The sequence below is a fragment of the Populus trichocarpa genome, chromosome 10, assembly GCF_000002775.5.
Source record: "Populus trichocarpa isolate Nisqually-1 chromosome 10, P.trichocarpa_v4.1, whole genome shotgun sequence".
Lineage (NCBI taxonomy): Eukaryota > Viridiplantae > Streptophyta > Magnoliopsida > Malpighiales > Salicaceae > Populus > Populus trichocarpa.
The window spans coordinates 18,282,975-18,489,767 of record NC_037294.2 but is presented as its reverse complement, the minus strand read 5'-3'; the positions used below and the strand labels follow the sequence as shown (position 1 = coordinate 18,489,767).

Here is a 206,793-nt window from a genome sequence, read left to right as displayed (position 1 = left end):
AGGCTCCCGATTAAATGATTACATATTTGAAGTATATAAGAGCAATTAAAAGATAAAAATCAAACAAAATATAAAATTGTTATTTCTCGTAAGTCTAAAACGTATCTTCAAGGCCCAAGAAAAAAAATATTAAAAAGAAAAGCAACAACCAACAAAATATATTTAAATAATATATTTTTTATTTTTTAAAATTTATTTTTAACATCATTACATCAAAATAATATAAAAAATTAAAAATTAAATTTGTTTAAAAACGTTTTTTGAAGCAATAAAAATAAAGAGGCTGGTTCCACGAAAAACACAAGCAAAGCAAGCACCAGGCGTCTACGTGGAATGGATACGTGTATGATGGGAAACGTAAACGTGGAAGGTGATGGGTTTGCACGCGTGGGCAGAGAGCGTGTAATGTATAATAGAGGAGAGAGAATAGAGAAAGTGGAAGAGAAGGGGGAGGGAGGTTTCCTTTTATTGATTACTGAACAGAACAGAACCAGCCAATGCCAAAGAGAAAGGGACAATCTTTGGCTCCTTTTCTTTTCTTTAACACCTTTGTCCTTCACTTCTGTGCTCATTATTACTTACCACTACTGCTGCTTGTAAAGTGATCATGTCCTGAAATTAGGCCCAGGTGATCTCGTGAACTTCACCCCTGCCCAAAACCAACTACAACCCCCCCCCCCCCCCCTCTTTTTTTTATTGATATTATTTTATTTTATTTTTTCCTGATCGGCTGCGGTAGCTCAATGCTGACGGTGGCAAGTTATCCTGTGTGTTCCGATGGATGGTCGCTCATATACCCTTGGGAAACATTTCAAAACAATATAATATGCAAAATTTATAGATTTAGTTACAAACTAGTTTTTTCTTTTTCTTTTTTCCGCGGGCAATGTTTGGCGACGAGTTTTCTTTAACTTTTTAGACGTTTGTATGCTGAAAAATCATGCAGCATGCATAGATATAAGGTTAATATGACCGACATTATCTTTAAATAGAAGCTGCAAATTAAGCATAAAAACATGGACCCAATGGGAATGTGCTTCGCTATGAGCAGGAAAAAAAAATTAATAGCGAAAAAAAATCCAGTCAAGAAATTCTATAGTATTATAATTAAACTTATCAATGAATCAACTTTAAAAGCCCACGACTTAATGAATTGCCCTGGCTTCATGACTTGTTTGGTTGAAGCTGTGATTCGGGTCATGAACTTTATTGAATTTAATAATTTTATTTGTTTTAAAAGTACTTTCTATTTAATTATATGATAAAAAATAACTTTAATAAAATTTCATGTCAGGATATTTGTTTGAGATCACGGTAGCCCATGAAAAGCAAATGAAAACCAACCATCAAAGTTAATTTTCAGTCAACCCAAGTTAACCCCGCCAAGCATTCAATATGAGTCATTGACTCGGTCGGATTTATTGTTTATAAACACACAAACCCAATTGAGTCGAAGTCCCACCCCGTCACATGAATCCCCTATTCATACCAAGCAATCTTTGTCGTAAACACATAAACTCCAGTTCTTTTAGAGGGTGTATAATTTCTGTAAAAGAATATTTGATCAATTATGAAATGATTTATTTTTAATATGCAAAATTTGGTCGTTAATTTGATTTTAGGATTTTTGTTTGTGAAAAAAAAAAGATAATTTTATTGGGGCCATTTATTTCTTCTCTTTTTTAATTTTTTTCCTTTCATATTTGCTTCTCCGTTAGTTCTTGATTTTCCTTTTCTATTAAAAAGGTTTGCCATGCTTTATGCTGGTAAAAATTGATTATCCAATAAAATTAATAGTTTAATTAAGAATTCAGTTGATGGATATCTACATTGACTGAGAGTATTACAATAAGGAGAAAAGAAGGAAGAAAAAGAAAAGCAAAAGATAATCTATATAGCTACGTTTATCAATTTTCTACATGTTTTTCCAGGAAAGTTCTCCTTTATCTACGGCTTCAACTCCAAATAGCCGCCTTATCAGATTTTGACTGGCAAGCGATCGCTCTCTCTCTCTCTCGCGAGTGAATATAGAAATTTAGCGATCAGGTCTAGGTTTTTCCTTGTTTTCTCTAGGAAGACACGTTAATCACATGCCATTTCTATATAGATACCCGAATGGGGAGGAAACAAAAAAAAACTTGGATTCTTGTTTATAATTCATGCTGTTTGTGACTAGTTGTGAGTCCACAAGCAGCCTATCTTCATGTATTCAGCGCAGCCCACTTGTTAATTCAGTGAAAAGTGCTTTCACAAGAATATTTTTTAATTAAAACAATATTTTTTAGTTTTTTTTTTAATTTTTAATATTAACACAAGAGCACCTAAAATTACATAGATTTGATGTTTTTATTGAACCACAGAAACAAAAACAAACACTGCTGGGCAGGGTATAAAAACGCATTTGCATTGAAAAGACGTAGATTTATGTGGCATATTGAAAGCACTGCACGCTCATTGACAGCTCTGGAGGAACATTCCAAATCAAATGATACTTACAAGCCCCACCAAGTGAAGGAAGAAAAGAGAATGATGCAAGAAAACTTCCTGTACAAAATAAATACGTGTTCAGCAAACAAGTGTGGGGTATATAATATATATGCAGCATAGCATGTCTGATGTGGTTGCATACACTGAAAACCAAAACTGATACTGGAAGGATGCATTCCAGAAACAAGAGACATAAACATAGTCAAGAGTGTAAACTCATCCAGAACTTCAGTAAGAATGTGAAAGCCATGGGTGCTCTAGTGCCTCCTTTGCAGTTAGTCGCCTCAGGGGATTGAGCTCAAGCAAGTTTCTCATGAAATCAATGAATCCAACATCAGAAATCTGTAGATGATGCTCCAGTGAGGACTCCTCAGGAATAAGGTATTCTATTTGATTTGTCTCCTGGACATGGAAAGCGATGTATGAGTCAGAATTATGATTGGCAATATATTTCATCTTTCTCGGAGACAATTGAACTCAACTAGCATATTTAATCACGTCGTTTTTTTTTTATTATTAACATAGGTGTTCGGATTAGCTTGCGCGCACCTCGACTAATCCCACAGGCCCTGAAGTTAATGATCATGTAAGCCTCCAGTGGCCCTGAGGTTTGTGATACTCGAACCAGTGACCTCTAGGGAGCAAACCTAAAGCCTGACCAGTTGAGCTACACCTCTCGGGGTTAATCACGTCGTTTTTACATCTTGCTCTCATGGGGGTAATGTGCTGCCTGACCTTGTTAAACACTCAAAGCATAGATAATGAAGTGACACATCTCCTTGGCCCTTTCTCAAGAAAAAGCACAAAATAAAAACCTAAGTTGATCTGTGCTGTAATTGCTGTCTGGGACTTTCAGAAAGCACCTTCCCCCCCGTTAACTATCATATGCCTACAGAAATGAAATGAAAATGAATAACCACTAGCTGATGGATGCAGAGTTTACAAGGGCGTAATCCTTCCCTCCCTCCTGGATACTTTTATGCATCTTATATTCAAAAAAACATATTCTGAATGCATCAAGGTAAAAAGTTCAACAGTCTGCTAGTCCACATCTATCTTTTGAACTGAAAGAAACATGACAAACCTCATTTGAATAATACAGATCGTATTCTTCTGTAAAGTACTTGTGTGTTTCCTGTCCCATCACCAACATCTCTGAATGAATAGGACCCAGCATACCAATCATGCGTGCTAGGATCATTACAACGGCATCATTTGGAAATAGCACCTGACAACCCAGAGAAAACAATATAGGTTACTAGAAAAAATAATCACTGAATGCTCAAGTCAACCCAGGGCGGGTATAACTAGCAGCAATATCCACTTAAATTTTATTGAATGAAGCAAAGCAAAGCCTGACATACTTCCCCAGAGCACAGCTCAGCCAAGATGCAGCCAAGAGACCATAAGTCAATCTTCTGGTCATAGGGGAGACCTAGAATGACTTCAGGGGCTCTATATGAACGAGATTGAACATATAGGCACAAGTTGTCTGACTTAAAGCAACTGCTTCCAAGATCAATAACCTTTATCTCACATCTCCTATAACTCTTTATAAGAATGTTTTCAGGCTTTAAATCACAGTGAATAATTCCCAGGTGATGCAAGTATTCCAGTGCCTCCAAACATTGACGGGTTATGACCTGCAAGACAAACAACCAACAGCCCACCGTTATACACGTTTCTAAACCAACAGCCATGGGCATGATAAAAGAATGAGGTCACACCAAAGAATCAGAAGGAATGCTAATATGAATTAAGGCTTAACCTAACTAACCTGCAATCTGCTCAGAGTGAAATAAGCTTTTCCATCTGATTCTTGACTAAATTTCTGAAATTCATACAAGTTTGCCTTAAGGAGTTCACAAACGATGAAGAGATGCTCCTGTGAAGGTTCATTAATTAGAAAATGTTAGTAGGTGTTCAAGAATTTGACCAGTAAGAGGATGGCATAAAATTCTTTTAACAGGCACAGAATAGCATCTATATAAGGAGAGTGATTAATGAAACCATGCCAATTTTTCGGAGAAAAAATTAACTACCCATATTTTCTAGACATACTTGGTGATAGAAGTAGTCATAAAGGCGCAAAATGTGACGTTCATCCGCCGGATCATGCTTGTTGACTATCTTCAGAAGTTTAATTTCATCTAGACTCTGATCGAAAAAATCTTTGTCATTTTTAATAATCTTCAGGCAAACATCTATTCCTGTGTGAAGATCATGCGCCTGAATGACCTTACTGAAAGCAGCTGAACCTAGGTATTCCGTGACATAATATCTGCCTGCAATGACAGTATTTAGCACAATGGGCAGGTCCTTGTTTTCCTCAAATCCAGTCCTGTAGATGGCATACCAAACAAAAATGAGTGCAGTGTTCTAACAATTTAACCTGCATTGCACAAGCATCAAATCTCTGTAAAAACACAGGATTAATTCCATGACTACAAGATCTACAGTAATAGGAGGGAAAATTCTCTACGGAGGCAAGTCAGTACCTTCTGATTAAGAATGGGTGGATAAGTTGCTAGCATCGAGAAACAGGTCAGTATTATCTTAAGTTATATCGATTCCTAGTGATTTAAAACCAGCTGACAAGGCAGACACAAAAAGTTGAGCTAATTTGCCTATTTCATGGGAACACCAGCCCAATTTTAAGACTCTCTCACTTGACATGCATGCCAAAATTTGAAGCACAATGCAAGACAAAGTTTAATTAATCTACTGTCTTCAAGAACCTGTTTTTCCTGTGTATAACTCGCAGATTGAATACTTCATATTCATCCTCCTGGTTATAGTACATCAAAAGTTCGGCAGCATTAACATCTTCTCCACCTATAGCAGCCTCAAGCTCACGGGCTTCTCCATTTACTTCTCCACCATCTCCGACTTCAAAGTCATCAATTACATTTTCTATGATGTCAGAGGTACTCTTAAACCCTTCAATCCAGTCACTGTTGAGACCTTTTTTACAATAGTAATTAGCATTCTTGTTTCCCATATGCACATGGGCTATATCATAATCAGCAAGGCCTTCCCCACCTTTTAACTGAAAATCACCTAAATCAGTTTCTTTAGAGCTCAAGTAGATACAGTCAACAGGATTCTTGCTGCAAGTCCCTCCTGTTTTTTCACAGCATTTGCAATTGGAGGCTGAACTACCATCCCCCTCAATGTCTCCTTCAAGCTGGTTTCTTCTATCAAAATGATAATAACTCATTGAGTGAGCCTTGTTTTTATTATTCACAGACGTGACATTGAAAAGACACTGCTTATCCAAGTAACCAGCTGTTCCTTCAGTTTCACCTTCAGATTTATCATACAAACCCAAGTAGTTTTCAAACTGCTTCTCTGTCTCTGATGTCATGACAAACTTATCCTCACTCGGACAGCTAAAGTAGTCTGGCCCATTGAAGCAGGGAGTCATGAAGTGGCCTTCCTCTTTCTCATCATACCAACAAAAGTCATTTTGCAAATCAAAATCACGGTAATCACGTGCTGTGCCAAACTGAGACAGCCTATCAGATGAAGTTTTTGAATTAGCCTGAGATGCAGAATGAAGTCCATATGGATTTGAGAACTCTGCAGAAACAAAAAGGGGTCAAAATGCTTAATTGCCCTGCCAACTAAAATTGATATAGAACAGCAACCCAAACTACAAGCACAAAGCACGAAAGAATAACCATGGCAGGATACCAGAAACGAAACAATATTGTTATAGAGAGTTTTGCAGATAGCTTTCATTCAGCATGCAGGCTTCGATAAAATGCTCACACCAACAGATTGCTACTTTATGCGGTATATTCTCAAACTTGATTCCCAGAGATTATTTGGCGTCAGGATCAGTGCTTTGACTAATATACTGATTTCCATATTCTGAAAATGAAGTGATGATGGACTATTAATGGGGTGAAACAGAGAACGAATTTGTAGAAATGATGAAGATGAGAGGTGAGTTAATCAGAACAATGGATTCGATATTTTTTCTGAAAACGAGTGCCTTCCTGGACAAATAATTTTTCCGAATTTGACAAGGAAAAAGAAATTACGGAGGGTGAAATAATAAGAAAAAAGTGGTTTTGTAATGGCTAATATAAGGTCAAGTCCCTTACTTCAAGTCATCATCAAATAGAAATTTTCAATAACGAACCATTTACTAGTAGGAATCTTGCAGGCTATTTTGGAGCTTCAATTGCAATGATACTCTAAGAAAAGAATAAAAAAACATATCAATTTGAAAAACTTCCACATTGCAGTAAACCATATGCCATCCATCAATCTACCAAAAAAAAGATTTTAATCAAACAACATCGAGTGTCCCCTCTGGAACAACTGATGAAATCGGTCCGATTCAGAAAGGATCAGGGAGACCATTTAGCAAAGACGACACGCACAAAACAATAAATTCTTGATCCTAAATCTTTCACGATGTACGACAAGATAAAACAAAGAGTATCTGCTTAATCATAAGCAATATGATTGATCAACAAACTCAAGCGGAGCTTTTAAAAATCATATTACCAACATAACATAAACACGACTCAAGATTCTTATCTCTTGCGCATTTCTTCATCTTCTATAATCCCTTGATCAATCAAGAGATTTATAATTAAAGAAAAAACAACCAATCAAGAATTATACTTTAATCACAATCAACCAAAAAAACCTGATATAATATCAACGACTACCTGAAGAGTACACACCGCTGGCAGTAGTAGAGGACCCCAAGCTAACAAACTCATCGGCCGACGGAGACCCAGAACTCGGTTGCAACCTCTCGCCACCGCCGCCAAATCCTTCGACCTCCAGTTGCCGCCCATTCGCCGGAATCCTCACGGGTGGCAAGACAAACAAGAACTTCTCAAAGTCAAAGGAACCCAATTCAGTGTTTCTCTCATTGATGTCCTCTTTAAGAGCCAACTCTGCGTCCTTTAACCCATTTTTGCGTAGAAAATCCAACACTGCTTCCACGTCCGGGGCTGCGAGTCCTGTTTCTGTTTCTGGTCCCGCCATTAAAGAAAGTCAAAATATTTGAAGCAAAGAAGAAACTCGAGAGCAACGAAAGAGTGGTGCTTGCATGTGAATTAAGTAAATTTGGAGGGTCAAAAGTGGAAAAAAACATGACATGTTTTAAGGTTTGCATGCCTCCGAGGCTCTGACTGTTTTGCTGTAAGACTGAAGCCAGAGGGAGGTTGTCATGTCTTTGTATTACCAACTCTGGGAAGAGGGTATTGTGGGGTCACGTGACACGTGGATAAATCAGGAGCATACAAGACTTAAGTGGATGGTTCTGATGGTTTTTTGGTCTCGGTAGTTTTTGGTAGACTGTCATTTTGCTCGTTTAAGGGGACCATTTCCTACTTTTTATCTTCGAGAAAGTGTGTGTTGATCTTCTTTTTTTCACTTTTTGGTAGAGTGGGGCAGTAAATATCTTTTCCACTGCAGGGTGTGATTTGGACATTGATAGAATTTCTTGGTTCAATGAGACTTCTTGAGGGTTAATTAAGTCAGCCAGTGCTTAAAAAGTTTTACCTTGATATTTACCTTGACTTATTTTTGTGTTCGAGATCTTTTTCAGGAGCGTTTTAAAAATATATTTAGTTTTAAAAAATATTTAATTGTTATTTTTATTTAATATTTGTTTTTTTATGTCAAAAACAACCACAATAATTTTATAAAAACTATTTTCAAGCAAAATATATTTTAAAAATACTCTACACCACAATACCAAACACTATATTTATAATCTAATTGGATAATTTAATTTGTTCCTCGCACTAATAAACAGGCATTGTGGTAATATTTCTCTCCTTTTCCCCCTCTCAATGGCATTTACACCAACCCACGAATGATCCTTAGCTGCCATTATTGTATTTACCTTGAGCCCACGAAGATTCCCAGTAACATTCCCCGATTTTACCACCCTTTATCCTTTACTTATGAGAAAATTAAGGTACCTGCTTCCCTTTGGCTTTTGGCAGGAAAAAAGATGCGAAGGTTATACCAAACGAATAATTGATCACCTATTGTCACTAAAACATCATGATAATGCCCTAGTTTTTAATTTCGGTGGTTGCCTACTCTTCAAAATCGACAACAGAGACTCTTTGTTATTGAAATATTTGCAATTGTTTTGTAAAATAATTTTTATTTATAAATATATTAAAATAATATTTTTATTTAATTTTTAAAATTTATTTTTGATATAGCTAGCATGTCAAAATAATAAAAAATTTAAAAACAAACAAATTGATTTTTTTTCAAAAACACAAACACGCTACATTGCCATTCATGAAAATTAGTTGCGTTTATCACCCTCGAACAATATGTAAATGACAACTTCCTCTACAATCCAAGTAATAACAGTCTTCTCAACGGTTAATTTAAACCCTCTTTCTCCTCGAATTTAAAGTAGAATTATACTAGTGGTAAGGTTCAAGGCAGTGCTTTTTTGTTTTTTCTGAAAATTAGCTGAAAAAACCGTAATTTCCACTTACCTGCGAGTTTTTAAAAAGCCGGAGGTGCTTGCAGGTGGGAACCGCTGTATTTAAATAAACTCCTAGTAAAAGCTGCTATTCTTTTTTTTTAAAAAAAAAAAAGCATAACCAATTTTTAGTGTAAATATATCTTATTTTAAACACTATTTCTAACTGTTTTATTTCTCAGAACCTTTTTCTACAGATATTATTTTCTCAACTTTCTAACAGGAAAAACACCCTACATTTTTATAGGTAAGAAGTCTTGCTATCTGATGAGGTCTGACTAATTAATCATTGGTTCAAGTCTGATGCGGGGGCTGGTGATTATTTTACTGGTATAGTCTTCTTTTCGTGGGGATCATCATGATAAGTAAAACACTACAACCCGCACTTCACGTCATAATGTTGTTTCTTTATGAATTGTGTGACGCAAATGGCTTTTCTTTCACTTTCTAGCTTCTTTCCCATGTGACCATCGTAAAGATTGATTCAGCTGATGTTTTCCTCCCTCCTCTTCTTCCCCTTTTACTACCATTATTGTCTTCTTACTGTTCTTTCCTCTCCTTTTCTATTGGATTCGAAATTTGAACCAATTGCCTATTAGGCAATATTAGTAGTAATTCACTGTTACCATTTATATTTCTTCAGCTAACTGGAACATTCATATACCAACCCGGACTTGGTGAAGTGGGGGCCGGCTATATGATTTTGATCTTGGAGGGACTATTTTGTAAGATATATATATATATAAGTACGTGCGTAATTTTGGATGTTTCTTAAGACTTTGGGGAGGTGGCCAGGCCACCCTGGTCATCCCTAAATTCGTCCCTGGGAATACGTGTATGTATGCCAGTGTGGGAGACGCTCAGATTTTACACCAATTTTCAAAGTTAGGCATGGAAAAAGGAGCATTCTGTGTTTCCGGAATCAACTCAAACATGAAAATGAATCGACCAAGACTTGACAAATCCCGTGGGATCAGGCACTTAAAGGGTTGTGGTAGCAACTCATCTCCGGTAGGAAAAGAAAAGAAAAGCAAAGGGTTAGCAGTATAATGGTTATTTATCAGGCATAACTCATACAATACACCGTGAAGATAGTACTATGAACAAAATACACATGTTACGATCAGCAGGTGATTTCTTCTGTATGTCGAGAATGTACCCAGTATGGTAGATATAACTTGTTTATGGGACTCGTCTTATATTCTTTCATCTCTAACCTTCCTTCCTCACTTGAGAACGTGAGAGTTTTGGCAAGGAAAGAAGAAGGGGTATAATTAAAGCGAGATCCCAAAACTACCAGCCACCCGACCTAATTCATGGTAACCCACCACCTTCCTAGTAAGATGCCTACGATCACCCAAAAGTCTTGTCAAGGGTGAATATTGTTGCATGTGATTTTCTAAAGTTGTGACTGTTTGCCACAAATACTCATTTGCATTTTTTGGAGCCACTCTCGATTGAATGTGCTAAAGTTGAAATTGCGCGTGTACGAAGAATGACACCCTCTCCTTCAATTCTTTTACACTAGCTACTTTATCAGTTCTCGTATTTGTGCTTCTTGAACGGCTATATATATTCATCGGATAAAACAATCGATGAGATGAATCTGTATTCATCTTGTAATATAATCGATGTCGTGGCTAGACTAACAAGCAACTAATCGAACAGATAATTATTAGATCAGTGTCCGAATGTTTTCAATTAACCTTGGGATTTGACCTCTTATAGCTTAACTCGAAATTTGAATTTAGATAATTAAAAAATTAACACGTATTATCAAAAATTAATTGGAGATACTGTTCACTTAATTTTTTTTTTCAATGGATTTGTTTATCCTGATTACATTATATGAATCATGAATTTAACAGGTTAATTTATTTATTTTTTTGTTTTTTTTAAGTTGAATCACACCCTCCAATTTTATTCTTTAGTGTTTAATTGATTTGAAATTAGGTTTTAATTTTTTTTACAAAGTTATCCCTATCTCGTTAATTGAGTTATGAATTTGAAGAATTAACTGAGTTTTTCCTTTAATTTTATCCTTCAACATTTGATTAATTTGTTTTTTATAAGGTTATCCCGGTCTCATTACCTAAGTCATTAGTTTGACAAGTTAACTCGAGTTAATTCATGTCGTTTTTTTTATCTTTTGTTTGATTGATTTTTTTTTCAATTTTATCCTTTAACATTGGATTAATTGGGAGTTGAGCTTCATAATTTGTTTTGATTTTCTAGGTTACGGGATTGATAGATTAACTCGGGTTAAGTCGAGTTGTTTGCTTTTTGTTTTTTTTTTAATTGATTTTCTTTTTCAATTTTATCATTCAACATTGAGTTAATTGAAAACTGAGTTTCATAATTTGTTTCGATTTACTTTTTATGAGGTTATTTCAATCTCACAATTCAGGTCTCGGATTTCATATATTAACTCGGGTTGACCCGCATTGATTTAATATGTTTTCATCTCAATATTTTTTAAAATATATCATCTTGAAATTGTTTTTAATCAATTTATATTTTTAATGATTATTTAGGTTATTTTTGGATTTACCAAGTTAATTAGGCTATATCAAATTAAATCCACATAATTTAATTTATTTTATATTAGGAAACAGGTTTGGAATATCTAAATATTCTTTATATTAAAAACAGTTCGGGTCAACGACATAGTTCTTATCTATAATACCAGTGAACACCCCTTATTTTTGCCTAGCTTTTCTCAACGAGATTTTTTGAAACCAAATATACGGTGAGTGACAGCGAGTTGCGAGACAGGCTGTAAATTTCAATTCTAGACATCGCTCTCATACTCGGTCCTTGGCTAATTTTTGGATCTTATATATGTCATGTTTGTTATTGCGATTTAATTAAGTCGTGTTTTTGAAGAGTTTTGAGTTTTATTTTAAGCTTTAAATTATGTTTTTTCAGTATTCTTGTATCATTTTAATGTATTTATATTAAAATTAAATTTAAAAAATAAACTGTAATTAATTAGTTAAATAGCTGGGATGGTTCCATGTGCATTATATTCCCCGCCCTCGATTTATGGCCCATCTAATAATGGATCAATATTCATGGCCCATCTAAAATGTGGGCAAGAGGGGAGCATTGCTAGAATTATGAGAATCAAAATGCACTTTTACCCTGATGTGAACTATGAGATATGCTCCATGCAATCAAATCAGAAATGGTCCCAAATAAAAATAGAAGAAGAAAAAAACAGGGCAGTAACTATCACTTTAAGACAGTGCAAACCCCAAAATCCGGCTTTTGTTTACTTAGAAAGCAAAACTAACTTGATTGAATGACAGGACACTGTTGGACATGGACGAGACCATTTGGTCTAGTTAAATGCCCTCTTTTCTGTAAAATAGTAACCCCCACGAGAATTAGGAATGCATCTTTCTAGTTAAATATTGTTCGCAGGTTATTAATGAGTTTCTGTGCTGGAAAAAAAGAATTAAAAAACGTTTAGCTCTTTGATGTTTTTTCCTACTTTATTTCTTATAAAAATAAACTTATGTTTCTCGATCGAGTGAAATGACTTTGTGCTTCATTTTTTGCCACTAGTTACCGAAGGTTTCCACAGGCAGGATGGGAATTTCGGGCACAAGGCCGGGTTTTTTTTAAAAGATAAGCTTGAAATAAAACAACAAAGGAAAAGCCCTAAAGAAAACTTTTTCAGAGTGCGAGCTATCCATTTCCTTTTCGGTAAGCTTCAACTTGGAGGTCACAATCAAAGAAGCATTCTAAGACTCTAAGGACTAAAATATGAAGTTCTTAAAGCTCGAGAGCACCATGACTCCTCAACGCTTAAGTGTAGTTCCGCCTCTAAATGTTTTCTTGATTGTCTTTGACTTAGTTTCATCAATGTACATTTAATTTATTTTATATGATCAATATAAGCTCAAGTATCATTATTATCAACTTCTTTATTTTTCTTAAACTCGAAGTTTGTTCTTTTTGGTGTTTTAAAAGAGTTTTTTAAAAATTGAATTTTTTTTACTTTAAATTAATTTTTTTTAATGTTTTCAGCTCATCTTGATATGTTAATATTAAAAATAATTTTTTAAAAATAATTTTTTTTATTTTAATGCATTTCCAAGTAAAAAACACTTTAAAAAACAACCCCTGTATATCACACTTCCAAACACCCTAAACTCAAATATATAAATTTGGTGTATTTTAATTGGTGAAACTATTGAAAGAGTTTTTTTTTTAAAAAAAGAGCATTAGAAAAGCAGTGTAAAACAGTTTTCTAAAATGACCAATGGATGTAAGAATATAAGATCAGACACCAATGTCGCTGAGGCTGGGTGTTTTATGATCTTGAGTTATTCAATGGACCCAACCAGGACTTCTTTCTTTCCCACTTTCTCAGTCTGATTTTCACATGATCTCGGTGCAGTAGAAAGTGACCTATCTATTTCCTAAAACCACTACATCGTCTGTAAATAATGTGTTTTAAAACACACACACACATACTATCCATTCTGGAGAAAGTGAAAATTTGTCAAAAGTTGGGAAACTAATGGAGGAGGAGTACTAGGTTCCCCACTAGCTGAAAACATATATTCCTATTTAGGGTAAAATTCAAAGCTATAGCAAGTAGTCCACTAAGCCACACCCACCCACCTTGTGCTTGTTCATCTTCACATAGTTTTCCCCTTCAACATCTCCATAATTGCCTCTTTACGTGGAAAAGAAAAACTTTTTCCACAGTTCAAGGATCACTTCCATGGTCCTACGCATCTCCTACTAATAAACAGGGATCCGCACAATAAAAAAACAGGGACCATTGATTAGATATCGTTGCTTGACTTTAGTGATTGTAGCCATTATAAAACACGGTCTCGGTGGCGGCAAAAAACACTATAGCATATGTGTACCAAATATGGCAAAGAAATACAAGTGGGGAGGAGCTTCCACAATTATGTGTAGGGCGGGGAGTGGTGAGTCTGTTTCAACTATAGACTGAATTATTTAAGCCGGTTCGATGTGAGTGGCCTCTTAATTCTGGCAAGTGGGGTTTCCCTGTCAGAGATCTTTGAAATCAATGATATCGGTGTCCTGTCTCCGGTCATCTGTTTTTGCCTACACTTCCTTTGGTAAAGAAATTAGTGTCCTGTCAACGAGCATAACAACCGTTTATGGAGATGGATTCCCGATTACTAATCCTTGAGATTTCTTTTACTGCTCACATAAATGCACGAGGGAGCAGCGTTTGTGTTTCTTGAAGATCAAACCGAGCCACCACTGCCATGTGATTAGTTGTTTATACAAAATGAGTTTGATACTGGGCCTAGGTAGGATTTAAACACTTTATTAGGAGTTTTGCCTTTAAATTTGGCCTGGACAAGATAGAGATCTGCAATTAGGGAGGGTTATTTCTATTATGCAACACAAAGTCCATCCAACCCCTCACTGGCAATCAAAAAAAAAATACCACCTTGAGGTTTCGTTAATTATATATATAAAAAAACACTTTTTGTCAGTGCAATGAAAAAAGCAGCAGCAAGGTTTCGAAGCTCCACCAGTGCTAATATCAAGTTAGCATTGGATCAATCGAGATGTAATAAAGCTGACTCCGGACATCCACATTAAACTATATATATAAAAAAAAAAAGTTAGCATCGGATCAGACAAGAAATAAGGAGAGAAAAAGTTGATACTTCATAATAATTATTTTTCGTTTATATCTCGAACTAAAATAAAAGTAACGTTTGTAGCTCGATTCGATCCTCTGTCAATCTCCTTTGTAACACCCCCCTCCAAAAAAAGGGAAAAGGAAAAGGAAAAGGAAAAAAATAATAATTCAGGCAAAATCCTGTTGAATACGACGACTGCAGGCAATATCTCGAAGGATTTGAATAGAATGGCCTGAAGAGTCTTCGTAATGGTATGACATGTGAGGGCCTCCTATCTGTTTCTGCACTAACACTAATACTTGGCAGCTATGTCCATATAATTGGAATAGTATCTCCACATAAGATCGCGCCAAAACTTAGACTGATTCTATTGTCGGCCAGGACTTGTACCAACAATCTCTGTCATGGTTATTATACTGTTAATTTCCATTTGCAATTGATGGCAATTTAACTCAGCCAAAAATCCATGTGTAATTCTTTTGTTGTTAACTAGTTTTGTGTTTGACAATGGACACGCTATCACATATATACTCGGAATCTCTCGGAGGGACTGAAAAATAAAGAACCACTAGTGTTTCATGTCGTTTGCACTTTGCTGTCCATGTGCCAAGGCATATCTCCCTACGCTATATTGCTAGAGCTCATTAATCACAAATAACATGTATATCAATAATTCAAGAGAATCAGGTCTCCAATTTTAAATTTTCATTCAAATCCCATCTCATAAAAGGAAAAAACAATCCAAAGAAGAATGAAAGAAGAGGAGGAAGATGGAACAAAATAATCGAAATCCATGTCTAGTTGAGATGAAAGGAAGGAATATTAATACTAAATAAAAAAAAAGTTAAAAAACGGCCATTATAAACGAATATTCAAAAGGATTATCAGTGCACACGAAGGTCAAGCAATAAAGAGGATTACCAAGTTTCTTAAAAAAAAAGGGACTAACCAACTAACACTGCTTTGAATAATATCGCAGCTAATTATCTAACAACTCCTTAAGTATATTAAGTAAAGAAAAGGGATCGAATTAAGAGAATGATGGGAAAGAAAGCAGAAAAGAAAACATTGGAATGCAAGGTATCGGTGCTTTAATTTGTGAAACAAAGAAAAGAAATTAAGAGTGAAGCCAAGTCTATTAACCCTTTATCCGACAAGCACGTTGAGTCATCGTCATAGACTCATAGCCAGAATTTCAGTCTCAGAGTGATAGCAACATTGAATAGATTCATGGCGTCCTTCATCTCAACTAATCAAAAATTATTACAAGCCGCAATCTCTAGAAGTTTCATTTCATTGCAGTATAGATGCCGGTCCTTAAATGTTTAACTACTATAAGCTTGTCAGTTCCTCTTTATCCAACTGGGAATACTGTTAACATGATCATAAGCTATGTATCCTTTTAAGATTTTAACTAGTTGCTATGCACCTGAGCTCTCAGGCATTGGCAACTATGCTCTCCACACAAGAAAAGAATTTGCTGGTACGTAAAGTTTTGGTGAATAGTTTGCCACGAAAAGTCTGAACAAGCGAATCAAATGTTTGTTTGGTGTACAGAAACTCCTAGTTAGTGCAGTTTAATGTCAAAGGGAAGGCACGATTGCTATGGCTCTTGGTTTGGAACAGCGCATGTACTTTTGGATGGGTCATTGTTTATGGTGGCGTCCAATTATACCATGTATTTATGCGCACCTCGTCGGCTCGTCCTTTTCCCAAGATACTGAAATCAAAACAAATAAGTATTTCATCATCTCTCAAGAATGCAAGCTAAAGAATTATGGCTATGGAATTATACATGCAGAGCACGCAGATGATAAATTTGTAGCTGATGTTGAAGATTTGATGCTGAGAGAGTCTGTGATTGTAAAATTATAGTTTGGAGTCTAAATTTAATGATGAATGTTTGAAATTGTCAAAAATTGACTTCAAGAACTTATTTTATGAGATGATAAAATGCAAGGATAACTTGTGGAAATAGGAAGAATGGTTAATATTGAAATAATCTAAAAATGTATAGAATGCGTGCCATATTTTTCTCGGATGGAAGAAAGAAACTGATTTCGTAGGTTTTGATTATAAAACTACAGAATCAAATAGATAATTTTTAAAAAAAAATGAAGGGAGAAAACGATAAATTTTTTGGGTGTTATTTGATTCTCAAAGTTTAAAAATGTGAATGATATAGAGCTTGAGATGATAATGAATGTAGTAATAAACAAGTGACTATAAAACGGATGTCTGGAAGCGTGAAATAGTTGTTTTTCAAAGTGGGTTTTGCTCAATGCAATAAAATAATATATTTTTTTATTATTATTTAAAGATTATTTTTATATCAACACATCAAAATATTTTAAAAATAAAAAAATAATAATTTAAATAAATTCTCAAATAACATTATTGAACACCCTTCCAAATAGCGTCTTAATCAACCAAGTTGTTAAGCAAATTATGTTGTTTAACCAACGCTATAGAGTGAAGATGGAGAATGGTTTGATTATAGAAAATTCTTAAATCATATTCATGCTCGAATCACTGATTTTGATGGCTTTGAAAACACCTTAAATTTATGGAAATGGCTAACAATCATGTTCGTGATTTTTCCAACAACCTGGTTTATGACACAGGGTGTTGGTAACTAACTCAGGTTGAATCCACGAAGGACTCGGGCATTTGATAACCTTGTGTCATTAGTCCTTTATGTCTTAGGATTCGGAGATTTTACATAGGTGATTAGTTTAATTTTAAGTGTCTAGTGGCTAAAAAAATATTATTACAGTTTTAAGAAAATTAATTAAGTTGTAATTAGTGCAATATCTTAATCAATAAAATAAAGAGTATTGGTTTGGATATTTTAATTTCTTACGTTAAATATCTTCAATGACCCTTCCTCTGATGCAAGTGCCATGAGGTTGTAAGCAAAATTTTGGTATAATTAAATGCCTTGAGTTGAAACTTTTGCAATATATCTTCGATGGTATAATTAATTGCCGCTATGGCACTTGATAATTGCTTGAGATGTCGGATGCCCTAATGAAACAATTATTAACCATTAACGATTAACGAAAACTGGGAAATTATTATTACTCTTAAAAGAATACTCTTTTTTTTTTCAGATTTTATTTTATTTTTCAATTCTTTTATTTAATTGAAAATTAAACCTTATAATTCATTTATTTTATTTTAAAATTATTTCAATCTCATGATCTAAGTTATAGATTTTACGGGTTAACCTAGTTGACTTATTTTTTTTAGTTTTTTTAACTTAAATTATTTTTTTTAATTTGAGAATTATAAGTTTTATAATTTATTTTTTATAAAATTATTTTAATTTTATGATATAAATTATAGGTTTTGCAAATTAACCCAATTCACTAAAGTTTTTTTTTTTAATTTAATTTTTCTTTTTCTTCGCTGACGGGATTGTAATTTTATTATTTAAGGTAAAAAAAAAAAAAGTTAAGTGATTGTACAGAAACAACTGCAGAAAAGGAGGAGATACAAGTCAACAAGAAAGTGCTTAGCATCTACTACACAGAAAAAACAAGACAATAAATGACTGCCACAAAGCCTCCATCCGGCCAAACACAAACTTTATCAAGGACAGCGCAACGGCTGGCCCGGTAAATTTTAATAAATGACTGCCACAAAGCCTCCATCCGGCCAAACACAAACTTTATCAAGGACAGCGCCACGGCTGGCCCGGTAAAAATACAATATACCTCTCTCTCTCATAAAGGAAAAAAAAAAAAGAGGAAAGAAAAGGGTTGAGATGATGAAGTAATATGAAAAAAAATTGTTCGTCCATCTGATTATTTATGCCACCAATATTGTGTCGTCCATGATGCATAATTCTCCACATTTTGACTTGACTAATGCCAGAAAGATGGTGGAGAAACGGCCCCGTCTAATCATCACTCAGAGGGGAATACCCAACAGGAAATAAGGGGGGAAAAGGGACAATGAGCATGAGATATATGAATAAGTGAGTGCTTTATATTACAGTGTTTGTTAAAATATATTAAAATAATATTTTTTATTTGTAATATTGGTATATTAATATTATAAAAATAATAATTTAATATTTTTTCAAGTAAAAAATAATTTAAAAATAGATTATAAAGTAAAAATAAATCACAGGAATAAGATTCAATTCATGCGCATTTGGAGATGGATGGGTCCATAACGTGTGAAGATAAATAATAAAAATAATAATAATGAAGGTGAAATCCCATCACTCTTTAAATAAAAAGCTAAAGCTTATTCATGAGCAGTGGTGCTCAGCAGTTTTCAATTAATAAATAGGAAGTGAGAGGAAAGTTGGATATATATCTCTTGCAAAATATCTAGTAGCTCCATTTTTATTTTTTTTTCCTGAAAGGTGATGGGCCCACCAAACATAGGAAATTGGTATTCCGTTGCTGGTCCCCGACAAATCAACCAAAAAAAGTTGATCTCCTTCCCTTTAAATTATTCGCTTGTAGTTTAGCTTCTGTTCTACAGATCCCTATATGAAAGATTTGCTGTGCCAGCAGTACCCAGAGAGAGAGAGAGAGAGAGAGAGAGAGGGAGCTAGCTAACTAGATAGGAGAGGGCCACCAATAACGTCCTCATAATAACCTGTTTCTACTTCCCTTCCCTCTGCTCATACGGTGTAATGACACTGCAAGTTCTCGTGCTATCGATTTTAATAAAAACATCCTTTTGCTTTCGATTTGAGTGATTGGATTTTTATAGTTTGGTCGTTCGGCAGCGAGGGTACCTTCATTTATAGTCGACCTCACATCACGTGTTTAAGAGAGAGGGAGGAAGGACACGTGTGAGATTCTTATTGGTTATCATTTAAAAGAAGATAGTTAGAATTAAAAAAAAAAATGTATCGCAAATCTTTGCCATTTTTTTTTATTTATATCTAGAAATATCTTTTAGAGTTTTTTATTTGCATTGGAGTTTTTCCACTTTATTTCAAAAATACAAAAAAAAAATTGAAAAAATGATAATATCTTTTTTTTGTTATTTTTCTCCGTTAGCTTATGCTGGATCTTTCTTATTTGTTTGCGATTTTAAATATTTTAGCTAGCTGTCTTTTTATTTACCATAGAAAAAGTGTTTTTTTTATCATCCTTTTTGCTTTATTCTAAAAAAATTGTTAATTTATTTTTTTTACTTTATTGATGAAGAATAAAATTATCGATTAATCGATGAAACATATTTTATCCCATTTTTTTTCATGAGCATGGTTCTACAATTTATTTTTTTCATAAAATTTATTATCTTTTGTATTTGAGATTTTATAATTTTTATATAAGATTAATTTCTACCCAAACATTTTTTCTTTGACTTTTGAAAATAAAATAAAAACTCACGTAGAAAAATAAAAATATCAAAACAATCCAGTATAAATTAACAGGAGAATTATTAATTTTTCTTTTCTTTTTATCTTTTCAAAAATAATTTGAAAAAAAATATAGCTAGTGAATGAAAAATAAAAAAATAATTTAATTATAGCAACAAATATATAAAAAGTTGGAAAAGGAATTTAACAATCTTTTTTGAAATCTTTAATATTTTTTGTCAAAACTCCAATCAATTCTTTTGTTTTAAATTGGAACCAGTTCGTGTGCGCGCCCCCTCTCCTAAAAAATTCAAAACGAATGGAATATTGGATAAATAGAAAGACCTTTGCATTTCAAGGGACCAGACTATAAGAATTTAATTGTTCATATTGAACAATAAAGGTATCTTGATATTAAAAAAAAATCGATACGACGTCGGAGATATCTCTAGTATTATCAAGCCTTGAATCCAAATCTAAAATTGAATTTATTTATTTTTCCGTTTGTTTTTCAACAAAAGATACAACGAATTTTAAGCTACATGACGGATAACCTGGAAATAAATTAATGTTTAGGCACCAACAAGACACTTGGAGAAGAGTTTGAAAAGCATCGCACTTTTTATTTATTTATTTATTTATCTGTTGACCATGGACGGGTCGTGGACCGATATTTCTGCAAAAAAATCTCTTCTGAACCCTAAAAGTACCTCGTAGAATACAGTTTTATCATTAACAAAACTGTTCAGCACGCCCCCCGGTTGCTTTAGCGCACGTCCATTGAGAGCAATGCAATAAACAATTTCTGACCAATTAAAAGAAATACGAGAGATCTTCCACGCCCAGATTCTAATTCCTTTCCTTTCCCTGTCACAAATTTCCTTTCTATGCCTTTTTCCAGAAATATTTGATTATTATTTGTGGTGGGACAAGAATGTATGTCTCTTTGGCTTTAGAGAGGACAGCAATTTGTCTTTGTTTGAAATGACAAATGACAATGCAGTAAGGTATATATACACTCACCCGCATGTGATCACGCACTTCTAATTTCTAGCTTTATAATCAAGTAACCCCTCGCAACTCGCAACAAACAATATGCGGACAGAGACGCTTACACGTATACCTAGATAGCTGACCTTCTCCCACCCTGATCCTGCTCGCCAAGCATATCTCAAGGTTTCCGAGCGTGTTTGTTTGAGCGATGCTCGAGTGTTTGATTCCTTAACTACATGTAACTATCGTTCATAAAAAGAGAGAAAAACCATCAATGATGATCCAACTCCCCTCGACCTCGACTTCCACCTCAGCATTAACATTGATATTTAAAAAAATATTTGAAAGTATACTAATGATTACGGTTTAAAATTTTTTTTATTCAAAAATATATTAAATATATTTTTTAATATTATCACATTAAAACAATACAAAATATATTAAAAAGTTTAGTTTAAATAAGAAAAATTAAATTAAAAAAAAAACACAAATTCAAACACGTTTTCAAAAACTAGGTTAATTATTGTTTATAACCATTATCCAACGGTTAAAATAAAAAACAGAGTTAAACCCAAGAAAATTTGTTTACGAGGGGGGCGAGGGGAAAAAAAAACTTTTGGACATTTGTTTTTACCGTATTTTTGCTTAGTTTCTCCCCCGCCCCGCCCCGCCCCGCCCCCTCCCCTTTTTTTTTTTTTTTTTTCCTGTCCGTGTTCTCTGCGTTTTCCTTCTCTTTTGTCTTTATTCAGTTAAAGGGTTTAGACAATCTTCTCTTACGAAGACATGGGAATTCTAAGAAAGAGAGTTGAAATATTTTCTTATATATTAGAATTCCATAAAAATAAAAATAAAAAACTAAGGATTCGATTTAATTACTTGATAAATTTTGATATAATTTTATTATTTTTTAGATTCTAGTTATTTGTTTGAATTGACTTGTTTTTAAGCACTTTTATAGTTTTAATAGTCAGAATTAAGTTCTAATAAAGTACTGCTGTATAGGTTAGGGATGCTTGAAGAAAATTTTTATTTTTATTATTTGAGATTTTATGTGATGCGTTGATAGATAGAAAATATAAAAATAAGATCAACTATTTTTACAAAAATTGTTTATATTATGTTTTTTATTCATTTTCTTAATTACAACAAGGTTGAATAAAACCTCTAATAATTAACTTTTATGAAAAATGAGAAGTTAATACAACTTCTAATAATTAGTTTTATATGGGAAAAATAAAAATAAGAATTCCTATTTTATTCATAAAATTAAAAAAAAATTAAGAATATTTTAGTCAAATCAAATGTTTGGACATGCTTTTACACTTTTATATATCCTGTGTTTGAGAGTGTGATAATAATTACTTTTTAAAATGTTTTTGGTTTGGAAATACATTAATATATATATAATGTTTTTCACATTAGTATATTAAAACGATCTAAAAACATCAAACCAATTAATTTAAAATAAAAAAAAATTTAAAATTTAAAATAAACAGATATATAATAAAAAATAAAAACTAATATTTAGTTTTATAACTGAAGTTATCTTAACCAGGGGCAAGCTAGTATTAATACTAGCGGCAAAATTAAACTTTACACTTTAAGGAGAAGTCGTAGTTGTTCAAAAAATCAAGGAACATCCCCCAACTGAAGGTGTATTCGCCCATCAACAAAATATTTGAAAATTTTAAACTGTAACCGCCACACATATAAAATATATATAAAAATTTTGACGCGTTGAGTCATCCGTAGAAGACCGGAGGAGGAGTTCTTAATAATGGAAGGAGCTACCTAGGAAGAGACATGCGTCTACTTTGAATTCATGTTAAAAGTTGTTTTTTTAAATATTTTTTTATATAAAAATAATATTTTTTATTTTTTAAAACACATTTTAATATTAATATATTAAAAAAAAACAAGTAAATAAATAATTCAAAACCGTAGTTCGATGACACTCTCAGACACATCCTAAATTTAAAAAGAAAAAAGGTGATATTCGAGAACCTTTAGTTGTCTATAAAATATTTTTTAAATAAAAATATATATTTTTAATTTTTAATATTACAACATCAAAATTATTGAAAAATAATAAAAATATATTAATTTAATATTTTTTAAAAATATTTTTTTAAAACATCCTCAAATATATATCCAAATTCCCAACACAATTTAAAACCCACTCGAAACAATTACTTGGAAAAAAAGAAAAAGAAAGCAGCTGAAAAGGGTCTCGCTAAAGTGAACAAAGAGGTAGCAACAAAACACCACGTCAAATCAAACACCTTTTTTCACCTCTCCCCCACACTTTGAGTGTGTTCAATAGTTTGCTTTGATATTCCACTCTGATGATGAATGGTAAGTGTGCGGTAGTGGGTGCAAGGCTTATTCTCTCCCTGTCATTTTCAACCTTTACGATTTGAAGCGACCCCCCACTCTCTCTCTTCCCACAATCACATGCAAACAATGGACTCGTAACTCGGCCACTTCACTCCGAGCGCGACTCAGCTACTCTTGAGGTTTTTTTTTTTTTTTTATTATCATCTTAATTATCATGCTTTGATCTTCTACTTGATTTAAAGCGCCAATGATTCTTCTACTTGATCTCAAGCTGTGAAAAATGGATTCTCTTCATGGCTTTGAAACTGATCAAGTAAAAATATATGTATGTATTGTTCTTAAGAGTCTAATTTACTCTCACTGATCATGTTTAATTATTAGGTCAACTCATCTTTGTTTAATCACTCCGGGACACAATAATCTCTGCTTTATGAAAAGTGAAGGTTGGTGTCGATAGAATTAGAAAGCTGAACCCTTTTTTCTCTCTCAAAGGACGGGTGTGCTGTGTGCAGTGCACAGCACAGCACGGTACGGTTTGAGAAAGGGTAAACAAAACAAGCTAAATCTATTTATGGTTTTCTTTTCTTTTCATTTTAATATAATAGTTTGATAAAGTTTTTGAAAAAATAACAAAGGTTCAAAAAATATTAAAAATATAATATAATTTTAACAGGATTTTTATTGAAAACAACGGTTATATAGATAAGGGTTGTTTTAAAAGTTATCTTTCATTCAAATTAATTAATCAATATAAAAATTAATTTAAATTTTTATGAAGATTAAATGGCTAATAAATAAGATTCAAAATACAAGGTCAAGGAAAAAAAAAAAAGATAAGTTGATATGACATGAAAAAAAATAGAAAAAAAATGAGAGAATAAAATAATGGGTCTCTGAGGACATTCCGAGATTCTTTTTTTGGCACACCTGGTAACATTAAAAAGATTTCGACGGGACAATTTTAACAAGATCTTAGAAGGTCGTAGTGGTTTAGGGGTTTTTGTTTCAAGAATAATTATGAACTTGTTTGGTGATATTTAAAGGTGTTGTTAAAATCATCTCGTTAAAATCTTTATAACAATATTAAGTGTGTTGAAAATAGAGCCCTAATGTATCCCTGGTTACCCATTGTTTTTTTTTGTTTTTCTCTTGCATCATTTTCTCTCGTGCCACATCATTTTATCGTTTTTTTTTTATTATTGTATCTTGAATATTATTTTTTAGTTATTGAATCTTCAAAAAAAAAATATTGAGTTGAATTTTGTTTACGTCAATTAATTTGTAAAAGACATATATTTTAAAAATAAACACAGAGGTGTAAAAAAAGATATTTTAAAAAGTGTTTATATTCAAAATATGCTATTTTTTAAAATATTTTTTCAACCTATATTATTTTTTTAAATTTTTTACCAAATTGCGTTATTTTTTAAAAAAAATTCCAAAAAATTCTACATGATTAAAACATGTTTTCTGTAAACTATAAAAATAAAACTCAAGTATAGGCCAAAAGTATTGTTTTCCATTGGATCCATTACTCCTTTAGATTTTTTCCACCTAATAATATAATTCTATAAAAGCGAAACACCCAACTTTTAACTTTAATCAACAACTCAACAGCCAATCAGCTGGGTCTGTTTTACCACCGAGCCTAATTATAACCCAAACACTCGAGTCGACCTGGTGATCTAACTCATCGCTGGGTCAACTCACTAACAGTACTTTTTAAAAACTCATTGACTCTCACCCCCTCTCCAACAAAAAAAAATTACACGTAAGCAGACAGTGACATTGACTGTCACTGTTGGTCCACTTAAACAAAGTGGACATGGCATCTCCTTCTCCCTCTCCCCTCTCAACTCTCAAGCTTAGCTTTATGTTATCAAACTCTCTCTCTCTCTCTCTCTCTCTCTCTGGTAAGCACAGAACAGAAAGATCTTCAGATATATAGAATCTATACTCACCACCTGTCTCTATCTCTCATATCGGACCCCACGTCTCCCCTCCACCTCCACCACCACCACCACCTCCTCCACCACCAACACCAACACCAACACCATCCCATTATATTTAAGTTTTGAACACCCCTTGCCAAAACACCTACCTCATTCTCTTTTATTTCTTTTTTATAACCCTATGTTTATCTTTCTCTATTAATCAAAGCAAAATATTACACAATTACACACACACACACAAACATAAAACAAACGTAACGAACTTTTCTTTATCTTGTAACTAACTCTCACCGATTTTACGGGCTATGCCTACGCCGGTAACTACAGCGAGGCAATGCTTAACTGAAGAAGCAGGTCACGCGCTCGACGAGGCAGTGAACGTCGCTCGCCGAAGAGGACATGGTCAAACTACGTCGCTTCATGCCGTCTCGGCTCTCTTATCACTCCCTTCGTCACCTTTACGTGACGCGTGCGCGCGTGCGAGGAATTCTGCGTACTCATCGAGACTTCAGTTCAAAGCGCTCGAGCTCTGCCTCGGTGTGTCACTAGACCGAGTGCCGACGAGTCAACTCAGCGATGACTCACCTCCCGTTTCGAACTCGCTTATGGCTGCTATTAAACGGTCCCAAGCGAACCAGAGGAGACAGCCTGAGAATTTCAATCTGTATCATCAAATTCAACAGCAGCAACAACAATCGTCTTCCTCAATTTCTTGTATTAAAGTGGAACTTCAGAATTTGATTCTATCGATTTTGGATGATCCGGTTGTGAGCCGGGTTTTTGGTGAAGCGGGATTTCGGAGCTCCGAAATCAAGTTGGCTATTGTTAGGCCGTTACCGCAGGTTTTTAAATTTTCCTCGTCACGTTTCAAAGGCCCGCCTTTGTTTTTATGTAATTTATTATCAAGCGAGGATCCGGATTCGTTATATTCGGGTCCGGGTCGGAGGGGTGTTTTCAGTTTTCCATTTTCGGGCGGGTTGTTTCTTAACAACAACAGCAACAATAATAATGGGGATGCTAATTGTAGGAGAATTGGTGAGGTTTTAGCAAGAAACAAAGGGAGGAATCCTCTGCTTGTAGGTTTATCTGCTTATCATACACTTGCAAGTTTCAGTGAGATGGTAGAGAAAAGAAAAGAGAATGTCTTGCCTGTTGAGTTATGTGGATTAAGTGTCATCTGCATGGAAAGTGATGTTAATAAGTTTATAACAAGTGAGAATTTCGATAAAAAGTGTGTGGATTTGAGGTTTGAGGAGTTGGGTCAATTTGTGGAGAAAAGTTTAGGACCTGGGTTGTTGGCGAATTTTGGTGACTTGAAGGCATTTGTTAGTAACGACGATCATAATAATGGTATGGATGATGCCGTTAGTTATGTTATCGAGAAATTGACAAAGTTGTTGCAGTTATATGGAGGAAGAGTGTGGCTTATCGGTGCGGCGAGCTACGAGAACTATTCCAAGTTTGTTGGAAGATTTCCTTCCACTGAAAAAGATTGGGACTTGCAGCTCTTGCCTATCACTTCTCTCAGGACTCCTTCCGTGGCTGAATCTTATCCCAGGTCAAGGTAAAGTGGCCTCTCTTGCATTCCGTACTAGTATTTGTTTAGATTTTATAGATATGTATGAATGCATGCAAGTCATTTTTTAATGGTTTTTGAATTTAGAATTGGTTGTTAAAGTGCTAGCAGTTCGCTCTGGGTTGTTTCTATCATGATCTTTTTAGGGGGGCATGATTGTTTGTTTTTACTTGAATTGTAATTTAAAATAGTCTCTGTTTTTTCTGATCGAGTCTCCAGCCAATTGTGAAAGCATCTCCAAGCCATGCCTAGTTAAATTAGTGATGTTATTATAGTGGTATGTGATGCAAGACAGAACAATCTTATTTCTTTGGTTATGTTTCAGTTATTTTTCTTTCCATTACCGAGTACAAAATTATGCATGCTAACTCAGTGGTTACTTACCAGTTAGGGTGATATGATCTTAATTGGGTTGTCTTGGCCATATCCTTTTTATGAGATGCGCTAGTTGGCGATCAATGCAACTTTCTATTGCATCATGCATTTAGGTGATTTTATGTTGAGTTTCTCATTCTGTCAAATATGCCTGTAGTACTGCAGAGTACTAAACGAGGTATGTGATTTCATTTCCTAGTTGAGGTGAATGTTTCACGTATAAGTTTATCATAACTCAATAATTTCCACAATTCAGTCGAATACATTAGCCTCTTTCTCTTAGAAAGGGTCCCTTTTTTAATTTGAATCAAATTGTTAGCTGAGGTGCATTGCCATTTCTTGCCCGCTGTTACATTATGAATACAATAATGGTGCTTTTCTTTACCTTGGCCACATCCTTTACCAGAGTTCCACTGGTTAGGATTGTCAATTGAGGTGAGTTTATCTAAAATTTCTTGCTTTGCATGCTATGTTTTAAATTTTTTTATGACATAAAATTAGTCCAGAATATTACTGGTGCAGAATCATGCATGGATTTGGTAGCAAGGTATCAGACTGTTAACGATGTTGTCTATTAAAGGCCACCAAGAGGATCATTTTCCATAGAGTAGATTAAGATTTTTTCAGCTAAAGGGAATTATGGGAGATGTATAATTTACAATTTTCATATTCTAAACCATATTTGAAGCAAAAGTATCAATTGAAATAAATTATTACTGCACGAGCCACAAAATCTCTAAAATATGGAATCTTAATCGATACAAACCATAAATGTTTTTCTTCGCATTAATAACTTATTCCTCTTTTAATTTCAGAACAATGTTTTGGATCTCTTAAAACATGCACTACCAGATACCTTTTAGTCTTGGAAAAAAACAATTCGCTGTTAAATTTTCTTCAACTCTTTCTTGCTTTCCGCTTGATGGTCAAGTACTCCCTTGCTCTCTCTCCCTGCTTTACTAGTTTGGTGCCAGACCAGTGGTGTCTTAAGCCATGGTATCATTCATCCCATAGCCATCTTTATATTGCGTACATGCACGCTTCTTCTGGAAAGTCTCAGGTAAAGTTGTCATCCATAGGTGAGTACTTTCTGTAGTCTACCAGATGCTCACATACTGCCATGGACACTTGTCTCTGCCCCCAAAGTAATTAGCCAACAACTTCTCATTTTAGTTTGTCTTTTGATCTTTCAAAATCAACTGTGTAAATTAGCATGAAAGAGCATTTTCATTCCATAAGTTGAATTACGCAAATAGCAATTTCTTTTATACAGTCTCTTGTTTTGGAGACAATAATAATAATTCATCCTTGAGGTATTCATGTTTTTCAGGAGCTAAAAATTCCCTACCATTTTAAGGTCCTTTTTGTCTGAGCATGTGGACCTTCCTTACATAGGCTGTATGCATGTGTATGATTTCATTTTAACCTTCAATCGTTTATAGCCTATATTCTCACAGTTTCGTCTTCATGCTGTAATTGCAGCTTGATGGAGTCATTTGTTCCATTCGGTGGGTTCTTCTCTACACCTTCTGACTTGAATGCCCCTTTAAATAGATCATGCAAGTATTTACCCCGTTGTCATCTATGCAACGAGAAGTGCGAACAAGAAATACTTTCTGTTTCAAAGGGAGGATTCATTGGTTCAGTAGCAGACCAGCACCAATCTAGCTTGCCTACTTGGATGGAGATGGCTGAAATTGGCACAAACAAGGGACTGGATGCGAAGGTGTGTATCGTTTTTAACTTCCAAATAGAATATGCTCTTTTATTTTAACTAGAGATGACTATGCTGTTGTCCAAGTGTTGAAATGTAATATATTGTGGTTCGTAAACGTCTGAATCACTACATAGGACATCATATGTAGTTAACCTGGCTCCCATCTGGTCTCATTGGAAATAGAATTTATGCACCAACAACATGTCTAGGATTACAACATTTACGAACTGATTGCAGGATCCTTATTCTAAGCCCAACTTCCCTGTTAGGAACAGTGAACTTAACTAGGCTCTATGCTTTTGGTGTAAAGTTTTGGACAAGACCTGGTTAACATTTCTTTCTTGCAGGATGAATGGAGGGAAAATTATCCTAGAACATTTGATTTAACACACTGCATTAACTTATAAAGAATTTTTGCTGTATCCATATAAAAACCATTTCATACCTTTTCAGTGCAGACCAGAGATGATGGAATGGTATTGAGTACCAGAGTTGCAGGTCTGCAAAGGAAATGGGACAGTATATGTCAGCGTCTTCATCACACCCAACCACCTGGGTCAAATACTCATCCCCCTCAGTTTCCAGCTGTCGCGGGCTTTCAGCTGGTCGAAGATGAAAAGGAAGATGCTGAAAATCTCAGCAGCAAAGATACAAGTGCACTGCCAAATGGAAACAGATGTGTGAATGTAAATTCATACATTCCCTCTGACTTACAGAAGACATCGAGAAAGCAGTTAGGTTTCTCTCTTCCTGTTGTTTCTGAGGCTAGGAGTGATAGCATTCTATCCAAGCAATGGGAAAAACCTTCCAAAGAAGAAGATCTCGGGTCAAGTGGCCTCAGATCTCCATATAGTTTTTCCAATTCATGCATGGTTGATGGTAGTCAAGCATCTCCTACATCCGTGACTTCTGTGGCCACAGATTTGGGGTTGAGGATAAGTTCTATTGGTAATGAACTGAAGAAAACTGTAAACCAAAACCACATGGAGCTTCCACATGACTTGTCAGGTTCTTTTTCAGCAAACGTTGATCTTGTGCATGGGAGTATCTCTGACCATCGGGCTCGATCATCATCATCTTCTTCTCCTGTCTTTGGTGGGCAGTTTGATCCCAGTAATGCAAAGATGCTCTTTAGAGCTGTTGTTGAAAGAGTTGGCTGGCAAGATGAAGCAATACGCATTATTAGCCAAACAATTGCTCACTGCAGGGCAATAAATGAGAAACGCCAGGGAGCAAGTCTCAGAGGGGATATTTGGTTCAGTTTCTGTGGACCTGATAGATGTGGGAAAAAGAAAATTGCTTCCGCCCTTGCTGAGGTCATATATGGAAGTAGGGAAAACTTTATTTCTGCAGATTTAAGTAGCCAAGATGGGATGGTTCATGCCCACATGGTCTTTGACCGCCCAGAGATGAGTGGCTACACTGTAAAGTTTAGGGGGAAGACCATGGTTGATTTTGTTGCTGGGGAGCTGTGCAAGAAGCCCTTGTCCATTGTGTTTCTTGAAAATATAGACAAGGCAGATGTGCAGGCTCAGAAGAGCTTGTCGCAAGCTATTCAGACTGGTAAATTTGCAGATTCCCATGGGAGAGAAGTTGGAATCAGCAATGCAATATTCGTGACAACTTCAACATTGACAGAGGATAAAGTTGGCTCTTCTAGCAATGATTTCTCCACCTATTCTGAGGAGAGAATATTGAAAGCCAAAGACTGGCCAATGAAGATATTAATTGAACGAGTTCTTGATGAAGAAATGGGCCAAGTTATTACTCCAATCACTGCGAAAAAGGACATCCCAAGTTCTATCTTTTTGAATAAAAGAAAGCTGGTTGGGGCAAACCAAAATCTTGACCGCCAAGAAATCACAGAGATGGTGAAACGAGCTCATAAGATGTCAGCTAGGAATCTAGATTTGAACCTTCCTGCCGGAGAGAATGACTTGCCAGACACCGATGATGGAAACTCTGATAATGATCCTGAATCTGATATCTCCAAGGCTTGGTTGCAAGGTTTTCTTGAACAAGTGGACGCAAGAGTGTTTTTCAAGCCTTTTGATTTTGATGCTCTTGCCGAGAGAATATTGAATGAGGTTAATGGGTGCTTCCACAAGATTGTAGGCTGGGAATGTTTGCTAGATATTGATCCAAAAGTCATGGAGCAATTACTTGCAGCTACCTATTTATCCGATCAAAATAGAGTGGTTGAGGACTGGGTAGAGCAAGTTCTTGGTTGGGGATTTGTGGAAGTTTTGAGAAGGCACAGCCTGAATGCAAATTCTATCGTGAAACTTGTTGCCTGCAAGAGCTTATTTTTGGAAGGACGCATGCCAGGGGTTTACCTTCCGACAAAAATCATTATCAACTGATGCCTTCATAAAGGGATATTCTTGTATAATTTAGCATTTAGGATCTAGTAGCTTCTGTTTAGCCTCTTAATCCCGTTAATTTTAGGGGGTTTTGCAGGATAGGTATGTGTAACTGTGTATTATGTATAATCTGCGGTTAGTGCTTGTGTGGTATGTCATCTACTTGTTAAATACATAATTAGATTTCTTCATTGCTTTTATCCCTACTGTTGAAGTACCCTTTTTTATTTTTTGGTAATTCTGCAGGGGTTTGTGTTGTCTTAGCAGACACCAATACGAGAAAAGTCATGTTCCTCTCAGCAGAAATGCCATGAAGTAGACCTTTTTTTTTTTTTTATTAGCTTCATTTACAGGATGTCTTGAAGTGAGCAATATAAGAAAACCAAAAGGCCCTCTTGTTATTGTTATTGTTTTGGGGGTGGCTACGCGTTTTGACACGTTATAAGAAAAATACCTTGCCCTAATTTGGAGGGGAGGAAAAAAAAAAAAAAACATTGATGTGCGTTTCCCCCTTATCAATTTGTTAATATTTTATGCATGCCGATTTATTTAACTTGAGCTTGAAAGTTTCATTACTTGGGCTCACCATAATCATAAACTATAGTTATGCTCTATATATAAATAAAAATAAAATAAATTAAGTCTTAAGTTGATTTATAAGAAAAATGATATTATATATATTTTTGTTCTTTTGGTGAGGGGGGGCAATGCTGTTCAACATGCTAAACTAATGGGCTTGAAAGTCCAAAACCCTAAGAACACGGCCCAATTAAACAAAACCTCCCAAAACAAAAGTCCATTCTCTCACAAAAACCAATCCTGTAACAACCTCTCTCCTACCAAGCCTCGTCTTACACTCAACAAATCGTCCTCTCTCTTGCGCTGCCGTGTCAGACCCCAAAAGTGTCACAAAACCCAAGAAACATACGACCTCCCCTTTCCCCTTCTCTCTGTCTCAGTCAGTCTCTTCACAACCTCAACAGAAACACATCGATGATCTTCGTCTCTCTCCTGTCCTAACATTAACCCGATCCATTACCAATAATTAATCAAGCTACCTACCTGCTATAACATAATTTATTAACATATGTATGGCGTCCCCTCGCACTGTAGAAGAGATCTTCAAAGATTACAACGCCCGTCGCTCTGCCCTCGTTCGCGCTCTCACTATTGGTATCTCCATGTCAAATCCCTAAATCTCTTAATTATTTATTTAATTTATTAATTAATCTTCGCATATGTTTATATTATTTGTCTTGTTGTTGTTTTTTCTTTCAGAGGCTGATGAAGTCTACCTTCAATGCGATCCAGGTTTGTCTCTCGCGCTCTCTTTTAAGCTAAAAGCTGACCAAACAAACAAACTATTTTTCTTCCTAAAGTTTTCTTTGCTATTAGTGTTATGCTGTTTTTGTTATTATTAATTTCTTAATTCTTTGTGATTTTACTTGAATTTTTCACTATTTTTTGTCTTAAATTCCGAAATTGACCTTGGCAATGTATTTAGAAAAAGAGAATTTGTGTCTGTATGGACATCCAAACGAGTCCTGGGAAGTGACTCTGCCAGCAGAGGAAGTTCCGCCAGAGCTCCCTGAGCCGGCGTTGGGCATTAATTTTGCCAGAGATGGAATGACGCGTAAAGACTGGCTTTCTCTTGTTGCTGTGCACAGTGACAGTTGGTTGCTTTCAGTGGGATTCTACTTTGGTGCACGACTTAATCGCAACGAAAGGTGCATTTTTCATTCTAATTTTGATTGTTGATTTCCCTTCACATTGGTTTGAAAATATCGAATGAAGCTTAGCTTTTAATTCTCCACATTTCTGAGACTTACACTAATTTTGCGTGATGTTAATCGCTTTATGTGGTGACTTGGTGTTCTGATTTATGAACAATGTGTTGTGTAATTCATGTGAAAAATTGAGTTACTTATTGTAGCCTGAAGTTCTTGAAATTAGGGAGGGATTCACAATGCCTGAAATCTATAAACAATATTTGAAGCATAGCACTCGATATCTACAACTTATTCTTTTTTCTTATTAAGATAAAGTGAAAGGCATATAAAATTACTAAAGTTCAAAACTTCATTTGGTTAGTGGCCAAGAAATTTTGCACAAGAGGGTGATAAAACATTTTAAGACATGGAACGGTGGAAGGAATTACTTTCTTACACTTCATGAACACTTAAATGGTGATATCGAGATAATTTTACGAAAACTCTGTCAAAGGTAATTCTAGCACATGAATTGCCAGAAATTTCATGTGCTAGAATTGATATTTCTAATTTATAAATGCATTCATATATGTAATTGTTTAGCAAAGCAATCATTCTGGACTTCACTAACATCTTAGCTCACTTGATAGGATTATTGTATAATACTCCTTTTTAACAGGATTCAATGGTGTTCCACAGTTACATGTAAAGACAATGTTTTGAAACTGTAAAAGCATTTTTTACCACATAAACAATTAGCGGTATTGAGTAATAGCTTTCTCAAGTTCATGAACATTAGTGCATATTTGACTACACCACTTGTACAAAATGATATTTTAAAATTGGAAATGCAATTTGAGACGTGTGTGTGTGTTTTTTTTTTAGTTCCAACGCCCTTTTCAAAGTGAATTTCAGGCAAGAAGGCATCAAATTGATGTCTTTTGAGGTGATTTTTGATGATTTCGATGTGTTGTCAAAAATAAAATAAAAACATGAAAAAATTATTTCAATATATTTTCAATTGAAAAACACGCATATAGTGGGGGAAAAAGTGATATTTCATGTGCTTAACTAGCTTCTCCAGATCTTAAAGACATGTTCCTTGTGTTTACTTCATTGAGATGAAAGAAATAGATGAAAGGGAAGTGAAAAGGGTACGTAGTGGGATAGAACAATATCCTTGCCTAACAAAGTTAACATATATGTCTATTTTACTTGTCTTCTCTTGTTTATTTTCAACTGAACAGCTGTAAACAAGATTGCTATTGAATTGGTGTGGGATGTGTTTTTCAGTGAGCTTGTTTGTTACCTCACCAAGAATAACTGTTATTAGCATATTTGCAGCAAAATCACTTGGAGATTTCTTCTCAACTTGTGTATAATTTTCTTTTTTAATAGGAATATGGTTGGTAACTTTTCTATGTTGATGTAGAAAAAAAGAAGACATTTGGTTTATTGGGGTAACATTACATCATGAATGTTAAAATAAAAACTGACCCGTACAGAAACACAAAAAACTGAACTTAATGAAGCAAAATGCTGTTTGAAGTATTTGAATCTAAAGAATCAATACTTATGGCTGAAGATAGTCCCCTCGTTTAACTGTTTAATTTGTTGTCTTGTCTTGACTGAAGGTTTGCCCCATTGTTAAACCTCCTGTAGTTGTATTTGTTGTGGCAGAATAGTTTCTTCACGAAGTTTTTGATGTGAAGTGGGTTTCGTGAGGATGTAGGTCTTGCATCATGTCTTCAGTTTGTGTTGCTTTCCCTCCACTCTGTTAGTTGGTTAAGCTGCCTTGGTCAGTCAAGAACTGTAGATTTGAATGTGATGTGACGTGCCATGTCACTAACTTGTAGCAAAACTACAAGTTTCTTCAAAGAAATAAGTTTTGCTTTATGCACAAGTTATAAAAGTGATGTGGTGCCTTCCCTCAGTGGGGTCTGGTTAAGTATTGTCCATCATCTGCCTCAATATATTCAGTGTGGAATTAATTTTAGTTACTCGAGAGGGAATCTTGACCTTTGGAGTTTGCAGCTTCTTGTTTTGACTTTTGGGATTGAAGTTAGCAGTTTTGCAATTATGCAGACGCACTCCAGTAGTGCCTTTTAAGCACTGAAGAGTAATCTTTCCATCTTCTTCTTCTTCTTCGTCATCTTTTTTTCTTAATGAAACATGTGAGTTGATTAGCGGGCTTCTTATCTCAATTTTTATAGTATCGTTTACACTTGTGTTAATTAAGGGTATCTTCTGTTTAGTATGTGTCTTGGGAATGAGCAGAACTTTGTTGGGTTGTGCCTGATTGCTCTATGGCCCACATGCACCCCCTTTTTCAGAATATTACAATGTTCTTGGGTAACCAGCCTGAGATGCAGATACGAATATGATCATAGGCATATATGGCACAGAGTGAACTCAAGTTTAAGTCAGGTTGCTTTGACATATCTCTACCATGCCCAAGTTCACCTCTTTGTGAGAATGTGGATTCATCGGATTCATCCTGTGTATGATGTACATCCTAGGCATGTATCCTGAATAAAGTGAACTTAAAACTGGACAAACATGGATCTTCTTGGGGGTGCATACATATCTCTAATGCAATTGTTTTATGATCCCTGACCTTGTCGATCATTCCTGCTTCCAGGAATTTTTATTCCTTACTAGAATGGTACATGATTGGTAGTGTTGAATAAGCTTATTAGCTGTGTACTGTATACTGTATACTGAGGACCCTGTGATAGAGCTGGTAGCTATTTTTAATATTGGCTTGCATTATGATTTTCTTTTTATTATCTTGCCTTTTCTGTTCTTTTCATGCACCTATCTCAATGCTTTTTGCACAAATGATTCATATTGAGGTCTCATCATGGTTCACACTTTATGCTTCTGATGATTTTCTCTCACTTGGTGGGTGTTCATTTGTGTATTAAGTCTTTGATTTCAATGCTGACAATTCACGGGAGCATAATTTAGTGGTTTTATGCTTTTTTTCTGCAGGAAGCGCCTGTTTAGCATGGTAAATGATCTGCCCACCCTCTTTGAAATTGTGACTGGGAGGAAACCAGTAGAAGATAAGCCTAGTGCTGACGGTGGTAGCAAATCCAGGAATAACACAAAGGTGAAATTGTTTTTTTCTCTGATCAACAAAAGCATTGCAATCTATCAAATTTGAGCTCCATAAACACATATGCCTTCTTTTTATCAACTAATTTTGGATCTATAACCTGCCTATTATATTTCAGAGATCAACTGATGGACAGGCAAGAAGCAATTCCAAGTTAAGTTACGTGGAGGATGAAGATGAGCATGGGGACACCCTTTGCGGGAGCTGTGGAGGGAACTACAATGCTGATGAGTTTTGGATTGGTTGTGACATTTGTGAACGATGGTACCATGGAAAGTGTGTGAAGATAACACCAGCAAAAGCTGAAAGCATCAAGCAGTACAAATGCCCTTCTTGCAGCACAAAGAAATCTAGGCACTAACAAACAGTCAAACTTGTGAGGAGATTGACCTCGTTCTCTCTCACCGATGTTGTTCCAATGCACTGATAGTTCTTTTTTTATTTTCCTTAAAAAATGGAGTTGAGGCTATCTATGGGATCGGTGTTTACCTAAGTGGATGTTGTTTTAACTTTGGAGTCTTTACACTGAGAAATCGGTCTTAGATTTTGTTTAATGATAGTTTACGGAATGATTAATACTAACGGTGCCACTATTGAATTGCAGGTGGCTCTTTCGGAAGAAATATTCCTAGGACAGCCACAGGTGGGTGCAGTTGTAGATCCTAGATATATATGTGAATGTGTGATTTGCATTTACAACTAGGATTTTGGACTGCATGTAGACGTGGCTATGCCTCTCACAGCCCATTTTTGCAACTTGGCTGGGAAATTTTGGAGTACAGATGTTAAAATCTAGAGATATATTTTCATTCTTTCTGGTTGGTAGAATATTTTCCTACAGAGTTAGCTGTTTCTAACACGACTCGAAGGAGTTGGAAGTTTTATTTTTGCGTAGGCAAAACTGCGTATGTTAACATGATCCTCGTGAGTCTTGTATATCATGTGCGGAATCCGACTGCTTTCCCCGAGGAATGAGTTCATTTCATAATCAAGGAAAAAAGAGAAGACGAGGAGCTAATCCTTGTTACATAGCTGAAACCACCCAAGACAATTAATAATAAGCAAAAATCTCAGGTGCATTAGGCTTGTCTAATGTCAACTTTACATGAGAGAGAGGAAAAAAATCAAATCTATTCCTAACAAAAACACTATAGATGGATTCATATTTCTTGAATAAGAACACTGATTATTATGCAGACAAACATTTATTTCCATCCATGAAAAGTAGATCCAGGCACACCAAGTAATTCCCAGGGTTCCAAAATCAAAGGGATCTTCTGCAAGTTATGTTTAGTGCGCAGGCAAATTCTTGGTCCTGATTCGCTTGAAGAAGCTACGCTTCCAACACCTCAGTTCATATTTCTTCGACAAAGAACATGTGGTGTCTGCTTTTGTTTGCTTGCTCGCACAGAAGACCTCCTGTATTGGTTACAAGTCAAAGCACATTCACGGAGCATTTATGATGCGGCACCTTCCTCCATGACTTGAATTTCGCCACACAAAAATCTGCTGTCTGCTAGAGTTGTTGCTAATTATTAGTAATGTAATACTCTTCAACAGATAAACCAATAAGCCAGTCTAAACTATAGATAAATACATAGATTTTCTTCTTATTCCTTCTTTATCATGTTCTATGCTGGGTTAGGAGGTCGGGGGCAGTGCTGGTGGTGCAGGTCCAAAAGGACCTTATATAGCTCCCTAACATTTTACCCGAATCTCAATTTCATACCAAAGTAATTAATTTTCTCAAGTTCATCTCCAATGTATTAGACATTTCTCAATTGGGTCCTTTATTCTAAAGCCATCAAGATATTGTAAAGGAAAATGTCAAATTGTCTTGAAAAGGTGTCGTTTTACTGTATAAAATAATGAGAAATATTAAGACAAGGATGGAAGGAGTTCAATTGAGAAAACATTTAGTTCAGTGATCCAATTGAGAAGTGGTGGATGCGTTGGGGACTAATTGAGGGTTCCCAAGAGAAGTAAAGATAGTAAAAATATTTTTTAAAAAATTCCTAAAAAGACAATAAAGGTGGGAGGGAGATTGAAGAAAATATATTTCAGGTGACGTTTTGTCGATGAAAAAAGAAGAAGCCAAAAACGACACAGGAAAACAAATAATAGGTAGTAGCATTTGCTTGCTACGATCAAGGCCAAATCTAGTCGTTCCTTCATCATCTTCTTTTCTTCGATGGTGCCCTTCTCACCAACGCCCACAGCAAATAAACGTGCCGAGTCTTTTTTTAGCACGTGATCTCTCTCTCTCTACACAATAACATTTGCCCTCTTTGATAGTAATTATATTATAACAACTATGTGATGGAATTACCAGCACTTTTCCCCCCAATTTGAGCAGGAAAATACCAAGATTTTCCAATCAAAAACCGTAATTCGTGGTTCACTGAATCAGTCGAATACTGTGCTGCACTAAAGTCCTGCTTTCAGATCACAACTCATCTTCGGTACAGTTCGGGTGTTTATTTTTTATGGTATTATTTTAGTTTTAGATTCAATTAAGTATTTTTTCTTCTTTTTGTTGGAGTATATCTATATATTTTAAACGAAGATAGAAAAAAAAGAGATAATCTCTGGTGAATGAGGTTATTTACGTGTAGATAATCATTCTAATACTTGACTGAAAAGATTTTAATTTGATCGTCGGGATTTATTTTGAGAATAGAAGATTCAATGGTAGTTAGCTTCGTGTTAGAAATCTCGGGATTACACTTGATGGAATGATGATGGTATCCACCTGTTAAACTTATCAAACCATTTATCATTTTTCAGGAGACTTTAATCGATAGCTTGTTTCGAATCAATCGATAAGGTATGCTCTACTAAAATCCCTTTCGTTTCCTTGTCATTGATGTGATGCAGTGGTGTGCTGTTTGGATCTCCTTCTTTGCTCTTTTCACTCCTTGAAACATACCCGATCTCATGATTCTTATCTCCAGATCTCCCATTTAATTCGAGAAGAAAACCAAACATAAAACATACTCATTAGCCGATGCTCTTAACCAAATTAAAGTGAAATATTAAGAACACAGAGCTACCATCTTAAACTTTATCTGATTAATCAATTGGAGTTCTTAGAAATTTAAATCATTGGAGTATACGTGCCATGCCATCATTTGTAAGTGAAAGTGATTGTTGATTGATACAGGATTTGCATTATTGAAGGCATCGTTTTTTCTTCTTCTTTTTTATAAAAAAAAACAAAATACTTGAGGTATGTGCTTGAAAGAGAGGCGCACATGGATTGTCAATAATACTGTCATAGCAGCTAGCTGCACTTGGGATATGGAAGAGAAATGGGTTTGAACTACTGAACTCATATTTGTCTGGAAGGAGACTGCTCGCAAGAGATGGATCCAGTGGGCGGAGGGCCCATGGCCCTCAAAGTATCAAAACACTTCCCTCGGTCCCTTTCTTCTAAACTTTCTCAATTCAATCCTCACAATTAAAGCGTTTCTTTTCCGTTTCTGCTTTGATGATTATTTTTCATCAACTTACTTCACTTGGATATAACTTTCCTCTGCTTTAATTAAAATGTTTTTTTATATTAATCCCCAAAAAAGAAAAATATATTTACTTTCATCCCTATTACGATATTAGTTGGCATGCATGTTAAGTATTGACCTCACCACTACAAATAAAAGAATTAATTTTTTTTTTTTGGCACTTCACGTCTTCAGTCCTGGATTCATCACTGATTTACACAAGAAAATGCTTCGCCATGTTAAGGAGAGGGTGGGGACCCCTTCTCAAGAAGATGTGCACATAGAGAGGTATGTGTGGAAATGAATATCCTAGCTAGTCAGCACGTACGAGCAAGACAAAATAGTCTGGAACCCAGCAAAGAAAGCAATTTTTACAGTAAACGGAACAGGAATTGGGAAAGATTGAGACAATAAATTACAATTAATGGGTACAAGCTGAAAAACGTGTTTGGCAGTGTGGTTGCTGGTGTTTTTCAAATAACTTTTCGTGTCAAAATGCATGTCAATAATGTTTTTTCATTTTTTAAAAATCATTTTTAATATCAGCACATCAAAACGATCTAAAACATATAAACTATATTAAATTTTAATAAAAAAAATTTAATTTTTTTGAAAACGCAGCCGCGTTACCAAACGTTCCCGAAATGGGGCACTATTCCGACATGCTGTCAAACACAGCTTCAGCGGTGAATTGCTTGCTGGCCTCGACAGATTCTTCTGCAAGGAAAGGGGGACAAACGTGAACGCAAAACGTCCTTTCAGTGGAAACAAGCCAGTACATGATCCTTAAATCACCACAACAATCTAGCAAGTGCTCGAGTCTAGGAATCAAAGGAGCATTAATATTACAGCAGCTGCGCGTGATTAGTGTACGTTCAACGAAGAGTCCCGTTGATAATCAACACTTAACGCTTATTTTCTACAGATTTCATTTAGGGTTAGATAAAAGAATAATAATAAGTGGCATCGCCCGACTTTAGACAATAGGAGATAAAAAACAAAAGCAAGAAGCAACGAAACTGCAAGAAGGAAACGTAATTGACCAAAACACTAGGTTTATAGCTAGGTGGTTCCAGCTTTTTGAGAGGGGAAACCCTAAATGTAGAAATGAATGGGAGTTAGAAATCACGTCTGTTTCGATTGCTATATATGACCTGAGCTTATCGTCTGCCAAGCGATGCTAATTCTAAGTAATCTTGAGAACAAGTAGTTGATAAAATTTGTCGTGCGGATAATCATTTGAAAGAGTCAAGTAATGATATTAATTTGATTTCAAGTGGGGTTGTAATAGTCAAGGATGCCTTCTTGTGTATTATAATAATGGAAAATACGTATGCTAAATGCTAAGGCCACATTTAGACTCCCTAATATCTATTTTTATCCATTTCCAACTGATGTAGACATGCTGTGTTGCAAGTGGATCGATGTAGCTCGCAAGATTTAAAATTGCTAAGAAAATAATGTATAGGAGCATTCTGTCTCTTTCTTGACGGGCTCGTTATTTACCACAAATTGACAAATAAGTGAATAGTACACTTGTCCACAATAAGATTGAATAATTGGGAATCAATTATTTTACTAATAAGTTGATTATATATATATATAGAGAGAGAGAGAGAGAAAGAGAGAGAGAGAGAGAGAGAATTCTGACATGGCTTCAAATTATTATTATTATTAACATAAGCTAATTGAGAAGGGATTAATCCTCCTCTTACAATGTCATTACTTCATTGTAAGAATTTTTTTTTCAATGCTTTAAAATTTATTTTGATTTTTTTTCCAAGAGGTTATTATAATCTCATTATTTGGATCGCGGGTTTTACGAGTTAATCCTATATATATATTGACTCGGGTTTTTATGGTATTTTTTATAATTGATTTTTTTTTCAATTTTATCATTCAATATTTGAGTTTATTGAAAAATAAGTTTCATAATTTATCTCAGTTTGTTTTTCATGAGGTTATATTAGTCTCGTGATCTGAATCAAAGATTTGGCGAGTTAACTCAAGTTGACTCGAGTCTTTTTTTGTTATTTTTTAATTTCATCATTTTACATTGGATTAATTATGAATTGGGCTTCATAAATTATTTTCTTTTGATTCCTATTGGGTTATCCCGGTCTCATGATCCAGGTTTGACAAGTTAATCTGCGTTGTCTCGAGTCTTTTTTTGCGTTTTATTTAATTTTTTTTTCATTTTCATTACTCGATATTGGTTTGATTAAAAAATTATCTTTAATATATTTTTTAATTTGTTTTCTACGAGGTTATCAAGGTCTTATAATCTAAGTCGTGAATTTTAACTGTTAACCTAGGTTGATCTTAGTTAATCTAATATGTTGTCATCTTAATATTTTTTTAAAAAAAATATGTCATCTTAAATTATTTTTAGTTAATCTATGTTTTTTTTTCTGGTTGTCCATGTTATCTTTGGACTTGATAAGTCGATTAGATCAAATTAGATCAATTTTTATAAAAAAAAAAATTCCTTGAAAATATGTTAGTAATACTTATATATTTTTTTAAACATTTAAATTTTTTTAATTCGGCCTAAAATATAGCTCATGTAAATAACCTTATTTTTTCTAATAGCAATTGACTTGAACTTTTCTAGTTTTTTATTCTCAAAAAATATTCCACTTCTTTTATTTTTTTTCTTTAAACAATGAATAATCCCAGAGAGGCATGGCTACCTTTTCTATGGAGCCAACGAACTCATAATTGATTGAGGAAGCCCTATGTCCAGGGGGGATGTGACCTTGTGAAGTAATATAGAGTATGGATGACTTTAGTTAAAGACGGTATGGTGACGAATAAAATAATAATAATAATAATAGAAGAAAATAATATACTTAGCTGTATTTTTTTTTTCACAACATGAATTCTCTCGTTCGCTCTTTTGCAATACAGTTTACCCTTAGGTGGGGGCATTAAACTAATGAAACATCAACATCAACATCAACATCAATGGAAGACTAAACCACCACTTGTAAATCCTTCTGGACTTGGATTAGTGACACATAAATGGCACCGCACAATCAGCAAGTGCCAAAGACTACCCAAAATTGCCTTCATGATGATATCACATGGATAAATTATACAATTAGCACCCAAAATATAAATAAATAGTGAAATAGTGCATGATGAAATTTTTTTGGTAAAATACTATAGTTTGAAGATATTATGGTTGTGAATTAAAATATCTGATATATATCGTCTGTGAACCGTAATATTTTTAAAGAGATCGTTTTGAGAAACAACTGGATATTTGATAAAATGATTGTACAATATCCAAAATGATCAGATTATTTTGGTTATTGTCTAGTTTTGGGTTATTTTCATGTTTTAAGCCTGGAAAATTTTATAAAATCATAGTTTTTATTAATATGAATTTTTATTTACTTTATAATTTTAAAGAGTTAAAATTTTAACAATTTTATCAAAATTTGAATAGAGTTTTCTCTATATAAAAACTATATCCAAAAAAAATTTACGCTTAAAAAAAACTTGCGAAAAACCACAACAACCTCAATCAATAAATTCTAACTAAACTCAATATATTCTTATATTTTATAATCACAAGGAGCCTTAAGAATGCAAATAACACGACTAGATCTAGCTCATGTTCATGTCTAAGTGACCTTGTCCTCTACCACGATATCATCGAGAGTTAACCTCTCTCCAAAGATTTCAAGTCCAGTGCGACAAACATTTAACTACTGAGACACTATGGTGTTAACTTCGCTTTCTTTGTCAGTACTACGAAGATTAGATATGGCCTCTCGACTCTCTCGTAGCAAGAAGTCAGTCTAGTATTAATAAAATATTAATATTAAATTAAAAGATAAATACATAAAACTCAACTGTTAACATTTAGTTAATGTCGCACTTCAGAAGTGTGACATGTAATTTTTACGCTTCAGAAACGCGACAAGTTCAAAACTATATTATTTTATTAATTTTTTTAAAATGGTATAATTTCTCTAAATTTTGAAGTTTATTGTGTTAATTTGAAGAAAAAAAACATACAACATGGAGACTGATTTTCAACAGCCATTCAAAGGTTCTTATCAAAAGCCAACCAAACTACGTGTGATGTTAACTGCATTATAGAGGGATTTTATTGCTATGCAGTCACTTAATCACATAGTAGCAAAATAAAAATAAAAATTAGTGAAGTCCTCTCCATTATAAAGAAGGCAATAATTTTGATATTTGAATTTAGTAGTTAAAAAGGCTAAATGACAAGAAACATGTGATCTTTTTTTTTGGTTATTTTATAATAATATACTCAACAAGAACCTTAGAATTAATATCTATAGTTGACAGAATTGACTTTGAAGCATGATTGATCGATGCATAAAACAATTGATGTCTAATAAGATCAATTGTTTTACTAATACATATTTGCTAGCCGTCCATTTATATTGAGATAAAGCTCCAAAGACTAAACAAATAATTATATATAAAAAAACCCCATATATATATATATAAATTAGACTAAGCAAATGATATGGCCTTGCAAGTTCGAAAGTCAAAAACGATGATTCAAAATTGCATAATGTCAATATAAGTGATCATAAATAGTGCTATTCTTTTATCTTTGATTTTATTTATTCAAAAATAAATTAGATGATGTATGATTACTTCAACATACATCGTGGAGAGTGGATGAACACATAATTAATTATTCTCATTTCATCCTTTTAGAAAATCATTAAGGTGAAAGAATTTAGTTAAATATCATACCTACAATTTATTGGTGCAATATCTTGCTATTTAATTTAGTGTCAAGCTCGATAATAAATTAGTTACTTTTTAAAGATATTTTTTATTTTAGTTTTGTTTAAGATTATTTTTTTATTTTTAATATATATCTTAAAATCATCAAATAAGTTTAAAAATAAATATCTAAAGTAATTAAATATATATTTAAAAAGCATTAAAAAACAAAAACTACAGAATTCTAAATGTCACGTTTTGTTTTCCAACAAGTTGTTGCCTTAATTAGCGGGACAATATTTACTCACAAGACGTGATTAGGATATTTTTGGGCCCAGTTTTTTTTTCTCAAAAGAGAACATATATAGAATAATTTTTATCTACTTTTCCCACTTCATTCTACTGCATTTTTCACCTGTAGTCCCCTCTATGATCACAAGATGTACAATTACTCAAATTCTAATTAACCAATGAAGGGGACGGTTACTCTTGGTTTACATTAATTAATACAACACTAAACTAGCCAGGAAGAAATTCGCATAAGAATTGTTGTCACGTCGCCATCATCTTGGAGATTTCAGGGACTCCACTTGGGATTTTCCACAGGGACCCCTCATTCTTATGAAGAGCCTGTACTCGTCGAATGTCATGGCTGGATAGAGTGGAGGCCTGTCTGGTGCCACGAGCTCCTTCAAAGGCTCTATGGGTATATCACTCCTTGGATTGTAGAAGAAAGCAAGAGAGAGACGCTCTTCTGATGAATTTACCATCACTCTGTGCTCCACGCTCTTGCAAGTTGCATTGCTTAGCACCTACGTAAACGAATCCACAAAACAAAACTGTTTACCACATCGCTCAAATTAAAAACTAACGAGACCGAATTTGCCACCGTCAATTAATTATAGTTAATTAAATCCCTTGGCGTTGTTCAAGGAATTAATAACAGAAAAAAACATGGAATTACTTGCTCAAGTGGGATGGAATAAGATGCTAGAATATTGCTTGTGATTTTTGCAACCCCAATGAATCCAACCACGGGTCATTTGATTTTGATTCCATACTCTTAGAAACTCAATTTAGGTCCCTCAAGTTAATAATTTTGTGATCCGCGCTTACTATTCCCAGTTCATTGTCAGTCAAATAACGACAATTGACAAGATTTTATCGTCGAAGCATCTACTTTGGAATATATTATAGGTGGGTTGCATTCTGCTTTAGGCAGGCAAATAATACACATATTCATTGCACTAAATTTGATGGAATGGTTGTTACCATAATAGATGCTATTTGAAATTGTGTTTTAAATAATATTTTTAAAAAGTTTAAATATTTTATTTTAAATTTATAGTTTTAAATTATTTTGATACACTGATATTAAAAATAATATTTTAAAAATAAATAAAAATATTATTTTAATAAATTTTTAAATAAAAAATACTTTAAAAAATAACCTAATTCTTCCTCCACAATTAAGCTACATTGTAAATACATGCATCCTTGTAAAAAGTTACCACTCTTTTTTTCTTTTTTTTGTTACAAGACTTGTTTATACTAAAGAGATTGCTGAGAAGTCAAAGACATAACATAAGATTCTATCTGGTTGTGTTAATTATCTCCACCACTCTTTATTTTAGATGTTGCATCGAATAAATAACTAATCCATGTTTGTAAAACATGGTTTGATGACTTGTAGTTTTCTAGAGGCAGCTAATTGTTTTCTGGGTCAATACTCTAACCCCATTCCATATGTTATGAACCGGGCATCGAATAACTAATCCATGTTTGTAAAAGTCATCGTTATCAAATTACGACAAAAAAGAAAAGACGACGAGATGCTTTCTCGAGGCATGGGCATAGCCAGTGAGAGCGAAAATTAATAATAGTACTCAATTATTTTTTGGCGGGATTTAAACTCTTTACTTGAGGAATTCTCAATGTGCAATAGTACTGGAAGTGACAGGTACTGTAATTACTTAAAGCAGAAGAAAGAACGTATGACAGGCAAGACTCAAGTCATTACAGATCCTTGTGATGTTCTGATTATGTTTTTTTACGTGGGAGTACAGTAATGTTTGTCATGTGATGTCTAAACGATCGAGAGGCTATATATGTGTTTTTTTTTCTTGCATCAAGAAACCTTCTAGGTTCATGATCCACAAGTTCAAACTAAGAGAAGAAACTATATATTCAAGCTTTTCATTGAGACCACTCGCTCTAGAACGGGACCAAATGACAAGTTCTTTGAAGAAAAAAAAACACTTTTGACCAATTGTTGGATAATAACTTGTTACTACCCCATCAAAAATATGGCCCCTCCATGTTCCCTATACGTTTCATAAATCTCATCCAAACATATATATATATATAGATAGATAATCTAGTGAGAGAAACAGAGAAAGTATATGTTACCTGAATTTGATCACCAATATTAACAATAAAAGCATGTGGAACTGGCTTTACAGTGATCCAATTCCCATCTTTACGGACTTGAAGACCAGGGACATTACTGTCCGGCAAGAGAAGGGTCATGCCACCGGGATCCGAATGTGACGATAAGCCAAGGGTCAGGTCAGGCTGTGGACATTTAGGGTAAAAATTAACTCTTAGGCATGCCCCGATATTTTCTCCACCAAAGGCATTTTGAAGTTGTTCCTCTCCTAATCCAAGGTTTATTGATAAAACCTTCATTAACTTCCCACACAGCTCCACCAATTGCTTACCATATTCATCAAGAACTGCCCTACAAATTCATTAGCAAGGCTTACTTAAAACTAAATTGAAATTGTTGGTGTTAAAAAAAAATCCAATCTTAGTAAGGTAAAATCCAAATACATGGTTGATATAAAACAGTTATATATATATATATATATATGAAGCTAGAAAAAGTGTAGTAAATTTTATTATAAGAATTTACTAGGTACGATGTATAATAGGAAATCAATACGACACTTGATCGAATTTGCAACTTGAAAAGCGTTCGGTAATCTTAATTAATTGGTGTGCTAAAAACAAAGAAGAACAAAAAAAGTAAGCATGTGTTCTAAAAAGGGATTGAAATATACACACGCACACACACCTGCAATCAGCTGTAATGGCAGGCCATTTGTTATAGTCCTTCAATGGTAAAGGAAGATAGTGCAGGAAGTAGTAATCACTCCAATCAAGAATCGCACCTTTTTCAACCCCTAACCGGCTACCATAACCTTCATAAGTCTTGGGTGTGTTTGCATAAGCTTGCTTAACCTCCATGGGCGAATGAAAGAATTGTCTCCATACTTCTCGAGCACGGTCCATCAATTGAGGGCTAACACCATGGTTAATAACTTGAAAAAATCCCCACTCCCGGCATGCTATTGAGATTTGGTCAAGTATTGTGGCTCGAAGAGCATGATCATCACCATATAGCCTGGCAAGATCAATGACAGGGATGTTCACATCATTCGAAGTGGTGGGATTTACGGATGGCCTCTGAAGTATGGGCTTGACATATCGCTCTGGAATTAGGGGTATGCCGCTATCGGACAAGGATTGTACTCGGACTATAGGTTCGGGCCAATCTTGGAGCTTATTCATGACGTTTTGTAGGTTTGGTCTCCAAGGTTGATTCTTTGTATATGATTAGAGGTACCGTGGAACAATAAACATAGTCTTTAGTAATTAGTTTTGAGAGAGAGTAAAAGAATGAAATACAGGCAAAGCGGCCTAAGTTCAGAGAGAGGGGGGGGATAAAGGCACAAGAGAAGAATGTAAAGAGCAGTAAATATAAGGGGAGGGGAAGTGGCAGGTGTAAGGAAAGTGAAATTGACGTGAAAGAGAACGTGGAAAAAATGGTGTTTAAAATATCTAAATGGGGGCATGATCATATATATCCAGATATTATATACTTGTGTGTGTGTGTGCTTGTGGATTTTGGGTTGAGATTGAGTGAGAGAACAGACTTCTTCAATCTTATGTGTGGTGTTTTTTGCAGAAGTACTGTCGAATTTGTGTGCACACATGCGTCTATAATTGCTATATATTTCTATTTGGGTGATTGTGGCCGAGCCAAAATAGACGGGTAAGCAGGAATCCATGTATCGTCCCATCTACTACTAAAATCCAATTCCCAGTCTCTTTTATAAACCCAAAAGACCTAGCCACAACATTTCAGTAGCCCTGAAAAAAACACCAAGAAAAGTCAATTTAATTAAACATTTTAAACTTCTTTTTTTATGAAACCATTTTCAACTTTTTTTTTTTTTTTTAGTTTAACGTAGGTGTTCGGGCCAGCTTGCGCGTACCTCGACTAATCCCACGGGCCCTAAAATTAACGACCATGTAAGCCTCCAGTGGCCATCATATGAGCAACCACAGGGTTCGAATCTGAGATCACAGAGAGAGCAAACTTCTTAATCTCAATTTCTTATCACTGAGTCACCTAGATGGTTGCCATTTACAAACTCTTGTTATGATGGCCCATGCATGAAGAGGACCGTCGACTCTTTTCGCCTCCGTGCTCACTTTGGCTTACTCTTCTCCCTTTCATTTGATGTGAACCACATACCCCAGTACTGTATATATGGCCACTTCAAGAGAAAGTGTTCGCCAATGGATGGTAGCGGTGATGAAAAGAATTCGAGCCTTACTATCTCTCTGTCTGGCATTCCATTCTTACCAGAAAAATAAAGATCTTGCTAGTTAGCCAGCCAGCTTATATCCTAAATATATGAATGAGATATCGTTTTGTAGCTAGAAAAGCAAGCATTAGGTTAAAAACAAAAAACTGTGAACCTCTGAGCAAAATATAATTAATATAACCTGTAAATTAATAATCTTGATTAAATAATATTTTTATTTAGTCTTGATTTAAATTTTAAATTTAAACAATACTTTAATTAAATAATAAATTTTTAATTATGTTCTTAAAAGTATTAGCTTATATAGAAGTTTAACTTACGGTACGTAAACTGAATTTATATTATATGAACAATATATAATTAACGTTATTTTTTGTATAATATACGTGGAAAAAAATATTTGTCAATATAAATTAAATGTCTTGTTCAAATATATTTTGGTTTATATGTAATTAATAACAAAAATTATTCTCTTATAGATCAGATCTATGTAAATGTCAAACAAAAACTATTCCGAGGACTATAGATACATTGAACCACGAGTTATTTAAAAGTGAATAAAAACAATTAATTATTAATCGAGTGGATAGCAATGGCTATTGAATTGGTCGACTAGACAACACTCCATTCACAAGTTGACGCTAATTTCTATCACCCGACTATATATTTATGTATTTATAATTATTTATTCATTGAGAATGAAAGGGCCTTTTATATTAGAGAATATAATATACGTACATCGACACCAATTCCAATAGAATTACTTTAATAAATCTATTAAAATTAATTAATGGGTTTTATTACCAGTTCATTACCTGGTAGTTAACATTGTCTAGACCCATCGACACCATATGTATATTGATCAGCTTAGGTGTGATTGGTTCAGAGTCTTATTATAGTATACAGAAGAAGAAAAGAAAACAAACTAACGTTAGTTAAGGCGTTGCATCAGACGCATGAATTATATGTAAAATAATTTCAATATACCAATCATATAAATGCAGCTGAAAATTAATAAGTTATATATTTTCTGTCATCATTGATTAAGTATTGAATATTGTAATTGTTCATCAATTTTTGTGCTATCAGCAATAATAAGTCTTCTAATATATGTCAAACTTCAGAGTTTTTTTTTGTGTGGATGAAAAACACAGATTTTTCATTGACATTTTTTTTTTATTAGATTAAAGACTTTTTATATATAACCTAATTTTTGTATTACTAAAGAGTCTAATGAGTTTTAAGCCTTAATTGTTACTTAATTTAAAATCTATATAACATACATGTCACCTTAAAAATATTTTTTTAACATTCTTTCACTTAGCTTATATGACAGTACCATCTGAAAAGTAACAATATCTTTATAGGGTTCAAAATATCTGGTTAGTGAAAACATTTACACTTAAATCAAGAATACAACATATGAATCATAGTAGTTACACTTATAATCAAGTATTTCTTTCCATGTATTACAATATATTGCATCCGAGAAAATAAGCACTTAATGAGCAAATAAACTTTATAAATTAACTACTAGTAAATATAGAAAATAATATTTTATGTGCACAAAACATCATTTTGGTCTCTAAAAATAACATAAAAGATTTTCAGACAATCAAAAAAAAAAAAACTAAAGTCAAACATCAAATAGGTTAGCTAGACATATGTTATCCGCGTGATCTTTATATTCGTGATCATTAGCTTTGTGCTAATATGCTCAATGAGAACTTCATGTTCCTTCACTTTTTCTCTCACAATGAGATACTTTATGTCAATATGTTTGTTTTGACTTTCACTCTTATTATTCTTAGAAAAGAAAATTGCAATTGAATTATCACAATATATCTTTATTGGTCTTGATATAGAATCAACAACTTCAAGATCAGAAATAAAAATTCTTAACCAAATCGTTTATGTCATTGCTTTATAGCATGCAATGAATTCTGCTTCCATAGTAGATGAAACAACAATCGTTTGCTTAGTATTTTTTCAAGATACAGCTCCTCTAGCAAGAAGAAAAATATATCATAAAGTAGATTTTCTTGTGTCTACACAACTAGCAAATTTCGAGTCTGAATAATCAATCACCTCAAGGTGATCGGTAGGTTTTTAAATCAACTGGTAATCTTTGGTTCCTTGCAGGTACCTATTGACTTTCTTAGTAGCTTTGCAATGGTTCATTCCTAGATTGCTTTGGAACCTTCCCAATATTACTACTGCAAATACCAAGTCAGGTCTTGTACAGACTTATGTATACATCAAACTGCCAACTGCAGATGCATAATGAATGTTACTCATTCGCTCATTTTCCAATGCATTTTATGGGCATTGATTCTGATTGAAGTTTTCCTCTTTGACATTAGGTGCTACTAAAAGTGCACTATTTGTCATCCTGAATCTTTCCAAGACTTTTTCAATAGAGGCATTTTGAGATAGTTCTGATGTCCTTTGAGACTTGTCCCTACAAATCTTTATGCCAATTGCATAAGAGGCTTCACTCAAATCCTTTATATTAAAGTTTTGAGAATTGCTTTGTCTCATGTAATAAACTCAAATCACTACTTGCAAGTAGAATATCATATGCATATAGAATAATAAATATATATTTGCTCTCACTAACCTTAATATTATAAATTGTGAAATTTAATACACCGTTGTCAGGAGTCCTGCTTTAGTCTATATATAGATTTTTTTTAACTTACAAAACAAATGGCTATTTGTGTTATCGCAAAAACCTTCACATTGGTTTATACATACCTCTTCATTCAAGTTTCTATTTGTGAATGTTGTTTTCATATTCATCTTATGGAGCTTTAAATCAAAAGAAGCTACCAATATCATTATTATCATTCTTAGAAATTGGAGAGAAGGTTTCATGATAATCTATGCCTTTTTTTTTAGTATAACTCTTAATAACAAGTTTAGCTTTATATCGCTTGATATTACCAGAAATATCTCTTTTGGTTTTATAAATTTATTTATAGTCAATGACTTTAGATCCTTATGGTAATTCTAACATTCATGTGGACAGAGATTGTATTATGCATACAACTTACTAATTCTTTAATAATAAGATTAATAAATATAATGCCAAGGATAAAATTTATTCATACCTAATAGCCTGGAATAAAATCCATCATTAATGTTCAGTTATTATCCTATTGCAATTAAATCATATAAAAATAACAATTTCTATAAGGCCAAGCCATTGCGTTTACAAAATAATTGCAATTAAGCTATGTATATTATGAGCATAATAATTAAATAATCCTTAACATGATCATCAAAATAACTTGAGATGTTATGGCTACTTCTAAGTTAATTAACATCACAATCAAATAATAACATGCTTTATCATCAACTAAAAACTTTAAGTTGATATACTTTAATTTTAATAATTATGTAAATTGTATCATGATTGTTCTTTAGTAATTTTCTACAAATAAATAAATAAATATTAACAGAACCCAAAATGTTTATTTACCCTTCATGGAGGATCGAAATATCCAAATATTAAAATAATTTGTGCGTGCTTATGCTAACTCCATTATATTTGAATAACAGTGTGACACCATCAACTTACCTACCAGACATTCCATATCAATTGATATGCATCCTGGGAATGTGGTTTGGTCATAGACTAATTTTCCCTAACTAAATGTCTGTCACGAGGTAAAAACATCTACAGGGACAATTATGGGCTTCAAATTTCATATTTCCCAGCAACCCTTTTCAATACTGTATTTCTGGCCCCCAATCTACCCTTCTGTCTATAATTAATAATCACAGGATATTCATGTGGGGGAGCACTGTTGGATTAAATTAATAAATCCTGTTGTCTATAATAATCCAGGATTTTGATTTGTTAATGTACGTCATGCAAATCAGCAATAGACTTTGCAGTACCATGATCATGGATATAAAATCAATTTAACTTTAATCAATTTAATAAGAAAGAGGCTGTAATACCGCATGTAAAATATTTTCAATATACAAAATATATGAACACGGCAGAAAATTAATTATACAAGCTTTTTAAATGTGTTTTTATTTTAAATCTAATTATAACAAAAAATCTATGTATGCATTTAATTAAATACATCAAGAGCTATATGTGCTAATAAATATAATAAACAAATTCTTTTAACATGTTTTTTGATATTAAGTAAAAGAATTAATGTGTATGTTTTATTAACATGTTTTTTGATATTAATTAAAAAATATAACTATGAATAAAGATGATGATAATTACATATCATAAAATATAATAAATATTATATATGTTAATAAAAATATGTAAAATTTCAAGTTAATTTTTAATATAATAAAAAAATAAAATGTTATAATTGCTACAGTGAAATACTTTTGTTTTAGTACTTGTATAATAATTTTTTAAAAAAACCGAAAAATTACAATGTTTTCACTCTATAGTACCGTTATAGTAAAAATAATGGGTAAAATTTACAATTATACACAAGAAAATATTATTTCCTTTTTAGAATATGTATAATGTACCACCATACGTACTTCACCACGGCAAATTAGAGAAGGTGAAAGGAAAAGGTACTATACAAAGGAAAAAATGTCTGCAGGTGACGTGCATCTGACTTGGAATGGTGTACTTCGATAATGGTGCCCTACGACCACCGGTTTAGATTCTGATTTTTTTTAGATTTCGTGGTTGAGGTTGTGATTGAGTACAATTTAATTATAAATATTAATTTATTTTTTTTATTCTTTTAATAGTTTCACGTACAAAACTCAACTTCCATCTTTAAAATCTCAACCTCTCTTCCAAACAAAATTTAATCAGCTCATAATGGTCCAGAACATGAAAGCGGATGAGAGGTAGCTTTAGCTTTTCTCAGTGGGACTCACATAAAAACATGTTTTTTTAGCTTTTAAAAATGTGTTCGGTGCTTAAAAAGTATTATATATTAAAAAAAAAAAAAACTACCATCAACACACATCAAAAATGAATTTGAGTAATTTTTGGACTTGAAACCACCTGCCACGTGGGAAACTGACCCCTCCCTTCTTTTTTCAATCACCGGTGGGATGTGCGTCATCTCAGTGGCAAATTACAGCGCACAAATCTTGGCAGGCAATTAGATGGCATTCATAAAAGAGAAATATTTCCCTGTGCCTTTCTTTGCAGGAGTCGAATCCTCTATGATATGTATAACAAATCCATTGATTGACAAAGTTAAGGCCTGAAGTTTATATATTATAAGTTGATCGTTAGTGATTATTTTTTAAATTATTTTTTATTAAAAATATATTAAAATAATATTTTTTTTATTTTTTAAAAATTATTTTTAACATTACCAAAACAATTCAAAAATATAAAAAATTATTTTTAATAAAAAAATTATTTTTTTATGAACGCGATTTGGAATACAATTCCAAACGGGCACGTATGTTTAATAAGCATGGACATCATATTTCATCCCAGTAACTTTAAGATTTCACAATTTCACTTTTTCTCAGTATAACATTTAATAACCTTAATTCAAAATTTAAAATCATTCCATAAACTTTGTTACTTTTACTTAAACTTATAGAATCAGGTTTATAATATCGTAATCGATAATGAACTTCAAATGCTAATTAGTCAAAGCTTAATTTCTACTCTTCCTCTTTTTCCTTTTAATGTCACGAGCTCCCTCTCTCTACTCATTTTTCCTTGCTTAATTTTTTTTTAATTCTTGAGTTAGATGTATTTAATATTCACTACCTCATTTATTTTATTTTAAATCTTAGTTTCTATCAAGGATTTTAGAAAGGATGAAAAAAAAAATCTAATTTTTTTCAGCACCGGTTAATATATGCTATTAACTGGAATGATGTTTTTTTTTTTTAATCTTTTATATCTATTAGCAAGGTCATCAGGTCTCGAAGAATAGTTCAGTTAAAGGATGATTTTCTTACCAATGGATTCTCTAATCTTTATTTGTTTACTCTTCTGTTCTCATAAATTCACATGTAAACATTAGACAAGCAAGAAAAATATGTTTATTTCATAATTATACAAACATATAAAAAAAACATGATAATCATGTAATTAGTAGAAAATATTAATACTCATAATTCTTGAATCTTTATAATTCTGAAATATTTATTATTTATGATGAATATTTAAAATTCATAAATTGTTTATAGGTTATAAATCATGGATATCCATAATTCAAGAAAGAATCTATAAATATTTATGATTCATGAATATTGATAATTGATGAAATAATTCTATAATTGATGTGTTAGTTAATCTATTATTATTGATAATAACACCTATTCTCGTCAAATAATAATAATAATAATAATAATAATAATTGATGTGTTAGACGTAATTAGACGGTGGGGACCGGGGAGGTGACCCATGCTTACCCTTTAATCCCATCTACATGTCTGTAAGTTCCGTTTAGCTATGCTATGGTTATATAGCACGTGCAAAAATAAAACGTCTAGATATCAAACCACCAGCCTGCACAGTCACAAAGTTCACACCTCACATCTCACAAGCCACCTTTATGTCCCCGAAAAGAACATCCTACTTTATTCAACAATAAAAAAATATTTATCTATTTTCCCAAAACGCCCTCTTCAGTATAAAATCATCAATTTTCTTCCACATATATTTTTTTAAAAAAAACACAAAGCTTATATATTTCTTATAAATAAGGGAACATGCTACACCAACCCACGTTTATACAAAGTTTTTATCCATACATCCCAAGTCAAATTATAAATAGCTCAACCTTTTCATTAATGTTTTTAAAATAAATAAAATAGCTAAAATAAACTAGGAAAAAATAAACTATAGTTGCTTTTTAATTCTCAAAATAGCCTAAAAAATATGCTAAAACAGGGTGTTGTGATGTAAAAAATGACCGAAGCCAATAGTACAAGCTTTAAAGTGTTAAATAAGCTTTTCATTAGCATCTTATAGGTCCCACATCGTTTCATTAATTAAAAATTATGGATGTTTGAAGGTCTAATTGATATATTAAGATAATGTTTAGAAATATGGTTATGATTTATTTTTTAAAATATTTTTTATTTGATATATTAAGATAGTATTTAGAATTGTGGTTTTGATTTATTTTTTAAAATATTGTTTATTTAAAAATATATGAAAATAATATTTTTATTATTTTTAAAACTATTTTTTATATTAACACATTAAAACGATCAACAAATATTTAAAAAAAATTTAAGCAAAAAAAATATTAAAAATACACAAAACATGATTTTAACTACAAAAACAAATAGCCCCTACCACACTTTTTAATATCCCATGCAATATAAATAAGTTAAAATAACTTTAACCACTTTATCTCTATTTTGATCCCTTGATGTGGAGGGAGTAGTGAGAAAATCATTGAAAAAAAAAAAAAAAAAAAAAAAAAATATTTAGTGAATTATATTTCAACCACGAAAAAGATCAATTTTAGTATCAATGAATTCATCTTAAAGTATAAGCTTTCATGAAGATAGTTTAAAACTTTTATCTTGTCAGAAAAAAAAAGTAAATCAAGACTTGAAAATATTTTTTTCTATTTTGATCTATTATATATATATCTTCTTGATTTATTTATGGTGTTTTAGGATTAAAAATAAATTTTTTGAATCTAAGAACCCAAAGCTAACTTTTTTACTACTAGAATTTGCTAGAATTTGAACATATGATAGCTTGTTATTTATTTTATAAAAAAAAATTAAACAAACAATGCATTAACCATCTATTTTTTTAAAAAAAAGTGTTAGGCGTGCCTAGGATTTTTTTGTTTGGGCTAGGCGCACATGTCAATTCTCCAAGCACCCAGTTTCTTTTTATATTATTTTTTATTCTTTAAATTTTAAATAAAATTTACTATAAATAAAATAAATAAAATAATTTTTTAAATATTATCCAATTTTGGTATATCTTTTTTTTATAATAGTATCAATAATTGCTTTGTGAATTATTATATATATAATAGGATCCATACCATCATGATTTGAGTCCATCAAAATTGTTTTACTAGGTATAGAATAAATATATTTATTTACATAGATACCTATAATTTAAATTGGATAAATAAGCAAGCTTTTGCGCAAGTAATTGGCTAGTTATCTCGAAATAGGAGGGTGGTTGTTTAAACTTTCAACTTTCCAAGTTGTAACCTTCAGTGGACTGCCTTCGGCTTCAATGGCGGTTATGAACATTAATGCGTGTGGTAGCAAGAAATTAAATTTTGCAGGAGCCTGACAAGGCTCTAGTCATTTTATCTTTAACAAAGGATTAACATCATGCATGACCTACAATCCTACGGAAAATCACCATTAGTCATGCATCGGAGTCGTTCACACTCACATACATTCGGGCGCTCTCTGCTGCTCTTGCTAGTTTGCTGGTTTTGATATATAGTTTGCTGCTTCTTTTAATAAAAACTTTACATAATTTATTTCAAAGAATTGTATTTGGTCAAATATCTCGGCGCTGCGTTGAGAGATCGAAAAAACAAACATGGTTGAATTTATGAACGCAGACGAGGGATTGGCATGTATAATTCTTGGAGATTCAAAAAGGATATTTATATGAGAAATCAATCGATTAGTAATTCAATGGTGCTCTTGCGGAAGAAGTGAAGTCTCATATCGAGTGTCGTTTTCGTTAAATCTAAACTGCAATTCTACAAATGTTCCATTTTTATTATAATTTAAGAGCCTTGCAGCGCCTCTGGGTAATAACCTGTCAATCAAGAATCCAGATAAGATTTCGAGGAACAAGTTTCTAGCACCCGTCGAGTTCGACAGTTACATATCATATATCCAGAAAAGCCATGTGCCATTACTTTCCCCCCTTTCACCCTGTCTGCTCTGGGTCTAATTGAACTCAGCACATATAGTGGCTGTCATAAATCATAATGTTTTGCACCTCATGTAGGGTTCCGGGACGGAGACAGCGACAGGGACAGGGGCAAGTAGTTGTGCGGCCGTGCCTAATTAACAAAGGTCAGGTCTCCAGCTCGTGTTCTCATTTACCCACTTGTTTTCAGTACTGTTATATCCGGTGACCGGACTAAAATGAACGGTCAGGAAGGTTTGGATGTGTTCCAAATCATGGTTTATGAAAATTTAATTTTTTTTTAAAGAATTTTTTTATGTTTTTAAATTATTTTAATGTTAAAAATAACTTTTCAAAAATAAAAACATATTATTTTAAAATATTTTAATATAAAAATATTCTAAAAAACCGTCACTATCATCATCCAAACATTATTGAAATAAAAGGCGAAATCACATTTTTCTTGTGAATACAGACACTACTTTTTTAGGAAGGAGGATTAGCCAAGTTGCTTTCGCAGGACAAATCAGCACAGAAATCAAGATCCATCAACCGTACTATTAGGTAGCATATATTTTCAATGTTTACTTTTTACTAGAAATGTTGTTTTGTATTTTTCATGTCCCCTTAACATCGAACTTCGAACTTGATCAAAGCTGAAATGGACATCGAACTTCGAACTTGATCAAAGCTGAAATGGACCATCTTCTTGCGTAGACAGACCTCATCCTGGCCTTATGGACTAACTCTTGGCCCAGTTTAGCAATATTCATCCCATCTCACCGCCAACAATAAGAATTAAGATATAGCATCCATATGGGAAACAAAAAATCAAAATAAATAAAATATAGCATAAGCAATATAGAGCTTAGCATCTACTTGGTCACGTAAAAAACTTATTTTCAATTAAACTTATTTTCTGCTTGAAAGAATCTAGTTAACGATCACTCCAAGGCAACAGATTGTGTTCGATACAAAATTGTGTAAAATTATTAGCAAGAATGGAAAACAGAGGAAATAATAACTGCGAACTACATGTCTATATACTTGCCTTTTCTCTTAAAAGTGAACTTTCACTTGTTCAAGGTTATATATATGTTCACAAGAAATTGGGTATATCTATGGATCCTTTGGGACAGATGCAACTAATTTTTCATGGCATATAAATAATCATGCCTCGTAAGTCCTAGTCACCCTTGACAGGAGGATTAAGTTTCTATTTTACTATTTTTTATTACGAAAAAAGGCTAGATCATGGTATTTTTTTTTATCATAAGAGAGACATAAATGCTGATTAAGCTATATTCTCACTGGCTATATTAATTTGCTATTGTTCTCATTTGAAGCAACCGCGCTAACCACGTTAAGATGTGGATTAATGGAGTGGACTGGCAAAGTGGATCAAGGAACTGTTTAGTTGCTTTTAACTGGAGATTGCAAAAACAGCGACAGAAACCAGGACATGTAGTCATTTCTTGCGCTAACAAGCCCAACACTGTTAGGATTGCATCACACAACGGCCCTAGTTGGCATATCCAAATATCTGTCCTTTTATCCAAGTTCTTCATGCTCCCCGAAGCAAGTCATCAATCCCTCGAGTGATCATTTATGTTTTCGATGACTAATTATCAGGCTTGTTGTTATAGCCGTGTTGTTTCGAAGGCAGACAAAATGGTGAAACGTGAATTCCCATTTCTACATCGTGAAAATTGAAATGCATCTACACTGAGAGCAGATTATTTTGAGGATTAAGATGAAATTGATTCTTTTGCTGTATCGTATATTGTCATATTGGTTGAGCTATAAGAAACTTTCTATTCAGCCGAATCCATGCCGGTGTGAACGATAGTTTATAAATTCCGCCTTCAAGGCTGAGCTCAGCTGTATCATGATGTTATTGTTAGCATGAGTTATTGATGGATGTACAAAAACAACACCTTGGAAGGCAGGTACGTTTGGATTGGGCAACCAACATTGACAGCATTGTTTGCGAGCTAAGACAAGAAAATCAAGATTATGAAATTAAAAGAGAGAGAGAGATGAGTGCTGGTAGTATTTAATTGGATTAACGAGAGAGGGACATAGGTATGGACGTAGTGGAAGGCTGAGTCAGGCATATCCTGTCACCCACCGAAGTTGAAGAGAAACGCGCAAGGAGTGGTGGACTGGACTGCCCTTCGCCAAAGTTGGAATCTTTCTTCAAGCGGTCATCCTTTGGTCCACTTCTCTTCTTCTTCTTCTTTTCCCAAACGCCATCATTCACTATCTTTCACATCCAATGTTTGCTTCAACGCACTCACCTCATCTCTACTTTTTCCCCGCCCTCCTTTCCTCTCCCTGCCGGCCTACCAAGGTGGAATGCAAATCACTTTCTAGTTTTACATTTACACGAGTAAACTTTGATTAAACAAGAAAATAAAAAAAAGTTAGAGGAGGATCTAGTGTTTCATTGTACTATAAGAAAAAATCACTATATAGATTCACACAATGACTTTTATCCTTGAAGTTCTTTTTATATTTGATCATCGATTTCTTTACTTTAATTTCATCATTTCATGTTATGATGATTGACGATTAAACTTGATGGTTTATTTTGTACAGTTTTCATGTTTTTTAAAAAACATCTCAATATTAAATCGATTTTTGATTTTACATAAAAATATTTCATTTGATTGACTAAGAAAAAAAATAATATAAGAGGAAAAAAACTGAAAGGAGGGTAAACTATCATCTATTTGTTTAAGAAGAAAAATATTTTTTTGGTAATTTGTTAATTTTTTTAGTCTAATCATCAATTTATTTTCAATTTTATCCTTTAATATTGAGTTAATTGGTGATTAAACTTGGTAACTTGTTTTATATTATTGTCTCTCGGGTTGTCGTAGTCTTTAAAAAACATCCTTTATAGGTTGGTTCTTGATTTTGCTATGATTTATTAAGTTTTGTTCTTTGTGAGAAATTAACTACAAGGGGAGCAAAACCTTATAATTATACAGTTTGGTACAAAAACTTTATTTTATTTATGTCTTGGTTTTTTTAAGTTAAAGGGGAGGCCTGTCAAGAAAATAATAAAAGAGAGAAAAAAAAGTTGGTTGTTTTGATTTAATTCACCAGAATGCTTAGATTTTTGTGATAAAATATTCCTCTTGATAAAATGAGTAATATTAAGGTGTTTTGAGTTTTTTTTAATTATTTGATGAGGTAGATCGGGTTGAAATAGGTTTTTTTTGTTTGATTTGTGTTCTTTGACCAATCCAAGATTTTTTTTTTAGTTGGGGAATTAGTTTCATGAGCTTATAAGAGTGTTTTTAATGTGTTTTGAGATAAAAATAGATTAAAAATTGAGTTTGAGAGTAAAAAAAAAAATGAAGCCTGAATTTTTTTGGCACATAAACAACGCATTATTTGCTTGTTTAAACAAAAATTAGTGAATAATGTGCGAGATTAAAAAAAAAAACAAAGGCTCAAGCGTGTATGCCTCGCCTAATAGGCCTAGCCACGCTATCCTTGTCTGGCAAGCCCACATGCCTAGGTTCCTCTTTAAAAATCTGAGCGTGTTAGGCCAATATACATATGCAATTGACCTATTTTCTTTCCTCTTACTAATTGATATTAACTTTATTAAAAATCAAATGATTTAAAATATAACATGTATAATTTATTTTAAATTATCAGATTAACTAGAAATGGTTTTTATATATTGTTTTATTTGATTTCATTTATTTTTTAACTAGAAATGGTTTTTATATATTGTTTTATTTGATTTCATTTATTTTTTACTTTGTTGAGCAATCATTCTTTTCCCACATCTATTGAATTTTGAGTTAATTATTATAATTTTTCTTGTTGCTAAAAATCACGTTAGCATTACATTGATATTTTTTTATATTAAAAAAAAATTAGCTTGACTCGTAGCTTCACGAGAGCCGATTATCTAGTTTGTGCATAAATTTTGTAATTATGTTGATTAGGTTCATTACAATTTATTGTTGAATTTAATATTACAATGGCTAATGAAAAGACCTACAAGTCTTATAAAATGACTGGGGAACTTTTGCTTGACTCTGTGATGAGAAAAATCTAGAATTGTTTCTTAGATAATATAAATAATTTCAAAAATTCTATCGAGTCGTTGTTTACTTTAGTTAAATCTCATTGATTGTTTCTTTGTAGTTTTAATATAAATAATTGTAGTATATGTATATACTCAAGGTCTCAGACATCATGATACATGGACTCTGAGGTTTTAAAATCAAAAAAGAAAAACGTTAATACAACAACTCCAGATAATCATAGATAAACTAACCGACAAGAACAGGCGAGTGATTATATTCTCAAGGATGTAAGAATTTGTCATCTTAAGGAAAATAGAGTTAATATGCTAAGATATCTTTTGAACGGGCAAATGAAATGGGATTCTGCTATAAATCTTGCTGTAACCGTGTTTTTAAAAAAATAATATTTTTTTATATTTAAAAAATTATTTTTAATATCAACATATCAAAATGATCTAAAAACACTAAAATATTTTAATTTAAAATAAAAAATAAAAAAATTTAATTTTTTTTAAAAAATACTTTTTAAATACAAAAACAAACTAGTGTTTAATATACCATTGTTGTATTTTCACTAGCATCTTTTGTTAAAAAAAGAAGAAGCTAGTGCAATAGTAGTTTGGATAGATGAAGATTCCATATTGCTGGTTTGTTTGCTTCATTGAGGAGGTCATTTTCTTGTTTATAGAAGATGAGAATTGTTTTTTTCGAAGGAAAAAACAATATGCTTGCTGGAGCTTTTATGTCTGGCCCTTTCATCTCTCTTTTTTTTTCTTAATAAAAATCTGGTTAATGCATGCCAATTTCCCCATCAAATCACTTGTCCTTAATGAAATTTTAACTCGAAAACAAACAAAAAAAATCAATTGATTTTGAAAGAAATACAGGGAATATATCATTTCAGGGAGTATTTGTTTTTTCATTACAATTTTTTTATAAAGTGTTTTTTTATTTTAAAAACATTAAATTCATGATTTCTTAGATTTTTTTTATGATTTTAATACTTCAATATTAAAAACTAATTTTTTTTAATTTTAATATAATTAAAAGTACAATTGATTTTCATATATTTTTAATTAAAAAATGCAAATAATGAGGTTTTGTTTTTCTTTGACGCTGCATTGACCAAACAGAATCACACTGTCCCTCCCCTGCGTGAGATAAGAATTGGAATACACACGCACAAGTGACGGGGTGCCCGTCGAGTCGGTAAGAGAAATGTGGGGTCCATGTCAAGTCGAAAAATTAATTTGCCATTCATTTCCATTTCATTTATTAATTTCAAAAGAAGAACAGCAGAGTTAAGCAACTGTTAGCCTTAACCCACCCTGGTACAGAAAGAAAAGTAGCTCTGCCTTTGAAGATTTGACTTTGACCAAAAAACCCAGAGAGAGAGAACTTACTTTCCTCTCTCCTTCCTCCTGAAGAAAATTCTCACATATATGCTATATAGAACCCACGACCGGGTCTTGTTTAAACAGCTCACCACTCCCTTCCTCCTCATCATTTGAGCTAAACAAAGGCTCTTCTCTTTCCCTGCACTTTTCTACAAACACTTGAAACTTAACTAAAGACTTCAATTCATTAGCTGTTTCTTGCTCTTTCCATCACAAGTACTGCTCATAGGTATGTCCTTGTTTATCTTACAGACAATGAAACTAGCATACTTGCTAATTTAATTTTCCATGAATTGTAGTTGTTGGTTAAAGTCTGAAACTTTTTTTCTGGGGCTGCTTAATCTGATTTCTTCTTCTTTTTAAGTGTTCTTGTTTTGTTGGAAATAGTAGCGATCTTAGAATAATGAGTCTCTTTTTGTTCTTTTATGGGTTTAATTCTGTTTGTGATTTTCTCTTGGCTTGTTTGGAGAGGAAATTTGTGGAAAAAAGCATTAGAAGTCGAGGAGAAAAGTTTGAAATGATTTAATTCTTGTCTTCTTTGTCATCATTAAATAGTTTTGCTACTAGCAAATAGTTTTCCAAGATTTGATATAGGTTTTTTGACCTTGTTATTTCTTGATTTCATTAATGAACTGTATAGAATTCTTGATTATGGTATATTAAGTATGCTTGTTATAACGATGCAGGACTTGGGTATGTGCACAGGCTCAAAGAGTGATTTACCCCCCTTAAATCCGATCATGGAAGACAAATCTTACAGTCAAAAGGGAAGTCTCTTGTATAAATGCTCAGTTTTGCTCGAATTGTCTGCCTCTGATGATCTTGCTGGCTTCAAAATTGAGGTTGAACAGAAGGGTTTGGATATTGATGAGGCAAGCTATTGGTATGGCAGAAGAATTGGGTTGAAAAAGATGGGCTTCGAAGAGAGGACACCCCTCATGATTGCTGCCTTGTTTGGAAGCGCCCATGTTTTGAAGTATATCATTGAAACCGGCAAAGTCAATGTCAATAGGGTGTGTGGCTCGGATAGGGTCACTGCCCTTCACTGCGCTGTTGCCGGTGGTGCCGATTCGTCAGTTGGGGTTGTGAAGCTCTTGCTTGATGCATCTGCTGATCCTAACAGCGTTGATGGTAACGGAAATAAACCTGGTGATCTCTTTGCCCCTTCATCCAAGTGGCTGTGCAATTCAAGGAAGAAAATGATTGAGTTGTTGCTAAAAGGCGAAAGTTTAAGTGAAGATGAAGAAGAGAAACTGATCATAACGCCTCAGTTGGCAAGAGAGGGAATTGAAAAGAAAGAATATCCTCTTGATGTGACACTGCCAGATATAAACAATGGAATATATGGTACTGACGAGTTTAGAATGTACTCTTTCAAGGTCAAGCCTTGCTCCAGGGCATACTCTCATGATTGGACCGAGTGCCCATTTGTCCATCCAGGAGAGAATGCAAGGAGGAGAGACCCAAAGAAGTACCCTTACAGTTGTGTCCCTTGCCCTGAATTTCGCAAGGGAACATGCCAGAAAGGTGATTATTGTGAATATGCACACGGTGTTTTCGAGTCATGGCTGCATCCTGCCCAATATCGTACCCGGCTTTGCAAGGACGAAACTGGTTGCGCACGAAAAGTTTGTTTCTTTGCACACAAGCCCGAGGAATTGCGTCCTGTGTATGCTGCTACAGGTTCAGCAATGCCTTCACCGAGGTCAACTTCTAGTGCAGTGGACATGGCAACTCTGAGTCCGTTGGCCCTCGGATCATCATCCCTGTCGTTGCCTGGTACATCAACACCACCAATGTCCCCCTTGGCCGCAGCCTCCTCATCTCCCAAGAGTGGAGGCTTGTGGCAGAACAAAGTTAGCCTTACCCCACCTGCGCTGCAGCTCCCAGGAAGTAGGCTAAAGACAGCTTTCTGTGCTAGAGATTTGGATTTGGAGATGGAATTGCTTGGGCTGGAAAGTTACTCTAGCCACCTCCAGCAACAGCAACAGCAACTAAGGGATGAGATGTCTGGTCTCTCCTCGCCCTCTCACTGGAGCAGTAGGATGGCAGATCTGAAACCTACCACCCTTGACGATGTTTTTGGATCTCTTGATCCTTCTTTAATGTCTCCAATGCAGGGAGTCTCATTAAAAGCAAGCACACAAACCCAGTTACAATCTCCAAATGGGCTTCAGATCCGCCAGAACATGAACCAACTACGTTCAAGCTACCCAGCTGCCAATCTCTCATCTTCTCCAGCTAGGAACCCCACTTCATATGGGTTCGATACATCCGCTGCAGTAGCGGCTGCTGTAATGAATTCAAGGTCCTCTGCCTTTGCAAAACGGAGCCAGAGTTTCATTGACCGCGGAGCAGTACCCAACCGATTTGGCCTCACTGCAGCTGCAAACTCTGCATCAATGATGTCCTCTAATCTTTCCGATTGGAACTCCCCTAATGGGAAATTGGACTGGGGCATTCAAGGAGATGAGCTGAACAAGCTCAAGAAGTCCGCTTCCTTTGGATTTCGAAGCAACAATAATCCTGCAACAACAGCTGCCAGCTTGACAGCTTCACATGTTGATGAGCCTGATGTTTCTTGGGTTAATTCATTGGTTAAAGATGTCCCCCCTGCTGGAAGCACATTTTTTGGTGCTGAGAAGCAATATAGTCGTCGTGAAGGAGTTCCCGAATCGCTGCCACCATGGATGGAGCAGATGTACAGAGAACAGGAGCAGATGGTGGCATAAACGGCTATGCTATTTAGCTTATTATCCTGACAAATAAGTGTGTATTTAAATTTAGGAGAAGCAAAGTTGATGCTAAAGCAAACTGCAGATCAAAAGCAAAAGTGGAGCAGCAAGTATGCTCATCATTGATAGACCAAGTGAGAATTAGGATAAAAATTAGGTGGAACAAGGAGAATTTTTTAATTATTTTATATCCTTATTTTTTTTCCCTCCCCTCTGGGAGAATGTACTTTATATTTCGGTGGTGGAAGAAGAGAGTAATTATTTTTCAAATACTGCAATCCCATTAGGAAAATCGGGTGCCATTTTCCTTGATGACTTCAGTGTAAACCTTAATAATAATAAAGATCTTGATTGTTCTCATGTATTCTTCTGGTTTATTGATATGCTTCATTGTAAACGTTACTTTGTTTCTTTCTTTGTTTTTTTTTTTTTCTTTCTTTGACAGGAATGGCATCTGTGTTTAGAACTTAGCCACACAGCTGCTTGCTCATGGTACAGTCTTGCGAGCAACTTGAGTGTTGCAGTGTACACTAGCTACGCCTTCCTTTTAATCTTCCAATTACGTAGTTCTTCCATACATTTCAAGCTATTATTGGGTGACTCTGGGTTTTATATTCCTGTCGTAACTCCTGAAGTGCTCTAAAGAATGTAGTTACTATCATATCTGTAGTGTCTTGTATTATGTGTTCTGAATGCCAAGATTGCCAGGACTCGTGCGTGGCAAGAAGGTTGAGAATGTCGAATTTCCAAGCCGTGAAACATTAGATCTCAATGGAAAACAAAGGCTTAGATTGCTGAAAGGAATTGGTGGTTTATCCATTTCATGATTTTTTTAGCTCAATACACCAGACTGGGCTTGGTGTGCATCTAGTTTCTCATGGCTAAGCAAGGAGCTTCAATAATTATTATTTTTCTTGTGTAAATCCTTCTGTTACTGCCTCGAAACACCTAAATCAGCTTGTGATAAATCAGTTATCTTTCGCAACAAAAGAAAATCGCACGTCAGAATGCAAGAATACATGCTTCACCTAAATTTTGATCAATGATGTTTTGCATTTAGTTGAGATAAATTACCAGAATTTATAATTTTGTTTGAATTATAGTAAATTAGCATTTAGTTGTTGCAATTAGGTAGATTTCATGCAATTGAACATGAATTATATGAAATTTTAATTAATTATGCTTTAATTATTTACGAGTTAATAGTTAGTAAGGTTTAAACCTTACTTAAGTTAGAGATTAGATAGGGTTTTACATATATTGTAGGTATTATTTAAAATTTTAATTTTAAAATTTCAATTAAAGTTATTTGTGATTTAATAAATATTACGGTTTAAACACAATATCTATCAAATAAATCATGGTTTCTAACCGTGATTTATTTTAACCAACTTACCAAAAAAAAAGTGATTTATTTTAACCTTGACAAGTATATAATTTTCCTATTTCATGAATACTTTTTACATCTATGATATTTTAACAATTCTTTTAATCTTATGCGCTACTAATAAACGAAAATACCCTTTGTTCAAGTTATCCTTCGATGCATACAAGAAATTTTTACAGATCGAGGAGTGATTGACTTTTCTTTTGTTTTCCTTGAGAATGTATCCAGGAAATTTCTCCTTTAAAGTTGAAAAGGACATGAATGCTGGCTTCGATTCAAACCATGATAAGACGGGTGAGTCCCACATCTTTCACCTCTGCCTTTCTTGGTCTCTCAGCAATGGAAAATTTACGCAAGGTGTCGAGTTGTGTAGCCAGAACCGCCCATGAGCTTTATTCTCAACCATACATTATTTTCCATCATCCTGAAATTGAAGTTTCTGCTCTCCTTCCTTTGTTATTATACAATAATAATTTGGCCGACCACAGACGTTACTGATGCTTCCACTTTTTGGATATTATTTGTTGAAAAGACGTAACACCACAAAAATCCACCGAAGAGATCCTTCTTGCCCCTTGCATCATTGCATGCATTATCTGTATTTGGGCTAATTTGTTGGGCCTGAGTCTATTGCCGGCCTGCCAGATCATGTGAAGAAAATCTGCATGGATGCTCACCTTCTTAAAGAGATCCATCGCCGAATGGAATTTCCTTCCGAGGAAAAATCACCAAGCCGCTTCTCTCAAGAGTCAAGAGAACGATCGATCACGGGACAAATAAGGAAGTTAAAAACCGAGCCTAGCAAAATTTTAATAAATGAAACAATTTCTTTATTGTGTAAGTCACGGTGCCTGCCATCAGGGTCCGAATACCTTTCTAGTCCAAGACTTTTCATTTCGTTTTTTCAAGTATTTAATTCTGGATAATCAACATTTTATGTAAGATTAAAATTGAATAGATATATGATCAGGTATATACAATTTAATCGTTTTATTGTGAGTTTTCTTTCATATTACTATCTAGATTCAAACTCATCAAGAGACAGTGAAACAATAAGTTTTTTTTTTTTTTTTGTAGATACATTCGGATGCTGATGATTTCTCATATCTAATTATAAAAGGTTTTGTTCTTAAAAATAAAAAAATTAGTCTAAAAATACCTTAATTTTTTTAAAATTATTCGCCACCTGAGAAAACATCTAAAGAGTAACAAGACAACTTAGTTTCATAGCAATCATAAATGAAGTAAAAAATTTTAAAGAAATTGTTTTTGACTGCAGAAGAAAGTCTCTCCAAATAAATCTCAAATGGACAAAAGCAAATTTATTTGGGCCAAAATGCTCGAACTCACTTTCCTAATCCATCAAAATGCTTCCAAACATTCCATTAGGTGCCTCTTTCAAGCCCACCTAACCCAAATTCGCTGAATTTTGTCAGAGATACTGTGTGTTTATTACGAAGTGAACAGATTTTCTTAGCTCGACATCTAGCACATAACTAGTATTTAACTCGTGGTTTACTTAAATTTTTATTTAAAAAAAAAGATATATATGTTATTTTATGTGTTTTTTACATAAAAAATTAAAATATAAATTAAAATTTTTATTAAAATATTAAATAAATCATTAATCATCTATTTAAATAAATAGAAAAAAAATATCAATAATAACTTAAAGATAAATTTAAAACATTAAGAGATAGATGTAGATCAAGATGTTCAATCCTGTAAAATAAAACATTTACCCAGTTATATTTATTGAATTAATTTATTAAAATTAATAAAAAATAATAGAAATAGAAACACAGACGAAATAAATTAAATAAAAATATATTTTATGTAGGACCAAACATATTGCAAATATTATATAAAAATAAATTTAATTTTTACTAAAAAATAGATGATCAAAATAATATCTTCAAAAACAACACAAACAATTTTTTTTTTAAAAAAAAAACTACTAAAAAAAGTCTGCAAAACCCATGATATAGGTAATTGGATTGAGGCAAACCGGCTGAAAAGAAATTGAAGATAATCACAAAATCATTCTAAAAATAAAATAAAATAATATGGAATGATAACATTGTTCCCAATAGGCGTAGCGTGGTGGCAAAGGGCTTGAGATCTGCACAGCAGGTCTCGAGTTCGAGTCAGGACGTGCACCTCTTATAAGAGCCTGGGACAGCCGGTGTTTTACTCACTCACCTGAGCCCACAAAGTGTGCTTTCCGGGGGGTGGAGTTTCCTCGAATCCAAAAAAAAAAAATGATAATATCATAGAAGAAAATGAACAAAAAAAAGGATGTGAAACCGCATTATTTTTTTAAAACCATAACTTAGGTCATTAAATCAGAAGCACTATAAATAAAAAAAATCATGAAATCCAATTCTTAACAACAACATAAAGATCTAAAAATTAATTATTTAGTATTAGATGGCGTCTCATGTGCCGTCCAAATGGGTCGGACACCACCTACTCGATGGAGCATAATGAACATGCTCCAACATTTTTTTGAATAAAAAATTAATTATTTAGTATAAAAATACCAAATCATCCCTATGCTTATGAAAATTTAAAAAAAAATGTAAAAATTAGAAAACTGAATATTTTTCGACGGGCCATCACGAGCAGAACTGAGTAGATATTGGAAACGTGTCTGATGCATGTTTTATGTAGGTCTAGGCTGAAACTATCTCGAAGTAAGCGGATATGATTAAGCCTTTGGAGTCATTGAACTGAAACAAATAATTGTGTGCTGTATGTTCAATTGGTAAATTACTTTGTTTCAGAAGCAGCTGTGGAACTGAAATACCTGCAAGACAAGACCAAAAAAAAAAAAAAACTCAATTTGCATCTAGATCTCTCAATTTGCCTGAAGTTTTCATTTTATTAACCCACGCATACATAATTCATTGTCGCATTAATGTTTTCTTTTGCATTGCCAATCTTGTTTAAGGTTTCTTCCTTAAAATAAATATGATCCTGTGTGCAGTAGCATAGGATTTAACCGAGCACAGTTTGAATTACCACCCATCAAAAGAAGAATGGATGGCTCTTGCACTTGAGGTATTGGCCTAGCGGTGGAAGAGATTTATTCCTTTTCTCTGCATCCGGATTCGAACTTCTTTGTGCACGCCTGTCACCTCCGGGATGCCTTATATGCTCACTGGGTTTGCAGTATGTTTAGTGGATCATGGGATTAGTCGTGGTGCGCGCAAGCTGGCCCGAACATCCACGCAAATTAAAAATAAAATAAAATGGATGGCTCTTTGTGGGTGGGATTAAGCCTGAAAACGTCAGTGAAGCTCTTTCTATCCTCAAACCCACGGTGTTGTTAGTAGTGGTGTTTGTGGCTGTATGACATTAATTAGGATCAATCATGAATAGTGTCGTTTATGGATGCTGTACGTTCTGTACTGTATTGATTGGTCATGAGGAAAAAGAATTCGTTCCTGATTGCCTGACTTGAAATCTGATGTGCATTGAGCCATTATTACTATGAGATCCATGGAGTTCATTTATTTGAGGTGAACGGTGTGAATGTGGCATAGGTCAGTCCGAGGCTGAAATCCACGCTTTTGAGAGGCAGCTCGAAGTGTATTTTCTGCATATTTTGTGGTAAGATTTTTTTTCCCTTGGTATTATTAACTCGCGCCTATGTTTCCAGCACAAACAAATTTTCTTGAGACTTTTTTTCTACTTCCAACTCCTGACGCGGATTGAAGACACAATAAGAGGATTTACCACTGTTTTTTCATCTTGAAATTATAAAAGACTCATCTTCTACCAATTCTATAAATAGAATGTAATTTTGGTTGAACCAATGACTAGCAACTAACAAGAAATCACTCCCGCAAAAAAATTGTCAGAATCTTCAATATTCATCAAAAGAAAAAGGTGATTTTGCCGCCTCCGACACCCCCCCCTAATGTTTTGTTCATGTGGCAGAATATATTTCGTTCCAATGAGGTGTCAAGGATTAGGAGGATACTTGATGATTCTGTTAACTGAAGTGGAGCCCGACCTCCATTTTTTTTTTATCCATCTCAATATCAGAAATTCCTTGAATCCTGAGTTGGTGGTTAGTGCATAATGGAACAAGGAGCATGTCTGGGAGTGAATCTATTTATATGCCATAAAACTTCTTATATATATATATATATTTGATGAATTATGGCGAGAGAGAGGGAGGCAACAAGCCAAAAGATGTAGATTTTCTATCACAATACATCATATAGTAGTAAACTTTCCGTGTCCATGTTGCAGCATAACTGGCTGAGATTAACCATCCGCGACACCTATTATCAAATAAGAAAGAGAAAAAAATGCGGGGGAGAATGGCTGTCCCCAGTGACTGAAGACAATGTCGACAAATTGTCAGAAGTTAAAATGAATGGTTCACAAAGAATCTTGGCTTGGTTGGCTTCACCTTGATGCCTAGAAACATTTGGCTTCTTCACTCTGTTTTCTCTGGTCCATAGAGCTTGGGATCTGTTTGATAATATAAAACATCCCCAGCGTCACTAACATAGTGATCTTGTTTCATGCTTCTTATAAGTGTTCCCAGCAAGTAAAACGGAAGAGGTCCAGATTTCTTTGGTTCTCGGTAGTACTTCCCGAGTACAGGCTTAGCTGCTTCTGTCTGTAAGATCAAAATGAACAATCATTACTAGATCCAGAAGAAAGTGGACCACTTAAACAAACACAATAACAATTAGGGTGCAAAGTATAATTTCACTTACTGCTTCGATTAAGTGGTAGTGGGGGATTTGAGGGAAGAGATGATGAATCACATGGGTCCCGATATCATGGTGGATGTTGTTAATCCATCCATAGTCACGGTCAAGGGTTGTAAGGCCTCCTCTCAGATAGCTCCATTCCTATTGACAGCCAGAAAGTATAGACTATAGATATTAGTTTAGGAAATTTAACACCACTAACTTTCATATCTAGTGGAAAAAATAGACAATTTGGTAGGAGAAGAAAAATGACTGGTGAATATTGACAAGAAATGTAAGAACAAGGCTAAGGAGATTCATCTTCCAACCTTTCCACGATACCAAGGAAGTTTCTCATCATGTCCATGGTGATGCAAGTAAGTGACCAAGTCCAACCACATGACAAAAATCTGCATTTATAAGCAAATTCGATCGTATGAATATAGGCACTAAAGAATAATTGAGTTGTAGAAATTATAAAAAATGGTAAAGAGATAGGTAAACCAAGAACTAAACCTACCCAATAGGGAATGCCATAGAGTTTAAGCATTTGGACAGGACCCATTACAAAGGATAAACAAGCAACCAATGCTGCCATTGCAGTCCAGCAGGCAGTTGAGGTAATAACATCTTTCCTCTCATTTGGGGCAAACAAATCACTGTCTGGATGGAAATGAGAGCCCTTCTTTCCTGGACTTCTACTCCACTGTAAGGTCATTGAAACCCGTATTATGTAACAGTTATCAGTCTATCAAAAACTCTCCTAAGGTTAATCTTTAGATTTGGTTAACTAAGATGCTAAAGGCTTACCAGATAAACAGGGTAAGCAAGCATAGGGAAAGGCAAAGTGAATCTCAATGTTCTTGTGACATTATCCAAACTCTTGTATATTTTCTCAGGCAACTGCAATAACAAAGAGTATACATCAATGAGTTCCAAGTCTGAAAGCAGAGAAACCAGATTGCTTGAAACAAAGAGGTCACTGTTCACAAAAACTCACTGGTTGCCACGATTCATCATTCTCAACATGTCCATGGTTTTGATGATGGGTTCTGTGGCTAATTCTCCTGTAGTGATCATCAAAGTTGCAAGCATATCAGACGGTATGAAATAGATAAATTCCATTAAAAACTAAACAGGACACTGAAATACTTGGAATTTAGCAGGATTGCAGGAACTAACCATCCATGATAAGGAACCAGGATTGAAGAATGAAGGAGATGACCCACTACACTATTCAGCTTTGGATTATTTGAGAAGCTCCCATGACCACTGCATATTTATAACGAAACACCATCCACATTAGAAACATAAAGCAAATGCAGAACTAAAGCAAAGCTGCAGATCTTTAATGTTCAGGAAAGAATTGGCCATAAAGTTCTATACTGAAAGCAAATTAAAACGGAAAATAAAAATTCAAATTCAAGAAACAGAAAAAACATGAATTTACCAATCATGGCCAAGAACAAAGAGAGCCCAGAACATGGTCCCCTGAGCAAACCAGTAAAGAGGCCAAACAACCCAATTGTTGAAGTAAGCAGCAACAACAGCCAATCCACAAACCACAGCAACATCTCTCACGACATAGCTCATAGATCTCCATGGATTTTTAACCCAACAATGCTTTGGTATAGCAGCTCTTATATCAGCTAATTTGAAAGGTGGTGGAGCACCAGGGTCGAAAAATTCACCTTCATGTTCATTAACACCCTTAACGCTCTCTCTTTCTTTATCTTCCTCCTCAATTACTGGAGCACTAACCGGAATAGCAACATTCAATGCCCAGTTTCTCTGTCTAGACCAACTAGAGACCTTGAAAGAAGAACCAAGATTGTAACTTTTGGAGACTGGCGGTTGTCTAATCTTTAAAAGATTGGTAGTTTTTGATGTTAAGCCAGTTCGGCTTTGATGGTAAACTCTAGGAAGGGGTCTTAGGCCACATTCTGATAAAACCCAGCTAGCCATTGAAGACCCAGAAGCAAAGAAGGCAAGTATATCCAATTCTTGCTATCTCAGTTCATACAAGAACATAAAATGAATGGAAGCCTAGTGAAAAGAAAAGGTACAAAATTTGCAAAGTTGATGAAGAGATAACAAAAGGGCTTCTCTCCTCCACTGCCAGCTATAAAAATCTAAACTTGTGCTGCTTGTAGCTTGTCCTCTCGTTTAAATGCGTCCATGTATATATACACACGCACCTGTGCGGGGGTTTACTGTTTAAGGTATTATTTTATATTAAATAGAAGTTATTTTTAATGTATTTTTTCTCATAAATATATAAAAATAATAATTTTTATTTTTTAAAATTTATTTTAAACATTATCATAGGTATTCAATAATCTAAAAATATAAAAAATAAATAATTTTAAGCCAAAAAAATATAAAAATTTCATAAAATACAGTTTCTACCGTAAAAAAACAAAAAGTTAAAAAACTTGGTTAAATGGATTTTTATTAAACGATGGACAGTCTTTTTTTTAAAAAAATTCTTGCATAAATATAACTTCTGTCATAAAAATTATTTACAAATCTCATTTTTATATGAAAAATGAAAATACGATAATTCCTCCAATCATAGATCCTGTAGTGTAATTGTGGCTGCCACTCAGGGGCTTCTGAAACAGTGGGGTGGCGTGTGAGAACAAAACTTCAATATTGACCCGCTGTGGTCTTCTTTTATTTTTGTGGACAATGGAGAATGACATGTGCGAAAGGAGAAAGTAGACTGACGTGGTCAAATCTGGAATGTTGATAGTATATAGTTACCTTTGTCAAGGTCGTCATCTTATGGAGTCAAAATCATTTATTCTCATTTTCACTAGCTTTTCAACATAAATGAACTCTCTTTGATGTTTCGTTTTCTCATGTGCTTCACGCAACGGCTATTTTCTGGCACATGGACGGCAACAAACAACCGGCCACTATTCGATTAGAAAGTTTTTCTTGATGACTTTTGTGTGTTCATTAGATTTTTCAGTTTGTTCCAGTTTTTCCGACCAATTTAGGTCAAATAAATTGTTCGTGCGTCTTAGGTATTAGGTAATGAAAGCTGGTAAGAGCAAAGAGAAGATTTCAAAATTTCAATCAACTCAAGCAAGGAATTATTCATATTCAAATCTTTTATTGTTTTACCAATTCCTCATCTACGTCATGAGTGCGAACATTAAATCTTTTATTGCAATAGAAATTATTTTCAGTAATTTCATCACTGCGCATACAATAGCTTCTTAGTTTTACACTTCCAAAGGATTGATTTAGGTTGACAAAAGGGGGGAAAATCATTTAAACTTCCTAGAGAGACGGTATGCCATAGTGTTAATTCAATTTATAAGGATATCCTAAATCTTGATTTTAAGAAAAATAAAGCACGCAGGATGCATAGATATGGAAGGCATAAGATATTATACTAGATGTATGATCAGCCAATGCATTGTATTTTTTTTTCCTTTTTTTTTCATCAAAGAAAAAAATCGCTTAGATATGGATTCATTTTAACAAGGGTACCGACCACCCTTTAAAATAATACACTACTATATCTTTCCGACCAATGAGTTTGCCCCCACAATTCAATTTTCAGCAAGCCATACAAAGGTGCTCTAAAGTGCACCAGCACCACTCAGGAAATTAATCGATACTCGGGGAAAACGTGGACACATAATGGTCAAAGAGGGCCCAGACTGTGCCCAAATGTCAACGGTTAATAATATAATAATATCCTTTTTTATAAACTGCTCATTCATGCAGATGAAAATAACATTCGGTGTGAAAAAGGAAAAAAGAAATAACAAGATGCAGATGAGTTGCTTTGACTACTCAGAATATACACGAACGGATATACACGACAAAGTACCAGTCATCAAGATATGCAAAGAAGAAAACTGGTGTACTGATGGTACCATCCGAAAACTTTAATGGATCGTTAAGGATATGAAGCAATGGCTACCTCATTGTCAACGGTGGGCTTTCTGGGAAGCCAGACGAATAACGTATCAAACCACCACTTGGTGGCAACAGATGATCAAATGTTCCACCATTTGCGTTTCTCCATTTGCTTGGCAAGTTCATTAGCCATTGATCCAAAGTTTTCAGCCCCACTCTGCAACTCGGCTGTACGCTCACTGAGCCTCTGTTATGAATAATATAAGCGTGAAGGAAAAAAAAGACTAGGTCAAAGCAAATCACTACAAGAATTTATCCAAGGTGTATATTTACAATTAGAATGAGTGTTGATGGTGGTGATTTAATAAGTCTCCTTGGGCTTCTATCCGCAAGGTTCATGCCTGCTTTTAGGTTTCAGAATGCATGTTTCTAATTGTTTTGTTAAAGCCATTTCTGATGTAATTCTTTGAATGTCGTCAAAGCAAGAAATTAAACTTCGACATTAAGACCAAATATACCTTGAGTACAGTTATCTAATCAGAAATTTTAACTGTATTATCCACTCCTCAGAGTTGCACAATTTGATGTGGGAAAAAAAGTTCCGTGTATTTAAGTTGGCTATGGTACCTCAAATCAATTTATTAACAATTCTCTTAACATTAAATGAGAGAATATCCAAAAATAAGCAAATGCTAGCCTCAATCATATGAATTTTTCAAGCATTTAGTTCAAATATGAGATACCATTAGATTGGGCTACGATCGCAGCCATTATCAGATGGTTCCCAAAAGGTGGGGCACTAATTAACTGTATTGCAGGTATCATTTTATTAGGTTAGGTGCAACATGGGCTAGAACAATTCATGGATGGTTCTTAAAGGGGAGGTCAAATTGTCAAGTCAAGTGGGGCCTAAATTGTTTATCCAAGTTTGGAGTTTGGTATATAATGACTTGCTTTCCAGATAACTTTATATCGAGGGCATAATTTCAAAATCTAGAGCCTTCAAGGCAACAAAAATTTCTTCCAGAAGACAGTTCATCCAACGAGTTCATAAAAGGGAACCAAAATTAAATCCATCACTACCTCAAGCTTCTCCTGGCGTTGTATGAGCTTATCCTTTGCACGTGCAGCTACAGCAGAGACATCCTAGAAACACAAACCACCATGTCAGAAAATATATAATCCACAAAACACCAGCATTTTAACCTTTCATGTTGAATTACCTCCTTCCTATATTTAGCCTTAATTTCATCAGCTGTTTTGAGCTTTGGCTGTGAATCAGTACTTGCACCTTCAAATAATCTTTCCCTTTCTGTTCCCCTATCTGCAGAGCAACAAAAAAGTGGTTAGCATGAATTAGCAAGTCTACCAAAGTAGAAGATTTGGGGTACCTTTAGTATCATTCTTGCTCATCATTTCAGATGAAGATGAGACAAATAGAGGTTCATCAATATCAATGTCATCTGCAGCAAACAGAAGCACAGTCAAGAAAAGGACCAGACAAGGAAATAGAGGAAGATTCTTGGAGCAGAGGGATACAGAACCTATACGAAGCTCCACAACTTTTTGGTCATCCACAAGGTCGATGGAAGGCTTTAAGAAAGGAGGGCTGGAAAATATGCCCTCTAAATGTGCAAAATTATTCTTACAAACTTCAAAAAGATCTACATCGTGCTCTGCCATGCTCCCTTGGAACCCCTTAACCAAACCACCTAAAATTCCAGAGGAAGCACCCTGTGACCACAGAAACTATTTACACAATACCAAAAAGTTTTGGGCGAAAAACAGAAAGCCTGAAATTGAACTTCAACCTGTGTTATCTTCTGATTGGGAGATAAACTGATAGTGGCATCAGCAGCAGCTGTAAGTAGTTTATCATGAAGGCTAGGCAACGACTCTGGGATCCTAGAATTACCAATTTTTTGTAAAATTATAAACTGTCTTTCCCATCAAAGTTCCAGGTCATAGGTAAAAAGATAAACAACACACCCACAAATAAGAGTGTGGAGAAGAGAGAGAGACCTGAAGTCATTTTCACAGGCCAAAAGAGATATAGCAGCAAATTCACACCCATTTACCTATAAAACAAAAAATTATCAATCCAAGTTAGATATCTACATGCCAAAACTTTAGTTGGTTTATGGGGCTTAAATATATATCAACATTTAACAGAAAGCGAGCTAAAGTTTATGTTCCATAGCTAAACATGCATCATTAATAAGTTCTAAATAAGTGAATTTTAAAGCAGTACAATAATCATGGCAAGGAAGTCAAAAGTAAGAATAGATGCAAGTCATATAGAATCAATAAGTAAAAACAGCAAACGAGTTTCTTGTACTGCCCCAAAATCTGCAAACATGAAATAGAGCAGCAGTATATAACACTTCCATCAACTTAAATATTTTCATATCATTCCCATCGTCTTAGTTATGCATCATTTATCACTTGATTGCTCAAGCCCACATTTCCTTACTCCTTATACCAGGAGCCTGCAGCCTATACAAGCACTAGCAATGATCTAGTCAATCTCAATGCTCCGTTGACTAAATCTCAACTTATCCCAAGTCCTTACACTATTCTGTCTTTATTATAGGCTGGAAGAATCTGTAATTTGTGGGGTTTATTATATTTCATTTTAAAAAACAAGATATCTTGCTTCATTTCAACTGTCACTCATCTCTTGTTGGGCCAGTATGAAACACGCGATCATGTCTAAGTTGGATGAAGACCTATTAAGTAAAATGGCCAATATATTAATATAATCAAAACATGAAATATGTCCAAGGCTAATCATTTAGTGCCTGCTTCTTAACCTGTCTTCCCTGCCTATTCAATCTGGTTGTAGCTTTTTTCACCAGTCATTTCAAGATCCATCTCAGTGCACTTAACTCATATACATCTCATTTTAAAACACCTAATATTCTTCTAAATTATATTTTAAGCAATTTTACAGTGGATTTTCCATGGTGCCAAAATTTATAGATCTCTCTCTCTCTCTAGACCAACTGTTGCCAAAATAAAAAGAGGAAAAGGGAGAAGAAGATGCCCTTCATTCCTGCATAATGTATCAGATAGGAAAAAAGTGCAGCATATCAGTAAGTTTCATGTAACTAGTCAATGAAATTTGCCTGTAAGATTTACCAAATCTTAGGTCCCATTTGGTATGACTTTTGCAAATTAATTTAGGTTATTTTTTCACTTTAGATTCAGAAGAAAAATCATAAATATGTTTGGTTAGAAATAATTTTTACCTTAATTAAAAAAAATGTTACATAATTGATTCCAAAATTTTCTTTAGTTGAAAAATAAGAATTTTAAGCTTCAAGTCATTTTTCACCCATCATACTTCCAAATCAAATTATTTGTCATGAGTTATTTACGAAAGATAACTTTTGAATTATGACTTTAAGTTAATTGCAAGATTTTCTTTCTTCAATTTTCAGAAGATGGTAAAAAAAAACTAAGCGATTCAGAAGATTGTAAATCAGAATCCATGTGCTGGAAATATAACATGATGAAAATAAATTCTGGTTCCAATAAAAAAAAAAAAAAAATCTAACCAGAATAATCTGCGCATTTTCAGATGAACATATTGTCTTCTCCATATTAGTCTTGAAGTTCCACCTTAGGATTGACATTAAAGAGCTTTCTCCAACCACTTCAAGATCTGGTAAAGATCTGCAAACATAAATTAGCTTCTATATGAAAACTGATTGCTTGAGATAAATGATTTACTAAGATTCATTGATGATCATTTTCCACTAAAAGTTACAGTTACCTGAGAAAGCAAATGAAAATTTGCAACATCAATTAAACAAGAGAACTATAATGAGTGCTTTACCTTATTTCAATCTCTCCAGTCTGATAGAGTAAAATGACCCCACAGTCTTTATCATCCTTCTTGAACTGTGTACTCCAACAGCATGGTTTCATGAGATTTACCTTTCGAATAGGATTAATGTCCACCTAAAATAAGAGAGTTTTACTAAATGGAAAGTGGAGGTACAGATGGTGAAACCAAAGACTGATGCAAAAAAAGGCACCTCATTCAAAGAGTACAAATCCAATGCATCCTCACAACAAAACAAAAGAAGAAAATTTTCGACTCTCTGCTTAAAATGGGAAGCTTTGGCAGAGGCCTCATGGTCAACTTTAAGTGGAGCACTTTCACTGCAAGCAACATCTGGGACAGGTTCACTTTTAGCTTCGCTTTTCTGAGATGAATTAGATACATGTTTTCCACTAGACATTTCGGAGATCAAGTCATCACCTTCTGCATGGAGAAAGTTTTCAGAAATCCATACAATTCGAAGGCAGCAATTAAATATATCCTCTGCCCAGTTGTCAAAAATACTTACCCATGATATACAGTGATGGTGAAGTCAGTTCCTTTTCAGATTTTATTGATTGGGAGCAGAGAATACCACCAGTGTTGCCATCTATGACAACAGTATGGGCATCTTTGGTCATAACAAACACTTCCAACCGTACATGATCTTCCATAGTTTTGGATTCAGTGTCCTCTCGATTATTTATTAAGTCACTAGAATCTGAAAACACTCTCACAGCCAGAGAAGTGATAGGTGAATTGGAGCCAGATAGACTGTCAGTAAGAAACAACACTGATGATGTACTAGTGTCGAGCAGTGCTACCTGAAACATCAAATTGAAACATCAACTCTTGAAACTAATTTGGTTGATAATTCAGCATTACCAATTAACAAAGAGAAAAAAAAAACTAAGTAAATGATTCCCACCTGGGAACAATGAAATCCCACAGCAAGTCTGGTTCCAAAATTTGCAAATTGCAGAGCATATATAGGAGAACTTAGGAAGGAAAATACAGCTGTACATTGAGGTCCATCCCCTTGGTCCAGAGTGTAGACTGCATAGATATTAAATGTTAAACTATAGACTAAAAAAGAAAAGGAACTTCAATCATAGTAGGCTGATACATAATGAAAGTAAGTAGCTTTGCTATCATTGAAAAAAAACAAAAACAAAAACAAAAACTAATAGGCTCTCCAATTTCTCCTGCATCAGTTGAACAATTATCACTTTTACTCATTAGACTACCCATTCAAACCAAAACCACCATCTGATAAAAAGACATAAAAGCTCAAACCACACCATATTTTTTAATGACTGACTGCATAACACATGTTTGTTGTAAGACCAGTTACCAAGTTAAAAAGTAAGAACAATAAAAAGAATCTTTATAAAATAAAAACTCTCTGTTTTAATCTTTAGAAAGAAAAAAACCATAATTATCCATGAATTCTTCAAATAATAAAACTGAACTTAAAATAGAAATATGTAGCAGGGGTGGCTCAATTTGTAATCAACCAAGCTGTGCTGACTGCTGATGGTTCTGATTAGATTAGCAAGAAGAATCAGTCTATCTTCCAATTATGAAACAACCCCCCCCCCCCCCCCCCCAATTTCAATCCTTGCTGAGAAATGTAAGACATTCTTAATAAGCTGTCCTATAAGTATTGTAAACTACATTATGGTGAAAATAGTTGGCCAAAGGTCAATACCTCAAGTCCATTCCTAGACAACTAGGAGAGTGTAGAATGCCTCTTTCATGTTATTGAAAGACAGCACTGTTTTTCCAATACAAGTTCTGTTACAAAAGATTGTCGAGGACAAAATAGAAACATGTTGGCATGACTATCAAGTGGAAGAGGACTATCAGGGAAATACTACTTGCTTACACTGTGAAGAGCTTATTTCAGAATGGAACTCTGAAACTTAAAGGTCAAACTACGAGTTTTAGAGTGACAAAATGTAACCACAGGCAATCTGCTATACAAAACAAATGCCAGCTACTTGTATCTTTTTAGATCCATCTAGAGTCATAAAACTAGCTTATCAATTATTATCTGATTGTTAGTAGTTCCTCAACCAAATTCTCAAACCCAAACATCTGAGAACTTTCTGCAATTTTTCTAAACTAAATTTGGAAACAAATAATTAGAGATATCTTTATACAGATAAAAAGTATACATAGGGCGATACCCTCTTTTTCAGTTCCTGTCACGAACTTCAAAGTCATCTCATCAGCACTCCGTACAAGCTTATATAGACAAACCTACATACTCTCCAAGAGAGAGAGAATCAGTAAAGCAATAAATCTCAGTAGTCATAACGAAGCACTAAAAACAAATCAACTCTTACCATACCACGCTCATTGCCAATAGCTAAACTTAAGGTATCTGAGCAAAACTCCAAAGCAGATACTGATGCATTAGCATCAGCATCAGCGACATTGATACCTTTGACCTGCGCATCATTCAAATTTTGGGCTATTGATCATTAATTTTAATTCAACAAGGGATGCCATGTTTATGGAATTTGAAAATGGAACTTACAAATTTGTGAAAGAACTAACCTCAGGTCCTAAAACATATATGAGCGCAAATGTTGGATATGTGGCATCCCATATTTTTACAGTTCCATCTTGGTAACCTGCCATATATAATCTCTCAACCTGATACTTTTCTGCATCTTGAAGTTGGCTGGGAACTCCACCAGTCAATGGCCAATTTGTACTTCTGGGACAATGTGTTGCTTGAAGTTTTCTAGAAGAAATTTCCTAATAAGAAGAAAGAAAATGAGAAAGAAAACATTTTATTTTATTTTTGGTGGCTGAAAAACAAGTTGGTCAAAGTTTTGCAGCTGAAACAACTCATTTGTCTCCTTGGTTGTTGGAAAGATTTATAGGAAAATGATTCTTGTGAAAACGATGTTGAAAAAAGAGCACAACTGGCATGTTTGGTTTCTAGAAAAGTTAGCATAAAGCAACTTTATGTTTTTCCCTATTAAAAGCAAGGTGAGATCTGAAGGAAACTAGAAACAATTTTTTCTTTTTTTTTTATAGGCAATGATGTTCTGGCAAGAATTTGAGCCAAGAGAACCTATAGTCCATGGTAGTTCAATGGGATTCCAATGAAACATTTCTTGTGGAAAAGTTTTTTATGGTTGGAACCATTTATATTCTCAATAGCCAAGTACACAAGTGAAGGAAAACCATAGAAGATTTTGAATTCCTTTTCCTGTCAAGCAAATGGAATCTATCTATAGCCTCTGGGCTGTGATTAAAAAGAAAGAACGAAAGAAAAACCTACAAAATACCTTAGAAAGAGCCTTTGAGAACTTCCCATCTCTAAAGACCAGACCAAGTTTTGCCAGAGTTAATTGTGGTTCAATAGTAGGTATGACCATAGGGTACTGTATAGAAGAAACATAATTCCTTTTCTCCAGCAGGGATATTGAGGAAGACAAGCCAGCATCGTTATAAAGATTCAGCTGTCCTGGATTCGTTAATATCAAAGTGCTAGAAGTTCCCATATCACCAACACTTGGTAAAAGAACCATATCAGCAAAAGAACCATTAAGAGTAAGATCAACACGCCCAGTGCATTTTAAACTTTCTATCCCAGAAGACCAATCAAGGCTCAAAATCTGTATAACATAGAGATGTGTTAATACAAAGTGGGCACCATCTAGACTTAAATATTGAAAAGAAAAACTGACAGATCAGTTTTTGATCTGATTAATGGATTTTAAGTCACTAAATTCTCGTGAACTCTAATATGGTATAATAATACATAAAAATCTAACATCCTAGCAAAAAAGGAGACTATCAAGTGCTAAGCCAATTTTAGCTTCTTTTTTAAAAGAGATATCTTTCAGTCAAAAAATAACCTTCCTCATCTCAGATGTCTTTAGGTATTAATGATATACTATGCAATTATTTTTTTCCTTTCTATGGAGAAAATAAATAAGCTCTTATCTCACTTCATTGATGAAATGTTTCTTAAATCCCCAGTTGGGTGAGATAGGGTATCATGATAGGTTTTCATCCATTGGTATGAGAAAACAAATATGAAAGAAAAAAACTAAACTGTAAGAAATTAATCCTAGTTAGAAAGCACACCGTTAGAGCTTCTTCAGATCCAATTGCATCACCACCATAGACAAATAGACGGCCACGACAGTCATTATGCGATCTGTGTGCAGACCAATGCAAAACAATGACAGGGAGTCTTCTGTCGCCTGTGGATAACAGCAGCTTAACAACATCATTTGACGATTTTGCAGCATGCATATCTTTAGCAGAAGTAGTACTTGATAGGTTCCACAACAATATATCTCCATCAACATAACCCACGGCAAGAACTGACCCATCAGTAGATGCCCAACAGAGGGCAGCTATCTCTTTCTCCAATGGCTGATAGTCTGATATATCATCAGAAAGCTCAGGTCCGGTGTCTTTGTGAGAATCAGCTGTTATTTTACATTTCAATTCAAGATCTTTATTCCCTTTAACTAGAACAACTTTATCTTCAGAGACATCCCAAATAATAATCAATCCATCCTCATATGCAATCAACACTCTGGAAAGAGACAGATTATTTGAAATGCGTGAGAACAACATAAAAGAATTAGGTGCATTATAATACACCTGTTCCCTTATTTTATATGGATCTAAAACTCGTATGGTTAGATACATGCACACAACTTCAAGAGAAAGAAAGATTAATTTAATCTAACGAAGCATACCCATCTCTTTCCATATTTGCAAGTGTCTGATTCTACATTTTCAGAAACATTTTCCGGTGCTAGTGTTGATAAAAGCACAAGCATAATTACTAAGTTACCAACCCTTACAGATGGTCCAGAGGCCAGTATCCAGTCCACATGCCTCTAGAAGCAGAGAATTATAATTTATGAATAGAAAAAAGTCAGCTGCTGGTGCATAGTAGATAAATCATAACCACCAACTCAACATATTGAGATGCATGAGAAGAAAACCAATATTGTTTTAAGAAAAAAAAGAAAGAAAAAACATGAGGGAGGAAACTTAAGCAAATCTTGTCTTACTTGTTTCCTTGAGAAGAAGGTTGGGGTAGAACTCCTACAACAGAGCGATTTTTAGGTGATGACATCCCAGATGCATCTGCAAAATGAAGCAAACGTTTGGCACCACATGGTAGCACAGAAATAAATAGGTGAAAGCACATAAAGTAAAGAGAGATGGAGACATAAGGGATGGGGGGGAGGTCAAGGCAAAAAAAAAATTAACACAACACCAGTCACTTTGCAACTGTGCTAAACCATAATCATCTACCCAAAAAGAAACTAAAACAAAAGGTGATCCTTCAACAAGGGATGGAGTAGCAGTACATAAAAAAAACTAATGCAAAAGAGGTTTGAAGAGAAAATGTTCACTTAAACCTTATCAAACCCAACTTAAAATGAAATCATTACCAGCTGCTACATCTGCAGGAACATGGTATGGCATTGGTACAAGTTTAACTTCTTCAGCATCATACTTTAACACATACACCATCCCGTACTCATCTCCAACATACATGTAACTTGAGCAAAAAATAACAGAGAATGCAGTTATGTTGGACTCCCATTGTAAAGAGGAAGCAATCCGTCTTTGCTCTAAATCCCAAACCTGCCAATATTGATAACCTGTTAATACACAAGCTATATGATTCCTAGTACGAGAGCAGATTTCAACATAAGCTTGCATAGCTACAGGAACCATACCTGAATCTCATTTTCATTTGACACGCTGACCAGGAAACCTTGATTTTGTAGAAACTGTCAAGAGATGCAAAAAATGATCGGACATTCTCTGACATTCGATAAATGAAATAAAAAGGATGGCAAATAGCTTTGTTGAAGCATATAAAAATCACCAGTTTCCAAAGATCAAAATATTCAAAAAGCTTACTGCAGGCAACACATCGTACAAATTTATTAATCATGCCCCTTTTATCATATTTGAATAACCAAATTACAAAATATGTAGAAACAAGTAATCAGCATGTACGAGAAAGAAATGTGGGGAGATTCTGATGAAGAAAAGGAAAAAAAATGTCAACACACATGTATATTCATGTGGTATTCTGTTAAGCTTTAAACAATCAAGTATGCATATGAACTGATATCATAAATTACCAAAGAAAAGAATTAGGAATGCATCAATCAAAATGAAACGACAGGGAGAGAAGAAGGGACAAAAAGGTGCAATTTACTCTCCACATTTGAACTTACAAACCTCCAAGTATTTAAAGGGTGATTGCTTTGGAGAGACAAGAAGCCCTTCAATGTTATTACCACCAATCACTTTTATTCTGCCATCCCTGCACCAATTAAAGAACCGGGGGTAAAAAATCAGTAAGAAACCTCGTATTGATTCCTTCTAATGCCTGCATTTTAACTTTTCCAGCTTCTCTGCCAATCACTCGATATTCAAAATACGGAAAATGCAAGACATTTCATTCAGTAAATCAAAACTGATAGTTCACAAAACAGCATCAAACATACTTATTTAATAGAAACTAGAACAATTAAGGTAATCGCGCTATACCAGATTGTTATGACTTCGAGGAAAAAAAATGGAGACTCACAGTGTTCCAATTGCTAAAAGGCTTTGAACGTGATCAAAAGCTAAAATAGAAGCAGTAGAAGGGATCCCATAGTGAAGAGCAATCCGTGGATTTATATCTTTAGGTGTCAATACTCCCTTTGACACATTATCCTGCACCTGATTAAATTAGCATGCATAAACCGAGTCGTTAATTCCAATAATTAGCACTTATCCAATAAACTAAGTAGCTTAAAAATTGAATTTGCGCACGAATTCCTATGATTATATGGATGACATTTCCTTTGATTAATTTGCTATATCAGAGCAGAATTTTGTTTCGCAACCGGATTTATTGTAAAAGTAAAAAAGAAATCAGTACCTCCGCGGGTGGTGGTGGTGGTGGTGGTTGTGGTTGTGGTTGTGGTTGTGGTTGTGGTTGCGGTTGCGCTGGTGGTTGTTGCTGAGGTGGTGGTGGTTGTTGTTGTGAGGTGTTTCTTTGAAAGAGTTTGGAAAACATGGTGGATCGACGAGGGAGGTGTTCTCTCTTCGTTTCGAATTCAAATTATCATGTACTAATATGACGATCAGAAGATTTTCATCGGTTTTTTTTTCCCCTGCTACGATGAACGGTCACACGGAGCCGATGACTGGTTGGTCTGTTTACTTCTTTCTTAGGCGAATTTTTGCCTCGTAGGAAAATGGAGGCCCACAGCTAAATGGCCTGATCCAGTGGTTAATTTGATAATTTCTCCGTGGTTCCCATTTTGTCCTACATGGCATACATTATTTCGGAATTTTGCAAAAAAAAAGTGGACATCACAGCATAATCTTACTACAACTGATGAAAGTAGGTTTTTCTTATTTATTAAGATTGATGAGAGTAATTGATCGAAGACGGGTTGTAGCTCATCTGGATATGTCTAACTAATTGTATATGGCAGTGCTGGATGTCACTGGAAAAAACAAGAACAATATTATTTTAATTTTAAAAGATATACTTCATCTAGTTCTAAGTTTATTTTTTAGAGATCACCAATTCGAATTTTACAAATTTCAAGATCACTAGAGGCTTACATGATCATCAACTTCAAATCTTGTAGAATTAATTAAAGTGCACAAAAACTGGCTCGAATATCTATATTAATTACAATAACAACAACAACAACAATAATAATATCTCGAGTCTTGACGACTTAGTCCTGGTTATATTAGATTCAACCCTAGCCTATCCAACCTAATTTAGTATCCTCGAAACTCCCAGAACCATGCAAGAAACAGGAAGGATGGAGAGAGGAACATAGCATTGAGCATCACACACATAGATGATAGATACATGCATGCATTTGAAAAGTTTTTATGTTTTGTTTGGGTTGAGATGATATCATATTATTTTTGGTTATAGAAAAATCACTTCCACATAAATATGTGTTCCGTCCAAAGGAAAACAAGGGAGAAGGCTGCATCCTCTGGTCTCAGATTAGCTTGGGCTTTAGGAAAGTGGAGATAAATATGTGATTTGTACAATCTTTAGAGACTTTCTTTTATGCAACTCGCATCATCGCATGTGATATTTTATCTTCGCCAGGTCAGATGTCTTAGGGAGTGCCTTGGGCCTTCTAGCCTCTAAAAAAGAAAGGCCTGGTACAGTTAGGCTATATTTGGGCCTTTACTGCAGCCTGTTTCCGGAGCCCAACTCATAATAGGCTCACTTATGAGACCACGATGAAGTCATATTTTAAGGGTGTTCGGTTTTGTTGTTGTTGAACTACAATTTTTGTAAATTTTTTATTTTTTAAAAAATTATTTTTTATTTTTTATCATTTCAATATATTGATATAAAGAATAAATTTTAAATATAAAAAAATATTATTTTAATACTTTTCTAAATAAAAACACTTTAAAAAAACAATTTATACCAACTTCTTAAATAATCCATTTATATGAGCTGAATATCTAGGCTTTTATTATCAATTTCAAATTTTGCATCAAGTTTACACAAATCTTTTTCTTTAAGTTATACTTATATTAAAACAAAACAATGTTTTCATGTAGAAATAACAAAATTATAGATTTTGCTATTTTCTTTACTATAGCGGTGGAAAAATTATATTTTTTTAAAAAAACAAGTTTTTCTTATATTTTTTTCTCTTTATATTTGATATTTTAATCATTTTAAATTTGACATATTTATTACTATTTTTCTATTATCTTTGTTTTTTTAATATTTTTTTAGTTTTTCCCTTTTTTTCCTTACATTTTTTTTGAAAAAAATATTATTTTTTTTATTTTTTACACTTTGAATATTTATCACTCTAGCCTATTTATACAATTCTTTATGTTATTATCTTTATTCTTCTGTAATTTGTTTTTAATTTTTTTTCTTTACACTTTTTTTTAAAAAATTATTATACAAAGAGTAAGGAAATGATATTCCATTATAGCAATTGTAACATTATTCCATTCTTCTGCTACGTTAAAAACTAGTTTGATATCTTTTATGTTTTTATCAACGCACATTATCTTTACTATATATTTATTATATATAAATATTGACTTTTTAATTTATAGTTATATTTTTTACTCGATGTCAAAAAAACATGTCAATAATACCTACACATTAATTCTCATGTGTTAGAAAAAAAATATTCAACTTGCAACGAGGTAAGTTGAATAAACACGTTAATATCTGGCTTTTGCATTTTTTTAATATAAATGATTCTTGATTAATTTAATTAAATGAATGCATGGGTTTTTTTATTTATAATTAGAATTTTTTATATAAAAAAAATATATTTAAAAAGCTTGTGTATTTTTGCCAAGAAAATTATCTGATGCGGGGCAAGTAACTACACTATAACTAGAATTAATTAACACGTACGGGTAGAATTATTTATTTCTTCAAAAATCATCTTATATTCCTTCAAAAAAGTCAAGCTAAATTTTTAAAAGATAAGCTTTTGGAGAAATGGCAAAATTAAAGGGAGTAAGAGTAATAATTTTGTAATGTGGATTTTAATTGTTGATTGGCACAAATATAGTTCCATGAATTGCCTCAAGAAAAACTGTATAAATTACATTAAAATAACTTTTAATCCGGCCTCCACTGTTATTTGATTGCCTTCACAGTTGACATTTCTAATGTAATGTGATACATACATACATACATACATACATACATACATACATACGTTACCTTATTTGATCAATCACTACCGAAACACTTGTAGGCCAATCCAATATGTTCTGGCAAACCCCATATAAAAATCATCAATCCTCTGTTATCGTTAGCTCTTACTTAATTATGGACGCTACTCGCTAGTTCATGCAGCTCGTTTGAAGCATAGTTATTAAACCTGGTCTGGCCTGGCGGGTCGATCTGGGACCCGGCTGACCCGGGACATGGACCGGTTTGGGTTTGTTAAAAGACCGGCTGGTGCAACAACCCGGCGGGTCGACCCATGATCCGGACGACCCGGGCGAACCCGGACGAGACCTGGTTTTTTTTCCCCCTTTCAAATGTGGTTTCTGTCATTCAACCTCCCTTTTTATTTCATCATCTTCTCTACAATCAGTTGTTGTTAGCAGCAACAGAGAGGAAAGGAGAGTGAGGGACGCTGTCGTTGGAGGCTGGTCGGGCTGGTCTCCTGTGTCGGTGGGCGGCGGTTCTGGTTTGGCCAAGAGACGGAGGTGGCTAGGGAAGAAAAAGGAGGGGCTCTCTAGTTTTGGCCAACCAGGGGGGTGACTGAGAGAGGGATGAAGGAAGTCATGGCTCTCTAGTCTCCTACTACTTGATGGAATGCCTTCTAGAACGAGAGTGAAGAAAGAAGGGAAGAGAATGTCTTTTATCTTTCAATTTTTGATACTCAGTCGGGCATGATAGTTGTTTTGGCCAAGCAAAAGGGAAGCTTTGGCTGGTTTTGGGAGAGGCCGATTTTGGGAGAGAAAATCTAAAAGCAGGGGCGGCGGCGGCTTGTTTTATTTGGTAGAGACAGGGAAAAGTTTAGGTTTAATTTGTGTATCTTTCCTTCAAAAATTTTAGTTGACTAGTAAATTTACAATGTAGGGGCATTCCCCGTAGCTTTTGCCTTTTGGAGCCATTTGACTGGGAAAGTAAAATTATAAAGTTATGGGAATATTACTTTTGTGTTGAAGCAGTTGTAACAGCTTTAAAAAAGAAAGAAAAATGAGTGAGTTTCCAGGTTGATTTGGATTGACCCGGGTTAACCCATAAAACCCGAGACTCGGCTCTTCAGCCAGGTCAATCCCTAAACCGGGTTTAATAACTATGGTTTGAAGTGTGTGCGCGTCGCTAAGAAACTGACACAGGAATTCCTTTGTTGAAGCTCTGTGCCAAACCTTGATCACCGTTGCCTTACCCTGGAAAGAAAGGGATTTGCCACCCAAAAGAAGCAAAGTGAGCAAGTACACGATCTTATGATGTTGGTGTACTTACTACTACTAGCTAGTTTCCTTAGCATTTACTTTTCTCAAACATAAAGTTACTAATAATTCAAATTTGGTTTGCCCCAGGATCAAAATCATCATTAGTGGAGCCTTAATAATTCATCAACTGACTCAGGGTGGTTGTTGGTGACAAAGAAAGATCACATCCTGCTCACCAAGGGGGTAAAGTGAAGGGTAGAAGCTCAGCGTTTATAAATATAGAAGATAATTAACTAGCACCAACTTTAAACGTTGACATTTGGAATCATGATTTGATGAAGTCTGACTAGATGACCACCGTTATGATTTTGAAATACAGAAGTTCGCAACAAAACTCTACTGAAAGTCCCACGATCTGCAAATTAACAAGAAATCTTCCCACACTGTTGTATCTACAGACTCTAAACTGAGAAAATGAAGGTGTTTGGATTGAACAAACTTAGTTATGATCGTATCTGGTGTGGATCTTACTATTCTAACTTGGGGGGGTAGAAGAAGAGAAATCTAATTACTAGAACCGTGGATATAATTTATTTATTTTTATCATATGCTGTGGATAATTAATTGATTAGTCATCATCTTGATTATTATTATTGAAGTTGTGCATTTTAAGAACGTCCTCTTGTTCTAAATATGCTGGTGTTCCAGAAAGAGAAAAGGAAACTAAACAAGACTAAACCGTTCTATCCTCAAATATTAATAATGTCTGTCTGTGTATTCTGAATCCATTACAATCATCTTTTTGGCCTGCTATTCTAATCTTCAGATGGTCCAAGGATATGACCTGTGCTTCCACATTGCTGTCTAAAAGCTCTTTTAGTGTAACCCCACATGATAGAAAACATTAGAGTTTGGATTAATCCTTTTGCATGCTACCATAGGACCACCGTTGTGTCGCTAAATAATCAGAAAATAAGCTGAGATATTGCCCCAACATAGCTGCGGATTTTAAATCTCCATTTCACGTCATCTCATTTTTCATTTGTATAAGGAAAGAAGATTGAGAAATTAGTTTTTTTAAGAATTTCCATTTATGTAAATTATTAGCAGTGGCAGCAATACAGAACCTAGTAATTCTTTATCAACATCATAAATTTCCCTATTAATTCTTGATCTACTGAGTTGGTCCTTCGATTCTATGCTCTCTAGAATTGTATTGGCCTCAAACAGCTTAATTTACGTTCATGCATCTATGCCAAGATCTAGTAGACTATAACATCTGGTCTGTCATAATTAAAATCCATTTATGTTCCCATATTCGCCTATTTTTTTGGTAGACAAAGACCAACTAGGCAAACTTTGAAATCACTTCTCTCTTTGTTTCTCTCTCTCTCTTATGTTCTTTGGAACAAGATGAGGAAAGTAGTTGGCAAAAAAGATCATAAAGAGGAAAAAAAAACTGAGAGAGACAACTCTCCATCCACCAAAAGCCTTCTTAACCAGTTACTTGAAGAAAAACTCGTCTCACCAAATCCAATATTAATCTAACAAAGAAACTAATACAATGTAAGTCTTTCTCTTTCTATTTGTCTCTATCTTATTTAGCTCAATGCCTCTCTATATTTCCATGTCTCTCCCTTCTCTCATCTCACCATTCTTCTCATGCAGCCATCAAGAAGGAAGTCACCTCTCCTCTCCTCGGTAACCGTAACCATGAAGCACAGGAAGAACAGCAATCTCTCGGTATTTGTTGTCGTGTTCTCTGTATTTCTCTTCGGTGTCTTCATGTACAATGAGGACGTGAAATCCATTGCTGAGTTCCCCTTTTCATGGCCTAAATCTCAAGAAGAGCCATCAAAAGGAGTCACCCCAGTTCAAGAAACCCTCGAGAAGGACCAAGAACTCCCGGCTTCTGTTGGTTCAAGAACTTCATTGGAAGAACCTCAAGTTGATCAGGGCCCTGGAGAAGTTCAAGAATCTGACAACTTGAAGTCTAGTGAATCAAAAGAGGACGAGGAAAAGATTGAATTTCCAGTCATTGAAGAGGATGATGAAGACGTTGAATTGCCACCAGAAGAGTGTGATCTTTTCACGGGACAATGGGTTTTTGACAATGAGACTCGTCCTCTGTATAAAGAAGATGAATGTGAGTTCCTTACAGCACAAGTGACTTGCATGAGGAATGGAAGAAAGGATTCTTTGTATCAGAATTGGAAATGGCAACCTAGAGATTGTTCTTTGCCGAAGTAAGCACATAATTGACCAATTCTTGAATCTTTCTTTATGGGTTTTTATTGATTTTGTTCTTCTGTTTGATGGTAGTTTTTATGTCTACGTTTAATCAAGGTTCAAGCCAAGGCTACTGCTAAACAAGTTAAGGAATAAGAGGCTTATGTTTGTTGGGGATTCATTGAATAGGAATCAATGGGAATCAATGGTTTGTTTTGTTCAATCTCTAATCCCTCCTGGAAGGAAGAGTCTGAACAAGACTGGATCTTTAGCTGTGTTCAGAATCGAGGTACTCTCCCCTGCTTTGTATGCTTTTCAGTGTGAATCAGATTAACTCATCGTGCCTGGTGTTATTAAAGATGTCTATAATGCATTTAGATTTTATCTTCTAAGGTGCTTATAAAAGTGAGATGCTCCCGTTGCCAGTAGAATTTTCAGTTTGCTTTCATATAAAGAAAAGCAAATTTCTTTTCATTTTGCACAGCTTTTAATACTCTCGTACCTGAATTTCTAGGTGAGCTGAAAATGATAGTGTCTCGGAGCTACCAAATTTAACAACAATTGATCCATATATAATTGATCGTGTAACAGTACTCTATGAGCCATTTTTATCTGGTTTTCTATTTTCCCGTCGAACTCGTGATTCCTTTATTTATTAACTTGCTAGAGAAGCATTGCGTTATTTTATCATATGAACATATGTGACTCGATCCTACAAAGAACAGGAAAAAAAAAAGTAGACCTTCCTCGAGATAGTACTATATTATAGTATGGAATCATTGTTCTGATGTTTTTTTTTTTGTTTTCCCGTAGGACTATAATGCGACAGTGGAGTTCTATTGGGCCCCATTTCTGGTTGAGTCAAATTCAGACGATCCAAACATGCACAGCATCTTGAATAGGATAATCATGCCTGAATCAATTGATAAACATGGTGTTAATTGGAAGAATGTCGACTACCTGGTTTTTAACACATACATTTGGTGGATGAACACTTTCAAAATGAAAGTTCTGTAAGTTACTCGACGCACTAACTAGGTGTTTTAACTCAAAATCATGCAAGAGGTTGATTTATTTGTTATTTGATGATGGGACAGACGTGGCTCGTTTGATGAAGGATCCACCGAGTATGATGAGATCGAACGGCCAGTAGCGTATAGGAGAGTTTTGACTACATGGTCCAAGTGGGTGGAGAAAAATGTGGATACCAATCGTACCACTGTCTTCTTCAGCAGCATGTCTCCTCTTCATATCAAGTAATGCTCATATCTGAAATTTTGTTTCAGAGCTAATCTCTATAAATTTGCCCTCTTTTACTAATTGTGTGTGTTGCTGCTTTCTTTTTTTAATGATTGTTTGTTCATAATTGCATTACTGTTTTCTCTGTGTCTTGTGATTTTGAGGACAAAAAAATAGAAACACTCAGGTCGTCTTCACCATGTGTATGTATGTATGTATGTGGACCGTGGGAGGCCCAACCATTTCTTTATTTCAAGTGAAAAATTGCTTAACTATGTCTCTTCGTTAATCAATTTGGACCGTGGGAGGCCCAACCATTTCTTTATTTCAAGTGAAAAATTGCTTAATCAATTTGGACCGTGGGAGGCCCAACCAAGTACTTTAATTCAACCTCTACATGTTTTCTCCAATTGCCCAGTAGTTCAGTTGTTGTGTTTTGTTGTACCAAATTATTTGATTGTGGTTGGAACTTGAAATTGGGCCCTGTGATCACTAATCATGATTTGACAGATTGATAATTAATTAATTAATTAATATCTGCTTGGTAACGCACTGTATATAATATATTTTCCAACAAAATACTAAACATGTGTGTGTGTGTGTGTGTGTGTGTGTGTGATGGTTGCTTTTCGATTTTTCCAATTGATCATTTTATTTTCTCAGACAATAATGACACTAATGTGAGAGAATGACAATGGAACAGGAGCTTGGACTGGGAGAATCCGGATGGCATAAAATGTGCCAAGGAGACAGCCCCGATTCTGGATGTAAGCATGAAATTTAATTTGGGCACGGACCGCAGGCTTTTTGCGGTTGCAGCCAACATTACTGGATCCATGAAAGTACCTGTCCATTTTATCAACATTACTAAGCTTTCAGAGTACAGAAAAGATGCACATACTTCAGTCTACACTATCCGTCAAGGCAAAATGCTAACACCGGAGCAGCAGGCTGACCCGGCAACGTATGCCGATTGTATTCATTGGTGTCTGCCAGGGTTGCCCGACACGTGGAATGAATTCCTTTACACACGTATAATTTCTCGCACGTGACCCCTAGGGATAGGAATTAACACGTGCGAGGCCTGTTTTTTTTGTTTTTTTTTCCCACCCTCCTCGACATTGTTTTGTTTTTCCTCTGTAATTTCTCCTCGTCTCATCTTTTAAGCTTCTCAGAGCTTCAATTATAGGTCTGAGCCGTCGTCAACATTGTTTTGGAACTTTGTTCCGCTTTATTTGACAGGGGGGGTTAGGCATGAGAAAATCCCGGTGATCGGATTCTTCATTGGTAACATTATACTACTCCTTCTATATTATAATGCCCGTCCGGTTTTTCCTGGAACTTGTACAAGTCATTACGAGAGGCTCGGCCTAAGAGCTATATCGTGCCCTACCCTCGGAGGAAAAGGAGGTTGGGTTCCAGGCGAGCATATGCCCAATTAAGTTTAAAAATGAACAACACATGATACACGTTTGAATTGTACAATGCACAATTGCACATGTGAAAATAAATAAAGAACAAGTACAAATTTGTATGTAAAGTGCAAGTGCATTCATGGCAATATTTTTACTTTTCCATTTCTATAGTTGGTTTGTGATTTCTCAATGGTTTTTCCCTTTTTTTTTTTTTTTTTTTATTTCAGCACTAAATGCAACCTACTTATTCCTTTGAACAGATGGTTATGTTGCCCATGTACTTTGGAAGGGAATGTAGGAGCCACGAAAACGAATCACCATGCGTCAACCTCGTACAAATTAATTAGTATAAAGTCTGTCCAAGCAATCACTTTCATAAAGCTAAGTAGCGCGGTTCATACTTAGAGTATTTATTACTATTATTGTTCCACAATTATGTTTTTTTTATAAAAAAATAATTTTTTATTTGAAAATAATTTTTTTTAGTAATTAAAATCGTTTTAATATATTAATATATTGATATTAAAAATTATTTTTTAAAAAATTATTTTAATATTTTTCAAATGAAAAGCAGTCTCTATTATAATATTAAACATTATCTTATTATATGTTATTGTGATTCTTTGATAATAATATTAGTGGGTTGTTAATAATATTAGTGGGTTGTGAAAAAAATTGAATTGAATAAAATGAATGATTAATGATAATATATGCAAAAAGTTATTTTCCTGGCTAGGAGCGTGATAAAATAATATTAAAGTCAATCTTGTCTCATATATATGTGACTTACCCGCATTCTTGGAGACTTCGATTGTAGAATGACGAGACATTCCATATTCAAGAAGAAAAGATTGTAATATTCTATATCTATTTACATCGATAAATATGAGAATTTTAAATTAGATTAAAAAAATAACTAAAATATCTGAACAATAAAACAATGAATAAAAAAAACCGTTTTTAGTCTCCCAAGCTTGGTGCGTGTCAATTTTGCTTGAAAAAATGAAGGTCAAAAGCCAGAGAATGGGAACGAAACTGCGAAGATATTTGTCGAAACTGGCAAGTATACGTTATTTAATTTACAACACACTTTAAATTCACTGGGGGCATTTTTTATCTACTAAGGGGGGTGTTTTGGGTATAAATGAGGTTCGTGTTGTGTATAAATGAAGTATCTTGTGTTTTCTTGAGCTTTGGAAGATTTATATAAAATTTTCGACCTTGTAGATAGTGTCATGCATGCCTTTGAAGAGTTATTGTATAGTTTATCCTTAACCAGAAAAAAAATATATCATTTTTTTTCACGTTAAGACGCTGCGGAAATGATGTGTTGAGGGTCTTGTCATTTGTTAAAAGATCCCTAAATGGACGCAATTTTGAAATGTCAGGTTGTTAATTAAAAAAAAACAAATTAAAATTTAGGTGTTGAGTTGATGAATTCAGAATCCGTGTCTGGGAGGATCATTAGATTCTATGTTTGGAAACTAGCCATGTTTTTAAAAAATTTAAATTTTTTTAATAATTTTAGATTATTTTGATATGCTGATATTAAAAATAAATTTTAAAAAATAAAAAAATTATTTTAATATATTTTTAAGTAAAACTGCACAGTCTCAAAACATTAATGCTGGAATTTGTTTGAAAAGTTCCAAAAGAAACAAGGAGTATTTTGAAATTCTTGTTAAGCTTTTATGGGCCAGGGCTACCCTTGGCCAGTTGGCTCGCCTTTGGAATCACCCGTGAGTGGAGAGGAGACGCCGTGGGGGGATAAGATAAAAAAAAAAAAAAAAACAAAAAACAATAGATAAGGTGGGAATTGCTCGGCTTAACAAGAGTGTTTTTTTTTTTTTTTAACCTGCTGCGTGATTGTCTGTCGTTTACACAAAGCACCACCCAACACTAATTGTTTAGCACGGGATGCATTCCTTTGGGGTAAAATTTAGTGTATTCATCACCAACCATGTGGAATAAAACATTATATTGAAGCATACGGCAAGATAGATTCAATTCATGTCATAATCTTTTAATAGATGATAAAATATTATTAATTAAATTTTAAATATATTAACTTATAAGCCATTCATATTCCTTAAACACGCAGCACAACTAGATTGGTTGATATTGATTATAATATAGACTCTCTGGCTATGCTGATCACAGCTATTTTTGCATTTGATTATTGCAATGGATCATGCATTAGCTTGGTTTACATAGACCGAATCTACACAATAAAATAATTGACAAGCTAACTTTAGAATTGTGTAAATGGACCAGCTGGCTGATGACAGCATGGTTAGGGCAGAGGTGGGAGTGTGACATGTGGATGTTCAATCATGTCTTTCTATGTCGATGATACATCTGAACTACTAATGTTTATTATTCAGAGGTCTGACAGCTAATCAATGAATATATTTTTTTAAAACTCTTAAATACAGGGTGTAAATATTTCTGATCATCTCATGTTCCTCTTTCCCTGGGGGTTAATATTTCTTATCGAAGTAAAATAAAAATAGGATTTTTTTTTAAATGACAGTTTGGTATAATTTTTAGAAGAATGATATAAGTTTAAAAAATATTTGAAAAATAGAATAATTCCAACATAACCGTATTTTTCAATATTAATTTGTATAAAACTAACCAACATATTTTATAATATCAATTCAGTAAACAACTATTTTTTAGAATATCAATTGTATAGTGATATTTTATTTTTTTTAAAATTATTAATCTTATAGCCAACTCAAATTTTTATGAAGATGAAATCACTAAAATATAAGATTCAATATCCAGTGGTTAAGAAAATAAGGTGATGTAACAAAAAAAAAATGAGATAAAAAAATAGATTATCGAGGATATATTAGAGATTTGTTTTTGACATATTTGATATCATTAAAAAATTCCTGACAAAATAATGTTAATTATATCCTGGAAGAATACTAAACAATGTCGTAATTAACTCTAATTAACTTTGAACAAAATCCTTGAAAAATTAAAACCACGTTTGATAATTTTTTAAAATATAGTTAGAATTATTTTGTCAAAATCTTCCTAGCAGTATTGAATGTGTTGTAAACGAAGCTCTAGTGTGTCTATAGTAATCCATTCTTTTTTAGTAATTGAATCTTCTTAAAAATTTAAATTAACTTTTATAATTATTAATTAATTTGATTTAAAAATAATTTGTGAAACAGTTTTTTTATGTTATTTTTTAAATATTTTTTTTAAAATATGTTATTTTCTCAAAACTGTTTTAGAATTACAAAAGGACCCAAAATAAAAAGCTCTTTCCTGTTGTCATCTCTTTGTACTTCCATCTTACCAGTTCTAGGTTGCTGCGTTCAGCTATTCAATGTCATTAACTCCCTGCAGATCCAACTATAAATGGAGTACTTACTACCATTACTTTCTTATGATGGTTTTCTTGTTACTTCTCTTCAAAATCTTTATGTACAGTGAGAATTTCAAGTCAGTATTTTCAGGGTCATTTTTGTTATCGAGAAATGAAGTTCATGGAATCAGAGAGAAAGATGAGGAGGTTATATTGCCACCAAAGGACTGTGATCTTTTCACAGGGAAATGGGTTTTTGATAACGCGACTCATCCTTTGTATAAAGAGGAAGAGTGTGAGTTTCTCTCTAGGCAAGTAACTTGTTTGAGGAATGGAAGACAAGATTCCTTGTACCAGAACTGGAGATGGCAACCCAGAGATTGTTCTTTGCCGAGGTAAGTACAAGTCTTTGTACTTTTGTATTTATGTCCTGGCGAGCTTACTTAGTATATATACGCATTTGCTAAAAACAAATATCTATTGAATTTAGTATGTTTTTCTGGATCAAGGTTCAAAGCAAAATTGTTGCTCGAGAAACTTCGTGGAAAGAGGCTTATGTTTGTTGGAGATTCATTGAATAGAAACCAGTGGGAATCCATGGTTTGCCTGCTTCAATCTGGTGCTCCTTTGGCCAAGAAGAGCCTGAGCGATTCTGGCTCTGCGTCTTTTTTCAGGATTGAGGTATCTATTTATCTCTTCCTTTTAACCAGCTCGCTTTAAATTTCATTAGTTCTGAATGGTGATATATAATCATGGCAATCTTAATTGAAAATCAGTTCTCTCTTCCCGTCACTTAACTTATTCAATTCAGTCAACTCAAAGCCTATTCCTGTGATCATTAATTTCATCTTTACATGATTACTAGCAACTAATTAGTATGCACATCCATATTCAGCGTTGCATTTGCATGAAGGCCTATCAATTAAGGGATACATATCCCATTCGTCTTCCATGTCTATTGAAATCAAATGGTAGATATATTCAATGCAATGTACACTGGTCTAATATACGTATTTCTCCTTCTGTTGATTTAGGACTACAATACTACAGTTGAGTTTTATTGGGCACCATTTTTAGTTGAATCGAATTCAGATCATCCATCGAAGCACAGTATATTAGACCGCATTATCATGCCAGAATCAATCAACAAGCACGGAGACAACTGGAAAGGTGCAGACTACCTGATTTTCAACACATACATATGGTGGATGAACTCCGCTAACATGAAAGTCTTGTAAGTAAATCAGGCTTTTAGTCTTCTTAATTGCAGAAAGTATTGAAGCCTGACGTTTCCTATTTGGGATTTGATGGAACGCTGGAAGAAAGCAAGGAACATTTGACGAAGGTGTCACAGAATATGATGAGATCGAACGGACAGCAGCTTTTGGAAGAGTTCTGAGGACATGGGCCAAGTGGATTGAAGAAAATGTAGATCCTAATTTAACTTCTGTCTACTTCATCAGCATGTCCCCTATGCATTTCAGGTAAGCTAAATTCTCAAGGCATATTTATGCTCATTTTCTTTTCCTGGTAGTAGTTATCAGTGAAATGATGTCTTCTAGTCTCTTAAACCACTATGATACAGTGAAAGATTTGAAATGACGTTGAATATGGATGTGCATATGCAAATGCAATATTAGGAGCTTGGATTGGAACAACCCTGATGGGATCAAGTGTTCAAAGGAGACCGCCCCAGTTCTCAACATGACCACACCGTTGAATGTAGGCACTGATAGCCGGCTACTTGTGGTTGAAGCAAACGTGACTCAATCGATGAAAGTGCCTGTTTACTTGCTTAACATCACCACCCTCTCAGAATACAGAAAAGATGCACATACCTCGATCTACACCACTCGTCAAGGCCAGCTGCTCACAGAAGAGCAGCAAGCCGACCCAAAGATCTATGCAGATTGTATCCATTGGTGTCTCCCCGGTTTACCAGACACTTGGAATGAGTTCCTATACACACATATAATTTCTCACACTTGACCCTTTGGAATATTGCTTTCTCCAAAGGTGTAAAAACTGGACAATCAAATTGAAAAATGGAAATTTGATAGGTCTGCTGTTATTATTATTTATTTTTCAGAGTTGTAAAATGCAGTCTGGTCTCGTCAGTTGTTTTTTAATTAACGTACACTGAAGTCAATTACCATGGTTTCTCAATCTAACAGTAAGCTCGACTATATTGTAGGATGTACATAACAGTCAGCTCTGTTGTCCAATCAGTCTTTATTGTAGTATTTGCAGCATCTAGCTATGATCTGAGAAAAGATAGCCTTATATTCTGCTTGCTGCATGCTGTCAAGGATGCATCTCCCATCATCCAGATCTTCCAAGGCTCACAGAACCTCACCACATCGATCATTCAAGTCACAAGGTTCGCTGCATCAATCCTTATGACTTGTTGCTTACAGTTGCCTATTTCAATAGTTTAGGAGTAATTTCCCATCCTGTATATTCGGTCAACGTATATCCTCCACAATATATGTAGAAAGACGTTTACATGTTCAGTTGAGTCAAATGTTCTTCCATTGCAAGCCGTTAACCACGTCAGTGTTGCAGAATATCTTGCTAGGCGGCGAGGATTTGGGGGGAAATAAAAATATATCAACGATCTCAAGGCAGTTATCTTATTTTATTTATTGTCTACATTTTTTAAAGGGCTAAAACTCGAATAAAAAATTAAAAATAAATAGAGGAATTCATTTGAATTTATATCGTCTAAATCGTTACTCGAATAAAAAAATATAAATAATTTCTATCAAGCCAGCTCATTTGGCGGTGTAGGTTCTCAGTTCTCTGCCTCATGTGACGAAACGGGGAGAGAGGTTCGTGTCGGTAGATCGCTTCTTAAATGCGAACCCATCCCCTAAAAATTTGTAGGGACGTCTAAGACTAATTGAAATTTTCCTCTATTTATGGGGCTAAACCCTGCGATTTTGTAAGCTAAAATATACTCGTTAAATTCCTAAGCTTCTTCATTACATTTTAATCTTCAATCACGGGATCACACGCATATCGCTCAGTCTTCAAATTCAAATCAACACGGACAAACTCACTAGTAAAGCCAAAAAAAACTCCTATAATCAACTCCACGAGTTGATGAGCTTAGTGAAAAAATTCAGATTAACTTATTATAATTGGACTAATCTGTGATTTTTAAGTTATGAACCAGTGAGCCGTGTTGCTCTACTCTGTTCCACTCTTTACAGAAACTGAATGCAAAACAGAACTGTCATTTTTAAGGGCACCACCATTGATTGTCTTTTTATAGAACTGGAGAATTTTCAGAGAATACACAATGAAGGAAGGTGGCGGCCTTGGAAGCAGGAGCTGTAACTAGCCCTCAATCTTAGTAATTTTTACTCTCTCTATCCTTGCTTGTTTTCTTTTCAGTGAAAGTTTTATCCCTCTCCCATTTCCATGATTCAAAGAGATCTTACAAGAACCATCCAATTCCATCAATCCAGTAGTTCAAGAAAATAGCAAGATTGATGATGTTAGGCTCTCAGCGAAGGGAAGTAATGGGAATGTAAATAAGGAGTTGGTTTCAGTTGAAGGAGATCATGAAGATGGAACTGTGTTGTTACCACCGAAAGAGTGTGATATCTTCTTAGGAGAGGGGGTTCTTGATAACTTGACTCGTCCTTTATACAAAGAAGAAGACTGAGTTTCTGACAGATTCAATGACTTGGATAAAAAATGGAAGGAGGGATTCAACGTATCAAAACTAAAGATTGCAGCCCAGAGATTGCTCTTTGCCCAAGTAAGTACTCTTTTTAATTACCTGATAAACTCAGTTTTCTACTTAATTGTATACAGGTCACTGAAAAGGAGCAATATGGTTTTCCACTTTGGTCTAATTCATGTTCAAAGCAAAGTTGTTGCTGGACAAACTCAGAGGAAAGAGGCTTATGTTTGTTGGTGATTCATTGAATCATCAGCAGTGGGAATCCATGATTTGTCTGGCCCAATCTGTGATTCCTCCAGATTCCAGACATGAAAGAGTCTGTTAAGCACTTCAAGCTCTCTCACTGTCTTCAAAATTGAGGTATCTCATCCCCCCACAAATTAAAATCGCTTTTCATACCTAGAATAGATCACACCGACAGAGATTAAGAATTCTAAGCATCCACTCACGTTGATAACAGTAACCATTAAAATTTTCAAGATTAAACGCTTGCCTTGTGGGAAGCTTCATAAATTAATGTGTGAAATGGCAGTAAAGGTGTTTTTTTTATGCCATTTATTAATTAAGTGGAGAGTTTATTATCATTTGATTTGATTCATCTTCGAATTTGAAGGACTACAATGCTACCATAGAGTTTTACTGGGCTCCTTTTTTGGTCGAGTCCAATTCAGATGCTGTATCAAATAGGAATGGTCTATCGGACCGCATTATCATGCCTGAATCAATCTCAAAACACGGAGATAACTGGAAGAGTGCCGATTACCTTATATTCAACACATATAATTGGTGGATCACGTCTATTTATACAAAAGTATTGTAAGTACCAAGTCTATTTTTCATCTTGCATCCAACTCTTGTGCATATATAATCAATAATTTTAGCATAACCAAGAGGTTTTTTATTTTATGGTGGAGCTATGGAAAAGACGAGGAGGTGAAGGCCCCATACAGTAAGATGAAGTTGAGTTGCCAATAGGATATGAGAGAGTTTTGAGGACGTGGGCCAAATGGGTGGAGGAAAATGTTGATCCCAAGCATTCTTCTGTTTACTTCAGCAGCATGTCTCCTACGCATGTCAGGTATACCAATCTAACTCGTAGTCTTTCTTTTAGCACCAGATTGCTGTTTATTTCTTACCTTATGTTCATTTTTGTACCTTTTTCATCCAAAATTCATCTTGTCCTGCTTCTTCTTCACTTTCGACTATCTTTTTGAATAAATTAGGCAATATTAATTTATTTAGTAGGATTTCAATTTCAAGCTGACAATGTGCATTGAAAATGCATTAGGAGTCTGGACTGGGACAATCCTGACGGGATGAAGTGTGCTAATGAAACTAAACCAATCCTAAACAAGACCAAGCCACTGGATGTGGGAACGAACTGGCAACTTTTTGCGATTGCAGTGAATGTGACTCGTTCAATGAAAGTACCTGTCAACTTCCTCAAAGTAACCACACCCTCTGAATATCGGAAAGATGCACACACGTCCATTTACACAGCTGTTGAAGGTAAGTTACTCTCGCCGGAGCAAAAGTCTGACCCACTCAAGCATGCTGATTGCTTGCACTGGTGTCTGCCTGGACTGCCTGATACATGGAATGAGCTGCTCTACACATATATCATCTCTCGCACTTGAGCTCAAAAGTTTTCCTTGTTAATGTAATTTCTTTCTTGATGAAGGCATATAACAACTATATAAACCTCAGCAGCTTAGTGTTGATGTTGAATTATTGTAATTGGAAAGATGGGAAAGAAAATGAAACAGCATAACGTCCATTGGCGTAGCATTGAATATATATATAGTTGCGAGTTATAGCCCTTTGTGATTAAAAACCATTTTTTCCTCTGTTACACTTCGATAAAAGAAAAAAAAAATCTCATTCCTAATTAGAATTAGTTGAAAATTGAAATAGAAGAGGGGAATAATAAAAATGAATGACACCTCGACTAATTAAAGTATATAAATGCCATGCCACCCACCCTCGTAACTGGTTGAAAAGCTCAATAACTGGTGGATAAGGCATCTTATGAAGCATGAATGAATTCTGGGCTCTTAATCTTCCAAAATTAGTTCCTCAAGTACTTAATTCATTTCTAAAATTGGTCACTGATTATGTTAATGCACGATAGTCTACATGCTCCAAGAATTCTCTCAACAATAAGAAAAATAGAAAGGAAATCTGTGACTTGATTGAAATGTGTTTGTCATCAGATTGACTGTGATATATATAGTTGTTGCGTTTGACATTTCGGGATTTGGAAGAACAATCTTTGACTCTTCTTCTTCTTGTTATCATTTTTCTAATGGTCTTCGACTCTTCTTATTTTCTATTTCCAACTCGAGGCCAACTCCATAGCCTCAAACACAGCGAGTCTAAAAATCCGAGCCCCAAAACTCAGGTCTGATAGAGCCCAGGCACACAAAAGTATAATTAATCTCGTAGACGATTGTCTGCCACCTAGGATATTATGCGAGTGTTAATTGAAAACGTTGCAGAGTGCTCTCAATACCAAAACTATAAAGTCTAGGATTGATTACGTGAGTTATATATTGTATTCTCTGAGATCAAATTTATTCTGAGCAGTGACGAAGCCAAAAACGTAGCTTCGCCCATGCATGCGAGTGTTCTGATTCTGTTTTTGTTGGCAAATGGTATTGTCCCTTTATGTTTGTGAAGGAAAATACTTGCTTGTCGTTGAAAAACCAAAGGGATATACATATATCCATTTTCTATGAAATGACACTCAAACAACAATGGGTCATGATTTTCTCTTGCAATAGTAACGATGTACCAGGAGATTTTGTTTATGTGGACGTAAATGTTGAAACAGAGGCGGTTCATGTCATTGGGACGGAAACTCATTGCGCCAAATAGAGGTGGAAAATGGAGTAAAATGGTTTCCAGGTCTGGATAAGGAGGGAAAAGCAATATCTGTGGGTTTGGACGATGTAATCGCTGAGAAAATCAACCGGGATCAAGAAAGTGTTGGTTGGGTCAGATGGAAAGACAACGTGAAGAGAGTAGAAGAGAAATTATGGAGGAAAAGGTGGGTGTAAGAAGTTTTAATGCTATATATCGGTTGAAATGCATGTATTGGGTGTAAGAATTCAGGCACTGTCGCCATATTAGGTGCAAATGGGAGTAGGTGATTTTTCCATTTCGTTGGATTGTCTCCTATTCGAATGTTTTCATGAGACTGCCTATAAGGGCTATGGATAAACAACTTGTTAAATTTTTATTTTTTTCATTGAATTTTATTGCTTGATCATGCACACATGGCGCGCTGTTTGTGTGTGTGAAATTGGAAGCAGGTTTCATGTCCCTGTGGTCTTGTGGTCATTTATGGAGTAGATATTTAGAGGGCGGTCCTTTTCCTTTTATAAGCTCAATAATTTTAGTCGGTCTTTTGCTAAAGGCTGGAGAGCAGTTAGAAGTTACCGAATTCTTCAGATGGTGACCCTACAACTCCATACATACATATCCAAATCCTATACCAATAATGGGATTGACAAAGGTGAGAAAGGAAAATGGGATTAACAAAGGAACAGTGGCAGTTTGACTTGGCTTTTTGCTTATTGAATTCATTTACAGTTTACTAACCACAGACAACCTAATATTTTATATGTAGGTTTTTGACGTTATTGAGCTGATTTATACTGGTAGTACTCTTCTGCCCTCAGAAACAGTCAACAATGAAGCCTGTTAGTGGCACCAACAGGAGATGCCAATCCTTCCCAATTTTGATCGTTACGCTGTTCTTCTTATTTTTCCTGGGATTTTTTCTGTATAATGACAGCATGAAGTTCAGTGCATTCCAAGTTCCAAGACCTCCTAGTCACCAAGAAATGCTGCGAGAACCTGTCAATTCCAAAGTCCCTACAGTTCAAGAAACTCCCAGCAGGAATAAACATGACCGAGATAGGAATGCAGAGGGGGGTGAAGACGGTGATAACCAAATAATTAATCTGTCGATGACACTAGGTGGTCCAAAAATGGAGCTGCCAGCTGTTGAAAAAGAAGATGCTGATGAAAAGATAGCATTGCAACCAGAAGAGTGTGATATCTTCACAGGACATTGGGTTTTGGATAACAAGACACATCCTTTGTATAAAGAGGATGGATGTGAGTTTCTGTCAGAATGGGTGAGGTGCTTAAGGAATGGAAGGCGGGATTCTCTATATCAGAATTGGAGGTGGCAGCCCAGAGATTGTTCTTTGCCAAAGTAAGTGTACAGTAAATGGTCCAACATTGTTGCGCTAGATTCATTCTCGGTTGGACTAATATTGCTCAATTTTTAATATTCATTACCTATCATCAACACTAGTTATTCTCTCTGATATTTTTTCACTCAAGCAGAGTGAACTAAATATTTGTAATTTTGATTTCAAGGTTTGAACCAAAACTGTTGCTGGAGAAATTGAAGGGGAAAAGGCTTATGTTTGTTGGTGATTCCATCCACTTTAACCAGTGGCAATCCTTGATTTGTTTGGTTCAATCTGCCATTCCACCAGGGAAGAAGAGCTTGGACTATGCAAGCTATATCACTGTTTTCAAAATTGAGGTATCTCTCTGCTTCATACTAGGCAAATTCGGAAAGAAAGAAGACGAGTGAAAAATCTGAAGGGGTAACATTATGAACATATTGCACACACTATTCAACTTTTCGCAAGCCCAGGTTTTTTCTACTGGCAACCAAGATTCTATATCTCACTTGAATTTCAAGCTTGACAGGTCAACTACCTCTTAGATTTATGTTGGATACAGCTTTCAGTTGTTAGCGATAATTTTAGTAGCCCTGAAGATCATGGAAAATCCTTGGTACCTCGTATATTCAAGTTATGTCTATTTTCTTCAAGCATTCATATCCGCCAAGCTACAATGGACAATCGGCATGTCCTTTCGTAGCCCATCTGTTTTTGGCTGGAAAAATTGAGTTTCCACTACAACAATATCTAAGATAAACGGTGGTTGACCCAATATCTGAATTATGACATCCATCATTTTCATCACACCATCAAATTCAAAGATAAACCTCACCTGCTAACCAAAAATCAAAAGATGCATTGAACAAGTAGTGAAGGACTTGCTTATGATTAGCCCACGTGGTCACTTTATTGTTTTACTTGAATTTCCACTTTCCAGGACTATAATGCCACGCTAGAATTTTACTGGGCACCATTTCTAGTTGAGTCCAATTCAGACCCTCCAACAATGAGAGATGGCAAATCAGACGCCATTATAATGCCTGAATCAATATCCAAACATGGACGTAACTGGAAAGATGTGGACTACCTAATCTTCAACACATATAACTGGTGGCTCAAGTATCCCACAATGAAAGTTTTGTAAGTACTTGGTGAATTTTACTCTTTTTTTTTCGTTTTTGAAACTTGTATATTTGGTACAAATTTTATGGCATGGTCATGATCACAAGGTTAACTTTTCCTTTCTGGTTTATGGTAAAGACGAGGATCCTTCGATGAAGGGACCGCGGAGTACGATGAGATCGAACGGCATATAGCATATGAGAGAGTTTTGAGGACATGGGCCAAGTGGGTGGAAGAAAATGTTGATCCCACTCGCACCTCAATTTTCTATAGCAGCTTGTTTCCTCAACACTTCAGGTACAAAATCCAACCTAATTTACTTTCTTGTGCAGTTGATCTTTGAAGTATCATCCTTCTAGTAGTTAGTACTTGGTAACACCACGACAAGTAAAGTAAGAAGAGCACTTCTCAACAACTACTCTATGAAAACCTTGAAACAACTCCTCCAACTAACACTTTCTTGCACAAGCTAATCAAACAAAGCATTAATACCAATTTCTTTTAAAAAAATTTCTTGAGATTAACAGATAATAATTTTTGCATGTACCAATTCACTTCTCTCATGAGACTACAGTTCTAAAATTATGTACAATGAGTAACTTATTGGGCACTTATTTGGTGAGAGTATAGAAGGATGTTAATTTTTTTTTTTATTAACGTGGGTGTCCGGACCAGCTTGCGTGTACCTCAATTAATCTTACGAGTCCTGAAATTAACGATCATGTAAATCTCCAGTGGCCTTGAGATTTGTCAAATTCAAAATGATGATCTCTAGAAAACAAACCTAAAACGTGATCAGTTGAGCTACACTCTCAGTGTTACGATTTCTTAATCATATACTCTGCGTAGTATAAATCTTCGGAATTACATGATGAAAGTGAGAATATGAATGCAAATGCATGAACAGGAGCTTAGACTGGAACAGTCCAGATGGAATTAACAAACCTAAAACGTGATCAGTTGAGCTACACTCTCAGTGTTACGATTTCTTAATTATATACTCTGCGTACTATAAATCTTCGGAATTACATGATGAAAGTGAGAATATGAATGCAAATACATGAACAGGAGCTTAGACTGGAACAGTCCAGATGGAATTAACTGTGCCAAAGAGACCATGCCAATACTAAACAGGACGACACCAGTGGATGTGAGCACAGACAGGCAAGTTTTTGCAATAGCAGCGAATGTTGCTCGATCAATGAAAGTGCCAGTTCACTTCCTCAATGTAACCACCCTCTCTGAGTACAGGAAAGATGCACACACTTCTGTTTACACGGCTCGCGATGGTAAATTACTTTCGCCGGAGCAAAGGTCCAATCCAGGCGTATATGCAGATTGTCTCCATTGGTGTCTTCCTGGAGTGCCTGATACGTGGAATGAATTGCTTTATGCACGAATCATAGCACTCTCTTGACTTCAAATTCTTCATTTTTTTTAGGCAAGAATATGAGTTTGTAATTGAATTTCATGAATGACAATGATACGAAGCTCTTATAACAATTTGAAGATTCATGACTTCATCGTCATCATCGCAAGAAACTCGTGTTTAAACCCAATTCTAACACGAGTTAGATTGGTGCAGAGTTATGGGTTCAACACAGTAAGTAGTTGGCAAATTAATTTTTAAGACAGTTTTATTCCTCGCTGTTGTTTCGGAGAGTTTTTATTTTTATTTCAAGACTCGGAGAGTTTCGATAGTAATAGGAGAGGATTCAGATCCATTTGGTAGCACACAAAAAAAAAGAGATAAATGAAACATCCAAAGAGACAGCGGGTTTATCCAGCTGTTTGAATGATATCATCAATTGGGTGCTAATAATGTTGTAGAAGAGATAAACACGGAGAATATCAATGTTAATTTAGCGGAGAATTCTAAAAAGGACTAGGTATTTGAAAAAAATCAGAGTCGATCACTACGAAGGACTGGGCTTCAAATATTTTCTATTGGATGAGTAAAAGGCCACACTGACGCCAATCGCTTGGAAAGCATCGACATTTACATTGTTAAATAGTATTTGTGGGGAGAGATGATTTCATTATTGGGGTTTTCACATATGCTCTCATGTAGCTACAAACCTCAAAAAATAAAAATAAAATCTAATACGTGTACATATAATCTACAAACAAATTCACATTGAAAATTACCTCAGCGTGAGAAATGGAGAACCTCTAGTAGGGTCAGTTTCAAGGCTCTCACCACTTTACCCCCCGAACCTGAAGCATGATGGATGACGTTGAGGGTCCACTTTGGTTAGACTTCCAGTTCCAACTCTTTGATACGCTCGTGTCTTTTTTAAACCTGCATTTTGAAACAGCTGAAGAGCAAAGGAATCAAGAAACCGAACTGCAGTCCCATTTCTCACTTCGTGAAACATAATGTAGAGCCAATGAAAAGGTAGGATATCAGAAGTTGCAAAAATGGACAAGCCTTAGCCTTACCTTCCTTGGAAAAGACAATCCATGCCTCATCCACTGACTTGGGGAGAAACCAATAGCTTATCTATCTCACCAATCGCATTGGTTTCAGTTTTTGGCAATAACAAACGCAACAAGGGAACCGAAGATGCTGACACAAGCTTGGGCTTAACTTTCTCCATTGTTGTCTTGATTACAGATGATGCCAGTACTGCAAACCATTGAAGATACCAAGATAGAAGCAAAGAATTTTTAAAATGATTTTTAAAAAATGAAAAAAATAATATTTTGATGCATTTGTGAAAAGTAATTTGAAAAACAACATTTACGGTTTTACCATACTTCCAAACACCCTCTTCATCTAGAAGCATGAAGAAACTGGTTCAGCAAATTCCATTAGTTATGCTTTCTTTTCTCAAAGCTAATCCCATTTTAATTTGTTAATGGCCTTTATGTATTTGTACTTTCTCCATCTTCTCGCTTATGAAAGTTTGGTATCATGCATGGTCTACGCTATCTTCATACTTCATTATTCTTGGAGCCCCAAATACCACACCAGTTTTATCTGGCTAAGCCTGTTTGCTGTGTTGCTGTCAAGTATATCATGTTAAGCACAATGAGTTTGTTAGGCCTGCACAAGAGATGATGTCTAGCAATGCATTTGGTTAAGTATAAAACTCAGAATGGCCCTTTGTAATGCATACTAGCTTATGGTGATTGTCATAATGTTTTAACATGAACAAAACTTGATGAGACAATTCTGAATGACTAGTTAATTGATCCAACCTGCAACATGTTCTACTTGTGCTATTCCAATTGTATGATCTGCCCACTAACCCACTCACCGGCCCCCAAACACTGGTCAACTTTGGCCCCATGACCAAGATGGCATCCACAATCAGTGATCAGTATGCTATACAATGTTGGAGGAATTTAAGTTAGTTTCACTTATTCATTCACTTTCAAATTACAAATATACAGTGCCTTAAATGATGTGTGCCTCATCATTCCGTGCATGGTTATATTCTAGGTCACAGCCAAAAATGTGTTGTTTAACCAAAGCATTATTTTATGAAGCTACTGAATGAGTATGCTATCAATTCTCATGGGGAAAAGACCTAGTTCCACTAGTAAATGAAATGCTAGGTCTAATAAAAAAAAAATACCTTTAAACTAGAAATTGCGAGTGATCAGTCTCCAATAGTAAAGTACTATTTGTAATCTTGTCAGCCACTGAACCAATTGTATTGTATAATGACAAATACACCTGCAAGAATTAATAGAGGGAAATAACCATATTAGAGTGACAATACATGAAGCATGACTGTTTCAATAAAATATTCCATCCAAAAAAGACTTCAAATCCATCAGTCAGCTGACACCTTTCAAATATATTCTGATAAATTATAGTATATTTGGTAGTTTGGTGGACTTGGTTCCCACTGCATGTTATTCAGTACAGATAATCCCGAGGTTAGGTCAGGCTTTGAACACTAGGCACATTTTACTCTTCGATTTGATTTAGTTAGACGAAAATGTAAACAAAATCAATTTTTAGCTAATTAGAATCAGATATCAAACTTAGCAAATACTTAAAACTCAAGAAATTAGGAGCTAAGGAATTGAACAAGTTGACAATTATCCTACAATTTACACCAGGAAAATTACAAAAACAGAAAAAGCATGTACTTGTTTCCTCTAATGAATAGCTCGTGGTTGCTGCGATCGCTAACCGCAGAGCCGGACGCATCAATTTCATTGATCTCGGGCGATCTCGTGATCGAAGAGGAAATAATCATACTTATCAGGGACATCCTCTGGGGGTTTACCGGGCAATCAAGCCAGTTGGCTTGAACTCGCCAATTCCAAGTACTGTGAGTTCACAAACCCTAACGGCCGTTTAGGAAGTCGAGTTGTGACAGAGTCAGTTGAGCGAGTGAAGGAAATTTGGATTCTGAAATGTTTATTTTCTCACTCCCGCTCTTTTTCGTGTTATTGAGTATCTGGTGTGGTTGCATTTAAAGTTGTTAGGGCGTTTTGGAAACTATATTCCTTTAAAAAAATTTAAAAACAAATTGTTTAAAATTATTTTTATATATTTTTATATTATTTTATGTGTTGGTATCAAAAATAATTTTTAAAAAATTAAAAAATATTATTTTAATATATTTTTAAATAAAAATTATTTTAAACTACAACCATTATTATATTTCCAAACACATTGATATACCCTAGCAATCCAAACAATAATAACCAAGCCAGACTTGCACGACCTGTTTAATCGGTCAGATGAGTTTATATATATTGGGGCTTGATTTCTCATTTACTAAACCTGATAATTTGTAATTATATCCTGTATGAAAGAAATAATAATCTTCAATTCAATCAATATTATTTTATTTATTTTTGTATGTGCTAGCATTTTTAAAAAATCAATTTGAATGCTAACTCCAAAATTCATACATTATTTAAGTGTGTTAGAAGTTAATTGTTGAGTTCATTTATAAGTGGAAACATGAACATCACATCCAATGATCTTGCATTTTACTTGGCCATTGATATTTTAACAGGCACTAAACAAAAGATGAAAGAAATATGAAGGAAGCTAGTTTACACATGAAAGTAGAGAGATAAGGCAAAAGGCCCATTCGTTCGCTTTCAAAAACATACTACCGATAAGTTTTATACTAACATTCCAAGTTACTATTATTTTAATAGGTATGAAGAAGTTTTAAAATTTGTTTATTTTTTAGTTTTAAAAAAAGTTATTTTTATTTTTATTTTTTTCTTCAAATTAATTTTTTATGTGTTTTTAGATTGTTTTGATGTAATGATATCAAAAATAAAATTTTAAAAATAATAAAAAATTTATTTCAATGCATTTCCAAATAAAAAACACTTTGAAAAATAATAATTACCATAATATCAATTAGACTCTTAAAAATATACTACTAATAGGTTCACTTTTTTTAATTTATATCATAGAAAAAAAAATCCTATATTTGATTATGATATTTATACTACTTTAAGCTTACACTTAAATAATTACTAGTTAATTTATTTTTTTAAGTTTTCTTAAAAAGAAACTTTTTATGGCAAATAAATATTTTTCTAGCTTCAAACTATAAAGAATCATCTCATTCAAAAACTCAAGTTTTTAGGTGAATTTCAAGGATATAACTTATATTATTCTCTAACACACCCCCTTGAATAAAAGCTTTTTCGACTTAAAACTTGCACATACTTTTATATATTATCTTGTGCTTAATTTTTATCAAATAAAAATAAGGGTGGTGAGATTCAAATTTATGACTGCCTAATCAACAAAACTCTAATACTATATCAAATAAAAAATTTAACCCAAAAGTTTAAACTGTTAGATGAGATCTCAATAATATTTTATATTACTATTTAAAACACTTTTTTAAGTGAAAGTTTCTTGAGTTTGAAACTTACATACATCTACGTTACATCGTGTTTAATTTTTATCAAATAGAATAGGGTGATGAGAGTTAAACTCGTTTTCGCTTCACAATGCTATGATATCATGTTAGAAAATATTTTCAGTTTAAAAACTTAAACTGTGCGGTAAAATCTTAGAATATAACTTATATTATTTTGTAATAGAAACTGCAAAAACATACAATTACAATTTTTGGAAAGATTCATGGAAATTGGTTCGATGAAATTTATTTTGTATTTATTTATAACATAAATAATATGTTATTTTTCACGGGAAACTTAAAAGACACCTCTCCACTTGATTCCAGCACATGATCTAAAGACTCTGTGATCAGATGGATACGCGTGATTATGACATTAGTACCTTTAATTAACTCAATTTAATTGACTCAATTTGTCATCAGTAAAGGATTCGATTTGATCGACGTAATAAAGAGACATCTTGCCTATTTTTAAGTGACAGTTAAGACATGTACCAGTCCCCATGATAACACGAAAGATCTGAACATAACAAGGAACCAAATCGATAATTGTCATAATCTGAGACATCTTGCCTGTTTTTAGGTGAGGCTAAAGACATGTATCTATCTCAACGTCAACACGATTATTGACACGGCAGTCAACAGTGTTGACACCTCTTTCCCGAATATACCTCGTTCTTCCACGACCAAATTCATCAAATAAGGCATAGAATTAAAATGTTCTGGCTGACATGGATTTTTTCTGTTACCGAATATCACCTCGACATTGAGTTACATACGACCTTCTGTGATAGCGCTCTGTAATTCAGAGGCGTATCGTCGCTCACCTCATCATTATCTGGTTAATCACTACCTTCTATGATCTCTGAAATTCAAAGGCGTATCATCTCACGAACGTACAGGAAAAGTTTCTTCGTTATTTTGTCCAAAAAGGAATTTACAAACCTCTTGATAGATTACCAGAGCAGAAGTGTCTGCCACAGAGACTCCACGAAAAGTACCACAGACAACCAAACCTGCTGCTGCAACAGCCACCACACTACAATGCCCTACTAGTCCTAGACGAAACGCACACATCCCTTAAATGCTGTGCACAGTACGACAGTCAAAACATCTTTATTGACAGGGACGCCACCACATATGAATTTAGCTCTTGGTCTTGAACTTTGACTCGTCGATGGGGATACCCTCCCTCTCTGCGCGTTCTCCACCAGACTCATCCGTGGTGCTAAGCCCACCCTTGCGTCCCATTTCTTGGTACCCCTCTGTCCCTAGCTGTTCCTTCCTTGTCTGTCCTCCACGGCTCCTCCCTGCAAATAATAAAGATAATACTAATAGTAATAGCAATAATAAATCAGCAAATAATACAGCCCGGTATTGCATAGAAAAAAATGTTATATATATACATGCATATCTACACATTATGCACTTATACACATTATCAAAGAGACGGTATCAGTGTATATACCTTCAGCCAGGTGTTCTTGGGCTTCAAGGCTTCTACCCCCAGTGCCTCCAGGGATTACTGTCTCTCCTCTCCTTGCCCTGGCATCGAGCTCCTCCCTCAATTGTTGATTGGAAGACATGTTTTCCTGCGTGTTAAGTCAAAGAAAGCACACCACATTCACCAAAAAAGTAGTTGCTTTACGAGTCGAGCGATACAATGGTGATGCTAGAATACAGATCCCGCAATATATAAACATAGGCGTGAGGAACCAGCTTCTGGATTGAGTGACAGGTGGTGGATGATGCGGCAAAAGAGGAGGGGATTCAATGAGACACCTAGGCAATGAGGAGCCAGGAGAATGACACGAGTCTTATTCTTGGGTCAAGGGTCCCACTTTTTGACACGTTCTCGATCTTTAGCCGCTTTCAAGCCGAGTACCTTTTTTTTTCCGACGAAAGGGTTCAGTGTCCGTTCAGCGGTGACACCATTGTTTTGCACCAAATTTTTTATATATATAAATTAATTTTGTATATATTTTTAGATTTGTGAATGTTGTTTTAAATAAATGAAAAAATATTATTTTAATATATTTATAAATAAAAAATACTTTAAAAAATAATATTTATTATTATCACAGATATCTTTTAAGTTTATATTTATTATTTTTTGTCATATAAACTCAGGTTCAGGATGATGATTTCAGTTTGGATCTACTATTCTTGACTACTTTAACAATCAAGTTTACAACAATGAAAATTAAGCAAAAAATTTAGTTCGCAACACTTGGTCATGTACGTACACACACATACATACATACACATACATACATATACATACATACATACACATATATATTTATATATATTTAATAAAAATATTATATGCTTTTTGTTAAGGTTGAAAAAAATAGATTAAAAAAAAAGATTGATTTCGAGAGAGAAGAAGAAAATAGACTTTAAGAAAAAAAAACAGAGAGAAAAGAGAGATTAAAAAGATAAGGAGAGAGTTATGCAGTTTCTACAAAATTACTTCATTCATTGCTTAACCTTCACCGTTTTCACGTTTATAGTATTTATAAATTAATGACTAACAATTTATCAACTAGCTCTAACTCTGTTTAGTAACTAACTATCATCGCATGACTTGTTATCACATGCTGAAGTAACCACTGTTATTGTGATCACGTGCCAAATTGATCACTGTTTCTGCATTTGTTACTTGTTATTACTCTACTGAAGTTGTTGTCTTTAATTTCTTCTTGTGGACATAGGAATGCTTTTATTGTAACTACTGCAACAAATGTCTTAATTCCTTCCAATAATTCTACATTTGCCTTTTACCATTATTGCACGTGTGGACTGTAACACTTTTTTATGGCGAACGGTCATATAACTATAAGAGATTCGGTCGAGAGAACCGGGTGTGGATGCAAAATTTCAAGCATTCCATCGTCTTGAAAATGGTCACATGATCAACTTAATTTAGATGCTTACGTTGTTATATATATATATTAGGTTTGCTTTTGCTTATATATGTTCTTGATTCACTTCGATTGTTGGTAGGAGTAGAACAATTCAATTAAGCATTTTGATTACAAATTTTGGCTCTGGAGGATCAGCAACTATTGAGTACGAAATTAAATCACATTGTGAGTAACTATTAACCCACAATGAATTTTGTCCTTGTCCTATGTCCTATGTTGTATTTTCATTATTATTTTTAATATTTCTTTAATCACATATTGTCTCTCGTGTTCATGATTTCAGATACCATTTCAAGGTTTACCAATCATTAATTTTATGAAATCGAGCTAGAATTGTTAAATGAAAAACAAAGGGACTTAATAAAAAAAAGGACAAGGATGAAAATAAATGACACCACTAAAAAAAATGTGAATTGAAAAACAATTTGGAGATAATTCAATGTTCATAATCCAAACATTATTTTATGATTTATTGAGTGTTAATTTTGTGAAATTAAACAATAATTTTTAAATAAAAAATAAAATGATCCAATAATAATAAAAAATGAATCAACATGTAAATTAAACTTTACGTGGTATTTTTTAACAACCATGTCAAAACAACTCCTATCAGGGCAATGGTGTGTTTTTTTTATATTATTGTTAGAATATTGATAGTAGTTATTAATTCATAAGTACATAAGTACCATGTATATGAAAATCCAAACTTTACGTCAAGACATTCAATTTAATATAAATACATTTAAATTTTAAGAGTCATCATATGTATTAAAAATACTTCGTTGGCAAATACCAAATATATTCTATTACCTTAAAAAAAATCAGCATGTCAAAATAAAATAAAAAGATCTACTATGCATTAAAGAAAAATAAAAAAATATGCCTGAATCAACATGTAAATTAAACTTTATATCAAATTAAAAAAGAGACTAAAACACTAGTATATATAATTCCTAGAAAAAAAAGGTTAATCCAGTTGTTTCATTATATGTTTATTACTACATAACATGAAAGCTTAAATAACAAGAAAAAACAAGCTCAAAACATTTTCTTTGATGCACCAAGCCGATGTGGAGGAGTTCTATTAAAATCACTTCGAAAAAAACCTAGGCTTGATTAATGTATAAGAAGGTTCGAGATTGCCTTTGCCATTGAAAAAAAACAGTGGTGTTTTTTTATCGCCATTTTTAGTGTTAAAGGAATACTCTTTTAAATAAAATAATTTTTAATTTTATGCTCATGACTATATTTTTAATTTCTACTCGTACCATAGATAATTAAAATCTAAAAATAATAAAACACGTCAAAATTCAAAAAATTATTAAAATGGACCTTTGTTATTTTTTCAGGGGACCATTGGTTATTTTGTATGTAATATTTAATAACTTATCTAGAGGAAAGAATTTATACGTGTTTTGACAGATTACAATAATATTAAAAAAAAAAACTCCTTAACCAAAGAGGTATAATATATAAAATTTATATTTGTGTTTATATCTTGACATTTGTTTCACATATATTAAAAAAGAACTCTTCAGAATAAAAGAATTTGTAGGAACCATGATGCTAACATAACCATGTTAAATTTTGGTGGAGCATTGGAATATTTGTTTCCACATTTTTACCTTGTATATTATTTTTTTCATTTTATTTTAAATAATTTTAATATCTTTATAAAACTTGTATGATACACACGCACTGCGTGTATAAAAAAAAATACTAGTATATGAAGTATCCAATTAAAATAAATTTCTTATTTTTACTTTTTTAAAAAATAACTTCACAATCCAGACAAGAAGGCATGCAATATCCCGTAGGAGAAAAAATTGACAGGCATCTACCCCTTCAATTTATTGTTTTTTAATTATTTTATTTGAGAAAAAAAAAAGAATCCAATTTTAAAATTATTTATGAAATAAAAAAATTAAAATACTTGGACAAGACTTTTATTGAATTTTCTTATCCATTAAAATTTGATAACGTTTAAGAAACTAAAAAAATAGAAAAATAACAATTTTAAAAAATGTTTAAAAAATTATTAACCGGCAATTTCTTAACCAATGAATAAAAATTTTATTCAGTTCAAAAAATAATAAAATAAGGCTAAATGGCAAATGGCTAAGAAAGAAAAATAGCCTACATGCATAATCTTTTTTAAAATAATCTAAAAAAATGCTGATACTATACAAGGGAAGATGTTTTAATTTGTTCTTGTATTGTTTGTGTATTATATTATTTTATATAAAAAATGATTTTTTAATGATAATTTTTTTAATGTTTTATTTCATCATTTAGTTTATTTAATAATCAACCAATATTATTTTTTTATTTTTTTTATATGTGGTTATTTTGATTTCACAATTAAATTATAAAATTAATATGTTATTTGAATTTGAATTTTTTAGATTTATTTTTTAGATTTATTGTTAATTGAGTTTTAATTTTTTACTTTATTTTTATGAGATTATTTTATTTGTTACTGATTAAGATTGTTGAAATATTTTATAAATACTTAGTGGAATCTCTTATGGTGTTAATAACGTTTTTTTTTTATTAATCACTGTCGCTCTCTTTCTTTGACCAGACAGATCACATCTGCATGTTCCTTGTCTTGTATGCGAGGGGATCTGCGCCTACGTACTATATAATGGACTTGGTCACAGCCCTCCGTCCATGTTCCATGTAGTTTGTGAGATGAATAGATGGGCGCTCACAAAAATAGAAAGATCCTCGACATGGAATGATAACTTTCAGCAAACTTGTTAGAATCATCACGGAGCAATTCGATGAATGATCTAGAACTGGAACAGAAGCAAACTACAACACGAGAGAGCAGGGAGGGTCTTAGAACTCGAATATTCATGAACTTGCTTACTAGTATTCTAGCCTGGTCGTAATAATTAAATATTGTAATTCTATAAAGGTGGGGGCAGTCTTTCAAGAACTTCTAGTTGATTCGCGCGTCATCACAGTCGATAAAAAAAAAAAAAGCCATAGCAATTTGTGCTGGCATTTTTATCCTTGTTTTTCCTCCTCTAGAAAATTGTAAATACATGCATGCATCATCAATATGACACACTGTAACGTATTATGAACTTATCATGCCTTGATCAAGGATCAGATCACGTCCACCGATAAAATCCGACTCCTCCCCGGATTGATTTGCTTATTAAATCACTGTTTTAATCTCATCCCTTAATTAGAAGAGAAATTTACAAGATATCACCGGTTTACAAATGCCTCATGGCTAATTACATAAAACATGATTAGTCTGTGCAAATTTTGAGAACATCCGGCAATCGCGTTTATAAACAAGCTCGATCTTAGTTATGGCAATAATTATTGTTTTTAAGTATCTAGTAATATTTTAAAAGCTAATATTATAATTTTTTATATTATTTTAAAAAACTATAATTTATAGTTTTTTTAAAATCATAATTATTTTTAAAAACCATAACTTTTATAAATGTACCCTGGTAGTTCAAATCAATATTCGAAGTTCGTAACATTTGACCACCGTCGACCAAACCTCGTCCAAGTAAAACCAGCAACGTGTCCCAAAAAAAACCAAGTAATAATGCTCTTCACGATTTTTCTTTAACGAAAAATAAAACAAAAAGAACCAGTCTCTCACTAAGAGCCAGGTAAATTATTATGTTTGACCATTTAACGATTTAGTCATCAAAATTAAATTCATTAAATAATGATAAAAGAGGCCCACAGAAGACAAAGTAACTTTAATTTCTAAACAACTGTTTGGTATAAACAGTCTCAGTCAATGGAGAGTGTAATACACGTCATTCTCTTCTTTCACAAATTGAACTACTGACCCGGTCAAACTCCAGTCAAACACTAAAATCCCTCCACGCTCTCTCAAAAGGGCGTGAGTAATATTTACATTTAAAACAAGCGGAAAAAATTAACCATCGTTCAAGCCAGTCAATCCAAAGTCATCTCTCAACGCGACGCCGTTATACACCATTTCCACAGTCATAGATATTGAATCGCCACATGCTATAATTAGCAAATTCACCCCCCTCGTCCTCGCCTAGAAGAGGGAAACCAGAAAGAGAGGGGCGTTAGGCATATAAACCAAAGAAAGGCAAAGAGCAATCGGAAAATTTTGAAGCTTACAACGAAAACGAAATGTCCTGCAGTATAGCGTCAACGATACCAAACTCACCAATATTTCAATCACCGAGACTTCCTTCGATGTTTTGCAAGCCATGTCCATCTCCATCTCCTAGCACCATCCATGGTCCACAATCCCCGGCATCATCATCGTCTTTACCGCTGCCACCTTCCTTACCGTTGCCACCGTCTTTTTTATCATCGTTTTCGTCGTCGTTGTCCTCACCGAAGTCACCTTTATCTCTTCGAGTTAATAACGAGACAATATTAGAAACAAATACAGACACTTTGTTGAAGAGAAAGAGGCCGGGAAGGTTAAATATACCGGTGGCGGGAGTTCCGGGGTTTGTTTTAGAGACCTCAAAAGGAGAGGAGGAGAGAGTGGAGGCTGTAGAAGTCGAAGGAGATGGTTATTCTGTTTACTGTAAAAGAGGAAGGAGAGGTGGGATCATGGAGGATCGGTACTCTGCTTTCGTTGATGTTAATGGAGATTCTAAACAGGTACTTGTAACCCTCCCCTTTTATTTCATTTCTGTAAGGATAGGTTTTTATTGAAATGAAAATTTGTATTAAATAGAACATTATTTTTTATATTACAGGCTTCGTTTGGTGTTTTTGATGGGCATGGAGGGCCAAAAGCCGCTGAATTTGCAGCAAAGAATTTGAATAAGAACATCATGGATCAAGTTTCTAGTAGATGTTTAGAAGGAATTGAAACGGCAATTAAAAATGGCTACTTGACCACAGACGAAGAGTTTTTAAAACAAAATGTTAACGGTGGTTCTTGTTGTGTGACTGCATTGATACATCAAGGCAACCTCGTGGTTTCAAATACTGGTGATTGTCGTGCAGTTATGAGTCGAAAAGGGGTCGCTGAGGCTCTCACGTCTGATCACCAACCTTCCCGCAAAGATGAAAAGGACAGAATTGAAGCCTTGGTAAGTAACTAGTTCAATCATCAATGGCGATCATGCCATGTAAGAAAGTGAAAGAGAACGCGCGCGCGCTCACCTATATATATACACACACACTGTAGCTGAATCTTTTCGTTGCTGTCCTTTTTTCTTTATAGGGTGGCTATGTAGATTGTTGCCATGGTGTGTGGAGAATTCAAGGGTCTCTTGCTGTAACGAGAGGAATTGGAGATAGACGTCTTAAACGATGGGTGATAGCAGAACCAGAAACCAAAGTTTTAAAGATTAAACCCGAATGTGAGTTTTTGATCTTAGCCTCAGATGGTCTCTGGGACAAGGTAAATTCTTGCAACCAAATCCACTTAGGATGATCCTGTCCATTTACGTATATATGATTAAATTTTGAAATTCCCTCTTTTCCAGGTTACTAATCAGGAGGCAGTAGATGTAGCTCGCCCTACATGCATAGGCGTTGATAAGCCGGATCCCTTCTCTGCTTGTAAAAAGCTAGCTGAGTTGTCATTAAAGAGGGGCTCAATTGATGATACAAGTGTGATGATAATTCAATTAGATCGCTTTGTTCCATAACTTTGCCTTTAGGAGCTGAACTCTGGAGAATATCGGTGAATTCTGCTAGTGTTCCTCAAAAGAAACCTGCAGTCTCAGAAGTTGGGAGGCCAGCTCTTCAAAAATTTATCTTCGCTGAGAAGGCAGCTGGTTTGGTAGATGATCACATTCCAGAGGTGCTGTGGTATAGGAATAGGAGGGCCAGATTCTTGTAAATTGTTGTATATGCAAAGCTAGTTCTACTGAATCAGTTTTCTATGAAGTAAAACTGAAGTAATAGCCTTTAGCCTTGTACTCGAGTTCTCAAATACGCAGAAATTAATTAATCTTAGATTAATAAAAACGTTTTACTTATAACGCAGATATCCTAATAACAGCTGCTTTGATATTGGAATGAAATAACAGTACTGTGAGATCTTTCAGCATGTGGGGTACTCACGGTTGACCCTTCAAGTTTGCCGTTTCTGAGGTTTTGAAAGTTCCTTTTACATTAGTGGTGCAAGTTAACCGGTGGAGCCTTTGCGTTTGTTTTGTTATAGGACCAGGTCAGTCTTGTTCGGCAGCCGTCCACTTCTAAGTGTTTCTTTTGAGCATGGCCATTTGATTGGTGCCATGGTTTCTAGACATTTTTGTTCTAGAAGGGTTGGTGCTATTCAGATCCTGTTTCGGCTCTCCTCCTTTTGGTGGCGTTGGAGCATCCAGTGTGGTTTGACTCAATCAAAATAAATAACACAAGATTAGAGTGTCGCCTTAAGCTGCGGCTAAAATAAAAAAGAAAGGATCTAAGTTATAGGAAATTATTTAATTATTAACAACACACAAGAAAGTACTACTGTAATATTAAATAGCACTTTCCCCACGTGTGTTCAGTATGCCCATGTAAAAAAAAATCAATTAATTTCTTTTTTTTTAATTTAACTCTTTAATATGAGATTTGTTTTTTTATGGGGTTATTTCATGATATGGATCACGAGTTTTGCGGGTTAACTCAATTGACTAGATTTCCCCCTCGGGTTTTTTCTTTAATATTGGGTTAATTGAGAATTAAGCTTAATGATTTGTTTTATTTGCTTTCTATTAAGTTATTTTGGTTACATTACCCAAGAATAATGTTTATCAGGCTAACCCGCGTTGACTTGAGTTGTTTTTTATGTTTTTTTAATTGAGATTTTTTTTGATTTTATCATTCAATGCTGAGTCAGTTGAGAATTGAGCTTTATAATATGTTTTTATTTGTTTTTTATAAGGATATATTTGTCTCGTGATCAGGGTCGCCGGTTTTTGTATTTTAATCCAGGTTAAATCAAGTCGTTTTTTATTTTTTTTTCTAAGAGGTTATCTCAATTTCATTTCCTTCAACATTGGATTTTTTTTATTGGTTTGTTCCCGTCTCATGCCCAAGTTACGGATCTGGCAAATTAATCCAGCTGGCTCAAATTTTTTTAAAATTGATTTTTTTTATCCCAATTTCATCATTTAATACTGTGTTTAATTGAGAATCAGGCTTCATGATTTATTTTGGTTTGATGTTTATGAGGTTGTCTTAATAGTGCTTAACGGGTTAACCCATGTTGACTTGACTCATTTTTTGTGTCATTTTTTCATTTAGGTTTTTACAAATTTCATTGTTCAACATTGGGTCCAACATGATCGATTAAGAATTTTTATTTTGATTTGCTTTTTATGAGGTTATCTCAATCTCATAACTAAAGTCGCGGATTTGACAAGTTAATTCGGGTTAAATCTGATCATTTTTTTGTACGAGGTTATCCCGGTCTCATGATCCAAAACGTGAGTTTGACAAATTAACTTGAATTATTTTTTATGTTCTTTTTTTAATTGATTTTTACTAGTCTCATCATTCAACACTAGACTGATTATGAATTAAACTTCATAATTTGTTTCGATTTTCTTTCCTTGAGGTTATCTCAGTTTAATGACCTAAGTCAAGAGTTTGACAGGTTAACTCAAATCGCTTTTTTAGGTCTTTTTTTAATTGATTTTTTTTAATTTTATCATTTAACACCGGGTTGATTGAAAATTAGACTTTAAAATCTATCTTGATTTTTTTTTCATGGGGTTATCATAGTTTCATAACTCGATCACGAATTTGATAAGTTAACCCGGGTTGACCCAAGTCAATCAAATATGTTGTTATCTTAATATTAAAAAAATATCATCTTGAATTTTGTTTTAGTCAAACTACATTTTTAATTGTCGTTCGGGTTGCTTTTGGACTCGCAAGGTCAACTAGATCACGTCGAGTCAACCCCTGTATGGTTTTAAAAAAAATTCCATTAAAAAAAACATTGACAATGTCTAAATATTTTTTTTATATTCAAGAAAAAATTGAGCCGACCTACAACATAGCACTGGTCAGTGATCTAGTTAAACCTAAATCGAGTAAACACCCTAGTTTTTTTAGATGCATCATGTGTTGATGTAGTTTGTAAATAAATAATAAAGAAAAAGATGTCTTTCCCACATTATAAATAAATATTATTTCCTAAGTGTTTATAAATACGAGTTTTTATTGTGTAGTAAATTAAGTGAAAGTCATGATGAACGGCTCTTTCAGTAGGCTTCCTAATATATAGATAAAACAAGATGTAAATGTCTATATAAATAAAGCATAATTAAAGAAGAAAAATTAAGTGCTTATGGTGAAAGTAGGGCGGGCCAGCCATTTAAAACGGGGATGAGAACTTCTAGAATCAAATAAATGTATGTTAATTATGTGTATTTAGTATGTATTGTTGTGTTAATGTAAATTGAAATGGATTTAATTATGTTGTTTAGTTGTAGTTGAATTTTAAATATAACTTAGAAAGAAGATTGTGAGAAATTGAAGAAATAAATAATTTATGGTTATTTTTGGGTTGTGAAATACAAAATGAATGTTGATAATGTTAAGATTGTGTGAGAATGATTTTGGGATGTTTTGATATAATTCATTATATGTTTACCTAGGATGACTATACGAATTGAATAAAGAAAAAATGGAAGCCGGTTACATAATTGAATCAATGATGATTGGTTGAATGATTATTTAATTATTTATATTAAAAATATATTTGAAGGTATTGATAATGAGAAGATCTTATAATATTTTTAATATATAAAATCTTGTAGAGAGCAATTGTGAATTATATAAAAAACAGAATTTTGTGAAGATTTTTTCATGACACATGTAAATTTTTGAATTTTATATTGAAAGCTTATAATTTTTAAATTTTGATTAATTTAGTTATATTATTTCTAACCCGAGCTGATTTATAATCTCTTGGATTTTGAAATGTAAAAGACAAAATTGTCACCCAGGTAGTTTTCTTTCGGGTTCGTTGGCCTTTCAAATTTTTTTGGCTATTAGAGCATCTCCAATGAAGAAGCTAAATGGATAGCTAAAAATAAAAAACTAATATTTTAGCTTTTCTTTGCTTGTTTTGCACACTCCAAAGGGAAAGCCAAACAAAATGCTAAAATGACTTTTCTCTCCCACAAATGCTATTCCTAAATATCTCTTCAAAGAGCCAAAACCAACAAAGTGGGGCCACCAAAAAAATAAACCAATTAAATGTAGACATGTGGAAAAAAAAGTAACATCAAATTTATTAAGAAATAATAAGACACTTGTTTCTTCCACTCCAATATAAATGGCTTTTCAAATGGCTTTTTTCTATTGGAATAGATATGGCAAAAAATGCTATATTTACACTATTCAAAATACTATTTTATCAATTTAGCTTTTTAAAATAGCATTTTGGATTGGAGATGCTCTTAGAATCTACAACTATCTTTTCTTGAAAATTCAACCACTATCTTATTATCATTGTACAGTTAAACGTTTCTCATAGCATTATACTTCGTAGAGAAACACGGTCTAAAATTATTTTAATATATTTTTAAATAAAAAATATTTTAACAAACAATCACAACGGTCTCAAACATCCTGTAATGCTTCCAGCAGCTCCTCCTTTCTAAACCAATCACAAGTCTTTACTGGCTCAATTTCAATTTAATACAAGTGTCCAGGTCACAGAGCAGCATATCTGGACAAAGTTTAGCATTCCTTTTTTAATCGCATTGTTGTATGTGAGTATCGATCGGAAGTGGACGTGTCACTAGAAGTCATGTAGCATGCTCCCAAGGCAATCAAACATTCAAATCAGCTCACGAGCAGTTCGAGCTTTGATTTTATAATTGTACAGGAACATTTTTGTTTTTCTGACGAATTATCGCACGGGAACCTACAGAGGATACATGTGCGTAGCCAGATGACATTTTGTGCATCTAGTGTGCCGAAGGCTTCACAGATCAATCATACCAGCGTAGAAAGTCAAACGGAGATGCCTTCTCATCCAATTCTGAAGCACGGTTTGTTTTTTATGTTTTTGTTGTGTTTACATACGTTTTTAAAGTTTATTTGTTTTTAAAAACTTATTAAATTTATATTTTTCATTTTTTGATAATTTTAATATATTAATATTAAAAATACTAATTAAAAAATATTTTAAATATTTTTTAAAATACTCATTATTACAATACCAATATAACCTTAGTTTAGAATCTTTAGATTTTTATGACAGGACCATAACATCACCAATTCCATCGTAGCCAAGATGCTCGATACCAAGATCTCAGGAAGATGATTTATTTTTATGGGTGTCTAAGAATATAGTATTGATTATTTTTTAAAGTATTTTTTATTTAAAAATATATTAAAATAATTTATTATATTTTTAAAAATTTATTTTTAATATCAGCATATTAAAATAATATAAAAATTTTAAAAAATTAATTTTAAATAAAAAAATTAAATTTTAACCGCCATCCCGCATTTAAAAAAAAGTTTCCATCATTAACACCTGCATATTTTCAAGCACTACACGCGCACACAAGCCAAAAGCGAAAACAAGAGGGGTCGGGCCATGGACTCATGGGTCAAGTCCAAATCTGACATCAAAAAAAAAAAAAAAAAACCAGACTGCATTCCGAGTCACCAAAACGCACAGCTTAACACGTCTGCCTTCCGTTAAGCAAGAATTTTTTTTTTATCTGTACTTTTCTCATTTCTTAAACTGGTCAAGGAATTCACATTCCATTTCCTTTTCATTTATACCGGTCTATTATACCACACAGTGACACACCCTTCTCCCTCCCCACTCCTCTCTTTAGATCTCTCTTTCTTTTCTTTTGATTCCGAGGGAATATTTTAGGGTTTTATCGCTGCTTTAGATCTTGCAGCGATTTGAATCCTCAACCGGTTCAATTTCAATCACAGATCCGATTAGCACACTCTGAGCCGTCGATCTAATCAGCAACCATGGCCGCGGCTAACGCCCCGATCACCATGAAGGAAGTCTTAACTGTAATTAGTCTCACCCACTCCTGTCTCTTCGCTTGTTTTTCGTTTCTTTCTAAATTGAAGTTCAGTTTAGATAGAAAATTGTGCTTCGAACTGAAATATGCTCGCTTATGAGTAAAATAACAGAGTGATCAATCATTTTTTGCTCAATTTTGAATCCAGAACGTGTTGATTTGTAATTTAGCTTGACGTGACACGTGAAAAGTTAGCTTGTGCTAGAGTTTCTATAGATCTGATGCTTTGTTTCTATGCCCAGATCTACTGATTATATTGTTACAGGGTTTGTAAGTGCTTAGTCGCTGTAATTATTTGATTTAGAACACTTCAATTTTACAGTTTCTTTGAAAATTCTAGTAAAGGAGTGGTGATTTATAAGTTAGGAGGAGCTGAGTTGGTGAATTTTGTGTGATCTATTGTTTTTTGCAGTTACCGGCTATCGGGATTAGTCCTCAGTTTATTACGTTTACAAATGTAACGATGGAATCAGACAAGTATATATGTGTACGGGAAACAGCGCCACAAAATAGTGTTGTAATTATCGATATGAACATGCCAATGCAGCCATTGAGACGCCCTATCACTGCAGATTCTGCTCTCATGAATCCAAATTCTAGAATCCTTGCTTTGAAAGGTAGGATTTGATTGTTTGAATCCTCTGGCTCTAATTGCTGATAATGCATCGTGCACGTTGCTATTCTTGTGATCGTTTATGGGTATTCATAGCTTTTTTAGATTTTTTCTTGAAGGCATTGTTTTCCTTATTTGGAAGTTTGTGGACAATCTCTATTCCCCTCAGCACATGTTTTTCTCCTTAAAGTTTGTTATGACTTATGATTCCTTGTAAATGTATGTTTTTTACGCTAAAGAACTCAACCAAGTGGGTGATACTTTCTCTTAAATTTGCTCTCCTAAGATGTGCAGGTACAATTATCCCTTAGGCAAACATGGAATTAATGCTGGATATCTAGTAGCGTTCTTTTGAAGATTAAAATTGAACTGGATATGTTATCTTAATCCAAACAGGCACTATGATGTGGAGTTTTTCCTTTTTTTTGGATTGCTGTACTAGATATAATGATAACGTGGTGATAGTGAATTTTTAAGCTGATTTGATTAATCAGACCTGCATGTCATATGTGGATTTCTGTGATTTCCTGTCTGTCTAGGAATTTTTTATTAAGCCACGTGAAAATGTCTTGATTGTCTTTGAAGCATATTATTTATTTGAGCACGGGTGTGCACACACTTGTGATTTTATCTAGATATTTTCCTTCTGCTGATGAATTGGGGCATTCTTTTGAAGCCCAACTTCCGGGAACTACTCAGGATCACTTACAAATATTTAACATCGAGATGAAAGCAAAAATGAAATCATACCAGATGCCTGAGCAGGTATTAACTTTTTTAACCTACCTCATAGCATTTTGTGATATGCTATTTGATGATCGGTACTGTTTTCACTAAAGCTGTAGTGATTTAGGTTATCTGAACCATGTCCTTTTGCTTTATGCCTAGATTGTCTTTTGGAAGTGGATAACCCCTAAGATGCTGGGCCTGGTTACACAGACATCAGTTTATCATTGGTCTATTGAAGGTCAGAATCCTTTTGCAGTCCTGAATTTGTGGCATAACTTGCATATCTTCTTCACTGGCTTTTTTAGTCTTACTCCTCTGCATGCTTTCCAATCCATGTTGTCACTTTGTTCTTTATCATTTTCGAATTGTTTCTCGTATATGAATGCAATTGTTCCATTAATTTAGGTGATTCTGAACCAGTGAAGATGTTTGAGAGAACTGCTAATTTGCAAAGCAATCAGATTATAAACTACAAATGTGACCCTTCTGAGAAATGGTTAGTTTTGATTGGAATTGCTCCTGGCTCACCTGAGGTATGTTGTTGCCTTTGTTTGAAAGCTGTTAAATTACTCTGTTTTTTTTTCATAAAACAACACTCACCACTTTCTTAGGAGAAATTTAGAATTTCCATGATTAGGAAATTACTTAGGCATGCTAAATATAGTTGGCCATAGTATTGGATGTCCCTGGGGCTTCTGAAGCTGTGGCAGCTTAAAATCAAACTAGCAGGCGGGACTGGACTAGCCAACATAGTGACGTGACCTCTGGTTGGGGTGTTTATGGTCATGATATGAATTAGGGAAGAGCTCTTTCTGACTGTTTTTCAGCTGTCTTGTTTCTTCATTACAATTTATTAATTCCCTCTGCCATTTTGCCTTAAGGTGGTTATGTTACTTATTTATCTTTTTTCAACAGTTTTGACCCATAGTTTGTTAAGGATAGCCCTTATTACAGCTTGAGTTTACGAGGTTTATTTCTTTATGAATGTTTTTCCATAACCTGATGGTGTTAATGGTTTTAATTACTGATGTATTTGTTTTCAGCGGCAACAATTGGTTAAAGGGAACATGCAACTTTTCTCTGTGGATCAACAACGTAGCCAAGCTCTTGAAGCACATGCTGCATCATTTGCACAATATAAGGTATGGGTTTCTCTGAACCATAATCCTCCTTTTCTTTCTTGTATCACATTTTTTTTCCTTTTTTGCAACAAGGGTCCTTACATTTATGGTGTTGAGCAGGTTCCAGGAAACGAGAACCCTTCCACTCTGATTTCTTTTGCCACAAAATCTTTTAATGCTGGGCAGATTACATCGAAGTTGCATGTTATTGAGCTTGGTGCCCAGCCAGGTCAGTCTGCTTCATTCACTGTCTCTATGCCTCTTGTTTTTCCATTTTGCTTTCTCTATATGTTTTCCTTTTCTTCTTTTCTGTCTAGTGTCGAGCAACATGTTTAGAATTTGTTTAACATTGTCTTTTGTGCTTATGATCAGTTACCTTGAAACGACTCCCTCTATTACCTTACCTTGGATTTGGAGTTATGAATCATTCATTCCCGGTCTTAACATTTGCAACCTTGTTACAGGGAAGCCATCATTTACGAAGAAACAGGCAGATCTGTTCTTTCCTCCTGATTTTGCTGATGACTTTCCTGTGGCAATGCAGGTATCTGCTACACCTTTTTTTTTTTTTGAACTTACTTTTATTGATCAACAATCCCTGATAAGTCATAAATCTTTTAAATGGCAGATATCCCACAAATACAGTTTGATTTATGCAATCACGAAGCTTGGGCTGCTATTTGTTTATGATTTGGAGACAGCTACTGCAGTATACCGAAACAGAATTAGTCCAGATCCAATATTTTTGACAGCTGAGGCTTCAACGGTGGGAGGGTTTTATGCCATTAATAGGCGAGGCCAGGTGTTGTTGGCTACTGTAAATGAAGCAATGATTGTGCCATTTGTTAGTGGCCAGGTGTGCTCATATGCTTCCTTTCTTTCTTTGTAACATTTGATGAAATGCTCTCTGGTTTTGGATTAATCTGACTATCCTTGTTATAGTTGAATAATCTGGAGCTTGCTGTCAATCTAGCCAAAAGAGGAAACCTTCCTGGTGCTGAGAATCTGGTAAGTCATATGTTTCTTATTCTTTTTTTATTTTAAGAAAAAAATTACTTTGTGTTTCACATGTGATGAGAACTCAGTTGCCTGCTATCTTGGGGATCTCAGGTTGTCCAGCGTTTCCAAGAATTATTCGCTCAAACAAAGTATAAAGAAGCTGCTGAGCTTGCTGCTGAGTCACCACAAGGCATTCTTCGAACTCCTGACACAGTTGCCAAGTTTCAGGTTCTCTCTTTGTTTTAATTCAGTGCTAATGTTGTACCTGTTTAAGTTTTATTCTCCATTCAATTTTGATGAAATTAACCATAGCAATCTGTATATATCTATTTGAAACATGCAGAGTGTTCCAGTGCAACCTGGGCAAACCCCTCCCTTATTGCAATACTTTGGGACCCTTTTAACTAGAGGAAAGCTTAATGCATTTGAGTCATTGGAATTGTCCCGCCTTGTGGTCAATCAGAACAAAAAGAATCTTTTGGAGAACTGGTTGGCAGAGGACAAGTTGGAGTGTACTGAGGAACTGGGAGACCTTGTGAAGGTTTGATTTATAGAAAAATTAGATAGTTGAAGCTTTTTTGAGATGCCTCAAGTTTCTGTTTCAGCAATTTCTAACTTGTATTTATTGATTACTTAAATGATGTTGATCTTGTTGTCATTGTAGACAGTGGATAATGATCTTGCTCTGAAAATATATATTAAAGCTAGGGCAACCCCTAAAGTTGTTGCAGCTTTTGCTGAGAGAAGGGAGTTTGACAAAATTTTGATATACTCGAAGCAGGTAAAGGACAGTTTTTTTTTTTTTGCATTTCTTAATTATACCTCTTTATTGTTACAACGTTTCTTAATTATATCTGTTATTTTTTTTCTTCTGAATACCTCCTATTATTCTTGTTCTTATTATGTTATTTTTGATCAATTATGGGTTCTGATCCCATTTGTGTTCTCTTTTGTTGCTTTAGGTTGGCTATGCTCCTGACTATTTATTCCTTCTGCAAACAATTCTCCGTACAGATCCACAGGTACCTTTTTCAGTGAGTTTAATTTGTATTTGTTTGGTTTCAGACAAAAATTATACTGTATGTACCGCCTTTTGACTTATTTATCTCAAACTAAATTTGTTATTAGATGTTTTTAATAAACTAAAGTTTCTTCTTGAATTTGGACCGTAGGGTGCTGTTAACTTTGCTTTGATGATGTCCCAAATGGAAGGTGGCTGTCCAGTTGACTACAATACCATTACTGATCTCTTTCTTCAGGTTTGCTCATGATCGTCACTTCTTTTGATTTGCGGATTTATATAATATGAAGTGCATTTGAAGTCAATTTTTGTTGGTCGCAAACTTTATCATACTGTCAATCTGTGCGATTCACTGTAACTCTAATGGATGTGTCCCTGTCTTCCTTTAGAGGAACTTGATCCGTGAGGCAACAGCCTTTCTGTTGGATGTTTTGAAGCCAAATTTAGCAGAGCATGGTTACCTCCAAACAAAGGTTTGTTGGTTGACATAGTTCTCCAAGAAGCTTTTATATTTATATCTGTATATCTTCTCCCATGTCCGGCTTTGAGACTCTTTTTTTATGTAGGTTCTGGAGATAAATCTGGTAACATTTCCTAATGTAGCTGATGCTATTCTAGCCAATGGGATGTTTAGCCACTATGATCGTCCTCGTATTGCTCAACTCTGTGAAAAAGCTGGTCTTTACATCCGAGCCCTGCAGGTGATTACCTTTTCTTTTTTCCGTATTCTATGCAGACCTATTGCCATTCCTTTGAGTGAATATTACCTTTTCTGCAGCATTATACGGATTTGCCAGATATTAAACGTGTGATCGTGAATACACATGCAATAGAGCCACAGGTATGTTTCGTCAAATTATTGTATTATATTCTTGTATTGGAAATATCAAGTTGCTCATGTAATTGCTGTTCTTTGCAGGCACTTGTTGAGTTTTTTGGCACTCTTTCACGAGAATGGGCTCTGGAGTGCATGAAGGATCTCTTACTGGTTAATCTAAGAGGCAACCTTCAGATAATTGTTCAGGTACATAAAGTTTGTCTTGAGTTGTTTGTCAAGATCTTCCGTACATCATGATGCTAACTCATGTGCATCTGTGCAGACTGCCAAGGAATATTGTGAGCAGTTGGGTGTTGATGCATGCGTAAAACTTTTCGAACAATTCAAATCATATGAAGGGTTGTACTTTTTCTTGGGGTCATATTTGAGTTCCAGGTATTATGTTTAGTGAATCAGAATTTTTTTTTTCTTTTTGGTCTCGATTTGGTTGTTTAAATTTGTTTATTTATTATGTGGTCCTTTTTCCTGTGAATCATGTGGCAGCGAGGATCCTGATATACATTTTAAGTACATCGAGGCAGCTGCTAGAACCGGACAAATAAAGGAGGTTGAGCGTGTTACTAGGGAGTCAAATTTTTATGATCCTGAAAAGACAAAGAACTTTCTGATGGAAGCCAAGCTTCCGGATGCAAGGCCTCTAATAAATGTCTGTGACCGTTTTGGTTTTGTTGCTGATCTCACACACTACCTCTATTCAAGCAACATGCTTCGTTATATAGAGGGTTATGTTCAAAAGGTATGCTAGTTTTTGCCTGTCCTATTGACTGTCAAATGTTATATTGATTGTCATATGATTTTGCTCAATTTTTAGTATTTGGAAATTGACATGATTCTCTTGACAGGTGAACCCAGGGAATGCTCCTTTAGTTGTCGGGCAGCTGTTAGATGATGAATGCGCCGAAGACTTTATCAAGGGCCTTATTCTTTCTGTCCGTTCTTTGCTTCCAGTTGAGCCCCTTGTGGAGGAATGTGAGAAGAGGTAGCTCTCAGTTTGCCCCTGATTCTTGGCCCTTGTTCCTTTTTATTTCGTTGTTCTAATTCTTTGTTTGTGGTTTTCAGAAATCGACTTCGTTTGCTCACTCAGTTCTTGGAACATCTTGTGAGTGAGGGAAGCCAAGATGTACATGTTCACAATGCTCTTGGTAAAATCATCATTGATAGCAATAACAACCCAGAACACTTCCTCACCACCAATCCTTACTATGATTCCCGGGTTGTGGGCAAGTATTGTGAGAAACGTGATCCCACCCTTGCTGTTGTTGCTTACCGGAGAGGACAATGTGATGAAGAACTCATCAATGTCACAAATAAGAACTCTTTGTTCAAGTTGCAAGCCAGGTTTGTTGATTTGTTTAGTTTTTTTTGAAGTGTTACATTTCATTCTCAGAAGACTCATGTACTTATACTATGGTTTCAGATATGTGGTTGAAAGGATGGATGGTGATCTTTGGGAGAAGGTTCTGAATCCTGAAAATGAATACCGAAGACAGCTTATTGATCAAGTTGTATCTACTGCTTTGCCGGAAAGTAAGAGCCCAGAGCAAGTTTCTGCTGCTGTTAAAGCTTTCATGACTGCTGATCTGCCCCATGAATTGATTGAGCTTCTTGAGAAGATTGTGCTCCAAAACTCTGCATTCAGTGGAAATTTCAATCTCCAAAACCTACTTATCTTGACAGCAATTAAGGCTGATCCTTCTAGGGTTATGGATTACATTAATAGATTAGATAACTTTGATGGACCTGCTGTTGGGGAAGTGGCAGTTGAAGCTCAGCTTTACGAGGAAGCATTTGCAATTTTCAAGAAGTTCAACTTGAATGTTCAGGCTGTTAATGTTTTATTGGATAACATCCAAAGCATTGACCGTGCCGTGGAGTTTGCATTCCGTGTTGAAGAAGATGCTGTTTGGAGCCAGGTGGCCAAGGCCCAACTCAGAGAGGGCCTTGTGAGTGAAGCAATTGAGTCATTTATTCGTGCAGATGACGCTACTCAATTCCTGGAAGTCATTCGTGCTGCTGAGGATGCAAATGTCTATCATGATTTGTTGAAGTACCTTCTCATGGTTAGGCAGAAGACAAAAGAGCCAAAGGTGGATAGTGAGCTTATTTTTGCATATGCAAAGATTGATAGGTTGAGTGACATTGAGGAGTTCATTCTCATGCCAAATGTGGCAAATCTCCAAAATGTTGGCGATCGCTTATATGATGAAGCTCTTTATGAGGCTGCAAGAATTATATTCCAATTTATAGCAAACTGGGCCAAGTTGGCAAGCACACTAGTGAAGTTGAAACAGTTCCAAAGTGCTGTTGATGCAGCTCGGAAAGCCAACAGTGCCAAGACATGGAAGGAAGTTTGCTTTGCTTGTGTTGATGCAGAGGAGTTCCGTCTGGCTCAGATATGTGGTCTTAACATCATTATACAGGTGATTTTTTTTTTTTTGTTTTTTCAAAGTTCTATTGCAAAGGAACTGATGTCCGAGTCTATTTTAGTTGTGTGGATCTTTCAAAGTAAAACTTTGAATTATTTTCTTCATGTCCAGTAAACTTCTCACATTAGATTGTAGGTCAATTAGATTTTAAATCAAAATCAAGATCTAGTTGTGCTTTACCTTTAGACATTATATTAATTTGTTCTTTTGACATAAAAATGTAGAATGTCTAATTTCTTCTTGCATAATGGTTTTAACATGTGCTCACTTTGTTTATTTAAAACTATTTTGTGCTATTTATTTCTCAATATTTTGTGGGTTTGGAATTTGTAGGTGGATGATTTGGAGGAGGTCAGCGAATATTACCAGAACAGAGGATACTTCAATGAATTGATCTCTCTCATGGAGAGTGGTTTAGGTTTAGAACGTGCACACATGGGGATTTTCACAGAGTTGGGAGTGCTGTATGCTAGATATCGTCCTGAGAAACTCATGGAGCACATTAAATTGTTCTCAACCCGTCTCAACATTCCCAAGCTTATCCGAGCATGTGATGAACAGCAACACTGGAAGGAACTTACCTATTTGTACATTCAATATGATGAATTTGATAATGCTGCAACTACCATTATGAACCATTCTCCGGAGGCATGGGATCACATGCAATTCAAAGATGTTGCTGTCAAAGTTGCTAATGTAGAGCTATATTATAAGGCCGTGCATTTCTACTTGCAAGAACATCCTGATCTTATCAATGATCTTCTCAATGTGCTGGCACTTCGTGTGGACCATACTCGTGTTGTTGACATTATGCGGAAGGTTTTTGCTTGTGCCACTGCATGTTATTTTAAGAAGCAGATTTTTCACTCTCTTCCAATGGTTCTATCTCTCTTGATTGTGTGGTATTTCTTTGTGGTTTTCAGGCTGGTCATTTGCTTCTTGTGAAGCCATACATGATTGCAGTTCAGAGCAACAACGTGTCTGCTGTGAATGAGGCTTTGAATCAAATTTATGTAGAAGAGGAGGACTATGAAAGATTGCGTGAATCAATTGATTTGCATGATAACTTTGATCAGATTGGCCTTGCACAGAAGGTAAGGTCTATAATATTGTTGTTTCTGATCATTGATGAAACTCTGATTTTGTAATCCATTTTGGTACAAATTTGCCCAGATTGAGAAACATGAGCTTCTTGAAATGAGGCGTGTGGCTGCGTACATTTACAAGAAGGCAGGAAGATGGAAGCAATCCATTGCATTGTCAAAGAAAGATAACCTTTATAAAGATGCCATGGAGACAGCATCACAGTCTGGTGATCGTGAACTTGCAGAGGAGTTGCTGGTTTATTTCATTGAACAGGTGTGTACTGGAGTGCATAAATGATATGACATCTTTCATTGGCATGGATGATTGACCATTTTAGCAAGTTCTTCATTTTCTCCTTTCACTAAAATTAGGGTGAGTTTGCTTGATTGTGCTGAGGTGTGTTATACTTCTTTTTCGTTGCTGGAGAGGTAGATGGATACATGTGAACCGTTTCTAGTACATTTTCCTTGTTTATTAGTCTTGGTGTAATACTTCACTCCAAATAATTTTACCACTTGTGCATCTCAGGATTGCGGCTTGTGATTTATGGGAAGGATAATACTTAAGTCTTATGATTTCAAATGTTTTCTTCTGTTTTTACACTTAGGCCTTACTTTTACCATGTCATCTAGTCAATTTTTATTGTTTTTGGTTGGCTCATTGACTCTGCTTTTATTCGGTGATTGTGTAGGGCAAGAAGGAATGCTTTGCATCGTGCCTCTTTGTTTGTTATGATTTGATTCGGCCAGATGTTGCCCTTGAGCTTGCCTGGATGAATAATATGATTGACTTTGCTTTCCCGTACCTGTTGCAGGTGATTTCTTAGCTGTCGATTCTCCAATCTTATTATTTCAGATTGCATATGTTTGTTATTTGCATTTTATGAGCAAACTAACCCTTTTAAGCTACTTGGCCATCCTACCTGGAATATTGAAGCATATGCACGATGATTCTCTCATCTTTCTTCCTCTTTCTTTATTTGCAGTTTATCCGTGAATACACAGGCAAAGTTGATGAACTCGTGAAGTACAAAATTGAGGCGCAGAAAGAAGTCAAGGCCAAAGAGCAGGAAGAGAAGGATGTAATTGCTCAGCAGGTAATCATTTTGCATCCAGGTGGTGTCAAAGTACATGGTGTGACAGCTGGCACATTTACTTTTATAAATAGCATCTCTTTGAATTAGGTTTGCCTGGAAGAGTTGGTTTCCACATAAACATTGAGTTTTACATGTCCCACCTGATGTTTTTTTTTTACATTTTTTTGTTGTTAAATCTTATGTTGATCGATTCATGTGATTTTTTGCAGAACATGTATGCTCAGTTACTTCCTCTTGCTTTGCCTGCACCGCCCATGCCTGGTATGGGTGGACCAACAATGGGAGGAGGTTTTGCTCCACCACCACCCATGGGTGGAATGGGGATGCCTCCAATGCCACCTTTTGGCATGCCACCGATGGGCAGCTACTGATATGCAAACAACCACCCTTTTTTTGTAGAATTAGTTGCGAATTCCCAGTTGCTTAAAGAAAAAAAAGTATCCTAGCTGTTTGGGCTTTTGATATGGCGGTGGTGTTTTTCTGGGCTTGGGTGCCTTCATTCTTCTTGTTTTTTTTTTTGTGTTCTTTTTTGGTGGGACGAAGGTGTAATTGAAACAATGAACATGGCATTTTTCTGTCCTAGGTGTGTGGATAAGTGATGTAATATTTTTTTGGTAGGAATCATTTTTTGGCTGCTAGTAGCGAGCAAGCGGAGGATTTCCTGTATTTGCAATATTTTTTCCCTTGCGGTCTGGGAGCTAGCCGAGTATAATACGAATTGTTTCATACAAATCATAAAACCGTCCAACTTGATCTGTAATGGCTCTATTTTAATTTCATCTTTTCCATTTTACTTTTACCTTCACGATTTCCATTGAACTTTAGATACGAGGTTTCTTTTTACCTTACGTTCTTTACAGTACATGCTTGTGGTAGTTTGTCTGTTTGCATCTTCTTTTCCAGAATAACAATCTGAGCTTGTGTTCACATGTTAATATTTATTTGACCTATCCTATAGGGTTTAGTAAGATCTGCTTCTCCTATGCTCTATGGCTATCACCCTACAGTAATTAGCGCTATATGTTTCGCTACGACCGCGAATTCCCGAGTCAACTCTAAAACATTGGTGCGTGCTTGTCGTGTCGCAACAAACCTATCTGAGTTCCATCTTCCGGATGGTGATTCATGTATCATGCTTTCCTGCTTTTCGTTGAGAATGATCTGTTGTCAATCAGTAATGTTTGTTTGTTTTCGCTCAGTGCTTGTTTAAGTTCCACCAAAATCAGGTGGTGGCAGTTTTAAGTTCTGTTGTCCCATTCATGTAGAGAACTTGACCTTTGGCTAAAGTTCTTACTTATGATGAACTCCATTCAGATACTTTACTGGTTTATTCGCCGTGATTGTGGCATTATTATGAAGCTCGGTATTAAGATAAATTTGAAAAATCTTGACTTAACTATTTGTTTATCTCAAGTTTTAAATTAAATGACGTGGTAGTTACTTGGATATAACCTTGTTTATTGGGTAGATTCAAATAAAAAAAATCAATCCAACACTGAAGGATAAAATTAAATAAAAACTCCATATTAAAGGATAAAATTTAAAAAAATTTAAAAAAACAAGGGCAAAAAAAATTGAACGGTTTGAATCAGCCGATTTTGTTTTAATGAGACGATAAAAAAATGGTCAACGATTATAAAGTTTTTTTTAAATGACAACAATAACCTTGGAAAAAAACCTTAGGAAGCGAGTGATTGACTAAAAAAGAGACAAAAAAACATGACTTGAGCAAACTCGAGGCTACATGATAAATGTGTAAGCTAGGTAATAAGAGACAAGCAAACTCGAGCTAATCCTCAAAATATATGGTTCTGGTAATAAGATTGAGATAACTCGACAAAAAATCTATTTAAAACCCGACCTGACCTAACAATTTAACCCGTGACCCAAGTAATTTAGAGCCTAGACCAGGCTGGGTTCCTATAAAAATATAGGGATGATTGACATGGTCTGATTTGGTAAAAAAAATAGGGTTGACCTCAACCTAAATAGCCCTAGACAAACCTGCTAAAAACCCTTTGATCTTTTTATTCTTTATATTCTAATGATGACATTTTTATATATTTATAACCCATGTCTTGTCCTAATTTGACTAGGTTTGAAAGCTATGATATTGATAACTTTAAAAATTAGCGATACAAGATATTACACAGGAAGCACTATACATGAGAAAATCAAAGAGTTAAACCTTTAACAAATCAAATGCTAAATGATAAAATAAAATAAAAACTCAATTAAATGAAAGAATTTAAAATAAAATATAGAAATTAAAATAACAAGGATGAAAATTGAATAAATAAATAAACTAGAAGGCATGAAAAATTCTTTGATCAAATAGTTAAATTGAAAACCAAAAATTTAACAAAAAAAATAAAATATGAGGGTCAAATTAAAAAAAAAAAACTGGATTGAATAATAAAATTAAAAACTACTAAAATCTTGACCAAAAAAAAAGAAAAAAAAAACTAAATTGAAAAATATTATAAATAACAAATTAGAACCGACGATAAATTACCTGGTAGGAAGAGGATGCGGGGATATATCAAATGAGATGGCGGGAGGGGTTGTTCGGATATAGGGAGGCGCCACACTTGCCAAAACTATGGAAAAAACATAATATCACTGTGTAATTATTGAATGACCAATAGAACATATAAAAAAAAATCAAAATACCCTCAAAATAAGGCGTATAATTTGTGTAGTGAAGGGTAAAAGCCATTTCACTGTAGTAAAAAATAGAAAAAGATGTGTATAGCTAAAGTAAATTTGCCTTTTTATGGCGGACATGGATTCCAATTTTTATTTTAAGAAGTAAAAAAGAAGAAGGGATGATTTATGTATCTTACTGAGAGATTACAAGTTGATTTCCTTTACGAAAAACATGAAGCTGTGATTATTTAACTTGTCTTCAGCGTAACAGAAGTCCAGTAGAGTGTATTTAGTTAATAAATTAATGCGAGGGCGAAGATATACTCTCTTAAAAAATAAAATAAAAATATCTATTTGAAAAAGCAGTTTGCCACACTCGCTGTCCGCCACAAAAGTAAAGTTTATATAAGTGGGAATTGGAGCGTGTCATACACGCTGTGTAAAGGAAAGTGGCGCTAGCAAATTAGCTCATCTCCTTCGCTTGGTTACAAGGCCACCCGCTCGCTCTCTTTCGCACAAGCAAGCACAGCTGCCGGATTCAACTGAACTCGCAAAATCTCTCCCTCACATGGTTGGGTCTTAAAAAAATATAAAAACAAAGGAGAGGATGGCGATTTCTCTTAATTCTGTTGTTGGCATCAATTCAACGGTAGTTTCCTTTCTGCTCCTCAGATTTTCCTCCTGTTTTTTTTTATTCTTTTGGTTTTCTTTATTAATTGCAATGTTTAGTTGATAATACTGACAGTTGGCAAGGGATTCTATTTGTGCTTAGTTTAATCAGTCACCAGCAAAAATTAACACATAGCTTGATTGTAGCTTTAAAAGTAGATGTGATATGGTACTTTATTAATAGTTGCAAAATGATAGCGTTTTTTCTTCTTCAACTGGGCCGTCCTGAACTGCAAATTGAACAGATATTCTGTACCTCATCCCCTCCATTTTTGCTGCTTCAAGTTAGAATTTATGTAATAATTGCAAAATGAAGCCCGGTTTTCCAATTTTCTGGCTACAGATTCTACAAGAATTGATTATTACCGTGAAGATCACGATTTTTTATTTATTTATATATATATATATTGCAAAGCTGAATTCTTCATTCCTTCCTGGTCTACCTACTAGATTTCTCGAAAGGTGAAGAGCTGTTTTTTTTTTATTATTATTATTGTTATTGTTCCTTTTCTTTCTGCTTTCATGTGGACTGAAATCCACAGCGAAGCTATGTAATATGTTGGAAAGGTTATCTGTTCGAAACTAATGTCGTTGGAAGCTTTTTCATTCGATTAATATTCTGTAATGTTTCTCCTTGCACTTGGAAATAAGGTGATTTTGCTAGTGAAAGTTCATCGAGGCAATTAGTAAAAAAGTAAAAGGCAGTTTCTCCATTATTGTATCAAGCGAGCCCCACAAATTACTGGTCATTCCTCTGTTGTGTTCTTTTCTTATGTCATTGTTTTTTGCTTTTATGTTCTAGTTAAATGAACCTGGGATATAATTGTTCTAATCATGGGAAATTTGCATTTACAGTTACTTTTTCCTGCATTAGTAATGCTTTTTTTTTTTTTAATATTCTGTTTCACCTTGATCTTTAATAGTTCTAGGACCTCTTTTTAATCTTTATAGGGGGGAAAAGACACGCTTCAAATGCTTTGTGTTGACTCCATCCCTCTTTAATAAAACGAACTTTTTTCTTCTTCTTCTTCTAAATCTTTTTTTTTTCATATTTGCTATTCATCAGCCGTAATATCTATGCTCTGGATTATTTCAATTGATGGGGTTTACACATATCTGGTGACTCTTATTTCTCGAGATTATTTACAAAAGTTTTTTTCCCATTAAAAGCTGCAATCCAGATACCAACATGTGTCTAGACCAAAGACCACCTCCTTGGGTATGCTTGCTTCAAGGATGCATATCAATGGAAGAAGAAGAGGGTCATTCGTTTCAGCTGCGGATAATGATCGTCTTGTCACGGACACCAGTGTTAAGGGTTATGGAGGTGCTGAGAGCTCAATTTCTGACAATCAGCTGTCAACAGTGAATTCCACCTCTGAGGATTCCCCAGGAGGAAACAGTGTTGGTGAGGAGTCAGGACCTCAAACCTCTGGAGCTTCTAATGGCTCAACAGTTTCTGCAGATATGAAGTCTAGGCCAAAAAGGTCGCCTCTAACAGCAAGAGAGAGACTGAAGGCTGCGAGGGTTCTCAGCCGTTACACAGAATCAAAGGCATCGAAATCAGAGATGGGCAGCAAAGTATTGGATGCCATGAGAGAAAGTGATAAGGGCAAGAAAAGACCTGGCCTTCCAGAAGCCCCTGAAAACATGTTTGATGACAGCAAGCGAGGGTTGCCAAAGGAGGGGTGGACTTTTGAATTTCCAGGTGGTTCAGAACTCTTTTTCATTGTCGTTTCATTTGTTTTAATCAGCACAATAATGTTTGCAACGACTTACATTGTCTGGAAAGTTGGTGCAATCCATTTTGATGAGTATTAATTAAGGTGTAGTTCTGCTATTTACATGAGCTACCTTTTCAAATTTATCCTTAAAAAAATCATGAACTATTTGGATTCAGGTGCTTGCTCAAGTTATATTACATTGTTAGGATTTTAATGTCTTTTAGACAAGATACATACGTGAATGTACAAAGCAATACTTGGCTGACATTATAGTTTAAGTTCTATTTTATTTCTTTTATTTATCTTGATGATAATGATGCTCAAGCTTAACCCATATTATAACATCATTCTGTATGTTGCATGTACATAAGCGGACTGATCCTATATGTGCGGGTTTTATAGTATAGAAGGAGCATCCCTTTGCCAGTAGCGCACAAGTTTGATCCTTCTGGGTGCTATATTGTAATGCAGCCCGCAGTTGTGTTATTTGTGTCCTTAACCATGATCTCTCTCGGTTTTTTATGAATACATTGCCGATATATCTGACCGGAATCCAAGTAGATATGCTGCCAGCCTCATACATTATCGTGTTTGATAAAACAGTTCCTGGTTCGATCATTTCCTGATATGCACGGCACCTAGATTTGGGCACATTTTCCTTTTGTTTTTTTGCCGACTCTACCTATGCTTGGCGAGTTTGTTGAAACAATCCTTTGTCAGGGAGAAAAGGTGAAAGAAAAGAATGCACCACTGAACTCCAGATGGAATAACGCAGGATTACCGACACAACACCATCCTGAGATTTCAAAACTGGAACGTGAGGGATTGGTTAATGACGTGGAACACTTATATCATGTGCGGAGAGTGGAGAGTGTGGTTGCAGTTCAAAGTATTGTTTGTTTAGAAATATATTAAAATAATATTTTTTTATTTTTTTAAAATTATTTTAAAAATCTCTATATCAAATCCAAAAACATAAAATAAAAATTAATTTTAATAAAAAAAATTAAAATTTTCAAAAATACTTGATCATATTTTCAAACGAAGCCTTACCTAACTTTCAAGTCCAAATATCCGACATGTTAAACCAACGATACATATATATATATTCCATCATTGAATTGGGGTAAAACTTTGCTAGCGTGTTCTACGAACACAATTCCTTATATATGGTTGGCTAGTCAAAGTAATCATTTCCATGTTGTTTCGTACTTTTTTGAGTTAATTTCTTGACTAGATCTCGTAATTTTTTTTATTTAGATTTCATTAACTAGGTCAGTTTTAACTCATTCATCAATTTTTTAATTAATTTCTTATTTTTGAATTTCAGAATTTATCAAATTAAAATTTCCTCAATTATTTAACTATAATTGTAGAGATTAAAAAATCTTTAAAAATTTTAGGATTTGAAGAAGCTTAATTTCTTATTTTTCTACACTGCGTCAATCAAAAGTCGTGTCAATCTTTAATCCCTCTTTATGGTGAGTTGCAGTGTTTCTGTACTATTGGGGCCCTGCATAGTGATCAACTGTTGATGGTAACTGTAGGGCTCTTGTTTGCTTGTGCAGGACCCTATCACTGTCTTTAACACTGAACAGATGAAGATGGACAAAAAATAGAAGAAAAAGGCACCAAAATGAATAACCTCTTAGATGATCATCGGTTAAGCAATAAAGATGAAAGCAAAGCATAAGTGAATGAGCGATAACAATGAGTTGAAAACAAAGATGATTAATTCACAAGAGATTGTCCTTTTTGTTTCGGTTGCCGAACTCCATCGTCCTCCATTGCAATCTGTTGCCCTTGAACATAATTGTAAAGGTAAAGACATGCGATCAAGAAGAAGATGCATGATGGGACACATAAGCATGAAGTCAGTTTCAATCAGTAGAGCAAGTGGTTGTGGGCTCAATGGTACTTCATCTCTGAAGAAACTTACACAAGGGCAAGGCAAAAGAAAACATGTTATGCAGAAGTTGGAGCAAATAAAACAGATAATTACTAGTCAAGCTGTGCACAATTTGAGAAGTTTAGAACTGGATTCTGTATGACAGGATGATTCTCGGATTATCACAAAACAGGAACAGAGTGGTGCCCATGATACACCGAAACAGTTAAATTTCACACAACTGTTCCTTTTCTGTACGATGTTTTAGCCACAATGGGTTACCTTGTTTTTTTTATGAAGTCATCCAAGTAAATTCATGTTTAGGTGACAGCCTAATATGGCCAAACACGATTTTCAACTGACCATTGGAGTTAACAAGATATCACACCAATCACCATCAGATATGCAGATCACATATTATCAGTGCAGAAAAACTGTACAATGAATCCAGGATAAAAAAGCAGGAAGAGTCGTGGCCTAGATTTTAAAAAGAAAGTTGCTTGGACATGGAAGATCACTATTCTCCTTGCTGGCCTGCTGCTCCTGCAGAGGCAAACTGGGATCAAACAAGTGCTGCAGTATATGATGAGTCCTTTTTAGTCCCATGCCCATCTCATGCTTCTGCCTCTGCCAACTTTCAAGTATACGGATTCCCTTCGTGGTCAGTACCGCTTCAGGAGGCTTCAGAAGATAAAGCTGCTTCGAGTTCCAAGAGTCATAGCCAAGCTGAGAAGCGGCGACGGGACAGGATTAATGCACAACTGGGAATTCTTAGGAAACTCGTTCCTAAATCAGAAAAGGTACACAAATCTCTGTCTTAACCCTTGGTTACACGTGTGCTAATCAACATAACTTTACCGGCATGGTTAGTTATTCCTGCCAATTACTCAAGAGTGTCCTCTTCTAGCATCAAATAAGGGTGCCAATATTATTTAATTTTGTCCAATAACCATTTTCTGTTACAATCCCATCAATCTTTATTTAAAGTATAAGAGATCGTGTATCTACATCATTTAGCTCCTTTGACAAAATATGGTCGAATGAGGATAGATTCTGCTGATCCTGTATTAGAGTTCACTAACAACAAAACTTGAGATGAATCAATCTTTCCTTGCGTAGATGGACAAGGCAGCTCTCCTAGGAAGTGCGATTGATCATGTGAAGGATCTCAAACAAAAAGCAACGGAAATCAGCAGAACTTTCACAATCCCAACTGAAGTTGATGAAGTGACGGTTGATTGTGATGTTTCTCAAGTTACAAGCCCTCCCAGCACCAACAAAGACAAGGACAACACATTTATCAGGGCATCTGTTTGCTGCGATGATCGGCCAGAACTGTTTTCGGAGCTTATTACGGTGCTCAAAGGCCTTAGACTAACCATAGTTAGAGCTGATATTGCTAGTGTAGGTGGAAGAGTTAAGAGCATATTAGTACTTTGCAGTGAGTGCAGTGAAGAGGGGAGTGTTTCAATTAGCACTATTAAACAGTCGCTTAATCTAGTTTTGAGTAGAATCGCTTCATCATCAGTGCCATCAAATTATCGTATTAGAAGCAAGAGGCAAAGGTTCTTTTTGCCTTCTCATTTGTCAGAACAATATGAATAATCAGATTTATCAAAATTTATTTGGATTATAATGATATGATTCTCTCGTTTCGAGATTATGCCTTCTCTCCTCTGCCATCATTTCAAGAAACGAAACTGCGGTGGCACAAGCCCGTTAGTCAAAATTATTGGATATTGTTTTCAATGAATTTCGCTCTCCTTAGATGCGCATGGAAAAGGCGACACCAGCACCACTCGTATCGTATCAATCACCGAATAATTTTGAATTTTTTTTCCCAGTAGGCTCAAACCTGGATATTCCAGGTGGGGCTAGGACGGCATCTTCATGGAAGCTATCCTCACTTAATCTTCTTTCTGCGTCATTATTTTATATTAGAAGTTTGAAAGATTTTCTTTTCTCAGAACTGAATGCGGTGCAATTATTGAATGTGTGTTTTTTCGGCCCCCAAAAAAAAAAACAAAAATTCCCCTTAATTTTGTAATTTTTTTTTAAATAAGCTCTACAAATTGTCCCCTCTCAAATTAAAAATTTTACAATTACCCCAAATTAAACCAACTATATATTATGCATTTTTTATTATTTACTCAGAAAATAAGATTTTTAGGGGTTGCAATCTTGATTTAATAAAAACATGTAGGTTTAATATAAACTTTGTATCTAAATTTACTAGTTATTAGGCTTATAGTGACCGGCGGCGACCATCACAGCACGGAGTGCGTGGTGGTTGATGGCCCCGGTGTGACATGATTATTATTATTATTACTTATTATTTCACCATCACAGAGCATAATGATTCATATAATTAATTAATCAATCAATCAAGCGAACATTATAGAGATCGAAAATGTAGTTAGTATGTGGGCCAGGTGGCACATGTGGTTTCTTATCAAATCTGATAGTGTTGGTGTGGTATTAGCCAATGGTGCCATAAAGTTGTATGGTTGGAAAAGCCGGGTCCTTCGCTGCAATGATGAAAGGAATGAATACAGAGCCGTGTTCCTTTTCGTCAATGTACACTGTTCGAAAATTGATTATCAAGATTTATGATATTTTTTTTATAGCAGAAATGACTGTGATCATTATTGCGGAATTTACACGTGGACGAATAAATTATTACATGAACATTTCTTTTTTCTTTTTTCTAAGACACACAAATAATAATCTTTTTTATTCTTCAAAAAATAATCAATCCCAGTCAGTTATAACATCCCCGTATCTCTCTCACTCACACCCAAACCCATGCACACTACAACACACATAAACTCTTCCATCAACAACAACCCATTCAAACACCAAAACAGTATCGTTTTGCCAATGCCAACGTGCGGTTTTACGGCTCACACACAACAACCCCTCTCCTATTCTTATAACCGTTCCTCTCTCTCTGCATCCTGACCTTCCTCGTCTTTAAATAAACGTATTCAATACAATTACACGCATAAATATTATATTACTCATCTCTACAATCTAAAGTACTAACTTATTTCTTTGTCTTCCTCGTGAGGACTGTCAATGATGGTGTTCTTGGAGCCCACAAGAAGATGCCACTCTGATCAAACTTTTGGAACAACATGGCCCATTACGCCGAGGTGCTACATCGTCCATCATGTTGACTGAGGATGCTAAGATTGTCCAGGTACACGCCCTCCGTGGCAACAAGTGGGCTACTATTGCCAGACTCTTGCCTGGCCGTACTGATGATGCTATAAAGGATCATCGAAACTCTACGTAGAAAACATGTGATTGACATGCCATCCGCCTCGTCAGGGTCGATTTTAGTTTTGAAATGCCCGACTGTGGAGATTTCGGTGGTCTAAATCTGATTCGGAGCCCAAGCGGTAGTGCTTGCAAGCATCGCCAGGGCATAAGGAGATGCGAGAGTTGATGGGCCTGAGATGTCCTGACATTGGCATAACAGAGTTAAGGGAGATGGGAGAGTTGATGGGCCTGAGATGTCCTGACATTATCCCCACCAGGGGATGGTTTCATTTCAATGCCTGTGGTGGAGAAAGTGGAGGAGGATTTGGCAGTAGAGGGCAGAGAAAAGGACCTGGCGATGGTGAAGAGAGATGTACTGGGGAGACGGATGAGACTTGCTTGAGGGCCATCATGCAGAAAATGATGCAAGAGGAAGCTAGGATTTACTTCGATGGATTCAAGGGTATTCATCTGCTTACGCAATTAAATTACAGAAAATAATATATATATACACACACCCCATCCTCTTATAATAAGATTACAAAATAATTTAAGAGCAAGCATTGAACATAACACTAAATTATTGAGATGTTATCAATTTTATGCATAGGTTATTTTTATATCAAAACATAAACAGGAAACCTTGAAAACGGATAAAAATCCTTAATTGAGATTTCTAAAACTTCAATGATAAAATTGACACAAAAAAAATGAAGATTAAAAACTATTTGGCTATAATATTAAAACTATATACTATTTTTGTAATATTTTTAAAATTTGCTGCTACAAATTCAATCTAATTGCAGGATATTTTTATCATTACCAAGACTAATCTACAGAAAATTGCTACAGCTTTAAATCGGACATCTCTAGCAGAAGAGGTGTCGTAACAACCAGTTGGGCTACTGGTCATCAATGAAATTCAGGTTTGATTCTTTTCTAAATTCCACCATCCAATTTATGGGCTTTACACACTCAAAACCCTTACCACCCACTCGACCCAACTTTTGTAGCGCTGATGAGAAAAGAACATCAATTTCTCAGACAAATTCCCAATATTAAAGCTCAAAACCGGAAAACCATAAAAACGGCAATGCAACTATCGAACAACATGCAACAGTTTAAGCTGCAAAAATGGCATCCTTATTTTACAAGTACAAAATCAAAGGAGAATTAATATTGGAAAAATCATAGAAAATCCCGAAACCAAAAGATTAATGGCAAGCAGAACAGGATGAACAAGTTCAAGAAATCTAGGACACAGACACGTCTTGGTAAATCAAAATAACCATTAAAAGCAGGCTAGTTTCTCACCCTTCCCGTACTGAATCATTGAAACCCTCAGTAAATCACATAAACAAATCATCCCCACCAACGGCAACAAAAACTTGACGAAAAATTATTTTTTGCAAACTACCGCACCATTAATCCATACCTCGATATGGCGTGCACCTACATACAACTAGGCAAGATATCCCATAAAATCAACAACGCCGTCTAAATTCCTAGACATGTTTCATTCAACTATACCTTAAAGCATTCCCGCCAACCACAGACTACAGTTTCTTCCAGTTCTCGTCACCAAATCCATCAACCAAATTACCCAACCAAAACAACACTCCTCAACACCCCCCCAGTTTAGCAATCAGGCAAACAGAATTCATGCCATTAAATTAGAATCCAATGGCACAATTTCAAACAATAAAATGATCCACAATTCACAAAATAATACAATAAGAGAAAGAGATAATAGCACAGCAATGGAGGCCAATAAGCAAAACAAAATCCCATTTCCTTTCAGTTTAGAAGGTCTAACAAAACCATGAAATTTAAAACAGCGATGCTCTACTTATCTGAAATCAGTACTGATAATAAAACAAACATAAACAGGGACAAACACTAAAGTGAACGACAGCTCTCTATTGTTGATAAAATAGAAAACTACTTGGATCTCTGCCTCATCTTTCGGCGCTTCCTCTTCAACCTCCTCATACGCTTCTTCTTCCACTGTTTGGTTAAAGACAACAGAGAAACAATCTTATTCTGACCAAACAAATTTAAAAGAAAAGAAAAAATGGTAATACTTTAATTAATGTCATGAGAGATGAAGAAAAGATTACCTTGGCTCTCATGGCGGCAAGGCAACCAAGCTTTGTGTTCCCTTCTTTCTTTGATTGGAAAACCTGGCTGCGGAAAAAGATAAGAGGGTGCTACGTTTCATGCTTCGCAGGTAACTATATACTAGCGAAACCCTAATTCTAGTGGGCTGTGTTGCCAAGGTGGGCTCAACTACCTGACGAACACTAAAAATCCATTTATGCCCATTTGCGAATGGAACCTAAATTCAACAATGGAAGGCCCAATAAGCCCATATTGTACCCTGACCAAATTGTACGAGCAAGAGGGTAGAAATCTCAACATAGTTGTTTCCTTTTCATTTGTTTGGGAAAGTTTAGGTGGCAACATAAAAGCAAGAAAAGAGAGAAGGAAAGGGGAAATTCGGCTTGCAAACCAACCACATGACTCGAGTACCGAAGCCGATCCTGCTAGGGAGGCATTTCATTTCTAGCAAGCAGTATGTTCAGTAACACACCAGTTATTTGTAGAATTCTCGCAAAGCACTGATGTTGGCTAGAAATGCAGAGAACGATGTATACATCTTTTCTTTTCTTTTTCTAACTGAAACTGATGTAGAAATTGATTTGGAATTTCATTTTCGACTCTGGTTTGTTAAAAAATGTTAAGAAAGTGCTATAGAATTCCTGGCACAAAAATCTCATAACGATAGATTTAAGTCTTTAGAAAATTCATCGAACCGATGCCAATCAATACACATTGCACCATCCCCTGTAATCCTCGGACTCAATTCGCAGCTGGGTTACGAGCAGAACGATTTTTTTGTATGAAAGATCATCAGAGCAGAAATAGACAAACAGGACGCTCTTGCCTAAAGGGGAAAATCGCTGGGGTTTTAATTTTTTTTTTCTTTTATGAAAGGTCAATGCTAAGGTACTTGAATTTTTTACGAATTTTTTGTATTTAAGTAATGTGACATTTGTTATAAAAAAAGTTTTCAAATCATAAAATGTGAATCTCATCCCATAAAAAATCTTAGTAAAAATTTAAGCATCTTCACATTATCCTTCAAATTAAGAAAAAATATGTTGTTGTTGTAACTCATTTCGACCAAAAAAAAATTATATTAAAAAATTTTATAACATGGTTAATTTTTTATATTTCATACATGTTGACGATCTTTAAAATGGAGAACTCATATGAACATTTCAAACGTTTTCTCCGAGAAACTAAGATACAAAGAATGAAATAAAAGAATAAAATGAGAAAGGTGTGGAAGGTTAAAGAATGTGAGAAAATAAGAAAGAAGAAAAAAATAGGAAGAGTGTAAATGGAGAGGTAGCATAAAAATGAGGAGGGGGTAAAGATTCGAGGGGGAGGGAAATTTTTAGGAGAAAAAAGTTTTAGGATATGTTTTGAAAATGTAATTATGGTTGTTTTTTAAAATGTATTTTATTTAGAAATATATCAAAATAATATTTTTTTATTTTTTAAAAATTATTTTTAATATCAACACATCAAAATAATTTAAAAACACCAAAAATATATTAATTTAAAGAAAAATAAAAAAAATAAACTATTTTTAAAATACAAAATCAATCCGTACTTCGAAAAGAAAGAAAAAACGTGAAAAAAAAAATAAAGAAGAAGAAAAACGCGCAGAGATAAGGAAAGAGAGAAAAATAGGAAGCAAGAAAAAGTGTGGAGAGGAATTAAAAAAAAAGTCATAAAAGAGAAAACAGCAACGACCCTACTCTCATCTCTCTCCGACTGCAATGCCTCCCTCCACCGTCGACGATAACCATCACAGCCACCGAGACAGCACCACGGCCACTGTTCCATACACCGTTGTCTCTCTATCCACCTGAAAGTTGATCTTAACTGCGACCACAGCTCTCTTCTTCTCCCTGTCATGAATATTCTAGCCATACTTCAACCAGAATGTTGCCATCCACCACGCAACGAGAGAACCCCCACAATTGAACAACAACAACAACTGAGCCGGGCAATGGAGAGAGAACAGAGAGACAAAACCAAAACTTTGAGCTCTCTGAGGGCTGTAGTGGGTGACATCACTCACATAGGAAGGAAGAGGAAGGAGCTGGGCACTTGGCACGGTGACCCATGCACCTCGTAGCCTCACCGAAACGTGCAACAACGCGCCAACTTGATTTGGATCTTGCTTAGCTGGTATAGGTCTATTGAACGTGCATGGTGATCTTCAGACCTATACCGAAGAGGCTTATACTTATTATTTATCACTATCCATACGAGTCCGATACTTATTTTTAAAAAAATTAAAAATAAGGATTAAATCTTTTTACCAAGCTCGAAGACACATAAAATTTAGATAAATTCTTTGAATGTAAATACATTAGACATCTTCGTTTTTGTACTTCTTTTTTGTACTTTTACTTTCTATTTTTACCCATTTTACATGTAATTTGCTCCTCTACACTTGTCTTGACTGTTCTGATTTTGTTAGACGATATTGTGTTTTAATTTGTAACCTCTCCTTTCGTTAATGATATGCTTGAACTCTTTGATTATCATCAAAACAATGAATAAATGTCGCCTATAATGAAAATAACATAAATATTTGTACAGTTAGTAAAATTAATACGAGCACGCATGCAACATCCTACTTAATTTAACCACGTCATTGTGTATATAGCTCAAGAAGTATTTTTCAAAACAAATATGTATTCTTACAGTACTGTCTCTTAATTTGATATAGTAATTCTCGATCTGCAATCAATGCAATTGACTCCATTTCACTCTTTTAAGACTATCGAGGGATTCAACCGTATATTTGGAGTTATCTCGAGAAAAAGAGTTGTTCGAACATCTTACTCGTTATGATCTATGCCAATTCATCAGTACTTGTAAAAGACATTGAGAATTGGAAATGATGACTGCAAAGGAAATCGAATACACGCACGCACCAACTGATATATAGTCCGAAACTTGAATTCAAGTTTTTGTGATATAAACAAAACTATGGAAACTTAAATAGCTATCATAATAACTCACAACCGCCAATGTTTGAAAAAAGGGACATTCTAATGAAAAATAATCAATTTCCTCGTAACTAACTGAAGAAATAGAAATTCTGCTAAACAATATATATTTTGCTCTTTATTTTTAATTGTTTTTTCCATTAAGAAAAAAATTCTGAATTACCTGGATAAGCAACCTCTACTTGAGATCTTTCCCAGACTTGATCATGAAGCCAACATGGAAAAATATGCCTGACAACATCGCTTGCCAAGAAACCCTAATTTATTGATTATAACCATACTTGCAAAGAAAACCGCTATTTCAAATTTCTTTCATCTTAGAAATTCCAACCTATAAATCACTCCAAGCCCCCCGTAATTGCACCTGAATCCAGTAAATTTAACCATTGGAAACTATAGAAAGAGGACTAGATTAACTTATATCCAGCACCAAAAACTTGCATGTATACAATCCTTCAATTATTAGGCCTCCCCTTGAAATTCGTGGTATGCCAAAAGACACCCCCATGCAAATCCCCCAACAACTATCAAAAATCAAACAAGAAAGGGTCCTCATCGTCCCAAATACTAGGCGGTGGGTACTCCTCATCATTCCACGCAGATGGAGATCCAGGTCCAATATGCATTACCGGATCCTGCAGAAGATGACCCGCTGGTGCAACAACAGGAGGAGTATTGCTGCCAGACAGAGAGAAACTCGACCCGACGGAACCCCCCAACGCATTAACATCATCGTACGCATGATGCTGCGGCAGACGATGACAATGATTTTGATACGAGGTTGTTGTTGATGGATCTACACTAGAACTAACAAATATATTATTGGGGTTGGTTGTATTAGCCCCATGTTGAATGAGATAGCCTTGTAACATAACTTGCTGGTGATTTTGCCCTGGCATTTCATTAGTACTAGAACATTGTAAGGCCGACCCAACAACATTATTCGAATAACAATTAACCCCGTATGGAGTAAATCCCGATGAAGCTGCCGTGACAGACGGAGAAGCCATTGGATTTGAGAGAGAGAAAGTGAAACCAAAGCCACAACCAAACCCAGGGGGACGAGGGAGCAAAGGACGAAGAGTCTGGCTCGAGGAAGAGGTAGAGTTGCGAGAAGTTGATCCGGACTGAGCAGAGGAAGAGGAACCTGAGGGTTGCAAATTGAGATGAGCCCTGGAGCCATAAAGGATGAAGGCTGCTCGATCATAGGCTCGTGCTGCGTCCTCTGCGGTGGCGAAAGTTCCAAGCCACTTACGGGTTCGTTTTCTTGGCTCACGGATCTCTGCTACCCATTTGCCCCAGCTTCTTTGCCTAACTCCTCTGTATCTAAATTTACCGTTGTCTGGTCCTCCTTTGCCCTTGCACTTCCTGCTATTGCCACTGCTGTTGTTGTTACTGTTTGTGTCACTTGTTGTGGCGGTAGTGGGGGTGGTTGCGGTGGTATTGTTATCGGTGCTTTTTTCATTGGATGATAATTTGGTGGTGGTGGTGGTGGGTTCTTGGGGAGGGTGAGAGAGAGATGAATTGTCCATTATAAAGTGAATCGCTTTTAAGGCTTTATTAAGACTGAGGGGGCCTCGTTCTTTGGTTATTGATCTGTCGAAGTATAGAGTAGCCTTTGCCTGTGCGCTGGTTTGAATGTCATGTGTGTAAATGGCGGATGAGGGCGGTGATCTACAATGACTGCATGTATTTATATTTTTGTATTCGGAGAGAGAGAAAGTTGCTGCTTCATACTGGAGTAAACAGGCAGCACTGGTGCGCATTGGTTAATTTGGGAATTTGGAATCATTTGTTTATATTTTATATATTGTGATTTTAATTCTTTTTTGGTGAATTTTATTTTATGAAGTTTTGGTTTTTCTTAGAGAAATTACTGAGCTAATTAAGCTTTAATTATTCTGTCAAATGAATGCTCGCAGACGGGGAGGAATTATGTGAGCTTGAAGAACGGCACTAGCTTCCATCGATTCTCTTTCCTTTGAGGCTTCAAATCTCACTTGAGTCACAAACTCATGATTTTGTTTTGATTAATTCTTGTTTCTCAGTCTCGTAAATTAACATATAAAGTCTTCCTGCGCGAATGATTTATCTTTAATTAAACTAGGAAGGAGAATTCACGCTAGATTCATCAGTTAATTAGATGTGAGCTTTGGGTTCTTCGTCTATTTTCTCTTTGTATTTTTTATATTAGCTATGAGAAAATTGGCGTCTACACAGTGGATATGACCTGCAACAACAAAAAAATTGAAAAATCAATCTATTTTTTTTCTTTCAAAAATCTCATTAGGTTTTTTTTTTTTTAATTTTGAAGGTATCCTTGAGTTTAGTATAAGGTGAGATCTAATCATTCACACCTAAATTGACGAGTATCAGAAATTTAATTATAATATAACTCTTTCCAAATTCAAATTTAATTAGATCAACATATGAAACGAAGCTAGCTAGCTAGGTACCACATAGTTACATAAACTTAGGAGTTGTCGATTTATGTGTGTCGTGTAAAGTGATACTAAAAATGTTGATAGCTGTTATTACTGGACGGGCTTTGAGCTAGGCAAGCTCCCCATTCCACTCTCTTTTAGAATCAAATCCAAAACCCTCTGGATAGATATTCTATCATTGACTTGTTGATTGATACTTAGATGATTGTTAGCGATATGTTACGGATTATATTAACCTTTTTTTTTATGTGAAAAAATATTTATGTGTTACTAACAAGTTTTTTAGTAAAAAAAATTAAATCGTGTTATTGTTGGTATAATATGATTTGGTTAACTTAACAGGGTTGAAGACAACTTTGTTAACAATTAAAAATCTATTTTGACTAAGAAAAATTAAAGATGATTTTTTTAAAAAAAATATTAAGACGAAAATATATTGTATCGACTCAGGTTAACCTCAAAAATTTACAATCCTGATCATGAGATCGGGATAGCCCCATATAAAGCAAATTGAAAAAAAATATTAAACTCAATTCTCAATTAACCCGATATTAAATGATGAAATTAAAAAAAAATCAACAAAAAAAACTAAAAAAACACAACTTGAGTCAACTCGGGTTAACCTGTCAAAGTCATAACCCGAGTCATGTGACTGGGATAACATCATTGAAAGCAATCTAAAACAAATTACGAAGCTCAATTCCTAATCAATCCAATGTTTAATGATGAAAGTAAAAAAAAAAATCAGCTAAAAAAAGACAAGAACACCAACCTAAGTCAACTCGAGTCACTCCGGCTAAACATGTGACTCAGGTAATAAGACTGAGATAACCTTGTAGAAACCTAGAAAAAATAATTACGAAGCTTAATTCTAAATTAACTAGATATTGAAGAATAAAATTGAATAAAACTAAAAAATTACAAAAAAAAAACTCGAGTTTAATTCTAAATCAACTAGATATTGAAGAATAAAATTGAAAAGAAAAAACTTAAAAATAAAACATAAAAATCTTTGAGTTAATTTTATAAATTTGTGATCTAAATTATAAATTGAGATAAACAAATTTAATATTAAAATTAAAAAAAAAAACTTTTAAAAATACTGTTAAATTGAATTTACGAGGAGGGTAGCAGTGAATTCTTCTCCTCAATTAATTTATGTTAACAGTAGTTAAAAGATTAGTTACTGGAGTATTTATATCAAGATAGATACCATGAAGAAACTCGTAGAAATTAGATTGAAAAAATGTCATCAATTAGGAACCTCAACTAAAACATAAACATGGTTCAACTCAGTTAAAGACACCTAAAAAAGCAAATATATTTGGCAGTGGTTGCTTTTTAAATAATTTTTTGTACTGAAATCTATATTAATGATATTTTTTTATTTTTAAAAATTATTTTTAAAATTATCTCATTAAAACGATTCAAAACATCAAAATCGTATTAAATTTTAGTAAAAAATAAAAAATTTAAATTTTATGAAACACGGTACCAAACGCTTCCAAAAGTCAAAGAAACACTCAAACAGCAGAGAGGCATCCAAAAGAAGCCAATCACATGTCAGACTCAGAGCACACCAAATCGCCATTGTGCTCTTCCACGAGATAACACAGGAAAAAAAAAAAAAAACACAAATGAGACACCCAAAAGGAAGCAAATTACGTGTAAGAGCATATCAAATCGCCATTGTGCTCTTCCAAAAGACAAACTCATGAAAAAAAAAAACTCAAATTACCTTTGCAAAAATCCAGATTACCCTAAACAAACAGAAGCAAAAATCAAAGACACAGGTGGGCAAAAGGGACAAAGAATGAATTAACCGTAAATAAATAGAAATTTGTGTCACAATAAACAGTGAATGTCCATCATGTTCTAGTTTTTGCAGTAACATCAACCACAAACCTACAGCTAGCTAAAACATTGATCAATATAATGAAAGAGGCTAAAAAAGAAGCAAATTACATGTCAGAGAGGCACCCAGAAGAAGCAAATCACAGGTTAGAGCAAACGAAATCGCCGTTGTGCTCTTCTAAAAGACAACACAAGGAAAAAAAAAAACTCAAATGATCCCTGGAAAAAGAAAACCCAGAAGACAACCCAGAAAAGAAAAAAACTCAAATTGACCTCTAAAAAAACATTAAAATTGCCAAAAAAAACCCAACAGATGCTAGAGCTAAACAAACCGAAGCGAAAACCAAAGACACATGTGTGAGCGAAAAAGACAGAATAAATTATAAGTATATAGATAATAATTTGTGTCACAATAAATAGGGAATGAACAGTAAATGCCCATTTTTTGTGGTCATTGCAAATTAATCACTCATTACTTAATTAGAACATGTTCATGCATGTAATTCAAAAAAAAAATCAGTGGAAGAGTATTTGACAACGTTCATTTATTTTAAGAATTTGTTAAGCACTCTTTTCCTGCTATAACATTGATTATTTGTTTCAAGATTTTTTCTAGACTGATATTGCTCTAATTAAGCACTTTGGTATAATTTTAATCGAACAAAAAAATACAAGTGCCTCCTATTCTTGCGGGGAAAAAAAGATTTACACAACTCCAATGATCGTGGATCTCGAAATCGATTTCATGGTGCCAGTTTTCATGCATATGTTATATGCTCCAAAAAAAAACAGCACAAGCAACTCTATATATATATATATATATATATATATATATATATATTTGAAGTTATCCATAAATTTCTAGAGCATCTTTATCACTGCATAGCTGTGGCCTAACTGTAGCAGAACTTTAGGCGGCTTGTTTTGATCTCGTCAGACTTGCATATGCATGGTACTTATCAGTTGCTGTCATCATCCTCATTGTATTCAAGAAAATTAACTCAGGCTTTCTGATTCATTTAGCATGCTGATCATCAAAAATTGAACTTGCTTCTGATTCATTTCTCGGCCTGCTGCCTATTACATGGAAAAAAAATCATTTTGTCATATATGTTTCACTGATTATAACATGATTAAGCTTAATGAATTACGAGAAGTATGTAAAAACTAATGTCTTGCATAATTGTACCAAGCTTGTCAATATCCAATTTCAAATTGTACTTTTGATGCTGTAATTAAGGCATCTAGAATTTCCTCTCCAGCTAGCTAGTAACTATGAAGTTGGACATGCATGCATGCTTGCTTGAGATTTACTGAAGCAGCCCTGATTTGCAGACCTCACAATAACATGCTCTATTTCCAAAGCATGTGGCTTTTTACATGATGCCAACTCGCAGAAAGATGAGAAGGTAGCATGGGGCTGGAATCACTGCTCCTGGACAGAATTAGTTTTTCCCCGTTTGAAATAAGGATCGACACATGCATATCTTTTGATAGCTTAAAAAGGTTGTCACTTTTTGTCAAACTTTTATCAGAGACCCAGTGGATTACATCTTTTAGTAGGTTTAGTGGATGAACAATCCATCGGATAATCTCTGAGAGGATAGCCAAGTAAACTTTCTAAAATCTGGAGTCGGGTTCCCGAATCGGTAGCAGCAGGAAGTTTATAAATGACAGAAAAATTGTCTTCTGTACAGTTAAGAACTTTTTACAGTAAACAAGTAATTTGCCCCTTATTTTATACTCAATCAGCCAATTTAAACCTTGTGTTATTAATTGAGTCCCTTATTATATCAGAGTCAAATAAGGTCAATCTGGCTAATTAGTAAGATCATGAAATTAAATTGAGAACTAATTTAGAGCATGTAAATAGAAGACTATCTACCTCTCATCTTTGATTTGGAAAAAAAAGTCTAAAGAAGACAAATTATCATTTACAAATTCGTTTGTTTTAACATTTTCATATTTAAATATAAAATAACATGAAAATAGACCACAATCTATATATGCTCGTTGATAAAAACATTCAAAATCTTATTAATCGATTCAACTGAACTTATTTGATAACAATCATATAATATGATGAGGTTGCATTGATTCAATCAATATCATATGGGCTAAATTGATTGATTGATGATAGTATAAGGAGTTATTCTATGAGTCTGGCCAAGAATAACAATTTAATCCAAACCTGTTGAATATCAACCAAATCAATCTATTAAACTCACTTTAATATATATATATATATATATATATATATAATTGCATCATAAATAATATTTGTAAAATGATAGGTATATAGAGAAAAAATTAACCGACGCTGCTCAGTAAAATACACAGCCTCCAAATATTCTCCATAGCCATTTTTTTTACTAGTTTACGCCACAATTAATACAATAAAGGGTGATGTGTGATTAATTTTTTTAACGGATTAAGAGCCATTAACTAAACAACTAATTAGCAAGGGAAAGAGTGTTTTTATTTAACGGAAGACTACTTATCTGGTTCTTACAACCGCCCAAATAGTACCAGGAAATATATATTACTGCAGATTCATAATTCATTTTTTAAAAGGTTTGGCCTAGCTGTTAAGAATATATTTTTTAATTTTTAATTCCAAATACTAGAGTTACTGTTTAGAAGACTTTATCAACTTTTTAAAAAATATATAGAAATATGTTTTTAAAATTATTTAAAGGAAAAACAAGGTGTTAAGAGTATTTGGTTAATTTTGCATGTAAAGATGAGGTGTCAGCAGGCAAGAGAAAGTTAGACACCACACTGGAACTGTAGGAAGGAGATATACAAGCACGTGGTAGCCAGCAAATGCCTCGTAACTCACAAAGGCGAAGGGTATTAAAGTGTAAATAGATGAGTTGGAGAGGGAGAATCTGTCTTGATGCTCTGATGAATGACGCACTGGGTGACTTTTTACTGCAGAGGTTGGAGAGGAGCTGTTCCATTCAGAGCCCACTTTGACGTTCTGCTCTACTTCTGATTATTTACTGTATTTTTGTGGGGAAAAAAAACATATTAACATTAGTGTGGTATTTTAGAATGGAATTAATTTGAAGTATTAAGATTAGTGTGATTTAATTGTAAGAGCCTTTTCAATGCAGGGACTGAAATGTATTTATCAAACAAGGAGGACAAGAAGTTCCAATTGAGGGTCTATTTGTAACAAAAGATATATGAACTAGAACAGCTTTTTAAAAACTCTTCAGGGACTAGAGTGGCATTGGGGAGACATCGTTCTTTTTTTTAAGAATGAAACACCATTTCTTACAAGGCTAGAATTGTATTTTCACCGCATCGAATGGATATTCTTATCCACACCTACCTCATCTTTTAGATTTTGATATTATTTTTTTATCAGCGGCGTATATGAATTATTTAAATAACAAATATGCTAAAAGTAACGAGGAAGTTTAAACAGTGTATTTATAATAGCATTAGACCGTGGATTATAACAGCTCTAAATCATATAATATTTGTCTTGGTTGATGGGGTGATAAGGTTTTTTTTATTTTTAAATGAACAATAAAAATACTAACATATCTTCAGAGACAATAAAAAATATGTCTGAGTATAGGGTAGTTTCATTTTTTTTTCAAATTTAGGTGAACAATGAAATTATTTAAATGTTCTTGGAGTTAAAAATAAAAATTCCCTAGTCAAGGGTTATTTTTTTACTTCTCAAGTTGTTTGTTATTAATGCACATATATATTAATTTGATTATTGTTTTTTTGATTTTTTATTTTTTTCATCTATCTTTTTATCAAAGTTTTACTAATTTTCAATTTCATCCCCAATCAAAGTTTTTGTTATGTTATTATTTATGGTTTGATCCTCTATATTTATTTTTTTCCTTTTGATGGATTATTTTTCTTTTAAATCCAACCCTCCAATAAAAAATTTGTATCCTTATCTTTTAATTTTTAATTTTTCCCCTAGCTTTTTTGTAGAAGTGTTTTTTTATGTTAAAATTTGATAATCTATTATTATGTTACTCGAATAAAAATTACCATAGATAACATACTTGAATTGAATAATTTATTTAAAAAATCAAATTAAATTTCTTAAGAAGTGAAATATTTTTTTTTCATAAAACATTAAAAATATCATGAACAATACAGGTAAAAAAAGAAGAAATAAGAATCACAACATCATATGGTATTTTTTTAAGTAAAAAGAACTACCAACTAACTTAATTAAGAAACGTAATAACAATGTATGTACATATTAGGGTAAATGCACTATAGATACCTTTACAATTTTAAAATACCGCAGATTATTTTGGTTTTTTAAATAAAATAAGTAGCCCTTCATCTTAAAAAGCAGCACACCCCATGTTTTTAAACCAGAGACCTCTAACCTATTTTTATTAAAATCAAAATTTAATTTTAAAAATTAAAAAAAAGCAATTTATTTTTAAATACTTACCAAATATTTTTAATTGCTCTGTTTTGAAAGCTAAAAAAAGCGAAGGTCAAGTAATCTCACTTGTGCCGTGTGGCGCTGATGGTAAAATTCGAGGTCCATTTTGACATGGGCCAAAAAGTATTCCATGTTTTACCTGTTAATTTCTCAATATGCATTGCATTGTCATACTGGGCCTTGCTACTACCGAAGAGCTTGTTTCGAGTCTCATTGGCCCAAGCTCAACCACCGAAAGTCCGAAGTGCATATTGGACTGCGTTTTTTAAAACAATTGATTTTTTTTATTTTAATTATTTTAATACGTTAATATAAAAAAATAATAAATAAAAAATATATTTTAAAGTAAAATCACTATCCCAATGTAAAACTAACTTAATTATAGTGTCTCCCTCCATTCCTCGTCTCGTTTTGTTTTTCCCTCCTCTTTTCATAATACAAAATGAAATATTTAAAAATAGATGGGTAATTCAAGGTTCAGCTTTGGTGTACACATGTGCCTTGATGCCAATCCATATAGATTCAGTAGCTGTCAGCGGTGAGTCAGATTTTTATACTGTGTCAAGGACTTTGCATATATATATATATATATATATATATATATATATATATGTCTGGGTAGTCTGGTTTGCAAATCTTACACGAAGATGCGCCCAAAGGAATATTTAGGTGGGTGGGGTAAAAGATATTCTTGTTTAACTTTTTTAATCGATACGCTGAGAGATTTAAATTAGTAAGTCAAATTGGCTATATTTGCGTAATTATTTTCTTAATTATCTTGGGAGCATTTTGTGCAAGAACATGTTACGCGTTCAATTTGAATAATATGAATAGATCTGACATGAAAGCCTTCTCCACGACCAGTCGAAGGCCAGCGTTAATAGGCAGGACTCACAACCTACGACTGCTCATACAATAAACACAACTTCTAAATAAGGCAGTTAAAAAAATCAAATCATTAATTAAGCAACGTGCTTTTAAATAAGAAACATAAAGCAGAGAAAGCGAAGTCCAGAAATTGGGGGACTAAATTATAAAGTATTCTCTTTATTTTCTAAAAACGAATTAATTAACCCCTCTTGCCTAAAAAAATCAATTATTTAGTCTTTTTTTCTTTCTATTTTATGATTTTGTTTCACTTTTTGTTTCAAGAAGTAAAAAAATAAAAAAATAGATATATATTTTGAAAAGTTTGTCGAGGAAAGTAGACATTCTTAGGAAATAATATAATATTAAATCAAAGTACGTAATTAACACCAATATTAAAGATAGTGATTAATTAATTATTTTTTAAAATAAAAGGCACTAATTAATTAATTTCTTAATTAAACCAGAGAGATTAATTCACAATTTACACACATTAAAGACGAATGACCCTTGTTCTAAAACTTTTGTTGAAAAAAAGTCTTATTTAGATACAACCACGCACATTTTCTGATGAAAAAAACCCAGCGTTTAGTCTATTTAAAGAAGAAAAAAATCCGTGCCTTGCTCTCTTATATAGAAATCCATTCTATTTCTAAGTACACTCCAGCCATGCCATCAAACTTTAGAAAAATGTAGTATTGTGTCCATTAATTAGAGTTTTTTCCCCCCACATCACCACGGTAATGCTAAACAGAAACAGAAACACAAACTAAGATGTCTAGCTTTGCATGTAATAGACTTTTACGACTATGATGTTAAAAACGAGGGTTTGGATAAAAAAAGAGCAATTGTGAAGTAAAAATTGATGGATGAGAAATATGTCTGGTTGGATGGTTAATGACATAATTAACAGTAATTTTCGTATGGGATTTACTATTTTAACATCAATGAAAGGAATATATTCCTCGACATAAAAAATACTCGGACAAATTATAGCTTATTTTAGGATGAAGAAAACTCCAATTTAGGAAAAATATCACTTCGCGATCGTAGTCCAATCATAATGTTAAACACACTTTCTATATTATGATTCGGTGTGTGAAAATATGCATTTCATTCATGCTTAACCGCAGCTATCTCGGACATTAAGTTGGTTGAATGGGCATAGTTTTTCCCATCCTTACCTTGTATGCCAGGATATTTAAATTATGATTTTAAGCAATAATTGCGTCAAACAAACGATTATTTATATGTTCACACTCAATTTATTTAGGGTGTATTTAATAATGCAATTCAACTTGCATCTTAAAGTGTTTTTTCATGTATAGAAACATCAAATTAGAAGAGAGACAAGACCCAAACTATATATATAAATATATTTGTAGCTAACGATGAGCAAAATCCCGTCCAAACTGAACAAGGGAGGTCGAATGTAGTAACGATTAAAAGGAGTCGTTTCATTGGATTCCTCGTGCTTTTGACAAGCTAAAAAGGAGTACAAAACTCGGGCGTGGCCACCACATTCCTCAAAAAGATTAAAAAGCTAACAATTAATACTACAAGTACCAATCTCATTAGATCACGATTGGAATCGATCACCAGCTCAGAGAAAAGCAAAATGTCAAAACTAACAATACAAGTCAACGAAAGAGCCAAAACTCTAATGGTCCTCAAGAGTATGGACTCTTGACCAAAAACTCATACTTGTCAACACCACTTGCAGGGACAGCTACCATAACTTTAACAGCATCCTGTTGATTATGAACAGGTAGCATCAAACAGTACCTATCACTGCATATTGGACCCACATGAACTGGCTTCCCCATTCCAAAGTCAACCCTCTCTAACCCTAGCCTTGACCATTGCGACATGATCAACACACCTACTGAGTCAGGACACGCTCTTGCTTGACTCACTAATTCAATCACTGATCTTACGTACTCGTTATCCACTCTCTCTTTAGCTCTTTTTATCAACATTGCTGCGTAGCCTAAACCCTTCTCTGCCAAATCCTTAACACTTGTTTGCGCACAGCCCAGAACAAACGCGTTGCCGTAGTATCCACTGGGCACGCTAGGTTTCACTCGGTTTCTGACATTTATACTAAAAAGAAGCTTCAAGATTTGGTTTGATGGAAAGTTTAGAGCTCTGGCCCAGCTCCTCCATACATGAGCTGATTGTACCTCGTAAGACGTGTATGCTAACTCGAAAGGTCCACTCGTTGACAAAGCGAGTTTCTTTAACTCGTTTAGCCATCTCTTATCGAATATTATTGAAGTGGGGACGAGCTTTTCATTAGAGAAGCGACTTGTAAAACCACAGAGGTCGGGAACTCGGTTGAACTCGATAAGACTCGCCGAGTAACAATGAGAAGCCTTTATGGGATCAAAAAGGTAGCGATCCCAAACGGGCTGGGGCTTCAAATCAGCAACTCGGCTTTGACTCACAGCTAACTCAGCGAACGAGTTAAGAAACTCAGCACTGCCAATTCCATCACAGACACAATGGTTAAAGCCAACACCTAACGTGGCATCTCCATCTTTGAGCCACGTCAGCTGGATAACGAGAGTTGGGGCCCCTTTAAGAACATCTGACACGTTGAGAGACAAGAGCTTCCTCCATTGTGTCACGTACCGTGGGGCCCTATCGAAGTCGTTGATCGTGAGATCGGAGACAGCCTCCATAAACACCGCGCCCTGGGATCGACACACAACCTCCAGGCTTGAACCATCGGGCTTGGCCCTGACACGTCCTGCGAGTGGATAATAAGGCACCAAAATCTTAGCTAATGCAGCCTTGACACGGTCTGTGATCACACTCTGGTCTAAACCAGGACGAGCCTTGAAAACAAAGAGGTACTCCACAGTGAAACGTAAAAAAAGCTGAGAATCAAGGGCTGAAAGAGATAGAACACGACTCGGGGTTGGCTCTGATGGTTTGATCACTACAGCTTCTTTGACATGCACAGAGTTTGCCATATTTTGAGGTATTTTGTTTTTGGTTTCTGGTTGTTACAGCTTGCAATATGAGAAGGGGTGTTCTGGGTCCTATATAAGGGAAACAAATTTGGTGCCTAGTGCCTACCTCTTAATTATTGCTGCTTGTTGTTGTTGTTGTTGTTGTTATCATTGATAATAATATTATTGCCCCCATGTCTATCTATCTTTTCCATGTCTAACTGTGAAAGATTTGTGCCAAGATTCCCCGGGCATAACTTTATGGAAAAAAATTATATCAAAACAAATTAAGAGCTTGTCTTTCCTTTCTGTCTGTTCGGCGGAATTGATAGCTACCTCTCTTTCTAATATCTCTTTTTTACCTTGTTGATATTCTAACTGTTACATTACACAATCTTTTATATTTATATATATATTTATTTAAAATCTTAAATTTCTTCTGATTATATCAAATCAAATCGAATTAGAATAGAAAATACTTATTTAATTTATTCTAATTAGGATATTCTAACTGTTACATACACAATCTTTTTTATATATTTTATCTAGTTGATAATGTTCAAAACGAAAGATTAATGTACCATGTTACTTGTGTTTGCTTGTAGTTGTGCGCATCTGGATGATGACAAGCTTTTGGGGGTGGGCTCTAGTGAATTCAAGAATATCTTTGGTTTCTTTGTTGGGACATCGTTGGACCCATTAACCATAGATTTGGAACGGTGTTTTATAAAGACGCACAGCTTTGATTTTGGACCTCGCTTGGATAGGTATTTATTTGCCCCTCCATGTCGATTACCTACCTTTTAGCTTTTTATTTGGAAAGTTGTGTAAATTATATTCTTTTTAATTTTTAATTTTTTTTGTTTAAAATAATTATTTTATGTTTTCAAATCGATTTGATATTCTGATATCAAAAATAAATTTTAAAAAATAAATTTTTTTTATTTTGATACATTTTCAAGTGAAAAACACTTTGAATCACCACCGCTACCACAATCTCAGAAACATTTTTAATATGTTTCAAATAGTAATTCACGATGTATCATCGCCGGAAAAAAATTGTGATCACGATGGTAGTATAAATCAAAGGAACCTATGTGATAGAATGCACAAAGATATCCTGAGATTTTAAAGAATGGGTATTCTCCCAGTATTAGGGGTGTTATACAAGGGCGATAAATGGTTACTTTTTTTTTTTATTTGGTAGAAAGAATTGGTTTGTTGATAAATTGGACGAATATATGACAGGGAATATTGTATTTTTCATCGAGACTTTTAACACACTTATACCTACATTAATATTTGAGATATTTCTGTGAATGTATACCACATTAATTACTCCCATCAACAAAAAAATATTGAAGAAATTCGAGAGAGTCTTCTCCTTTCTTTTCCATACAAGACAAACATGTGTGAATGCATGCGTGTAAGTATTAATCCGTGTTTCCCGTGATCATTATAGCTAGGATTCGGAATGATGATCATGATTAAATTTTTCCAAGTTGTGAAAATCACATAACTTGAATTAGAAGATTGCATCAACTGTCAAGCCTAATAATTGAAATGTTTGAATGATTAATTGAAAGGTTTGGAATGATTAATACGTACGTAATTAATAGTATCGATACAAGCTAATTATAAGCCAGGTCTTTTTGCCTGAATTACTCACAAAAGTCAAATAATTAACTCCTCCCGGAATACATACACCATAGCCTATTGTTAATTAATCAATAGGGATCAGCTACAAGATCATTCAATTAATGGACCTCTTATCTAGCTAGCCAGAAATACAATGGCACCTGCTCCTGGAAATAAATAAATAAAGGCTCTAGCTGAGAGAGGGCATCGAGAAGCAATGTATGCGAGGCACATTGGTCTCTGTCGGCGCTGCGGACCCCGATTTCTCTAACGGTGATTAAAGCATTTCGGAAGCAATGCACTTGAACATGCCGATAACCATAGAAAATTTTCTTTCACTGATTTTATCTTCTCCGAATTAAAGAACAATATCTAAATACGTCCCATCGTTTAATTTGTACTAGTTATGTTACCGTGGATTGAATTTTTTTTTTATAAAATAATATATATATACAGGTTTTTTCAATATATTTTTATAGTTTAAAAAATCAAATTTCAAATAAAAACTTTTATACATATATATAATCAAATAAATCAAGTACTATATGTGCGAATAAATAAATAAAAAATCATTAATTAACGATACCTAAAAATAATACTTGAAAAATCAAGAAATATGTATAAATCAAAATATTTAATCTCGAAAAACAAGATATTTACCTGGTTATTCTTGCTAAATTTATTTATTAATATAAATTTTTTATTTAAACAAACGATAGAAAAAATAGAGACACAAATTATATTGATAGTAACAAATAAAATGAAAAAAAAAACATCATGCAAAGTTGCATATATTAGAAAAATTATCTGAAAATAATTTTTTTTTTTTTTAAAAATAAAGTTCATCCATACAAAATATATATAAAAAATTATCAATAAGAAAAACTCTTCAAATTTAAATGTACAACTAAAACAATATTCTTCATTTAAAATAGGCTCTCCAAACAAAATGAAAGAGGGAAGAGATACTAATTTAAATATTAAAAAAATAAAGAAAAAACCATAAAAAATTCATTAATTTAAAAAAAATGAAAAAAAAAACAGCCAACACTACTCAACCTGGCCCATTTTGTTAGGAGAATGGGTCTTTATTTTTTTTGTTTGCAACTAGGACGGATGACATGTAGTCCATCTTAATTTTTTTTAAAAAAAACAAAATCAGACTATGCGTCGTCCGATTTGCCTGGATTTCGGTTACTGTCGGAAAATTGAAACTTAAGTTTTTTACACCAAAACCCATTTTTAACCTATTTTTTACCCAAAAAACCTACAAAACACAGTATAAACCGCGATAAACCTATCTATGACCTCAAAAAAACCTCTCATAAACCAAAATCAACATGAATCCAAAAATCAACCCGAGGTCAGGTCTATTTTTTCACAATTTTTATAGGTAAAAAAACACCTAATATGAACTCCCCTCGTCAAATGAAACTATTTGACATAAATATCGTTCATTTTGGTAGCCTAAATCGATATCAATGACACTTCTCTCTCTCTAACACTAGAATCTAGCGACTTTTCTCTCTCCTCTCTCAACTAGGAACTAAAAAATAACAAAAATAAAATTTTATACCAAAATTGAATAGGAAAAATATTGAGGCACAAAAATTGTATAATTTACATGATTTTTAATGTTCAAGGATCAAAGTTCATCTTTTGCAAAACTTATGGCATGTCACCCATGTTTGTCACCTTTTTCATTTTAATCCCTCTTATTTCAATCTCATCTTTTCATTAAAAATCAAAATTAATTGGTCTTTAATGATGACTAAATCGCCAAAAAAAAGGTTTGAGGACCAAATTGAAAAAATATAAAACTTTGCACAACTCATCTACAATAATGTACTACTAGAGGATGGACAATAAAGCCTTACATAGTGAAAAACCCACGCCTTTTAGAGTAATACTTAATTGTCCAAACCTAGAAAATCAATAGGAAATAGTGAGACAAAAGCAAAATCTATGATACCAGCCAACACTTTAACGATATATCTAGATGCTTGTTAATCTTTGGATAAATTGGGCAACTAGCTCTCAAAATATAATTACATGCCGAAATAGCAAATGATGAAAATATTTTGGCGAAATAGCACAATTTGAGGATATTGCGGTTCAAAAACATAATATTTCAATAATGTCACGGTTCAAAACCTCGACATTTGATACATGTCGCGTTTTAGAATCACAACAATTGATGTCGCTGTTCACAACCACGACATTAATGAAATGTCGCGTTTCTGGAACCGCAACATTTGATTCAATGTTGCAATTTAAAATCATAACATTCTCAAGAAGACCGTTTTGAGAAACATCTAGACATTTGATAAAACAGTTGGATAGCAGCCAAAATGATAAAATCGTTTTGGCTCCTTTAAGATTTTGGGTCATTTTCGTGTTTTAAACCTAAAAAAGTTTATAAAATCATAGTTATTCTCTTAAGAAGCGCCAATTCAACAACCATGACGAGGAAATACGACCCAAATCCAATAACCATGCGTCAACACTATCTTATGGAAGCTACAGTTGATACTTTTTTGTAGTCGTTATTCTTTTAAGAAACGTCAATCTAAACACCTAACTAGACCTTATTGGTGGATTCTCCAAACCATATACTTTTCAACTTTGACTCTTTTATGTTGGATTGTGGAAGACATATTGTCTAGGAGATTTGTAGCATTGGTGAAGAAAATAAGTCGATAGATTTTCTTTTAAGCATAAGCCATACAGATAGTCTCCTAGTGCTCGCCAAATAGGGCACCCTCAAGTTCCCTTTATTACTGTGGCAGATATGGAGTATATATAATTATTTCCTTTTTATAAGTTAAGTCTATTTATTTCGTTGGGAGAATTGGCTAATATGCAGGTGGAGATTCATTCTATAAAAATATAGTCCCTTTTTATTTAGCAAATTGCTCCGAGTATGAGTGATATATAAGCTTGTACTTTAATCTATTGTTGAAAGGTGATGACATCCAATTCGAGTGACCAACAAAAATCCATGTTGTCAAAATTTGAAACCGTGCCTCAAATTTTCCCTAACAAAAAACTTTGATTATGATAATAAGTTGCTGGCTCTATTGTCTAGATACCACATGCTCTCTTTGTCTTGCATTCTCTTATCATGCATTATAAATAGGGTGACTTCCTTCTCATCTTCTATCACTAGATTTGCATTCTTCTCAACCCTATTGATTGGACTCCAACAATCCCAAGCATAGTGAACTATCTTTTGACAATTATGGCATTTAGCTTTTGATTTGTCAAATTTGGATTGGTCGACCAATTTACTTCATGTGGTCGACCGGTTGACTTGTTGATGCTGTCACAGCCTCTTCTTTTAAATTTTCCCCCTCCCCATCTTCATTTGCTTTGTTCATGTCGTTTATTCCCTCGCCACATCCTCTTGAATCTCATTGACTCTTTCTTCACGGGTTTGTGATTTTCCCATGAAACCTTGGATTGAAAGAACATTCATATTTTATGACTCCTTTATTGCGACCACCATATAATAGAATTTTTTGGCAGCGAGTGTAGGATCTTCTCTACCATACATGTCTCTTTCAAATTTTCAAGCACTAAAAATCACCCACCAATATTTGGATAATATCACTTTTGAGATAGTGCCCAATGCAACCACAATCAAGCGAGCAAGAGAAGTTTTGCAAGAATCAAACCAAGAAACTGACAATATGAGAAAGATACATCTACAAAAACTTCGTGGTGACTTTGAAAAGTTACTTATGCTTGAATCGAAGATTATTTCAGAATAAATTGTATTTTACCGACTGAACCAGTTGACCAGTTTAGAAATGATTGACCAGTTCAACTTATTCCAGCTAGTCAATCGATTCTCAATTAATAGACCAATTTTTTTGTTTTTTTAAAAATAAAATCTAATTTATTTTCAATAGAGAGGTAACAGGAGAATATTTGGCATACAAGGAATTGAGCGAGGGTGATAATAGCAACGTCAAAGGAAAAAGAAAAAGAAAAAGAAAAATACCCCACGGGTAGCTAGGGTAGTATATATTATCTAAGGTCAAAACCAAGAGCCTATGGGATCAAAGATGTTGCATATCTCCAAAGTTATTTAAAGGTTTTAACAAACACATTGGATTAGATAAGAGCAATAAATATACGGCTTAATCTCTCTTTCTCTCTCTCTCTCTTTATGGATATGCCTGATCTGCATGCGTATGCTTCTTTTCTTGATCCTGATCAACCATTGTTTGTCTCCTTTTTTCCAGCCTGGTTCGTGATTAAACCCATCGCGTCTTTTCACAAAAGGATATAAGACAAGATGTACTTAAAAAAGATTCTATAATTTAAATGATAATGTTGGGTATGATGCTGAAACAGAATATTAGTCTAATTGATGGCTAGCTTCAATAGAGTTTGAATTAACTAGAAGAAGGGTACGTGGGCCTTCTTTGGGATCTGAAATTGAAGATATGATCTGAGGTATATCAGAATTTCAAATTGCCTGGCAATTGCTTAAATTTCACAGTTTTATGCTTAAATCAAGCAACCATGGGTGGATGATACGTGCTGTTCAACCCCAATTCTGTAACCTGCGAGACAATAGACCTGCAAACAATAATATACTTCGCAATATATCAACACATACATATACCATAAGATTTCTCTCTGGAACTCTAAAAAAGGGCAACGGTGAGGCTTAAATTTATCCACGTTACACTAGAAAACCTACCATTTATAATTTTTTGCTATAAAAGCAGGAACAGAACACACAACAGGATGTCAGAGTGGAAGAAAGGAAAACCGAATTTGTGTACATTTTTAACCCAATTGATCAGACGATCAGGATTATATACAGGTCGGAGAGATAGATATAATAATAAATATAATTTGGAAAAGCTTAACAATTAATGGAAGTGCACGTTTCTATGTATTGGAATTAACTGTAGTTCTCTTTTGGATGTAATTTCAAATTTTTATACCCCACGGCTGTTTCCATGGACATGCATGACTCTGCCTATTTAAAAAAACTATTTAAAATCACATGATACATATGCTAGTCAAATATATAGTGATTATATCTCCTTCACAAAAGGTGCGTTTGATCGACTTTGTTGAATAATAAGACATGTGATTCTTCAAGCTTGCTGCATGGCTGGTCAAAAATATCTCGGTAAAGTGATTCGTTAGTGATGATGTTTTTTATAGGATGGAAGTTGAGTTTCTTTCTTTTGCCAATGAATATAAAAAGACTTGTTACTTAGCTAATGATTACCATAAATTTTGGGAAGATTATCAATTTAGTATTTAATGAAGATTTTCCGGCCCGTTGAAGCTCGAAGTTCAGGACAGTGTGCATGATGGATGAATCCATGAATCTTGTTAAGGTTTTTTCTCAGGCCTGATTTAAATGCATGATCATTGGATTCGTTTCTCTACCGGACAGAACATCTTAACCATCTCTAAGCGAAGACAGCACATGTAATGATCAGTTGTTCGAAAAAACAAGAAAATAATATATATAGGATAGGATGGATTAATCGTTCTTCTCGGAAAACGTCTTCCTGAGCTTGTTTCCTAAAATCCAAGGGCTGCTACTTAGTGCTGCTGTTAGTTTTTATTGCACAACTCGGATTTGTCCTTGGTTTGCAATACAATAATCTGCCACTATAAAAGGATATTGACCTAAAAGTTAGAATACAGGTTTGACAGGCAGCCCGAGTTTTTTTTTTTCCTTGAGGTTTCACGGGCTCGATTGTTCAAGAACAAACAGCTGACCTGCCGAGCAACTTGGCATGATATTATCAACAGTCCTCGTGCTTGGTATGGACGTACCCAGGGAATAGTTTATGAGAAATACTAGTACTAGTAGTAGGAGCTGAGCATTGCTGCGATCATCCCGTCTCAATCATGTGTGTAATATTTGCCCGTGCATGATTTCAATTCATAGATAAAATTTGACCGTCACAACTAGCAAATCCAAACGATTTTTTTTTTATTTATTTTTATTGAGTGTTATATGATTAATATAATATTACCATAATAGCATATCTACAATAATAATTATAAATTTAATCTCACTTCTAATTAAAAAAAATTTAAATATATTTTTTAAAAAAATATTTGAACCTAAAAAATAGCATAGAATAAAGTTTTTTAAATCACTCATCACCTGTATAGTATATCATTAGTACTTTATTTTATCTGTGAAAACACTAGAAATGCTTAAAAAAGCGAATGCTATTAAAAAATTAAAAAAAATAAAAATGCACCAAGATTTTTGATAAGTTCTGTTAATTTATATATAAAACAGGTTTATTAAAATAAAAAGGTTTATAAAAGTCTTATTCATGCACATACTCTTTATAAGTTCTACTCATATTACATGTAATTAAAAATGATTTTTTTAAATAAAAGATTCATTGTAATTCCATATACAAAAAAATTCATTCACCTAAAGTCACTTTACATATTCTTACAATATGAATAGAACTTTACAATAAACAATGAAACTCTATTTTTTTTATTTCTTTTATTTTTACAGGAAAAATATGAAAATTTTATATAAACGCATGATACAAAAAAATATATTTATAATTTCTAACTATGCAGGTAAATAAATCGATGTGAATTTTTCGGTCATTGTTATTTTCAAGTGATTTAATTATAAGCGGTTATATACATGCATGTAAAAAAAACACATATCTATACTACCTACCAACTATTTTTTGTCTATAGTTTTTATTTCAACACAATAAAAAATCACACACACACACATGTTTTAACAATCAATAAATTTATTTAACTACAACTTATTAAACCATCTAGATTTTAAAAACCAGTAATTATAATAAAAATATGTACTTACAAATAATTCAAAATAATATATTATATATTATAAAAAAAAATATTATTTAGTAAGTAAAAAAAAAACTAGTATCAACAAAAGTATTTTGCTAGCAAGATTTTTTTGGTATCTCTGTAGAAACAGTCATCACAGTCCTGAAAAGATAGAACGCCTCTCAAGGCCCAGCCATAGACCTAAAATTGCTACCTTACCCAAGAGGCCAAGACTCTTAACATCTTATATCATCGAAGCCCAAAAGTGAAAAGGCTCGAACGGAAGCCGAATGAGGGCCGGAAAAAAAATAAAAACTTTCAAAGTTTCGACAACGCAAAACCTAAGAAGCCTTTATGTAATAATAATAAAAGAAATAGTAATAATCCAATTATTGTTGTTCAAAAACAAAATTTACATTCCCGTCCAAAACCCCATGACGAGAGCTGACGTCACCGCCGGTCACCATGCACGGCCATCGCCCTCCCCCGTGTCCCCTCTCTCTTCTTCTTTCAATCCTACAATTCCTTCTTTTCTCCTCTAGTACTACACTCCCTCCTCCCTCCGGCGCCGGAGTTTAGCTCCCAGAACAACCACTCGCCACCATAGCCCCTCAGCCACCACCACATGGCCCCACCATGGTTGTCGCGAAGACTGTTAGAACGATGGCGCCCTTACACACTAATCGAAGCCTGGGGTGACCGTTACATAAATCCTAACAGGGGTAACGTCGGTCAAAAAGACTGGAAAGAAGTCGCCGACACCGTCAACAACCGTCAAAACGGCGTCAAACCTAAAAAGACCGACGTCCAGTGTAAAAACCGTATCGTTATGTTGAAGAAAAAATACAAGATAGAAAAATCCAAACCCCCTCCGTTAAGTTGGCCGCTCTGTAACCGTCTCGATTCTCTCATCGGCACTAACAGCAATACTACTAACACAGACAAGAAACCCACCTCTTTCACAGTGAAGTCAAAGAAAAAGCCTAAAAAAAGGATGTTTTCAGGTTTGGCAAGTTATAGTGAGAGCTCCTCCGATGACGACGAGGATGATATGGCGTGGTTTGAAGAGAGATTGAAGAAGAAACGGCATAGAATGGAGGATGTAGGTTTATCTGATGGGGCTGCGTGTAGGGAATTAGCGAGAGCGATATTGAAGTTTGGAGAGATACCCGAGAGAATTGAGAGTTCGAGACAACGGCAAATGATAGAGTTGGAGAAACAGAGGATGGAGTTTACTAAAGAAGTTGAGTTTGAAAGACTGAATATGTTTGTTGATGCTCAGCTAGATCACACAAAGAAGTCTTTCAAACGCGATAAATTCACATCGAGTTCAGGTTTGTTCAATGAAATCTTGGAATTTGCTTTTCTTTTCTTGTGATATTGAGTTTTCTCGTCTTGGGTTGCTGCAATTGTCAGTTTAATACTGGTTGGTTTCTTGATTGATAGCTTATGTTATTTCTTTGATTTTTTTTCCATGGTATAAATTGTTTCATTTGAACGTTTTGGAGCTATGTTAGAGGACTCGTGTATCATTTCCGCTTGTGGGGTTGTGTCCAAAGTACTTTACCAGTTCTTGTTTATAAGATTTTGTATTATGTAGGAGCGTCCCGCACCTCTGCATTTATGGCCAACCATTACAGTGTAAAAACTGGATAGGTTCCATTTGAACGTATTAGTAGGGGGGGGCGCGTGCAAAATGATTACTTAATGAATTGTTGATGGTTGTACACTTTAGGTGAAGTGAATTAGGAAACTAAGAGTTATTTGGGTGTTAGAAATAACTTCCATGTCTAACTTTCTAGTTCTGCCCGTTGTATGCCGAGGAAGGCAGGAGATGTGGATATTCAGGACTGATTCTCTTCAGTTAAACTATTTTGACAAATTTGTGGTTCACACTGATATTTATGATTCGTGGATTTTCCCCTACAATTAGGGATAGAGAGGAGTTTCTGCTAATGTGTGTTTAGGGTGGTCAAACTTAATTAGGTTAGGGCCCAGCTTAGGGCTTACGCTTTGCCTGATTTCTGCAGGCAACTGCTCGGAAGTGACTTGGCTGTACCTCACAGTGGGGCTTTAACATAGCATGAAGTCCCGTTGGGTTGAATGAGCAATCTGTAAAATTGGCCTTCCATTAGTCCTTAAGCTGTCCTGTTGCGGAATCTGCCTGGGTGGGATCTTTGTTGCCAGAAATGCTCTCATGTTACTCAAAATGGACACTTGCTTCGAAATCTAGAGCCTGTTTAAAAATATAGTAAATATTATTTTAAAAAAAAAAATTTGCTTGAAATTACATAAAATAATATTTTTTATTATTTTTTACATCACCACATTAAAACTATCAAAATAATATTAAAAAATAATAATTTAAAGTTAAAAAAATAAAAAAATTTAAAAATATAATATTTAAATTCAAATACCAATAATTAATAGAATAGTATATTATCAATATAATAGTAATTAAATTGTAAATTAATATAATACTATTTAGAATACTAATATATTAAGAGAATAAAAAAAAGAAAAAAAGATGGAAGGACTTTTTATTTTCAAGCCCTAATTATTAGGGGTGAGCATTTTAAGTTCGATTCCGTTTACACTGGAAAAAAATAACCAAACCAATATTTTTTTAATTTAAAACCAAAACCGATTTAAATTGATTAATTTCGGTTCAGTTTGGTTCGGTTTATGTTGTTAAAAAACCAACAAAACCAAAAAATTGACTCATTAGATATCCAAGAACAATATAAACTAGTTATTAGCATCTGAATAAATAAAGCTGTTGTAAACATCAAGCAAAGAAAAGGTCTTGTTCAAACATTTGAATGAATCTTCAGAAATAACATTCATATTTTAAAGAGAATTAGCCAACTCCATTGCTTAAGCTTTTGATCCAGAAATACTAATACCTTCGAGAAACAGAGTGTAAGTATTTTCATTTGGCTAGCAACCATTTTCAATCATTGCTGCTAGCACTTCCATAGCATCATCAATTCTATGTGCTTTGTATAATCTAAAAACAATTTTATAGCCGACTATATTTGGATGGAACCTTCCACTTAGCATGTCTGCCAACAACCAATAACTTCATCCACCATTCCATTTCATCTCTTCACGAACCTGAAATATGTGATTATATTCAGATGTTGAGAACTACTTTTGGGTTTGATTTAGAGTTGGCTCTTGAGAGAAATGAGAGGCAGATAGAAAGTTGGGGGGTGGGGGAGGGCTGCTTTGGTTTAGGTAAGGTTGGGAAGAAAAGTGAGTATTTATACTCATTTTTTTAAGTGTTGGTTGAACCGGTTTAGTCCGGTTCAATCGGTTTTAAACATTTGAAACCGAAACCGAACCAGAGTTCTTTTTTAGTTTTTTAATCAGTTAATTCGATTTTTTTCTCAATTCGGTTTTTTCGGTTATTTTTTTTTGTTTTCTCGGTTTAATTGGTTTTTTAGGTTTTTTACTCACACCTACTGCTTGTTGTGTAATGTAACATAGGAATTATTTTCAAGCCATCGACAATTGGCTGGTCTTCCACCTGCTTAGTCTCTTATGAACTTGATTAACAATATCATGGCACGATCATTGAGTGACAGGACCCCAAGAAACTTCCTTACGGTTCCTTGTTTTGGTGAAACCAAAACCTCTACAGGGTTGTGTGATGAGCTGCTAATATCGTTTGAAGTTGTTGAAGAGTTTGGCATACTCAAATTTGACTGTCGTGTTTGGCTTCCATGCTGGTGATGGTAAAGGGCAATGTTTCATATTTGTAACCTTCTATGCAAATCTTGAATTCCCCCTCACCTCTTTCCGCAATTACAATGTTCTCTTTTCTTAATTAGAATCAGAAATTGTTGCTCAACTCTTGGCTATCTGTGGATTCATGTTGTGTAACTGAAGGAAGTCCAACTCGGGGTACATCAAGCATTTGATCTCCAACTACGAATTTGAAGTGCTCTGTTCATGCATACACACGAGTATTTATTGATCTACAACTTTATCAGATTTGATTAAATAGAGCAAAGACATTAGTTTTTTTTTATCATATTTGATTTGGCACAGCACAGTAGTTAGATGGGTTCTGTTTGGCATTTGATCTGTCTGTCTGTCTCTCTACCCGAGATGTTCGTCTATGCGTATGCACTCACAGTGACACTCAGACATATGCATGTGCTTGGGCATGCACACATGCATCACAAACATTATTTCTTCTGTATATTTTCATGTCTGGATTTGCAATCGTGACCTGATATCACCAAACCGTGCCTACGTTGCTGCTAAACTTGAAATCGTATTCCAGTTGTGATCTGATAAACTTTTGGTGGTTTCTGGACCCTTTGAACAGGGAAGTTGTAGTTGAAATTGCTCAGAGACCTATTTTTTCAAAGGGGAGCTCCAGTGTGTATATCTCCATGAAACCCTCTTTTCATCTCCAGCTTAAGAGTGGAAGTCCTCTGCCTAGTTATCCTGAGGCTGTCACATCTTCAACAGATGAAGCTTTTAAGGAATGATTATGACCTACCAGTCATATTCTTGGCTGTAGCGTTATTCTGCATGCATCATTGGTTGTTATGCTAAAGATTTTCTGTACTTTCTAATCTTCCAAAAGCTGTAACCTGTGTCAGCTCCTTACATTCTTAGGCGTGTTATTTTTCATTCAAGTGATAAATATGTGATCAGCTTGTATCTCGATACACGCTACTCAGTGCTGATTTAACATGTTTCTCCTTCGAATGATGTTCATGGGACAACCGAGGATAAAAGTGGCAATGAAAGATAACCTTTTTCCTGTTCATCACTCACTATTATCAAACTTGGTTAGATTTTTCGGAATGATGTGGGAAATAAATTTCTGTGGAGGTTTTGGCTGTGGCCTATGTGAATCGGTTGTATGCAAACAAGTTGTTAATCTATATGCTCACTTGCATGATCAAATTGTTCTATGGAGCTATTTACTTTTGGCTTTCGGAAGCTGACTGGGATACTTCCAATTCTGACTTGTGGGAAGTGCTGTTAGTGTATATGAACTCACTTGCCTTCAAAGCCTCCACGTTAATCTTTGGATTCGCACTGCACCGACTAAAGTGAATGGGCATTTTGTGGGGCTGGTTGCATCATTAGCCAATGCTATGTCTTGCTGAATACAGGACGTTTCCATGATGGCAGTTTTGATGTTTTAATGCGCAACACTGTTGGCTCTAGATGGAAATTATGGTCACTTTTCCGAACCACTTATCAACTCAATATACAAGAACTTCTCAATAATCCCTGCTACCCAGCCAGTTCATATGCCAAGGACTGCTCAACAATCCCTTCTATCTGATCTTATGGCGACGCAATAACAGCAGGACAACCAAGGCGTATGGGAATGTTATTGATGATTCAATTTGGTTGGGTGTCTCTGAAATTAATCTGTAATCTGCAGAAACTAATTACGCAGTACATAAATGTACGGACACTTGGTTCATACTGAACTATAGATTGGACTTTAATAGTACTACCAGGATTCAGTTCAATTACCATCCACGGTTTCAAGAATTCAGAGAAATCTTAATTCTTGATTGGGAACATAACTTGAAAGGAAGATTCTTCAAATTTACATTACATGAGCAATAGGAGAGAGAAAAACAGAAAAATCCATTAAAATATATATGGGAATTGGCTGAAATCATTCATGGTATCGGATGAATTCTGGCTAAAACTGTCAACCAATCCACCACAAGCAGGAAATTCAGCGAAAGTTGGTATCATGCTACCATGATCATTCAAGAGAGGAGGAGAATTGGCAGCGTAGCGAGCTAGACGAGCTCTAGCAATGGCAAGATCAACCTGCAGCTCAACCATCTTTCTTTGCAACAAAGCTATAGCACCAATGCAACCATAGACAGGATCTCTGAGCCTTGCCTCAGCTTCATAAGCAAGAGAATTCACCGTGTCTTCACGTTGCTCTTCAGGCACTTCAATCAAGATCTTGCTCACATTGCTTGCACCAAAAACCTTGTGTACTTTGGCAAACTTCTTAGGCTCATCTGAGCGAAAATATGGAGCAAATATGCAATTAGGAGTGCATCTTCTTTTCAGAAACTTACAAGCTGCACATGAAGAGCTTGCACGAGGCTCGTGGTTCCTCATACTTGATATAACATCTACTTCTATAATGTCCTTTACTTCCTCCTGTCTACCTTGTATAAATAGGCTTGTAAATAGGTTAAAGTAACAGTGTTTTAGGTATTTTGTAGATGTAGGCTGTTTTTAGCCTATCAGTACAATTGTCGTGCTAGGTCACATGTTCTAGTACAGGACTTGCATGGGCCAAACAACCAGCAGTAATAAATGACTATGTCATTTTTATTTTTTTTAATTATATATATCCAGATAGTTTATATACATCTCAATTTATTTTTTAAAATTTTAAAATTAATAATCAAATAAATCATAAATCTAAAAACTGATTAATTAAACTGGAGCCAGCCATACAAATTGACAATGTCAAATTTTACAGTTATGCAAGATGAGAAGTGTGGAAAGCTAAAAAAGAATTCCTGCAAGAATGGTCTAAATAATAGAACGTGGGGACAACATTATATCTAGTGGTAATTTATGACGGGACATGACGGTTCATCAACAAGGATGGGATATTTCATTGAATATGATTGAAGAAAAGAAACTTCACAAGAAAAAGTAGACACCCTCAGGAAAATTGGCCCTGTCCACAAGATGGAAACCCCGAGGGTGAGAAGTCCTGTTGTTTAAGATTGCGATAAGAATTATTTATTTATTTTTAAAAAAAAAATATATATATATATATATTAAAATAATATATTTTTATATTTTTTTAAATTTATTTTTAATATCATTAAATAAAAATAATTCAAAATTATTTTAAGCACAAAAACAAATAAACTACATGAATTGGTGGAGTGGGGGTAGCCAAGAAAAAATATCACTACAGAGAGACAGAGCCATAGACCATACTGGGTTGTTCCTCGATACAGGGCTTTTTCCTTTTAACATGTTCAATAAAAATTAAGATGGCTATCCATGCTCTCACGAAAAGGGAAAAAGATTACGATAAAATTTTAAATTCAGAATTTGTTTCCATGTTTGGGACTGTGATAGCGGTAGCGGTTCAAAATGTTTTTCGCTAAGAAATGCATCAAAATAAAAAAAAATTATTTTTGATATCAACATATTAAAACGATCTAAAAAAATTAAAAAAATTATTTTAAATAAAAATAAAATTAAAAATATTTAAGAACACGGTGCTATGCACTCCCTTGGTGCCTGAATCTATACGAAATAACCAAGCCTTTTTCCTAGTCTGGGCATTGCGAGAATTTACTTTCTAGTGATTTATAAAATAAGATTCTTTCTTTTATCTGGTAATTGATTAGACATTAATAAAAATGCTTAAAATAGAACTGGCTGCGGTGCTCAAACCCTGCCCGGATGTTGTCACTTTCCACGTTCTTAAATTAGGCATGCTTAATGGCGAAATGTTATTTTTTAAAGTTTTTTTATTTAAAATAATATTTTTTTTTATTTTTTAGATTTTATTTTTAATTCCATTACATAAAAAAATAATCTAAAAAACATAATCTAAAACAAAAAATAATTTAAAATATCATGAAAAGGTATTTGCACCACTTCCAAACACACACTAAATTCAGGAGCAAATTAAGGATTATTTGCTTGTTTACGCCGGTCAATTGATTACATTGTTATCTGTTTTCTATTTTATTGTTAAAACACACGAAATTTATTTTTAATCCTAGTTTTTACTTTATACGGTAAACACTATATTTTAGATACTAGCCAATTTAGTGGATAAATTTACTCTTCGATAAATCTTCTCGTACAGGGAAGTGTTGATTTTTTTTATATCTTTTATCTATTTTTGGTGACCAAAATTCAATAAATGTTGCCATAAATAATAAATAAAAATTTCTCTATCTAAATAATTGAAAATAGAATTTAAATTTAAGAAATTACCCAAAACAACTAAATAAATTGTATTCTTTTACGGACCTTAACTATTGAGATGAACAGCGGAGGAAATGAGTTTTTTTATATATATATTTTCATTTTTTTTTTCATTTAATTTTTTAGTTTTATCATTTAATACTTGTTTGATTTTGAATTTATTTTCAAAAAAAATTTTAGTTTACTTTTTAAGTAGGTAGCGTGGTCTCAAATATATGTATTGACATCTAGTTTGTGCTCGATTTTGCAAGTATTTATTATTATTACTATATAATTAAGTAAACGATAGTTTTAAAAAATAAATTTTTTAGAGTTCATTAATTGGATCATGAATTTGACTAGTTAAGTTACAAAGCTCATATCGATCAAATATGTTAATGTCTCGATATTAAAAAAAAAGGATATTTAAAAATTTTTTAAGTCAAACTATATTTTTTATTGGTCGTCTCGGTTGCCATAGGACTCCCCAAGTAAACTGGATCACATTATGATAACTCTCATATTGTTTAATTTTAAACCCGAATCAGATAAAAAGTCGAGTCATAGAGTTTTAAAGTTGTCCCATTAAGCCCAGTTTAATAATAATGCGAATAATTTATTGTGGCTTGGGTATTTTTTTGAGTTCAAAAAAGTTTTGATTCAAGCCACAATGTAGTGCGACCATTTATACTAGTTTTTACTAATTAAACTAATTGTTATACAAAATACTAAAAGAGTTGGGTTTTCAAATGGTGAATAGTGAAGCATATGACCCTTTTTTATTTTAATTGAATTCTTTTATGACCTAACTAGATGAAATTATTTCTGCAAATATGGTAAAAATACCAAATTAAAATACAAAATACTCAATTTCAAAACATAAAAAAAAATATGACTGGTCCCAAATTTGCAATAATTCTCATCTTGATCCCAATCTCATTTTGTTTATTTTTAAGTTTTTCAATTGAGAGAGGAGAGAGAAAAAAGCTAGAGAGCTAGGGTGTTAAATTTTTTTTTCCCATCTATAACTCACTTATCCCAAACTGTATATTATATACTCCCTTTGTCTTTATACATTGATACTGACATGGATTTATTATTGATTTTTATTTTTTAAAAAAGAAATTTTTTAACTCTAATGTTCTTGTTAGTAGATTTCCTATTAGATTTATTTGACGTAACAAAAAAAGACCTATCTATTTGCTGGAGGGGAGAGGGAGGTAATTAAAATTTAATGGTGATGCAAGATATGAAAAATAGACCCAACACTAGGGGTGTCGAGTTACCTACAATCCATTTTGTAGGTTTGCCTCTAAATGTGGACTTATGATAATTAGCAATATAAGCTCAACTTGTGAATAATTATAATATTCATAAAAAAAACTTAGTCCAACCCGATATATTAAAGATGCTCATGTAAAAAAAAAATTGATCATACAAATTGTAAAATATCAAAATTTGGATTGAATAAAATTATGGATCCATACTCAATCAAACATATCTATGAACACCTTTATAAAAAACAATTTAAACTAGAGAAAATTGTCAACTATCATGATTATGACAACCAAAATGGTCAAGCTTAGTATTAAATAGTTCTATTTGATGAGAAAAGTTTGATAGTCATGGTTCTTGATCTTCTTTTTACTTGAAAAAAATAAACTGGGCTTGTGAGATAATCTTTTTAGTTTGATTTTGTATTTTTATATTGACTTAGGTATGTTTTAAATTGGGATATTAGTTTATTAGGTTACCTTCATGTTTTTTAGATGTTTGGTGTTAAAATATAATTTTAAACCGTAAAACATCCTAATCCAATTTTTTTTTGACGCTCCTAGGTGCCTAAAATTTGGGATGATAAATGATGTATTAACCTTTTAATTTATAGTTATAATTTTTTTTTACAAGAAAAAAATTAACAGCATTTATGTTGTTTTTTTTTAATTGATAAAAAACACTCTACCCACGAAGCAAAGCGGGGAATTAAACTAGTAACATCTAATTCATGACAACAGTAGATGAGAAGTGCTTTAATTTCCTTTAAAACCTGGTATTTTTTTACAATCTTACATCTCATATCTAGAGGTGCACTTTAGCATGCATTAAATATAAAGGTGCACAGTGATAAGAGCTTGGGATCAAAAGATTTGCTCCTTCTGTGGTTTCAGGTTCGAGCCCTGTAATTGCTTATATGATGGTCACTGGAGGCTTACATGGTCGTTAACTTTAGGGTCCGTGAGATTAGTCGAGGTGCGCGCAAACTGGCCTGAACACCCACGTTAAACTAAAAATAAAAAAAAATATTGAAAAGTAATTGAATCATGGACTTAAAATCTTACACGAACAAAAAGTTTATAAAATTTGACGAGTTTTGGTTTTTCTGTTTACCTATAGTGCGGCTCAATTAGAGATTTATTAAAATTTATTTTATTTTATTTAAAATTATTTATTATTTATATTTTTATATTGTTTTGATATATTGATATTAAAAATAAATTTAAAAAAATAAAATAAATTATTTTAATACATATCTAAACATAAAAAAATACTTTTAAAAAATAACAATACTAAATTTAAAAATATTGTATCCATCTTTATCTATCAATCCAAGGGATGAGATACAAAAGTGTCTCTTCAAACATTTTGTGGTAGGGAGTTAAAAAAGGACATATGATAATTGCCTCCATGCTCCTTCGAGAGGTCCACCTGTTTAATGCCCGTCGTTTTCCAAAAAACAAAACCCCCCAAAAAGAAAGGCGTGTCTAGCATCGTGTTTCACGCGCCACCCATTTGATTCTTTTCACTGCCAGAATAATCGATGGCCCTCGAAATCAACGGATAGTGGCTTGCACGTGCCAGAGAGAAAGTTTGATGGAGAGGGATATTGGGTCGGCCCAAATACAAGTCTTGATCATAGATAGATAGCTGAGGTCCTTTTTTTTTTTTTTTTTTTTCCTGTGTCGTGTGGATGATATTGCAAAATTATCATCACCCTCTTCCCCAAACCCCAAAAACTGCACTCTAATAAAGCACTTGCTCGTTGTTAAAATTAGGACCTGTAGGACCACCGAAACTAGTAGCTAAGTGGTAGTGTTCACCACCCAAACCAGGGGGGGAAAGTGACAGGTGCTCCAACTTTTAAAAGACAATTAAGATCTGAGTCATTTTTTTCAACAAATTTTTTTTTTTTTGATTTCCCTTTACTGGTCTGGACAAGATAAAGTCTAGCTCTTTAAATCATGGTTACTTATACGGTTGACTTCTAGGGACACTTGGAAGAGGGGGAAAGGTGATAAAAAAATGGGCTTCAAACGAAGGTGATGAAGTTAAATGGGTTTGACATGGGCTTGAATCCTGTTGACGTGGCATCTTTAACATGACTCTACAAAATTGCAAGTTATGGACCCCGGCGAACTGATCCAGTGGTTGTCTCAGATCTATGGCGATGATCATTCAAGCGACCGGAAAGTAGCATTTAACATTGACGGCAAGCAAGTAGCACAACCTAGCCCTCATTAATTGCCACCAAGTGGGTGCTTCTTAGACAAAAGAGTCCTGCAATGGCCCTGAAATGCCATGTTGGTCGGTCAAGTTAGGGCCCGGTTCTATTTCGCCGACCCTTTTGGCATAAACTAAACACAAGGAAGTCTGAGTATGGCGCAATTTTTTCAGACAATTAAGTTCAGGCATTCAAATATTTTGGTTCTCTTTTATCTGGATTCTCTTTTGTGGTACTGTATGCATGTATGTATGCATGTATGTATTTCTTGACGCCTCCTCTTAATATTGCATGTATGATAATAATATGGAAAAGAAACCTACTTACTAGCTACCGCCTCACTTTAAGGGTATCTTCTATCTAAAATGTTATTCAGCTACACATGAACAAGACGAGCTACTCACCAGGGCCGACCCAATCCAGTCAACGCGGGCTGAGAGGGCTTAAAGCTCTCATTTAATAGGTGTTGTGATGAAGCAAAAGCCCACTTGTTTTCTTTTCTCAGCCCATTGTTTTTTTTTTTGTCTCTAATGGGATGCCTAGGTACTTCCCCCTCTTTGACGAACTGGCACTCACCAGATTTTTTATTTTTTATATCACGCCTGGATTAATTTTTTTTTTTTGTGGGGGTAAGATAGACATAATCTCTGAAGCACATTGATATGGTCAATGCAAGCATCCGCCGTTAATTTTTGAAGCATTCTTGTGATTATACATTTGTTAAATATCAAGAAGTATTTGCCATGGACATTTGGGAAGTGTTTTTTAAGAAATAATTTTTATTTTATTTTTTAATTTGTTTTAGATTAAGTTTTTTTTATGTGTGATATTAAAAATAAATTTTAAAAAATAAATAAATAATATTATTTTAATTTTTTTTTTAATAAAAATACTTTAAAAAATAACTATAAGAAATATAATTTTAATTAGCTGTACAGTGGGGATGCGTCTATTGTCTCACATGCTATCGCCGTGCATTTTGACTTGTATCAAATTTTAGATTTCCAGTAGACTAGTTAATAGATTAAAAAAAGATTAGATATGAGAAAGAAATACTGAACTAAATTAAAAACTTTAGAGTCGTCACTCCCACAATCCAATTCACAAGCTCGGGTTCGAATTAAGGAGCACATAAATATTCATGTTTTCTACATTTTTTTTTAAATTTCTGAAGAACATATCAAGGTAATAAAGAACGAAATAAAATGATTATAATAAAATCCATGCCGTGGCAGAGCACTACTGTACAAGTCACAAAAGATCAACTTGCAGTCCTAAAAAAATCCGTATTTAAGTCGTGTGTATTACCCGAAGCAAGGTTGTCAATTTCGTTCCGTTTCGTTGGAAATGGCCGAAACATTCCATACCAATTCAAAAAACGAAACAAAACGGAACAAATTTCATCTCATTTTAAATCTCGGTCCGTTCCGGATTTTTCGGCTAAATTCTGTCCGGAACATTCCAGTTCCATTCCACATGTTTCGTTCCGCTCTTGAAAAACCATTGAATCAAATTGAACATTATTCAATTTAATTAATTAAACCACCCAATTATAAAAAACTCTTTTTCATTACTATTTTCTATAACAATGATATTAATAATAATATTGAAAATTATTATTACTATTTTTTATTAACAATGATATTAATTTTTTAAAATTAGATTTATCACTAATATATATGGTTTATATTCATGTTGTTTTTTTCATGTTTATACTTTGTAGGAATTTGAGCAAAACAAGGGATGCTTTAGATTCCATTAGCCTTCATAACATTGACCTAACTTTATATTTAAAATATTTGTGTTAAAACATTTTACTTTCATAATATTTTGATATTTTGTTTAAGTTGAATTACTTTAAGTTAAAGATCTATTTAATCTTGACTATTTAGAAATATTTTAAATTTTGAAATTATATTTGTTTGGTATTGTGTTTGTATTGCATAATTTATAATTAATTTATCTTGAATTTGAATTATATTTGTTGAATATATATATATATATATATATATATATATATATATATATATATATATATATATATATATATATATGAACAGTACAACCCCGAAACGGCACGCCAAAACACTCTAAAACTGAAACATTCCATTCCAATTAAAAAAACAAAACACCTATCAAAACAAAATTGACAACTTAACCCGAAGCCTCAGAGCTACCTTATAAGACTTTGGACGCACATATTTGCAAGCAAATAGCAAGGCTTGTTTAACTCAACACTCATTTTGAATATATATGTAAAAATGGCGGGGAGTATCAACCAACCCGCTGAAGCCGGTGCTTCCTCCAAGTGGCAGCAGCCCAGCGAGTCCTCATTTCTCTTCCCCAACACTTCCTCTTGTCTCTTATGTTGATTGTCCAAGAAGAAACGGTCAAAAATGCATCAAATAATCAAATATTTTCTTTGTGAAAGACAGATTTAATAACTAGAAATCAGAAACAAGACAATTTTTCCAAGTGATCTAAATCTTAACTAAGAACTTGGACCGGATAATAACAATGACCAGAAACTAACTCATATAGGGTAAGAGGTCATGAATGTAGCCCTCCCTCCTATCATGATCTCCTCAGTTTTTTTGCCAACTGGGTCTCTGGTGGAATCATTGATTCATATATCCAATGAAGTTGCTTCAGTGGAAAAGCTTCCTTTCGTACAATTTAGGAACATTTCAACCATGATAAGGAGGATCAAACTTCTTTCTTCTTTGTTTGAAGATATACGAGAAACAAATAGTCCACTTCCTCCATCTTCCATCCTGTGTCTCACCGAGCTCTTTTCTGTGATCCAAAGAGTCAAGCTTTTGATTCAAGGATGCAAGGATGGCAGCTCTCTTTGGGGTCTCATACAGACACAGTTTTTGTCGAATCAATTCCACGTGCTAGTGAAGGAAATGGGCGGGGCACTTGATATCCTACCTTTAAGCTTGCTTAATTTAAGCGCGGATACAAGAGAGCAAGTTGAACTTCTTCACAGGCAAGCAAAGAGGTTTGACTTGCTTGTTGACCCTCGAGAACTTCAAAGAAGAGAGGAGCTTTTACAAATAATGACGAGAAACAATCAGAAGAACAGCGGGAACAAGGGATTCGATGATTTTGTCAAATTGAAAGAAGTTTTGAGCTGCATTGGTTTGAGAAGTCCATTGGAATATGAAGAAGAAATTTCGAAGCTTGAGGCAGAAGCAGAGAAGCAGGCAGGCACGGGAGGACTTATTGTGGTTTCCAATATAAACAATATTATATCTCTTGTAACATCTTCCAAGTCCGTGATTTTCGTTGACAGAGATAAAGAGGAGATCAAAGAAAACTTCAAGCAGCGGTCTGCATTCATGAATAGAAATCAAGATGTTTCTTCATCTTCTCAGTCAATACTTTCAAATATACCTGATGAATTCCGGTGCCCTATTTCCCTGGACTTGATGAAAGATCCTGTGATAGTTGCATCTGGACACACTTACGATCGCAATTCAATTGCTCAATGGATCAACTCAGGGCATCAAACTTGTCCTAAGAGTGGGCAAAGACTAATTCACATGGCCCTGATACCTAATTATGCACTGAAGAGTATGGTGCATCAGTGGTGCCAAGATAACAATGTCCCGTTAATTGACGATTCATCTTCATCTTTCTCAAAATCTGAGAGTAGCAGCGGCAAGAGCAAGTTAAGTGAGAAAGCTATCGATCATATATCTGCCACAAAAGCTGCCATGGATGCTGTCAAAATGACAGCTGAATTTTTGGTCGGTAAGATAGCAATGGGGTCCCCAGAAATTCAGAGGCAGGCAACTTATGAGCTGAGATTATTAGCAAAAACCGGAATGGGTAACCGCAGGATAATTGCCGAGGCAGGAGCCATACCTTTTCTGGTGACATTACTGAGTTCCACTGATCCAAAAACTCAAGAAAATGCTGTCACTGCCATGCTTAACCTTTCCATATTGGAAAACAACAAGACATTAATAATGTCTGCCGGTTCAATTGACAGCATAATAGATGTTCTTGAATCAGGGAAAACTATGGAGGCAAGAGAAAATGCAGCAGCAACAATCTTTAGCCTGTCGATCATAAACGATTGTAAGGTGACTATTGGCACCCGTCCTAGAGCATTCTCAGCCTTGGTTGGGCTGCTGAGAGAAGGCACATCAGCTGGAAAAAAGGATGCTGCAAGTGCTCTATTCAATCTATCAGTCTATGAAGCTAACAAGGCAAGTGTTGTGGTTGCTGGGGCAGTTCCTTTGCTCGTTGAAATGTTGATGGATGACAAGGCAGGCATAACAGATGATGCCTTAGCATTGCTGGCTCTGCTTTTGGGTTGCTCTGAAGGGCTGGAGGAGATAAGAAAGAGCAAAGTTCTTGTGCCTCTTCTCATAGATCTGTTAAGGTTTGGATCCACCAAAGGGAAGGAGAACTCGATAACTCTGTTGTTGGGGTTGTGCAAAGATGGAGGAGAGGAGGTTGCAAGGCGTCTGTTGATAAATCCGAGAAGTATACCTTCCCTTCAAAGCTTGTCCGCGGATGGTTCTCTAAAAGCCCGAAGAAAAGCTGATGCGCTGCTTAGATTACTGAATAGATGCTGCTCGCAATCCCATAATCCTGTTGGATAAAAAGAGAACAAGAATATACAAAAAAGAGTGTAAATTTCTGGAAATCATATAAATTATACTGATGTTCTTTTGTTGCTGTAATTTACTATCAAAGTTTAGTTTGAAAGAACTTGTAATACATGTTTGTAAATCGTCTCTCACACGGGCTACCTTGCACTAAAAACAACAAATAAGTAACATTTCGATGTGAACCATGCCTGACTTCAACCTCCATAGCATTCATCCTCTTGGCACTGGCTCAGTAGCAACCTGTCACCAAATCAAAAGCAGGAATCCACAGCTGTTACCATTTTTAGAGTTGGTGCTTTTTGTACAAGAATATTCAAAGAAATAGCATGTTAAGTTGCTCGATTTTCAAATTGATGAACAGGAACTCATAAATCAGAGCTGCAGCATATTTAATTAAAGAAAGTTGAAATAAAAACTGAGGTGAAAATTAGTTCAGGCTGCTTGAACAAGCGAAGGTAAACTCCGAAGATCGGTACGGGGCAGTTTCACAGTAACCAATAGTTCTTGCAAGTAAAAACGTTCCTATCCTTTCACATCAAATCTTCGCTGCTGCAATAACTTTGATCCATGCCCTAGGATTCGAGCCTATTTGACATTAAAAAAGACATTAAAAAATATCATTTACTATATCACAGTATCAATCACACATGAATTTCGCATTTTCAATTGAAAAGTAACACCTCAGCAGCATGCACTCCGCCTTTTTAAAAATAAAATAAAATTGTTTGTCCCTGTCATCTACCAATAAAGCCTGCGACTCAGCAACAGTAGCTGATGGTGGAATCAAATATATTTCAATCAGGAATATAGAAAGGGCACAACCACATTACACGATTTAAGATAAATCAAAGATTCAACTGCAGCTGATTGGAAGTCCAGAAATTACTAGAACCAATACGTGTACTCACGGAGAGCTAGGCTGATAGAATGAAAGAAATAAAAGTAAGAAAAGGGTAATATGTAGTTTATTGCTGGAGCTCTTGCATTGTTTCTACACTGGATGTACATTAATTTCACACAAAGGTAAATAAAAGTAAATATACATATAGATATATAATGCACAAAAGTTACAAGAGCTCCAGACGAGACCATGCAGGTTTTACAAGGCTCTAATTCAATGTATTACAGTAAAAACGATCCTATGAGTAAATGGTTTAACTTGTGTTTAACCAGTCAAAACTACAAAGGCGAGCTTTCCAGTTCATTTGTAAACCATGATTGACATTGAACCAGATCGAATGACTGTCAATATTTACGTCTCTACCAATTCCAACTGAATATGCGAGCCATGTATCTTGTAATTCCAGTGCCAGCTTCCACTATCCATTATTTTTTGTTCTAAAGGGTTGAGCTGGACTTGCAAACCTGTGTCAAACGAAAAGTAAATTGATTCTGTAATGAGATAATAACATCCGCACTACAAAAGCACCGGGAAGTAACTGCACATGATACAGCTTCATTAAACGCATCAATAAAGCAAGTACAAGCTGCGTTTTTAACTTAAAATTAAGGACGATAAGTTTCATTATAGTTTCCTTACACCTACGTGACCTAACACTTGACAAACCATAAACAATGTGCATGTCTGAGACCCGTGTACTAGAGCAGAGTGACCAAAATATCTGCATCTCTGAAGTTCCAAGTTCTTCTACAGTATGGAAGCAAATTTTGGTCCTGCTGTCCTAGTAGACTGAAATCTTTCAGCTAGATTCTTAAAACCAAGCAATCCTACAAGGACAGAAGCTGGCATCTTGTAACACAATGAAGTCCTCACAAAGTAATATGCGATGTCCATTTCCCAGTTCAAGGGGGCAATAATGCACTTTATCAATTGTCAAAGAGAATAACAGTCATGTAAAACATCAAACTGTATAAATAAAGTCTCTTTTAATACACAAAAGCATCACATGTGTGTGTGCATGGATGCAAGCATGTGTGACTCCCAGTGTGGGTTTGAATATTCAGTGACTCGGTTTTTTAGAAGGAATACAGAGCAATTATGCAAGAGTTTTTAGGATATTGAATTCAAGGAACCTGAATCTCCTGATGTTATCTTCATTTTGTAGCCATCTGGTATTTCAAATATCTGATTTCCCTGAATCAAAGGGAAAAAAAAAGAGAGAAGTGAGCACAGCTATAGGAAGCTTTTAATATAGAATCCTAGCACCATACAGGTCTAATGAGTTTAAAATAGAAAAGCCAGAGGACCATTAAGGAGATTCATAATAACCACTGATTCTCCAACAACCTAATTCTCTATGGCCACAATATTAGGTACATGGATGAGAATTTGCAGTAATGCACCAATCAGCTTCCAGGTGAGTGTACTTCACAAAAAGATTTAACTAATTGATCCTCCTTATCATGCCATGAAATTTCCATCATCGTTCATTATGCCATTGAATAGAGTTTTTTAAACAAGGATGCTGTCCTAGGCTTCGTTTATATCTAGTACTTTTGAAAAGCTGTCCTAGAATTTGTTTATTTGAGTGTAGACCCTGCAAGCAGGCCATACCTCCTTGAAGCCTAATTTTTGGAAATTTCCTCATCAATTCATAGAAAAAATAAAAATAAAAATCAGAAAGGAGCTTCTGCTGCAGGTCCTAATCAGGGATTCTCTATAAAGTACTTCACATCATAATCAAAACAATCCGATTAACCAACAGAAACAGTTCTGACGTCCTCATGTCAATCTAACCTGTATGGTAACGTTGTCAGCCTCAAATTCAGCATTTCCATGCAGAATAACCTTCAATGCCTCAAACCGTTGCACATCATGCTTCCAGTATATATTGTCTCCAAAACTCCAGTTAATCCCTTTGTTCACAACTTTGACATTTTGCAGTCTACATCTTCCACACCTAGAGAAATGGAATTAAGATCATTGAATTTCATTTCAGCATATTCAAAAATCTGGAAGAGCGCATACAAATTTTTACCTGTTCCCATACTGTAATATTGGTTCACCATTGGGATCAATCCTGGTTGAGCCCATAACATTTTCAGCAATAATGATCAAGCTTCCATCAAGCTGGAGGAGGGAAATCAGATGAGCATAAAACGTACTAGCTTGCATGCCTTTTTTCAAACTATTAATCTATGTCACCTGAACATTTCTCCATGAGAACTCTGCGACCTCAATTTGTAGCTCAGAACCCTTAGATATGGATCCTCCATTAAACTGGTAAAGCAAAAGAAATGAAACACAATCATGATTGGTTGATCAACTTCGTAACGGGGAACTAACAAAAGCCAATCAGCCACACATTCATTATGCCAGAGTGATGACTGATGAGACAGAGAAAGATTTCTTGGCAAACAAGACATTTGCAAGCAGTTACAAGAAATGTGTGGTAGCAAAGCTTTTGCACGTTGAAAAGTCCAGCAGCAACTTGGCTAGGGACATTTAACCAGATACAGAAATAAGCAAACCAAATATTAATAGATGGATATAACACCAAATAGCCATCATCATATAACAAGCATCACGCACCATTCACTATGGAATAAAGAAAGAAATATACCCAGGCAAACCATGACAACAGCCACAATAAGCTTACCTTTTGTCTTGTGACCTCCCAAAGTGGGCCAAGAGCAGGATGCAGATAGATGAGAAATGGTGGTCCAGACTCAACATATTTATCATTACCTTCAATCTACAAACAGTAAAGAAGTTAAATAAATGGAAAGAAACTCTAAAAATTATTAACACAGCACTGGCAGACAAGCATATACTCAATAACCTTAAGTAAATGAAACACAATATGAAGGGCAGTTGACCTCAATTCTCAGAGACAAACTAGGGCTCTATACTATAATTAAGAGGATACCTGAGGAAGCTCTATATCACAATGTGAAAGAAGATCGTAGGCATTCCGTAAGATATCCAAGAGTGCACCATCTGGAGTCTGCATACAAGCCCAAAGTAACAGATTAACATGAGGAATATTGATCAAGTCAAGAGATTAGCGAGATGCCACAAATCAAGCTTCAAAATTTGGTATCCAAGCTCAAGGAGCTAAAAAAAACACTTGGAAGTTTGGAGACTCACTGATATTTCCGATACATACCGGTACACAAACAAGTAGGGCTTGTAAATCAATGATTCAATTGTTGATTTATTACATCCTAATATACTCTCAACTACATAGACACTTACAGATTTAAGCCACTGATCAGTCCTCAAATGACTGAGTGGGGTCCAAGATAACCAGCTATACAAAACAAATCGTGAGCTGAGAAAATCTAGATGCTTATGTCTGTGAGATCATAAAGTAGAGACTAGTATCCACCAGAAAGTGGCTTCTCAAAGAGAAATGATTGTGCTAAGTTAGAAAACTAAATGCAATTAGTGGAACTTAAGAAGAGAAGGAACAAAAAATGATCTCAATAAATAGAGAGAGGAACTAAATCCCTTCCATGGATTTGGAAGAAAAAAATTCCATCATCAAATTTTTTTCAAACTGCTGAGAACAAGTATAGTAACTAGCAGAATTTACAACCTGATGCAAGGTATTGTCAGAATGTCTTCTTTTCCTCTTAGCAGATGAAGTAACCCTTCTTCGCTCATTATACACAATAAAGGTATCCAGCTTATCTGCACACGTGTGTTGACAGGAAGATTTTAATTACCAAAAAACATATATCTAAAATTTATATTAGAAGAACATGCATTCGCATGTCTATGTGTGTAATCCTCATGGGCACATTATATGCTACAAGGTTCAGAAAGAAAGCAAGACAATATTGTACCTTCCACACCCTTGTAACATCTGGATAAATAGGTGTTTGTGAAATTATCTGCAATATTTTGCATTGTGCATTCCAGCCGACCACCATAGACACTGCAAGTAAAACAGCAATAAGCGAAACAGCATCCAGGGAAAAAGTTGCTCAACTGCAGGTGGGGATTAAAAAATTTCAGAAGGAAAGATGGATATCATTAAATAGTGAGGATAGATCAGACAGTACTCTCTCCTCAATATACTATCTGGAGAAACAGAGAAAACCTGGAACAAAGATAACTACAGTAGCAACGTATCAGATTTCTAAAGTATTATAAGAATACCTTCCAAGCTGAAAAAGAAAAATTATCAAGACTCATTCCTGGGATCGACAATTGATTTAAACACTCAAGTTCTGCATATAAGAATTTAAAAATCAAATCCCTCATGTGATATCTAATCACATTTAGACAATCCCCCTTGTCGCCACTTGTCCAAAAATATGTTTGTAATCCAAAGTCTCACTATGATGTAATTTATACAAAGCATTATGACTTATGTAGAAATCACCCTAAAACAAAATACTAGCAATCAGACTGGCATACAGAGCACAGTACATATTTGGTATAAATGGAGTACCAGCTAGAAAACATCAACGAGTGAAGTATGTACCTGTGACAGTTCCCATAATGGTCCATGTATACAATTGGCTTTTTTGTATTCAGAACCATGCCTGGCAAACTTTTTTCATTGTTACTTGATGCAACTAACTCCAGAGAAGGTAAATCCACATACAGAATGTTTGTATTGGCAGGGAACTCTGCCTGCAAACTTAACGAGAAAAACAAAGTTAAAACAAAGTTTTGGTAACAGGGATGAGCATGTTAAAAAATGAATGAAAAAAATAACAAATTATCCAGACTGAAACACACATCATAATACTAATTTTAAACCAAACCTCAAACATAAACAGATGCATGTCAAAGTATTAACTACATAACCACAGACCATTATTAACATTTATTTCCTTCAAGAATTCCAGCACTCAAATTGCCACCTAATCTTAAAGGGAAACTAAAAAGACATGTTTTCAAGTTTGCTATAAAGATTCTGAGCCTGCGTTACAGAGATTCAATTAATCATCAAAATCCGTGCATACAGACATCCATGTAGCTAATTCAAAGCACAAATAGCACACAAAGTTATTATAAAGAAAGCTAGTACTCCCAAGAAAATGATTTCATACCCGTTAGTTGAACAAGGACCGCCTGTGATTTCAAACTTATCAAACTCGGTGTATTCAATGCATGACAAGCCATAAGCCCACTGCCCATCAAGATTCTTCTTTTCAATAAGGACATTAATTCCTTCAGTAGCCCCTGAGTTGCGCTTACAAGAGGCGAACCCCAGTTTCTGTTACATGTACACATTGTATAACAAGAACATGAACCCCAAAACAATGTCAAGAGAATTCATCCAAGTACTGTACATAAGCATTCTTTAATCTGAATATAGTAACTATGCGCAAATGTTCTTTTCTTTATCATTCAAGCTCCTTATTTAGATGAAATATATGGGCATGGATAAACACAAATACAAAGTATGAATATTTGCAGTGCTCCCTTATGAGAACACGAGAGAGTAACAAAATCAAATTGTCAAATATGATTCCACCTTTCTGTGACGTAAGCCAATCCCTGCCAGTGCCAAAAGGGTCAAATCCGTGGCAGCAACAACATTACTGACTTGTCGCACAGTAGCACCTTTTCTATCATGATCATAAAACCACTCGAAGATGCCTTTGTCATAAGCAAGTTTCCAAATCACACCATGTCCACCGGGCTTGCATACAGGTGCAAATGGTTTCGTAACCAACCACTGCCCATCTTCAGCACTAATAGCTGGAACAAGAGGCTGTCAATTCATAAATTATGCTAGTAAGTGAACACCACTAACTAGTGAAAAACCCGAAGAATAAGAAGAAGCAAATATTTAACATATCTTCATAACCATATAAAACCTGTTCAAAAAGTTGGAAACTGGATTGACCTCTTCCAAACCAGCTCAGCCTTTCACAAAGAGAAGTGATATGCTCATGGTTATTCTTAGCAGAACTTGTCATGATTGCTACAGGGGTAATGCACTGCTTTCCATATATCTTGAAGTACAAGAACTCTCTAGCCTGACAATGATGAAAAAATATGGATATTGTTTCAAAGAAGAAGCAGTTAACATTACAAACCACAGTTATGAGCTCAGACATAAGCTTTCTTCTTTCCGAGCATCGAAGGAATAAAGTAGAGATCTTCTACCTGGAGATCTCTTATAAGACCTTCCAATAAGGTCCGTCCACAATAAGGAAGCATGGCAGCAGGAAGGCATTCGCCAGTGTCAGGGTCAACCAAACCAAGCCGGTCAGCAGAACCACCAAGAGGATAAATTTCTCCTAGATCTGGCAAACCCTAAAATAAAAGGATCTTATTATTCTAGAAAAAACTGTGGCAAATCCATTGTTTTAACAGAACAATAAACTTTAGGTGCTAACCTCAATTCCCCACAGAGCTGCTTGAGATGCATACTCTGTATTTTTTGAAAGGTCAAGTCCACTAGGAGCGTGAATTTCCAAAAACTGGCATTCCATTGATTCTTTTATGTGCTGGGACCAATTTGTAGTCTGCTTTTTGAATGTTGACTGGAAAAGAAGTTCCAGCACCATTATCTGATATCTAAGCGAGCATTTAAATAAACAATTTCAAGTCATTTGAGACAATCAAACGAAAAAGGAAAATGTGAATAAGATTCTAGCTAAACTTCCTCTATTTGAAATATCTCTAGTGCAGAATCTCATTCCTCATTGTCTACCCAAATCAGTAGCCCTAACATGAAACTTTAATAAGCCTATCCTCCACCCAATAATACGCAATACAATCATCCAGCAGGCAAAAAACTCACTCTGGAAGTTTATGTAGCTGATCAAGTAATCGTTCACATTTACCTTGGTAGCTAAATGAATCCATTGCAAGCAAGTAGACCCTAAACTCCATATTCATCAAAACCCTAAACCCCCATATGCTAACATCCCCCAATTGCCAACTTGATCAAATTCAATTACTCCTCTTCTAATTCTCCAATAGTATCTAAACCCTAAAAGAAGAGTTAAAAACTCTAATCCAGTAATAATTTTAAATCACGAAACAAAACAACGAATACCATGCAAAGGTTGTTCTTTCTCGTTCAAATAATGTATATAAAATTAAAATATCTCCATTCCAACACTTAAAAACCATAAATAAAACAAAAGCAAAGCAAATTTAACAGACAAGACAGGAAAATAAAAATTTAAAAGGAGAGAGACTTACCCAATGACACCTCCAATACAATCATAAAACTCCTCGACCTCGCCTAAACTCTTCAGCAACTTCTTCAAGTCCTTGATCTCCTCATCAGTCAAATTCTCCCCATAATTAATCCTCTCTAATCCTTTATTACCATTATCACTCAAATCAAACCCCTCAATAATCTCCACTAAACTATAAAGCGCGCTCTTAACGGAAGTCCTAACAGACTCCACCGCTTCACTCTCAACCAACTCGAATCCCTCCAAACTAACCACGTGCTCTTGACCAGCGGCGACCAAACACTTGAGCAAAAACAACTCACGAGAGGTTAAATTAATTGAATCCAGAAACCTAGAAACTCCTCCAATTTTGAAAAACCGTTTGACGCGTGAGTCGTCGTTTAGTACTGATTGTTTGCCGTTTAATGTTTTGGAGTGAGCGAGCTTTGAACGGAGAGATTGGAGTCGAGAGATTTCTTGGTGGAAATTGAAAGAGTCAGGTGCAGGTGGCGCGTACTCAACAGGCGCAATGGAAACTCGCGTGGTCAGGGGCTTGGACGGAGAGGAAGAGAGTGAGAGTAGAGGAGGATGAAGAGAAGGTTTCTTGAAGGGGAGAGATTTGTTGAAAAGATTAATAGAGTTGAAAGAGAAGAGAAAATCATTTCTTTTTTTGTTGTTATAACGAAGAAGTATGTTAGTGGATGATGAAGTTGCGGCATTTGTTTTAGCCATAGATAACAGCAAGAGAAAAGACGGAGTGTTCGAGAGGGAGAGAGAGGAGGAAGAGGGGATGAACTGATGAAGGGAAAAGGGAAGTTACTCTATAATAGTGGAGGAGGAGATTTTATTTATATTATTATTATGTCTATGTTTAAAAGGGAGGGAGGGAAGGATAAGACGAGATGCTGGGAGGATATACCGAGGGGAGAGAGGGAGGGAGGGAGAATTTTCTTCACACTTTATGCTGAAACTGAGGCGCCTCATCTTTGTGCGTATGATTTTGGAGTTTTGGATTGGCTGGCTGTATTTTGTTGGATGGGAACCCATCCATCCACGGCCGTTCCTTTCTCTCGAGGGGGTGTTAGGCTCTCTTGTCTAACGTGCGTGGATGGACGAAGGAACAATTTTGATTTGGGCTCCATACTTTCATGGGAGATGACTCGGAGGAGCCCGAATTGATCCATTTTTATTGGGCTGGGCTCAAATGAGTCGGGCTTTATTTGTATTTTGTAAGATAGTGGTTTGTTCCGGACTTTCTGCTCCACAAACTTTATTCATAAAAATAATAATCGCCTTAATTTCTTTAATTTTTATGTTATTTTCATGGTTTGCAAGTGGAATGACGGTCGATGCTTGTTTACACTATTTCTCATGGGACGATTTTAAATATGCAATGGCATGCCCACAGTTATTGCTCAATTGTTGTTGCACTTGATCCTAATGTTTAAAGGCGTTGTCAAGGTAAAAATATGTTTATTAATATGATAATAATTATTTTTAAAAAAAATTATTCAAAAATATATTAAACTAATATTTTTAACATTAATATATTAAAACTATCAAGAAACACATAAATAAATTAATTTTAAGCAAAAAAACATCAAATTGTTTGTAAACAAAATTTAAAATGCACAGTAGTGGTTGCTTTTAACAAAAATTAAAAATGCATTAAAATTATTTTTTTATTTTTTTATTTTTTTTAATATCAAAACATCAAAATGAGTTAAAATAACCAGATATATAATTAAAAAGTTTATTTATTTAAATTAAAAATATCATACTATTTCATATTTAAATTACTTGCAAGGGGTTGTTGCCTCGTTTTATGCCAAGGCAGGTCTGAATGGATCAAAATTGGACTTGGGTAAAGTATTGTTCACCACTTTAAAGGCCCGAACTCGACTTGATCCAAACAGCAAATTTATTATATATTTATGGGCCAAGTCCACTGCTCTTAAATATGAGAATCTTACAACGGGCTTTCCTCGAGAACGTAGAACTATTTCAGATCACGTCAGAGTTCGCAAAGAAAATGAGACGTTTTAAAAGGGAGCATTTTCCTCCGCTCCAGCTCTAGCCTGCCTACTTCTCCTCGAGGATTTAAAAATGCCATCACAACTCTGAAATTCCCAGTGTGCTCTTAGCTTTCCAAATCCCTGAAGCACTGGTAGGGTTTGCAGCGCTCAACCAAATATATATATATAGAAAATCAAGATTCTGGGCCGAGGTAGAGTACTATATATATATACAAGTTAATATTTCATGCCGGTCTTGACAATGAATATTCGACCGTCTCCTCCAGAAACATAAAAAAAAATAAAAAAAATTAAGACCGTCCCCTCACATAGAATTTTATATTCGAGATAATCGTTATTTCAAAACACATTCCATGTCGACTGGAGAAGGGATACAAGCCCTTGTCTGACTCTCTTGGATATGAGAATCTAAAGATATTTGAAGCACTGTTGGTATATTTTTCTTTCAATTTAGTAGTAGCTAGAGAGTTGAATTAAATGAAGACTAGAAGCCACATCACAATGTCTTTGCTTCCATAAGGAAATTCTAGAGTTCATTTGTCAAAGCTGATCATCTGTATTTTCTACTTGCGTGTATCTGCGATCGTCTCTGCATTTAAGCCTTGTATATAAAATTGATTGTTGAATCGTGAAATCGTGATCCATAGTAGCTTAGCTAGGTTGAGAATGTAATAATAATTATTTTTTAAAATATTTTTTATTTAAAAATATATTAAAATAATATTTTTTTTAATTTGTTTTTGATATCAATAAATCAAAACATTATAGAAATGAAAAAAAATTTAAAGTACAATAAAATATAAAAAATTTAATTTTTCTTTAAAATATAAAAATAAAAGAGGTTTAAATATTATACTAACCACTTTTATACTCAAGTAAGGAGGACAATTGTGACGTCCAAGTGACCTCATGTGAAAAATGAAATGCGATGTGTAATATACAGGTTTGTATTATTATTTTTTACATAAAATGGTCCTTACCAGTAAAGAAATTGCAGTTTAGTTTAGAATTTACAACTATTGTCTACATTTTTTTGTGCAGGAGATTTTTGCATCTGGATATGCTTTTTTTTTTTTTTCCTTTCTCTTCCAACCTCGAACTTTTAACTTGAATATAGATATGAGTTAGGTTAATTACACCCGCATACATAAATTGGGTTAATGAATCTTTTTCTCGTCGCCTAAACCAATCTCTTGAAACATGTAACTCTTTTACTTTTCAATTTATACCGAAATAATATATTCGAGAATTCAAATACAAAAACCTAATCGGGAATTTAAATTGATGTTGTGATGTTGCATATCAATGCTGAGTCCCCTTGGTAGATTCGAGAAATATATTATATATGGTCATGAATAATTAGAAAACATCATTCCGTGCGCGCCCGAACTTCGAAAAGCTTTCAAGAATTAGAATCCAGTATAAACCAAATTAAAACTTGATTATAATGTTGGAAAATTTGTTTAAGAAGATGGTTAATTAGTGCATTTGAGAACAAATTAAAAGTGAAAACCACTTATTTTAGATTAAAACTTTGTTGGAATTTAATTTTCAATATAAACTTTTTCCAACTTAGAATATTAACATAATTTAAATAAATTGTAGGTGAATAAAAAATTAATCTTTAAGGATCATTAATTGACATGTTTTGATACAATCTAAAACTTTCTAAAAGTTTTTATATATCCTAGGCATGAAAGCAACAAAACTTTCTTGATATTTATAAAGTGAAAAATTAAAATTAGATTCAAAGAATATCCAAAATTTTAGAAGGGAGATGTCATAAACAAAGTGAGGTTTGGACTTAAATCCACATGTAAGAGCGCCGGCCCGAGCTCGGGCTTAGATTTGAGTTTGGATTCATTGTAAAATAAAACTTTTTCAAAGTTACATGAACAAATTTTTCAACACAAAAGTCACATGATTTAAATTCATTTAAATTAAAAAAATTGATGTTTAATTCTAGTTTACTGTTGGTAATTAAATATTTGTTTTTCATGTTAAAACTTTTCTTAATCTAGAGCTCATATTCAATCATTGTAGAAAGATAATCAGATAATATTCCTTTGGTTTATTAGACCTTGTTTAGAAGTATACTTATAGAAGGTGATGTTGTTAGAATTTTAAAAGGTTTATTGAAAGAAGTGTTATTACACCAAGTAAGCAGCAATAAAACCTTAAGAACAAATGATTGATCAATAACAACAATAAAGCTTGATTATCTTATAAAATATTTCAATAAATAAATACAATTTCAGTTCTTATTTAATTTTATACATTAATATACATGGTAGGATTGTGATTCTATTATTTATGCAAGATTACATGCACACATGCATATAAACATATGCTAGTGTTTTGGTTATGATAATAAATTTACCATGATCTTATAAATTTACAGAAGAATATAAACTAAACATATATGATCACTGGTCTAATTATTATTTGGTAAATTTTTGTACAACATATAATTGATATTTCTTTTTAATGTGTCTGATACAAGACAGTTAGCTGATGAATTCATAGATTAAATTAATAGGCAGAATTTCAAGAAAACAATCTTAAAGAACGAACACAAATTGCCATAACCTTCGATTTGAGTTTTTGATTGACACTAATCATATTAATTAAGAAAGATAATTTAAAGGTAGAACTCGTTTTCAAAATCAAAATTCACTCTGAAGATTATTGCTTCTCTTTAAAAATTATACATTTCCTATTTATTTTTCCCCCCTATTTACGTTTTGATTTTTTTTTTGGTAATTTATTGCTTTCCTATTTTGCTATTGGTTGTTTAGGGCAAGCTATTTATGCTAAGTCTTGGTTTTTTGCTACTAGTCATCTTTAAATTAATAATAATTTTACAAACCTAGAATTTCTCTGCAACTTTGAGCTAGTTGTTATTGTTTCTAGGGTTTTCGGTAATTAACAGACTATGTGTATCGTTATACATTGTGTCAAGAACATTAATTTAGTGTTATTGTAAAATTATTATTTTTATTTATAATTGACCCTAAAACAATTAACTCCTTTGTTTTTTTTACAAATTTATATTCTCCTAGTACAGAGTTCTACATAAAACTAGTAAGTTTGAAGCTCAATTAGTACCGTGTTTTTCTTTCTTAAATTTTTTTTTTATCTTAAGTCCATTATTTATAATAGTAAAAAACATAAAAAATAAACTAAAAGGAAAGTGAGATTTAAATAATGTCTTTTTTACTATAGCTCTAGACTTAAATTCATTATAAATTGAAATAGTAAAATTATATTTTACAACCCATGACATAAAAATTTGGTATGGCTGGTGAGAGTAGTTAAATTTTTTTATTCTTTTTTAAATAATAAAAATACTAAAATACCTTTATAATAGAACTGGCATATAAAGGCATTTTGTCTCTTCAACTTCAAATACACAATTAAATTACTAGAATATTCTTGAAATAAAAAATAGTTTTGGTTGATGGTTATCTTTGTTTTTTAACCTTTTCTTTTGTTATTGTTAGATGGGATCAGAGACAAATCTATACTTTAATATTTAAAAATACTAAAACAAGGTTAACAAATACATTGCACGCATCAACGCATGAAGGATTGTTGTGGTCTTTAAAAGAGACATGTGGCTTCTCTCTTAATAGCCAAATCGTGGCTTCTTGGATATTGGCGTTTGAATCCTTTCGGTGCATGGCACATTTATGTTTGGTTGGCATGTGTCCTGAATGGATCTTAGATTTGATGTCGGGAGCCTTCCTTCTCATTCTCTCTCTCCTCCTTAGTTTTCATATTCGACTCTTTTAATTTTAGAGCTACCCTTTAATTTGTTTTTTCTTAGATTTAGTTCATGTTCTTTTACTTTCTAATTTTCATACTTGACCTTTTTGTAAGGTTTTGATTTTTTTTAATTTTATTATTCAATATCAATTTGACATATGTTGTTTTTTTTCTATTTTAGCTCTCATTCTTTTGATTTTAGTTTTTTTCTTAACCCTTTTATGCAAATTTTATTGATTTTCAATTTCATCCCTCAATCTAAATATATGGTGTATTTTTTTTTCAATTTGATCTTCATTCTTTTGTTTTTTTTTGTCTTTTTATTAAAGTTTTTTCCCTTTTGATTTCACCCTCCAATCAAAAGATTTTTGTTGCACTCTAATTTATTTTTTATTTTGATTTATTTTATCATCATTCTTCTAATTGCTATTTTTTTAGAACCTTTTGTATAATTAATTTTTCTTTCTAATTTCATCTTTCAATGTTTGATTTGTTAGGGATTTTGTTTTACGGTTTTTCCATGTAAGGTATTTCCAGCCTAATGACATGGATCACGAGTTTAAAAAGTTAATGCAAGTCAAATTTTTTTGGTTTATTTTTTTTATTTCATCATTCATATTTTTTTTAAAAAAAATTGCTTTGTGATTTTTTTTAATTTATTTTTTATTGGGTTATCTTAATATGATGGCATGAGTCACGGGTTTTACGAGTTAATTCGGGTTGACTCGCTTTTATTAATTACCTAAGTTACATGTTTGTCACGTTACCTTGAGTTAATTCGAGCTGCTTTTTTATCTATTTTTTTTATCCAATCTCGTACTTCTAAAGGGTTTTTTTTCCAAGTAATCATGTTTTTTTTTTAATTTTATCACTTTATTATCCTTTTTTATTTTTTATCATCTAATTAAAATAAAACTAACTTATTTGATTTAATTAGAGCTATATCTATAATTGTTATTTTTCTTATTTTTTTTATATGCCGCTTTTGTTATCTAAACATTATTTTTTTACATTAAAAAACTACCGACCCGCGCGGGTTCAAATCTAGTAAAATAGTACTATGGATGTGTGTATAATTTGTTTACACAACTGGAATGAAACTAATCCAGAATGTAAATTCGGAATTTTCAAAGGGTAAACCACTTCTAAATTTAGAAAAATCCAACAAATCAACTCGATACCAAGAATGAAATCCCAAGATATTAGGAAAAATATTCCAATTCTTTTTTCTAGTGAAAACACATTCAGGCATTAAATACAAGGGAAAGAAAGCCACATGCAATATACGATAGCAGCGAATACACACACATATATAATATTCCAATCTCTTATATATACTCCATATTCGTTCCCCACACACACACATATATATAAAATTATTTTCTTCCCAAAACCTGCAATTATCATAAAATTAATCTCGCTCACCGTTTAAGCAAACTTAGGCTACTGAAAAAGCTAGAGAAAAGCATTGAATGGCATAGCATTAATTTCTCCTCGCTATCAAAATTAATTCCTGTATTATTTCTTAATTGGAAGACCATTCTGTTCCAAGTTTGATCTTGTGAGATGTTAAAAATGTCATTAAACTCAACAGTTCTTGCATTTATGAATATCTGAAAAACCAATCACTTCCACGAGGAAAAAGTGGAAGCCAAAGTTACTTGCTGACTGGTAGCAGACTTGTGTGTGTATATATATATATATAGATATGCTGCACTACACTCTATGGTTTAGGTTTACTTGCATATGAGAGGTTTCTCTTTTAATTCTTCTGTCACTCCAATCTCCATGAATCATTTCATGCATTTATACATCATTAATAGTTTTTTCAGTGTATATAGGAACTGATCAGACATTTCATCAGCAAAGTGCAAAAGGGAACTGTTCAATCAATATATATTCCAATGGAAAACCATATATCCCCTCCCTCTGGAGAATTATTCTTCTCTAAATCAAGATACGAGCCTACATGATATATAGGTAACATAATTGAAGGATTTTCATGCTAATGATTTGAGTATCAATGTCATTTTCATTTTTTTTTGTGTTTTCAAAGGTAGCTAAGAGTTGCTAAAATATTGGAGACCTATATATATATATTCTCTAATCAGAAAACAATACCCAGAACCCAAAATGCATATTTTGTAATGCTAAAAATATTCATCTATTCATCGGGAACACCAAACTGAAGCCTACAGGCTACAGCTACTTGAGATTTTGCATACAAAACAACATAACCAACAGAAGAAGATCAAATAATGACTAAAATTACCTTGTATGCAGGTACATGATATTATCATTAAGCATATTGGTCCAGGAAAAGTAAGTACTTCAAGATCTCACCCAAAATTGTCCCATTCATAAAGTCAGATCTAGAGTACTTGCCATCCTTGCATGCTTCCTCCTTCCATCTCCTTCCATCGATCTGCCAAGCTTTGAGGATGAAGATGAAGACAACGAAACAGACAAACTACCATCAGCTACACATTTTTGAAGTCCATCGTCATCTTTAGTTGATAGTTTCAGCGCCAAATTCAAATCCAAGTTGCAATCTGAATCCAAAGTCTTTCTCTTTGAACCTTTTTGCATTTCTTGAATTGTTCTCCAATTTTTGTCAGCGGAACTAGTGGTGTTCAAACATTCCTTTTGATCTATTCCTGATCTCTCTTGCAACTTGGCTATGAAGTTTGATTCCATTGAGCTAGGTCTACTTTCTTCCTGTCGGGATACTTGAAACAACTTGACCCCTTCAAGAAATTGATGAGTTCTACTTGTAGCTTGTACATTCAAAGAAGGAATGTTGATACTCGAATCATAATTAAGTGAATTGTGATTGTTGCGTCCAATTACTAGTCTTTCAGATACCGAGCCATAAAGTCCATG

The 206,793-nt window shown here is 34.3% G+C and overlaps 22 protein-coding genes, 2 long non-coding RNA genes and 1 pseudogene across 49 annotated transcripts in view; 14 read left to right on the top strand and 11 right to left on the bottom strand.

Moving 5' to 3' along the window:
* Positions 1-2,385: 2,385 nt before the first annotated feature.
* On the bottom strand, positions 2,386-7,789 carry LOC7474433 (serine/threonine-protein kinase ppk15). 7 transcript variants are annotated; one of them, XR_002984505.2, is made up of 8 exons: positions 7,173-7,781; positions 5,226-6,069; positions 4,549-4,828; positions 4,265-4,372; positions 3,852-4,130; positions 3,572-3,715; positions 2,630-2,889; positions 2,386-2,544 (listed from the first exon to the last, which is right to left on the bottom strand). XR_002984505.2 is itself a non-coding variant. In XM_024611376.2 (8 exons), the coding sequence occupies exons 3-8, from the start codon at positions 5,912-5,914 to the stop codon at positions 2,716-2,718; spliced, it is 1,674 nt and encodes a 557-aa protein (XP_024467144.1). In that variant the 5' UTR covers positions 5,915-6,069; positions 6,184-6,363; positions 7,176-7,324; the 3' UTR covers positions 2,386-2,715. The 7 variants fall into 7 exon arrangements, 5 of the variants coding, with proteins under 5 accessions (XP_024467144.1, XP_024467141.1, XP_024467143.1 ...); XM_024611376.2 differs by adding an exon at positions 6,184-6,363 and having other exon boundaries at positions 2,386-2,889; positions 7,176-7,324; XR_002984506.2 differs by lacking the exon at positions 2,386-2,544 and adding an exon at positions 3,037-3,376 and having other exon boundaries at positions 2,740-2,889; positions 7,173-7,789.
* Positions 7,790-25,146: 17,357 nt separating this feature from the next.
* On the top strand, positions 25,147-31,464 carry LOC7474431 (protein SMAX1-LIKE 8). Its single transcript, XM_024609957.2, has 3 exons — positions 25,147-26,797; positions 28,667-28,910; positions 29,360-31,464. The coding sequence occupies exons 1-3, from the start codon at positions 25,539-25,541 to the stop codon at positions 31,262-31,264; spliced, it is 3,408 nt and encodes a 1,135-aa protein (XP_024465725.2). The 5' UTR covers positions 25,147-25,538; the 3' UTR covers positions 31,265-31,464.
* A 623-nt stretch (positions 31,465-32,087) lies between these two features.
* Positions 32,088-37,013, top strand: LOC7490325 (PHD finger protein ALFIN-LIKE 2). 2 transcript variants are annotated; one of them, XM_024610330.2, is made up of 6 exons: positions 32,088-32,437; positions 32,543-32,575; positions 32,769-32,991; positions 35,968-36,088; positions 36,213-36,470; positions 36,699-37,013. In XM_024610330.2, exons 1-5 carry the CDS (start codon positions 32,356-32,358, stop codon positions 36,453-36,455), a joined length of 702 nt encoding a protein of 233 aa, XP_024466098.1. In that variant the 5' UTR covers positions 32,088-32,355; the 3' UTR covers positions 36,456-36,470; positions 36,699-37,013. The 2 variants fall into 2 exon arrangements, with proteins under 2 accessions (XP_024466098.1, XP_002316208.2); XM_002316172.4 differs by lacking the exon at positions 36,699-37,013 and having other exon boundaries at positions 32,089-32,437; positions 36,213-36,648.
* Positions 37,014-38,138: 1,125 nt separating this feature from the next.
* Positions 38,139-39,677, top strand: LOC127905884 (uncharacterized). Its single transcript, XR_008060376.1, has 2 exons — positions 38,139-38,583; positions 38,882-39,677. It is a non-coding gene; the product is annotated as an uncharacterized LOC127905884 (long non-coding RNA).
* A 4,808-nt stretch (positions 39,678-44,485) lies between these two features.
* On the bottom strand, positions 44,486-48,216 carry LOC7474430 (jasmonate-induced oxygenase 2). Of its 2 annotated transcripts, none has more exons than XM_024610329.2 (3): positions 47,490-48,216; positions 46,726-47,051; positions 44,486-45,128 (listed from the first exon to the last, which is right to left on the bottom strand). In XM_024610329.2, exons 1-3 carry the CDS (start codon positions 47,887-47,889, stop codon positions 44,880-44,882), a joined length of 975 nt encoding a protein of 324 aa, XP_024466097.1. In that variant the 5' UTR covers positions 47,890-48,216; the 3' UTR covers positions 44,486-44,879. The 2 variants fall into 2 exon arrangements, with proteins under 2 accessions (XP_024466097.1, XP_002315155.1); XM_002315119.4 differs by having other exon boundaries at positions 46,726-47,056; positions 47,393-48,194.
* Positions 48,217-63,135: 14,919 nt separating this feature from the next.
* LOC7490324 (zinc finger CCCH domain-containing protein 29) lies at positions 63,136-66,313 on the top strand. Its single transcript, XM_024610285.2, has 2 exons — positions 63,136-63,443; positions 63,901-66,313. The coding sequence occupies exon 2, from the start codon at positions 63,910-63,912 to the stop codon at positions 65,944-65,946; it is 2,037 nt and encodes a 678-aa protein (XP_024466053.2). The 5' UTR covers positions 63,136-63,443; positions 63,901-63,909; the 3' UTR covers positions 65,947-66,313.
* Positions 66,314-71,523: 5,210 nt separating this feature from the next.
* LOC7490323 (omega-3 fatty acid desaturase, chloroplastic) lies at positions 71,524-74,222 on the bottom strand. Its single transcript, XM_002315118.4, has 8 exons — positions 73,502-74,222; positions 73,234-73,323; positions 73,052-73,118; positions 72,862-72,954; positions 72,572-72,757; positions 72,381-72,461; positions 72,076-72,213; positions 71,524-71,975 (listed from the first exon to the last, which is right to left on the bottom strand). Exons 1-8 carry the CDS (start codon positions 74,014-74,016, stop codon positions 71,790-71,792), a joined length of 1,356 nt encoding a protein of 451 aa, XP_002315154.4. The 5' UTR covers positions 74,017-74,222; the 3' UTR covers positions 71,524-71,789.
* Positions 74,223-75,748: 1,526 nt separating this feature from the next.
* Positions 75,749-87,037, bottom strand: LOC7474429 (uncharacterized). Of its 4 annotated transcripts, none has more exons than XM_024610655.2 (23): positions 86,703-87,035; positions 86,364-86,500; positions 86,012-86,096; positions 85,498-85,551; positions 85,207-85,402; positions 84,820-84,895; positions 83,873-84,332; positions 83,068-83,397; positions 82,325-82,528; positions 82,111-82,215; positions 81,940-82,024; positions 80,688-80,815; positions 80,289-80,583; positions 79,974-80,200; positions 79,772-79,896; positions 79,491-79,608; positions 77,953-78,008; positions 77,742-77,835; positions 77,475-77,664; positions 77,322-77,393; positions 77,154-77,254; positions 77,014-77,076; positions 75,749-76,177 (listed from the first exon to the last, which is right to left on the bottom strand). In XM_024610655.2, the coding sequence occupies exons 1-23, from the start codon at positions 86,838-86,840 to the stop codon at positions 76,070-76,072; spliced, it is 3,447 nt and encodes a 1,148-aa protein (XP_024466423.2). In that variant the 5' UTR covers positions 86,841-87,035; the 3' UTR covers positions 75,749-76,069. The 4 variants fall into 4 exon arrangements, 3 of the variants coding, with proteins under 3 accessions (XP_024466423.2, XP_024466422.2, XP_024466424.2); XM_024610654.2 differs by having other exon boundaries at positions 79,974-80,203; positions 86,703-87,033; XM_024610656.2 differs by having other exon boundaries at positions 79,974-80,203; positions 81,952-82,024; positions 86,703-87,033.
* A 4,884-nt stretch (positions 87,038-91,921) lies between these two features.
* LOC7474427 (xylan O-acetyltransferase 1) lies at positions 91,922-95,714 on the top strand. 2 transcript variants are annotated; one of them, XM_024609465.2, is made up of 6 exons: positions 91,922-92,272; positions 92,375-92,952; positions 93,053-93,224; positions 93,749-93,948; positions 94,033-94,191; positions 94,878-95,714. In XM_024609465.2, exons 2-6 carry the CDS (start codon positions 92,420-92,422, stop codon positions 95,224-95,226), a joined length of 1,413 nt encoding a protein of 470 aa, XP_024465233.1. In that variant the 5' UTR covers positions 91,922-92,272; positions 92,375-92,419; the 3' UTR covers positions 95,227-95,714. The 2 variants fall into 2 exon arrangements, with proteins under 2 accessions (XP_024465233.1, XP_024465232.1); XM_024609464.2 differs by having other exon boundaries at positions 92,250-92,952.
* A 3,150-nt stretch (positions 95,715-98,864) lies between these two features.
* On the top strand, positions 98,865-101,088 carry LOC7474426 (xylan O-acetyltransferase 1). Its single transcript, XM_002316168.4, has 5 exons — positions 98,865-99,312; positions 99,427-99,598; positions 99,952-100,151; positions 100,240-100,401; positions 100,558-101,088. The coding sequence occupies exons 1-5, from the start codon at positions 98,939-98,941 to the stop codon at positions 100,904-100,906; spliced, it is 1,257 nt and encodes a 418-aa protein (XP_002316204.2). The 5' UTR covers positions 98,865-98,938; the 3' UTR covers positions 100,907-101,088.
* Positions 101,089-101,407: 319 nt separating this feature from the next.
* On the top strand, positions 101,408-104,431 carry LOC18102692 (xylan O-acetyltransferase 1-like; annotated as a pseudogene).
* A 1,702-nt stretch (positions 104,432-106,133) lies between these two features.
* Positions 106,134-109,464, top strand: LOC7490322 (protein trichome birefringence-like 28). Its single transcript, XM_024610175.2, has 5 exons — positions 106,134-106,836; positions 107,004-107,175; positions 107,757-107,959; positions 108,080-108,238; positions 109,010-109,464. Exons 1-5 carry the CDS (start codon positions 106,307-106,309, stop codon positions 109,356-109,358), a joined length of 1,413 nt encoding a protein of 470 aa, XP_024465943.1. The 5' UTR covers positions 106,134-106,306; the 3' UTR covers positions 109,359-109,464.
* Positions 109,465-114,271: 4,807 nt separating this feature from the next.
* Positions 114,272-115,671, bottom strand: LOC7474424 (em protein H5). Of its 2 annotated transcripts, none has more exons than XM_024609411.2 (2): positions 115,271-115,671; positions 114,272-115,133 (listed from the first exon to the last, which is right to left on the bottom strand). In XM_024609411.2, exons 1-2 carry the CDS (start codon positions 115,386-115,388, stop codon positions 114,949-114,951), a joined length of 303 nt encoding a protein of 100 aa, XP_024465179.1. In that variant the 5' UTR covers positions 115,389-115,671; the 3' UTR covers positions 114,272-114,948. The 2 variants fall into 2 exon arrangements, with proteins under 2 accessions (XP_024465179.1, XP_002315152.1); XM_002315116.4 differs by having other exon boundaries at positions 114,272-115,112; positions 115,271-115,662.
* Positions 115,672-120,763: 5,092 nt separating this feature from the next.
* Positions 120,764-122,701, top strand: LOC7474423 (probable protein phosphatase 2C 25). Its single transcript, XM_002316166.4, has 4 exons — positions 120,764-121,364; positions 121,463-121,801; positions 121,936-122,115; positions 122,201-122,701. The coding sequence occupies exons 1-4, from the start codon at positions 120,879-120,881 to the stop codon at positions 122,363-122,365; spliced, it is 1,170 nt and encodes a 389-aa protein (XP_002316202.2). The 5' UTR covers positions 120,764-120,878; the 3' UTR covers positions 122,366-122,701.
* Positions 122,702-127,422: 4,721 nt separating this feature from the next.
* LOC7474422 (clathrin heavy chain 1) lies at positions 127,423-138,451 on the top strand. 3 transcript variants are annotated; one of them, XM_002316165.4, is made up of 30 exons: positions 127,424-127,712; positions 128,136-128,340; positions 129,013-129,101; positions 129,225-129,303; positions 129,471-129,598; positions 130,109-130,207; positions 130,307-130,415; positions 130,651-130,730; positions 130,815-131,042; positions 131,129-131,194; positions 131,297-131,413; positions 131,529-131,726; positions 131,850-131,966; positions 132,148-132,207; positions 132,358-132,444; positions 132,596-132,679; positions 132,773-132,907; positions 132,985-133,047; positions 133,126-133,230; positions 133,307-133,419; positions 133,528-133,780; positions 133,887-134,023; positions 134,104-134,382; positions 134,462-135,464; positions 135,804-136,289; positions 136,394-136,564; positions 136,644-136,829; positions 137,248-137,370; positions 137,542-137,652; positions 137,862-138,451. In XM_002316165.4, exons 1-30 carry the CDS (start codon positions 127,668-127,670, stop codon positions 138,021-138,023), a joined length of 5,118 nt encoding a protein of 1,705 aa, XP_002316201.3. In that variant the 5' UTR covers positions 127,424-127,667; the 3' UTR covers positions 138,024-138,451. The 3 variants fall into 3 exon arrangements, with proteins under 3 accessions (XP_024467044.2, XP_002316201.3, XP_024467045.2); XM_024611276.2 differs by having other exon boundaries at positions 127,423-127,712; positions 132,985-133,230; XM_024611277.2 differs by lacking the exon at positions 127,424-127,712 and having other exon boundaries at positions 128,204-128,340; positions 129,036-129,101; positions 132,985-133,230.
* A 2,285-nt stretch (positions 138,452-140,736) lies between these two features.
* Positions 140,737-143,002, top strand: LOC7474421 (uncharacterized). Its single transcript, XM_002316164.4, has 2 exons — positions 140,737-140,950; positions 142,141-143,002. Exons 1-2 carry the CDS (start codon positions 140,909-140,911, stop codon positions 142,789-142,791), a joined length of 693 nt encoding a protein of 230 aa, XP_002316200.2. The 5' UTR covers positions 140,737-140,908; the 3' UTR covers positions 142,792-143,002.
* Positions 143,003-144,422: 1,420 nt separating this feature from the next.
* LOC7490321 (transcription factor bHLH51) lies at positions 144,423-146,221 on the top strand. Its single transcript, XM_002316163.4, has 2 exons — positions 144,423-145,382; positions 145,702-146,221. Exons 1-2 carry the CDS (start codon positions 145,089-145,091, stop codon positions 146,185-146,187), a joined length of 780 nt encoding a protein of 259 aa, XP_002316199.1. The 5' UTR covers positions 144,423-145,088; the 3' UTR covers positions 146,188-146,221.
* A 3,396-nt stretch (positions 146,222-149,617) lies between these two features.
* On the bottom strand, positions 149,618-150,226 carry LOC18102689 (uncharacterized). Its single transcript, XR_002984471.2, has 2 exons — positions 149,967-150,226; positions 149,618-149,853 (listed from the first exon to the last, which is right to left on the bottom strand). It is a non-coding gene; the product is annotated as an uncharacterized LOC18102689 (long non-coding RNA).
* A 3,243-nt stretch (positions 150,227-153,469) lies between these two features.
* LOC7490319 (ethylene-responsive transcription factor ABI4) lies at positions 153,470-154,563 on the bottom strand. Its single transcript, XM_002315114.3, has one exon. It carries the CDS (start codon positions 154,472-154,474, stop codon positions 153,470-153,472), a length of 1,005 nt encoding a protein of 334 aa, XP_002315150.2. The 5' UTR covers positions 154,475-154,563.
* A 9,415-nt stretch (positions 154,564-163,978) lies between these two features.
* LOC7474420 (alcohol acyltransferase 9) lies at positions 163,979-165,594 on the bottom strand. The gene has a single exon (XM_002315113.4). It carries the CDS (start codon positions 165,521-165,523, stop codon positions 164,216-164,218), a length of 1,308 nt encoding a protein of 435 aa, XP_002315149.2. The 5' UTR covers positions 165,524-165,594; the 3' UTR covers positions 163,979-164,215.
* Positions 165,595-174,319: 8,725 nt separating this feature from the next.
* Positions 174,320-178,751, top strand: LOC7490318 (trihelix transcription factor ENAP2). Of its 5 annotated transcripts, XM_024609300.2 has the most exons (3): positions 174,320-175,296; positions 177,609-177,702; positions 178,302-178,751. In XM_024609300.2, exons 1-2 carry the CDS (start codon positions 174,588-174,590, stop codon positions 177,698-177,700), a joined length of 801 nt encoding a protein of 266 aa, XP_024465068.1. In that variant the 5' UTR covers positions 174,320-174,587; the 3' UTR covers positions 177,701-177,702; positions 178,302-178,751. The 5 variants fall into 5 exon arrangements, with proteins under 5 accessions (XP_024465068.1, XP_024465066.1, XP_024465069.1 ...); XM_024609298.2 differs by having other exon boundaries at positions 174,321-175,296; positions 177,609-178,751; XM_024609301.2 differs by lacking the exons at positions 177,609-177,702; positions 178,302-178,751 and adding an exon at positions 177,455-177,602 and having other exon boundaries at positions 174,321-175,296.
* A 743-nt stretch (positions 178,752-179,494) lies between these two features.
* On the bottom strand, positions 179,495-180,216 carry LOC7474419 (LOB domain-containing protein 21). The gene has a single exon (XM_024609304.2). It carries the CDS (start codon positions 180,086-180,088, stop codon positions 179,597-179,599), a length of 492 nt encoding a protein of 163 aa, XP_024465072.1. The 5' UTR covers positions 180,089-180,216; the 3' UTR covers positions 179,495-179,596.
* A 7,687-nt stretch (positions 180,217-187,903) lies between these two features.
* Positions 187,904-190,154, top strand: LOC7490317 (U-box domain-containing protein 1). Its single transcript, XM_002316161.4, has one exon. It carries the CDS (start codon positions 187,970-187,972, stop codon positions 190,034-190,036), a length of 2,067 nt encoding a protein of 688 aa, XP_002316197.1. The 5' UTR covers positions 187,904-187,969; the 3' UTR covers positions 190,037-190,154.
* An 834-nt stretch (positions 190,155-190,988) lies between these two features.
* LOC7490316 (UTP--glucose-1-phosphate uridylyltransferase 3, chloroplastic) lies at positions 190,989-199,086 on the bottom strand. Of its 2 annotated transcripts, none has more exons than XM_024610284.2 (16): positions 198,129-199,086; positions 197,315-197,495; positions 197,082-197,231; positions 196,819-196,951; positions 196,444-196,670; positions 196,016-196,182; positions 195,442-195,600; positions 194,798-194,889; positions 194,548-194,642; positions 193,876-193,953; positions 193,606-193,701; positions 193,152-193,226; positions 192,985-193,076; positions 192,744-192,906; positions 192,080-192,140; positions 190,989-191,410 (listed from the first exon to the last, which is right to left on the bottom strand). In XM_024610284.2, exons 1-16 carry the CDS (start codon positions 198,836-198,838, stop codon positions 191,298-191,300), a joined length of 2,592 nt encoding a protein of 863 aa, XP_024466052.1. In that variant the 5' UTR covers positions 198,839-199,086; the 3' UTR covers positions 190,989-191,297. The 2 variants fall into 2 exon arrangements, with proteins under 2 accessions (XP_024466052.1, XP_002315147.1); XM_002315111.4 differs by having other exon boundaries at positions 196,444-196,683; positions 196,790-196,951; positions 198,129-199,085.
* A 6,942-nt stretch (positions 199,087-206,028) lies between these two features.
* The window catches only part of LOC18102688 (two-component response regulator ARR18), a 2,115-nt gene continuing 1,350 nt past the window's right edge, over positions 206,029-206,793 (bottom strand). For all 6 annotated transcript variants that reach the window (XM_052456589.1, XM_052456590.1, XM_052456591.1 and 3 more), the window contains exon 5: positions 206,029-206,793. This exon is cut by the window's right edge and continues 82 nt beyond it. In XM_052456589.1, coding sequence (XP_052312549.1) covers positions 206,269-206,793 — 525 coding nt within the window. In that variant the 3' untranslated portion in view covers positions 206,029-206,268.

Excerpts from the sequence above, each read along its gene's own strand:
- LOC7474433 (XM_024611373.2), bottom strand. The coding sequence starts at position 7,500 with ATGGCGGGACCAGAAACAGAAACAGGACTCGCAGCCCCGGACGTGGAA. Across the intron at positions 4,829-5,225 it reads GTTATACACAGGAAAAACAG|GACTGGATTTGAGGAAAACA; the intron begins GTTCTTGAAGAC and ends TGCCATCTACAG. Across the intron at positions 3,716-3,851 it reads CTGAGCTGTGCTCTGGGGAA|GTGCTATTTCCAAATGATGC; the intron begins GTATGTCAGGCT and ends CTGGGTTGTCAG.
- LOC7474431 (XM_024609957.2), top strand. The coding sequence starts at position 25,539 with ATGCCTACGCCGGTAACTACAGCGAGGCAATGCTTAACTGAAGAAGCA. Across the intron at positions 26,798-28,666 it reads GAATCTTATCCCAGGTCAAG|CTTGATGGAGTCATTTGTTC; the intron begins GTAAAGTGGCCT and ends CTGTAATTGCAG. Across the intron at positions 28,911-29,359 it reads ACAAGGGACTGGATGCGAAG|ACCAGAGATGATGGAATGGT; the intron begins GTGTGTATCGTT and ends TTTTCAGTGCAG.
- LOC7490325 (XM_024610330.2), top strand. The coding sequence starts at position 32,356 with ATGGCGTCCCCTCGCACTGTAGAAGAGATCTTCAAAGATTACAACGCC. Across the intron at positions 32,438-32,542 it reads CGTTCGCGCTCTCACTATTG|AGGCTGATGAAGTCTACCTT; the intron begins GTATCTCCATGT and ends TTTTTCTTTCAG. Across the intron at positions 32,576-32,768 it reads CTACCTTCAATGCGATCCAG|AAAAAGAGAATTTGTGTCTG; the intron begins GTTTGTCTCTCG and ends CAATGTATTTAG.
- LOC7474430 (XM_002315119.4), bottom strand. The coding sequence starts at position 47,889 with ATGAATAAGCTCCAAGATTGGCCCGAACCTATAGTCCGAGTACAATCC. Across the intron at positions 47,057-47,392 it reads GCCATTACAGCTGATTGCAG|GGCAGTTCTTGATGAATATG; the intron begins GTGTGTGTGCGT and ends ATGAATTTGTAG. Across the intron at positions 45,129-46,725 it reads ATATTGGTGATCAAATTCAG|GTGCTAAGCAATGCAACTTG; the intron begins GTAACATATACT and ends TCGTTTACGTAG.
- LOC7490324 (XM_024610285.2), top strand. The coding sequence starts at position 63,910 with ATGTGCACAGGCTCAAAGAGTGATTTACCCCCCTTAAATCCGATCATG.
- LOC7490323 (XM_002315118.4), bottom strand. The coding sequence starts at position 74,016 with ATGGCTAGCTGGGTTTTATCAGAATGTGGCCTAAGACCCCTTCCTAGA. Across the intron at positions 72,955-73,051 it reads ATGATGAATCGTGGCAACCA|TTGCCTGAGAAAATATACAA; the intron begins GTGAGTTTTTGT and ends TTGTTATTGCAG. Across the intron at positions 72,214-72,380 it reads TTCCTTGGTATCGTGGAAAG|GAATGGAGCTATCTGAGAGG; the intron begins GTTGGAAGATGA and ends GGCTGTCAATAG.
- LOC7474429 (XM_024610654.2), bottom strand. The coding sequence starts at position 86,840 with ATGTTTTCCAAACTCTTTCAAAGAAACACCTCACAACAACAACCACCA. Across the intron at positions 86,501-86,702 it reads CACCACCACCACCCGCGGAG|GTGCAGGATAATGTGTCAAA; the intron begins GTACTGATTTCT and ends TAATTTAATCAG. Across the intron at positions 85,552-86,011 it reads CACCCTTTAAATACTTGGAG|TTTCTACAAAATCAAGGTTT; the intron begins GTTTGTAAGTTC and ends ATCTCTTGACAG.
- LOC7474427 (XM_024609464.2), top strand. The coding sequence starts at position 92,369 with ATGCAGCCATCAAGAAGGAAGTCACCTCTCCTCTCCTCGGTAACCGTA. Across the intron at positions 92,953-93,052 it reads AGAGATTGTTCTTTGCCGAA|GTTCAAGCCAAGGCTACTGC; the intron begins GTAAGCACATAA and ends CGTTTAATCAAG. Across the intron at positions 93,949-94,032 it reads ACTTTCAAAATGAAAGTTCT|ACGTGGCTCGTTTGATGAAG; the intron begins GTAAGTTACTCG and ends ATGATGGGACAG.
- LOC7474426 (XM_002316168.4), top strand. The coding sequence starts at position 98,939 with ATGTCATTAACTCCCTGCAGATCCAACTATAAATGGAGTACTTACTAC. Across the intron at positions 99,599-99,951 it reads CGTCTTTTTTCAGGATTGAG|GACTACAATACTACAGTTGA; the intron begins GTATCTATTTAT and ends CTGTTGATTTAG. Across the intron at positions 100,402-100,557 it reads ATGTCCCCTATGCATTTCAG|GAGCTTGGATTGGAACAACC; the intron begins GTAAGCTAAATT and ends ATGCAATATTAG.
- LOC7490322 (XM_024610175.2), top strand. The coding sequence starts at position 106,307 with ATGAAGCCTGTTAGTGGCACCAACAGGAGATGCCAATCCTTCCCAATT. Across the intron at positions 107,176-107,756 it reads TCACTGTTTTCAAAATTGAG|GACTATAATGCCACGCTAGA; the intron begins GTATCTCTCTGC and ends TCCACTTTCCAG. Across the intron at positions 107,960-108,079 it reads TATCCCACAATGAAAGTTTT|ACGAGGATCCTTCGATGAAG; the intron begins GTAAGTACTTGG and ends TTTATGGTAAAG.
- LOC7474424 (XM_024609411.2), bottom strand. The coding sequence starts at position 115,388 with ATGTCTTCCAATCAACAATTGAGGGAGGAGCTCGATGCCAGGGCAAGG. Across the intron at positions 115,134-115,270 it reads CCAAGAACACCTGGCTGAAG|TATTATCTTTATTATTTGCA; the intron begins GTATATACACTG and ends TATTACTATTAG.
- LOC7474423 (XM_002316166.4), top strand. The coding sequence starts at position 120,879 with ATGTCCTGCAGTATAGCGTCAACGATACCAAACTCACCAATATTTCAA. Across the intron at positions 121,802-121,935 it reads AGGACAGAATTGAAGCCTTG|GGTGGCTATGTAGATTGTTG; the intron begins GTAAGTAACTAG and ends TTTTCTTTATAG. Across the intron at positions 122,116-122,200 it reads CAGATGGTCTCTGGGACAAG|GTTACTAATCAGGAGGCAGT; the intron begins GTAAATTCTTGC and ends CCTCTTTTCCAG.
- LOC7474422 (XM_024611276.2), top strand. The coding sequence starts at position 127,668 with ATGGCCGCGGCTAACGCCCCGATCACCATGAAGGAAGTCTTAACT. Across the intron at positions 131,043-131,128 it reads TGCCATTTGTTAGTGGCCAG|TTGAATAATCTGGAGCTTGC; the intron begins GTGTGCTCATAT and ends TCCTTGTTATAG. Across the intron at positions 136,830-137,247 it reads TGGTTTATTTCATTGAACAG|GGCAAGAAGGAATGCTTTGC; the intron begins GTGTGTACTGGA and ends GTGATTGTGTAG.
- LOC7474421 (XM_002316164.4), top strand. The coding sequence starts at position 140,909 with ATGGCGATTTCTCTTAATTCTGTTGTTGGCATCAATTCAACG. Across the intron at positions 140,951-142,140 it reads TTGTTGGCATCAATTCAACG|CTGCAATCCAGATACCAACA; the intron begins GTAGTTTCCTTT and ends TCCCATTAAAAG.
- LOC7490321 (XM_002316163.4), top strand. The coding sequence starts at position 145,089 with ATGGAAGATCACTATTCTCCTTGCTGGCCTGCTGCTCCTGCAGAGGCA. Across the intron at positions 145,383-145,701 it reads TCGTTCCTAAATCAGAAAAG|ATGGACAAGGCAGCTCTCCT; the intron begins GTACACAAATCT and ends TTCCTTGCGTAG.
- LOC7490319 (XM_002315114.3), bottom strand. The coding sequence starts at position 154,474 with ATGGACAATTCATCTCTCTCTCACCCTCCCCAAGAACCCACCACCACC.
- LOC7474420 (XM_002315113.4), bottom strand. The coding sequence starts at position 165,523 with ATGGCAAACTCTGTGCATGTCAAAGAAGCTGTAGTGATCAAACCATCA.
- LOC7490318 (XM_024609300.2), top strand. The coding sequence starts at position 174,588 with ATGGCCCCACCATGGTTGTCGCGAAGACTGTTAGAACGATGGCGCCCT. Across the intron at positions 175,297-177,608 it reads TAAATTCACATCGAGTTCAG|GGTTGTGTGATGAGCTGCTA; the intron begins GTTTGTTCAATG and ends AAACCTCTACAG.
- LOC7474419 (XM_024609304.2), bottom strand. The coding sequence starts at position 180,088 with ATGAGGAACCACGAGCCTCGTGCAAGCTCTTCATGTGCAGCTTGTAAG.
- LOC7490317 (XM_002316161.4), top strand. The coding sequence starts at position 187,970 with ATGAATGTAGCCCTCCCTCCTATCATGATCTCCTCAGTTTTTTTGCCA.
- LOC7490316 (XM_002315111.4), bottom strand. The coding sequence starts at position 198,838 with ATGGCTAAAACAAATGCCGCAACTTCATCATCCACTAACATACTTCTT. Across the intron at positions 197,496-198,128 it reads TGTATTGGAGGTGTCATTGG|ATATCAGATAATGGTGCTGG; the intron begins GTAAGTCTCTCT and ends ATGCTCGCTTAG. Across the intron at positions 195,601-196,015 it reads GGTCCTTGTTCAACTAACGG|TTTGCAGGCAGAGTTCCCTG; the intron begins GTATGAAATCAT and ends TTTCTCGTTAAG.